This window comes from Thermobia domestica, chromosome 11 (genome assembly GCF_964235325.1).
Source record: "Thermobia domestica chromosome 11, izTheDome1.hap1.1, whole genome shotgun sequence".
NCBI lineage: Eukaryota > Metazoa > Arthropoda > Insecta > Zygentoma > Lepismatidae > Thermobia > Thermobia domestica.
The window spans coordinates 114368340-114656697 of record NC_137464.1 but is presented as its reverse complement, the minus strand read 5'-3'; the positions used below and the strand labels follow the sequence as shown (position 1 = coordinate 114656697).

At 36.0% G+C, this 288358-nt stretch overlaps 2 protein-coding genes across 4 annotated transcripts; one reads left to right on the top strand and one right to left on the bottom strand.

Moving 5' to 3' along the window:
• Nucleotides 1-59620: 59620 nt before the first annotated feature.
• On the bottom strand, nucleotides 59621-60193 carry LOC145665238 (uncharacterized). Its single transcript, XM_081732529.1, has one exon. The coding sequence runs from the start codon at nucleotides 60191-60193 to the stop codon at nucleotides 59621-59623; it is 573 nt and encodes a 190-aa protein (XP_081588655.1).
• A 46340-nt stretch (nucleotides 60194-106533) lies between these two features.
• Gnpat (dihydroxyacetone phosphate acyltransferase) lies at nucleotides 106534-254209 on the top strand. Of its 3 annotated transcripts, none has more exons than XM_081731001.1 (14): nucleotides 106534-106694; nucleotides 127124-127342; nucleotides 131585-131761; nucleotides 138339-138468; nucleotides 140785-140988; nucleotides 150409-150560; nucleotides 153929-154292; nucleotides 176694-176831; nucleotides 181796-181945; nucleotides 195619-195698; nucleotides 199699-199863; nucleotides 207852-208021; nucleotides 222996-223057; nucleotides 253837-254209. In XM_081731001.1, exons 2-14 carry the CDS (start codon nucleotides 127148-127150, stop codon nucleotides 253857-253859), a joined length of 2010 nt encoding a protein of 669 aa, XP_081587127.1. In that variant the 5' UTR covers nucleotides 106534-106694; nucleotides 127124-127147; the 3' UTR covers nucleotides 253860-254209. The 3 variants fall into 3 exon arrangements, with proteins under 3 accessions (XP_081587127.1, XP_081587125.1, XP_081587126.1); XM_081730999.1 differs by lacking the exon at nucleotides 253837-254209 and adding an exon at nucleotides 236287-244936 and having other exon boundaries at nucleotides 106535-106694; XM_081731000.1 differs by lacking the exon at nucleotides 253837-254209 and adding an exon at nucleotides 236287-244936 and having other exon boundaries at nucleotides 106544-106623.
• Nucleotides 254210-288358: the final 34149 nt, after the last annotated feature.

Below are 288358 nucleotides of genomic sequence, written 5' to 3'. Positions count from 1 at the left end.
ATATCACATAATTACTGTAAAATTAGCGGTATTTTAATTTTGCCGGGATGAAGACTCTTAAGCTTTGCTTATAAATAACTCTTTTATTTTAAAAATAAAATTAAGATTTCTTGTGTATAGAAAGCTTGGAGTTTTTTCTGTTTACTAAAGTGCACAAGAAGGTCAAAAGTAGCATTTTTTAACAAATCAGTGAGATGTTTTAAAAATTTACCTATGTTCGGGATTGCCCCGGTGGTCGAGGTAATCCCGAACACACTGTTTACTTTAGACTTTTCTTTATGAAGGAAGCGAACTGCATTAAAATACATTAAAATTATACCGTAATTTAGTATTTAAATATTTAATAAGAATTATAATTACAAACATAATTCAAGTTAATTAGAAACACGACCAGACCTCATCATCTTTGAAACTATTACAAATGAAAGCTAGGTAATTTGTTAAACAAAATGTGCTTTTATGAAATAAATTCAAAAATAACGGTGTAATGAGCAAAATATTCCTTAAAATAAAAACATTATTTGGAATTGTAGAAATCACAAACATACATATTAATGTTTTGCTCCCAAAGACAGTATTCTTTATTAGTCCAATGTTTAAATGCGGTTAATAGGCTGAACAAAATTAACTAACTGTTAATGGACGCTACTAGACTAAATAAATTTGTAAAACACTCTGTGAATCACACACAGAAAAAGTGCAGCTTATGATAAAGGATCAGATATCTCAAATAGGGTTACTGATTACAGAATAATGAAATATACTACTAATGGCCTAGAATAATAAATATAGCAATCCATTCTAATTAATAAAGCTAATAACGCTTATTACCAAGACATGATCTATTTTCCAAACCAATTTCATTAACTTATTACTTACTTTTCAACGAAAAAAAAACTAAAAAATTTTGATAATTTTCTTCATACCATGGGGCAATCCCGAACACTCCGTTGTAATGGCAAACATTCTGTTTGGCATTTCCCCATGAGACACCATTTTATTGTTAAAGTCTTAACTAATTGGTGACTGCATATAGGCTAGTAAGATTACAAAGAACTAATGCTCAAATATAGGGGAATATATGGCTTTATTTGTAACAATATAAATAAGATCCAACTCACCTTGCCCAGATTATTGGATCAACGTTATAAGTGAATCGTCAAAACAACAAAACGTCTTCTTCCTGGCAATCCACTCAACTGACTGCCACCAAATTTATGCTACATTTTTCCAGGTCTCTCTGCTAGCATGCAGCAAAATTATATGTTTTCTAACAAGCTTCCTTGGGTGTAAACTTGGGTGTTCGGCATTGCTCCAGTGTTCGCGAATATCCCGGTTTCCTCTCTCTCTCTTTATATATATATATATATATATATATATATATATATATATATATATATATATATATATATATATATATATATATATATATATATATATTTGGTCTAGGAATTAATTCGTGCGGTTGGTACGCACACATTGAAGCTGTAGTACAAACACAAAATACATAAATACCTTAAGAAAAATATTGTCCATCGCTAGCCACCACTTTCGCCCATCTGTCAGGCAATGTACGGATTCCGTGGCGAAAGAAGTCCTCATCCTTGGAAGCGATCCAGTCAGAGACCCATGTTTCGATATCTTCTGAAGAAGTAAACCGCTGTCCAATCAAATCGTTGTTCATGCAATCGAACAAGTAGTAGTCCGAAGGAGCAACGTCTGGTGAATACGGCGGGTGGAGTAAAACTTCCCATCCGACATTTTCTAAATAGGTTTTGACCGGTTTTGCGACATGTGGGCGAGCGTTATCATGTTGAACAATAAGTTTATCATGTCTGTTCTCCCATTCTGGTCGTGTTCTGGCCAGAGCTTGCTTCAAACGCATTAATTGTCGTCGATAACGTTCTTCATTCATAGTTTCACCCGGTTGCAGCAGCTCATAGTACACCACACCTTTCATATCCCACCGTATGCACAGCATAACCTTTGCACAGTGAATATCTCGTTTTGGTTGTGATGGACCTGGTTCACCTGGTTTACCCAGGCCTGTTTTCGTTTAGGGTTCTCGTAATGGATCCACTTCTCATCACCCGTAATAATTCGATGCAGGAACCCCTTTCTGCTCTGTCGTTGAAGCAGCAATTCGCAAATGGTTTTTCGTCTTTCAACGTCTCTGTCTTTCAATTCATGTGGAACCCAATGTGACATATTTTGAATCATTCCCATGGCTTTCAAGCGTTTGGAGACTGTTGTTTGATCAACGCCTAATGCTGCTGCAAGTTGTTCCTGCGTTTGACACGAATCCTGCTCGAGCAATGCTGTCAATTCTTCGTCTTGAAATTTTTTTGGCTGTCCAGCTCGCTCTTGATCTGCCAAGCCGAAATCACCACTTCTAAACCGTGCAAACCACTTCTGACACGTTCGCTCAGCTAGAGCATGGTCACCATACACTTCCACCAAAATACGATGACTTTCAGTCGCACTTTTCTGCATGTTAAAGTAATGCAGCAGGACACCCCGCAAAAACACTTTATCAGGCACAAATTGCGCCATGTTCACTTAACTACAAACTGGTGTTGTTGACGCTTTAATCCACTGCCCTATACTACGAACGATACGCGATGACAGGGGTTTGCAACACATGTGTGGATACACGGAACTGTGGGACGCTCCGTTCGTTGCGCCATCTCTTGTCCACCCGCACGAATTAATTCCTAGACCAAATATTAGATTTGTATTACGTTGATTCGCTAGACATTATAGTGAGTGTGTGTGTTGTGTGTAAGATAACGTTAAGCATTACATAAATAGTAGCAGAAATTAAAAAATCACTATTCTAAACAAATATGCTACATATTACTGTAAATAATATAAGAACATACCATATATTTGATCTTGTTCAATAATAAAGGTCTCGTGTTACTACATACAGGTAATCAAAAGGCTTCACAAGTACATATTAGAGATGGCCAAAATTTTCCGGAATCAGAAATTTCACTATCCGGATTTCGGAAAAATTCTGGAACCGGAAAATGTTTGGAATTCAGAAAAATTCAGAGTTTTTCTGAATTCCGAATTTTTTCCGAAATCTGGAATTTTTCAGAATTCCGGAAATTTTCGATTGTACTTTTCGGATTCTGGAAAGTAAATTTTCCGGAATTGGCCATCCCTAGTACATATGTAGAGAAAAATACATACAATTAACTTACCAAAATTTACCTAACGACTTCAAACGCATGTATCAGTAAATTTCAAAATTTCTCAGTACACGGTTGCACTGTTATGGCTAGACGCTCTTGACTTAATCATATATCGTAAGACAAACAGGTTGTCATTTAGTTCTTTTCAAATACTGTATGTATCTATGCACAAGGTAACGAAAAGATTTCTTTGTCGTTCTAAAGTAGTCATAAACAAAGAACAATACAGTGGATAGTACACACTTTTAGGTTTCTAAGTAACCTCCGTCAGCATCCAACGCCTTTTACCTTAGTCCTGCAACTGCATAATACCCTGGTGATAAAACTCGATGGTCGTGGAAGCAAAGAAGTTCCTGAGTGCGTTCCGCAGATCTCCCTCATTGGCGAAGTATCAGCCAAGTTGCTGAAAGATTTCCCATATGTGGCTTGACATTGCCTTAAAATAAATAAATAAATTAAAAGCCCATCCTCGCGATGCCATCTTCTCTTGCCAATGCCATCTTCTACTGCCACAATGCACGTTTCCCTAGATTTGAAATATGTAACAACTTGAAGTAGTACAATTAAAAAAAATGTAACTTTATGTGGGATTTTCAACCAGAATTGTTTTGTTTAAAAGAAATGATTAAAACTTGTTTTAAACAATTGACTTTGTTTAAAACAAACTTTGTATACGTTTCAAACATTTTGTTTTAAACACATGCATTTTTTAAAACGTGTTTTAAACATGTTTATTTTTATTTCATTTTATTTTTGTAAAAAGAAAAAATCTGCCAGAGAAAGTAAATTGTCCGAAAGTGTTCCCCACTCAGAAGACTATTTTCTTCCCATGTGAATGTTTTGATTTCTCGTGGCTACAGCAGGTCAATGTGGTGATCTATAATTTATTTTGTCTCTTTTCTTCCCTTTATTTTTAACGTAGGTCAATACTGTATTATTTAAATGCAGTGGCTCAGTGGTAGAGCGTTCACCTCCGGTGCTTGGGGTCCCTGGTTCGATCCCAGCTCGCGCCGTGTGGGCTTTGTGGTGGACAAACATCGTGCTCGTGGGTTTTCTCGGGGTTCTCCCGTTTCCTCCCACTTTCTTCATTCCACCATTTCACTCATCTCTCACCATCACCGTCTCCTTTAGCCTAACCGGCATAGTCCACGATTAAACGCTGTACCCATTTTTCGTGGTAGATCTTCGATAGAGGTTCGTCACTTTCTCTGGCTCTCTTTTTTGTTGCCATCCATTGAACTCGAACTTCTGCTTTAGCGACGTCTGGTTGACATTTGTGTTCCGTTGACTTTTTACTTTTCCCTTTGTAACTAACTGTTTCCTTCACTTATCTTTCTTCTCTCTCACACGGCCAAGTTGTCTCAGTAATCTGCTTCTTCACATGATACTTGAATCTTTAATACGTAGGGCTTGACTTTCGTCGTCCCACAAGTTGTCACTTCATCCATTATAAAATCCCGAACTAAAGGATAATAATAATAATAATAATAATAATAATAATAATAATAATAATAATAATAATAATAATAATAATAATAATAATAATAATAATAAATTTTAGTTCACTAAAGGGCAATCCATATGAATATAGTTTTTCATTATACTACAATATATACAATAAAAGTGTACTTAATGATATATATAAATTAATATATACGTATATTAATATAATTAACTAAATTAACCATGCGAGTGTAATTTAATCTACACATGGCTGTTTGGCACTTCCCAGATATCTGTCCACAATCCTTGCGAGTTGTTTGGCCTTTTAGGATACAAAATATAGAAAAGTAAATGTAAAGTGAATATAAAATTATTTTACTATTATTATCAAGAAAATCGACCTATATACAGGGTTTTCATAAAGTCTGGACGGATTTAATTTGCTTATAATTTTCATAATGAAATCAAATAAAGTGCAAACGGTAGCGGAAGGATTAAATTTTTAGTTGGCAACACTGTTAGATAAGCGGCAACTCTGAACACGTTGAGAGAGGGAGAGGGAGGGCAAGGGTCAGTTCCTTACCAAATTCCATCCATTGTTGTTTTCGTTGTTGTTTCAATGTTGACTGTTAAAAGTAAGTTGTAAGCTGTATTGGTGTGTGTGTCTTTTAAAGAAACAAATAAATGAAAAACTCCTCTGAGAAGACTATTTTTTTTACCGTATCAAAGATGGCGTCGGTGAAAGAGAAAGCGCAATGTGTTCTGTGGTACGCAGAGCTAAAATCACCAATTCTGGTGTGTCGAAAGTTCAGCAAAGAGTTCAAAAAGCCGGCACCGACTGAGAGTGCAATCCGAAAGTGGCATGCTAAGTTCTTGGAGACAGGAAGCGTCCTGGACCGTCCTCAAAGTGGGAGGGCGCCAACATCGCCTGCAACAGTGAGCAGGGTAAGGGAAAGCATCATCAACAGCCCAAGAAGTCGATTCCTAGACGGTCCATGGAACTCGGAATTCCACAGACAACCGTGTTTAAGATAGCCAAGAAGACGATCAATGCCAAAGGTTACAAAATCAAGATAGTCCAGGATCTGCATGATGAAGATTTGGACATCCGGTTCAACTTCTGTGACGCCATGCTCAAGCAGTTGGAACATGGCGACGTTCTCCTTTCAGCCATCATGTTCTCAGATGAGGCAACCTTCCATGTCTCCGGGAAGGTTAACCGACACATCTGTCGCGTTTGGGGCACGGAAAACCCAAAGGAATTTGAGACACATGAGAGAGATAGCCCTAAAGTGAACGTTTGGTGCTCTGTGTCCTATGATCATCTGATTGGACCATTCTTTTTTGAAGAGGAGACCGTGAATGGAGATTCGTACCTGGATATGTTGCAGAAATACCTCATTCCGGAACTGGAGGCACGTGGAATCCAGAACGACATCGTGTTTCAACAGGACGGGGCACCCCCTCACTATGCAATCAAGGTGAGACAGTTCCTTGACGAGAAATTCCCTAACCGATGGATTGGCCGCGGTGGCCTGACCGCTTGGCCGCCAAGATCACCCGACCTTACCCCCTGCGACTTCTGGCTTTGGGGTCATGTGAAAACGGAAGTTTATGCAAAGAAGCCAAGTGGTTTGGAGAACTTAAAGGACAAAATCAGGGCGTCTGTGGCTGGTATTTCGGATCAAACACGGCGGAACGCTGTGAGTGGATTCCAGCGCCGCCTACGCGAATGTGTGGACGTAAATGGCGCCCAGTTGGAGGTGTGGCGGTGAATGAACTGAGCTGGTGCAGAGTACAGGTAAAAATTTAATCCTTCCGCTACCGTTTGCACTTTATTTGATTTCAATATGAGCATTTTTATGTAAATTATAAGCGAATTAAATCCGTCCATACTTTATGAAAACCCTGTACAATATGTTTACTTGCTGGAGTTATTCACTTCAAACACACCGTTGCATTAATCCGTTGTGTTATTGGGCTTATAATTGAGGTTTATTCTCCTCTTATATAATCCCAAACTATCACAATCAGCCATTGAAAATAAATCAAAGGTTGCACGGCTGTGGGGGAGGATTCTTTACTCTGTAATGTCCGCCCCTCCGAGCAGTGCGTGAGCTCGAACAGGTTCTTTCATCTCGCGGTGCGCAAACTTCCCGGTTCAGGTACATCGCGGGCGCATTTTCCCCTCTTTTTAGGGTAGGGCGCAAATTTCCCGGGCGCAAAATTCTCGACACCGTTATACAGTCCATGTTGGTTCTCAGCCTCCGTATAACTTGGAATCGTTATTAAAAAAAAAAAAAAAAAAAAAAAAAAAGAGAGAGAGAGTTTTACGGGAAGGAAAAAGGACATCATTTGGATCAAATTTATTAAACTAACTTCCATCAAATAAGAAAACGACCATACGAGCTTGTTGCAAAACGTATAAGAAAGAAATAGTTGCTTTAGTTCAAAGAATGAAGAATCATTATGAAAAATGCAACGCTCTGAAAATATTGGAAACCCAAACAGATGAGGAAGTGTCGATCCGAAAATTGCTTCTGGTGATTCTAATGTCAGTGATGTGGTTGAGATGTAACCGGAAACTTCAGGCAAGAATTAATTTTGTATCAACAACTAGCAGCGTTCACCCCGCTTCGCTGGGGTCACCCCGGAACGCAATAAACTTTGTTACTTAGATAATTTTTACTTTTTCGCTTTCAAGTGATATGATAAAAACCATAGAAGAATGGAGTAAATGTTAACATTATATCGCCTGTCATTTATGTTAACCCGCCGAGTGACACGGTCATGTGGGTTGCATATAAATACGGTTAGATTTAGCTATGATGAGCTAACAAAGGATTTGTACGTTATGGACACTTGAATGGTCAATTATCTCAAGACACTGGTAATTGAAAATTAAAGTGATATGATAAAAACCATCTAGGGTTCAAATATTAATAACCCCCCAAAAATGAAAGAAATTGGTTCAGCCGTATTAGCGTGATGAGCTAACAAAGGATTTGTACGTTCTCTTTTATATATATAGATATATGTTTCATTACATTATGAAAATTTTATTTCGTCCCTCTTCCCCATCTCAGTTATAAATTTTCTTTAAAACTTTACACCCTGACATAGCTTGTACGAAGGGACCAGGCGAGAAAGCGCAAGGTATGGCAGTCGCCCGCGTAATTAACAATAGAGCGTGATCTTATTGTAACATCAGTGTCTGGGACACTTTGATCTCAATTTGTTCGTCTGTCTGTATGCAAGCCCCACGCTACAGGGCTCAATTTTCGGTCTTTTAAAATTAAATTTTGAGGATAGAAACACGAGACGTCGGAATTTGCTGTATAGATTTTGATTGCGATCCGATGTAAAATTTCAAAATTAGTGGTTCGGATCCCACTTTAAAAGAAAAGCTCTAACTCATATAGCCTTGCTACTGATACAAGACTGTAATCAATCAAACTAAACAAACTAATTTTATGCGTTTCGATCAAACTTGGGTTGCAGGTTAAATTTGGCTCTAACTCAGTTTTATAAAATATTTTTAGGTATGGGACGTTCAGAGAGCAAGGGATCCAAGTCCATTTTCAGAAAGGTTCACTTTTGCTCAGCAAACTAGTATCTTCGTAGCCAAGGGTACAAAATAAATGAAACAAAAACCACGTGAAAGGGTGTGAACTAGAGATTCATAGGACAACCGGTAGAGAAGGGCGTTGATGGAATGGGGGAAGAGGGTTAATTTCTCCCTCCTTGCTCATAAATTTAAGATATTAACATTATATTCTGTACATTGCAGCGTGGAAATGATTAACAAGTCAAGCTCCGAATGCCATGGTCAATGATATATAATTAGGTTAAATAAATGCAGGTTGTCAAAAAAAAAAAAAACAGACAGAAAACATCGTATTTTCACAACTACGAATCCAAGATGAAAGAAAGAAAAACTACATGACAAGATACAATCTAGAATTTTATATGATTACCTCTAGAGAGGGGTGTTCGTTTAGAGGTCATCCGCTCCCTACCCTGAATATCAGATTTTGGTTGTAGTAATGCAGATTTAGAAACCTTTTGCTGAGCAAAGTCGAACATAAAAAATTTTGAAGTACTTACATAATATAAATACGGACTTTTATAAGTTATAATCAATTTCTATTGGCCGTAAGGAGCTATAGGCCTATATTGCTCTCCTGTATATTTTTGGCCCAAGGATTCCAAAGGTGGCTCTACTTTCGAATTCCAGGCCTGCTTAAAATTCTAGAAATTGGGCCTAAGCAGCTTTCCAATATCAATCTTCTGTATGTTCTCCGTATTTATACGGTGTAAGTACTTCAAGCTTGTTTTGTTGGACTTTGCTTATCAAAATATTTCTAAAACTGCGTTAGTGCTCCCAAAATCTGAAAGCCAGAGTGGAAATGGGCTGTTGCCCTCCTGTCACCCCTGATAGCCCTTGTCTAGCGGGTGTCATATCAAACTATCCCACGCACTTTCGCATGGTTTTAGTTACATTTGTTTTGGACTCTTGACTGCAAAGATATTACGTTTTCAAATAGAATTCATTTGCTGAGCAAAACCGGACTTTATTGAAAATGGATTTGAATCCATTGTGCTCCGAACGCCCCAAATATTATCTTTCTACAATAAATTATTGACTTAAAAAAACAACCAATTATATAGGCTTCCAGAAAATATTCTAAAGTTAGCACAACATGAAGTGTGCTTCAAACATTACTTCTCGAAAATGTATTATTTTGAAATAATTTTATTAGCATCAGTGTTCTTAAATAGTAATCAAATTTTGCAACAAAAATCTCACCCGCCTCCACGAAACACGAGTTTATCCCTTAAAGCAGGCACATAGCCAAGGGGGGTCCGGATCCCCCACTTCGAAACCAGAAATGAAAAAAATAAGGAAGGATGAAACAAAAAGAAACGAGAAAAAGAAGAAACAGCGTTAAAAATATAAAGCAACAGCAAACGTTCTGTAATAGTGTGGACATTTTTTTAATCATAATTTTTCGTCATCGCTTCTCTGTAGTATCAAACATGTTATTTCAGAAGCGGTTTTCTACTGCTCCTTTAACTTGTCATTTGGAACAAACAGTAGGTGATGGAATAATAAAAGCAAAAAGATATATGGAAAGAAAGTTCTGTTAACATTTAATTCAACAGAGAAGGGAACGCAGATATTGTAAAATATTTTACAAGACATTATTGGATATCTACTTTTTATAACAGTTGAGGTCATAATGAAAGGAAAATTGTTATATTTGAATGACTAGAGGAAGGAACGGAGATATTGTAAAATCTTTTTCAATAATTTCTTAATATTCTTTTACTCGAGATTTCTTCATAGTTTGTTATTAAAATACTTACTAACATATCCTCATTTTATTGTCCTAATAAATCAATATATGTTCCCAGTAAAATAGTTTAGATTGATCCAGCCTCTGATGTGATAACCACATTATTTCATGTCACCGCCCTCTAATTACGAAATCCTGGCTAAACGAACCAATATATATTGCCAGTAAATCATGTCACGGACCAAGAGCGCCCATGTTATGGTTTTCAAGGGGGAGCAAATATAAGCGACGTTTCAAAAATAGTTTCAAATTTTGCTGCAACTAATGTAAAAATTGTATTGGATTTTCGATATTCTGAAGTACAATTTCCTCTAGGGAAGGGGGCGAGCGCCCCACCTTGCCCCCCCTGATGGGCGCTCTTGTCACGGTCCCTTCCATTACGAAATCCTGGCTACGTGCCTGCCTAAAGGCGTAGAAAGCTTTCAGAAGCGTTAACTCCGAAATGACTTACTTTAGGGCTAAAATAACTGCACAACCGTATTTCTGATAAAATTATAGCATTAAAACATGTAACATGACTCCTTTTGCATTTGAAATTTCGAATAAAAAGCAAAGATATCCGCCATGATGCTTCATAGCACCATCTGATGTGTCAGTCCACTGCCAGGTTTCATCATTCTCCCCCATTCTATTCTCAACACACAATAGTGGTTAGGATTTCTGTTTTGCCATGTATATTGATAGATAGTGTGAAACCTATATAGTAGGTAGATTTTAAAATTACCTAAAAAGCTTATTACAACCAAGAAAATGCTTACGAGAATCACTGGCAAGAGGGTGCAATAAAAAGGGGTCGTGCTATGAAATAAGTTGAGAGTTACTAATTTATACTGAAGTATTCTGTACCCAACACAGTGTAGTCTTAACGAGAATAAAATAAATCAAAGGATCAGTTGCAAGACTAAAAAAGTCTTAATAAATACGTTATCACACAGTTTTGAAATATGTTTAAAATCATGTCTTAAATTGTTCAAAATGTTTAAAACATGTTTTTCTTTTGTGTGTGTTTTAAAACGTTTAAAACGTTTTGAACACATTTTTCATGTTTTAAACACATGTTTTGTTCTCTTTTATTTTATTTTTTATTTTATCCAACCCTGTTTTCAATCTTGAGGTATCACTGAGTATACCAACCAATGACCTCCTGCCGATATTTGCATTGTATAATATTTCAGCGTTTTTTTTCTTTTTTTTGTCTATTTTAAAATTGGATGGTTACAAGGGCGTATCAACATAAGTGATAAGCCCTATATATATTGGGAGATTATTCCTGACACCAAGATAAGACATAAGGGAGATGCCAACCACATTTCTTTTATTTATGTGCTCTTTGCTTCTATTTTTTACTTTTTCCATAACTTTTTTTCTATAAAAAGTAATACGCACAAATACACCCAGCCAAAATGAATGCAAATTAGAGTGCTTTGAACACACACACACACAATAAGCATTGCTATTGTACTGGTTTATTTCTGAAGAACAAAGAAAAATTTAGGCAATTATATAGGTGAATGGTATTCTGTAAAATTTAGGCAAGAATTTTCCTGGATTTTCACGTTTCGTCGAAAAATTCCCTTTTTCCCTTTCTGCTAAATTTAGCTACGAAATTTTCCTAGATTAGGGAAATTTTCCTCAAAGTACAAACACTTGCTTTTAGTCGCTGCGTTAATCGCATTTAAACTATTTTGTCCTGTCTGCCATCTTCTTAGGCAAAATTTCTTTTGAGAACTGAGTTGTCTTTAATATATTTTCTTATTTCTAAAGATGTGCGCGCATTCAATAATTTTTGGATTTATATTTTTTCTTTATCTGATAAAATTTTCAGTAATTTTCAGGTCAAAGTTCCGTAACAACTTATTCTAGCACAAGAAGTGGCAGTTAAACACACAAAGGTATGTGTATTGTTTAATTTTGAATTTGGATTTTGATTTCTGTCAAACTCTTGGAAAGTCTGCGTAAGTTTTTCAAAAGATTTAGTTTTTGTTTAACATTCTAAATTTAACTTAAATGTATTTTTACTTTTTAAATGCTAAATTTGTATTTCTTTTAGGGTAGTGTTTCTGACAGGTGATGACGAAACAACAACAAAAAAGTATCTCTTCAATCATAAATGGGAGGGTGTGTCGTAATTGGAGCAATATTTGGGACCTGTTAAACATAACAAATCGGAATTCGGTATAAAAGATACCTGGCAGCTCTTCTTACATTACCTTTTCACATTCTTTATACATCCTTTGTAGGCACCGGGGGATAAGGGGGACATGTCACCTCCAATCTCGGAACATAGGGGACCGTCCCCCCCAATAATCCGATTTGAAATGTGTGTTTTGAGGAGAAATGTCCGACAGCCACAAAGGAAAGGGAGATGCAATTGATGTCACTTGGCTTGTTTCATTTTTAAAAACGAAAATCGTATTCTTTAATATTTCAAACGGAATTTCGTGTCCTGGCGCATTTAGGTCACATCAATCTATATTAACTCGCTCCCGCTACTTAGACATGAATTTCAATAAGTGGCAGGGGAGCTTCTCATGCTGGAAAATTGTCTCACTGTTGATACGGGCACAAATCCTGAGGAAATGAAGGGATATGTCCTCCAATATTAGAACTGTTCCCCCAAGTTCATTACATTAAACTCGTCATTAATTATTGATAGTCTATTTTCAGCTATTTGTTTAATTTCTGTAACGATTTCTATAATTCTATTGAGATCATCATTATTTTGCTCGAATAAGAGTATTGTTGCATCATATATAATTGATATTATTTCTTCATAGTTTTGGGAAAGTTATTATTTATATTATTATAAAAAAATGTTCTAAAATTTTAATGTGAATCATTGTGGATGCCTAAGTAGAAACAAATCAACAATAAATATGCATGTATTCAGATTTCAGAATGTGTTCACGACACTGATTTGTAATACTGATACGTACCAATATCGCCTGATATATAACAGGTTCACCTCAGAAATCAGATTCATATACCGTAATATGAGGCTCATACGCGATGTTAAACTCAAAATCAACTCAACTCCCCTCCCCCCCCCCCAAAAAAAAAATAAGTCTCAATGTTGAAGACAACTCTGCTCCCTTGATCCTACACAACATTGTTTTTCAACTTCACAAATATTTTGAACATCACTTTTTTAAAAATATATGGAAATGATCTTACCCGTCCCCCTCAATGTTCAGGACAAATTTACGCCGATGCCTAGGGCTTCGTTTATATTAATTGTGTATAGAATGAACTGGAAAATTGTGAGTAGTATCCGGGAAGAGACAGGTAATTAATTGACTCTGATCAAATGAATAGGAAACCTGACCTTATATATAGTCTGATATTGGTGTCCCTGTTTTTCGTTTATAAAATCTGGCAACCCTATTCATAGCTCCAAAACAATGGGACCTACCATAGTCGGGTCAAGACTTCACTTAGGAACTAATATGTGCGCTACCCAAAAATTCATGTTACAGAATCGTAAGGTACTTATGCAACAATTTTTATAGAGGCAGTTTGGCTACCGATATATAATTTAAAGTACTCACCAAGTACCTCTATAAAAATGGTCACGGAAGTACCGCAGGAATCTGAAACATGGATATTTGGATAGGGCACACACTAGTTCCTAAGTGAAGTCTTGACCCGATTACGGAAGGTCCCATAGTTTTGAAGCTAAGGACTTTTAAATTTCATTTTTTCATGTTTTCGGCAGTCTATAACTCCAAAAGGAAGCATTTATGCACCCAGGTTGGTCTATACTTTTTGTCTTATCTTGGTGTCAGGAATCACCTCCCAAACGTTGTCGGTGTTGTTTTGAAACACCCTGTATATATTTTCTTAAATCGATTTAAAATTATAGAGAAGTCTATGCACATGAGTTTACCAGTAGAGATTATTTCTAATTCGATTACGTCAGTCTATCTCTGAAGTATTCATATCGTTTCCAGTGTTGTGTACAGTAGAATGGTTTGATACCTGAATCTAAAAACACTGTTACTTAAATTGGCATTTTCTGTTCAAGCAAGTATATGGTTGATATTGGGTATAATGAAGTGAAAGAGATGAAAATCAGCTCAGCTAAATGACTGAAAATGTTTAGATACGTAGTTACGACAATCTCTTAAATGTTAAGCAAGCTAAATAAACCAAAAATGTTTTTAGCTCAAGAACGCCGTCAAACCAACCATTCTGCAATTACTTCAGAAAATGTTATTATTACAAACTTCTTCTAACTACAAAACTGTAGTATGTTAAAAGCCAATGTACTTGTATTCGCAAACTGCCTATGTGTATAGTGTTTAGGACAGTATACTAATCTTAGATGTTATTAAATGTCATATGTACTTGTATACGGTAATATTCGGTTATTAAATAGCAATATAAGAAACTTAACGTTTAGGCAATTAAGTACACGCAATAGATGTAATCAGCATTTGTTATGTAACAGCATTAAAATCGTCTGCTTTGTCTTCCGTTCATTGTTCGCTCTGCGAAGAGATTATAAAACGTCCTTAAGTTACGATTATCACAAGATTACAATACCTATAGATAAAATATTTTCCCCCCCTTCGATTTCTTATTTTTAAAGCGTGGGGCCACGGTCGCTCAGTGGTACAGCGATGTGTGGGGTCACTGGTACAGTCTCCATCCAAGTAAGTTTGTGGTGAACAACATCGTGTCCTTAGATTTTCTCAGCTTACTCCCGTTTCCTCCCACATTCTCATTCTACTAATTTTTCATCATCGTTTACTTGCCTTAGTAATCCTTCTCCCTTAGTCTAAGGGGCATAATCGTAGAATTAAAGTGAAAGATTTCTTTTTCTAAAACGGAAAACTTCTACACCAAAGTGAAAAGAAATGAAATCTTTAAGTTTTACACCCCACGTTATGCAGGCTAGGCTAAAGGAGATGATGAGAAATGAATGAAGTGAAGAAAATGGGAGGAAACAGGAGAACCCCGAGAAAACCCATGCACACGGTGTTTGTCCAGGACAAAGCTCATTTGGCGCGAGCTGGAATCGAACCAAGAACCCCACGTACCAGATGTGAACGCTCTACCATTCAGCCACCGAAGCCCCTTACACCAAGGTGAAGAGGTCAGCTCTGGACTATAACATACGGAAGTTTCTCAATTTTTGCTAGTGAACACCAATATTTCTTCCAAGTGTACTTTCAGGGAGAGCCTTTCCCTAGCCAGAGAAAGCCAATTGCTTCACACACCCTCCCGCCGCAGCTAAGAAAAATTTAAATTGCTATTGTTTGTCATGCTTTAGCTAAGCAATGCTTTAGCACACAGTGTCCCAGTGTAGCCCACTCACATTTTGATTTTGCCTCTGCCCCGGACAAAATTTTATTGAAGAAAGTCTGATTGGTCGAAACCAAATAGAAACTCATAACATTTTGCAGAGAACTCATTCGTAATCGAGGACACTAGGTTAAATAAGCACAAGATGAAAAATATACACCGAAATCTCCAATAGATATCAAATAGATTATGTTGTGTTCAAGAAATATTTCTAAACAGTTTATAAGGCTCGAAGACTCGCTCGCAAGGACTCCACATAACTAATCGTAGCCTCGTACTGAACAAAATATATACAACTGAGGGATAAAAATCAGAAGAAAATCAGAATGCAAGATGCTAGATAACGAACAGATAATAATAATAATAATAATAATAATAATAATAATAATAATAATAATAATAATAATAATAATAATAATAATAATAATAATAATAATAATAATAATAATATAATAATAATAATAATAATAATTATTATTATTATTATTATTATTATTATTATTATTATTATTATTATTATTATTGTTATTATTATTATTATTATTATTATTATTATTATTATTATTATTATTAGAGGAATCTATTCATGTAGGTCTAAAGTGAGTAATTCATGGAAATATGTTTAAGCTGTTAGAATAACTTTGAATAATGCTGCATTAGTTAGTACCTCAAACAGAAAATACACTGAGCAGCCAGGACATTTTTAACACCTACCTAATCTTTGGCTCACAGGACAGCAGCAATGCGGCTTGGCTTGAAAGCAATGAACCTTGGAAGATGGTTGCAGACATGGCATACCACATATACATACATTTAATTCCTGAAAATTCTCCAGGTATTACCATGAGCTCGAATCTGATATTCTATTACATTCCCAAAGTGAGCAATTGGGTGAGGTTGAAGGTCATTGCAACAATTGAAATTAAGCACTGAGTTTCTCGAGTTTCTGCAGCGCAACGATGCTTTGTGACAAGGGGCATTGTCATGCTGAAAGATGCCATTCCCAGCTGGAATTAAGATCGGCATTAATTGGTGTATGTGATCATCAATGACTTGCCAATAGCTAAATGTCGCCTGGTGTTCTCCACCCGCACTACCGGGCCCATGGATGACCATGTGAAGGTTCTTCAAATCATAATAAAGCCACCAGTAGCATGTCGTCATCCTATTGTACACATCACAAGCAACTGTTCGCATGGAAAACAACGGATTCTGACCGGGTCATTGATGTAATGAAGGCAATCACAGCAATCACGTGATAAAGATGTATCCTGATTCATCGGACTATACAACATCGTGCCGTTGTTCGGTGGTCCAATGAGGTAGCCATGTGCCCATTCCAGGCATTAACACGATGATGCCGTGAGTTTAACATTAATATCCCCATGCCGTAAACGTCGCCAACACCTAGTGGCCCACTTGCCGGTAAATGTCGATCGTCGTTATAGCTACGCGTCGAAGGATTGCCGCTAGTGTGCCACTGGCGGTAGGGTTTCGACGAGTCGAAACAGATATCTAGAGTCAGGGTGTTGAAGTTACCACCGCGTAGCAGGGAGGATTTCATTTTGGTCCACGCTCCTTCGATTCGTCTCTCACAATCGCGAAGGGACCAACACGAACTATCCCTGTGCATGTGGTTATTATATATTATTTTTTCCTGACGAATTGTTCCTGAAGTGAGCTCTGGAGATCAAAAGTAACTCCTGTCCCTGCATCATGAAGTGAAAACTCTTTACATAAGTGCGTATAATTGTATGAATTTAGATGGAAACTGTCGCCGATCATTATAAAGTGAATATGAAATAACTATGAAATAAAGTAAATGGACGCGCGTCATTTTAATATAAAATTACATGGTGAACGCATTTTATTTGATTCCAGACGGTTACATTGTTAGAGGCCCACTCTGATTAGCCAAATTAAACATACTTCAACGATTTATCCCTCTACAAGCGATGTTCTCTTTAATGTCTCCGTGACGAAGTCGGAAGAACAAGCATCTAGTAAACTATAACGTTGGTTGTTCGCGCCCACTCGTACATTTTTATTTTTTTTTCTAGTGTTTCTTTAGACACACCTTAATGTAACCAATCACGCAAATAGGCGATTTAAGAAATTTTGGGGAAGTAAGTTTATGGTTCATTGATGTTTCGTCGCGTCTCCTCTGATGGTATAATTTTCAAGATGGAAGAGTGTCACCGCGAATCGTCGCTGTGGGGCCGCGCCAATTTTTGACGAGATATCGCTAGTTGCTCATCGGTGGTCCACTGACGCTTATGGCATGGGGATATTTGTGGGACATTTGCTGCGGAGGCTCATGTCTAACAGTGTACGGTGAACCGTGTGCTCAGATACACTCATACGTTGTCCGTTGTTAAAGTCTGCTTCTAATTTTGCCAGAACTTGCGCACTAGCCTGATGTAAAAACTTCAACAAACTACGAAGTTCAACATCTTTAATTAGGTATAGCCGCCACATGTTTTATAATTGTGGGTAACAGTCCTTTTCCCAACTATCGAAAATACTAATTATGGTAGCTCGCGAACATCCGACAAGTCGCGTTGTTTCTAAGGTCCTCGTTTGCAGCCCTCTGGCCATTACAACCAGGTCCCTATGAAACTTCGATATATCTCCTAGTTTTCCCATTCTATGGATCACACTGGCTGATCAAGTGAGATCACTGTCAATATCTGACAAGCAATTCTGCTGTGTCACGTGCGTTTTACGTCAGCCCAACAACTTCGTTACAAGAGTAATAGGTGGTTATAATGTTTTGGGTAGTTTGTATAGCCTAGAAACTCACTGACAAAAGAAAAGCGAAGAACTGAAAAGGAATGGAGAAAATGAACTGAAACTTCACGGATTACAAGGTCATACAACTTTATTGTAATTATTATAATATCCGACAACGGGTTTGTTTTCATGAATGTAATACATATTGCATATCAGTACGTTCACTCACACCCTATGATGCTTATACATGGGATCCATCAGCTTGAAAATGAGTAAGAGTGTTGTTGTATCGTTGTGTGAAGCAAGCCAATCCATTTCTATTGTAACTGCACCTCGAGATTTTGCAAATCGGCAGTGGCGGAAAGTTGCTTTCGTGCTGGTCCCAAACGTGTTCAATTCGTTGGAGATCAGGTGACCTTGCTGGCCAGGGAACAATCTCAACATGGCGTAAACAGTTCATAGACACACGTGACGTGTGTGGCTGGGAGTTGTCTTGTTGAAAGAATCTACCAACATGTTCTCGCAGGAGTGATAAGATCTACGGAATCAGAATCTCACTCACATATTGCTATGCCGTCAAGGTTCCTCGAAACACATGGCAGCCATATCATCTGGAAAGTAAATATGCTTGTACTTTTAGTTCCTATCAAATTAACATGTTTCTTAATCAAACTCTACTTCACTATTCTTCTATATACGAGATAATGTAAATAAATGTCACTGAAAGACAAACTTATTGACGAACACTTCTTTCAACTTCAGTATCCTATATCAAGTAGTCTTGTATTCCAACTTTCAATGGTTGGTTCATATGTAAGGTTCTAGTCTTTCATTTTGTCCCAAGAATCTTTCAGTTTACCTAGCTCAAGAAGTTAGAAGCTTTTCCTCAATCAACGAGTACTACATACTCTTCCTTCTCTTTGTCTAAAAACCTTTCATCTATTTTATCCAATCTTTATACTGTCTCCTTCAAACTCAAAACTGTTCAACTTTCTTCAAATAATCTATTATATTCGAAGCTGAATTTTTGCTGTGTGTGATGTGAACTAAGGCTCTGGTGGAAAACCACTATAGATTAATTTGCATACATCACGCCATTCGAACGAAATTTGCACCATAAAATATGTGTCTGGAGACGATGCTGATCTTATTTTAAAGGTCCCAGCACAAGCACAGTGACCGCCGTACATAATAGACAGATGGCATGCTGCTAGTAGTGTGAAAGTTCCGTTTCAGACTCCTAAGGTATTCACGCAACAATTTTTATAGAACCAGTTTGGCTACCAGCATATAATTTGAAGCATTCACCTCTATAAAAATTGTTGCGGAAGTATCGCAAGATTCTGAAACATGGATATTTGGATAGGGCACATACTAAAGCGTTTTTCACAGTCGTTTGCACCTTTCAAAAACAAACCGCGTAACTTGATGTTGTATCACTGCGCGCACGACAATTTGCTGATTGGTGAAGAGGAAATTGTTTCGTCTGTTTCCCGCAATATTTCTGCTGCAGCACGTACGTGTATTTCTGCTACTGCAATGTGCATTACTCGTCTCACTCTCACACTATTTCCGTGATATAGGGCAAAATACCCAGTACTATATAACCCCCCTCCTTTAAGAGCAACTGAACGTTGTTATTTTTCCCCAAACTGTAATTATAGATGAGATTACAATGAGTTATGTCAAATTATCAATTGAACGATAAAGAGATCGCGCTGGTATGTAACAGCAAGCATATTTATCATTATGAGATATTATTTCTTTTTCATCTATTACCTAAATCATTATGTATATCCATGAAAAATAGATGGTACTTTTCCCCCTTTAGTTCAATTTATTGATGTGCTTTCTTACATTGTATAGCATGCGAATGTACAAATACTAACTTCAGTACTACAAAGTAAGTAAATAAATATTCTATGAGAACATGAAAATTAGCTATTATAAGTCTTAATTTTTTTCTTCAAGTGAATTGAACAACGTTGATATCGTTTGATAAAGTATTTGCTTTTCTTCTGCACTTACGGGTTTGCCTTGTTTATGTTTAACAGAATAACTCGGAGCAGCAGGTAACCTGCTGGTTTCCTTAGGCGACATCTTTAAATTGTGGCGCGCACTTCGTGTGTTTTGTCATCTGTTGTAACAGTTTTCTCTTACAAATTCGATTTTGGTTCAAGATTTTGATCCCATATAGATACATACTTTGAGTCAAAACCTAAATGTTCTTACTGTGCCTTAACAATACACTAATTACCATAATACATTGCATTTGTTGTGCACTATTTGCTCATGGAAGAATAAACTGTGATTAGTCTCATTTTCAATGTTGCTAACTCATAGTTATTTTTCAGTTTTTCACAAAGAGTAGTTGTCAAACAGTTGTGCCATTTCATGAAAATGGGCTAAGAAAATGAACAAGAGAAATCAAGTGAACTCGCTGTTCTTATTGAAGATAAGTTCCTTATAGTATTTCAGATCTTTGTTTGACCTTTCATTAAAATGAGGAAATAGTCAATTAAAGAGAAGGGGGGGGATAGAGAGAAGTTAAAGAGGATAAAACCTGTTTTAGTGATTCATTACGAAGTAATATGAGGCTAATTTTTTCAGTTATAATTTGTATATCGACTTTTTAAAATGCGATCAGAATAAATGACCATTTAAAAAATGCAAAAATCGAATATTCGGTGCCAGAAATGAAATAATGTACAAAGGAATCTTCAACATTTAAGAATTTTTATAATATTGGATAGGAATGTTCATAACTTTTGAGTCTTATTTTTTTCTGGCTGCAGTGAAATTAAGAGGAGGTACTATATGCATGTTAAATAATGTGTCTTTATTCATATATAGAATCTAAAAAGATTCTTGGAATTTGTTGAATAAGATGTCGATAGAGTCTTCATACTCTCATGACTGATATTAGTTTATGACGTAACTTTTCTGTTAGATATCAAATGAAAGGATAAGTCACGAAGATTCAAAATATATTTTATAGGTATTCTATTATATATAACAAAGGAAATAAAAAATAAATTCTCTATTCAATAAATAAGTAAACTCAGTAATTTTCAAGTTCTTGAAAAATTAACAATTGCTTGTTCCAAACACTTGCTCGCCTATAATGAAAACGTACAAGCTCAATTTTGAAATGAAATGAAGTGAAATTTTTCGAGTTTTACGTCCCACGATTATGCAGGCTAGGCTAAAGGAGACGGTGATGATGAAAACATGAATGAAATGTTGGAATGAAGAAAGTGGGAGGAAACTGAAGTACCCAGAGGAAACCCACGCACACGGTGTTTGTCTACCACAAGGTTTACTTGGCGTGAATTGGAATCGAACCTGGAACCCCATGTGCCAGAGGTGAACGCTCTACCACTGAGCCACTGCGGCCCCCCAAGAGCTCAATTTTGAATAGAAGTCGTGAGTACAACTGCACATGTTTCTAGATCTGATAATTAACTCCTGTGTGTCTATATGATCCGCGTACCCGTCGTCGGGCGGGAGACCCGCGTTCGATTTCCGGAGGAAATTCATGTAGTTCGGATCACTAGTTCGGCTGTAGCTCCAAATCTTATAGAACCTTGTTGTTGAAGGGGACGATAAACATTAATCCATCCATCCAACCATAGATCTGCTAGTAGGAACACTAAGTCATCATGTAATAGTGGCTCTGAATCCTAACATTTTAGGTAGATTCTCAGCTAGAGGAAACGTTAGGAGTGGGGATAGTAAGTTTTAGTTGTAATTTATACTGGTAGAAGAAATTCAACGTTCTGCCCTTCTTCCTCCTGATGCGTGTCTGCGTTTACATAGTAGTTCAAAGATTCAGGAGAGCAGTGCGTACGCCACTGCAAACGGGAGAAAATGGTTCCTGATTCTCTTATCACAAGCCCATGTAATTTTATTTTTAATCTCATTGTTTTTCCCCCTTCAGTTTGTTTATTCACTTCTTAGCATAAAATTGGATATAACATTTTTTGTTTAATTAGTTGGCAACATTTCTGCACTGCAGTCTGCATTGTTTACAAGGAGTGCAAAGCTTCGTGAAAATCAGATTAGTTCCTAAGTTAAGTCTTGACTCGATTACGGTAGGTGCCATAGTTTTGGAGCTATGGACCTTTAAAGTTAATTATTTCGTGTTTTTGACAGCCAGGTTGGTCTATACTTTTTGTCTTATCTTGGTGTCAGGAATCACCTCCCAAAGGTTGTTGGTGTTGTTTTGAAACACCCTGTATATTGGCTTAGTGTTTTTCTCTTGCTATTTTTCTATTTCCTTTGCATTTACTTTCATATAGAGTATCCAAATTTCTCTATCTTCTAAAATTTCTGCTGCAATCTTTACCTTTATTGTATATATATTGTCTTCTTCGACTTCCATTCAAAATTCGCAGTTCAACTTTCTATACATAATCATATATTTTTTCATTGTAATCTTGTTCCTGTATTTTTCTTTCCCTACTTCCAAAGATTCTTCTACAACCTATGCTTCTAAGTTGTGTTACCTTCATGATGCTATATCTTTAGTTACAAAGTTCGAATTGTTTAGCTACTAGTTAGTTCCTATATCTAGTTCCTCTCAGCTCATTTATTTTTCTTCGAAATTTCAGGCAAATCTGCTTTTACTATCCTATCTCTAAACTTTCCAGCACCTACCTTGTTATCTTCTATTTCCTTCCTATAGTTACAGTTATATTTTTTCAGTGAGATTTAACTTAAGTCATCGCAAGTCAAGTTGTTATCTTTTGTTCCCATTTCTTTACTTCTTCCATATAAGTACTTTCAGCCTTCATTCCTTTGCTGGCCTAAAAAAATATTAGGGGGGAGAATGCGTATCTCTATCCCACTTCTTAGAGAAGCCCATAGACTAACAGGTCACCGGTAATTAACGTCATAAAGAAGAATTACAGTTGGAGTAAGTTATCTATTTGCTAGAAGATTCCAAAACTCCTAGACCCTTCTCCTGGTCTAATGGCAAGCGAGCTCTCCTTTGGTTCAGAGGTTTTGAACGCATTAGGGTGGTTCGGAATCCGCCTTAAACTAATTTATAAGTACACATCTGATATAGCCTCGGTACTAAAAAAGATGATAAATTCCAGCCAACAACAAAACATTCAAAGGTTCTATTCTCGTTGTGTCAAAAAGGAGGTGGGCTGATAAGGGCCATTTTTCGCCCATCAGGCCCGAGATGTGAAATGCATGGTTTTCAATAGTATACCTCATAAAAATAAGAAAACAAATATATTTTAACGGAAAGCGCTATAAGTGAGAGGTAAAAAAAATAAATAAAGAGGTAAGTCGTGTGTTAATGAAGGAACGTAAACACTAATGTCATAAGTTGTAATCCGAGAAAGCAATAGTAAATAGAACACTAACGGCAAGAATAAGAAGAATGAAGTCTACTACGACTATGAGATCAATATATTACATCGGAAATAATCAAGCATAGATAATAATCAGACAGCTGAAGACACTTGTAGCTAGTTTGCAGATTAGGCATCGTGCTTGCTGTCGTCATCCGAATCGCCACTGGACCATCCTGCAGGCGCCATCTTGTAGTGTATGAGTATATTCTAGACTTGGTTTCTTAACTGCGGTGGTATTGTGGCGCCAGTAAGCCAGAAACCATAGTACGGAAGCAACATGCGCACAACATCTGACGAGCCGTGCGCCTACTTTACATTGACAGTACCACTGTATGTGTACGATGTTGTTTTGCTCTGTTTTGATCCAAATATTATAGGTTTTAAATCTTATGTGTCGTGATCGTAACTGAACTCGGAGAACAGAAGCATCGTCATGATGTACCTCGTATGTACAGAGAGTACATTCCTTCGTCACTTAAGTGCTCGTGAGTGTAAGATTGGCTATATATATATATATATGGGGATGGGGGTGTTTGTGGGTATGGGTATGTATTAACTTGGATCGGACACATGAGGTAGTTATTGTTGGTCGTTGTTTTGTTGTTTTTCATCTTTCCCTTAGTATTGCAATATAGCGTATCAATGAATTCCCATAGGTACTTCATTGACGCGTGGTATGTATGATTCCTCGATATATATATATATATATATATATATATATATATATATATATATATATATATATATATATATATATATATATCGCAGAAATTCATGCCATTCTGCGACTGGTTTTCCTGCTCGCACTTTTACTCATACCACTTTCAGAAATGACACGCTTTCTCAATACTCCATAACATGCTGTCTCTAGTTTTGCTGCCCTACACACACATCCGCGCAAACAATACATTTTCTTCATATATTTTATTGACATGCTGAGCATGTATTTTCAGTCACAATCGGTAAATAACATCAGAGCTGAAGTCTCCAGTTGAACTCGTACATTACAGCGTATAAACGGTAGTCATCGCTCTATACTCTCGCGCAATACATTTTGTTCTCTAATAGGTAGAAGGACACACTGAACCAAAATCAATTAGTACTCATATCAAAGGTTACACAGCGTTATATTATGACGAGTCAGATTTATTTTGGTTCATCGACTCCTTCTTCCTAAAAGCCTCCATCAAAGACAGCAAACATTACCAAAATGTCGCAAAACGCTGAAACGAACTCTTTTTGGGCACTCATTTCTATGACTTACTATTTTCTTTATCACGTATCTATTATGTTTACATATGCAACATATCTTCTAGTATACAAATACATTGCAAACTTGTCGGAATCGGACACTTCATTTTTCAGTTGTCTGATGGGCGAAAAATGGCCCTTATCCGCCCACCTCCTTTAACAAGTTGGCTACAGAAAACCGAACTGTATTGCATGCCTAGGCGTTTACTGTTGGTTATAATATAACAAAGCTCATGAGAATATAAATTGATTTCGATTGTAATGTAGATCATTGTACTGTGCTGTGCACAGGGATGCCTGTAGATTTTTTTCCAAGGGTGCTGGCAAAAGGTAAATTCCAAGATAAGGAAGGGGCAAAAGACCAATATAAAAGCACGGTCGCAAATAGGATCTACACACATAGTTTGATGTAGGCTAATTACGTGTGCACGTAATAGCTACATAATATAAAACAACAATTATCCATTATATATCCTTATTAACTGCAGTAAATAAACTATAGTACTAGAGTAATTAAGATAAATATACTAAGTACTATAGTATGTGAGAGAAAATTAGCATATTTCGACATGTATTTCCAAGAACTGAACATCGTTCGAAAATCCAGAAAGGTGAACCGCCCCACTTTGTCCCCCGCTGCGGGCGGCTATGGTTATGCATATTTTACTCAAGGATATAGTTACGTACATTATGATCTTGATATGATAATCTCAAGCATATAGTGTCATCAATTACTAAGATTCTCAACTTAATCATTAATCATTTTCCTGTACTTCTGTAATATATATTTAATGATATTAACTTAGAGTTCAATGTCATTAACTGAGGTTTTTTTTTTAATCATTTGGTAATTGCTATGAAGTCTATGATGGTGTTGAAGCAATTTAACCTTGAGTTTCTTTGGTTTATCATTTATAATGTCTTCCTTTCTTTGTTTTACGGAAATTCATTTCGCAAGTAAGCTGTTGTAAGTGTGAGGACACACGCAATTCAAGGAACAATCTTTATTTACAAGATACGAACAGGGAGAGTAATGTTTACTTTCGCTGGAGGTTTTCCTTTGATGACTGGTAAGTCAGACAATTTTCTGTACTTCGGAGAGTTAACACTATGATGGTGTTCAAGTGAGTAATACCTACCTCAGGACGGTCTTAATGATGAGCTTAATACTTACTTGCCCGAGGGCCCCACCAGCAGAATTATATGTAGTACGTGTAAAATTTAGGTCTAGGGCCGCCGGTTTGCCCAAAGACTCACAATGCTATTAAAATGTCACGGGGCTAAGTAATTCAAGTAGTATATTTATATGTGACAGTTTTCGATGGTTGATGACTGTGAGTTGAAATATCAAAAATCGAATTTTAGTTTTAGTTTTCAAAATCGATTTTCAGTTCTTGGTTTTTTCGGTTTCGAATTGAAATTTAGTTTCGAAATCAATTTTCGGTTTTAAAACCGATTTTCGGTTTCAGTTTTCAAAATGGACTTATGGTTTCGGTGTTCAAAACCAATATTCCATTTTTGTTGTTCTTTCTTCACTGTGCAAACGCTATTTTAAGGTGAATATGATCGGAAACAATGAGACCAGTAGAAATCATGTGCAGAATGTGAACATGTTGAACTTGTGCTGCGAGGTAGATATACGGAAGTAATATTTTAGAACACACAAACAAGTTACATATATAGAGTATTTCATAACAATACCGACAACGTTTGGGAGGTGATTCCTGACACCAAGATAAGACAAAAAAAAGTATAGACCAACCTGGGTGCACAAATGCTTCCTTTCGTAGTTATAGGCTGCCGAAAACATGAAAAAAATGAACTTTAAAGGTCCATAGCTCCAAAACTATGGGACCTACCGTAGTCGGGTCAAGACTTTACTTAGGAACTAGTATGTGATCTATCCAAATATCCAAGTTTCAGAATCGTGTGGTACTTCCGCAACAACTTTTATAGAGGTAGGTAGTGAGTACTTTAAATCATATGCACGTTGCCAAACTCCCTCTATAAAAATTGTTGCGTGAGTATCCTAGGATTCCGAAACATGTATTTTTGGATAGCGTACATATTAGTTCCTAAGTGAAGTCTTGACCCGACTACGATAGGTCCCATAGTTTTGGAGCTATAGACCTTTAAAGTTCATTTTTTCATGTTTTCGGTATCCTATAACTCCGAAAGGAAGCGTTTGTGCACCCAGGTTGGTCTATACTTTTTGTCTTATCTTGGTGTCAGGAATCACCTCCCAAACGTTATCGTTGTTGTTTCGAAACACCCTGTATATGCATGGTATACGCGATCCTTGTGTGAAAGCCGGCTAAGAGGTTCACTTCCAGAGTCCCGAGGTTGGTACATTAGAACATAGTGACTGTAGATGCCAAACAGTACCTACACACGAGATGTGAGATTGTACCTGTATGAAATGAAACTGTCAGTACACGAAAAAAACAACAACAACAACAACAACAACAACAACAACAGAAATCTGGTTTGAATTCGGATCGCCTGGTTGATAACCACATAAGTATTCCTAGTCCGCACCGAATAATAGTCATATATTTACTGGGAAACAAGGCCCCTGAGGGTAAATGTCATATGCCATTTTTAACGTAAATGTCTTCTTCTTAACTCTAAAATATTGTAAAATTAATTTTATAAAATGCCAGCTATAATTTAACGGTTCGATTATCCCGTTTCATCTGTTGTCACGTGAAGTAGCTTACACGGAAATAGAAGGAATCTGTTAGAAACAAGATTCTAGAAAATATCTATGTAGTTATCGTACACTCACGGATATACTGATATTTTGACAGAAAATTACAATTCGACAAATTCGGTTTGCCCAAACAGAATTGGACAGTTCTTGCACGTGTTATGCAAAAATGTATTTGCATTATCTAAAACATGCACCAAAATAGTACTCCCCACTGGTCACATGGGTAGCACGAGCAGTTTTGTGTACACGCTCCTGCGTTCGATTCCCGGTGGCGATAAGGTAATGCAAGAAGAAATTTACCTATATTGTGTTTTCTTCTGTTCTTTCTACCGTTCATTCTGAATGTTCGGAAGTTGGTAGTAAAAGTATATTCAGAGCCGTAGCAATCGGCGACCCAAGTAGTGCAACGTGAAGAGGTGCCGTCCGCCCTGCAACCACAGTTTGAAGCTTAAATTACGTATTACTGAATATCGAAATTATTCTGCTATTAATTTTGTGTAATATGAGATGTATACACTGAAAAGTTTCATATTAGTAGCAAACTTGGTTTGATTACCTTTCCCATTGTTAAAATGTAAGTAATGTTTAAACACTAAAAATAATTTAAAATCACTAATACATGTTGCATTATACGACATACAATACCTTGAAGGTAGCCAGCTTAAGTTCGACCCTTGAATCCGGAATAGCAAAAAAGTCACTGAAACGACGTCGAAGCCAAATATCAACGTATCATAATTAATTCTTATCAGTACACATATGACACTTTGTGTGTAATATGGCTTTGCTGAAATCGAAATAATCTGCTATAGTAGGCTGGCTTTTTTTTTTTTTTTTTTTTTGTTAATGGTGTAATCCATTTGTGGCTCTCAGGCTGCAGCAAAGGGACCCGAGGAAAGAAGGCCTGCCCGGGGAACCACATATATAAATCAATTCAAAGGGGGTCTGTTGTTATGACTTTTGACAAGGAGAGCAAATTTCAACAATTATTCTTTAAAATAATTATCTGATGAGGGAGAGTACAAATACCCTCCACCACTGTGGGTAATTCACTGATTGGAGGCACCCAAAAATACCCTTATGCGTGAGGCCTCGAAGGGATTTGTTATGACATTGATTATGTTATATGGAATGCTAGAAGTGGGTCGTTGCTCTTGTATAATTATCTCTGACTCATCTTCTTTTCCTTAACTTCCATATCGGCACCTTTGATTGTGAGATTGTAAATGTAAAGTTTTTAATTGGCCGGTTCACTTCCAAATTCATATGCAACACCGGCGCTGGCATTTGCCATTTCTCGTTTCGAGAACTTGTTATATAGGGAATGTTTCGAAAACTAGGCGAATAGTAATCTTAAAGAAATAATAAAAACAAAGGATTAGCCTTCCTCCTAATTCGACCACACTTATATGCATGGAGGTATTTTTGTAGTGAAGATATGACCAAAATCGCCAGTGGTTGTTGGATTTTGAAACCACATTATTATTTCAAAACAGACATTCGACTTCGATTTTTTCAGCAGATTTTGATTTAAAAAACGGAAATTGGTTTCGGTTTTTGAAGTTATTAAACTGGTTTGTTTCAGAACTGTAAACCTTTCTTCGGTTTTAAAAACAAAAATCGGTTTCGGTTTTCGAAACCGGAACCGAAAATCGATTTTCAGACATTCGATTTTTTTTTTTCTAAAAAATTATAATGTCATGAAATGTGAACGGCACTGATTAATATCTACCTTAAACTGGGTTTTTATTATGCCACTTTCATTAAAATTTGTATGCTAAGGACGGAAAAAAGATTCAAATTTATACCAAAAATAGAGCATTTCTATTTCGATCTCGAATTCGTTATATCGTATTAACTCCTCATTAAAAGTAAACGGATACGTGCCTCATCGTTTTCGAAAATTCCACTTGCAAGGAGGAAGGGAGTAATTTCTTCTTTTTTTTCTTACTTTCTTTTTTTCAATAACTATACGCAAATGACTTTGACCTTGTCTCGTTATCACGGGAAAATGTCTGAACCAGGTGAAATGAGTTTTAAAACATAATTAACACTTGACTCGGATCGGCTTTTTATCATGTTACTTTAATTAAAATGCGTATCCTAAATGGGAAGTAGTAGTTTATCACAGAGATAACGCCTGCATTATCTAAAATGCATTTTTGAACATAACACTTCGGTCGAGCTGAGTTTTTATTATCAGGTTGTGTAAAACGTACGGTATTGAATCTTTGAAGGTCAAGATTGAAAATACATTTATTGTCATTTAAAAGTAACATTATCAAACAACATATGATAACCTGCCATTTTTCCGGCAACACTGTAATCTCATCGCTATAGAACTTCTTCTATATATATATATATATATATATATATATATATATATATATATATATATATAAGTGACACGTGGTTTTCACAGGTCTATTTTGAAACTAAGTATGCCTTCACAGTTGATCCTGTGAGCCGCTCACGTGAGCTGCAGCTGCTAGCTTTACATTGTCTTAAATGTACGCCTTCACACATGCGTTTCGGTGTAAGTGAGCCTCGGCTCTGAGCTGCCATAATCACCTCGTCAGTAGCAGACTCGAGCGGGCTGCGAAGGAAATAACACGTAGTATTATAAGAGCCCTTCACACTAGGGATGGCCAGATCCGGATATTTTTGGATCCGGATATCCGGATCCACTTGGGTCCGGATATCCGGATATCCGGACATTTGATCCGGATCCGAATTTCGGATCTTGGATCCGGATCCGAAATTTCGGATCTTGGATCCGGATCCGAAAAAACGGATCTTGGATCCGGATCCGAAAAAACGGATCTTGGATCCGGATCCGAAAAAACGGATCTTGGATCCGGATCCGAAATTTCGGATCTTGGATCCGGATCCGAAAATCCGGATCTTGGATCCGGATCCGAATTTCGAATCTTGGATCCGGATCCGAAAATCCGGATCTTGGATCCGGATCCGAAATTTCGGATCTTGGATCCCGATCCGAAAAAAAACAAATCTTGGATCTGGATCCCAAATTTCGGATCTTGGATCCGGATCTCAAATTTCGGATCTTGGATCCGGACCCGAAAAACCGGATCTTGGATCCGGATCCGAAACTCTGTGTCAGAAAATTAGGGTGTTCCGAATAAGCAAAATTTTCGAAATTATTGACAAAGTGATTTTCATTCCTATGCTTAAAATAAGATTTTAAGACACTTTTGGTATGTTATCGTGTGACAGCCTTGAGTTCTCTTCATTCTGTTGATATTTGGTTTTCGTGCCTTAATATGTCACAATTACTCCAAATTTGATTGGGTAAAACTGTCGACTTTGGTGAGAGCAATTTCATTGTCAGATTCGATTCTAGTGGAAAAATTTGTCCTTTGTTTTCTGTAACACTAGTCAAATGCTGGGATGAAACAGTCTCAAGCACAAGCTTCTTCATTAGGCTCAGGCTGCTTAGTTTCCTAATTCTTTCTGAGTTATTGTGGTCAATGAATGAGGCTATTTCCTAGTCGTGATGGGCTAGGCCATTGCTAATAGAACAGCCCATAAAATATAGATCAAATCAAATTAAGGAGCAACTTCTTTTTCTTGCTCTTGATAAACTTTTTTTCTTTCTTTAAAAATACGTTTCTCTGTGACCGTACCACTCCAGATAGAATTAAGAATTATAGTAGAAATAAAGTTCTAAATGGCAATTAAGGTATCAAAATCAATGTATTAATGTATACAAAATACCATATGGAGCCTCGAGCAGTAACACGTATCTTTGTAATTAGTAATCCACTACTATTAACTCTGCATAGGTTGTATAAGGAGCTATATCATTCATGTAAACACATAGGCGGATCCAGGGGGAGGGCGAAAAGTCGTCACCCCTACCCAGCGCCACCATTAACAGTGTACTTTAGTAGTAATTTGTGGCAATTTCAGATCATCTAAGTAATTTTTCACTACTAGCATCCCCAACCGACCCCTAAGAATCCATCCGGCCCCTCCAAGAGTCCGTTCTGGATTCGCCCCTGCGTAAACATAATATACAACTCATTCAAGAGTACATTTTGGTGGCTTTTTTAAAATTTTCATTTTAAAGGATTGTCATTTCTCGTGGCTACTTATGCAATTTTGTCCACAGGCATACATGCAATTTCCAGTCATTACGCAAATACATTTATATACTTAATAGACCTCGGCTAGTTGGGGGCTTCGCCACTAGACCCCCGTTACTAGGGCCTCGCACCACAAAAGCCTCTAATCATAATCAATTTAAAAAGAAATGTCTGGGGATTTGCCCTTAGACCCTCTGATATCTCATTTGATCGGCCTATGACCTCGTATCTCGTAAACCTACAACCATACCGAATTTCAGTTCAAATATCAAGTTGTATGTAATATCCGGTATCCCGAGATATACCGAATTTCAGTGCGAGTACATGGGGGCTTTCCCCCCAGCCCACACATTTGCTCGGTCTACGGCCTCGCACATCATATGCCTGCAAACATAACGAATTTTTAAGGGGGCGTGGTGGCTCAGTGGTAGAGCGTTCACCTCCGGTGCTTGGGGTCCCTGGTTCGATCCCAGCTCGCGCCGTCTGGACTTTGTTTTGGACAAACACCGTGCTCGTGGGTTTTCTCGAGGTTTTCCCGTTTCCTCCCACTTTCTTCATTCCACCATTTCATTTATTTCTTATAATCACCGTCTCCTTTAGCCTAACCGGGATAAGCGTGGGACTTAAAACTCAAGGATTTCATTTCATAACGAATTTTTGTTCAAATAACAAGTTTCATTTCTCTAACATTCCAGGATTCCGAGATATAAAAGTCTTTTCTCCCCGCCAATTTTCTTCCCTTCTAAGACATACATAAAAAAAAAACGCTGAAGTACATACCTAATTATTTCAAATGAAAAGTTCAAATACCAAATTATGTGCTCCTAACCTTCAGAGGTTCCCAGATATCGACATGTTATTATAATAATTACAATCCCCACCCTCTTTCTTTTCCATCTCTTTTCTTTTCCTTTTTACTATAACGTCAAAAAACACTGAAACACATGTCAAATTATTTTCAATGAGAAATATAAATACCAAATTTCTAGTCTCTAACCTCAAAGGATTGAACATATTAATAAAATAATTGTAATCCCCACTTAATTTTCTTCTCGCCCTTTTTCTTCCCTTCTGGGCCACATATAAAAAACGTTGAAATACGTATCTATTTATTTTAAGTGAAAAGTCCAAATATCAAATTCCATGTTTCTAAACCTTTAAGTTTCCGAGATATAGGCATATTATTATACTAATTGCAATAATTGCAATTACCACCCCTTCTTTTACTTTCTACATCTTCTCTGCCCCTTCTTTTACTTTCTACATCTTCTCTGCCCCTTCTAATTTAAATATCAAAAAACACTTAAACAAGTATCAAATTATTTTCAATGAGAAACCCAAATACCAAATTTGAAGTATCTAACGTCAAGAATCATCAATATTTTCCACCACATTTTCCTCCTTCCTCGTCGAATTTCCCAAAGTCCTTCCTTAGTGGTATCCTACGTCACAAAGCCTATAAACTGTCCAAATTTCAAATTTGTAGCTTAAACGATTTGGCCTGTACGATGATCTGTCACTCACTCACTCAGGACTTTGCCCTTTTTATATAGAGAGATTTAAGATTTTATAGGAAAGCCATGGATTTTGTTCTAAGGCCGCCAGTGTCTTAGAAATGTAATAGCTTTGCTATAAACATTAAGCAATCAACTGACTGATCTGCGTCTATATGTATTATGTAAAATACCGCTTATGATATTTATTTTGCTCGTAATAAAAAAAAAATAGAAATGATGAAAATTCAAAGACATCCATGATTTTAGCGTAATAATGCAGGAGTTCAGATCATTGGATTAATCATAAAAGCCGACTGTATCAGATAGACTACATTAATTTCCAATGTGGCACAAAGAAAATATGCAGCATTACTATGCAGTTTTTCAACGTTTTAACTCATTCTGAAAATATTATCATAGGTCTCACAAACAATCGAATTTTAATCCTAACTTGATTAATATAGTATAACAAAAGGCAGATCTATACAACTACTGACTTGAGATGAAAGTGGCATACTTGTAGTACGTTTAAAGATATACTAAAGACTAAATGATGGATGGGGTGTGCGCAACAATGGTCTAACCCCGAAAAATGTGAAAATGAGATTTTGATGTAATCTTTTGTCATTTGAATTGAATTGTCTTCCCACTGAGTTAGATAAAATTCACCTAGTAAATTTTATACATATGGATATTTTAGTTCTGGGTCTCAATCTAAGGCCTAAAATATTCAAAACAGGAGTCCGAATCTCAACTTCGAAATTTCGGATGTGGATCCAAGATCCGAAATTCCGGATCCGGATCCAAGATCCGAAACTTCGGATCCGGATCCAAGATCCGAAACTTCGGATCCGGATCCAAGATCCGAAATTCCGGATCCGGATCCAAGATCCGAAATTCCGGATTCGGATCCAAGATCCGAAACTTCGGATCCGGATCCAAGATCCGAAATTCCGGATCCGGATCCAAGATCCGAAACTTCGGATCCGGATCCAAGATCCGAAATTCCGGATCCAAGATCCGGATATCCGGATCCAGGAACCGGATATCCGGATCCAGGAACCGGATATCCGGATCCGGATCCAAGATCCGAAATTTCGGATCCGGATCCGAGATCCGGATCTTATAGGATCCGGATCCGGATCTTATAGGATCCGGATATCCGAGATCCGGATCCGTCTGGCCATCCCTACTTCACACATGAGCTTGAACTCAGTTGCAATGAAAACAGTGTACATAGTGATAATGAAAATTATCTTATTTTGGTGTTAATCTGATGAAATGCACATTTTATACTATTATACAGTTCGTTAAACGAAGATATAGTGATCCTGAAGTGACTGAAAAATGTTATTTCATCTTTTCTCAGTTTAGGAGACAGACTGTTACAACGATAACCAATTTAAGTTGTTTATTTTATTTAATATGTAGGGCAAAAGTGCTTTAACGTATGCACTTGCTATACAATAGGAAAGGAAAGAAATGATATAATGTCATTAATCCTTGTGAATAATCTTATTTCTTGTTCTTGTTCCTCTCATAAAGTAAGAGGATAAAAGGTGTGGGAATGACCCATTTCACCTGCTTAAATAAATATTTCTTCTTCACTTGTCTTTTTTCACTAAATTTTAGATTTTCACTTCCTTGCGAAGGGATTATGAGAGGACCCCCGTTTATTTATTTATTTATTTATTTTTATAGAAATAGGGTAATCTTATTTTGTAGGTGTTATATTTTCAGTCGATAGATATCAATGTTTGTTGATTCGTTGTTTCGCTTCCTTCTCTCTTTGATATGATTAAGGGGAGAGAAAACTAGTTATTTTCAATACCAATAAAAGTGAGTGATTTACACTCACACTCTATAGCTACAGTTGTTAAGAACGATAGTGCGGTTACTATTACTGTTCCGTTGCCAGACTTGTTTACCTATGCTTCTTACAAATATAATGCAAGAGAACACTGCAAGAAGACGCCTTGTTATTATGCAGAAGTGTATTGAATCACTGTGGAACAAATAATAAGTATTCTGAAATAAAGTGAATTTAAATGATTGCAAATCGTGTGTAATCAACAGGGCCCGGATTTTGTTGATCTAAAATTTTCTAAAAAGTGACCTATAAAATGACACTAAAATTCCTGAAAAATGACCCTAAAATTCACAAAAATTTACCTTAAAACTTGCGTTTCTTAAAACGTTTATTTCGTTAAACATTGTCATTTTTTGAATAACTATTATATTTTAATTACCATTTCTCATTCTCAAACGTTTTGTTTCAGTTAGTTGCAGTCTATTGATCAGTCCATTGTACGGCATTGTACGTACTGAAAGCGTCAATTCACTCCCGAGTTGAAACTAGAAAGCACACTTAAACAATAGATGTTCGCAAGTGTAGACTGTATACATGAGAATAATAGATAAAAAAAAACCGTTTAAAATCTTTGTACGTCTTCTAATCCATTTTTAGTTACTCACGTGATCACATCCTTTGTGGTCAATAATCCAAAACTATCTGTTTGGCCACCTACGAACTCCTACCCCTACTCAACCAGCTAAAGCTTAGTGTTCATTAACTTTTTAGGAATGCTGTTTTTCCACTCCAATAGTCAGGAAGCAGGAAAAGCGGTAACTTCGTATTTTTCAAATCCGTAAACAGTGTTCATTTTAAGATTTCCTTATGTAGAAGGAAAAGACTAAAATGACCATAAGTGACCTGAAAGTTACCTTAAAATATTAAAAAATGACCTGTAAACTTCAAAACGGCAAAAAGTGACCAAAAGTTGACCCTAAAACAATATACTTTTAGAACCTTGAGTTGACAGATAAAGTTTCTATTTGAACTTGCCTTGTTCTATGCGTAACAGAAAAAAGCCGGGCCCTGTCAACAAGACTTGTCAATAAGATCAGGGCCCTGGTAATCAATATACATATACTTATTGTAGTAGGTAGCAGTCACATATTTTTATATGAGTTATACTACAAAATAAAACCGAACTGAGGCAAAATATAACATTTGTTATGCTGTAAAATGAACATTCTTCTAGTCTTGATGAATCCACATTGTTCTATATCTTCTTTTCTCTTTTTCTTGCAGTTCATCGCTATAATTAAGCTGCAGCTTTTTCTGACTCTAGCATGGCTGCCATTTTGGTATCACAATCTTTTGAGCGGCTCAGAAGTATTCAATACCTTCACATTACAAGTTTACATAAGCGGCTCACAAGATCTAGTGTGAAGACGACCTAACTTAGCACTATTCAGGGAGTTCATAAGAGAACGAAAAAAATGATAATCTGACGGTGATAGTTTCGGTATTGGCGAATGCATTAAAACCACACAACCAAGTTCTTCCAACTTCTGACAGGATGTTAAAGAAACATACGATCTGGCGTTATTAGCATAGTAGACAACACTCTGTTGACCAGTTCCCACCATTTCTTTTGAATTGCTAGGTGCACTTGCGCTAATTGTAGACAATATACGTCTGAGTCTATAGTTCTGCCAGCGGCAGCAGCTCCTGATTACTATGCCTTCCCGATTTCCTCAAACGTGTCACAAATTGTGGAGCTTCTCTGCGCTTCCAGAGGCGGATCCAGGACCGACTTCTGGGGGAGGCGGTGGGTTGTAATAATGCTACTTTTAAGGGCTCCAAACTCTGGGGTGGATATTATTTATATATATAAAACAAGAAAGTTTCCCTTCTGGGGGGGGACGATCTCCCCGATCGCCCCGTCTTGGATCCGCCCCTGTGCGCTTCAACCATGATTTTTTTTCGCAAATTGTTACCGTGGGTTATCCATTTTTCACAATTCGTGATCAACCACTTCACCTGGCTCGAGATTGTTAAGTTTCAGTAGAGGTTTGCATATGTAAATTTGATTGAGTAAATGTTTTTGAGTCAGGTCATGTGACATCCGAACACTGCGATTCTTTTTGTAGCCAGCTTTCTCCAAATGGTTTATCACTATTTGGTGAATGTTGAGGTAATTGGCGAAGTCTGACTGCCTACATATCAGTTTTTCTCGACTTTTGCCAGAATATTATATAGCCAGAATACCTTACTTTTTTCTGTGGTTGGTCTCCGACTGCGAGAAGCATCTTGGTTATCGAAATTTCCATAACGAAAGCGACTGAACTATCTTTTGTCTGGGCAGAACAGATTTCTCCACATGCCTGCGCAGTTTTTATGCAGTTTTGCGGAAAATTCTCTCGTCTTTACAGCAGAAGATCTTACATCTTATTACAAGAATTCAAACATTTTTGCACATCTAGTAATTTTAATTATCATGTGTCAAATGACGTTTGTTCTGATCCTCTGAGATTTGAGACACTGACGCTACCTCATGCAGAAAAGACTTATTACTTTTTAAACTATCTTATATTATTATTTCACTTTGACTCAAATACTCATCGTTAAAGGGATAGGAGGATAAAATAAACCTTCAAATATTTTCTATAAACTTATTCTTACCGTGTGAAGACTGAGTATTTCAGCTATTCTACTTACTACATATGTAATTCAACTTTCAATTCAGTGCAACATTCGATAATCTAGGTACGCATAGCAATACTATTAAAATTATTCAAAAAAATAATTGAATATTTTCCTTTTTATTATCCGAATTGGAATTATCTTTTACTGAAGTGATTGTACGAATAGTTATTTATTAAGTGATAAACTATTCGCTTACTCGAAGATATTTGAACATTCGAACATTAAATTAGCTGGATTTTATGAGCACTAGTATATGCACAGCACATCATTAATAAGAGATAGTTTACAGTATATTGGTCTCTATGCAAAATTATGTGAATTTCTCGTTTTCTTTTGGAGAGAGAGGTGAAATATATAAGATTAAATCAGATTATCACATATATGTCTGAATGAAATAATATCACCAATCAGTCTGGAACGAAAATTTTAAGTATCTTGACTGAAGATTTGTGATTTCTTCTTCATTACCCGTTTGGTAAGCAAATCTTATTTATCCTTCTTCAAACCGTTGTCTTTCCGCAGTTACAATTTATTCCTTGTGAAATCACATATGAGCCTTCGATTATGACTAGTTCATCATATGATACAAACGCCTCATCACACTTAGTGATTATGACAATGATGATAACGGTGATATCTCAGGTTATGAATAGCATTGTTTTATTTCTTTTGCGTCTTATTCCTTGATGAGAGAATGAAAAGGAACAGGTTTTGTAGCGCCGATGGTTTCTCGAATTGAGAAATGTGAATCCGAGAGTTCAGAACAATAAAATCAGATCTAGTTTGGAAGTGGAAAAGCTAGAACGTCGCGTAAACAAATGTGAACAGATAGATGACAATCTGAAAAGTCAAAATCTTTCGCCAAAAGGTAGAGAAACGTTTCATAAAACGTATCATCTCATTGATTCTTTGCAGAACAAGATCTTACCTTTCATGATTGCAAAGAGTCTCTCACTAAAATCCCAAATCTAGGAAACTTTTCAGTTCTAATGAAGTTTCTGTTGAAATTTAATTTAATCATGAAAATACGTGCATATCGATTCAATAACCACGAATAAGGAAGGTCATGCAATAATTGTGCTTGACTCATGACTTACTTGTGCGCTTGGCTGTACTTGTTGAAAGGAAAACTTTCCATAATTTAAACAACCATGGTCATGCATAGACCACAACGAAACTGTGTGTTGTTCGTTTTACATAACGAATTACCTATGGCGGCCCGAACCATTCCCATTTTCTGTCCCATCACCAGATCCACGCGTGTGTGTAGATTTGCTGATTGAATTTTTGGTCAGTCTCGCTTGTGTTGTTCTGTTACACTATGTACTGTTTCTGTCAATATTTAATCAAGATCTTGGAAACACATATCGACTCAGTGACTACGAGGAAAACAGAACAAAGTGCAATGTCTTATTTTTATAACCACATTCAAAATGATACTTAAACTGTGAAAAGTGCGAAATATTTCAGTATTATATTTGATTCAACTCCTAATTGCTCTCATATGGAGTAATTGTCGCAAATTATCCATTTGTGGAGATACAGCGAAACTCAGTTGAAGGCTACATGGAAAAAAGGGGCTCATTGCAATTTTTGAGAAAAAGCCGATATGGACACTACCTGATGTACTGCTGCTGGTTTGTACTTCTAAATGCACTACGAATACTGTGAAAAATGTGACTGCTTGCAATAAACTTACACAAGAACAACAGCCATATAGGGACAAAAGGCGCCCATCAACATTTTAAATTGCTTCTTCTGAAAAAAAAAAAAAAATGTCGATTAGTCCCTTCTTCCCGTGGACCCTTCAGTTCAGATTCAGGAAGTATTTATTGATTTCATTGCCATTGAGAGGAAGACTGCTGATAACATTTCTGCTGGCATATTGAACAAACTTTAGTGTGAGGACTCGATAGGGTCCTATACACGTTTACAGAGATCAAGCGTATGACAACTAGGCTACAATATTCAGTCAATATTCTAGAGTTCAAACTCTAATATGGAATGCAAATTTTCTTTTATTCGTTCCCTGCAACAATCACACCTTGAATCTAGTTGTCATACATGCTGCGCATGTTAATATTCTAGCAGTCACTTCTTTGGGATAGTGGAACGTTTGTATTCTTCTCTAGATCTACCCATGGTAGTGTTCTTCAAAGTATATCAGGATTGATCTGAAACCCGAAAGTGATACTCGATTAAGTTCGAAAGCAGAAATTGCGAAGGTACCTTCAGCTAGTTGGATCAGGTTATTATGTACTGGAAGAACTGCGTAATACCTTGACTCAAACACTTAATAAGATGCAAATGTTCTTTCATATATCCATTTATTTAATTTTATTGTCTTGCTTTATTACTGGTCTGAAGTTCTCCAACATACTGATATGATCCAAAAATGTCTACAATCTAAGGATATGTCTTTTCATCACGATCTTATTCAATTAAAGAGTGCAGTGAATACAATTTTGATACCTGGAGACTCAACTTGGAGTACGTCTTACATGCAGCAGATGAATAATTCAAGGAATGGAACATAACATTGGGAGCTCGCTAGGAAAAGAAGCAACTCGAAACGACACTGCACAAGTTGAAACGACGCACTCTGTGATTTATCAATAAAATTATAGATAAAATGAAACAACAAATGTGTAATCATTTCCCCGTGTACGGGACTTAAATGATAGGTTTGCATTCGACTTCGACCAACAACAATCAAATGAAAATGAAAACAGGTTGAAGGCATCTTGTTCTGATTCGGGCATCATTGTATCCCAATGGATCTCAACGATATGGAATTACACCGGGAAGCTAAATAATAGATGCAATTTAATCCATAGGCATCCTGAAATACGTATCTTCCATGAGACTTGAACCCTATGACAGCTTCAAATTTTGAATACACTGTCTAGATCTGTATCATCATATAAACGGTCCTTTAGTAAAATGAAGCTGATAAAATCATATACTTGCTTTCCACTATGAGCCAATTAAGACTTACAAATCTGGCTGTTGTTTCCGTCGAGCATGAACAGTATCAACCTTGGATTGTTAGAATGGAGAATTAATTTACATATTATTTTTTACATAAATGAATGCACACCTTAAACATTTATTACTATTGCATTGAGAGATTTTTGATAAGGCGGTTCGAATACTATTTTAAATCTTACTATAGCTTAGGTATAAATGTTACCTATAGATTAATAAATGCTCGTACATATGTTTGGAAGAAAGAAATTCAAATAGACTTACTATGGATGTTTAAAATACTTTATTGTCTAGGAAACTGTAACAAACACTTGCTTATTCTAATTATTTTATTAGTGGATCTTAAATAAATTTATAGATACAGAGTTTTCAGTAGGAAGACTTCGTGACGTATCACTGAAATCCGTGGGAGAAGTTTTGGGAGAAACATACTTATGGTTAAATAATTTAAACTAAGAAGCGACAAAAAATGTTCAAAATTTATACAACGACAACGCGCTTTAATGAAGGATGTTCCCACGAAAGAGGAGATTGCAGAGGTCAAAGCTATTATGTAATATTACGTATTGTATTACGAAAACATTAAATTTAAGGAAATTCGTAACTGACCACGATTGTATTGTTTTTTTATTTTTTATTTTAACCGATTTTTTTAAAAAAGATTCTCAATTCGATTCGGTGATATATATAATACCGTATATACAGTACGTTTCACGAATAACACTAAGGCACGTCTCCTGAAGAAACCAAGGCAGATAGAAACATGAAACCTGTTGTAACCTTGAAGGGACACAAAAGACAACATCATACGGATAAGGAAAATCCCCCACGAGGGGAGCCTAAGGGGGTTACAAGGGGTAACTACGAGTACTTCGACCGTACTTACGGATGGCCGCCATGATGGATAGAGACACGATAACGACAAGCAGTTTCCAGAACTGGCCCATACACGTCATTAGCTTTCAAACGAGGTACTACACGATGGGGGTTGCTATTTAAAATTTTATACTTACCCCCGGTAACTCCATTAAATCCCCTCTTGGGGAAATCTCCTTATCATCATAATGTTGTCTTTAATGTCCCTTGAAGGTTGCAAAAGGTTTCATGTTTCTATCTGTCTTGATTTCTTCAGGAGACGGTCCTTAGTGCTATGCGTGGAACATACTTCGACCCTACTTTACGGATGGTCGCCATGTTGGATAGGAACACGCTAGCGACATGTAGTTTCCAAAATTGGTCTCTACACGTGATTACCTTTCAAACGAGATACACGGTAAGGGTTGCTATTTAAAATTTTATAGTTACCCCCCGTAACCTCCTTGAGCGCAGCTCTTGGGGGTTCTCCATATCAGCATAATGTGTTTTGTCTCTTGAAGAATACAAAAGGTTTCATGTTTCTATCAGTTGGTTTCTTCAGGAGACAGGCCTTAGCATGTTTGCACCCGATACCGACAAAATCGGAGGAAGCCCCGATAATATCGGTGTCGGTGTCGGCGTACTTTGCACACGTCGGCGACAATATCGGTGGAAGCCCCGACAATATCGTTGCCGGTGATGAGCGAAGTAAGCGACGCACACAAAAAAAAGCTTCTCCATATATGAAAACAAATAAAAAATAATAATTGGGAAAATTATTTTTTAAAACAAGGACTACAAAAACTGTTCTGAAGATGTGTGGAGGACGGTACAAAACTTAGAAAAAATAGTCCTATGCCTAAACATGTTTAGATTTAAACAGTGCCGTTTTAAATAGATGCTGTAAACATTAATTTCGTTTCGATGAGAATTGATGCTGTAGTACATTGCAAACTATATTAGTTTTAATTTTTGTTGAAACACTGTTACATATTGTATGTATATTATTTTGTTTTCCATACAATTAACACTAATGTCATAGTAGATTAAATGATAAGATTCGAATTAGTAATTCTGTTTTACATTGCTCCATACATTCACTGGCGCAAATCCCTGGGGTATGGAGTGGACATGTCCCCTCCAATCTTGGAACTGGGGAGATTGTCCCCCCCCTAATAATCATATTTGAAATATGTTTCTCGACCACAGAAATAGTTTGAATATCGCTATATATATAATATGGGAACGATCTTACCCCCCCCCCTTGTTGAAGACAGATTTGCGCTGTTGCGTACATACCTGTTGTTTCTCTCTCTCTCTTTTTTTTTTTTTTTTTTTTTTTTTTGTCCATGAACTTAAAATCCTGGGCAAGGCTTGCATAAACTTTTCGCCATGGTTTTTGCTTTTCAATTCTGTCCTTCAAAGAGTCTGTTATTTTGTCCCATATGCAAGGTCTATATTCCACAAGTTCAATAAGGGTTAAAATATCGAATGGAAAAATTCCTGCATCTCTAAAAATCTAAGCAAAACTAGAAAGATACGAATGCAATAATACACAACCTTTTCATCCAGTCACTGTAGCTAAACTGCAGAACTCTATGAGGGGTTCAATCCCGGTACAAAGGGGAGAGGGAAAACTTGGATACATAACTTTGGTCTTTGTTTTCAATTGCCATTCCACAAATTATTTTTTAAAAAAGAGGGATTTGGGATAGTTTTGGAAGTGAGAAAAAAACTGGAACAAGTGAAGCATGAAGTCACATCCCTATTGTTGAGATCACAATCAAGAAAATGCTAAATGAGTAACTTGTCCTTGGAGCTTTGGAAAGAGTGTTTGATTGTGCTGGTTTCGTTTCAAAATAATAATAATTCTACTTTGACTTGTCAACAAATATTCTATTCAATCATAGCTTATTGAGTGGAACCGGAAAAAGTGATCTGCACACAATTCTGATGAAAATAAAAGGAAGTAATGATAATCAGGATTTTTCCATATGCTTATGTTCACAGTGTATCAAACTTTGAAAATTACGCTTAAATTAATTTCCAGAATGTATTAAAATTTAAAAGCATTAATAGATTAAAAATATATACCATCAAAGAGTGTGTGTGTGTGTGTGTGAGAGAGAGAGAGGGGGGAGGGGGAGAGAGAGAAAGAACAAAAAAATGGAAAATAATCAAGAAATTGGTTATCTAAATTTCCTATATTCTATTTGGTAATAGCTATTTATAGGGAAACCAGTACTCGTCAGACTTTCCTCATTTTATACTTATTTAATAAAGGGAATTAGCTACTCCAAAACAGAGAATGTAAAAAAATAATAAACTGTTCCGAAGTTGTTTATAGGACAAGATAATAATAGTAATATTATACAATTGTAATAGAAAAAATGGAAACAAGAAAATTCCAGACAAGAAACGAAACAAAAATAAACAGCACCTTGTTACTCATTCTCTTCATCTAACCCACTGGCCGGCCGACATTATCGGCCGCGTGTGCATCCAATCATAAGAAAACATTGCCCCTGACAAAATCGGTGTCGGCGATACCGCCGACAATATCGGGGACTTGGCCGACAACATCTGCGTACCGGAGGATCGGCCGATAATATCGGTGGCGTGTGCAAGCTACGATTTGAGTACATTGAATTCGATTTCACCGCCGACATTATCGGTAATTCCACCGATATTATCGTTGCCGTGTGCAAACGCACTTAGTGTTATTCGTGGAATGCACTGTATATATACTGTTCAGTAATTATTTCACTCATAACAGATTTAAGTTAGGAAATTTTATTACCAATTTTGACCAATTTTGTGTAATGACCTCATGTGTTAGAACACAGAAATACACTTTACCGAACAGAAAGTATTTACATTTCAGCGTCACTAACTTTTTTCGGGTTTACTCTTGTTTTGATTCTTTTGATGAAGGATAATTTAAAATCCTTTTCTTTTTTTTACTCATATTTCTTTTGTTCAGGTAGTATTGCTTCATTGATTCCCCCACCTCACCCACTTGAAATGTCGCTGATCTTAAGTTATTTGTGACGTAATGTAGTCTTATTAACCAGGGGTAAAAGTAAGGAGGAGCGCAGGGAGACCCTGTTACCTCACTTCCAAAAAATATCTATGTCGTCCCCCTACTTCCTAAAAACAATTGCAATGGACAAAGATAGGCACGGGAGACGGCGTGACGTCATGCGTCCCCCTGCCTTTCAGAGCGACTTTTACCTCTGTTATTAAGAATGTACATTGCTAAAGTCAAATAGTACGGCACTATTAAATGTAACACTTTGATCTCAGTGGTATACAAAGTGTTTGTTTTCTGCCTTAAAGAGCTATACACACACATAAATCAATTTTATCTTGGAATTACAATGATCATTACCAGACTTTGATCATAAGTAGCTCAATGATGAACGATACATTTTTAATTACCTTTTCGTCACAAAACACTTCAAAGAAATGCCTTTTTCGTTTACAAGTCTGAAAAATAACAATCCTAACAATGTAGTGCTCGTGGAAAATATGTGATTGGATGAGTGTTAGTGCGGCATATCGAACTATCTTTGGTTATTCTTTACCTATTATTGTAATGAAGAATGTATGCAACTTATGATATCTTTACAAGGCATAATTCTGTATGTATGATTTAACAGTAAATATTGGTGATTACAGGTTTAAGATAAATATTAGTAGGGTACAGTAAGTGATAATTTCAATCTTAGAGTAACTCGAACATTAGGTTTTACGTGGACATGCTGTCTTTTTTGGGCCCCAAAAATGGCTCAAACTATACACACAAGAGCTTCAGCTACAAGATTAAGATATACGATTATCTTAAATGAGCCATCGGGTTTGCATTTATATTGCTTTGAAACCCGATGAATTATTTAAGCTGTACATTGTTACAATGTTTAACTTCGAAACCTGCTAGTTATTTTATTACAGACTAGTCAATCATATCATTCCACCAGCCAATTTTCCTGTGAATTGTTATTTCGTTGTTTTCCTCTAAATATATCCAATAAATTGTATTAAAATTGTTATAGAAAGAAAGTCATTCAAGTTTCAAGATGCTATTACTGCGAATAGTCTGTTTAAACAGCACAAACAAAGATGAAATGAATGTGAAATCTTTTAGTTTAACGACCAACGATTATGCACCTTAGGCTATAGGAGATGATGATTAAAGCAAGTGAACGATGATGGAAAAATTGGTGGAATGAAAGTGTGGGAGAAAACGGGAATACTCCGGAGAAACCCACTGACACGATGTTGTCTACCACAAACTTGCTTGCCCGGGGATCGAATTAGGGATCCCACATGAGGTAAGCGCTCTATCACTGAGCCATCGTGCCCCTCTTCGCATAAACGAAGATACTCGACTCTAAAATAAGATTGTAATAATTGACAATCGGTATTTCAGAGTTATAGAGCTACATAACGTTACATTCAAACCTCTTCTTTTATGATCTTATTCGTTGATCCCTGGACTTGTATTTAAATTCCTGCCTCTTTGCTTTTCTTCCAACTACCAACATTGCCATCTCTATATTATTTTCCTTTTGTTCCTACCTGAGAAGTTCCAAAGAGGTTTAGGGTGCTTTATCGTCAATTTTCTATTAAATTTCGAATGGCAATGCTCAATGGTATTAGTAGTATTTTCACCAGTGGTGTTATATTAAGGTGGCCATGTGTCCCACTTTAGGACAGTCCCGCATTTCAGAATGGTGTCCCACTATTGAAGAAATGATTGACGTGATGCACTAATACACCGCTTTGAGTCAGTCAGTAGATCTTTTACACGTTCCAAACACTGTGCACGGTTATTCCAGTGAAAAGATATGATTGCCATTTGCATTACATATAATCAGCTATAAACCTAAAGTCGAGTTGATTTTGAGTTTAACGTCCCTTTCAGCAGCGAGGCTATATGAGACGGGACCTACTGATTAACGTGGAATCCGAACCACATGAGCTCCCGCCAGGAATCATTATAAACCTAAAGTGAGCGATTTGTAACTGATCTCCTAATTTACAATGTCACGCTGATGTTCTGTGGCGTTCAGGGGCGAATTCAGAAAGTTCTTGAACGGGGTACGCAAATCTGAGAAATCACACATACATAACCCTATACATATATATTCTATTTGCTTGGTTTCTTCTTCTCTTTTAACAAACATGTCTAGTTTGGTTATGTTAGGGCCTGGTACCAAATTTCACATAAGTAAATCCCCACGCTAAGCGGGTTTGCATATCCAGGCTCCTAACTATGAAAATATTTACGATCACTCCAACCCCAATCATTTCACAGATTCAACCTGTTGTATATAAGTTATTAGGACGTACAATTGAATGTAATTTATACGAAAAACCCTTTTATGCATTGCAAGACCTGTAACGTCCAAATATTCACCACAAACTTATAGTTGTATCGACATAAACAAACAAAAAAAAAAGTGTGAAGCAGGAAACCACTTTACACAAAAGTCAAAAGAGGTCACTGAAGACATACGAACTGGTCGAGCGGTTTGGGTGACTAGTCTGTCAATCAGAAGTTTATGTGTTCAAACCCTGTAGAAAATATTCGTTTTGTTTTTTTTTTTTTTTTTTTCTTAAAAGTGTGTTCCTATTTTTATCAGAGGACTGAGAACATTTCTTTGAATAAATCTTTGGAAACTACTTTTCTCTCAAATTCGATTAGAAGCGAACATTATATGAATTGCAAATCTAACATCCACAGCTGAGAACAAAATATTAAGTATGTTCAATATGTCATTATTATCCTTTGATTTGTAGTGAAAAACTAATTATAAGCATTGACAATTTCAGAAGATTCTCCCCGGTAATGGTCAAGATATGAATGAGAAAAAACTGATAAAACATTATTAGTCCATTTGAGCATGATCGAAGATAACTTATGGCCACGAAGGGGAAATTTATGTCGACAGGATCTCAAATTCTCCGACAGGTCATGCCCTGAAATCTTCACTGTTTGAAAGGTATCCTTAACAAATAGAATATTATATTTATTTCTCCTTCTACGTTTTGAAATGGAAAAATCATAATTTTAAATAGAATTATAATACGATAAGCATAAAGATTTATACAACTAATGAAGTAAATATCCTTGTGTAAGTTATCGATTTCTATTCGGATTAAAACTCGAATATTCGTTTGCATCACATTTTGAAGAAAATCCTCTCTATATATAGTTCCTACTGGAAAGCATGTTTAACTCCAATTACTTAATCAATATTTTTAATAATATATTTTTATTGTAATACTCTTACTATTCAATGTTGTATGCACTTAATTTCCCAAAGCAAAACCTCACAAATGTATAATTGACTAGTAAATATTATCAAATAAATTATCATTTAGTTTACGTAAACATTGCATCGCCTGATTTGAAACTTCGTATTTTAAATAATAATAATAATAATAATAATAATAATAATAATAATAATAATAATAATAATAATAATAATAATAGTAGTAGTAGTAGTAGTAGTAAAATCATAGCCATATCTTTATCAGAATTTCAGGCTTAGTCAATAAATGAATTCAACATAGTCTCTATTCGAAGCTCTATTTAATCGAATCAGATAGAAATACGAAGAGGAACTTCGAGAACAGGTAAAAGAAAAATGTTACTTTGGTGGGTTTGAAAGTAACTTTTAAGATTTTTTTTTTTTTTTTTTTTTTTTTTTTTTTTTTTTTTTACAATTACAGACAAATGCCTTGGACACTATTTTCTTTTCTTTAAGTTAACTGATTCACCGAACGTATCTGACATATGAGTAACTTGTCTCTATTTTCTACTCGGTTATACACGTTTTACAATCTTTTCCATTAACCTTGAACGACAAGAACACGAACACAAAAACATCCACGTAGGTATGACAGTTAAAATTCCTAACTTCCCCCACGGGGAATCGAACCCGGAACCACATACACCTAAGGCACACGTGCTAGCCATTAGACCAGCGGGAAGAACAAATAAAATGTATTTTGTAGTGTCTGAAGTTTATAGCTATTTCACCCTGTTGTAGTATGTCTATTGATTTTTTAATGTTTACCGTATTCGTTACTTTGAGGAATGATATATATTATTGATATAGGTTTTATTACATATTCGGCCATAAATATTATATAAATTATCAGAATTATTCATGATCTTCCATGGAAATTCACTGGTGCATGCGCAGTAGAAACAGAAGAACACAATTTTCTGATGTTGGTCAGAACGCAAATTTCTAACAGGCTGTCTGAATTCCTTGGTGGAAAGCAGTAGTTCCCAACCTAGGGACCTGCAGCTTCCTCCTGAGTAAGCATGAAGAGCGAGTAAGGTGGCGAAAGCTACTGGCATAAAAGAATTGTGCAATAAGTAAATAAAGCACTACTTATTATGACTTTCAAATTCAGCTTGACAATTTTATAATTGCCGTTTTACAAAAACATCATATTGCACTAGGAGGGTATGCAAAAGTTTTGCTGGAAATAAATATAAATTCCTGGGATGATGATGATGATGATGATGATGATTATTATTATTATTATTATTATTATTATTATTATTATTATTATTATTATTATTATTATTATTATTATTATTATTATTATTATTATTATTATTATTATTATTATTGGTCTCCTACTTCTTGGCCAAGATGTGAAATATTCACTACCTTCTTCATACCGCTAAATCAATTTCTTCACTGTTTTCTCGTCACAGCTCATACCCCTAGCTATCTGAATGGCAATTTGTCTAATTGTTGCTCGACCTATGATTTTCCCTCGCATAGTAACAGATAGTTTTCTACAGCTTTTAGAGCGAGGTATTTTGACAACCTGTAGAAATTTGCATTGTGATTCGTATTAGCAATGACAGTAAAGTGGATATTTCTGTTCCTACTGTGCATCATCAGTATCATTATATCAGAAGTATTCCGCCATTACCAGCGGGTCACTTACCACAGCTGAGAAGCTGCCATGCTCCACGATCTTCTGTTAACCTCTCCATCTTCACATACGATTTTTCTGTTTTGATATCGCCAATAGCCTAATTCTGTTTCTATATAGTCTAATTCGTCCTCTCCCTCTCTTCCCTGCCACCATACCCCTCAAAATACTATTTCCTCCATCCTAAAGGCTCTTTTCGCCATTTCTATCCTTGCTTTTATTTCACCTTCGCATGTCAAATCATCACTAGTAATAGTACTCAGATATCGAAAACTAATCACTTGTTGTTTTTTCCCGCTCCTACTTCTATATTTCACACCGATCGCTTCGTTTCAATCACCATGGATTTTGTCTTTCTAACATTTATTTTCATCCCATATTCTTCACAAGCCTTTCTCAAGTTTTCTACATCTTATTAATTTTCTTTTTAGATTCTACAACAACAACCATATCAACCCCAAACCGTATACACCTCACCATTCTATCTTCTACGGAAATTCCATCTTCATTATGTAGACTCGTTTTCGTTATCTCTTCTAAATAGTTATTAAATAAAATATAATCGGCGGAATATAGCCCTATAATCTCTGTTGAACTCATCTTCCAATTACACTGTCTGTCTACTGCGCATGCACCAGTGAATTTCCATGGAAGATCATGAATAATTCTGATAATTTATATAATATTTATGGCCGAATATGTAATAAAACCTATATCAATAATATATATCATTCCTCAAAGTAACGAATACGGTAAACATTAAAAAATCAATAGACATACTACAACAGGGTGAAATAGCTATAAACTTCAGACACTACAAAATACCTTTTATTTGCTCTTCCCGCTGGTCTAGTGGCTAGCACGTGTGCCTCAGGTGTATGTGGTCCCGGGTTCGATTCCCCGTGGGGGAGGTTAGGAATTTTAACTGTCATACCTATGTGGATGTTTTTGTGTTCGTGTTCTTGTCGTTCAAGGTTAATGGAAAAGATTGTAAAACGTGTATAACCGAGTAGAAAATAGAGACAAGTTACTCATATGTCAGATACGTTCGGTGAATCAGTTAACTTAAAGAAAAGAAAAAAGTGTCCAAGGCATTTGTCTGTAATTTGCAAAAAAAAAAAAAAAAAAAAAAAACTAACTCTTAAAAGTTACATCCAAACCCACCAAAGTAACATTTTTCTTTTATCTGTTCTCGAAGTTCCTCTTCGTATTTCTATCTGATTCGATTAAATAGAGCTTCGAATAGAGACTATGTTGAATTCATTTATTGACTAAGCCTGAAATTCTGATAAAGATATGGCTATGATTTTATTACTACTACTACTACTACTACTACTACTACTATTATTATTATTATTATTATTACTACTACTATTATTATTATTATTATTATTATTATTATTATTATTATTATTATTATTATTATTTAAAATACGAAGTTTCAAATCAGGCGATGCAATGTTTACGTAAACTAAATGATAATTTATTTGATAATATTTACTAGTCAATTATACATTTGTGAGGTTTTGCTTTGGGAAATTAAGTGCATACAACATTGAATAGTAAGAGTATTACAATAAAAATATATTATTAACAATATTGATTAAGTAATTGGAGTTAAACATGCTTTCCAGTAGGAACTATATATAGAGAGGATTTACTTTAAAGTGTGATGCAAACGAATATTCGAGTTTTAATCCGAATAGAAATCGATAACTTACACAAGGATATTTACTTCATTAGTTGTATAAATCTTTATGCTTATCGTATTATAATTCTATTTAAAATTATGATTTTTCCATTTCAAAACGTAGAAGGAGAAATAAATATAATATTCTATTTGTTAAGGAAACCTTTCAAACAATGATAATTTCAGGTCATGACCCGTCGGAGAATTTGAGACCCTGTCGACATAAATTTCCCCTTCGTGGCCATAAGTTATTTTCGATCATGCTCAAAGTAGACTAATAATGTTTTATCAGTTTTTTCTCATTCATATCTTGACCATTACCGGGGAGAATCTTCTGAAATCGTCAATGCTTATAATTACTTTTTAATTACAAATCAAATGATAATAATGACATATTGAACATACTTAATATTTTGTTCTCAGCTGTGGATTTTAGATTAGCAATTCATATAATGTTCGCTTCTAATCGAATTTGAGAGAAAAGTAATTTCCAAAGATTTATTCAAAGAAATGTTCTCAGTCCTCTGATGAAAATAGGAACACACTTTTAAGAAAAAAACAAAACGAATATTTTCTACAGGGTTTGAACACATAAACTTCTGATTGACAGACTAGTCACCCAAACCGCTCGACCAGTTCGTATGCCTTCAATAACCTCTTTTGACTTTTGTGTAAAGTGGTTTCCTGCTCCACACTTTTTTGTTTTGTTTATGTCGATACAACTATAAGTTTGTGGTGAATATTTGGACGTTACAGATCTTGCAATGCATAAAAGGGTTTTTCGTATAAATTACATTCAATTTTATGTCCTAATAACTTTTATACAACAGGTTGAATCTGTGAAATGATTGGGGTTGGAGTGATCGTAAATATTTTCATAGTTAGGAGCCTGGATATGCAAACCCGCTCAGCGTGGGGATTTACTTCTGTGAAATTTGGTACCTCAGTGGTACGGAACTTACCTCTGGTGCGTGAAGTCCCTGATTCGGTCCCAAGCCATACTTGAATTTCAAATGCGTCATGAAAATATTATCGTGTCTCTATTTTATAAGTTAATAAATATTATAGACATACGAGAAATGAAGTAAGAGTGATTCCATTTCAAATCGTCCAGGGTGGTCCACACGACTGTCTCAGATTTAGCTTATTTTTTAAAATAAGAAACTACATACAAAATTATTAGACCCATATTTTTTCTTTTTGCTGAAAAAAATTTTTTCTTCGATATACAGCCTTCTAAAATGGCCGCCCTCATCTCGGATTGCTCGAAAAACTGAAAAACATGTCAAATTAAAACTTCTGTTGTAGAGAAACGAATGTACTTAGTAACATAATCGCAATAGCAGGAAGAGTATAAAGTTGTATGTTTCATTGGAGAGCCAAAATACGTCTATTGGTCCAATAGGAATCGCGCAATTCACTCGCAATGTTGCCAACTTTGGTGAAATTTTTGCTAACTTCAAACATTTTTTTTTCTGTCCTCACGAGCAATATCAACCATCTGATTCTAGCATCGAAATCTACTCCATAAGTTCTCTTGACGATGTAAAGGACTTACGTTTCTGATTATTACATCCCACGATATAGCATGATGAAAAGCTGAAAATTTCATTAAGACGCCATGTTTGGACGCCATTTTCTCAAAAACCCCACCTTTTAAAAATCTGAATTTTTTTCATATATTGGAGAAGTACCTAAGGATTTAATATCCATTAACCGTTCATGCGGCTGCAGCCCCTAACATTCGCAATTAATTATTGAAATTTCGATTTTTGTACTTGAAATGTAAATATTTCCTATGGGCATTTAGGTCCTATACACAAAGCGATTTGAAAGGGAGAATGAAAATTTTGAGAGATGAATCCTGACATAAAATCCAGTAGAAAAGTTCCTATAAACATGAGTCGAATTCCGCTTCGTTTTCGAGTTACAGAGTTTCCAACTCGGGTGCCAAAATCGGTTCGGGACAATAGAAAATAAAATATATATTTCGCGTTAAATCAGAAACTGTGTGTTAAAGCTTTGATAAAGTTCAGAAAGTTGATTTGTATCAACATGATGATTTTTACGTGCGTTTCAATTCGGTTGGCAGTGTTGCCAACTTGGTAGAACTTTTATTTGTTTCCAAATGACACTACGTGGATTTTATGTGATATTTGGTATTCATTAATGATTGCAAACATCACATGAAGCACAATTTTCCCTAGATCACTGCAGTTTTCGAAAACTTACATGTATTTATCTCGTGTATTTATCTCATTAAAAGGTTTTATCTCGTGCGTTATTGATTGTGTGATTCGGTGTCGTGAACATCGTCCTAGTGTTCTCTGGAACCATGAAAATTGTTTACACTGGTAGCATGACATTGTAGTGCACTAGTTAAGTGTTTGTGTGAATAACAATGGGGAAGTCCTATTACAGTAAAGACCGTATTAAATGTGTTGATGATTCTAAAAGGCATAAGATAATGTGTTGATTATGTTAAAAGCCGTAAGAGGATTGTGCACAGAAAGAATTCTAGCCAAAAAATTTATCTCGCGGTAAAATATATAGATTGCGTACAGCGTGTCAGCCCAAAGGTACTATTAGGGGAGGATGATTATTTGTGTCCTGTACACAAGGCGATCTGAAATGCAGTATGAAAAATTTTGAGAGGTGAATCCATCACCGTAGTCTAGGTTTCACCGATAACGGCCGTTTTCATGAGGACACATTCATGTTTAGCATGTTAACTGTCTGGTTAATGGTTTCCAAATCTACATTCAGAGGAACAAATTCTTTATCTTGCTGGTGCATAATTTCATATTTACACCTTCCGTGGTCACCAATATCTCACATACATTCACGTTGTTCACGGTAAATATTCAAAGTACCCTTTACACAAATAATCATCTTCTCCTAATACTACGTTTTGGCAGACGCGCTGTACGCAATACATATATTTTACCGCAAGATAAAATATTTGTCAAGAATTCTTTCTGTACACAGTTATCTTATGCCTTTTAGAATCATCAACACATTTAATACGATCCTTACTATTATAGGACTTCTCCATTGTTACTCACACAAACACTGTAACTAGTGCACTACAATATTATGTTACCAGTGAAAACAATTTTCATGGTTCTAGAGAACACTAGGACGATGTTCACGACACCGAATCTCGTAAGAAACTGTTTCGTGGTTGCAGCAAAACTTCTTGAACAAGTTCGAACTTGATGCGTGGAGTTATGAGGTGTTTTGCAATAATAAAAAATATTATTATTATTATTATTATTATTATTATTATTATTATTATTATTATTATTATTATTATTATTATTATTATTATTATTATTATTATATTATTATTATTATTATTATTATTATTATTATTATTATTATTATTATTATTATTATTATTATTATAACTTACACAGACGTAGTTTTTATTCGACATTTTGGTTTTACTAATGATGGCAAACATCATGTGAAATTCACACTTAATGTTGCAAACTATCAATAACGCACGAGATAAAGCCTTTTAATTAAATACATGTGTTTTCGAAAAGTGCAGTGATCTAGGGAAAATTGTGCTCCATATGATGTTTGCAATCATTAATGAATACCAAATATCATATAAAATCCACGTAGTGTCATTTGGAAACAAATAAAAGTTGTACCAAGTTGGCAACCCTGCCAACCGAATTGAAACGCACGTAAAAATCATCATGTTGATACAAATCAACTTTCTGAACTTCATCATAACTTTAGCACATAGTTCTGATTTAACACGAAATTTATATTTTATTTTCCATTGTCGCGAGCCGATTTTGGGTCCCGAGTTGGAAACCCTGTAATTCGAAAACGAAGCGGAATTCGACTCATGTTTATAGGAACTTTTCTACTGGATTTTATGTCAGGATTCATCTCTCAAAATTTTCATACTTCCTTTCAAATCGCCTTGTGTATAGGACCTAAATGCCCATAGGAAATATTTACATTTCAAGTACAAAAATCGAAATTTCAATAATTAATTGCGAATGTTAGGGGCTGCAGCCGCATGGACGGTTGACGGATATTAAATCCTTAGGTACTTCTCCAATATATGAAAAAAATTCAGATTTTTAAAAAGTGGGGTTTTTGAGAAAATGGCGTCCAAACATGGCGTCTTAATGAAATTTTCAGCTTTTCATCATGCTATATCGTGGGATGTAATAATCAGAAACGTAAGTCCTTTACATCGTCAAGAGACCTTATGGAGTAGATTTCGATGCTAGAATCAGATGGTTGATATTGCTCGTGAGGACAGAGAAAAAAGTGTTTGAAGTTAGCAAAAATTTCACCAAAGTTGGCAACATTGCGAGTGAATTGCGCGATTCCTATTAGACCAATAGACGAATTTTGTCCCTCCAACGAAACATACAACTTTATACTCTTCCTGCTATTGCGATCATGTTACTAAGTACATTCGTTTCTCTACAACAGAAGTTTTAATTTGACATGTTTTTCAGTTTTTCGAGCAATCCGAGATGAGGTCGGCCATTTTGGAAGGCTGTATATCGAAGAAAAAATTTTTTTCAGCAAAAAGAAAAAATATGGGTCTAATAATATTGTATGTAGATCCCATATTAAAAAAATAAATGAAATCTGAGACTATGATGGGGACCAATTATGGCTTGCCTGGACGATTTGAAATGGAATCGGTCGTAAGTTAATTCTTCACCATAGTTTCTGTATCTGTTTCAAATTACAATCTTAATATTTACGTATGTTAATGGGTTTTAACAGAATTGATCGAAAAATTTCAGTTGAGGATTTAGTAGGTTGAGCAATGTTGCCAGTGTCAATTTTTTCCACTTCTTGAGTTTCTTGCACAGAGTGGAGCATTTAAAATTAAGTTCAATAATTCTGTATGTAAGAAATACAGTGAAACCTCTCAGTAATGGACACCGATGGAGCATGGCTGTTTGTCCGCAGAAGAGAGGTATCCATTACAGAGAAGGTCTACCAATTTAGACTACTCACACCTAATATGTTAATTACATGCAACATATAGTAAATAGATTAGTTATATGTGTAAATATAAGCTACTATCCACATATGTCTTCAGTGTTCGAATTACTCGGGTAACGGTGGAGAAATTCTCCTCTGTAAAGAATCAAAAATATCGGTGGGAGGGGGCTTGTACTACAAAATATAATTCTTGTGTGATAATTTTCTTCACAAATACAAATCAAATCTCTACTAAAGCTACTTAATTCGCTTACTGACTGTACTAGAAGTAGAAGTGACCCAAGAAGAACGAACGAGAGAGTGAACGAGTGAGGTCGATTTTTATTTCTCTTAGGGGAAAAGCTGGACTTTGAAGACAATTGTCGTGATTGGGAAGATGTGGAGTCGATTATTTTTTACTGAAATTCTGTAATTATGATAATTTAGCCAAATATGAAATGAAAAAAAAAAACTAAATGAATTTTGGAATTCTTGCTTCATATGTATGCTTTAGGATTAACTAATCGGACTTTCGAAGAGAAACATCAAAATATTTAATGACCGTGTCTATAGCGACAACTGTCAGTCACGACCCCTCTTCAGTTTTATTAGGAAAAGGAAAGAAAGAAGAGAAGAAGGTAGAAGAAAGGAGGAAAAGAGGAAGGGGAAAAGAAGAAAGGAAGAAGAAACTAGAGATAAAGGATTACTGGATAATTATGGAAATATGGTAAAGGGAATTTGAATAGTTATTAAAAGGTCATTCATATTCGAATGTTATTACTTGAAGATCTTTTCTGAAATGATCCTGAAGAGACACATGTTCCCTCATACTATCCAGACCTGGATCCAGACAACTGCACAAGTGGGAGTTGCTCTAACCCAGCCCAGGTGACGAGAAGTTTTAATTTAATCGTTTCCTTGTTATTTCCAAACGTTAAATAATCTGTATCCAATATTTGAATATTCATAATGGAGATCGAACACACATTGGAATCAGCCAAGAAAAAAAAATGTCAAAAGTAATGTACATATTTTACACAAATAGAAATTTTCGAGATTTACGGAAAGACTGTCGTTATTCAGGCTCATCCTGTTATTTTGGCTTTTCTCCAGAGCCGATTTAGACTACTTTAGAATTAGTTATCTTTCATGACCTCCGTCATACACTAATACATATAACATGCTATTACACACTTATTATGAAACTATCATAGTAAATCAATATTAAATGCTACCACTTAAAATTAAATGTATCAATCATTCACACACACTCACATACATACAGGACAGCGTATCGACATGGGTGAAAATAGCTTAAAGAAACCATCTAACTACAATTGGCGAACATATATTACATCTATTAGGAAATTAGACACATAATTGTATAAACATGCAACAAACATACATATTAATATATCAGTCCACATAGGAATTAAACAATGACAATGTAATGATATATATATATATATATATATATATATATATATATATATATATATATATATATATATATATATATATATATATATATATATATATATATATATATATGTATATATTAGGGTGGTACATAAATATCGATTTTCAGATCGGGCTGGTCTCACCCCCTAAAATGGTTCCATATGGGACTAAATTAAGCCAGGAGAAAAATTAGCTTCATTGAATAATATTAAATGGTGCCCCAAGCGACCTAAAATTTTGAATCCGATTACAGTACATAGTATATGGGAAAAATTTGGAATAAATTCATGTAATTTAGAAACGGCTAAAGGTCATGCAAAGATACCCTGGATAATAGAAATAGAGGAAGAAACATATTTAATTTTGTATAGTACTGCCATTGCGGCCATCTTGAAATCCGCCACCTTGAATTCAGATAAAAAATTTTAAATAGAAAGAGGTTTATGTGACATATCGTTTTGAGGTATCGTTTTACCAGAAGCACAAATCTGGCACAATTTTAAAGATAGCTTTAGTCATGTAAGAGTTGAAAGATGTCTTCTGTGAAAAGATGTCTCCTTTTCAGATTAATAATTCTTACACGACTGAAAGTAAAGACATGAGTTTGGCGTGAAAAGAACGAAAAGGATATGCACGGTTTCAAACGAAAGAGGAACGCGAAAGAAAGTGCACTTCTGAAAATGATTTGTTTGAACTTAATACGCCAAAAACATGGAGTAGTTCAAGTAATGAAGAGGAAAACCCAGTTAAGAATGTTAGAGAAAATGTAAATACGAATGCGTGGGTGCCCGGACCGTCCAAGAGATGTAAAAGGGGGAAAACTAATTTTATTACTCAAAGACTGGTGTTGTTCTTAATCGATAAAAGATCACTCATAGAGCAGTAATACATATTCTAACAGTGACGGCAGAGGCATTAGGCCATAATGTAGATGAAGTAGCAATAAATGGGTCTTCCATTCACCGATGCTGAGAGAAAACCTGTAGTGAAGTTGCACAGAACTACAAGTAACAATTTCAGAGTGCATCAAGTGCGTTAGTTGTGCATTGGAACGGAAAACTACTGCTGAATTTGACTGGCAGAGAGACTGCCGGCAGGTTATCAATAATTATTACAGAAGATGGTCATGAGAGGCTAATTGGTGTTCCCATTTTGTCGTCATCAAGAGAAGAACATATTGATTCTACTATAGTACATTCGCTTGAAGAATGGAACTTGGTAAAGTTCGTGCAGGCAGTTTATTGTAACATTACTCCTTGCAATGTGGATCTTGTCAACGGTGCTTCCATTCTGCCAGAGCAGCAGCTCCAAAATAACCTTCTATACCTTCCTTGTAGACACCACATTTATGAATTAGTTTTAAAATGTGTATTTGATAACTGTTGTGTTTCGTCTGCATCTGGACCGGACGTTCTCCTATTGAATTGTTTCCAGAACAAGGGGTCTAGAATAGATTGCACTAATTTTATTCCAGGAATTGATGATGATGATGTAACAAACAATATTTCCGATGTAAGAAATGGAGTGTTGAATTTTGCTATCAAACTTGTAGAAGCAGGACAGTACAGAGAAGATTACAGGAAATTTTTAGAACTGACCATCATATTCTTGGGTGGCATGTTTGCGTGTTATTTGCCACGGTGTTACTTGCCACTATTGGAATTTCGTGTTACTTGCCACGGTTACCTTATCGCATATTTATCTGTCTATGAAAACGTGTCCGTTGCCACGCACCTGCATCTAGATTTGACCTTGAGGGGGTGGGAGTAATTTCCCAAGCAATTTTCAAAGCAAGGCAATCACCTGAAACACAAGAAACAAACCAAATTTCTGATGAAAGGATTATTCTTGCAAATCTACACAAACAAATGAAGTTCTTCAGTAATTCGAGCGCTGATTTTGCCGCCTGAAAGCATGGAAGAAACGCAATGATTTTTATATTACACCACATTCGATCCATACTGCTAGGTAGTTCCAATAGGAACCTTGTCACTTGCGCGTCGCACGCCACAATGATTATGATTATAAACATTAATTATTTACAAAATCCAACAGCATGTCCCTTTTCTTCTTTATCAACTATTCCAACTTTTGTACATAACTCAAACTTCTGATACATTTTTTTAAATCACAGCCTCTTCTCAGATTCTCGAGAATTCGTTGTATTCTCTCGTCAAACTTTATGGAAGATACTTTCCTTCTCTTTTACGGTATACCGTGCACTTGGTGTCTCGTAAAGGCATGGAAACTAAATTTAGCGTCTTCCTTCAGCACCTTTACCAAAGAAAGTATGTGCGGCGAACGTTTAGATATTGTAGTGTTCAATTTGTGGTTCCATCCTTCCACTACGTTGTTGGTTCTGTGTCTCTCAGCACTGCAGTTCCAAGTACTTCTTTTAATGGCAGGATTTTCTAGCCACTGTCCGAGAAAATAATCATTAAACGCTTCAACCTTGGTCCCAGGTGGGCACTCCTCCATAATAAGTAGCCAGCTATCATCAATATACTCTAGTGGTATTAGGGCCAATGCAGCACACATCCGGATATGTCGACGCACCTCCTCGTTGTTAGTGTAGTCTTCTACAAGGCCAAGACTTTGCACTTTTCTCCATATGCTATGGGCGAAGTGGAAGTTACAACCTGATATTTCATCGTGTGGGAATGGAGCGTGAAGTGCATTCATTGCTGCAGTTTCAAAATCTAATTTGCACACTTTTGGGTACTTCTCTCCAACCCAAACTTTAAGAAAAGAGAACAGTTGATTGTAGGTGACCTCCATTTTATCTGGCAGCAAAGAATACAGAACAGGTACAACTGACGTAGTCTCATGTACGCTCCAGATGTCTGCATGTACCGTATACAGCTGTGCAGTGTTTTTGGCAACTCTTAAAAGTTCCATCGAAAAAACACTGTTCACTGTTCCCCAGTGCTTCCCGGAGACCCTCATGTGCAAAACAAAGAATTCGTTGCCCGTCTCCCAACTTGTCATACTGCAAAACCGAAGTGCCATCTTCAAACAGGAGAAAATCATCTGGAAAACATATATTGCTTGATGTAGGTGTGCCCTGATTGATACCCAAAGATTCCCTTCTCGTTTTGTTCAGATTATCTTCTCTATTGCTGTACAAAGGAATTGCAGTGACCAGATCCAATCCCTGATTTATCGGTACAGCCATTTCCTCTTGGAAGATCATACACACAGGCGTTAGGATTTCTTCCCGTGCCCTCTTGCTAGGCGCTTTCGTATCTTGCAAGCCGCTACATCCGGAATGCATGTGTAGTCATGCTGCACTGTATAACAATTTCACCTACTGTCCTAACTGAACCCGGACACGTAGATTCCTTTCTGTTCACACACAGCTGAAAAATGAGACCACAATAAGAAGCACGAAAATACTGACCTTTAAAAACATTTAAATTTACATGTAAACATAACATTTAAAAGCAATAGTAGTAGAAAGAATCTACGGAGGTTGGATACCAATAATAAAGGCACGAAAAAAAAAAAAAAAACTCGCAACTGGAGTTACATTGTCCATTTGCAGATTTTTGTGTGCGTTGTGTACTAATTTTTATTTAATAATATATTTCACTTCTGATTACAGTGGTGTAGCGAGCCCCCCTCCGCCCCCCGCAAAGTAAAGAGAAGGGACCCTGGTTGTAAAGTCTATGGTTATGACGACAATGATAAAAATACCTTTCGGCCAAGCCTACAGGCGGATTTAATCAAGTGTATCAAAGTATCAAATACCTTTAGTAACCATCAATAAGAAGTTCAAACGATCAAAAAGCAACTCAATAAACACTGCCATAATTTTAAAAAGCGAACAATTAATATCAAGTTCTTCTGCTACTAAATTTGAACTTGTTTATAATAGCCGAGAAAATGCGAACAATACTAAAACAGCCAATTTAATTATCTAAAATAATCGAAGTATTCGGCAACTATAAGTGCAATTCGCAGAGCATGTATATAAAATACAACCTGACAAACTGACGTCCAGGAGTTGAAAAAGGCCGGCATGCAAGAAGTGAAAGACGGTGAACTGTACAAAGAGAAAACATACTAAAATAGTATTATATATGCATACCCACGTTGTCTATTCAATGTTCTTTCTCTGCAAGTCGTACTGAAATCCTTCGTGCAGTAAAAGGGGTTTGCCCTTTGACGTAGTTGAAAACTCCATTATGCTCACAAGAAATTAATTCACACTAGGTAATCATAAAACTAACGTTACATTTCAGCACAAGCCTTAGCTTTTAGGCCTACCGCTCACTGGCGACGGCAATACAAAAGTTGCTGGGCATTTTATATCACAATTTGGCGGGATTGGGCACAGTACGATGGACTTCGAAGAATGTGCTATTGTTTGTGCGCTAATGTTGAATTTAGGAAAGAAGAAAAGAAGAAAAAAAGAAATACTGGGTACATCCTATATATACAGTGAGAGATTGCTGAAGGAAAACGTTTACACGCTATATTGTGATTTACACAATTATCCCTCGAAGTTATTTAGCTACTGTAGAATGAATGTGATTACCTTTGATGAACTGTTGTCTCTAGTAGCACCAGCAATAACAAAGATAAACTTCAGACTAGCTGTACCATCTGAAGAAAGGCTAATAGTGACATTAAGGTAAGCATGTACTATAGGTGTATTAGAATGATTTACCTGTAATACAGTATAATCGTTAATAATAATTAGACCGCCTAATAACATTGGTCCATTTAGTTGTACTGTGATATCAGATTCAAAATCTAATAGGTTTCGGTGGTAAAGCGTTCACTTCTGGTGCATAGGATCCCTGGTTCAATCACAACTCGCTCAATGGACAAACACCGTGTGGATGGGTTTTCCCATTTCCTCCCACTTTCTTCATCTTGCCATTTCATTCATTCTCATCATCGCCGTCTCCTTTAGCCTACCCGGCATGACCGTGGAACAAAACTCCAAGGTTTCATTTCATTTTCATTTCAAAATGTAATAGACTCCTGTGTGAATACCTGTGTTATTTTTTCTTGGCTGGGAAGCTCATTCCAGTTTCTTACAACAGCGAAACACACTTTCTCCCACAATTTCTTCGTTCAATTTATATCTGAATATTCTTGCAAACTTATATATATATATATATATATATATATATATATATATATATATATATATATATATATAACGCTGGGTGTTTCTCTATTTCCTCAATTTTTCATTGTCTTTACCACTAATTAAAGACATGCATGTATTAGCTTCCATTGCGAACACTTCTTTTCATACTCTACACACGGAGCGAACTGTTATGTGAAAAAACTTGTAGAAAACATCTATTTTTTTATCTCTCTGTTTCAGCGGCGTAGCGTAAGGGAACGCCGGTATGCCCGGCATCCCCTGTTAATAAGAAAATGTACGTATTTAATTGTATATAAATTTTTTGCTTGTAATTATCACAATTATTTCCACTGCAATCTTCTGGATGTGCTCTCTCGCCTTACTTTGATAAGCGGAAACTACGCATGCGCGTCACTCAGATGCACATTTTCTATCTTTCCTCTTGTCGTATGCTATGTTCCTTGGGCATCCAGGCCGCATATTTTCGAAATACACTCAGCCCTAGCCAGAAGGCATTAGGTTTGGCAACATCGCACGGAAACGAATGCTCAATTGCATTCTAACCAGTTCCTACTACTACTACTACTACTACTACTATTATTATTATTATTATTATTATTATTATTATTATTATTATTATTACTACTACTTTTACTATGGATCTGTATAAGTACAAGGGCAAACTTATTTTAAGGAAAGAAGTTTAATGAAAATTTTAAAAAATAATCGTTAAATCACTTTTTCAATATTATTTTAATCTTATTTTAACGAAAGAAGTATTATAAAAAATTTTTTAAAGTAGTAAAAAAAACTTTCCTAAAGCAGGACTTGAACCCACGCCAACAACGATTTTCCTTACTAGTATGTTGCGCTAACCCACTCGGCTACCAGGACCGACACCAGCAGGCGTTTACTTTGTGGTATATGTAGGACATGACTCGTGATCGCGATATAAACGTCATTCATTTTTCCTACATTGTTGCCAAGCGTAACCCCGGTCACAATGCCTTCTGGCTAGAGTTCAGTGTATTTCGAAAATATGCATCCAGGCCTACTGCAAGAAATGGGGTTTTCGTCTGCTTTCTATCGAGTGCGCATGCGTAACTACTTGCTTTGTTAACTCTCTTCACCCCTTGCAACTCTACATTTTGCTTTAGATATACGCTGGCATATCTTCAAGTATTTCCAACTCTATCTATTTTGAACTAAGCTATAGTTTCTGTACAGAACGTACGAGCGCTACCGCTAACGTCAAAAAAATAGAACAAAACAGATATGGTTAGTTCAATGCCTTTTTGAAGCATGTCGGTTATGTAAATAATAGTATAAAAAGAGTTATGATTTAATCGTAATTAAATGCATCGTAATTGTAATCGTAATTAAAGGCAAACTATTAATCTTCATCATAAATACATATGTCCAGTGGCGTGGCCAGAAACTCTTTGAGGGAGCTCACACACACAAGCATAAAAAGGCATTCTGTAGAATCACGGTCACCGATCTGGTAGACCAACAGACCAGCATTCCCGCCCCTCGCAAAGATTGCTTGGGCCCTTCAGTCATTGGCACATATCCCGAGGAGATGAGGGGGACATGTCCCCTCATCCGATTTGAAATTGTGATGATTTGTATCCGAATGCCACAAAGGAAAGTGGGATGAAATTGAGGTCCCTTGACTTATCTCATTTTTTAAAAACTCGTGTTTTTTAATATTTTATTGTCATTAATTATTGTTAGTCTATTTTCAACTATTTGTTTAATTCCTGTAACGATTCCTATAATGCTATTGTGATCATCATAATTTTGCTCAAATAAAAGTATTGTTGCGCCATACATAGTTGATTTGGGAAGTCATTATTTATATTATATATTACAAAACAAGTGTCCTAAAATTTTAATTTGGATCATTGTGGATGCGTAAATAGAAACATATCAATTATAAATATGCATGTATTCAGATTTCAGAATGTGTTCACGGCACTTGATACGTATCACAATTTCATCTACATCGCCTAGTATATAATATACAACAGGTTCACCTCAGAAATCAGATTCATCTACCGTAATATAAGTTTCATCACCCCTTTCCCCAGAGTAAGCCTCAAATATGCCCTGCTCCCTCAAATCTGCCCTCCTCCAAATGTTGAAGACAACTCTGATCCTCCACAGCATTGTTTTTCAATTTCATAAATATTTTGAACATCCCTTAAAAAAATGGGAACGGTCTTACCCGTTCCCCGAATGTTGAAGACAGATTTGCGCCCCTGCCTTCAGTATCTGGATATCTCACAACGAAATATATACACAGAAACAGGCCCCCAGAGTTGGCTTAAGTGTTTTCTATTTGCATCTTCAAATGATATATGTATACACTTAAGCCCATATTCACGAATGGGCGTCTGAGTTCCGGACTCAAGATGACAAATTTCTAGAGGTGACATTTTAAAGAACGAGATTGAAGTATGGTATGCGGAGAAAGAAGCTGCCCACGAGAAAGAAATGAAGGGAACTATACTGGAAACAATGTTCATACAACAGCGAGGCCGAGTTTTCTTATCACACGGTAGTAGTAAGAAGAAGCTAAGACAATTGCTTATTGGCTTCTGACGTAATCCACGCATTTGCTTCTGTATGCCCCACTAGGCCACCAATTAGGGCGCCTCCACCCTAACTTTTTTACAACCCTATATTTCCCATCGGTATAGCTATGTATTGCTGATTTTAGTAGTATTGTATCGCACAAGTGAATAACTTTGGCATCCCCATTTCGGAATACCACGCTACGCTACTGCTCTGTTTGGATATACGTCGGCAACTTTTCTGTCGCCGTCGCCGCAATGAGCGGACTCCCATAAGACTCAATGCATTTTTAGATGTTGCCCAACTGTTTCGTCACCAAGCTGTTGCCTTAGGCCTAACGCTCACTGGCAACATTTTGTCGGGCAACTATCTTGTTGCTCAGGCTAAATGCATTGAGTCTTATGGGAGTCCGCTCACTGAGACGACGGCGACAGAAAAGTTGCCGAGGTGTTGCTAAGCAGGGTGACAGCAGGGCAACAGCTCGGCGACGTAGCAGTTGTGCAACATCTAAAAATGCATTGAATTTTATGGGAGTCTGCTCACTGAGGCGACGGCAACAGAAAAGTTGCAGAGATATCTCCAATTAGAAAGGTAAAAAATAAATGTTTTCTACAAGTTTTTTCACGTAACAGTTCGTTCCGTGTGTAGCGCGTGAAAAGAAGTGTTCGCAATGGAAACTAATACATTCTTTGATTAGTGACTAGCATGTCTTTAATTAGCGATAAAGACTATGAAAAATTAATTGAGGAAATAGAGAAACGCCCAGCATTAAAGAAGAAATATATATAAAGAAGAAATTGTGGAAGGAAGTATGTTTCGCTGTTATAAGAAACTAGAATGAGCTTTCCAGCCAAGATAAAACAACACAGGGAAATTACTCCCACCCCCTAAAGGTCAAATCTATATGCAGGTGCGTGGCAACGGACACGCTGTCATAGATAGATAAATATGCGATAAGGTAACCGTGGCAAGTAACACGAAATTCCAATAGTGGCAAGTAACACCGTGGCAAGTAACACGCAACGGGTGGCATATCTCCTTGAGGAGCTTTTCTTTCGTTTGCCTGGAGCAATTCACCATGTAAGGTGGATGGGAAAAGAAAGCTACTATTTAAAAATATTTCTCTTTCGCCAACAATTTCGTTTAACGAAGCAAATAGAAACGGGTCTTCGGAGAGTATGCACTTTCTGATCCGACTATATGTTTACAGTTGGCTAAAATGTGATCAAACATCCCATTCACCATTACAAGATCTACAATTTTTGAAAGATTTGTACAATTAAAGACAAATAGATGCTGAATCATCTGAAGTGGCTCTTTCTAAATTTTCAGGCCGACTCTGGTTCTTGACGGAGGAACACGTAGCATTGGGGTTTTTTGATGATGGAGTTACCATAATGGAAAAGCAAAAAATGGTTGAAAGAATTAAGGGGAAACTGTGAAGCAGCAAAGAGTATTGACGCAAAAGATGATACCATAAAAATTCTTGTGAAAAGAGAAATCAGTGATTTTGTTACAACAAACAAATTTTCCTCGAGAGATTTAAAATATCCAAAGGGTTTCTTGAGTGTGATCCGACTTCATGGCCAAATAACAGGACTATCTTCAAGGAAAGACAATAGTTTAATTCATCCACGTAACAAATGGTGTGTAGAAAGGGGAGTGTAACTAATAGAAGATTACAACAACGTTCTTACGAAAAATGAGGAGCACAAACAGTTTCTTTTGCAGATAATAAAGGCCTACAGACAATCTTTTCCTATATGCGACAAAGTGAACTATGTAGCAAATTAGATTCATAACTTACCAAAAAGATACTACATAAATAAGGGATATTTCAACTTCTTCCAAGTTATAATTTTTCTTTTTCCTCATAATGGTCTATGAATCATCTTGATGGAAAAAAACTTATTTGTAGTTCAAAGTGAAACAAGCAGTTTGTTTCAGTTTATGTAAAAGACTTCCAAAATTCTTACATATCTGTGTTCCACAACTGCAATAAAATAACATTACATGAAGCATTTTGTTTTTCACACGTAATAACTCTTACATGAATATAGGTAACTTGAAAATAATACCAGATTTGTGCATCTCGTGAAATGCTACCTCAAAAAGATATGTCACATGACCCTCTTCCTATTTGAAAATTTTGACCTGAATTCAAGATGGCGGACTTCAAGACGGCCGCCAAGATAACGTAACAAGATTAGGTTGGCCTCTTCCTCTAGTTCCATTATCCAAGATATCTTTTCATCCCCTTGAGCCGTTTCTACATTACGAGAGTTTATTCCAGCTTTTCCCCATACACTATGTATTGTAAACGCATTCAAAATTTTAGGTCGTTTGGGGCACCATTTAAAATTATTCAATGGATCTAATTTTTCTCCTGGCTTAATTTGGTTCCATATGGAACCATTTTAGGGGGTGAGTCCGAAGAAATTCCTAAATTTATTTTTTACCATATAAATTTGGACCACCCTAATATATATATATATATTAACAGTCAGATGAAAAGAAAGACAAAAGAATTATATGTTTATTTAACTTTCGGTAAATATGATATATGTAAATATGTAAATATATGTAAATATGATAAGTCCGTGAATAATTACAATCTACAATATGATGAGTGAATATAGAAAAAATCTGAGTTGAGGGTTAAAATGAGTCTATCTCATATATGAAATTTTTTTAGCAATTACACGAGTCCTCTCTCGTACCTTTAAATGAGCTATAATATCACACATATTCTTAAAGCACCTTTTCTGGTGTCCATGCATTTAACTTCATTTCATTTTAAGATTCACACATAAGATTATGTTTACTCTTGTAACTGACAGATATTCTGTTTGTCGAAGTATCTATCGAATACGTTTCTCCCATTTCTGGAGTTAAGAAATCAAAGTTTTGTCACTGATATCACGGTGACTAATGTTACTTATTCTGTCATTCACTTACTATCCCATTCATTGACGATCTTTCAGTTAATATCACCTTATACATACTACCAGGTGCACATATTTAACGTTAGATTCACACAATGTATATGTAGGAACGAGAAGTTTTCAAGTTCAGAAGGACTTTCATTTGTATTGAGAACACGACTACTGAGGTGGAAACACTGGTCAAGTTTGGGGATTCGTTTGAGAGGGATTGAATCGAAATGTAGTTTTACGGAAGGATTTTAGTTTACTAACTTGAAGGTAGGTTTAAGGATGCAATAGGGTTACGATGACCAGCCTAAATCCCATGCTACATACAGTTAGTTTAATACAGATGATGTTAGTCATTATACATATTATTTAATAATATTACAAAGTTTGAAGAGAGTATCTATAACATGCGGCGGTAACATCTACTAACATTCACATTTTACATTTATCGGATATAACGACCAAGGACCGTTCAGGGTAGGTATCAAGACCCTTTACACATATTTATTCAATTCTCCATTATACATTTTATTACAATATCATACTTATATTCCACACATATTTATATCTTAATGTACATATATTCAATAATCATTTAAACTTTCGAATCATTAACCCCGACAAATTAAATTTTCTAGGTTGCAACACTTCACCTAAGAGAGAATCCGAATATATCGCACGTTTACAAATAACTAACTGACCGCACATAATAATAAGATTAATATTCCCAAGCATTTTATTAAGACTGGTAGACATTTAATCGCATGGCAGGCACGCAAACACAGAAATATGCATAACTATATGGTTCTAAAAGGTTAACATTACTTTTGGACCCAGAACAACTACAACATTCACATTTATGGTAATCAATGGAGACAAAAGTAGAAATGACTTGGTCCAACGGAGAATTTTGAACGGATAATGATAAAGAAACGAAAGTAAAATTTAATCGTGTACTGAACCGTCGCTCGCTATTGCAGTGGGTCGAAATATGATAGAGAAACGTTCCCTTAACCTTCCACATCAACGAATACCTCTACAAATCGTGTCTCGCGACATCTCAGTTAGTAAATCAAGTTCTAATGATATATGTTGAATGGTAGATATACGTCAAGTTCAAAACTTTAGGGGGAGAAGGTTGAAAATAAAAAAATTTTGAAGAAAAGAATAGAGAAATAGATAGAAAGCAAAAGTGGTGCCAAAGGAATAAGCTAGGTCACTAAAACTACAAAAACAAGTGGTCGAATTTAGACATATGACAATCCACAGCCAAATATACTTTCATATGCCGAAGAAGAGGGCCTGCTAAAATGCGTGGCCTCCCACAAGCTAGTCCATGTCCTGAGCGAGATTTCCAGAGACAGTGGCTTTATGGAAATCTCACTTCACGCTGTGTCCGGCTGAGATCTTGGAGACTCCGGCACTACCGGGAAGTCAGTGTGGTTTCTTAACTTAGTATTTCTAAATAAAAAATATCCGACCACTCAGAAGCTGAGAAGAGTTACAAGTATAGAAACTAGAATAAAGTCGATAAAATAGAGAAAATTTTAACTAGGATTTACCAAAATTAAAAAAAAATCAAATAAAATAAAGTTTGTACTAGTAAGTTATCTGCCAAATCTTACTAGTAGCTCCCACATCCGCAAGGGCGCCAACCTTGAGGTGTCATTTAATTTCAATCGCTACCTAGTTTAAAACTAAGGAAAATGAAAATATTTGGAGAGAGAGGGTCCACACCTTGGTATGGAATAAGGAAATTCCACTGTCATAAATTTTCTATATTAATCGATCCTATCCACCTCGTCACCTCTGCAAATAGTAGTGAACTTAGTTTAATCAGGTGACGTAGAGAAAAATTCAGAGTTGCAGAATAGTGTCGCAAATATAAACTGAACGCATATATTTGTTAAATGGTGTCTATTCTGCAAACGGTTATTCTGTTCTGTGACTAACTGGAAAATATCCGGAATCATGTGCTATATGACCATTATTCGTATCGCCAGACCGGATGATCAGTTAGTATGTATGTTTACTATTAAATGTCTAGCCACAAAGTGAAAATACAATCCATCATTTTTACACGACACACTCTCCTCGCACAAATATTCTGACGTAATGATCAATGTACTAATGTTTATTATTATTATACATACATATAATGAATACCTTGTGGCAAAATTCTCAACTGGGCACATATATGCACGGGTGTCCTATTGTTTACTCACATTTATTATCACATATATATATATCATTACTATTATTATTACTCCTTTATATATTTATTTCTTTCTTAATAACTTAGATTTTTTTCATACACCCTATACTCTACAATTACGCCCAAGACTATTCAAAGCAGTCTTACATATATAATCACCAAGCCACAGCATAAACGTTTGTACACTGATCAACACACGAGAATATGTATGAATTGATACTAGATTCTTTCAAAACAAATCATAGAATATTTCACTTTACGGCTTCGAATTATTTTATACGCGATGAAAACTCAATATTCTTAACTACATGCAATTATATGTCACCAAATGTCAACAATGAGGTCGTTCACAGAAAACAACAGGAAGAAAGAATTTACAACTGTAGCTTGACAACAAAGACAATGCCATATAGACAACTTCAAGTTGAGGGGGAAAGCAAAATTGACTATTATTAATAATTTGATTGCTGGACTAAATAAATGACTGTGCTTTTCAGGAAAGTTAATTTACAATGTAAATTATCTAAATACCTATTCATAGGGGCCAGGAATAGTATTTACTCATCATTATTCGCAAAAGAAGGGTCATTTTCGTGTTGACCAGTTTACTAAGTATGAGAGTAACAAAAACCTAGCGGCGAATAATTCACAGTTCGGCACGAGATGGCATTAATAGTACGCAAACTAACTTTACACTAGTAAATAAAAGTACTCTGTTATCGATAACTATAAGTAATCTAATAAGTAATTACCATACAGTGTTACTATGAATTTGAGATGCGAATTGGTTTATCCGTTTAGATTGACTACGAGAGATGACTAATTAAGCAATACACTGTCCATAAAGAAATAAATCACATTTTCACTCACACATCACTACGGTCAAAATACTAAAATTTACACATACATACATGCTACATCCCACATAAACCAAGAATACAAATATTAATACATATCACTACACATATTAAATCATCTTATCACCTAATTCAACTGCACATAAATCAAACAAATTACTGAAAGCACCATCCTAAACCGGCTCTATGCACTATGAAAAATAAATGAATAATCAGAGCCCAACGGCCCTTCTACCAATTAAATCATGGTTTCCCAATTTCTTTCAATGTCTCAGAAAGGACATGTAACTACTAATAGTAAGGGTCCCTTTCCTGAAGGGAAAAGGACCCTTTATTCATCCTTTATTTAGCCCATAATGTGTTGGGAACCGTGATCAACTCAGGAATAAGTGAGAGTCCCTGTGCTAAATTACACTGACATTGTGAAAAGTAACCTAACTATACAAAAACCTAAATATACCGCCATGTACAAAAAAAATCACATATGCTACGTGCAAACACAAAGCTATATAAGGACAGACTACCACAACCCAATTTTGAATTTTGGGGGAAGGAAGATTTTCAGATGAAAGGCACTAATTTGACACGTACTTTGATAAGATCACCAGATCAGAAACTAACGCACTTCACTTTGAAGGAACCTGTCCACAGCTACTTATTAATGTAAAATATGGCGTCTGTCCAGCTAACTTCTATATATCACTGATTTTCTGACTGTTTTGAAATGAGATTTAAATACTTTGACTCTCAACTGCTTCCTGGCCATTTAGTCATTATTTGAAACTAATTTTACCTAGATAACACTGCTTTTTCCATCCCAAAGTCCTAAGTATTTACGGAGCGAAACCGAAGTGTGTTTCTTGATGCTTTTCAGGTAGCAAAATGACAAGAAGCGCGCCTTAATATTCGAGCGTTGGAAAATAGTTCCAATCAGAACAAAGAGTTTTGGCGGCGGATAATATAAAGCGAATAGCAAATAGTATAAACTGGATGAAACCGGATTTTGGGAGGATATGGACATCTCAAAGGGAAGAAGGGAGTCTAAATTATTCTGCCAAATATCAGATTGGTGGATAATTTCAAGAATTTCAATCCAATTGCGGTCCTATGTTTTCGTATAGCATTAAAGTGTATAATTTCAATACTCATCCACTTGAAATGTCCATATGCAGGGTTTACATTAAAATAATGTATAAATAAAGATATTATTCCCCAAAATATAATTCCTACTGGGTTATTCAAAGCTTCCACATTAATTTTGGTTTGAATAAGGAACAAATGAATATACTACATGGACCGAAGAATATATATTAAAAAATCTACAGTATACAGTACGTCCAAAAAATATTGGGCCCCTTCAAACAAAAATGTCATTACCCCGACTGTAATGGTACATTACAACTTCCATCCTTACGCTGCTGTGTACTGTGCTGATTTTATATTTGTTTTATGCTTGTCTGTTATTATTATTATTATTATTATTATTATTATTATTATTATTATTATTATTATTATTATTATTATTATTATTATTATTATTATTATTATTATTATTAATGTATCTGGTGTATCTAGTGTATCTAGTAATGTATCTAGTGTATCTGGTGGAAGAGTACATCCCATCCGCATCTTGGGCAAAGGAGACAATAAATGAAATCTTCGAGTTTTACGTCCATGGTTATGCTCGCTATTCTAAAGGAGGCGGTGATGATGAGAAATGAATGAAATGATGGCATGAAGAAAGTGGGAGGAAACAGGAGGACCCCGAGAAAACCCATGCACACGGTGTTTGTCCACCACAAGACTCACTTGGCGAGAGCTGGGATCGAACCAGAAACCCCATGCACCAGACGTGAATGACTCGGAACAGAAGGCAAGTTTCGACGGCGAGAGGTAGCGTTTGTGCCTTGTGTATTTGGCTCGGTCGAGATGTGTGATTCAAAAATTATTGAACGTTAAAAGTTAGATCAATTCACTTTTCGGACACCGTGTATGTCTGATGATTATTGTAATAACTTGTTCTGACGTGAATGAGTTCAACCCCTATAAGGGTGAAACTACAAGATTACAATAGAAGCTTATATTGTTATATATGATGTACCAATACTCTAATGTAGTAATGACCAATTCAGGAATTTTTACTTTCCGGAATCCGAAAAGTAAAATTGGAAAAATTCTTGAATTCGGTCAAAATCCTGAAAGTAAAATTTCCGATTCCGGAATCCGGAAAATTTTGACCATCCTTAGTCTAATGATCACATACCTCACTATATCCAGTACCACTGAGTCATGCAAGAATTTTTGGTAGGTATATGTTTAACCGTTTTCAACAATATAGCTCATACCCAGAGGTGTAGCCAAGGGGGGGGGGCATCGGGGCCAGCCGCCCCCAAATGACCAACTTTTAAAACATCATCGTAAGATTACCTCGTTTCAGTCACTTAAAAATAACAAAGTTTACATATAATTAATAATTTACTGTAAAATAGTATGAAAAAATACTATTTTACCATACCAATCGAAAAATAGTATGGTATCTCTTCCTTACACCGATCGGAAAATAGTATGGTATACTTTTTTCTTTTCACAGCAGATTACACAATTTACTGCGATTTATATTTGACAGTTTGAAATCAAATGTTTTAACAAGGTACTATAAATACTACCATACAACAATGGTACTAAACTGATTTGTAAGTAGGCCTGCATTACCTTTTTTGTATGCTGCAACTAATGTTTTTTTTTTTAAATATTTATATCAGATGGAAAATTTGGTGAAAACAACGTTATTCGGTTTTTCAGTTTGGATTCTAATTAATCGGTAATTTTCAATTATTTTTACGTCACCATCCCGCTTAGGAGTACTAATGGGGACTAAAATTTGGATCTAAATGACATCGGAAGTGTCATTGTTCATATCAGCCACCCCGAAAACTATGGATTCGACATTAATATTGGTCATTTTCGATCATTTTTACATATCTTCCCCCTTCTCTTCAAAGTGCACCTTCAAAGTGAAGCGATAAAATCCATCCCAGACCCGAAACTCAACTATGTTGAAAGTGTGATCCTGATCAGTCGGGTAGTTCAAGAGTTAACTTACAAATGTAGTCACTTTCATTATATATATATATATATGTGTGTGTGTGTGTGTGTGTGTGTGTGTAGATAGATTGATAGATAGATAGATTTTTCCATTATTTTAGAAAGTTGTGAACAGTAGGGATTCCAAGATGCACTAGACACCAGCATGACTGATGAGGAACTCTGCGTGTATTGCAATACAATAAAACTCCGTTTTGTGGCTATCGCAGCATTGCATTTACGACACACACTTTTCTGGAATTAGTTGTTAGTGATAGTAACCACCGCTTTAAAATTCCTTCGCGTTCCCACTCGTATTGCTATTTTTGAGAATATTATTTAAATTTTTTAATTCGAATCGTTACCCACTTTCCTTCTCAGAGGTTTCGCATGTGAAACAGAAGAAACTCTTTTTCGTGAAATAATATTTGCCGCGACGAAACGATCCACGATTTGCAGACCAAAAGATATTAAAAACCGAAAGATATTATAATTCGTTAGTTATTAATATCGTACTAATTTTTTTTTTCAATTTTTGGATTTGAATATTTCTGAAGAAATCCAATTTATTCGCATTCTCGCACTGTTTTAGGACAAGAAGAATTTGTAAAGTGGTAAACTGAAGTCCAAAGTCCAAAGAAGATGCTCGAAAAATTGTTCAGAAACGTGATGTCCCTGCTCCTTCACGTGTGCAGCCACTTCTAATCTGTGGTCGACGAGGAACAGAACTTTGCGTCGTTGACACTGGCGAACTTCAAATGCACGAAGCATCCTGGATCTCGGAAAAAGAGATCGATGTTATTTCTTTAGATCCTGTTTTAACTGCATCTTCCGCAGTACTTTCTCCTTGCCAATCAAAAGTGACCTAAAATGATGGGTGCGATTCCCTTAGGGAAATTACAGTAGTTTTGAAGAATTAGGATTGGTTAATTAAACAACCTTATGGGGTTAAAATATAATTACGGGTCTACCATTTTTAATACTTTGATTTGTTGGCGAAAAACGCTACAAATATATTTACAATAATATAAGCATTTTGTACTAAAAAGTTCTACCATTAAAAATAGTTTTTTTTATTGTAATAACCCCCAAAATAATCAAAATGGTGAAAAAACAAAAATCGAAAAGTGTTATGTAACAAAGCTGAAGAGGTTCGGCCTTGCGTTACGAAGTGTGACAAGGAGAAGAAGGGAGTAAAAATTGGTCAAAAATAGCGTTACGAAATATGTGGAGTGCCCCTAAAACAGTAAATGAGATATAGCTTTTAATAAAATTATGTTTTTTTTTAGTGGCGAATAATAAATAAATATTTTTGTCAGGAAATTTTAAAGAAATTAAGTGAAATTTCAAAGAAAATCAGTCTTATGAAGATACAGGGGCTTAAACTAAGATAGCTATGCAGAAAGGTATAACGTTTGGCGGTGACAGTAGTTATTGGTTAAACATAATAAAAACTACCTGGAATATAAGTTATGGAGAAAAAACGAATAATGATTAATAATAATAATAATAATAATAATAATAATAATAATAATAATAATAATAATAATAATAATAATAATAAGAAGAAGAAGAAGAAGAAGAAGAAGAAGAAGTTAAAAACTAGCTTTTTTAGTTTTCCGGAAGGAAACTAAAATTTTCCGTTTTTTCCAGGCCTCAAGAGCACTAACTGCAACACAATTTCTTTGGCTTTGTATATACATTGTAGCTGCCCCCCCCCCTAAAAAACGACGGGCCCCTCCTACATAAAACTGCTGGCTACACCCCTGCTCATACCCATTCTCGTATAAACTTATTCTTTCATAAATTTAAGAAAAGTATACGCTAGACGAGCTAGACTGTATTCTGTATACGTCCCGTTACATCTCTGACTACATATCTTTGCTTGTCCTTTCTGTTTCATAATTATTTTTAGAAGAAATCTAAGTAAAACCTAGTGAAATTTTCAACTCCAAATAACAATTGGATTTGTGTCTTTTTAAAAAAATATATTTATTTCTTTTAGTGATTTAAAAACATTGTATTTCAAATTTAAAACTATTTGTTATCCGTTTAAAATACAATTAAATGTATCTTGATAATCAAGCATGAACTGTAATCTTAATGTCTGATTCATTTTGTGGTAATAAGAAAGTATGCAACATCGAAGATATGTTATGCTATTGCATTGAACTACAATGACATTTTAATCATTTTCATGGGATGTAGCGTATAAATGTGAATGTCTAAGACTCTTTTTTTTTCTTTATATGTTTGTTTACCATGTTCGATTCCAGATCCATTCAGATTTTCTTTTTTTTCTGGTAAGTAACTGACTTTTACGACTTAACCGTAAAAAAAAAAAAAAAAAAAAAAAAAAAAAAGATATTGCTAGTTCACTCTTCCGTGACTAGTACGTACCATGTAGTTGCAGCTTGCAATTGCACTTGCATAAACTGAAACGCGTGTTCATGATAATTGCATATCACACTCAAGGTGAGGCAGCAATACCGTTGTGAGTTCCAGTTTTGATGTGAGATCTTCGATGTGTCTTCTGTTCCAGTAAGTACAATTTGAATGATGATAGTGGAGATATATTTGCTTTAGGTGATATCTAACAATTATGTTTCAAAACGACTCCAAAAATATTTTTGTTCACATCATTGTTTGCAGTACTCACAACTAGTATTGAGAGATAGTTTACACTTTATATGTCTTCACTATTCTCTCCACCAACCGAACTCATCCGATCGGAATCAAACTTGGCATTGATAATAGACCTTGACCTGCTATCTAATCGTATGAAATGTGATTTTGTGGAAATTTTCGATTCGAGAATTATGAATGATCAAAATTTAAGTAATGTTCGGAAACAGAAAAAACATCAACGAAACCCCACCCTGCCCTCCACTTTGGGCGCCCATGTTTTTATGCGTTCAAGAAATCCTTGCAGGATATGTCGAAATTCTAAAATACTAAAAAAGAAGACAAAGAAAAAGAAATATTAATTAGAGTGTAATAAAGAAAGTGTATTAGTGCAACGCAACAAAGGATCGGTTAGTCGGTATATAGTGGGATTATAATGCATTGCATGTCACATGGAGACCAATACCCAAATGATCCATGACATTTCATTCAGATGTAACAGATGGTAGAATAAAAGAAACTGAATAAAAGTAAGAATAAGAATGCATAATGAAATTTATTAATATTCTGAATTAAAGAAACAATTACATATAAGTCAATATTCAAATAAAATTCGGAAAGAAAGAAACATACAAATGCTACAAGAGTATGTAAATTCCAATAAATATTTGAGTCGTCATGCTATGCTTTGATACTTAGATATATTTTTGCTGATTTTATAACTAATGTCCTGGAGACTTCTTCTTTATCATGTCGAAGCCTTGGTTGAATGATCGAATGAGTCCGAATGATAGACAGAATTGAAATGATGCTTTGGTTGAAAACTTTGGACCTTTTATATGCGTAAATGTGCTTATTTTGTTCAACTGTTTGCTTTTTTGGAAAGATTTTGTTTTGACACTGTACATTTTGAGTTTGGATAGTCCAAATAATAGTTCTTAATAAATATTGTTGTTGCACTGAATAATATGAAATATTGATTATTTCTGTTTTGCCGTCCAGTTCTGGAAAATCCATGTTTTATTTTTCTACAACAGAACGTCACCAAATATTTTCATGTTTTGCTGAAAGCAATGGGTAACGGAAGCATATATAGAGGTCAATTGGATTAATGTTTGAGATTCATTATTAAGGGGAAGTTTCTTTTCTAGTTCTCATAAGTTGTCACTTTTGGTTGTTTTTGTTATATTTCTCACCTTCCGCGTACGCAAATACTTGCACTGAAAAATATGATTTTAATGTCCATTCTGTTCCATTTTAATTATATAGAAAAAACCTTATGCATTGGCATGACAAATCATTTATTATATGACAATCCCCCTCTGGGAATTATTGTGTGGCTACGGATAACGTCCGTATTATTATTATTATTATTATTATTAATAACTAGCAGCGTTCACCCCGCTTCGCTGGGGTCACCCTGGAACGCAATAAACTTTGTTACTTAGATAATTTTTACTTTTTCGCTTTCAAATTGCAGTAAATGTTAACATTATAGCGCCTGTCATTTATGTTAACCCGCCGAGTGACACGGTCATGCGGGTTGCATATAAATACGTTTATTTTTATACCTATGATGAACTAACAAAGGATTTGTACGTTATGGACACTTGAATGGTCAATTATCTCAAGACACTGGTAATTAAAAATTAAAGTGATATGATAAAAACCATCTAGGGTCCAAATCCTAATAACCCCCCAAAAATGAAAGAAATTGGTTCAGCCGTATTAGCGTGATGAGCTAACAAAGGATTTGTGCGTTCTCTTTTATATAATAGATAATAATAAAAATAATAATAATAATAATAATAATAATAATAATAATAATAATAATAATAATAATAATAATAATAATAATAATAATGAACTTTATGCACGGATAACTACCGCACTGGAAGCACTGCACTGGCAAAGAGCAATGGAAGTAGAAAGTCATTGCTTCGAATCTTGGCGAAGCAGTGACCGGAAGAAGTGATTCGTTCACAATATCTGACTAAGACTCACTAGGAAAGTACATGAAGTGGTACGCGGGGATCTGCATGTGTTATATATCGTTGGAAAGGCGACACCGAGTATACTTCACTTGTGAAATATCTCGCTTGAATGAGACTTGTAGGGGGCGTGGCAGCCATTTAAAGATCAGAACAAGGCTCGCTCCGAAACACCAAAAAACGTGGATAAAATAAACTATGACGTAATTCTTTTGAGACGTGGTATATATAGGTTTGAAAGGCAGCTGAATACGAATCTGACACCAAACGTTTACAAATCAAAATGGCGGATCCAACATGGCGGACACAAATTATAAAGAAACATGCTATGAATCTGAAATCAGGTATATGGAGATATTCGACGTCGCTGTGTATGAATCAGATGCTAAAAGTGTAAAATTCAAAATGGCGGATCCAAGATGGCGGAAAAATGTAAAATACTGCTATGGAACTGAAAACAAGTATATAGAGGTTTTCTTGGTCGCTGAATATGAATTCAATGTTAAATGTACAAAATGTAATATGACGGATCGAATGTGGCGAACGCAAAATGCAAAAAAAGATATGCACAGAACGGGCATATGTTATTCTTACACATGTAGTAGAAAAATACCTATAGTGCATAAGGGGACAAGTAGATGATATTTTACAATAAACAGGTTACGTATTTTGCTATACAATCATGCCAACATTGAGGCACAGAACACAGGGCAGGTTCTGTAGTGCACATGAAAGCAGGGTGCGAATTACCGGGGGGGATGAGGGGGATTTCCCCCTCAATCACATTTTGTTCCCCCCCAAAGAAGTCAGCTGAAGTATCCCCACCGGGGATGCTCGCTTTCCCCCTCAAACTATGCTTAGTATAACTCCAAATTTCACTGATTTTTTTTATTTCTTGTAAATTTAATCTAGCTGTATTTCGAAATGATCGATGTAAACTGTTCAGTTTTGGTCATTTCTACTTACCACCTAATTACCCACTATTTTCAACGTTGTTTAGTAGAACTATATTATTATGACTACGGTTGTTACTTGCAACTGTACCTTCGTACCCTTCAGTTCGTCATCGTTTGTGAATTTGAATGTACTAATTGCGTATAACAAAGCCACATATAGATTTATAAATGTTCTTAGCGGTTGGCCAAGAAGAAGTAAACAAATAGCTTCTTCTACCATACTTGGCGAAGTTCGGATATGTCATATTCATTCTCTATATTTGTATCGATTATCATCTTATTTTAATTTTTGTTATAACATGTTATTTCATTTTCCAGTGTACTCTTTGTTAGCACATGGTCTTCATTCCCTAGTGGGTTGTGTGTATGCAACTCAAAAGTGCGCATTTAATTTGTGATAATTAGCATAGTAATCACTGCTTTTACAGTTTACGGAAATGAACTTTTGAAACTGTACTCAAAATCTGAGATATAGGTATTCTCTCGTAAGTATATGTTTACATACACGCTGGGGGATACGCTCCTAGTGAGCAGACATGCTAATGAAGATGATTTTTAGGTGAATAAGCGAATAATTCAAGATTTGTTTCAGCATTTGTTAATACGACTGGTTCTCCGTGTCATTGTCCGTGTCTGTATAATGATTTCAACTGGAGCGGGTTTGTTTAAAGTTAACCCTTCATTTTTCCATCTTTTCGCTGTACAGTTTGCTGTCCACGCAATTAACGTTGTCTGAAAAACTTCAGTGTAATAACTAACTAACTAACTAACTCTATGGCCTATGGAACCCGGAGGTTCAGTGCCGCGTTCACAAAAGCTCTCCACTGACTTCTATCCTTAGCTAATTGGATCCAGTTTCTACTTTGTATTCCTATCTCTGCGAGATCCATCTTAATATTATCATCCCATCTGCGCCTAGGTCTTCCTAATGGTCGTTTTCCTATGGGTCTACCAGTCAAGACTTTGAAAGCGTTTCTACTTTCTTCCATTCTAGCTACATGACCTGCCCCCCTAAGCCTCCTAGACTTGACGACCCTAACAATGTTGGGTAAACCGTATAATGTAATGTTTTACTTTATTTGAATAACGTAGCACATAGTGAATCAACTCATCTTCAACCTAACAGTAAAGTAATTTTTAAGTGTTGACTTTCTGTGCCCATCACGGAATCGATATTTGGAGAAAAAAAGTCGTGATGAGCTCAGCTTTAGCGGGAAGTAGAAGCACAAGCTCGAAATTTGAATTGAGAGATTTTAAATATTTTGCCTTCGATTTGACCTTGATGTGAGAAATCGGGACCAGCAACAATCCATTTCTTATTTGATAGGCTAATATCTAGATTTTCTTTTTTTTTAAAAAAAAAAAAAATATATGTCCGGTTTAACTGATAATTTTAGTGGTTTTCACAAGACTGAAGTAGGTTTCTTTTCGCAACCTGTATGTGTTAATGCAAAGTGGAAGCTTTCAATATGAGTGGAAAAATTAACATATGTTTGTGATCATGGCTATCGCTCGAGCCGAATTATTAACTAAATAAACCTTAGACAGCTACGGGGACAAGGGTGAGTACAACATTAAAACACGTTCAGAAAGGTTTAGTGGGGTGTGTGTATGTCAGACAATGCATAGTTATTGTCGGTAGATTTATTAAATTAATAAATTTCTTATTTATTACAGATGTCACATACACACACACCCTCACACACACACATACACACACACACACACACACACACATATATATATATATATATATATATATATATATATATATATATATATATATATATATATATATATATGGGGGGTAAGGCATTTATTGTCTCATTTTGAAATTTGAACCTTCAGACTATGTCCTTTGGCCTAATTTTATCCCCCCCAATATAGATTATCTAATTCGCACACTGCATGAAAGTATTATGATATGAACAGATTGCAATCATAGGATTGAGATCATAGGAGATGGCAATGCGCCGCCGGAGATATACGCAGGGATCGACATGTGTTATATATCGTTGGAAAGCTGCATCGACTACTCTTCACATCTTAATATCTAGCTTTAATGTCCTCTGTAGGGTATGTTGCAATTATTTTCATATACCATCTGAAGATTCGAACAATGACAGTGAAAAGTAAGCGTTTAAAATATAGTTATGCTTCCATAACTGTCTTTCCGGTTTCACATTATGTGGTGTACACTTGTGAGCAATATGTATGATAATTGTCCACTCTCCGTAGTAGGGATGGTACTGATACCGAGAGTAATTTCGATCTTGTGTGCTTTTCCAAATCGAGAGGAGATCGAGACGGAGCCCAGGCTTGTCTCGATACTCATACGTCCACTCTGTACTTTTGCACCTTTTGTCCACCATATTAGATGCGTTATATTGCATTTTGCACTTTTAACATTGAATCCGTATACCGCGACCACGAAAACCTCTACCTACCTGCTTTCAGTCCCAGCAGTATTTTACATTTGGTCCACCATATTGAATTTTATTCTTTAGCATCTGATTCATACACAGCGACGTCGAATATCTCCATATACCTGATTTCAGATTCATAGCAGGTTTCTTTGTAATTTGTGTCCGCCATGTTGGATCCGCCATTTTGATTTGTAAACATTTGGTATCAGATTCGTATTCAGCTACCTTTCAAACCTATATATACCACGTCTCAAAAGAATTACGTCATAGCTTATTTTATCCACGTTTTCTGGTGTTTCGGAACGAGCCTTGTTCTGATCTTTCAATGGCCGCCACGCCCTCTACAGGTCCCATTCAAGCGAGATATTTCACAAGTGAAGTATACTCGGTGTGACCTTTCCAACGATATATAACACATGCAGATCCCCGCGTACCACTTCATGTACTTCCCTAGTCAGAGAAAGTGCAATAGGTTGCATTTTTACCTTTAATCTAATCTGTACTCCAACTTTATGGTTAAGAATATTTTGGTTTTAGCATCTTGACTTTTGTCTGTCAACTCCGTCTCGATCATAGCGCAGTTTCGATTCGGAATACTAAATTAATTGCGTTGCTATCAGTATATAAGAAATCAGTTCCTCTAATTAATCAATAATTTTTCTTCACTCTAACATAAAAAACAAAGAGCGTCCAGGACTACCATATATATCATTTATTAGAAAATCAAAAGATCTTCTTACTGGGAAAAGAGAAACAAAATATAACACGTGACAGAAAAATGTACAATTTAAGTGGAAAACATAAGATCTGGCAACCCTACTCCAAACTCACGCACGAAGTTATTGACGTTTTCACTTACAATAAACAACTACATTTTTCAACTTCTTGTGATTTTCTCTCGCCTAGCACAGTTTTGTACACCAGATACGTTCTTTCATATCAAAAGTTGTTACATGCAATATGTTAATGACGAAATGTCAGTTACTAAAAAATCGGAAATTCTTGATTCGTTGTTCCTTTGTGAACAGAATTATCCTTCATTAGACAATTTAGTATTACCTTTCTGCACGCAAAAGAAGAAGAAAAAGAGCGGTTACTAGTAAACAAGAAAAAGTTGGACAATAATCAAGTTAGTTTGTCAATATACGGACAACAAAGTCGTGTGTCCCAGCAGCCAAGCCAAAAAGGTTAATGAGAGAAGGTTATCGCAACCTTGCGTTACAGGTTAATATTGCTGGGTTACAGTGTAATAACTCACAGGGGTACGCTAACCGATCACGTAGTTACTACTACCGATCATACCCTGTAACCGGTAACTAGTTGCCATGTTAGAACAATCCACTACTTGGTCAACGAAACAGGGTACGTCAACTTTCTAACCGCGTATTTTGATTAGTATAACACATTAACTTGATCAGGATAATTGGTATTATTCCTTCAATCACACCTTCGACGGTGTGAAAACACCCAAAAGTTCAATATAAAAATAAGTAACAACTACCTACATTTATTGTTCATTTGCACTTACAGATTTTTTTGTAAAGCCGGTGAAAGGCTTACACCCTTTCTTCGGAACGAGGATTATAGGTATGGGACATTTTATTTGTAGGGGGCATTGGGGGGTTGGAACATTATTTTATTTTATTTCATTCTTAGTTGTGGGCATCATTTTTTAAAAAAATATATCCTTGGAGACATCAATTTGCAGTAGGTAGGTGGCATTTATTATTCACTATTGCTGTAATTCGAGCCCAGTCTATTGGCACGTTATGAGAATGAGGTGAAGTGCAGGTGGACGTCACAAACACAAGGGTAATGTTAGTGTGGACATGTGAATGGTTATCTTCTGCGCTGGGGCGTCACAGGGCTGATGAAGACAGATTGAGGTCGCAGCTAGCAACATTGATGCAATACTAGTGCAGAGATGGATAAATGCAACGACTAAGATGAGGTGGATGGTAAATGGCAAAGTCGTCCTTTTGAGGGTCATTGTCGTCTAAAGTGTTATGGCATAGAATGAGAAGATGTTGAAGAGGAGTGGCTTGGTGATGTGAGGGCGTATCATGTATTATGTCCTGTTGAAAGGTGTCTAGGAATATCGGATTTCCTTCTGCAATGACTTTTGTAGTATATTTAATGCGAAGTGTTTCTAAGTGTGGTAATATTATTGGGAAGTTGACTCGGCGATAGAGGTCGGCAGTCGGTGCTGGTAGTTTGATACGATAAGCAAGTCGGAGAGCATGCCTTTCGGAGATGGCGAGTCTATTATACAGTTCATCAGGGGCATAGATCCAGCAGATATGGCCATGTGTGAGAGCAGGTCGGAGGAATACTTTATAGGTCGTAATGATAATGTCGGTATATAAACCCCAGGTTGTGCCCACTAGCCGTCGGAGGAGGTTTAAGCGGTTCGTTGCCTGTGATCGAATCTTCTGGAGGCGGGGTTTCCAACTGAGTTTAGAATCAAAGATGATACCAAGGTAGGTAACTTGTGATGATGGGCGGATGAAAGTACCATTTACATGAATGCGAAGAAGTGAAGGCTTACGATAGATTCATGAGCGGCAACGAGGTGGGAGAAAAATAAGAGCTTCTGTTTTGGGGGAATTGATTATGAGGCGCCACTTTGAACTCCAGGAGGTAAAGGCGTCTATTGCCTACTGGAGTATTCTATTTTTGTTTTGAATAGTATTGAAGGTGGCAAGAAAAGCATCATCATCTGCATATTGATATACTGAGACATTTGGTGGGAGAGGAGGCATGTCTGCGACGTATAAAATATATAGAAGAGGTGAAAGTACAGATCCCTGAGGGACGCCACAGTGAAGAAAGATCGGATAGGAAAGGTTAATATTAATATAAGCCATGCGATTGGAAAGGAAATAACATATATATCAGATGGATATGAGATAGGAAGATGGAAAGAGTCAAGTTTTGCTATGAGACTACCGTGCCAAACTTTGTCAAAACCCTTCTCCAGATCGAATAGTAACCAGACAAGATGGTTTTGAGGTATTATAGTGATTTGTTATAGCGGTGGTGAGGCGCAGAAGAGGAAATACTAATATGTGGGCGAAAGCTGGCTTGATGTAGAGGGATGAGATTATGGTCGGAAAAATGGTTATGCAGACGGCTGACTAGAATGCGTTCAAAGATTTTGCTAAGGACTGATGTTAGTTGGATGGGTCGATAAGATGAGATTGCAGTAGGAGGATTGTTTGGTTTGATGAAAAGGGGAGTTTTTGAGATTTTCCTTTGAGGAGGATAAAATCCGGTGCGGAGAATAAAGTTGTAGATGGTTGCGAGAAGTGAAAAGAGGATGGGAGGAGATGATTTGATGAGTTTATAAGTAATGTGATCAAAGGTGAGGGCCGTGTTTCGTTTTGATCGGATGGCGGAAGCGATATCTTCATTAGTTATGAGAAAGTTAAGAGGGGAAGCGATAAGTTGATGGTGAAGATTGGGTTGGAGTTCGGGAGCGTGCGGGTTTGCAAGATGTTCCACACGGCGGGTGAGAGTTGGATGAAGTGGTTGTATAGTTAGGGTAAATATGTCTTGAAAGAAAGAGGCGAGAGCATTTGCTTTGTCAATATCGGTTTGAAGAGGGTTGTTATGTGTGATGATAGGGTAGGAAGTATGCCGTTTTTTTTCAGTTAACTGATGGAATTTTTGCTAGGGTGCGAGGTAGTTGATTGGTGTTGCCGTAATGATTAGGATTAGGTGTATATTTGAAGTCACGGAAAGAGCGTCTAGAAGCAGCAATGATAGGCTGATACTGCGGAGATATTGGAGGTTTGTGCGGATGACGTGTACGAAGAGGGATGTTGTTTTGGGTGGCTGTGTTGAGAGATGTGATTTGGCCCACAAGGTTATAGAGTTCTCCTTTACTAGTGGGCTTTTGTAGATTTTGTAATGAAGTGGTGAGGTCGGTTTGAAAAATAGCCCAGTTTGCATGAGTGTAATCAAAGAAATGAATTGCGGGGGTTGTGTTTTTGGGTGTGTGGTGATAATAAGATCAAGGAGTATCTAAGCATGATCGCTGCCAAAAGGTGGAAGAACTCGGAGATTGTGAATAGTCCGAGAAGGAGTACTGATAACTATGCAGGGCGAAGTATTGCTTATGGGGCTTGATAGCGATGGTAGATGATGATAGTCGACGGCTAGAATATTAGAAATATAGTTCTGAAAATGTTGTTTGTCTGCCTGTGGGCAGACACTATGAATATTTATATCTGCCATGATTATATAATGTCTGAACGTATTGTTGATGTATTGCTAAAATTCGTAGGGAAGAGCGTGGCCTGGTCTGACATATATGGTACAGAGAGTACTGATTTTTGTGTGAAGATACAGTGTGACTATAAATATTCTGGTAGACCATGTGGCTTTTGGAAAGTATGAGGGCGAATACGAATAGTGTGATATGTTCCAATTGCTGTGCCACCATTTGCTCGTTGATAAGGTCTAGGACAGTCATGACGTTATATTTGAAACTGAGGAAGGAGGATATGATTGGTAGGGTGAGGTAAGTTTCATTTAGGGCAAATGATTGTACATTTTCCTCTCGGAGAAGTTGTTCAAAAACTACTTTGTGAGTGACAAGAGATCAAATGTTAAGAAAGAGGAAGTTGACTGCCGTGGTGATTGATATCATGAGATAAGTTGTTTGGATAGGTTGTGTGTTTACAGAAATGGCCATTCTGGATCTGTTTTGGTAGATGTTATGGAGAAGTGAGCATGTGGACTTTTATAAGTGAAAAAGTTGGAGGCCAAATAATTGTTGAGCGATTTGATGTGTGGGCGTCGGAAGGGGTGGATATTTTGTAGAATGAGCGTCGTGAAGCGAAGCAAGTCTTCTACTGTTACGGGTTCTCCTAAGGAGTTTACAGGAGTTGTAGCGGAACCGTAGTGCGGATTGGAACTGGGAGTTCAGGTTTGTCGGGTGGTGGAGCAGGTTTTTGGTGGCATTTGTAGCTGTAGGTTGGATGTTTTTGATGGCAGGTATTACATAGAGGTGTTTTTTTAAAGGTTGAGGCAGATTTTGGTTGTATGGTCTTCATTGCAATGAATACAGCGTGCTGAGTTAGGAAAGATTTTTGTTAAGTGTAAGGAATATGTTTGACAGCGTTCTCAGCGTATAGGAAGTGGGGGCGATGTGCGGGATGGTTCTACCCTGTGGCGTCTGAGATAAATATAGGCATCGTTTTGAAACAGATCGTCTACTGTTTCCTTGGATGCTGTAAGAACTCGTAGAAGATAGATGGCTTGGTTGACACTTGATGCGAATGCATTTATGAACTTCATAACATTCGAGTCGTAATTCGTCAAGCATTTCTTCGTCTGAATAGGCTGGTGGAATGCCTTTTATCACTACTGAGTACATGGGCTGACGTCTAATTGGTGGTGGTTTCTTTTTTCCGGATTGTGAGAGCTTCAATGTTGGCTTTATCGCCAAAAATATGAAAGCCTGCTTTGTTCCGGACTGTAGTGGCGAAGTTTTGGTCTTGAGATTTGATGATGATTTCGTTTCTAGTGGAGACTATTTCTAATACATTGGCTCTTGGATAGTACTTCATGAGTTGGATTAGGATATGTTTAGGATTAGAGTCTTTGGTGTCAGCATTGGTGAGAAGATAACTGAAGGTTGGCGGAGGTTGGTTTGAAGCAATGTCCATAGTTTGATCGTCTATGTCACTATCGGATACTTGACTAAAAGGAGATCGTGATCTAGTTTCTTTCTTCTTACTTTGTGATTGTAATGCTTCACCTCATCGTTTTTCAGGATTTGGACCCGTTTTGGGTTTGGCCCCATTGGACTCTATCGAGTTCAGAGAGGACACACCCACGGATCTTGAAGACTGCGATATGGCCGAAGCTAGTACAATGTGTTAGATGTAAGCAGGATGAAAAGAGTATAAGAACAATCAAACTGACAGATGTCCTAGTGAGGTGAGATGATCAGATAGAGTGCAATGATGATGATAAGTTTCACCCTCCAGCACTGAAAAGTACTGTCAATCCCAGTGAGAGCGTATGCGTGCTGGTCTGCGATTGTGCGTATACTACACAATGTCTTCGAAGGCACGTTAACACTTCTCAGCTAGGCTAGCCTTGGTCAAAACATAGCTTGTGTCGTATGGTACGTCGAGCTGATGAGAGAGTATGACTGGGGCGGGCCGTAGAAGGCAACACCTTCTCTGTACCCGGAGATGTTTGGTACTTTCATGCAGTATTTAATTTGTTAGTATGGCTTTGTAACACTATGTACTAGATGGCGGTTGCACGGAAGCATTCAGGTTATGTACAATGAATATGCGAATGGTGGTAGATTTGGCGGTCTGGATTATAATGATCGTTGTCTGTAGTGCGTTCGTTGATAGCGAGAAGATGGATAGGCATAGCGTGGTCCAATGGTGGATAGGCATAGCGTGGTAATACAGGAACTTAATTTAGGAGCTTATGGATAATTGGATGCGCCAAATCGATGCGTGTCCGGATATAGCGTTGACGCAGCTGGTAAAGATGTGCCAATATGGTTGGAAAGTGCACATGACGATATATTGCAGCAGTTGGTGTATCGAGAGCAAGAGAGTAGGCTAGACGGAAGGCGTGTCTTTAAAGAAATTTAAGGCGTTCATAGAAGGTCGGGGATGCTGACAACCAGGCGAGATGTCCGTATGTGATTGCTGGGTGTACAAAAACGTTAGACTTTGTAAGAGAAGTTTCGGATTAAGACCCCATGTGGTGTATTTTAGGCTGCATAATAAGTTAAAGCGCCGCGGATATTTGTTTACAGTTGTTTAAGATGGGGCTTCCAGGTGAGATGTTAATCAAAGGTTACACCCAGATATTTTAAGCTGTTCTGAATTGGAATTGGAGAGTCCAAGAGAGTTAAACGTGAACGTTCTGGATTTCGACTGTTACAGTATTTATGACGCTTGAACTCAAGAGAGTCATTTGAGTCTTGGTTGGATTTAGTTTGAGCTTCCATTTCAGACACCATGTAATAAGTTTGTCCAATGCAGGTTGTAGGAGTAGATTAATGCGGTCAACAGATCCCAATGTTAAGAAAGCAGTATCGCCAGCAAATTGTAGTGCGTACAGTGGAGGCTGTGGTACAGGCATGTCAGCCACATATAGAATATATAGTAGAGGTGAAAGAACTGATCCTTGTGCCACACTAGCGTTGAGCTGAAACGTGCGAGACTTGGCCATGTTGATTTGAACGAAAGCCTGGCGCTGATTGAGAAAGTTAGCTGTTAATCGTACATAGCGGTGAGGATGCAGAGGTTTTAGTTTATAGACTATTCCCTCATGCTAGACAGTATCGAGTGCTCGTTCAATATCAAAGGAAATCAGAACGGAAGGTAAACACTTATTGAAATGATTGACCAAAAGTATAGTAAGTTTGAGTAACTGATCAGCAGTGCTATAGGATGGGCGGAATCCAGCTTGAATAGTTGGCAGTGTGTTCATCACTTGGAGGTAGGGATGAAGCCGTTTTACTAAAAGGCGTTCTAGGGTCTTGCTAAACACGTTAGTTAGGCTAGTTGGTCGATAAGATGTCACATCGTTTGGATCTTATGAGGTTTTAGAGAAACCACACTTTTAGCAAGCTTCCATTCAGTTGGAAAATAGCCTGTAGATAAAATTATAGTGTACAAGGAAGCAAGTAACACAAGAAATGCCTCAGGAGTCTTGAGAAGTTGACGATATGTAATAGAGTCTACTGCGACGGCGTTGAAGAACAGCTGTAATATCGTCTGATGTTATCGGAGCGGTAAGTGGATTGTTGGGATCAAGCTGGTGGGTAAAATTAGGTTTAAATGATAGCTGTATAAAAGAACCAATGTTTAAGATACGGTTGTCTGTGGGGCAAGTAAACAACGGTGTAGTGTGTGGAGTTAAGACTCCTTCAAGATATTTAGCGAAAACAGTTGCCTTTTCTGCATCTGAAGTTGGTACTTGGCCAGCACATACGATGGGATAGTGCGGGCTCTGTTTCTGAAAAGTGAGTCGTTTAAAGACATTCCAGAATTTAGTTGAACTTGTTTCTTGGCGCAAAGCATTATAAGAAATAGCCGTTTGCGGGCTACTATCTAGTTCTGAACCATATGCTGAAATTGGCAATGTAAAAGAACAAATCAGTGATCATTTGTGTTACGAATTTCGGTTAAGTACTCGTGTGAGCATCGGAGAAGAGTGAGATCGTGTGCCGGTAAACGAGTTGGTTGGACAGTTAGTTGACACATTTGATAACTGCGCAGTCGGTAGCTTGAGATCCTATGTCAGTCAGAGTATGTGAGAGGTTTTCAATAGATACAACTGTTGTAAGAATAGGAGGAGTAGCCGGCAGATGTTCGGTAATTTATGTGCTTTACTAAAGTTATATTGTGTTGTGATTGGTGATAAGGATAGGTTGGATTTCCGATGTGGAGTGATATACAGTACTATCGGAAGATGGTCACTACCTATGGAGCCAAGGATATCTAGAGTAGTAATTGGTAACAAATTGTTGGAGACAATTGCTACGTCAGGGCTAGTGCCGCTTTCAGGACGAGTAGGACGTGGTAACTGCAGTAAGGGACTATGAGTAGTTTGAAGAAAGTCTTGAAAGCGTTGTTTCTGAGCTGCTGTACGAGAATGGTAGTTGATGTCTGCTAAGATGATGTATGTTCTAAATTTGAGATCTAGATACGTCAGAAAGCGATACGGAAGCGGTTGGATAGATCGAACATAGACGGTGGCAATGGTAATAGTATTTCCTGGAAAGCAGAGCGTCAATATGACGTGTTCGGGAGAAGGTGGTATGATATGGCGCCGTGGAAGAGAGTGCTTAATGGCTATTGCTGCACCACCACGTGCGATGTTTTGTGGCAGATCAGAGCGTATGAGATGATAACGTGGAAGATAGAAGCGGTCAGATAGATTTAGAAATGTTTCATTAATAAGGATGCTATCTGCATTGTACTGAGTTGTCAAAGTTTCTTAGAGAACTCGGTTGGTAGGTAGCGAACGAATATTGCAGAATAGCAATGAAATAGTCTTTGTTCTCTGATCTATATTATTCATGATGGGTGTCAGTATGGAAATGGAAGTAGACAGACAGACCAGAATATGTAGCTACCATGTGAAGCTGCAAGATATCGAAGGCGGCTTTCGTTGCATAGAATAGCCTCACACTGGAAAGGAAAGGCTCTTTGAAGAACTATAGTGATGAACTTCAAAATATTTTCCACAGTATGTGGTGGTAAGAAGGATGTTTGCGTGGTCGCTGAGATGCCGGTTGGACGTGATAAGACATGGACACGTAGAGGTACAACAGTCTTTGGTTTATCTGGAAGTGGTTTAAGTTTGCCCTTACATTTGTAGGAATAAGTTGGATGTTCCCCGTCACAAGTGTTGCATCTGGAAGATTCGTTGAGCTTAGGCCACTCTTTTACTTGGGAGCAGACGGATGGATTTGTGCATTTGTTCGTTGGATGCGTATTATAAGTTAGGCAATTTTCACACCGTAGTGAGAGAGGCTGGGGTATGCGCGAAGGCTCCACCCGATGGTGGTAACGTTAGAAGATCGTCTACCTGATCATCTGTTAGAATTCTGACCATGTATGTAGGGCCATTAGCATTCCTAATACGGAGAGCTCTAGTAGGTTGAATCCCATCCTGCTTTAGTTCCTCTAGTATGTCTTGTTCAGTATAGGTAGGGTCAACTCCACGGATAACTACAGAGAGTAATGGAGTACGCCGAGGCGGAGGCGGTGTTTTGATATAAAGAGTTTTAAGGAGTTGAATTTTCGTGTTAACGCCAAACATTGCTGATCCCACTTTATAGATGAGATGTTTATAAAGATCGGGATTCTTTGTTTTTAGGATGATTCCATTAGAAGTCTTGTTTAATTGATGGAGATCGATTCTAGAACAGTATCGTATTAGTTTTTGGTAAAACTTTTTAATGTCCATGAGCTCAGCTGGAAGATTGGTAAATAAAATCGCAAAAACCTAAGTAGGAACAACGTCCATAGCATCTCCAGAAGTGGATGGCGCAGATTGAAGTTGGATGCTTGATTTACTAGTTCTCTAGTGTGATTTATTTGTACTAGAAAAATGTCATAAATTTAAATTCATTTAAATGTCAGAAAATGCATAAAACTCCGTAATTAAACTTTTCTTTACATTTCTCTATTAATTCATGTAGAAGCCATATATTAATAACTGTTTTCCTATTCCTTCGGCTGTATTCACAATTGTTAAAACTTTTCGTTGTTAAAATTACAAATGGCGACGTTGCTGTTTGTGCTTCTATTCTCTTTCCAGCCTTCGAAAAAAGTAGATTTAAACAAACCGACCTGACTACCAGTTTGTCGATGACCAGTGATTGGTTGTTGGTCTCAGTGCACTAGTATCCTACCGCAATATTATCCCTACTAAAATAATAATTTCAAATAAAAATATATGAATTTATCCTACATTTTGTGATAATAAGCGGAACATATATAATATTTAACAAAATATATAATATATATTTCAATCTCACCCTATCTGGACATATAGTATTTACTGCGCATGCGTATGCGTTCACGCGCCTTCCCCACTCATTTAAAATTATTGTAGAATGCAGAGTTTCATGGTGACGATGTGTGGCAATAACCCATTTTCGTCTCGTATTATAAAACACAAAAGAAGACGACAGGAATAAGAGACAATCTCGTTTATATAAGGATTTAAGAAAATATATATCTCTAACATAGCAGTAGTCAGTGTCAGTCCGTTGATTATTTACCAACAAACTGTAGCCTTATAGTCTGGAAATTATGATGGTAAGTAAGCAGACGATCTTGCTGTTTAGGTATCTCGCTGCAGAAGCACGTGTCAGCCGCGGAGTAATTCATTTTGCTTTGTTTACGTCTACTTTGTTCTAAGGCTGGAAAGACTTTAGGTTAATAACAACCAAACACTGGATCGTTTCTACGTATTTTTCAGTAACCTTTTTCGATTGATTACCGCTGATTACGCAAAATTAACTTTTTTGACTCAGAAGGGTTGTTGCAAATTATTAACTGGTTTTAGCAGCTAAATTATCCATTAACCTCCACTAGGTTACCGCTTATTTTTCTCAGTGTATACTAACCAGGCCCGTATTTATATATTGTGCGCCCCTATGCTGTAAATAATTTGCCGCCCCCTCCCAGCACAAACTTATGGCTCAAACAAGGAAATAAATCGTGATTTTAAAAACATACTAACTCTTGTTGAGTAACAGTTTAGGTATTAGAATTTACAAAATTTACTCTCTCAATGATGGCTTATTCTCTCAATGATGATGGCTTATCCTCTCTGCCTGAAGGTAGGTGTTTGACCCGACGGACCCTGGGCAAGGTTAACCATGGTAGTTTGCCATTACCTTCCATGGGATGATGATGACGTATTAAGGACGGAACCTACAGTTTAACTTGGGATCCGAACCACTTGTGTCACCACCGGGAATCGAACACGAGACCTCTCTTGCTTACAAGGCAACGATCTTAACCACTCGTCCATTGGGGACACATTCTCTCAATACTGGCATGTAATTTATTCATGTAGGTTATAATTTACTGTCCGGAGAAAATGCATTCTATTAATTCTTAATCAACCACTGTGTCGTTTTTATATTTCATAATTTTACTTAAATTGTGATTGAATTTCTTAAATATTTACTCCAATCATTGTAATTAGTAAAATATGGATTTATATATATATATATATATATATATATATATATATATATATATATATATATATATATATATATATATATAAAACTAGGCAGTATTTTTGACATTGTTTATTTTGCACTTATCACATAATTAAAGACTATAGTGAATTTAGTAAAAAGCATTTTATCGACTTTATATGTAAAAAATTATATTAGTTTACACAATGATTGTGGATTCTTTCATATGTGTTTAAGCTACTCAAATGAATAAGAGAAACTCTTTCCAAAGTATTTGAAAAGAAACTGTTTTTCTCCTGCCTGCCTTATTTCATCGGGTATTAGGTTACTTGCACGCGCAGAAGAGAAAAGCATTTATCAGCTTACATGACAAGCGGTTTTTGTCTAGTTTAGTAGTTTTAATCCAATTCAACTTCAAGGTCATACTCCACTCCCCAGGGAGGGGGCGAGATTTTAAAAGTAATCGAGAACGACAGATATTAGTGTTGAATTCATAGTTCTCGAGGTCTCTGACAAGTAAAGGTCACGTTTGGCTGCATCGAATTGCTGCTGAAGATATATGTGATAGAATAGTACTAAGTGTTCTCAATATGTCAGTTAAGTTTTAGAAGCAAAGCTCAAAGGGTTTAGGAGATACGCCCACTAGAACATCACGTGGAAGTACATGTTATAGTGTATTTCTGTACATGATCTTATGATCACTGATGACATTCCAGCTGCCAAGGTCCTCAAAGTCGCTTCGAGAAGGAATTGCACTTGAAAGATCAAACAACAGTGGGATATGTGAGTGCAACATCTCATTCCTATATGATAATACCGGTTATGCCCATGGGCGGAGAAATTCTGCGTCCCATGTATGTTCTGGTGGTTGAACCAAACGGTAGGTTCCCTGCAGTAAAACTAGCCAATTCGGTTTATATTATCTTAATCTCATTTGCTGGTAAAACAGCGAACATGAACAAGCAGGATCTTAAGACTTTCTATTCGGACGTCATGTGGAAAAGCATTCCAGGTAATAGGAAGAAAGTTCTCCTGTTACTTGATTCATGGCCTGCAAACAAAGACAACAGTCTTTCGTCACATTGTGTGCCAGAAGGCTTTGCATTGATCAAACGGCTGATACCTGGTGGGTGTGGTGGCATACTTCTTCCGTCCATCCAAAACCTTTGCTCGTTTCATCACTGATACAGAAATAACAGAAAGTGATGTGAATATTTAGCATCATGACAGGTTCATACAACTTCAGTTTACCAGTTTAGTGCTCCTTACTTTCGCAACATAGTTCGATTTGCTTTCTATAAGGCTGGATATTTGAATGAAGAGCCTGAAAGTTGGATCGTTCCTTACGATTACTGTTTTGACGGATTTTTGAACGGCAAATGTTTCAAGTACGACTTAACTGCGTTTGTCACGTGTGCTCACTGTGAGCAGAATATTTTTGCGATGCATGCACTCTTTTCTGAACTGCATATTGATTGTACAGTAAACCCTCGTTAACACGAATTCCAAGGGACTGAAAAATCAGGAGTTCGTGTTAAAAGAATTCGTGTTAACCGGGGACTCAAATTTTATTATTCAAATACATTTTCTCCATACATACGCACTACAGTATACAGACTATACATACCACTACAGTATAATATGTATGTCATAGAAAACACTAGAAATGGTATCGAGACGAGACTGAGTAGTCTCGTCTCGGTTCCAAATTCGAGACGAGACCAAGACTATTCTGTCTCGATACCATCCACAGAATTGTATCGAGACGAGACTGAGAGTTTCAGTCTCGTCTCGATTTCGAAAAGCACTCCTTGGTCTCAAATTTGAGTTAAGATCGAGATCGAGACTAGTTTCGGTCTCGGTACCATCCTCTGAAAAGTGAAAACACTACAGTAAGTTTATTATCCTATCTTCCAAGATTAAAAAAAAAAAGTTTCCACGCAGAAAATCCAGGTCAAGTTATAAAATTGAAAACTCCGCTAGCAGGGTGAGTACCGCTAGTAACGAAAAGGTATTTATGATTGCTGTCACCAGTTTGGAGTTACAGAGGAGAGAAAATGTTTTGTCTCGAGCTGTCGCCAGCTCGTCTGCCAAGCACCTGCATGTTCAGCGCTTCACGGAGGACAGAATCAACACCTCATAAGAGATGAAAGATACCTGTTTCTGTTTTTTCTCTTATTTACAAAGCAATTTTCGTCTGTATAAATACTGTATGACAAAAACTGATCTGGAGTGAAATCTGAAATAAGAAAAATGTTCTTAAAAAAACAAAAGATTGAAAGTTCGTGTTAAATCAAAACCTTTACTGACTCAAGGGACTAAAAATTAGTTCGTAATTCGTGCTAACCGAAATTCGTGTTAACCGATAAAACTTCCTATAAGATAACGTACAGCGATGCCGGGACCGAAATTTTGTTCGTCCTAACCGAGTGTTCGGCTTAAGCGAGTTCGTGTTAACGAGGTTATACTGTAGTAATTGGTAACTTTTCTATGCAATAACAAAACCACTTCGGATTTGCAAAACAAACAACTTTCTCCTGTCTTTCATCACTTGAATATGCTGGAAACACGAATATAATCTTGTTTAGAGAGGAAATTATAGATATAAGACTTCTCTCTTATGTTTTGAACTTTGTATAACGACCATAACATGTATCTCCATGTGACGTTCTAGTGACTGTATCTCCTAAACCCTTTGAGCGTTGCACCTAAAACTTCCGATATATTGGGCATACTTAGTACTACTCTATCACACATGTCTCGGGCAGCAACTCAATTCACGCAAACGTGACCTTTACTTGTGAGTTTAACGTTATCAGTTTTCATGATGTTCAAGTTTATCCTCACCCTGTGGGACGGGGGTGGGAGAGGATGACTTTTTAAAAATAATCAAATAAGCTAGCTAATTTGTAACTACTGTAATTTGAACGAATTTAACACAATAACATATTTTCTCGCGCTTGCGCGGGACTCTGCAGGTTGCTAGTTTTAAATATTACTTTATTGTGAAGCTTTAAAAAATCCAAAATTTGGCTCCCCTAAATTGTGCCGCCCTGTGCTCGGGCACAGAATAGCACTTACCTAAATATGGGCCTTATACTAACAAAAGTCCCCATTAGCAAATGACGCCACGCACTTTCAGTCCTTCATCAAGAACGACGAGAATCAGAAACAGAAAGACGGTTTGGATACTGGACTGCCCTGCAAATCTCGAAGTACCCGGTCCTAGGTACAGACCTCTATCTACACCAGGTCCCGTATTAACTAAGCTTAATACGAATATGCAGGGATCAGTTATGTTAGTTTCTCGCTCATAGCATTCGCGAGAGGCTATCTACCAGGGTTCTCGAAACAAAATATGATGGAACGGTGACTAATAACATTAGCAACTTTGGAAGGGTGAAAGTGGATAACACAGCAAGGTGAAAAAACATCCCATGTGTAGATCCTAACATTAGGAAAAACTGCAATGGTCAGCTGAAGGCCGTATAACGAAGAGCAGAAAACTACATGCCCTACTGTTAGTATTTCGGGTTGGTTGAATTGGATCCACTACAGGACAGGATAAGAATTGTTTTCCCAAACACTGGAGCGGGTTTGAGCCAGTGTTAGTAGTCGGAATTGTTTCTCTAATTGAGAGATCATGCTTAGCATGTAAGTTCTTGTTAGTTGGAGTACGACATGTACATGCAAGTTTGTTAATTATTCATGTAAATCTTGTCATTTAAGCAGTAAACTATATACATTCACGTTCTTCTGTCCCTTAACAGGACCACCCTTTCCTCGAGCTAGAGAGGAAGCATGGCGCACACCATGTTTGTGCAACGGTTGTGGGCTATGAAAACTCACCGTTATCACCTTATATACACTTGTCACACTCGAAAAATAAACAATTGAGGTAAAGTTGACAATAGTACGTCATCTGAACATTCCGCTAGGGACATCTTTTTCTCTTTCATTCTCTTTTTCTTCCTTTTTTTCTAATATACAGTGTGGCGAACACAGTCTCTGAGAATTCTGAGAACAGAAATTCTGAGAATTACTAACCATAACCACTTATATAGCTTGCCTGGAACTCTGTGGCACCCTTCCCTTGGCTGACTGGGGCTTGGAACACCTGTTTACCCAGTGAAACTACATAGAGAACTTTGTATTGGTCCTTTGACCACAACTAGACTGATTTTATATGTTATACTTGTGTGAAATAAAATTTTTATAATAAAAGGTTGAAAAAAAACGAATTTCGTGTGGTAAATTGCTCTACCTATACTACCTTATCAAAGTAATTTTACATGGTAAAAACGTCGGAATCAATCCGCATTGATTGAATTGGACACTCCCTAACGAACACACTTTTTATTAACTCGAAAAGTGGGCTTTGGAATATTAAGTACATGTTATAGACCATGTTTTTATTTCTTTTCTCTTAAACATGTGAATTAAATTAAGTGGTAGAAATTTATGCCACGAAATAGATCCTGCAGTAATATTTACACAGACAATAGAGTAAACATAGCCGAACAAAGTTCTAGACCATCATTTGACATCCCGCATTTAACGAAATATTTCGGACACATTGCTGAAAATCCTGCTCTTTTCTTTATGTTATTTGATCATTGATTCAGTTGTGGACTATGGAGAAGAAGAAAGTTACTTCCCATGTATTTACAGGATGTTGCTTTAAATTTAGTTCTTCCAGTGTGCGAATTAGATAATCTATATTGGGGGGGGGGGATAAAATTAGGACATAAAGTCTGAAGGTTCAAATTTCAAAATGAAACAATAAATGCCTTACCCCCAAATATATATATATATATATATATATATATATATATATATATATATATATATATATATATATGTGTGTGTGTGTGTGAAATGAAATGAAATCTTTAAGTTTTACGTCCCACGGTCAGGCTAAAGGAGACGGTGAATATGAGAGATGAGTGAAATGGTGGAATGAAGATAGTGGGGGGAAACGGGAGAACCCCGAGAAAACCCACGAGCACGGTGTTTGTCCACCTCAAAGTCCACACGGCGCGAGCTGGAATCGAACCAGGGACCACAAGCACCGGAGGTGAACGCTCTACCACTGAGCCACCGCGCCCCCCGTGTGTGTGTGTGTGAGTGTGACATCTGTAATAAATAAGATATTTATTAATTTAATAAATCTACCGACAATAACTATGCACATATATATTGTATTACATACACACACCCCACTAAACCTTTCAGAACGTGTTTAAATGTTGTACTCACTCTTGTCCCCGTAGCTCTCTAAGGTTTATTTAGTTAATAATTCGGCCCGAGCGATAGCCATGATCACAAGCATATGTTAATTTTTCCACTCATATTGAGAGCTTCCACTTTGCGTTATTACATATAGGTTATGAAAAAAAAAAAAACTTACTTCAGTCTTGTGAAAACCACTAAAATTATCAGTTAAACCGGATATACTTTTTTTTTTAAAAAAAATCTAGATATTAGTCTACCAAATAAGCACTGGCGCAAATCCCGGGGGGACGAGGGGGACATGTCCCCCCAATGTTGGACCTGGGGGGACAGTCCCCCCCAATAATCTGACTTAAAAAGTGCTTTTTGGGATAAGCTTGATAATTTGTGTCCGACTGCCACAAAGGAATGTAAGATGAAATTGATTCCTTTTCGCTTTTCCATTTTTAAAAACGAGTCGTAATCTGTAGTATTTCAAACTGAACTTCGTGCTGCAGTGCGGTTACTAGTCTCATCAATATGTATTAATTCCACTTCCACTACTTGGGCACAAATTGCAATAAATGCCTGAGGAGCAACCCCTCTCCTCATGCTGAAAAGTTGTCTCACTGTAGGTACGGGCACAAATTCCGGGGAAATGAGGATAGATGTCCCCCTCCCCCCAGCATTGGAACTGGAGGCTCTCTCAATAATCCGATTTGAAAATGCTTTTTGCGGAAAAGTGTGATGATTTGTGTCCGACTGACACAAAGGAAAGTGAGATGAAATTTGTTTCTCTTGGCTTTTACATTTTTAATGAAAAACATGAAGGCGTGGGACTGCGTGACGTAACCTGATATGAAATCTTATCTCCTTTTCTCCCCTAGGTCCTAGCACACGAAGAATATACAGACTATCCAATGTCAGTAGAACCCATCTTTTCAGTAAATGGGAATTTAATCTATTTGTAGTATCAGCCTAGGCATCTACTCATGCTTCGTAAGCTAACTAACTCTATAGCATATGGAACCCGAAGGTTCAATGCTGCGTTCACAAAAGCTCTCCACTGACTTCTATCCTTAGCCAACTGGATCCAGTTTCTACTTTGTATTCCTATTTTTGCGAGATCCATCTTAATATTGTCTTCCCATCTGTGCCTAGGTCTTCCTAATTGTCGTTTTACCGTTACCACTTGGTCTTACCGCTACCGCTACCGATTGGTCTTGCCGCTAACACTTTGAAAGCGTTCCTACTTTCTTCCATTCTGGCTATATGTCCTGCCCACCTAAGCCTCCCAGACTTCAAGACTGTAACAATGTTTGGTAAACCGTATAAATTATGTAGTTTCTCATTATGAAGTTCCGCCATTCTCCATTTCCGTTCCTCTTGGGTCCGAATACTCGTCTCAGGATCTTGTTCTCAAATACTTTCAGTCTATGTTCTTCCTTTAGAGTAAGCGATCATGTTTCGTAACCATATAGAACAACAGGTTGATTATCGTTTTATATATTTTAGGCTTCAAATTCCTCGACAGAATTTGCGACGACATGAGATATGAACCGAATAGTAACACGAATTCCCTATTTTTAGTCGACATTTAATTTCTTCGTGAATATGATTTTCGTCTGTTAATATTGATCCTAGATATTTTAAAGTATCCACTTTATCAAAAGAATTAATTAATATTTTAACGAATCCATAATTTACCGTATTAGGTCCCGGCTAATACTTCCATGTATTTAGTTTTCTCTGCTTTTGCTTCTAAACCCATGCCACTGCAAGCGTTTAATAAAATCTGTGCATTTCTTTCTATTGTTCTCTTTCATCCCCTATTAAATTTACATCATCAGCATATACCATAACATGGTGAATACCGTTCAATTCTAGGCCCTGGTTGCTATCTTTGATTTTCCTTATAGCGTATTCCAGCACAAAATTAAATAATAATGGCAACAACGCATCTCCTTGTTTCAGGCCATTTTTGACGTGAAAGCTCGTGGACAAAAATTTTCCTACCCGGACTTTACTTTGGGATTCATTTAAACATATCTTAATCTGATTAGCTTTCTCCGTATTCCAAGTTCTGTAAGAACGTTGTATAGTGTTTCTCTCCTAACCGAGTCGTACGCCTTTCTAAAATCAATAAATAGTTGATGTACCCGACTACTGTATTCCCACTTCTTTTCGAGTATTTGGCGAATGGTAAATATTTGGTCCATAGTTGATCGATTTCGTCTAAATCCACACTGATAATCTCAAATCATTTCATCTGCGTATGGGGTCAATCTTGCTAATAGAATGTTTGAAAGGATTTTATAAAATGTTGACAGAAGAGAGATGTCTCGATAATTGTTCCATCGGCTTTCCTTAATATAACTATAAGCGCGAGGTTGATGACCTTTCTTATGTTCGTTGATGCCCTTATAAATGTCTGGAATATATATATATATATATATATATATATATATATATATATATATATATATATATATATATATATATATATATATATAATCTTCAATTTCATTAATTTTAGCTTTCAAAAAAATTGCGTTTCTTTATTCTAAACATTTTGGAAGCTTCCCGTTTGATGTCAACGGATTTTTGTGTAGTTATATCGTTCGGATTTTGTAGCCAACGCAGTTTTGGCGTTTTCCCTTTTCCACTAGTTTAGTCCATTCCTGGTCGAACCAAAATTTGTTCCTACGCATTTCCGCGTGCCCCAATTTTTCTCTTGCTGAAATTTTAATGCTATCCCTAGTTGAACTCAAGATCCTGAACACTGGTCCACTCCGAACCTTCTAAAACTGAGACTCTATTCGACACTGTAATCTGGTATTCCCCCTCACCTGGCTCTTCTCTATTTTTTAAAAAAAAATAAACTTTACCATTTTCAGATGTTGGATATTTCCTTTATTCAAGATAATATATCTCTTACTATCGTTGCTACCAGACAGTAATCAATGGCACAGTCAGCTCCTCTGAATGATCGAACATCAATTATGCTAAATGATCTTCTCCCTACTAAAACTTGATCAATTTGATTGTATTTTTCTATCTGGTGAAGTCCAAGTATATTTATGAATGTCACGATGTGGGAATTTTGTACGCTTCACGGTAAGGTCTTTGGTTACTGCAACATTCACAAGTATAACGCCGTTGTTATTGTTTTCCTTACCCAGACTCATTCTCTACAATCGGTTTGAAAATATCCTCTGGTCCTATCCTCGCATAGAAATCTCATAATAAAATTTTCATATGGTATTGCGCTAGTTAGTCAAGTAGGCGCTTTACTTCTTCGTAAAAACTGTCTTTTATATCATCGTCCTTATCTTTTGTTGAAGCATGTACATTTAGAACAATAATATCTCACCATCGGCCCTTAACCCTTTTATATTCTTTGGCCTGTATACAGGCCATGGCGTCGACCTTCGGAATTTGCTTTATAAATCTAGTAAAGCTTTTCACACCGGGTTTTTTGCATTTATTCAAGTATGGAAGCATCAAAGAACATGTCTTATGGGCATTTTGCAATCACGTGTGCGATGCCTGGGGGCAGTGACGTCACAAACAACGAAGTCGGCTTTTAAAAAAGAGTAAATCTTAGAGCATTTTTAAAAAATTCGTGACGCATCCCTATTAATCTTAGAAACGTAGTTTGTATCTCGTTGGTTTCGTTATAAAGTAGAGTTTTCAAATGTAGCACTCAAATTTCCCTATTATGTACCAGAAGCGGGAAAATCCCGCCCAAATCGAAAAAAGGAATTTTTAAGGAGAAAGTTTCCCTTTCTTACTAAATTTTTCCCCTCAGGGAGAAATAGACATATTAGAAGTGGTACCGTTGGAAACCCACTCTTATTTGGAACAAAGCGAGATAAAAATCATGGTCCTAGAGTAGATAGAAATGTGCCAGGAAATTTTCCAATGTTTGAATTCTTGCTTTATTTACACATTTTTAGTCAATTAGTTTAGTAGAGTATCTACAATATTATCACCCTTTATCCTAAAATCATGAATCGGGCCTCGTTCTCTTCGGCATGAATTGGCCTTTCGAATGGTATAACTTGCATATCCGTATCGTGCACACGAGGGGAGAAAATTCCCCCAAAAGGAAATTTTTGTAAATTTACAAAAATTTCCTTTTGGGGGAATTTTCTCCCCTCGTGTGCACGATACGGATATGCAAGTTATACCGTTCGAAAGGCCGATTCATGCCCAAGAAAACAAGGCATGATTCGTGTTCCTACGACAATTAGGAATGTGTCAGAAAATTTTTATCTAGAATTCGGCGTTTTTAACATGCTATAGGGGAACATGCGTATTGTTAAGACATGGATCAATATTTTTTCTCGCCCTTAGTTTTCAAGATATGAGATTGGTATTTCGTACAGTTATTACATACACTATGTAGTATATTTCGAAATATTTTGGGCGCTTTGCGTTACCACCCGGGACGCACAGAAGGGCCTGAAATAGGAAAATATGGATTTCTTTCAAACATTTCCCTTTTGGGGGAATTTTCTCCCCTCAAGTGCACGATAGGGATATGCAAGTTATACCGTTCGAAAAGCCGATTCATGCCGAACAAGACGAGGTACGATTCATGTTCCTACAACGACTGGTCTTTATGCTGAAGCGGATTGGATAGAAATTGACTGAAAATGTATTATTGAGGGAAAATTGGTAAATCGGCTATAGCGTCAAGACTATTTTCCCCGTACATTCTTCGTTCTTCATTATTTTCACAATGAAGCAAAGTTATTTCTGGTACCATTCGCATGTGCGTGTGATATACCTGAGCGAAGAAATTCGCGATAAAAGAGTTTAAAAAAATCCCTTTTCTCCACTTTGAGCGGGACTTTCTCGCATTTGGTACGTAATAGGGAAATTTGTCTGAGGCAGTTGGAAACTCTGCTTCATTACAAAAAAAAAAAAAGTACGAACCATGATCCTAGCGTCAATAGCAGTGAAGCCATATCTAGCATCTTGGTGCTAGATCTAGCATAATTCACATGCATTTAGCATCTAGCATCTTGACTTTAGCATCTTGACCAAATCTAGCATAATTTCATTCTTAACCTCTGATGACCAGAAAAAGTACGAAAATTTAGATGGTTCAATGACCGTCGGGAATTATTCTTCTTAGTTGAAGCGATGGTTGGAACAATGAGACCAGTCAGTATTTCCGCGGTTGTAATTTATTGTTGAATTCAGAGAAATGTTCAAAAACAGCAAAACGTGACTACAAAACATATTTACTTACCCATAGCTTTATTACTGTCAACTGAAACCTGAATGTTTGGTTATCTGGAATGTTTCTGTCCCTTTCAATTTACAACTTGAGAGGGGAGGGATATGAACATCGGGGAATAGCTAGTAATACACTAAAAGAAATGCTTCAGGCCTGTGTCGGAAGCGGTATGTTGTGTATATATTTCTTAAAATGTTATCAATTCATAAAAAATAAATTCGACCTTCCTCTCCTATAATGTGCCGTTTACCAATTTATTTCATTATCATTCCTGACAGCGTCATATTAGCTTTGTACATGAATACGATTGAAAGACTTCATTGAAATAATGAAGATAAGTACGGGCGGGTCTTTAAAATTAGTTAGGAAAGATAATTTGAAAATCTGGCATAATTTACAAAAATCTAGCATAATTCAGACCCGCGTTTGGCATTATCGCGAGTCTCGAGTATGGCAACCCTGGTCAATAGTGTTTGTACTGTAGCTGCTTGACTGAAAGCCTAAAAATTACCTTTAAAAAATTAAAAGGGTTAACAGTAATAAAAGAAAATCTATCATAAAAAATTCAACACGTTTAATTATTGATATTATTCAATTATGAGTGAAAAACCCTGTTCCAAATTAGTGATTTTTATTTCTTTTCCATAAAAGAATATAAAATTTTCGTATTTCACTGCTTCATTTCTTTTCCTTCTAAAGTTCTGAACTCCTACTAAGGTCCATCCTATATTTCTCTAACTCGCTCGTTACGGATTTTAGCGCGCGTACCCTATAAAGATTTCTCATATTCCATGTTCCAAATCTCAACCATTTTACTTTGCTGAGGTTGTGCTAAGTTATCAGTCCTTGTCAAAGGCTTCTGTGAATACTGCTGAATAAGTGCCCTTTTCTCATTTTACTGGATGAGGTTGTTAGCCTCTATTTCACACACACATACACACATTATATATATATATATATATATATATATATATATATATATATATATATATATATATATATATATATATATATATATAGAGAGAGAGAGAGAGAGAGAGAGAGAGAGACTATATATATATATATATATATATATATATATATATATATATATATATATATATATATATATATATATATATATATATATATATCAGTGGTGCCCCCCCCCCTTATGTCTATGACGCAACCCCCCAATTGTCTATCCGTAAGTGTTCTTCCATGAAAAAATCTTCTTTTCGATTAATTTTACCCCCCTCATCAAACATATTTATATAGATTTTAACCCCCCCAAATATTTCAATGACGCAGTTTGCGTCATAGCCCCCCCTTGTGGGCACCCCTGCATATATATATATATATATATATATATATATATATATATATATATATATATATATATATATATACGTATATAAGAAGTTTAAAAGTTATTATATTCTTTATATTTTCTATGTCAATAGCAACTGTATGAATTTATAATACAAAACTCGTATACAGAAGAATAAAAGAGAAATATCTATAAGTAAGGCGCCGTTGTTTACATAGGTTCTTTACTAACAGCCACTTTATGTATTTATTATACAAAACTAGTGTACAGAAGAACAAAATGGAATCTTTCAATTTTACATCTCATGTATATACCGGCTAGGCTAAAGGAGACGGTGATGATGAGAAATGAAGGCAATGGAGGAATGAATAAAGTGGAAGGGAACGGAAGAACCCCGAGAAAACCCATGGACACGATGTTTGTCCACTACAGAAGAGCAACTAAAACCACTTACCTATAATGTAATATTTCGCAGTTTGCTTTCTGTAAAGGGCTCACTGTACTTTTCATGGGTTCTTTACCAACAGTAACTGTAGCTATATATTGTACAGAAGAATAAATAAAATCTATCTTTGATGTGGTTTTGTAAGAGTGCCTTATATAAAGAGCGCACTATACCTTTCACGGATTCTTTAGAAATAACAATTGTATGAATTTATTATTTTAATAATGTGGTGTTCTGTAGAGCACACCGGGACATTTCCTGGTGGGCCAGCCCATGCCTGGTGAGATGTCCATTTAAATCTCAATTTTACTATGAACAAAATTCTATGGATACAGTAAGCGTTAAGACAAAGCGATATTTTATCATTAATTTAGTGAAATTGCTTGCTGGTCTGGCAATATTGTACAAGTACATTTTCTGGCTGCAGACGCCAGGAGCCGGTTGCCTGAACAAGAGTTGGTTTACGGTCGTGTTCATATGTTGTAGGTGGGAGTGTCTGATCTGGGCAAGTACCTGTTATCATATGAAGATTTTTCTGTTTTTAGTAGATATTGACAGAAAACTATGACCAGTGAGGTAAGCAAATGGAAATAATTGGCTTATTTTTCTTTTCTTACAGAAAATCTTTGATCGTACTGTAATGAGAGTTTGGTGATAACCTTATACTTTTGTACTGTAGAGGTAATTTTGAATGTGATATATCGTAAAGTTGTGAAATTACATAAATGTTCAAAGACGTTTATTTGAGAACATAGAGCGTCTATGATTGTTCTATGCTTGCGGAGAAGCAAATAACATAAATATAGTCTTAAGATATTTGATAGAAATGAAATTGTACCGTAAATAAAAGTTAATTGAATTTGTAGTAATCCAAATTACGCAAACGGAAAGCCCGTAAGAATGATAAGAAAATGTGTTGAAATCGCGTTTTCTGTAAATTCTAAATGCGTGTTTTGTGGTGAAGCCAGAAGTTCAATGAATCACGTAAAGAAAGAAAAAACAAGTTTTAAGAACAGCTTTTAAAGTAGTTATCAAAAGATTTAAATGTCTTTCAGAGATTATGTTCGTTTTCTTTTGGAATAGAGCTGCACTGTGCGACGTAACGTTACACCAATTACTAAAATAGTATTTGATTGATTTAGCTCACAGAGACCTTAAGAAATGTCTGTATCTCTTAATACATTTTTCATGGTGTAGATTTACTTTAAGCCTACCAGAATAATAAATTTATGACCAAGTTAGTACTGGAATGACCGAGTAATAAATTAGAAGCAAAATTCCTTTCTCGATTTTTTGTTATATATTCGTGCAGGTTTATGTTGCACATACACGATGACGGTGTTTCTAAAAAAAAAAAAAAAAAAAAAAAAAAAAAAAAAAAAAAAAAAAAAAATTAAATTGACGGAGTCCGGAGAGCGACGTAACTTAAGTTCAAGCGTTATTAAACAATGTAGTGAAAATTTAGGATCTGGGGAGCCAGAATAAGGTGAAATCGCCATGTTTTCAGGAGAAATGATTTGATGTTAAGTAAGTGTAATTACCAAGTTCTAACATAACCTAAACTAAACTAAACTAACGTAATATAACTTAACCCAAATCATCAAAACACACAAAATATAGGAAGAAAGTACGAATTTTAAGCAAAGAATTCTGCCCCCCCCCCAAATCTAAAAATCCTAATCTAACCTAAATCAAACTAACCTAACCAAAACCAAAACATACAGAAAATATAGCAAGCAAACAAGAAGTTTAAGCAAAATACTCTAGCCCCCCAGTTTCATAAATATGCCACGACGTATTTTACATGCGTTATACTTATCAAGAGAAGAAAAATTATGAGTTGGGATAATCCAAAGTAAACTAACCTAAGGTACACTCACTGAAGTTTGCCTAGTTTGAATTGAAGTAACCGAGACTGATATAACGTTGTTGAAGCATAAGGTCGGATTAATTTGTCTGCTCAGATACGTAGCATACTAGACAAAACATTATAGACTCCAATCGAGCAACAAACTGTTTCGCATCGTGCTGGACTCGCTGTGTGTCTGAAGGAATTTAGGATAATGGCAGGAAGTAAAGGCAGAAGGACGAAATGGCAGGAAGTTAATTTGGCAAAAAATATAACTCCTAGGGCAAGTATTTTTAGGTTTCACATATTGTGTTTGTTAGTAGGTAACGGTGTTTGATTTAGTCATTTCTGCCTCGAATATCCAAAGCGTGTAAATACGGCTAAATTAAACCAAGAGCGTAAAAGAGGGTAAATATCAGTTATTCAAATCTTAACTTTTTTCTTAAATTTATTTCTTTGTAACCATCTTCCAATTGGTATCTTGGTGTTATAACAATTCTAACTACAAGAAAATATAGATTGAAAGCAAACAAGGTAAGTACAAAACTGAAAGAATGGTTACTATTTATTCTTCAATACTAATACATATCATAGTATAGATCCATAAAATTCCTTTGCAGCAGGGTTGGGAAAACCAGGTTTTTATTTTTTAAAAAACCGGATTTTGGTTTAAACCAGTTTTTTTTTGGTTTAAACCAGGTTTTTATGGTTTAAATGATTTGCTCTATATATTCATATCATATATGAACAGAAATAAGTTTGTTTCACCTTGATGTTATTATGCAACAACTGGGATATGCTGGAAGGGGTCACATAAGTTTAAAGCGGAATAAAAACCGCTTCTCGAGTTACATCCGAAAGAAATTGTCCTAAATTTGAACTCGGAATCAGGACTAATTGGCTACAAATGCGATACGTCTGCCGACTCACTCACGAAGGAATCCTGATAAAAAAAAATACGTTGTACTGATCTTTACATGCTTCTTAATATAACTGTCAAGAGTCATTTCAGAAGGACAAAAAGATAAACAGTTGCACAAGTGAAACCATTACACAGAATTACATATGAACAATTTCAAAGTATGACGGAGTACAGAAGAACTAATTTAGTTCAAGTTAGTTAACAGCGACTTTTATAGGTCCAAATTAAATACACCGACTTAATCTGCATATCAATAAGAAAAGTGAATAAAGATACGAATTGTTTGAGTCCACCTTGGCTCAGACTCATTTATACATAAATAGATACCAAAGATACTTATTTCACTAAATGCCTCTCATGGGGTCTGTATGACCGCCCCCCCCCCCCCCCACACACACAAAGTACGGCATTTTCGATGTATTTTATCAATAGTAAACATTGAAACGAAACAATATTTAGAATTTTTCTTCGATTGCAATTACATAACAATAATAACAACTACAAAAAAATCACAAAATAAACATTTATAAACTTGTAAAAAAAGTTGCTTTTCTAGTATAATCTTTTTGAGTAATGAATGGAGAATTTAGGTCTGAATATAATACGAATAATATACGGGAGTGAAACGTGATAACCCACAAATGTGTGTTCATCAAGATTTTACAAACATTTACACTTATACGAACATTTTTTTTTTTGTTTTTTGGTTTAAACCAGTTGGTTTTTTTGAAAAAACCAGCTGGTTTAAACCACCTTGGTTTAAACCAGCCAACCCTGCTTTGCAGTTACAGGAATGACAATTTTTTTTCTAATTTCCTATTACATATCCTTTAAATTATAAAAACGGTATATATTGGGAAGAATGACTTACTACGTACATCTTTCTTAATTCTCTAATAACATGGGAATCTGTTCATCCCCCTTTAGACCCCTAAAAAAATAAAAATATTCACTTTTGGCAATTTTTCTGTCTGTTAGTCCTGGAAGGCTACAATTATGCAAAATTTCATCATTCTAAACCTGACGGAAGTGCCTAAACATTTTGGAGTGTAGAAGATGTTCCATATAAATAACATGGGAAAGATTTCAGTTCCCCATAAAACCACTCAATGTTGGAATTGTTTTACTGATTTACTTAGTGCTAACGAAAACGTACAAGCATACCGTATTTCAAGTTTCTGTTCAAAGTCTAAGTACCTAAAACGAGATTATATGTAATATATATATATATATATATATATATATATATATATATATAACATGGGGAAATTTTTCATCACCTCTTTAGACCCCCTAAAAATTAAAAATGTTCACTTTTGGCAATTTTCCTGTGGGTTAGTTCCGGAAACCTACAATCATGCCAAATTTGATCATTGTAGCCCTACAGGAAGTGCTCAATAATTTATGTCAGCTCATGTAGTTTTATTAGGATAGGATTAGGATATATCGTAATATAGACTATAAACACACTTTGCAGTCGTAAGAATGACTAGTTACTTACAGTGTTGTGAACATCCTATAACACATATCCTAGAATACACTGTAAAAACTAGTGCTGTCGAATTTTTGTGACATTTGAGGTTTTCGGTTTTTTCAAAAACCGATTTCGACAGCACTAGTAAAAACCTTTTGCGCTCGTAAGAATGACTAAACCATAGTCCTTAATTTTATATAACAAAATATATAATATAGACTATAAACACACTTTGCAGTCGTAAGAATGACTAATTACATACCAGGGAGGTCTAGGAAGGCCGTTCTCCCCTACATTTTGCTTCCCCCCTAAAATTTTCACGGTAGGCTTGCAAATGAACTATAATATGGTTGAATCGGGCACCCCGTAACTTCAGTCCCCCCCCCCCCCCTACATTTTTGGGCTGGCTACCGGCCTGATACTAGGTCGTTAACATCTTATAGCACATATTTCTAGAACACAATATGAAAACATTCTGCAGTTCTACGAATGACTAATAATTATCTGCGTTAATTGTATATAACAAAATATATCTTAATATAAACTATAAACACACTTTGCAGTCGCAAGAATGACTAGTTACTTACAGTGTCGTACGAACATCCTGTAACACATCCTAGAATATGCTATAAAAACATTCTGTAGTCTTAAGAAAAAATGGCTAATTATTTACATCGTCGTTAACTTTATATAATAAAATATACCGTAAAATAGACTCCCAAAACAATTTGCAGTCATAAGAATGACTAGCTACTTACATTGTTGTTAATTTCAAGTTGTGAGCAATTACCCGCAAGGATTAGTCAAGAGATCTTTTGTTTGTGTAATAATCCACACATAGATTCCTAAATCTATGCTGCCGATCAACATAAACCTTTTTAGTTTTCTTGACGAGGTATTGTCCTCTTTCGCACTAGGAAATGGTAGAATGAATGGTGGAATTCCCTTTTTGTAGGTTTTGTATGAGTTTCCATACCGTTGGGTGAGTGTCTCCAACCAGATGGAAAACTTATAATTCAACCTCTCACATAAGTTATGTGTGCGAGGATTGTTAGACAGAGTTGCCTCATGAGCATTCCATACTTCCGGCGGAAATCTTGGCACTCTTAATTCTCACGACATCAGAATTCTCAGAATTGAAATATTATTAGCAGTTCGAATTTTGGAACATAATGAATAAATCGAAAATTTGTGTTGAAATCCTCATTTACCAAGGAAGAAACAAAATAGTTTAAAACACGAGAATTCAAATTATACAGGGTGCGGCACGTAAAACCGGCCCGTCGTAATATTCTGGTATATTGTGTTTTTGGCAACACTTAAATAATCTAACTTCCTACCAAGAGATGGCGTGTCGAGGTCGGGTCGACTTACGTGACCTGCAGCAGTCACGTGCAGCCGCAGCCAGTGAAACTTGTCGAAACCAGTTGAGAAAAAGGCCTCGTTGTGTTAAGCCGGGTGAGTGTCCGTGTGTGATAATGCCGTATTCGATCCCGTTACCATTGTTGAAGGGTTCATTCTCACTGGATCTTTTGTGAAAACAAAGAATTTGTTTCGGGAGAAATTTCCAGGACGTTCTGTGCCAGCAAAAAGCACTATTCAGGAATTGATTGAAAAATGGCGGCGTACAGGATCGGTTCAAAATGCTCCCAGAAACAGACGACCATCTTTCTGCACACCTGAATTAAAGAACTGAACTTGGAGAACCTGAAAGACCTGAAAAATGTCAGGGAAGTTTGTATACTGATGATACTATTATTCAGTGGCGGCTAATGTTAGTGTTACAGCGTTGCGCAACGACCGAAGTATTTAAAAAAATATATATATTATTATCAATAGAAGTAAAGAACAGAAAAAAATTACTTTTTAATACTCGCATATATACACTTTAAATAACTTTTTTTTTTTTTTTTTTTTTTTTTTTTTTTACTTTTGTAACTGTCCGTTCCGTTAATCCGTTTTAAAAAGCGAAAAATAATCCGTCACAGAATCTCTCATTTATATTGTGTTGCAGCGAGCATACAACGACCAGATTCCTTCAGCGCGGCAATTGGAGCAAATGTTAAGTCTCCTTTCCCTTATCTCAGAAGTTAAAGGGGCTGGTCGTTGCAGTGCTTTAGCAACACAGCACAGTTTCCAGTGAACGAGAAGGTTTTTCGCGCTAAATAAGATTTCTGAATTTTATTTCACTAGCAATTAAATGAAATTTGTTTTTATGCATTCATATTTTTAAATTACGGGACCATACTGAAGAAAATCAATGACAATTTAAAAAAAATGATTGCAGAATTACAAAATAAGAAAGAAAACGTGGGATGGGGAACATCATATTGAATTTGGGACTAGTTAGCAGTGCTCAGGTGCGTAGCCACTAGGGGGGTCCACCGGGTCCGGACCTCCCAAAAATTTCGAAACTTGACTAACATTTGTAGACTTTCCTAACGAACTATACTTGTTTAACAGAGAAACGATTGATGTAGGCTAAATATTTTATTTTACGCCTCATCATATACTCTTTCTTTTCTTCTAAAAATAATCGTTCTATCATTTTTTCTAAAAATATAGGTGACAGTAAGTAAGAATTACTTATCGTCTTTTCGGGTGCGGTATAAGACAGGTTCCATATTATGTAGACGTATTGGACCTCCGTCAAATACTTTGGACCCCTCCCAGTTAACATTTCTGGGTGTAGAACTGGCAGTGCGGTTTGTTTTGATGTTATTTGAATTTTGGCTTCTGTTACATGCTGATCCTTCATCTGGCGGGTTTTGAGGTTTCCTTTCCATTGGTAAGCATTGTTTCGCCTCATGTGGAAGTATATTGTGTTCATCGTGCATTGCGTAACAACCAAGACGGATGATTTGGAATGTAGTTTTTTCTTTTACGCACATGTGTGTGTGTGTTGATGTATGAATATGTGACATTCGGAATTCAAATGCCAGTACCTCTTTTGTATCGGCTGTTTTGGTTTTTAATTAATAGGTTTAATTTTATTGTGTTTGCTTTAATTCTGTAAATAACCTACAAATTCTGAATGAATTGTATACCATGACTTCTGTAAATAATTTACAAAAAACATTGACCAGCTTTCAACTGAGAAAAAATTTGCAATTAAGGCTTAGAAAAACAAGCAAAGGGCAATTCAGGAGAGTGTTCGAAAAAAAAAATCCAGTTTAAATTTACAGGATATCTTATTGCAGTAGTGTTGTTTGCACCAGATACATTTCATCAATGTATTTTAAATTTTCCTGGGTAAACCGTGAATAAAGTTTGTTCAATGTACATTTTTTATAACACTAATCTCTGCTGCGAATTCTCTTCAGTCAACGCTGAAGAGGAACTCGGATCATTGTCAGGGACTGAGTTTGCTAGAATGAATCGTTCGCAATAATCTAGAAAAAATATTTAGTGAATCTACAAAGCTTCTGAAATTAATATTAACTGTACCTATGGCGTCAGCAAAAGACGAAAAGTTTTTTTCCACATGAGAAAGAATTGACACTTTCAAGGAATTGAATGTCCCAAGAAAGGTTATAATCATTGGTTATGAAAAGACCTGACAATAAGAATACCAGAGTTCAACCAGCATGTATTAGACAGATTTGCTCCAATCAAAGAGAGGAGAATGATCTTTCTAATTAATTAAGGTGATTAATCGGATAAAATGTTCTGCATTTTTTATTTTTTAAAACCAGAATTTTATTTAATTTAACATGTCACATAGCATTTGAATCTAAAGTTATGCTGATGAGTCAACTTTATATCTTCTGTCTCTTATCGTTCGTACTGCAACACCCGAAACCACAATCCACCGGCCGCCGCTGCTATTATTATTATTTTAAGAGGATTACTTACTTCGTTTTGAATGGATGTATGTTATCTGTTTTATATTGGATTAAAAGCAGTTTCTAGTGATGATTTTTGTGGATACCTGATCTCTAGGTGCCATGCATAAGCTGAGGAAATTTGCTTATAATGAAGGCGAAATTGATGGACATGCTAAAGACAGTACCATATTTTGTTGTCTATTTTGATGAATTTTGAAATAACATATTATGCACACAAAGGAGATGAATTTAATAGTCAGGTTTTGGGATGAAAACTTGAAACAAGTATCAATCAGATACATTAATTCATTGTTTCTTGTACACTCAACGCAAGAGATTTACTAACGAAATTTAAGGAGAATTTATGTGAGTTGCTATGATCGAAAATCATTCAAATATCAATGGTCGGTCCCAATGTAAATTGGAAATTTTTAGTAGATCTGATTTGTGAGCTGAAAGAAGAGTGCCCTCAAACATTGAACTTAAGATCTTGTGGACTTTATGTCCTTCATGGAGCATTTCAACAGACTAAGTGGAATTTAAATGGGCTTCTGAAAGATTTGTAAAACTCTTCAAAGATAGTGTTGCACATGGAGCAAATTTTCCGTTATGTGCTAGAAAACAAATTTTTCCTAAGAAGATCTGTTAGATTAGGTGGTCTGAAAATGACATTGTTGCAAAGTGTGCAGTAGATTTGTTTCCTGATATTAAGAAATACATGCAACAGTACCAAAAATGATCTTTCTAAACACTTTGAGATTGGTTCTGTCCAAAAGGCAATCGATGATCCCTTAACGCTAGCTAAGTTAGCATTTTTTGTTCTCCTTGCAGCTGATCTAGAACCTTTTTTGAGATGATTCCAATCAGATCAACCTCTAGCACCATTTTTAGAATCCGAGTGTGAAAAATTAATCCGAAAAATCATGAACAGATTTGTACGTCGTCGTTTCCGTAGAGATTTTTATCTTGTCAACAATATTGATGATCAATGGGAATGTGATTTAAATGATTTACAATCCCTTCAAAACTATAATGACAATTACCGCTATATTCTTACAGTGATTGATGTGTTTAGTCGGTACGGGTGGGCTGTACCACTAAAATCAAAAAGTGCCGAGGATATAGTGAATGCATTTGAAATGATTTTCCAGGAGAGGAAACCAATTGTGCTACGTAGTGATCAAGGAACTGAATTTACCAACAAGACAGTACAAAAGTTTTTCAGGAAACACAACGTGCAACATGTTACAACAAAGGATCCATATATTAAAGCCAGCATCGCAGAAAGATTTAATCAGACATTGAAACATCGTATGTGGAAATACTTTACCAAATATCAAACATACAATTACATCAAAGTATTGCCTTTACTTGTAAAAGCATACAATGAAAGTCGGCATTCCAGTATTAAAATGGCACCTGCAAACGTTTCTCAGGACAATTTACTGGAGGTGTGGCATAACTTATACGACAAAAAGCTACAACGTTCAAAACAAGATACGGATTTATCTGTTGGTGATACTGTTCGTATAAGTAAAACAAAACGTATCTTTGACAAGGGTTACCTCGAGAACTGGACTTGGGAAATATTCAGAGTAAAAGCCATTGTACCAAGAAATCCACCAGTGTATCGACTAGAGGATTTAAATCATCAACTCATCGATGGTGTTTTCTACAGAGAAGAATTACAACCAGTGCCGCTCCCTTCGACGTTCCTCATCGATAAAATATTACGTACAAGAACAAAAGGTCGCAGAAAGGAGTATCTCGTCCAGTGGAAAGGATATCTTCCTCATTCAATTCGTGGATCCCTGCAACTTCATTGAAGAAGAAGAAGAAGAATGGAACCTGATCAAGATTTTTACGTTACACTTCCCAGTAATAGTTCCATGGATTATTTTCCAGAAAATACATTGACTTCATATATTACGAAATTACAACGACGTGTAGAGTTTCGCCAGAAATGGGATGTGGCAATTGTAGAGATTCATTATCCACATTCTTTGCTGAACATTAACAGTGAAAACAATAAAATATATTACAAATCATCAAGTAGTAATGATCAAGAACCGTGGAAGGTTGTAACGATCCCTGTACGCTATTATAACAATATACGGGATCTTATTCATGCAATTAATATACATCATAAAGAAACCAATTTATTTATATCCCATGATGCAACTAATAATATATGCCTCATAAGACATCCCAATAAGGAAATCCATACTTCTGTACAAATCTCACCAAGTGTTAGTTTAATGCTTGGATTTGAACCAAAAAGTGATTTAAAAGATATGCAAAAGGGACAATATACACCGGATGTACGATTAGGTTTACCATCACAAATGTACGTCTACTGTGACATTATTGAATCTGTCATTGTTGGAGATACAGTGGTACCCTTGCTACGAATTGTCAACATGGATCCTGTGAATCATACTTTTGGAAGTCATGCAGTACAAATCTTTAATCCTGCACATTATGTTCCGGTGGAAAAAATGAATTTTGAGCAAATACAAATCGATATAAGGGATAGCACAGGTCATCGGATGCCATTCACCTTTGGAACGGTGTCTACAAAACTACATTTCCGTCGTCGTCGTCATGACTGATCCGTATTTGCAATACTACCAAAAACAAGCGTTATCCGGTATCGGCAACGTCTATGTGGGAAGTCCCTATCAAGCAGGACATGGCATTGGAAGTTTCCTTGGTGGCTTATTTCGTTCAGTGTTACCACTTGTGAAGCAAGGAGCTAAAACTGTGGGAAAAGAATTATTAAAATCAGGTGCCAATATGATTAATGACGTTGTGATCTCGAATCAACCGCTGGAAGAATCGTTTCATCAACGGATGCAAGAGGCAAAATCAAATTTACAAGAAAAAGCTAAAAATAAGTTGAAAACTATGCTGGGAAGTGGATATCATAAACGAAAATGGGATGACTGCTCTCAGTTTGAGGTTGACCTTCCAACGATCAACAACACCATCAATCCTACAAAGAGACGTAAATTATCACATAAGAAGAAGAAGAAATCATTGGCATCGTCACCAGATATTTTTGATTAATTCAACGATGGCTTTCTTACATCATCAATCCTGTGAATGTGTAAAAAGTGAATTGGACATTTTTTCAACATTACCCACGCAAACCAATGTTCTGGACAATCGTATTATTGGCTACAAACCAATTAGTTCAATAGCTGAAAATTCACCAATAGAATTTGTAGTGAGTGGTAGCAGTGATGAATACATTGATTTGCCACAAACCTTATTGTACATCCAAGCACAAATTGTGAAACCAGATGGTTCCCCCTTCATCAATACGGATAAAGCAATTGCACGTGTCAATGATTTTCTAAATGCTATGTTTAGTGAAGTACAAATCTACTTGAACAATAAACTGATTTCATTTCCGTCACATAATCATCCATATCGTTCGTACATGGAAAAACTGCTCAATTATAGTGATGGAGCTAAAAATACACATTTACAAACAGCAATGTGGTTTCAAGATACGGCTGGTCATATGAACGCAACCACAAGTGAGAACAAAGGATTTCAACAACGCTATGAACTGACAAAACAAAGTATGAAATTCGATATGATTGGACATCTTCATTGTGACATTTTTAATCAAGATAAATTTTTAATTCATGGAGTGGAATTACGTGTGAAACTTATTCCTGCAAAACCAAACTTTTGTCTCATGGCCGGTGAAAGTGGTGTCAATGCAAAAATCAATATTCTAGATGCATCGTTGCAGGTGAAAAAAGTCAGCATCAGCCCTAGTGTTAAATTGGCACACAATAAAATTTTACAATCTACACCGGCAAAGTATCCTCTGACAAGGGTTCAAATGAAATCATTTACCATCCCGAAGGATATACAATCCAAAACTATTGATAACCTGTTTATGGGAACATTGCCAAATCGTATTATTGTAGGATTTACATCGAATGAAGCATCCAGTGGAACTATTACCACCAATCCATTTGAATTTCAACATCTAAACATTAATTTCTTTACATTGTACGTGGATGGAAAAGCTGTACCTTCAAAACCATTGCAACCCAACTTTGAAGAAAATCTCTACATTTCATCGTACCACACATTGTTCTCAGGCTCTGGCATACATTTTACCAATACTGGAAATACAATTTCAAGAGCCGACTACAAGAATGGATATACACTGTTTGTATTTGACCTAACTCCCGATTCTTCTGCTGGAGATTGTCACTATTGGAATTTACAACGACATGGCGCCATCCGATTGGAAGTTCATTTCCAAGAGAAATTAGCAGCACCTGCAAACTGTATTGTATATGGGGAGTTTTCCTCACTCCTAGAGATCGACCACCAGCGCAACATTATCCTGGACTTTTAAATTACAAGGTACGTATACGTTATGTATCATTTCCATTCACGATGTTGAATACACTACAATTAGCTAGTGCTTTAAACGGTAGTCCATTGTTCAGAAATCATTTTACCGGGGTATTTGCAAGCGATGAGTTGCCCTCACGGATTTCTCTTCCTCTGGCAATGATTGTAAATACAGATCCATCCACAAAACTAGGAAGTCATTGGATTGCAATTTATATTGATCATCGCGGTGTTGGAGAATATTTTGACAGCTATGGCCTTCCTCCTTATGTACCACAACATGTTGCATTCTTAAAACTTCATTGTATGTACTATAAATATAATAATAGCCAAATGCAAAGTCTTGGTTCATCCGTATGTGGCTATTATGCTTATTTTTATTTGTGCTGTAAAGCCCAAGGAAAATCTCTGCGTGAAATTCAATACTTGTTCACAACAGTACCCACGGTTAATGATCGTAGACTGCTGCAATATACCTTCCAGGTAATTTTATCATATTTATCATTGCAAATGTATTGTTTAATCATCATCTATTTCTATACTAATCATCTTTTTCCTCGTTCTTTTTTACAGAATTCACAATACGAAGCTTTGCAAACGGGTGCTATGCTGCAAAACATGGAAACAAATCATTACAATCAAGAAGAGGAGGCGGTCTAATGGAGAAACCCAGCTCAATATACAAACATTGTCAATAAGAAAGAAAAAGAAGAAACCAGAAAAATGAATAAAATACAATTTATACTTATTTATGTGTTTTTATTGTCCATTCCATATACAACGTTATCAGATTCTCCTAAAGAACTGTGCGATATAAGACGAAAACCCTGGACAAAGTTTCCACCTAATTCCTAGAGAACATTGACCAGGGACCTCGTCGCGCATCAAAACCAAATCATTGATCACGTGACCGTACTACACCCGAAGGGTACTACCAAATTGAAAGGAGATACCCGTCCATACCTTATCAAAGAGGATACATTGAGTCAGTAACCGAACACGTGGTTGTACTTAAAAATTTGAAAATAGGACCACCGAAACATATTGAGGTCCTGTACTATGCTTAAATTGTACAATTTCAGTGGACCCCCATTGCCAAAATTTAAGAAGGGTGCAACAATATACCCATGTCTTATGATAGGATATGGACCCCTTGTAATCATAGGATCTCATCAAAGGGGATAAAATGGACCAAAAAAACAAACACGTGGTACAACGTTTATATTTTGGCAATTTTTGTACCCCTAAAAGGGAACGATGTAGACCATCCAAATTTATCATGATACATATTGAGGACCTGTACTCTAATACCAAATGTTTAAATTGGGCAATTTCCAAAATTTAAGGGGTGGGCCAAGATACCCCTCCCGGGGTGCACCAATGTACCTATGTCTTATGATAGATAATGAACCCCTATACATGACCATATAACCATATAAGGTAATAGAACCTCATCAAAGGGGGATAAAATGTACCAAATACCAAACACGTGGTTGTACTAAAATTTTGGCAATTTTGTACCCCTAAAAGGGAATGAGGTGGACCACCCAAATTTATAGTGATCTATATTAGTGTCCTATACTATAATACCAAATGTTTAAATTGGGCAATTTCCAAAATTAAAGGGGTGGGCCAAGGTACCCCTCCCAAAAATTTAAAGGGGTGCACAAATGTACCTATGTCTTATGATAGGTAATGGACCCCTATACATGACCATATAATCATATAAGGTAATAGGACTTCATCTAAGGAGATAAATTAGGTCGAAAACCAAACACGTGGTACAACGTATTGCTTACGTTTATAGTTTTGGCAATTTTGTACCCCTAGAAGGGAATGAGGTAGACCACCCAAATTTATCATAATACATATTAGGGTCCTATACTATTATACCCAATGTTTAAATTGGTCAATTTCCAAAATTTAAGGGGTGGGCCATGGTACCCTCCCAAATTTTTCAAGGGGTGCATTAATATACCCATGTCTTATGAAAGGGAATGGACCCCTGTATACGCCCATATAACTATATAGGGTAATAATACCTCATCAAAGGGGATAAATTAGGTCAAAAACCCCCGAAAATTGACTTTTTGGCAATTTTTTACCCATGAAAGGGAACGACATAGACACACAATACTGATAGAGGTACATACTATGGTCCTAGGCTACCATACCAAATTTTTAGATTTGGCAATTTCCAAAATTTAAGGGGGCTGGTCCTATGTACCCCTAACAAAATTTAGGGGGTGGGCCAAGGTACCCCTGCCAAAATTTAGAGGGGGTGGTCCTATGTACCCTTAGGTCATTGACCCCGGGCCAAGGTCATTGACCTTTGACCTATGACGTCACAAAGGTCGGGGTCAAAGTCCAAAGTGTCCTATAGTGGGGCCAATACTACTGTCATAACAAAATGACGAAATTATCAAATCATAGCCTACATCTCCAATAGGCCTACACAAAATTAGCCAATTGCATTTAAGTTGTTTCTGATTGTAGTTTATGAATTGCAAAGAATTCCTCTGATAGGACTACTGTATAGCTATAAGAGGAGTAAATATTATTACGAAGTTTAGTTGCGTTTTATTAGTACGCACCGCAAACTAGTTTGAAAATGTTTATCCTTTAGCTTCGACAAAATACCATACCTGGAGATCATTGTCAGAGTCACAGTTAATACACACGTAAAACAAATTCTGCTTCCCTCACTTTTCATAGGCTGATTCCGTACATCGAATGCACTGAATCCACTTCTCGCTACATGTACTCACACTGTATGGATCGCCATAAACTAAACACAATGTATCGTCGTCCTCTGAGGAAGAATCGTAATCTTCTTTGGACCTTAGTTGACATTGTTTATAGGTGCAAAACTATTTGCTTGGGGAGTTCTTATAGCAAGATCACCATGTCTTTTCAGAAATACCGGATACCAGTCTGGGCCAGCAATGGTCTTTTCATTCCACGACTCTAGGCATTTCAATCCTAGTGCTTTTGCATAGTTGTAAGCCAAATCGCGAACCTCTTTTGTAGTGAGTCCAAATTATATGTGCGAAGCTTGTTTTGGTATGATACTAGTAATTCTTCCTAGTATTAGTATTACGAAGAGTAACCTAATGTAAATAAGCATTGGCCGAACTGTAGTTCGCCATCTGTAACACGTGCACAAAATCTTGCCAATGTTCTGTTGTGGACAAGAAATTCTTTAGCAGCTTTATGCCTACGTATTGATATGGGGTTATTTCTTTTCATAGCTCTTGCTACAACCAGTAGATCTTCCACTGGTGGTGCTTTCCTCTCTGTCTTTCTTTTGTATATTCTCACTGTCTGCGAAACCGAGATAATCCTATCGTTTGTATTATACATAACACACAGTGGGGCACATTGTCACAGTGACAACATGCCCCGTCTTATTTGTGACAACTTGCCCCACGCGTCGCCATTACTCTTTTTACAAAATATCTATACCAAACGACAAGATTAGGCGCATTCAAAGTAGCACATTATGAAGCTCTATTTGTAGCCTACATAACACACACAAAAATATTTGCTTCTACCGCTTTCACGAACACACAAAACAGCAATTTCAGGACTCGGAAAATTTACATTCCGGCACTGAAAATAGACAAAGTTCAACTGACTCAGCACCGTTGTTCCCGCGCATCTCCAAACGAGTACAGTTAGTAGTGACATATAGTAAGTAAACAAGAAAACAGCACCGGCGCGTTAATGTTTTCGCTTTTTTCAGAATTGCTACTGTGAGAACGTGCCCCGGTCTCCCCTACGTTTGACGTTTTTAAAGCCATATGTGCCGGTACTACAAGTAAATATGTAGTGCATTAGTAAAACTATTAGTATTGTTTCTTACCTTTGATGGTAGCACAAGTATTCTTCAAAAAAATTTAGTTTTCCAACAATAACAGTTTAGTTCAGTTATTTGTTGGTACTCTTCAAATAAGCATTCTTTAGAATCAACAACAACAACAGCGTAAAAATTCTTAACAAATTTAAGAAGCTTATTGCTCAGAGTTCCGAAAAATACGTAACACTTACTACTTCAAGTGCTGAATTCAAACTTCCGTACTAGTGGAAGTTTCGATGTACAGTAAAGAAACCTGCATTTTCGAGGGGGGAAAAAAATCGCGAAAGAAATGCTCGGGAAATTCCCGCAATTGAACGCACAAAGCATCAGAACTGAATACTCCAACAATAAAACTATTTATTTTACGCTGGAAGATATTTAATTTCATTTAAGACATTTTGAAACATTCACTTTATAAAATATGAATTATATCTTTGTTAATTGTTTTAAATTAATTTTCTGGAAAGAAACGTCTTGCAACAAATGCTCGGGAATTTCACCTAATTGAACGCACAACATATCGAAAGTGACCTTCAAATAAAACCATTTATTTTACGCTGTTAAATTAATATATTTGGTGTTCATATTTGGCAAACGTCACTGAGGCTTCTGGGATGATTCGATCTACATTTGTTCGTTCGTCTGCCTGTACCACACATACTACAGGACATACCACCTTCGATGTTTTAAGTTTAAATTTTCAGGACACAAGCACGAGACACATTAAATTTCCAGTATAGATTTTGGCGGCATACCAACGTTCAATTTCAAAATGGTTGCTTTTTTTAAAAAAAAAATAGCGGGTATCCACGCTACAAAGTGCAATTTTCGGTCTGTTAAGTTAAAATTTTTAGAATATAAGCACGAGTTACACTAAATTAGCTGTATATATTTTGGCGGCGATCTAACGTAAAATTTCAAAATGGCGACCATTTTTTAAAACAGCAGTGAATAGAAAGTTGTTGCAAGTTGTGACAATGATAATCTTGAAATATAAATCACATTTTAACACTTTTACCCCAAAGACATTGAAATATTTCGAAAAAACCCAATTAAACCCGAAAAAACCCGATTAAACCCGAAAATACCCTAAAAAACCCACATGGGCCCAGGTGGGTTGGGCTTTTTCAAAAAAACCCGGGTTTTTCAAACCCTGATCTTTGGTGAGTTTACGAGTTGTTCATGATAATATGAAATGTATTGGAGGACTACTTGGTATTGGTATAGACCTAAAAGTACTTCAGTACGTACGTGGATCATATGCACATTATGAAGCCATGCAAAGAAAAAGAACGGAAGCCACTGCAAACGAATTAAAGGAAAGGAAAATAAGCGCATAGCTGATCAGATTACCATTTTAGAAAAAAAAGAAGCAAAACTTTCATTACAGACTTTCACTGAATGCAAAAATTTGGAATATACAGTAGTAATTTTAGTTTGAAGTTCCATAACAGAAATTATTTATGTACATAGTAATCATAAGTATGGTACTGTAATTTTATTGAAATGAAAGAGATATACCAAAGATTTAAATGTTATTACAGATGGTGATCAGAAAAATGGAAACACCTGAACGAAATTGCAACTTACCAGATTAATATGGCGTCTTGCCACCTTTCGCCTTCAGAACAGCTTACTTTGTGGTGGACAAACACCGTGTGCGTGGGTTTTCTCGGGGTTCTCCCGTTTCCTCCCACTTTCTTCATTCCACCATTTCATTCATTACTCATCATCACCGTCTCCTTTAGCCTAACCGGCATAACCGTGGGACGTAAAACTCAAAGATTTCATTTCATTTTTCAGAACAGCTTTGATGCGACGTGGGATGGAGGCATAGAGGTCGTGAATGGTAACAAGTGGAATTTTACACCATTCCTCGTGCAGGGCATCGGCCAGTTCTGTGAGATAGGATGGAGGTGGAAATCGTCGCCGGAGTCGTGTTTCCAAGACGGACCACAGATGTTCAATTATGTTGAGATCTGGGGATTGGGCGGGCCAGGGGAGGTGTTGAACTTCATCCCGATGTTCCTCAAACCACGCTGCAACAACGCCAGCTGTGTGAATGGGTGCATTGTTATCCTGGAAGATGGCGTCTTTGTCCGGGAACAACATCCGGACCATAGGATGCAAGTGTACTCCTAAAATTGCGACATAATCGTTGGCAGTGATTCGTCCGCTAAGTGTGACCACAGGACCCAATGAAAACCATGATATGGCGGCCCACAGCATCACCGAGCCGCCGCCATGTTTCACAGTTGGGCGGAGACATTGCAGATCATAAGCTTCTTTGGGCGTTCTCCACACATAAACACGGCCCGTGGTTGGGAATAGGGTGAAGGATAACTCATCCGACCATATCACACGTTTCCAGTCCTCAGCGGTCCAAGTTGCATGGTTGCGGCACAATTTGCGGCGTGCAAAAGCGTTATGGTCCCTGATGAGCGGTTTGGCCTGTGCAACACGACCCCGTAAGTTCATGTCATGTAATTCGCGGCGGACTGTGATTGTCGAAACAGGGTGGGGGAGGTGCTGATTGAGTTCCTCCGTCACTTGCTCCGCAGTGGCACGACGGTTCTGCGTGACAATGCGCTTTAATACCCGGCGTGACCTGTCACTCATGATTTTCTTCCGCCCACTGTTCCGCTTCCCCGATGTGGTTTTTCCGTGTGTTGTGTAGGCCGTCATCACCTTCGACACTGTCCCACGCGACACACCTAACACAGTAGCCACTGCCGTCACACTCACTCCACATAACCGCGCACCAACAATTTGCCCTCTTTGAAAATCTGAGGTCTCCCATTGTACACTACCTCCGTCTGCTGCAGCCACTGGACACTGCTGTTCCACTGCGCCTGACGTAGTATGGAGACCGACCTAACACACCACCACCAGCGGTCCGGCGCTGCGGGCGCCACGACACCACTGCCGATCCATACATCTGACGTGTTGCCAACTACAGATGTTTCCATTTTTCTGATCACCATCTGTAGGTCTAATTGTGTATTTAGAAAAAGAAAAATATAGAATGAAAGGAAGGCAGTGAGTGGATGTTGTGGAGTACTTTACATTCATTCTTCTTTGGAGGAAGGAATTACGTCTGGAAAATAATAGATCTTACCTGGAAAACCTGGAATTGTCAGGGAATATCGATTTGAAAGATCCCTGTTACTGCCACTTCAGGGACGTTTTGTGCTTGCTTTCAAAACTAAAAAGGATATCTTACGTCTCAAGTATTTCAGGGTCTCTCCTATATTTTACGTACCAATTTAACCAAATAACTTTTCGAGAACTTTTTTTCTTACAAGATGAATTCGAGAAAGAAGAACAGAGGTTACGTCAACTTATGGATGACATTTTGACAGACGAGGAACAATTTAGCGGATGGTGATGGTGGTAAAATTGAAAGAGTAATTATGAATGTGATATAAAATAAGACTGAGGAAGAACCAGCAGAAGGAGTCATTTACTTGTGGAAAGATAAACAAAAAAGATGGTGTAAAATCAAGTTAGGATCTCGAATAAGAACTCTACTAGATAATATAATTGGCCAAGTTATTTTGCACAATGCATAGAATGCAAAATTAGTTTAATTTTTAGTTTGTTTAAAATCAGTTTTACTGATTACTGGGATATATTTTTTTTCTAATATGTTTTAATTTTGAGGAACACAAAAGGTGGAACAGGAAGAAAACAAGGAAATCACGTCAAAAGTAATGGTGTTAAAAAAGTGAAATAAAATATTCAAAACCTGTGTTTTGATTACCACTGGCGTTTCTGGCATGTAAAATTGGGGGGGGGGGGGATCAAAGAAAGTGATTTAAATGGTACTACCTAGCCCAACTTGTTTATTAACTTCGATTCCATTTGTTACCTTTCTGCTCACCTTCACGGACCCCATAAGGTATATCAAGAACTCGATTACAATCGTTTCACAGCCTGAATATTATATTCCAAATAAATATTATTATTATTATTATTTATATGATATTCTGTCGTTAGTAAATAAATTAAATTAGAATAAAACATTGAATATTTTGTACTTCAAAATATTGGGGGGACGCGTCCCCTGCCAGAGACGCCCGTGTTGATTACATAATTCCAGAATACCTGGCTCACAAGTATTTTCATTAGTAATATTATTGGAATCTAGAGGCTAAATGTTTATTATTGTATTAGTTTCGTATAATGTAAATGTTACTTTTCGAGATCAATACCAAAGTAAATAAGTAAGAACTGATTTATCTACTTCAGTCATTGTATCTTTATTGGAAAATAAAGATGTGTCATTAATTATTTTGGAGTGAAAGAAAAATAATTTTGTAGATCTGCGTTCTTATTCTGTAAAACTGCAGGTCATTTAAACACTTGTAACATATGCGAAAAAATATGATTATTATTATTGTTGTTAATAATAGTAATAATAATAATAAAGCACCTATTTTTCACTGATATACTTCTGCTTCAAGGAGTAAATTTCTTCAGAATCATATTTTCCACATAGATCCAATTATATTCTGTATTATAAAGAGTATATATACTAATTATTCCGTTAATAACTTACTTAATACTGAGCTTCATTGGGATTATAGTTACGTTGAAGTTGAATGTCTAGTCTCTTTAAGCATATACATCAGTTACAGGTCGTTCATTTACTCTCGAATCTCACGTATGTATTTTTTTTTTTTCAGGTTTGTTAGGATATTAAAGATACCATGAATCTGGAACACAATAGATCCTTTGACGAATTTGAGGATATTATAGGGGAGAGACGTCGAACAAGCGACTTTATATACATATCTCAGGAATGGGCAGCTGATCCTTTGTATAAACATCCCAAATGTAGAACTCCTAACAGAGTTAAAAAGGATGTTCTTCATAGTCCTCGAGTGCAAAATGTTATTAGAGAGGTATGTTACATTACTTATATTACTTGAAAATAATCATAAGAGACCATTATCGTACTATTTAATATAGCTGGTTGGTACACTTATGAACTGTATTTCATATAATGTCACTCTACTAATAAAAACGGCTACGTTGTAATAGAAATATATGGTGTTTCGTGACTGTAATAGTAAATCGAAGGGGTGATAATTCTCGTCAAAACTAGCCAAAAAATCTTAGTAAACAGAACAAATATAATTTTATTGAAAATTAGAAGCTCTCAAAAAGGTGAGACTGAAACTGCTGTTTAAATATTCTTTGATTTGATATGACTTGGTGTTTAACATCTCTTTTGAACATCTAGGTTATATGAGACGTAGACTTACAGCTTACAGCTGAACGTGGAATTCGAACCACACGAGCTTCTGAGAATCGAACTCGAAGATACGTCTGCTAACCATATATTCACGAGGAATCTCATGAAATTTACGGAGGCTTTAGATTTGTCCAGAACGTTGGTTGATCCAATAAAATGTGGTCTGAAAACGTGTGTGAAGATTTTTTGGGATATCATTCCCTATATCTAAGTTTTATGTTGCACTTTGTCATGTTTACATTTTTTTCGTTGCACTCAAATATAACTTTATAGAACCCCGTTAGTATGAAGTGAACTGTATAGTTTTTCATTGTAATAACTATTTTAAGATCAGATTCTATTTATGGAGTCTTCAAACCTTGCCAGAGCGTAATAACTTATTTTGTAGTTAAGAGAGGAATTTGTATAAAATGTTAGAGTTAAGATCTTTCCGAAATTTATTTCCCATGGAATTGCTGAAAGACTTAGTTATTTAATATAGTTTTTATTAGTGTGTAATGTCCTCGTTTTTGTTAAAAGTAAACCTTATTTTAATTAAATTTCTTTCCCGTAAAAATTGACAGTTGCGTATGTTTTTGTACCTACGTCTATTTGCTACTCTGAAGACTGAAAATTTATTATTTTTTAGTGGTAGTGAGTCGAAGAAAATGAAAGAAAATGTTATTTCCTTCCTAGTCCGAAATATATATCTTGTTATAAAACGAAATTGACAAAAGAATCTTTTTAATATTAAGCACTGTTTGTAGCCTGTGAAATCATGTATATGAACTGAATCACAAAATTTCCAACATCATATATCTGCAAAAAGGGAATATTTTTAAATGACAGAAATTGTTCTGTCATAAAGTAAAGGAAACATAGAATTTAATATGAAATTATTGGAAGTTTACGAACAAATATTAAGCACTATATACAATAATATTCTATTAAAACATTTATATTTGTTTAATGTAATGCATCTTCATTTCTCAAAATTAACAATCATGTATTATCCAATTATTACGTCCATTTTATTCATCTATTTATTTTTGTTAAATTTCGGTTATGTAAAGGACCTGGCAACAGTGATTACTTGTCTGTATTTTATACTAAGACACATTTTCACTACGAAGAAGTGGCTACTACATATTTCTGCAATCGAATTTTCAGATTAACAGGTAAATAAGTGAAGCCTTATAAAGGGTGCGGCAGAAATAGTTAGACGATGTAAAATGAACATAGAAAAGGTAACCCGATAGATAACGTGCTCATTGTTGTTTTGTTTTGTAAAGTGGTTCAAAGCATTGTGTATGCATGTAGGTTTGTTAGACTGTTCGGTGCGCATGCGCAGTATTGGAAAAATTACGTAAGCCTTCCGTCAGTAGCCATGGAGCGTTGGTTGGACGAACATCGCGCTTTCTCAGTGGAGTGTTTCTTCAAGAACAAAGACTCTGCAACAATTACGCGGCATAAGTTTCGGAGTCATTTTAACATTGGCAGAAATGGACAAGTACCGACACGACAAACTATTCTTAATTGGGTGAAAAAGTTCCGAGCTTCGGCTTCTGCAAGATCAAAGAAATCCCCAGGTCGTCGACGTTCAGTAAGATCACTGGGCAACATAGAGAGGGTTCGAGAAGCATTAATTAGAAGTCCAAGGCGTTTAGCTCGTCGGCATGCTGTGTCACTTGGCATGTCAGATAGGAGTGTGCGGCGAATATTACACCAGGACCTAGACTTCCACCCATTCAAAATTCAGATGAATTACAAGTTGCTCCCTGAGGATTTTAATGCTCGCGTACAATTCTGCAATACGCTGTTGCAAATGATTAATGAGAACCCAAACTTTCTACAGAGGTTAATCACGTCCGACGAGGCTCATTTTCACATTGATGGGAGTGTAAATAAGCAGAATTTCCGTTACTGGGCACCCAGAAATCCAAGGTTGTTGCATGAAGTGCCCCTTCATAGCCCTAAAGTAACAGTATTGTGTAGTGTTTATTTTGATGGGATTATTGGACCATACTTTTTTAACGACGAGATGGTAACACTGTAACTGTCACGTGTGCTCGATATGTGGACATGCTCGAAAACTTTTTACTCCCAGAACTGCGACGGCGTCGCCCTAGACAGATGTGGTTCCAACAAGACAAGGCCACGTCGCACACAGCAATTGCATCGATCAACATTCTTGGGAGGATGTTTCCAGGACGGATTCTCTCTCGTCGCGGCAATGTTCCTTGGCCTGCACGCTCACCCGACCTATCGACATGTGACTTCTTCCTATGGGATTACTTGAAGCAACAAGTGTATGCAACAAAACCTGCAACATTACAGGATTTGCGTGAATCCATTCAACATGCAATCCACCAAATCCTGCTGGACATGGTTCAACGAGCTGTGAGTGCTGTGAGGCGACGTGCAGAGATCTGTTTGAATAACCATGGTGCACACCTCACTGGCATAATTTTCAAGACGTAGTTACCATATGTAATGCTTTTGTATGTACATTCTGGACATGTAAAACTTTTGTTCATAAAAGGTCATTAAAATATTTAATTTGCAAAAAAAAAAAAAAAAAAAAAAGTCTATTTCTGCCGCACCCTATATGTTGAACTAATCTCTAAATATTTCTTCCTTCCTACCTTTTGCTCTGATGATTGCAACATTTTAGCAGTCGAACTATCTGTAAGGACGTTGAAATTTAAATCAGGTTTTGGTAAGTAACATCAATTTAAAAATCTTTTTGATTAAAATTTGTACAGACTGAAGGACCAAATGGTACAGAATTCTAACAACATTGGCATAACAACGAAAATAATAACACGGGCTGGCAATCTTTCACTAAAAAACAAAAGAGCGCACAAATCGACTCGGTTATATTGGAGCTTACATCACCACAATTTGATGTTCAATCATTGTACTTGACAGTGTTTTCCAGCACCGTTCTTTCCTTGGTAAATCCGTTCCATTGTATTCCTTGACGTTTATTATTATTATTTTTCTTCCTCAGGGTGTATAACGGTCACGAAAGTCATGAAAAAGTCGCGAAATCAGAAAATCGTCATGAAAAAGTCAAGAAATTTAGCTTTTGGGTCATGATTTTTTTTTTATCTGTACAAAAATCAATGTAAACTGGAAAATTTTGTTCTATAAAACGTCAAAATTCACCACCAAAATATATACGGCTTTAGACGCTACCAAATCGCAAGCAAAGCACGCTTCCATCGCATGCATGAAAATTCGGCCCAATTCGCAACAAATTAACTTGAGAATGTTACTAAATTTTATGATTTGGGAGAGAAAAGTCACGAAATTTCATTTTCGAATTTTAGTAGACACCCTGTTACTCCTGTTGGCGAACAGGACTCCAGGAGAGAATCGAAAGCTTAGAGATACACATAAAAATTTTCTTAATTACAGACATCTGTAAGTAGAATGATAGAATTACTGAGCATGGTTTTACATTGTCTTAAGTTGTAAACGGTTTATTGAGTGATTTGAACACAGTTTGAAAAATGTTAGGGGAAAGAAACACCAATATTTATTAACGCTGTGGTGAGTAGTTGACGTGTTTTTGAAAAACGTTAGAAGGTGGAAAACTGATTTTCGACAAGATTTTTTTTTTCCATAGCGGAGATTCAGGGAATTTTAAAATTATCTGTACAGTGGAGGAAACCCTATCAGAATAGGCGACTCTACAAGAGAGTATTCAAAAGTATATGTATGAAGTTAATGACAAAGGATCATATCGTCAATTTGGCGTTACATGCATTGTATTACGTCATTAAATAATATCTATAATTAATTTATTGTTACAAGCTAATGATGATTTAAGTTATAAGGACTGAAATGAATAACACCCTTTTGTTACTCCATAATTCATTTCTCCATTAATTTTCACGTTTAGCTCAGTGAAGAGCTCAATGAAAAGAGAGAGAGCTTGGAACGAAAGGCTCAGGACATTCTGGATGAAATGGCCCATACAATGCAGCTTCCTGTTGTTAGATGGTTTGGCTATTTCCTGATAAAAGTGATGAAGAAGCTCTATACAGAACTAAAAATTAATGAGAGAAATCTTCAAAAGGTAAGATGTGCTTTTAAGATAAAGATGTTCTGCTTCAATTCTTGCACTGTTCATTTTAAAGGTATTTGAGGAAAGAAGAAAATTGCAGTGTTCATTACACAGTTTTTTTTTTTTTTTTAATTGAGACAACCATGTAACTTTGAAACTAATAGATAAAAACTGAAATTTTATAGAAAGTAAACGTCAGTAAGGGAAAACCAAACTTAAGTAAGGGGAAATCGTTTGAGGCTGTCCGCAACACGAACAGGTGAACAATGCTGACAACCCGAAATATATGTATTTTTCTTTTTTTCAAATGGGACTAAATCAGATAAATGGTAGAATCATAAATTTTTTGTAGCATGTAGATTTAAAATAAAATCTACATGCTAAACAAAAATTTATGATACTATCATTTATTATTCAATGTTACAAACTAAGGACACCACAAAATTATAAATATCCAAATTTTGTAAGCCTCTACCACATTCACAACAGAACTGAGACGGCCGGGGCAGTACACATCCAGTGTACCTTAGCGTTGAATACCATGATCATAATATGATGAACATTGGTAAATTTTACAACACTGCTTAAAATTATGTAGTTGTAAGAACTTCTAATTACAACTAACAAAAGCTGTTGCTGTAAGGAAAACAATCATTTAAACATTTTCTACAAATACGTCATTGGAAGCAGTATTGCTAACTTTAACAATGTTTATGTCTTCGGAACGGTTTGAGATATCTAATTGTTGTAAACGACAAAATTCGTCAATTGGAAACCATATAAGTATTTAGATATAATACTTAACCCTTAACATCCTTTGGAAATAAAGCCTTTCGAAAAAAGTTAAATTTTCAACTCCTTGTAACTTCATTCATATTTATTCGATATATGTCATATCATGATCATGATAGATACTTTGGATATGCATTATCTTGGCCATCTCAGTTGTACTAGAAGCTTCCAAAATTTGTATGTTTGTAATATTGTAGCATCCTTATTTTGGAACACTGAAAATAAATGTGGTACCATAAAGTGGGTATACATTGCATCGAACATTAAATACGTGACTATGTCGACAACATTGTTGTGTTTTGTGGCGTACTAATAACGCGATATCACAGACGATAACATAGAGCAGCGTTTCCCAACCGGTGTGCCGCGAATGAGCCGCTGGTGTGCTGCAAGGAAATCGAAACAAAATTATTAATTCTATAGCAACCAAATTGCAAGTCATAGGAAAAAAGTGTATATTTCACTTTGCTATTAACTTCCACAACGTAAAAAATTACTGTAACTGTAACACATTATTGTACATACATTACTGTGTAGCAGATAGTATTTCGGACACAGAATTTTAATTGTCGGAGCCTCATGCACACTAATGTTGATGCTTCAGTTGACTTCATTTGACTGGGTGAGGGACCCTTTTGCACCTTCTGTCCTACAGTCAACAAAATTAAATGTCCAGGAAGAAAGTGAATTGGTCGATGTGAGGAATGACCGAGGTTTCAAGCTCAAGTACTCACAGCAAGACATGGCATTATTCTGTATTTCTCTCCGGAGAGAATATCCAGCTATTTCTACAAAGGCTGTGAAAGTTCTAATTCTCTTTTCTACATCCTACTTAGGTAAAGCAAGATTTTCTGCAACGAACACAATTAAGTGTAAGAACATATATTAACCGTGTTAATACATTTAAGTTTCATACTGTGTTACTTTTCTGTATATTTTTAATGTTGAAAAAAGTATTTGTTATTGTTATGACCATTATTGCCTCTTTATTGTTGCAGACTATATCGAAACTTGAAATTTTAAAATTTCATTCAATCCTTTCGACGAAGCAAACATGCATACAAATTACCTACATTTGCGTTAAAAGTATGAGAGATTTGTTTGTTTGTTCATTATTTAATGATCTCCCTTCTTAGTGAAAGGTTGGTAACAGTTTTCGAAAATGAAAGTTTATTTTTAAAAGCTAAGTCCTATAATTCATTGCAATTGTTTTCTATTTTTAGATTAGAACGAAAAACAAGTATAATGATCTACCACGGGGAAAAACAGTGATCAGCTTTCTTCTCTGTGAGGAGATGATCAGTAATCACACACACACAAAATATATCACGGTTTTTTATATTTACAAATATTATTATTATGATTAATAATAATAATAATAATAATAATAATAATAATAATAATAATAATAATAATATTTATATTTATGAGTGTGTCGCGAAAATTCAAGTTACACTAGTAGTGTGCCGCAAGTTGAAAAAGAGGATACCTGGAATAAGTGTGGCCATAATTGAGCTGTTACTTGCTCTATGAGAAGACAGTCAAGTTTACTCGGCATATTAATGCGAAATATAAGTCAAAATAAATGTGTATCCATCTTACGTCTCTATGTACTGTGAAGAAGTAAACGATATTAAGTTTGATTTTGACATCTGTGGAAAAATTATTAAAGTGAATAGTTCAATTAGAGTCTATAATTGGGTTACTTTGCACCATGTGGAGATGTAGAAAATTGATTACAGACTACCGCTATTAGCTGCTGAAAGATCAGTAACAATGGAACTAGAGCAGGAAGCGAAAGAAATTAAAAGCTACATGTTTCATCTCGCTACCGGTGGCTCGTTTACCTCTGATGCGTGGGATACCTGGTTTGACCCTTGACCAAGTAAATTTGTAGTGGACAACATCGTGTTCGTGGGTTTTTTCAGGTTACTCCCATTTCCTTCATTCTACCTATTCTTCCATCATCATTCACTTGCCTTAATCATCGTCTTCCTTAGTCCAAAAGGCATAATCGTAGGACGTAAAAATTGGAATATTTCATTTTACCATCTTTTTCGTTCCACTGCTTTGCTGGCGGCAATCAAACGATTTCAATTCGCAGCCCGAGCGTGGGCGCACGATGGCTCAGTGGTAGAGCGTTCCCTTCTGGTGCGTAGGGTCCCTGGTTCGGTCACAGCTCGCGACAAGTAGGCTTTGTGGTGAACAAACACCGTGTTTGTGAGTTTTCTCGGAGTTATTCTGTTTCCTCCCACTTTATTCATTCCACCATTGCATTCATTTTTCATCACCGTCTCCTTTAGACTATCCGGCATAAACTGAAAGATTTTTGCAACCCGAGCTCGTATGTTGAGGTGATACAGCGTCAATTACGTCAGTTTCTAGCATATAAAACAAATTCAAAACGTTTTCATTGTTGCAAAGTAATGACGTTACAGTATCACAAATATCCAAATTTTGGTGGCCTCTATAGCAGTTATAACACAAGCGAGACAAACGGGCCAACACACATCCTAAGTACTTCAGTACCTAATACTATGATCATGGTATGACGGATTTCGAGTGAACTTAAAGTATTAGTTTAATTGGTTGATTATCTTAAAGTGGACCGCATCTCCATAGTTAGATTTTCGAGTGAACAAAGTTAGGCATTGAAAATTCGATTTTTTCAAAAGCCTTTATTTGAAAAAAAAAAAAATGCTTAGATAAGTACTTCATCCAGTTGGACAGATGATCTAAATGTGAAGATCACAATGCCGATTACAACAATTTGATATCTTAACCGCTCTTGAGATATGGCAAAATTGTTAGTTATAGAAGCAAAGTATATCAAAAATTGTTTTAAAAAAGTTCCCATAAATAAGCCATTTTAAGCAATATATCAAATTTTATCATTTTTTCCATATCATCCGAATGGAATAGAATCGTGTAATGTCATATTATGACCTTTGTCTGTTGGAAACCGTGTACATAATTGGATGTGATGCTTATCGTAACACATGGTCGAAATCAAATCCTTTGAAAAAAGGAAAATTTTCAGTCTGTTATATATATGCAGGATGTTCCGAGAATAAACAGATAAACTTCGCATATATATTCATGATCTCAATAAGCCTACCCCCCCCCCCCAAAAAAAAAAAAAATTCGAGGCTTGGGCGGAAACACCTAATCATGGAGATGGGACTAACTTAAAGTATTAGTTTAATTGCGGTTGATTATCTTAAAGTGGACCGCATCTCCGTAGTTAGGTTTTCGATCAAAGTCGCAGATAAACTTTTTTCTTGTATTGAGATCCTGAACACATATGTGAAGTTTGTCTATTTATTACCGGAACATCCTGTACAATGAATTACTTACCAGAAATGTGTAATATTCATATTAATCTAACGTTGCACTCAATTGGATGCTGCACAGCCTTTTCTTTGTTCTTTAATTTCTTCTATTTGTGCCTTCTTCCTCATCCTAACTGAGGAAACGTTTTAATGAAAAAACTTATAATGTGCTTATTTTTTCCTTTTTTCGCTTTGCATCGGGATTTCTTTGTTCCAACCACACATATGCACAAACTTTGGAAGATAGATATAGATAGGTATATAGAATGCTTTCATTCCAATTTATTGGATACAACTGTTCTCAATTCAAATGATAGTGTGTGTACTACTGACTATCGGTAATCCTTTTAGTTTTCAAACGTGATGTTCATCTATCAAATGTAGTTCTATACATAAGTTAATACACCTACTTTACTATATTCGGAAGAGTAATTTAGTGTGTGCTGTAAAGTGAGAGTTGATTTGATATTAAGTCATTAATTACATTTGCTGATCTCTGTTGTAAATTCGTGAAAAGGGACCATAATAACAAGACATCGAACTCAGGACAACAGAACGGCTTTAAATAAATTTCCAGATTTCGATCTTCTAATTCAGCTTTTGTTGGTGTTCGAATTTGAGTTTGGAATAAATCTATCATAACTTTCTCGTATGAATAGAAAATTGACCTATAATTATGGAATACGGTAACAAAGGCACTCTTTTTCCCGCAGACTCTTCCAAAAACTTGTCTCTCTAAGGTTTCCAGGTGTTTTATATTTTGTATTTTTGAAGATAGGTTGTAATCCTGGGTTACTGAACATATGTTAATCTGCTGAGACATGTGTTTATTTAAAAAATGGATCAACAGATAATGCATACAATTCAGCTTAGTGGCGTTATTTCCATTTCGAAACTAGGAAGTGCGAATTAATTACATTATATAAACCAATAAATATACTCCATAGTTCTGGATAATCACAATAACATTTTAAAACACATTTTTCTGACCAGAACAAAATGAATTATTTAATAACTATACGATTTTTGTTACAGTTTCAAGGACCTAACGTCCTCTTCATCAGACGTCTTTTCATCTGTCTTTTCAATGTCTGATGAAGAGGACGTTAGGTCCATGAAACTGTAACAAAAATCGTATAGTTATTAAATAATTCATTTTGTTCTGGTCAGAAAAATGTGTTTTAAAATGTTATATAAACCAAGTGTGATGAAAACAACAATTACTAAGATAGTTAAATAATTACGTAACATCTGTATCTAGTTCCTTCATTTTGTAGACATACAAGTATTTATCCGTCTAATTTTATGAAAATCTATTGTAAATAAAATAAAGAGTTTGTTAGTGTGCGGCCTGAGGACCAGACGAGTGGACCGAGAGTTACCAAATTTTGGTCACGGGTACCTTGGTCCAGGCTCCAGACCAAGACGAAGCTTCCCCCCCCCCCAAAATTCGAATATGAGGATCTCGGGGGGGGGGGGCGTTTACCTGAACATGTAGAAGTAGTAGAAAATGACCGATGTTAATGTCAAATTCATAGTTTCGCGGTCGCTGAGATCAATGATGAAACTCTGATCTCATTAATTTCCAATTCATCCCATTCGGCTGCGTACCGGGAATCACGGGGGGGGGGGGGGGAGGGGAGACATGTAAAAATAATCCAAAATGACCGATATTAATGTCAAATCCATAGTTTTTGCGATCACTGAGATCAATAGTGATACTTCCAGTAGCGATGACTTTCATCTTCAGCCACCATGCATGCGGGCCGGGAGTCATCGGGGCTTGGTTACCTAGACATGTAAAATTAATTCAAAATGACCGATATTAATGTCAAATCCATTAGTAAAATAAGTGTTTTAGTTTCGTTGTTCAGTTTATTTACATATACATTTTACCTGACCCTTGTGCAGTACGGGTCTAACAGCTAGTTAGTAAATAAAATTATTAAATCATAAATGAACGTTCATCTCGTATAGTTATACATTGAAAGTACTTAGTTTCAAATTTTTAATATACTTTTATAAAAATAACGGTAACTGTTATGTACTGTGATTATATCTTATTGAAAAATACGTATAGTTCATAACTTGTGGTGTGGTAATGAGATATTTTTGTTTTTATTATAGTGTACTTAATTAGTTTTATCTTGACGCAATCTTTTTCTTTTGTCCGAATGTGTATAGAGACGACTTAACGAATGATGCACTATTTTGGAAAGTGGGTGTTTACAAGTGGTATGAAATGAATTTAAAATTAACGATTCAATTTATTTGTGTATTTTAATTAGTTGCAGACATTTATTCGCTTCTCAGTTACCAGTTCTCAGGCTTCTCGTATAAGTAAAATTTTTCCAACATGATATTACGATATTTTAATAAATGAAGCGCTAATGATACCAGAGAGAACACCGAACGACATGAAGAATAATAAAGTTAATAGTTCATATACAATAATTTATTTGCAGGTTCGTGAGGTCATGAAGCATTATCCTGTAGTATTTGTTCCTAGTCATCGCAGTTATGCAGATTTTCTTCTGTTTTCATTACTGTGTTTTCACTACAAGATTGAGTTACCAATAATTGCTGCAGGAATGGGTAAGTATTAGATTTTTCCCTTTGTGGGCGTATTATTTAATTCTTGGCAAATTAGTGTGTTCAAAATTATTAAGAGTATTCTTGAGCTAATTGATTACTGATTCGATAAGATGCATATTGCAGACTAACTAAAGCTGTACTTCCTAGAGACCCCAGATTTTCAATTTTACAATAAACGTTTCAGCAAAAGGTTACTACCTTCCTCACCCTATTGTCTATATCCTACCGCCAGCTTTACAGAATATAAGTTTGTTTACAGGATATAGAAACTATAAAAGTGCAAGCAGAATTCGTAAAAATATTATTACTGGAACTACATAAGTTATTGTGTATAGTAGAGGTAAGCAATAGCGATGTAGTTTGTCTAGCAACGTTAATTTTCTGGAAGAATCCGTAATGAGGAAGGTTATAACACTTTTCCGAAACGTCAACGGCGAGATTAATAATCTGGATATTTTTGAGGAGTGAATTTTGGTTAGTATTCGTGGGGTAGTTGAAATTGAACAGAAACTATGTGACTCGTGAACTCTTGCCTTTTAAACTTCTCACTATGTTTAAATATATCTACTAAACTATAACCTGCGTAAGCCAAAATAGTGGATGGCGTCAACCAATGAGTCTCCAGCGCGCTGCTGCCAAACCTCCTGTGAGAAAGCCAGCTTTTAACGAGCTAATGTTGCATGTAGCAGAGGTACTTCTTTCACTATCAACACGCAGCAAGTTATAATAACACAAAAACATGACACTAATAAGATTATCGTCGTATGTGTCTATTATTATTATTATTTTCTGTTACAAATGTGATATGAGTAATATATTTCGTTCGATTCTGAAGTTTACAAGACAAGCAAGCAAATAAACATAAATATGATTTAGATTAGTTGGCGTAGATATGTAGCTTATAATCACATAAAGATCTATACGAGGGTCTAACTTAAGACCCTCAAACCGAAGATCAACGTCCTATATATATATATATCCGAGACAAAGAAGATCCCGTACAAGGAAACAAGTACATGCTGTGCACCAATTCATGAAATATAAATAAATACGGAGAGAGCACTCGAGCACTGACCTCTAATGCTAAATGTCGATTCAAACTATCATAAGCGTATTGTAGAAACAAGTTCGTGAGTTTTCCCATCCTCTTTTATCTGAATTACACTAATTCTTCCATTATTTAATTTATTACCTATCTGAATATTATTGTCTAGAAAAAAAGAAACACATAAGTAATCCTGTACTTACCTATTTTTAATTTACTTTTGACCAAATCATTCCCTCAATCTACCCTTCCCTAAAGTGGGACATGTTGTATAACTTAGCACCTTGTGTATTATTATCCTTTGTGTGATGAATATCAATTACTGCAGCGCTGCAGACATTGAAGTTTCGAAGTCGACTTTGGAGGGACTTTATTTTAAAATGTATCCGGTCCCCTAGTTGCATTATTTCCTTTATGTGGTTGGTTACATTCTGCCGTTGTAGTTCCAATAATATAATTAGGCAATGAATAGGGTAGACCTTTCTATTTTCCCCTTCCAGTTGTTACGATTGGATTTTAATGTCACTCAGTTCTGATGTATGTTTTACTTTAATTTCTAAAGTAATACAAGGCGAACGGAAGAACTTTGTTTCGTAAATCTTATCCGATGTTTTATTTTCTTCCCCCATAGCAGAACATGCCGCGATCTGCGATGTGATCGCAGAAAATTGGCCGCGCTTGTGCAGAAAAATTGCCAGAGAAAAAAAAAAAAAAATATATATATATATATATATATATATATATATAGCCAACAGAAAAGTGTAAAAACATGCCTGCTATGTGTAGATGTCTTAAATGCACGGACAATTCTCATAAATGTAGCTTGAACTGGTTTTTACATCGCGTAAAGCGTATTTTTAACAATCACAAGTATTTCTTTTGCAGAATTCCTGCAGAAAACTTTTAAAGAATTCCTGCAGAAAATTTTTGACTTACAAAAGCTAATCGCAGAAAGACAAAGAAAGTTCTGCCATCGGGTTTTCTTCTTTCCCGTTTTCATGGATAAATTATAATATAAGGGTAGTAACAATTAAGGTTTTACACTTACTATATGTTATTAATCCTAATTTTAAAGTAGTAACAGCTACGAATTTGAAAAGAAATCTTTCACGTTTATAATGGTTTCTTTATGGTATATATGTAAGCTTTAATAGGTAAGTTAATAGTCATTATTATTAGAGAGAATGAAGACATTTTAGAACATATATAATATTTGTGTATTTCAATGTACTCTAATCTTAATTCTTACTTTGTTTTAACTTTTAATTCAGATTTCGTTCATATGCGAGGTATTGGACGAGTTCTCAGAAACTGTGGTGCCTTTTTCATACGTCGTTCTTTTGGCCATGATAAATTATACTGGTCAGTGTTCACAGAATATATTCAGACGCATATTGCTAACAAAGAGTCTCCGTTGGAATTTTACATTGAGGGAACAAGAAGTCGATCTGCAAAGTCGTTGATTCCGAAACTTGGTAAGTATATCGTATATGTTAGTTGGAATTTTTGAACAGTTACGCAAAGCAAAACATTAACATGATCGTTTAATAATTTTCTTGTCTTATTTTCATTCAGTCTTTTATAGTGTCTCTCAAACTATGGTCCCCAAACTACAAGTGAGCATCGGGATCTGCCCCTGTGGTCCTCTTAGATTGAATATTAGTCAAAATAAAATTCGAGAGAATTGTGTATCACACACTATAGTTGACGATCTCAAACAGGTATAAATTATACAATTTAGTAAGGTAAAAGATTATATGCAAAGTCTGCGCAGTGGGAAAGCTGACTAATGAGAAATGCAAGTCAAGACGTTGTGGACTGCTGGGTCACAATACAGTTTACTTAAAATATGTACTTCCTGAATCAATACATAAAATGAAGTGGTTGTTGAACTAAGAGAAGCAGTCTTAATATTACACGAATTGGTTTCAAAATCGCGGTCAAAGCCTTTTAGATATCTGGAATGGTGCTCACTTTCCTTTTAACACCAATTTCAGTTTTGCAAAATAGCCAAAAGTCGAATGGGGCCAAATCTGGAAGGTATGGGAGGTGTTCGAGCTCCACGATCCCTCTTTTGGTCGAAAACTGGCCTTTCATCCTGTTTTCGTGCATGGATGTCTTGTCGTGCAACATAGACATTGAACGTTGTTGCCGATATTCAGGTCGAACTCGATGAATTCTGACCAATAGACGTTGCAAAACACACCGTTCACAATGTGATCCTCTGGTGTAAATTCCGTGTTAATGATGCTTTTGGAATTGAAGAAACAGTTAGCAGAGTTTTGATCCGGCTCTTCTGCATGTACACTTTCTTCAGCTTTAAGAGACCCTTAATCCTTCCATTCCGACCTCTGACGCTTTAAGTGATTCATACTGAAAGCACCGTGTATCATCACCTGTTATAATACTTGACATAAATCTTGAATCCACATTCAACTGCTTGTTTCATGTCTCTGCAGTGTTCCACTCTAATGTTTTTATTTGTCACTGAATGTGTGACAAACTGTGATCATTTGCCCAAATTTTCGGCTAGAATGAGATGGATAGTGAACTTCGGAATTCAGTGAGATCCTTGGTGAGTCTTGCAAATGCACGGTCCTTGCCTACGATCTCCGGTACTGTTTGGACGTTTTCGTCAGTTCACAGTCACTGCTGGTCCTGATCGTAGATCACCTTTAGTGTTCTACCAACCATCATGAAATTTTGCATAACACTTAAACACATTCTTACCGCTCAGTGCTTCAGTTTGAATTATTTGAAACGTCTCTGTTGCACTTTTACCCAATTTGAAGCATAGTTTAATGTTGGCTCGTTGCTTCATTACTTCCTTTCCGTCCGACGTTCAGTCAGTGTTGTTAGCCACAATCAATCGTCCCTGCCAACGCTTTATAACGTTGGTGGAGGATAGTCGAAATGTGTCGCTATGTAGTACATATACTTCTCTGACGCTGGGGTACTATAACAAAAATAAATAAATAAATAAAATAAATAAGTAAATAAATAAATAAATAAATAAAAAGTTAATTTCTCAGGATAGACTGTGTAAATCCTAATAGCTTATATATGTATTACTAGCTGAAATGTCCGTTCTTCGCACTGGGAGAATAGGCTTATGGGAAATTTTTAATCTCCCTTAGGGCACACTTTCATTGAAAGTGTAATTAAAAACCTAAGATACTATACTTTTGACATGAACTTGAACGATTAGTATCCAGGTTAATTGATGTGACATGATAAAAACTGCTCCATACTTCATTTCAAATGGGAAACAAATTTCCGCAGACAACCTTTATTTCAATGTGGCAAAAAATATCTAGAAATTCCCGCTTCCCGTCCTTAAAACCGGAATCTTGAAAAAGGCTGGATCCCATGTCCACTTATTTGTAATGAGGAGTTTATATACGGAGTTTCATCTCCCTAATATGAGAAGCTTGTAAAATACTCTGTTTCTCGCATTAATTTCAAACCTCGTGTCCCTCTTAGGATACATCCTTGTCTCAAAGTGATTATTTAAACCGTGTTCGAGATAGACACTAAGTATGTTCCAAAATTCATTTAAAGTTTTCAGCCATTTTACCATGATGTAATCACAAACAAGAGCTGATATCGCTTTCAGTGTGTGGGAAAGAAAAATGTTCCTCTGCCCTTGAAACAGCTATTATCATAAACGCTGGATACGAATCCGCTTAGTTTTAATGAGGAATTTATAAGCCGAGTTCCATTTGTCTAACCTCGAGTTCCAGGGATACGTGTGGTACTTTATTCTGGGTAAATCATTTGAATCCCCTGTAACTCCCTTAGTATATGTGTTTTTAAAAAGTGTTCTATTCATTGCTTTAGTAAATAATAATAATAATGAATTATTATATAAAAATAATCAAATAATAGTTTTCTGCTCAAATCTCATTTTTTTAGACATATTTAGGATGACTCTGGAGTCTGAGAGTGTCACTTTCACTCTTTCATATAATAATATAGATTGTCCTCTTCCTCTTCCAGGAGCAGAATTTTCTAAAACGCTGAAATAGTGTTCCCTTACTTTTATTCACAACTCCTAACTTAAGTGAATCTTTACATTAAGCTTTTTTTGGAATCAATAGTGGGAAATCTTAAGATTATAGAAACGTTTATCCCCTTAGCAATAGAATTTTCGTAGGTGTTGAAATACTTATTGTTTTGATTTTATTTAAGAGCTAATATGCCGATTTTCATATCTCCAACGTACCGAATCCTCGCCTTGCCACATTGTCAGTAAGGAGAGAGAAATTTGGGTTTTACAGAAATGGCTTCCCTTTTATCCTTAGAAGCGAAATTTCCTGAAACGACGAACGAAATTTCCTAACTTTCCAAGTGTTTCATTATTTGTATTTAAGGGTGTATATACCGAATTTCAGTCTTCAACTTTAACACTAAATCTCGTTGGGAGATCACAAAAAATTTAATTTCACAAGCATTCAGTAATCACCTACCCCCTCTAGCCTAGAGGGCATAAACGTTGGACGTTAAACTAGAAAATTTCATTTCAACTTAAGCGAACCCCACTTTCGTCACTTTGTGGATAAATAAGGGAAATGTAAATATCATTGAAGTTCTCTCTTTTATTCCCTTAGGAGCTAAATTTCCGAAAGCGCTTAAACACATAGGTATTCTCTTATTTTTATTTAAGAGTTTACATATCGAATTTCACACGTTCAACTTATTTGAATCCTTATATTGGGTACTTCCTAAATAAAGTAAATTTGGATATTATAAAAATGACTCTCTTTTATCTTTAGAAGCTAAATTCGCGAAACACGGCCTTAATATGTTAAACGAGAAGTCCAAATACGAAATTTCATGTCTGTAACCTTCAAAGTTTCCCTGGACTCTTAATATAATAATCGTAATCTCCATCCCATTTTCTTCCCATCTTCATTTCTTCCCTTCTAGATCAAATATAAAAAAAGAAAGCTGAAACATATCTGATTATTTTAATGAGAAGTCGAAATACCGAATTTCATGTGTGTGTAACCGTAAGAGATTCCTAGATATGGACATTTTTAATGTAAAATTTCCACCTCCCCTTTTCGTGTCGAATTTCCGAAAGCCCTTTCTTAGTCTTATCTTATGTCACAAATCCTACGTACTGTCCAAACTTGAAGTTTCTAGTGTAGTAGGTTTGGCCTGGTCGTTGATCAGTCATTCACTTTGTTTATGTATATGGAGAATATAAAGACTCTTGATAGTTCTAAAATAAATAATGCGTATTCCTTTCTATTAATACCAATATAAAATAAAAGGAAATTTTATTAGTACTATTTTAATCATATTTAAGTATACAGGTATTAATAAAAGAAGTCTCGACTTAGAAAAAAGTTTCACTAAAATACAAATGCTGAGGAAGCAATGTTTTACTATAAAATAATAAAATAATAATTGTGACAGTTTCGAATATCTAACATATCGTTCTTCAGACACTATCGAAAATAAAATATTGAACATAGCAAAGCTAGTATGAATCAGTTAGTTAATAGAAAAAAAAGCTTTGGGAAACTGTTTTATACTCTCATAATATTTTTGTGTTTTATTTAAAAATAAGAACTCTTCATAACAATCGATTAATTTTCTCATGCCTTTAATTTTATGTATTAAACCTTACATCAGCTTTCAGAAGTCAAGACAGTTTTTTGTGTTTTTTATCTGTAATTTACAGGTGTGTTGTGTGTGGATTTTTAAAGAGAAATATTAAATATTCTTTCAAAATGCATTTTACGATTGTCCATATAGTAAACACAAGTCGTTGAAAACGGACACAAAAGTTCATTGTTCAACCGTTTTTACGCAAAGTGGTTATGTTAAAAAAAAAAAAAAAAAAAAAAAAAAGATCAATTTTGGAACTTGGGCTACAATATGTTGTTCTAGAAACAAATCATTGAGCTACTGAAGAACTTGATAGATTTTTTCGACAGAAGTTATTTAATAAATACAGTAGTAGTATCTCGGTAATTCGAGTTTGGTGGAACTGAGGCTACCTTAGATAAGCAAAATTTCTGGTTGTGCATTCAAGAAAACAAAATGTTTAATTTTACATATTTTGTAAAAGAACGATATAATAAGAATAAACGGTGCTGCTTTTTTTTTTTTTTTTTTTTTTTTTTAATAATGTTTGAGCTCCTCCGCGGCTAAGCGGTTAGCGTACGCGCCTTTGGCGTGGGAGGCCCGGGTTCGATTCCCGGCGGGAGCTCATGTGGTTCGGATTCCACGTTAATCATTAGGTCCACGTCTCATATAGCCTCGCTGCTGAAAGGGACGTTAAACTGAAAATCAATTCAACTCATTTTTTGTAATGTATACTACTTGAGCAACATTATTATCCACACTTGCGCTCCTGGAGCATGACAATATAATTATTATCATGATCATTATAAATAGATATACTGCCATTTGCCGCAACTGAGAAGCTTGCATGCTTCACGGTCTTCAGCCAACCTCTTCGTCTTCACGTACGATTTTCCTATTTAGATATCGTCAATTAAATGTAGTCTCGTTCGCCCTTTCTCTCTTTCCTGCCACCATACCTTTTAGCATGTCCTTCGTGATACAGTTTCTTCTTAGAGTACGTTTGTTTTATCTTGACACGGTTCCCGCCAGTGCACTTGGTTGGCTTTTAAAGTACTTTCTGCTAGTACTCACATGAATGTTTTAATCCAATAGACGCCTTATTGGCTTTGTCGTGTAGGTGACGTTAGTTGTCAGCCAGCCCATCAAATGAGGTCATGTTATTTGACGTGCATAGTTGCCACACGCGAACAATTGTGTTACAGTGACTTGTGAGTGGTGTGGCGTTTTGCTGTGTGTCCTAGCGTATTGTAACTCGCACTTAAGTGCGGTGTGGCAAGAACGCGTTGCAGACAGATCCATCCTTTAGGCGGGAAGCGCTCCAAGGTAAAACAAACGTACTCTAATAATATTTAAAATTGTTATTTTCTTCACACCATTTCTAACACCTTCTCGTTCGTTCTCCGCTCGACCCAGCTAATTCTCTCCATTCTTTTTCTTCACACATACATTTCGAAAGCTTTCAGTCTTCCATCATTTTTGCATAATGTCAATGTTTCTGCTGCATACTGTACAATACTTTACACGAAGCATTTTATGAGTCTTCTTCTCAACTCTTTATTCAAGGTCCCATAGTATAATATTTTCTTCTTCTTGATCGCCATTTCTGTTCTTACGTTTATTTCACGTTCACACTGGATATCATCACTAATAATATTACCAAGGTACAGAAAACTAAACACTTGTTGTATTTTCTTCCTACTTCTATATTTGATACCGATCGCTTCGTTCCAATCGCCATGACTTTTGTATTAACATTTATTTTCATCTCATATTCTTCACAGGCCGCCTTCAACTTTTCTAACATCTTACGGGTTTTCTTTTCAGATTCCGCAACTAGCACGATATCATATGCAAACTATATACACGTAATCATTCTACCTCCTACCGAAATACCATCCTCATTATTATTATAAATTACTTTAAAAATTATATTTGACGTCGAATTTCACTGACAGATGTTAGTTGCCAAGACTAAAGAAAGGAAGGATATTTAGGAAGAATAAGCTGTATGGAAATTCTCAATTCAATTTCCTTAACTCAGTATCTTTCTCCTTCTCAATTTCGTCATAATACAGGAAGAGCTGTATCATGAGGGACGTGCTAGAATATATTGTGGAAGGAAAAAGAGGAAGGGATGAAAGGCTGCAGTTGATGGATGGTATTAAAACAAAAAATTCCAGCATCAATATTAAGTAGTTAACTGACACGGTGAAGCGTGGACGCTTTTCAGTTGTGACAAGCAACGAGCCAATATTGGCCGAATATCTATGATAATGATGATGATTATCCCTCCTAAATACCTTTCCTTACCTTAATCTAGAAAATTCAATTTCCACGCCTAATTCCTCTTAAATACCTTTCCTTACCTTAATCTTGACAGTGGTGACAGCTGAGGCGTTCAGTTCTAGTATAATAACTTTTGAGTTGATGTACTATGTTTAGTTTTAAACCAACGTATTATTTCGATTAATTCATAACGTATTATTATTAGTATTTCCAACAATGGTTCTGCATATACCATATTCTAGTGAAGGATTATATTTTACGGGCTGTGTTCTTAATAGAAGCACGGTTGTTGCTGAACAGTTAATTTAATGTTATGTGTGTACGCATAATTCCTTTAGCGCATCTCCGTTACAATATTCGTAATATTTGTTACTGCGAATGCAATTTTTTCTGTTAGTAGCTTGCGCTCCCTTTGCTCGCTCTTTACGCCTCCCCTGGTTGGAAACCACTGATGCAAGTAAATGAGTAATTTCTCTATTTCTCTCTACGCTAAAAAGTTAGCAGGCAATGTCATTCTAATATGTGTAATAGCAATTTTTTGTGATATAATGTTTAGTCTCAGTAAGTCGTCTTTATGTATATACACGAACGAGTCGAGTCGAGTCGATGTTCGTAAAAGTCGAACAAAGCAAGAAATTCTGAAATATGCAAATGGAAGATTAGTACATATGTAAACGTGACATGTAGTAGTTTTATGAACTTAAATTTCCTCATCAGAAAATAGCATGAGAAGAATGAATACTACAGATTATTCGTTTCATAGTGTTTTAACTCGAATTACAGTACAAATAATTACAAGTAGAATTACAATTTTGCGTAAAGCCCAGAAACACATACTAGTGGCATCTAGAGTCTTTCAAAGTAATTTCTCAAAAGATTCACTGAATGACATGATCATGACGCCACGGTAACGCTACAGGACCAGGACCTATAAGCCACAACTGAAACGCCAGTCATGCGAATGGCGTCATCCAGGCTCGCCACACAGACAAAAGTTTCGTCACAATCTCTCCCCTGTTAAGTTAATGATCATACTAGCATCCTAGTTAAGGTGATATTTTGTGCTATTTTGTCCCACATTGCCAAACTGTAAATAGATTAGCCCTGCAGTTTTTGCAACGAGCTTAACATGGGCTATTTGGGAGAAGTGCTTGAAGGTCTACACGATGTACTCATCCTTCATCATAACGTGACAGCCTATAAAGCAGCGTGTATGCAGAATCTTCTCGTGCGCTAGGAATGGGAAGTAACCCACCACCGTGTGATTTCGACTTCATACCAAAACTGAAGGTACCATTGCTTGAAACATGCTTTTGAACATGTGAAGACATTATCACAGCAGTGAGCCGTAAAATCAGATTTGCTCACAATGTGGCCACGGGTATTCGGTGCTTCCCACGTCGTTGACAATATGTGATGTATTCTTTGGAAGACGATTTTGGAGATGTCACCAGTATGTGTTCATGGTCTTTACCCATAATTGTAACTGTGCGGGGCGCATAAAAAAATGCGGGATTGGCAACACTAGTGAAGATGAGCATGAACACATGTGCTTTAACAAAGATAGAATCGTCCGAGTGGAGTTTCGCACATGCAAGTAGCAGTAAGGTGAAATGACTGTCGTAATACAAAATCCCGCCAAATGTAAAGTGAGATCTGTCAATGCGATTTCTGAACGACAAAGAACAGAACGCAGCTGACATCCATCGGAAATTGTGTGCAATTTACTGATCGGCAGTAATGAGTGAAGGGAAGAGCAGGCAGTGGTGCAGGGAGTTTCGAAAAGGGTGTTCAAATTTTCATGGCGATGAGCGTAGCGGAAGGCCTAGTATTCAGACGAACGATCTAGTGAAACACGTTAACGAGAAAGTGCGAACCAATCGTCCATTCACAATAATAGAATTCGCAAAAAACTTTCCAGCAATGCCTAAGCTGGGTTATCACAAACTGTTGCGAGGTTGGTGCCAAAAATGGTAACAGATGCTTACAATGAGCAAAGAATGGCAGCTGCATGTGATTTTTTGGCCGGCTGGAGGAAGGATGGGGATGACCTGTTTTCTCGATGATGAAATGTGGATATCGTACGCTACTGGGAAGTCGAAGCAACAGTCAATGTAATGGCGGTACTCTGGTTCTTCTAGAGAGAAGAAATTCAAGCAAACATCATCAGCTTACAGAATCATGGCAACTGTGTTTTGGGACCAACTGAATGGGATTCTTGGAACCAGGAAGAATTGCAGCAGATATACATTGCCAAATACTAAATAATTTGCGACATGTCATCCAGTATTGGAGGAGAGGAATGTTACACTATGGAATTCTTCTGATCATGACAACGGCCGCCCGCAAACATCTACTCGTACTATTGAGACAATTCAAAAATTTCGATGAGAGCTATTCAGTCATCCCCCTTACAACCCCGACCTTGCTTCACCTGAAAAAGTGGCTTCCATCGAAGCATTTCAACAACAGTGAAGTGCTCTAGACATAAGTTCTAAACTGAGTACACTTTCAGGCTGCAGATTTTTGCACAGAAGATGTATAGAAACATGTGCCACCCTTCCACAAGTGTCTGAAGATTCATGGTGGCTACATAAAAAAATAGCCTAGGTACTTGTATATCAATAGCCAATGTACTTGTATATCAGTCACAATAAATCTCGTCTTCTATCATTTTCGTGTTTCTAAGATAGTTAAAAAAAAAAAAAAAAGAAAAGAAAAAAGCACGCGCCCGTACGTATAATGGTTTGTAATGTTGTAATTCAAAATAAAACTCTATGAAACGAACTATTCGTTGTACTCATCTTCTCGTGTCTACGTTTACATATGTATTAACTCTCCATTTGCATATTTCAGAATTTCTTGCTTCGTTCCCATTTTCATTTACGAAAAATGACTTTTGCGGTCGTCCTCGTATATATATATATAATAATAATTTTAAAATATTCTGTTTTCACGCTGATTATTAGAGCAGTCTTTCTGTATACTTTACTTTGTTTTCCCAACAGGGTTTTTGACAGCTATTGCAGAACTTTATTTTAGTGCAAAAGTACCAGATGTAATGATGATTCCTGTGAATATTAGTTATGACAGAACACTTGAAGAAACACTATATGCTTACGAGCTGCTGGGAGTTCCCAAACCTAAGGAATCTACTTCTGTAAGTTAATACTTATATAGTCAATAGCAATACGAAATTAGTTCTTCAATATCAAGTATTAACACAAGTTGATAGTCGGTTCAGAAGTTATATATCCCTTTCTCTAAAGTGAATTGGAATTGAATCGGCATTTCTTGGCTGTATTAGTAACTACAACCTAAATACGCTACAAGTCTGAGGGATGACATCCCTTAGAAACATGGCGGTGTAAGTTCTATACTTACAATTACAATCCACTTAAAATGTTAAATTTCGAACTTTCCGTTTTGTAGAAGCCACTATCACAACTTTTCTAAACATTTGGACATCAATACAATTATATAATTTTCTTCTTGTGGCATTTATCCAACGCATCACCAAAAACCGAAATAATAACTTAAGGTACACTTCCCACAATTACACTTTGTAAAAGTTTGGGCTACCGCACTAAACTTCCTCGTTCCATTTCTAAAGCTAAATCATATTATGTTGTAGTTACTAATAAACATTTATCAAGTACGAGCAAAATTATGTTTTCGAAAAACATAGTTTAAAGAAAACTCAGAACTAAAGCTAAACTACCGTTTGTAGACTTTTCCATGAGAAATGACTTATTACATGTATTAGGTCATAAGTCATTGATGATCTGTTTATTTATGAGATATCAAGAAGGTCGCGTGAGTAGTATTTGAGGAAATAGTTAAGAAAAAGTAAACTACCCTTATGGATATTTTCGAGACAAAGTGATTTGTGCAACATTATAAAGTTATTAATGAAATATGAACATAATCTCCTGAGTCGTTTCTGAGAAAGATATCCAAATATAAACTCCAACAATAAACTACTCCTTGTGGATTTATTAATGAAAAATAATTCAACCTCTATCGTAGGGTTATTAGTGAAATAGGAAGAAAATATCCAGAGTCATTTTTTGAGATAGTCATCCTGAAAAACTCACCCACATGAATAAACTATCCCTTGTGGATCTTTAAAGGACAAATGTGTTATGTCATATTATCAAATTATTAATGAATCATTTATTTATAAAATATGAAAAAAATCGCCTGACTTGTTTTTGAGAAAATGGTCCGAAAAAAACTCACCCCAAGAGTAAACTCGCCTTGAGTTTATTTTTTTTAAGGCCAAGTGCGTTTCCCATATTATCGGGTTATTAATGAAACATTTTATTTATGAACTATGCACAAAGTCAAATGAGTTATTAAAAAAAATCCGAAAAAAACTTAAGGGGAATTTTTAAGGACAATTGTGTTGTCATATTGTCATATTATTAATAGAATATCTGTTTATGAAATATAAACAAAATTGTCTCAGTCCTTTCGAAAAAATAAATATAGTATTCATTTATTATCTGTATCTATCTAAGCCTAAATTTACAGAACTCTGGATTTCTTTAAGGTCTGGACCCTCAGGACATATCTCCTGTGTATGTCCCTGCAACTTGTGTATATTTATCGTACGTGCGTATAGTCTTTTATATTATTACGTTCTAAAGTGAAAGAATAATATTCTTTTAAATTAATCAGTTACGAAGCATTCTTCCTTCTAGTCTGGGCATTAGACAAACATACCAATTGCGTGCTGTTCTAAGAGAGAACTGCAAGTGAAAGCTTTAAAGAGTTAACATGAAGTCAATAATAACCTCACGGGCAAAAGTCAAGATACACTGCCTTATTTTTTTTCATGTCTTTTATCAGATAGACTACTAGCATTCGAACAAAATCGTTTTTAGCCCAAAGGTTCAACAACTAACAACTAAAAAAACACTCTCTCTTGTCTCTTCACATAAGAGGTTACTATCATTGTACTATCGTGCAGTCCAAAAATGATGAATCAAAATCGTTTATATGCATATGCGCATACATGGAAGAGAGGTCGTCATACTAGTGAATCGATGTCTCGTAAATTCTGTTATGAATACAAATTTAAGGATTATCACTATAAGTGCTATTCACATTTCATATTTATGTATGTATTTATTTATTTATTTATTTATTCATTTATTCATTTATTTATATATACATATTTCTGGGCATACCAGCATCTACAGCCTTAAAGCTGTGACATATGAGGGATGATATCCATCGATGAGCACATTATCCGGGTTAAGGGAGAAGAGAAAAGGAAGCGGTGTGGGACCTGTATGTTAAGTACCATCCCAGTATTTGCCTGCTTTGCATGATGAAAACCCAGGAAAACATCATTCAATAGGCTGGGCTCAAAAGACTTTTACACCTTTTCTATCGAGTGTTCGGTTTTCTTGAAAATCGAGTATGACACAATTGATTTTCGGTTTCTGTTGTGAAGATCGAAATGGTTCTCCTGTTTCAAAAATAGAAATCTATTTTTCAGCCTTGGAAACCGAAACTGATTTCGCTGTAAAAACAGAAACTAATTTTGGGTTTTTGTAATCGAACTTAGTTTTAAAAAGAGAATTTCTGTTTTGAAATACTAAAATGTTTTCAGAACCCAAAGCAATAGGCGAATTTGATTGCCTTTGCTTTACGAAAATATTTTCACGCAAGTAAGAGTGCCGATTTAGGAAAAATGGTATTACCTTTCTTTTCAATCATTAAGATTACGATTCCTGTTGCGTTCAAAGCATCTGGTAAATAATAATGAATGTAACGATATTGGCTTGCCAACTCCGTCTAGAACATTGGACCAATATTGACGATTTTTGGTACCCATGAGTCTAACTTTTTCACCTTACTGATTGCACGGAGCCGCCGAATAAGTGTGTTATTGTGTATGCCTAACTCGTCTGCAATGGCATAAACACTTCTTGAGGATCTGCTTTCACGGTGTTCCTGAGAACATAATGTTGGTGTTTACGGGTCTCGTTTTGTAGTGCTATGTCACCCGAACGAAATGTAACAAATCAAGGACAAATTGTGCATTCATTCACTATTCTGGCACAAATGCATTGCTATTTTTCGGCCTGTGGTGTAAAATGTATGAAGTTATAAGTAAAATCACTCGAAGTTATTTGTTATGTGTGGTGCACTTTCGTACGAATCTGTTGAACAACGCACTATGTTCGTACTATCAGCGTAGTCCAACCCGTTTGTTGTACGAGTACAGAGTTTGACAGTTGATACGTAACCTTAGTCCAGTGACGAGAACTTGATGACAAAATATTGTCTAAACTTGTTTATACAAATAAGAAAACCAGTACTTTATTTAAACAAAATACGTTTAATGTTTTTGTATATTATCATATTTTTATATTTTAAGGCATTAGAAAAATCTCCGCCGTAATATTTATTTTCAAATGAAACTAATGTACAACAGTGATGTCACCCAGTTCTTTAAGACTTAGACGTGTGTTAATGTTTTGTTTGTTAGTTTAACTTTTTCTTATATTACAGGGTCTTTTCAAGGCTCTTCAGGTGTTGGATGAGAAATATGGAACGATTTATGTCGACTTCGCAGATCCAATCTCAATTAGACAGTTTATGGGAGAACACATTGACCGGACAGTTCATGCATTAAGTCCCTTGTATCATGTAGTTTTTTCACCAAGTGAAACAGCATTGTGTGAAGACCTGGCCTATTATATTGTTCAACAGCAGCAAAAATATGCTGTTATATCTACTTTTACGCTCATCTCAGTTATCTTGACACATAATTTAGTATCTGGAGATTCACCTTTGTGTCTTAATGAACTAGTGAGAGAAATCTCGTGGTTTAGGTCTGTTCTTGAAACGTTAGGAGCGTTGGTAGATTTGAAAGGTATGTAAAGATTGTTCAATATGTTTTATTTGTAAAATTGAAATATTAGTTTCGTAATGTTTTATTGCTCTAAAATACGAATTAGTAACGCCTTTCATGCTTTAGGGCAACGAAAAGTAGCCAAGCTAGTGCTAAACAGAACTCTTATAGAACACAAACTGGTAATATAAAATCTTTTTTTTTCTCACTAAAAGTATGCAAACCCTTCTTTGCTTTACGAATAAAGAAGTGTTATTCTTTCCCTTTTATTAGAGGCGTAAGCTGGTAAAAATATAGGAAACAACAATTAAAAGGTTTTCTATATTTAGAAAAGCTATTTTCTTAAAGCACATTCTTTAGCAACACATTCAAGTTTCGCCACATCAAAAATGGCACGTTGTGTACTATTAGTTGGTTCACTCCTAATGTAAAGTTTTAACGAGTGACACAATAAATGTACCTTATTAATTGTAAGAAACGTTACTACATTAATATATATATATATATATGTGTGTGTGTGTGTGTGTCATTCCATATGAAATCAACAAATTTCAAACTAAAATGTGGCCCATATGTTTTAAATTTTATTCAAATTTTGTACATGTGTTGTGGTACTCAAACATAATACACCTGTACATTGTTGCGACTCTACCTCAAAGGAGCCATTCGAAATTTGAGAGTTTTCAGCAAAAAAACACCTAAGTCCGTCTTTGACAAAATACTGAAACCGCTAGATCTTTGGAGATATTGAAGCTATTTGAAAGTGGGTTTCACTAAAACAACTTTATAATTTGTAGCAATTAAAACATTGTAGTAATGAACTTCACAAGTGGGGTTAACATATGATTTTCAGCATCAAAGAGAAAAAAAGAAGAAAAAATAATGTCAAAATTTGGCAAGTATTTCTGAAAAAGGCCCACCTAACAGCAACCTCAAATTTTCAAAATAAGTAGCTCTGGTGTTCCTCTTTAACATATAAAAAAATTAGGAGGGTGTTTTTTGGTATGTTTAAGAAAAACAAATTACGACACGATGTAAGTTGAGGGCGGATTTAGGCACTTTTTGCACAAAACCCCCAAATTTCCTATACTGTTTCCAATTTTCCGGGTTGAAAATGTTTATAATTGTCAAGACTGAGGTGATTGAGTAAATGAATTGTGCGAGAAATCTGAAACTTCAAGTACCATTCTGAAAGGACTCAGATTCTGTCATTAGTTCCAAAATCATGGACGACTATGAAAACTGTTGAAACATTTCAAACAACCGATTATCTCGTTCTTAAAGCCCAGAAGATCAGAAAGGAGCATTGTATTTTAGCCAAACCGTGTTCTAAAAAAGGATATAGTATTCCTGCAAACACCTTTAATTTAGACACAGAATTTTACAGCAGCAATGAAATGCCCTGAAATGCTGGATTGAGTGTCAGTGTCGGTAAGCATATGAATTTTACCGTCAAAGAGAAAAAAGAAGAAAAAAATGTCAAAATTTTTCAATTGTTTCTGAAAAAGGCCTTAGCTCTGGTATTCCTGTTTATCATATAAAAGAATTAGGAGGGTATTTTTTGATATGTTGAAGGAAAATAAAAAGTAATTCAAGTTTCATATTTTTTAATTTTCTAATAATACGACTTGCATTGCTAAGTCTGTTCCTCTACAATGGTTGAGGATTCTTCTGAAAAAAAAAAAAAAAAAAAGTAAAAACTCTTTCTTAAATGCAATTTATAAAGTTATTTTAAAACAGTATGTGCCCATTACGCAGCCTGTACAGTGCTGTTTGATTTAATAAAAGAAACACTGAACAATAGTGAACTATCATTGTATAATACACAAATAACATTTACATGTTTGGTTGATTGTAAGCAATTTGAAATATTTCTTATCACCAACTTTGGAGGTGGTCTTCTCAGTGGCTTGAATTTCTTCTTCAGAAATGCTGTAATTTCTGCCAGTACCAGTTGAAATACTGGGTACTCCAATATTAATGATGCAGTTTTCGTATGGAATCCAGCATATGTCAGGTGTTTTTGTCCAGAAAAACATTTTCGTTGGCCCATGGGGATGAAGGAAATTCACATTAGTCACGATGTTCCTGTGAATTCTCAACTATTTCTCCAATCCACCATTTCTCTTCAGAAACGCACGCAATAAATTGCTCGCATGAGAGATTGTCTTTCGATTTTGCTCAAGTATTTAGAGTGAATGTTATCTTTGAAGAAGGTACATGACTGACTGCGTTTCAACAGACTGATGTGTTCATAGTGTTAAATTTCACGCGTCCCTTGCAACGTTATGGCTTTTCCAGTCTCTTTTGAAGCATTGGACAAATGTTTCCAACATATTCCAGCATAAAAGAAAAGCGTTTGGTTATAGTTGGTTATAGTTTGAAATTGGTTGTAGTTTGTGAAAATTCGAAAAAATCGGCAACAGTAACAATGCAGTCATCCAGTGGCTTCTGTAAACTAGTATGTCTCACTAGACATTTCAGCGTCTCAACTATGTCATCGCAAATACTTTCGCCGTGATTAGTGGCAAAATAGTTCCACTCACAAGTGAGTCCAAAATCACTCATACGGACGTAAGTTGACAAAGTTTTTTTTAATAGTCTTTATATCGGGCTGTTGACCCATCTCCAAAGTAGATAACGTGTTTAATTTGAGGAAAAACGTCGTTAACATACTTCAAAAGAATAACTTGAAAAACATAAAATATAACTGTATCGTGCTTTAACATATCACCGACAACATAATGAAACATTTGATAACAGAAGTTACAGGATCTCTTAGGATGTTGCATTTAAAAAGATTAGAATGTTGCACAGTTGAATAGAATGTTGGTCCAGTGCTACTCTTAAACATCTTGAATAATACAGGAGTAGTTTTCGGCAAAATCAACTATAATTAAGCATGATTTGTCATCCAGAGTCTCTATTGTGTGTATTTGAAGTAGTTCCTCTGGGATTTGGCTATGAAGAGATGCTGCGCTAATTTGTCATTTTATTCCTACCAAAATCTCAATGAAGTCTTTTGTATCTTTAATCACTGTCTCCATTTGGTTCTGTCAGTTTGAATCCATTGTTTGTGCTTATATCTTAGGAGTGAGCCAGTTCTTTTAATGCACAAACTAGATACTTGGTTGTTTGAAATGTTGCAACAGTTTTCATAGTCGTCCATGATTTTGGAACTAATGACAATCTGAGTCTCTTCAGCAATGGTACTTGAAATTTCAAATTTCTGGCACAATTCAATTATTCAATCATCTCAATCTTCACAATTATAAACATTTTCAACCCGGAAAATTGGAAACAGTCATTGGAAATTTGGGGGTTTTGTGCAAAAAGTGCCTAAATCCGCCCTCAACTTACATCGTGTCATAATTTGTTTTTCTTGAACATAGCAAAGAACACCCTCCTATTATTATTATTTTTTTTTAATATGTTAGAGAGGAACACCAGAGCTACTTATTTGAAAATTTGAGGTTGGTGTTAGGTAGGCCTTTTTCAGAAATACTTGCCAAATATTGACATTATTTTTTCTTCTTTTTTCTCTTTGATGATGAAATTCATATGCTTAACCCTATTTGTGAAGTTCATTACTACAGTGTTTTAATTGCTGCAAATTCTAAGATTGTTTTAGTGAAAACCATTTTCAAATAGCTTCAATATCTCCAGAAATCTAGCGGTTTCAGTACTTTAAGTCGAAGGCGGACTTAGGTGCTTTTTGCACAAAACACCCAAACTTCGAATGGCTCCTACTGCAATCCCCTTTGAGGTAGAGCTGTAAAATTTGACAGATGTGCTATGTTTGAATACCACACATTTGTACAAAATTTGAAGAAAATCTAAAACACATGAGCCACCTTGATTTGTTGACTTCATATGTAATGGCCCATATATATATATATATATATATATATATATATATATATATATATATATATATAGATATATAGATAGATAGATAGATAGATATCGGGTGTTGCAAAATAAGTGTTACAACTCTTGGGATATGACTCCTGCCACAGACAAGAAGAAAAAGTTCTCTTGAACTTTCGGCTATCGGACATAGTTTGGGATCTACAAGGTGCCGAAAGCGTGGGAAAATGACTTTCGGACGCCAATAGTTCAGAAACTATCCAACGTAAAAATTCACTAAAGAAGTCATACCTGCTGTATTGAATTTTGCATGTTTCACAATCCTGTCATGCATGCGCAAGGGGTTCCCCAAAGGAACGTAGGGAGTCCTGGATAATCTGTCAAATGAAAATTGGTCTCAATGGATATGAATTGACAGGGTTTCCACCAGTTAACAATAATTGGTTTGTATTAAGTCGATATCTGGAACAAATACAAAATGGCGGACACCTTCATTCCCGTTGTGTGTGGTTGCATAATCGCCAGGTACGGATGCTGGTCAACAGTGACGTTCTGAGTATTAAGTGTAGCGAATTTGTACTCAAATGCTCTAGAAAAACATCTGAAGTGTTGATAGAGCACAACATATGAAGCAGGGTGATTCACATGTGTGGAAACACTTAACGCAAAATGCTCAGAAATGCACTCGTACTCAGTAAACGTGAGTTCAAAGCATCGGAAATGTAAAGATTAGCGTCAAGAACATGAAAGCCATTGCCAATTTACCAATAATATTCCCCCAAACCGATGCAATATGATGTGCACGGTTGCATACCAATAAGGATGCAACAACTGAGGCTAAGTTGAAATTGTGCAAGGTGACTCACAAAGAAATTGGGTAAACTAATTAAATGTCACTAATGGAATCGCATGATCGATATTGAAATGTGGCCAATGTGTGTGTTGATATCAGCATGTAGCTAATTAACTAATGTAAACATGTCCCACTACTGCTGGGACACCGTCCCACGTGCGATAGGAAAATAACTCCTCGGGTCTTGAATCTGAGGCCGTGGGCTCACAGTAGGATTGGAAACTGTGACCACGCGAGCGAAAGCGAGGGACCCTCACTTTCTCTGTACCTCTCTTTGAGGAGTACCCACTTTGTTTGGCAAGCGCTCTTGTACAGCCTCCCGACATGCTTGTGTGTTTCATTTTGTTACTCCTACTGCACAGTTGTAAACAATCAGAGCTTTAAGACGTTTCTTCCTTTTTCTCATGTTGTTTTATTTTCAATATGTGTGGTGTTCCAGCTGTAGAGTTACATGTGCCAAATGGACTCATTTTCGTCTTTGTCTTGGCATGTGTACTGTATGTAAGATACGAATTTCTAGAGGTATTTTCCTATATTTCGAGTACGTAATATGTCCCAGAAGACGTGGGACATGATATAAGTGTGTTATTTTCACGCTGTATCAGAACTTGCACCCTGGATTAAGAGATTTCTTTTCATATGTGTCGACTGTGTGACAATGTTCCAAACAAAGAGGGACATTGATACAATCGTGTTCTAGTTACGTTCTACCAAAAAGTGCACCAGATATAATAGCATAATGTACAACGTTATTTTCCTATCTTTCGCACGTGAGACGGTGTCCCAGCAGTTGTGGGACATGTTGAAATTTGTCCATTAGCTACATGTTGATATCAACACACACATTGGCCACATTTCAATATCGATCATGCGATCCCACTTGTGAAATTCATTTAGTTTACCAGTTTCGTAGTGAGTCACCTTGCACAATTTCAACTTAGCCTCAGTTGTTGCATCCTTATTGGTATACAACCGTGCACATCATATTGCATCGGATTGATGGAATATTATTGGTAAATTGGCAATGGCTTTCATGTTCTTGATGCTATTCCTTACATTTCCGATGCTTTGAACTCACGTTTACTCAGTACGAGTGCATTTCTGGGCATTTTTCGGTAAGTATTTCCACACATGTGAATCACCCTGCTTCATCTGTTGTGCTCTATCGACACTCCAGATGACTTTCTAGAGCATTTGAGTACAAATTCGCTACACTTAATACTCAGAACGTCACTGTTGACCAGCATCCGTACCTGGCGATTATGCAACCACACACAACGGGAATGAAGGTGTCCGCCATTTTGTATTTGTTCCAGATATCGACTTAATACAAACCAATTATTGTTAACTGGTAGAAACTCTGTCAATTCATATCCATTTAGATCAATTTTCATTTGACAGATTATCCGGGACTCCCAACTTTCCTTTGGGGAATCCCTTGCGCGTGCATGGTAGGATTGTGAAACATGCAAAATTCAATACAGCAGATATGACTTCTTCAGTGAATTTTTTACCCGCTCTGTTTACGTCGGATAGTTTCTGAACTATTGGCGTCCGAAAGTAATTTTCCCACGCTTTCGGCACCTTGTAGATCCGAAACTATGTCCGATACCCGAAAGTTCAAGAGAACTTTTTTTCTTGTCTCAGTGGCAGGAGTCACCTCACAAGAGTTGTAACACTTATTTTGCAACACCCGATATATATATATATATATAGATATATATATATATAGATAGATAGATAGATAGATAGATAGATATAGATATAGATATATAGATATAGATAGATAGATAGCAATAAATGCAGATCATTTGCTAACAAGGGATAAAACGAACACATTTACACAAAATCCTAAAAATGTTAAAGCATGATATAACTTGTACTGATGTTAATAAATGGGATAAGTACCAACGTCTGAGTATATGGATACTTTATGAATAATGACATAGTATTTATTTTGTGAGTAGAAATCTTTATATGCATATGTGTGAGGTGTAGAAATCTTCCTTTCATATTTCTTAAAATCTTGCTGCTTGTTACCTGTATCAATTCATAGAGAAGTGGAGAAAAAGTGGTTAAAATCATAATCATGTCAGAATACGGTGATATTTCTGTATGGATTTATATCCGCGACTTTACATAACATTTTCACAGAAGTTATATTTTTTCTGCGTTGTCATATTGATTCATCCGTGCAGATTGACTATAACCCACCACACACATATATTTAAAGAATTCGTTCCGTGCAAAATCTTTTACGCTATTAATGACGTTCTAATTTTATTAAGTAGTAGTAGAAACAATTTTATTGTTTCTTAACTCATTGTGTTAGAACCTGAGCGGGACAAGGAAGGCGGATAGTAGTCAATGTGCCGTGTACCTTTTGCAGAAATGCACATGTGTTCAGTTAGTAATATCGCAGCAGTGCTTCTCTTATGGAAGATTACGTAGTAATCTCCGTGCAGGTTTACCATAGGCTCGTGAAATTCGAAAAGTATTTTCAATTTCTTTGCTTTACGCTTTTCCCTAAAACATACAGAACTCTTACTTTTCTGGCACATGCCCGAATAGCTATGTACAGATTGACAACTTGTGTACAAGCTGATGGTCCATAAATGCGATTATTCATGCAAAAAACGTGCACAAACTTGTATTAGGTATCTACTACAAGCAAGGATTATATCTATTTCGTGTCAGAGCAGGGCGAAGCCATAGGAGGCGTGGAGGTGTATACTTAGAGAGCAGGCCCTTAGCGACAATAGGTGTGCACAAAACGAATATTCTTGCCAAAAACATACACCAACCTGTGCTAGGTAACCACTACAAGCAAAGATTATGGATGTTGCACCCCAGGTTAGGGTGGAACTATCGCATTGCGCGTAGAAGCAGGCACGAAGCGATGGTGAACATGCGCATAAGCTGTCATTTCTTTACCAAATTCCGTCACTACAATAAAGGTCTTACTCTTCCGTTACAAATTTCAGGTTGCTCTAACTTCCACTTCACTTTTATTTCGGTATGCGTAGATGTTTATTAGTTCACCCATTATTCACAATTACCCATATTATAGTATTCAAGCACTCTACGCATGCTTTCCTCTCAGACGCTGTTATGGTTGCGAATCACGAATTAACACACTGCCTTTACGTACTGTTGTAATGGTTTCCTAATAGAGGTTTGTTGGTTAACACATCTCATTTTCTCCGTTATTACCAACTTTCAGGCAAGATTCCCACATACAGGATGTCCAAAAGTTTCTCAGACATAGGGTAACTCTGTTATTATCAGAACTACATCAAAATGTAAGAGGGGAAAACAGTCTTCAAATATGACATTTTCAATCTAAAGTGAAGGAATTTTTAAAACGGACAAGCCATTTGGGCTGTATACTCTTTATGCGCTCAATGTGAAATGAAAATGAAACGTTGCCATTTACATGGGTACATAACATGCAGTAAGCGAATGAAGTTATTGTCTATTATGCTAAGTGTTGATAACCAGCCCCCATTTCAAACATGCCCCCATTCTCCATACTCTTACAAAATTTGTCCACCTCCTGTCCCGTCTTTCCCTCCCCCAGTCCCAGGTAAATGGCAACGTTGTATTTTCATTTAACATTGGGCGCATAAAGAGTGTACAGTCCAAACGGCTCGTCCGACTTTAAAAATTCCTTCACTTTAGATTGAAAACATTATATTTGGAGACGGTTTCCCCTATTACACTTTATTGTAACTCTGATAATAACAGTTACCCTATGTTAGGGGACTTTTGAGACACCGTGTATTTATATTACTATACACGGTGCTATCTACAACCAGTGCTGTATCGAACTGGTTGTAGATAGTAATATTGTGAATAATGGGTAAACTAGTAGACATTATACAAATAACAAAATAAGCTGAAGTAAAAGTTAAAAGCTACCTGAAATTTGTTACGAAAGGGAATGACGTTTATTGCAGTAACTGTAGTTTGTAACGAAATTTTGGTTTATGCGTATACCCACCGTTGCTTCGTGTCTTCTGCCTACGGGCAAACTTCCCAACTTTGCTCTGCCATGAACCCGAATAAATAGAAATCTTGCTTGTAGTGATTTACTTAGACAGGTGAGACGTGTTTACGTACTTAGTTTTTATAAAATATGTAAGCACGCATATTATAAACTTGCGCAGTATACGAGTAGCATATTAGTAAAGAAATGAAAAAGTAATCGTTTTTAGTGTAACGTTTTATGGTTATGCCCGATATGCTAAAAAGACGAATGATTAATGAAAGTGAATTAATGTGAAATAAAATTGTATGTACTCTCCCATTAAGAATCGAACCTGGAACCACATGCACCAAAGGCACTCGTGCTAGCCATTAGACAAGCTAGGACTAGCATATACGAGTTAAAGTGCATAACAGTCTTATTAGGGTGCTTGTCAAATTTTACCGAAAATATTATAGCCAAAATCGTTAGGCCGTCCTAAAGTTAATCAGAACCGTATGCAGCGCCACGCATAAGAAGCGATTGTCAAATGTAAAAGCAGTAAAAATGAAATGAATTTATAGATAGGCCTCTATTTTAAATTTGCATTTTTATTTTTCAAGAATATACTGTTTGTTAATTTGATGTACAAGATAGTCTACATACTTTAAGACAGTCGCATACGCGATACACTAATTACAGGACGCCGAATGAATCTGAATCTCATTTTGAACATCCAAGAAGTTTACATAACCATTATTAACACCTAGAATTGTTTCAAAATTGACCTATATAAAACTTTTATCATTCAGAGTTATCCTACATATAAAAGTCTACATCTATTAAGGTTAAAGAAAATATTTGCTGCGTTTGGCCTGCCTATTATTTCTTTATTTCAGGTATTTCCATTTGCTTGAGTAACAAAGACACACTGAAAAAAATAGTAACATAATAACCATAATTCTAAACATGTTTCGTAACAGAAACTAGCAAATATTGAATAAAATAATATTCTTAATATTCATCTATTATTTAGGTGTGGTGTGTAGTAGATATTTCAGAAATTTGCTCTAGTCTGTGACAGAAGCCATTTTGAGGCTACGGGAAATATGTTTCAGATGCCTGGATTGGTAGATGGTTTGTGTTAGGAATTTTTATTGGTCAGTTCTGTTGTTCATAAGCGGAAATGGAGTGTCATTACTCATGTGTAATGTTTATTTACTGTGCTTTAACTCCCATCTAGCGAGAATGATGTAACTGATCTATAGATGCGTAAGACAATCCTAATGGTTCAATATTTATCTTTGACGTTGCCATATCATGAAGGATGTTTCAGATGGCAGTGCGGTTTCGGAAGGATGGCGCTGCTGCTGTGTTTACATCAGTTCCTGGGCAAGCACTGTGGGACAGGGGAGCGAAAAGTTTCACCCTGCAGTGTTTCGAACGGTTTTAGATGTTATACATAGCCTAATCTGTTTACGCTTAATTAAGAAAGCCATACGTTATATAGTTGTAGTGAACCATTCCTGCAGTAATGCAGATGTATTGTGAATAGTGATACATGAATGGAAATTACCAATATAAGAACAACACAGCACAATTGACAATTCAGTGAGCTTCTACCGTGTATTAAACAGATTGTATAAAAGTTGATTACGTTTTATTCTATTTCATTATAAAACTGGAACAACTGTAAAACGCAGGAACTATAATGTTAATTACTAAAAGGTTAATTTAGGGTTAATAGCTTGGAGATTTGCAAAATACCTTGTAACTGTAAGTTTAAATCAAGCTAGGATTAAGGCTCACGATGCTTGTGTTTGTTTTAAGTTATGTTTATCGGTTGTCAAATAAATTATTTTCTCGAGTTTTGGCCAGGGAAGAATTCCGATATGTTTCTACTCAAGAACTGTGAAATTCCTCTCCGTTGGTCTATTGGCTAGTGCATGTGCTTTTTCTGTGCGTGATTCTGGGTTTGATTGCCAGTGAGAGACCAAAATTTAATTTTACAATCCTTCACTTTCATTAATCACCTGTGTCCTCTAGCATAAATAACATGATCATGGGACGTTAAAATAAAGAAATTTCATTTTAGAGAAGTGAATCCTTTGGGGAAAAAAAGAGGTGAAGAATTTTTACCTTCATTTTTTAACGATTTATGGGATTGGATAGCTTGCCTTTCGGGATTGATTTGTAAAATTTGATTGAGTACATCCTTCTTTTAGGATCATTATAGAAATCCAGCCCTTTGGTAGAGTTCGAATAAAAGTATTGATAAAATATCAGCGTATGGGTAGTGTAAGCGTAAGTATCATTGCTTCAGTACATAATAAATTCACAACTTTTATTTACAAGGAAAGAAATTTCCCCTGAACTCCCTCTGAATTTCTCTCAGGTTCTAGCTATCATGTGACAAAGAATTAAATCTAGTAACTGCTTTCACACAGAATATAATTTTCAAACTTGGGAGCCTAGTGGTGTCTTTGTGTCTGTAGTATATAATAATGCTGATACACCATTTTCTTGAACATCTTAATGGCATTTGTCGATTGACTTCGGAGGACTGAGTTTAGCCTGTAAGTACAAGTTCCTATAGTTAAAACATCAGATGTACGATCTTGTTAATAAAACCTGCCCCTCCCCCTCCTCTATCTGAAATGCCCTATATTGTTATTCACATGTGAAATTCAAATACAAAGGCAATCGTTTTTGCTCAGTTGTATTTTTATTTCAAGTGTAAGTATTAAAATGTGCTACGCATGGTTGCAAGAGGTTGGGTGGCCTTTTGTTAATACTGAACTTAGGAACCTAATATTGGGACTCATCTTCTTCATGAATTGATGTAATGAGCGGCCGCGTGATTTCCGGCCAATTATTTCATCACTGGTATCTATGAACGATGAGATAACAACAGTGGAAGACAAACTTCGTTCTTCTCAAACATGATACTTTGAAAAACTTATGAAAGTGGTTTCGTTATTCAAATACATATTCACTCTAATCAGTTTCAGAAGTAGCATTAATCTTATAATAACGTAATGGCTGTAAGAGTTACTCTGAAAATGTATTTTTTATGTTTTCTATTTGTTTCGTAATTCAGAGATTTTTTCTCAATTTCACTGAGTTATGAGGAACCTTCAATTATCAGACACTCCACTTGAATCGCTTCCCCTTCACCCCAATGCAACATTGGATATATTTGCAGATTAGTGCAGCTTAAAGGAACCATGATCGGGTATGTTTGATTTTTAATTCGCTTGCTCATAGCGTTGCCCTCGAGACGAGATGAAAATTCAGGTGTTCTCGTTTCGTGTCGTAGATGTTTGTAAAAGTCCCGTCTAGAATCAAAACTTTCTCGTCTCGTTTTGTACATTTATGTACAAAATGTGTCCTGATTTCCGCCTTATTTTCATGTAGAATTTATCAGAATCCTTCCAGGTTACGACGAGTCCACGTAAGATTAATATAACAACATTTAAGTCATATTTATTATTGAAGTAAATTGTGTAATGATTTGTGTATCTTTAAACATTACTAAATGCTTTTTCTGCTCTGATAAATGGTTTGAAATTAAGATGTAACATTTAGGTGAACTCGTCATGCCTACAAGACTCGACAATTTTCTCGCCTCTTCTCGATTTACGAAAAAAGGAGCGTATGCATGGATAAGCATACCCTATATTTTTGAAAACGGGAGATCGTATGTCTACCGTTAAGCTCTAGCGTTTCTTGTGAGTACTCTACAATTTGTTTCCTCCGATGATTTTTTGCCCCGAGTTTCCCTTGAATTTGTCCATATGCATATTTTATAAACTTAAAAATACTAGAGACAGTCACCAGAAAATAATGAGTACACATCCTACATATTCTCTCGTCAAAAACTTCGGAACGAGTCGAATCGATCAATTTTAATTCGTTTCCTTTGCCACAGAGAGCATCTGATCCTTTGTACAATACCGAGATTAGTTAATTCGCAAGTTAATATGGAGGATGTATGTTTTTTGTTTGTTACTTAAAATGTTCTGCAAATAACTTCAATAACTTTTGAAACTGTTTGTCTTCACTTGATCATATGCTTGAAGTGGTTTATTACGAATAGGACAAAAAGAACGGTGATAGATTAATTACAAGTAATCCGGTTAGAAACACTGCTGCTTGCATTTTAGTTTCAAAACCGGCCGCCCGCACTCGTTCGCTGGTCAGGTAACACCATTGTATAGCACTTTCGTTTTGTTTTGATCTAAGAATAATATTTCGTGATCTCTCTCTCTCTCTGTATATATATATATCGTGTGTCAAACGTTCCTTAACATAAAGTAACTCTGTTATTATCAGAGTTACAACAAAATGTAAGAGGGGAAACCTCCAAATATGATGTTTTCAATCTAAAATGAAGGATATTTTTTTTTAACTCGGATGAGCCGTTTGGGCTGTACAGTCTTTATGCGCCCAATGTTAAATGAAATTGCAACATTGTCATTAATAGAGGGTCTGGGAGAGGGGAGGGCGGGGCTGGAGGTGATAAATTTTGTAAAAGTATGATGAATTGGGGTATGTTTGAAATGGGAGCTGGCCATTGACACGTTAGTGTAAAAGACAATAACTTCACTCATGTTGTGGGTCCAGGTAAATGTCAACGTTGCATTATATATCAATTTAGCACCAGCACAGGTAAACCAGGGACCCAAATTGAACCCTTGGTCGTGCCATCCGTTTGCATTCTATAAAAAATAATTTTTGGCTGTAGTATTTTAAAAAAAAAAAAAAAAAAAAAAAAAAAAAAAAAAAAAAAAAAAACCTGCTCGATCGTGTTGTTGCCTTCATCTTTCTATATTATATAATTCAACCGTTGAAGTGTTCATTCAAGAATAGTCGCTTTATTTGCCTAAATATATGGTACAGCTTAAGTGATTTAAGATATACATGCACCGCCCTCATGATTGAAAATATATTGCTTGTCTATGGGATGACTGTGTATAATAGTGGTTAACGTATTACATTGTGATTATAAAATTAAACTCAACTCCCTGGGGTTAACAGTCCATTAAGGGCTATATGCAAAGAGATGGCTTGAAGCTTGTTGAAGTGTAGTTAGCGTATCGGCTCCCATCTATATATCAATAGCGGTGTCTGTGAACAAAAACTTCAGATCCAAATTGAAAGTGACTATGTTTGTGACTCTTAAGCTCTTGAACCACTCGACCGATCTCGATCAAATTTTTGACGTAAAAATGCAATTCTGGCCTGGGAGTGTTATTAACTATTCACTTCGACGGTAGAACTTAAGGGAGGGGAAGGAGTAGGAATTATAAATAAATAAATAGAACTTAATAACTCTTGAACCAAACGATCAATCTCGATCCAATTTTCAACATAGATGATGTTCGTGCCTGAGATGGATTTTACCATTTCATTTTGATGGAACAACTTAGGTTGGGGAGGGAGGGGGAGATTTATAAAAATCAATAAATATAAAAATAAAAGTGACCATGTTCGTGAGTTAATAACTCTTAAACCACCCGATCGATCTCAATCAAATTTTCAACATAAATAAAGTTTGAACCTGAGAATTTTTTTATTATTTCAGTTTGATGTTAGAACTTAGGGGAGGAGAGTAAATATATGAAAATGAATAAAACTTAATAACCCTTGAACCACACGACTGATCTCATCAAACTTTCAACATAGATAAGGTTCGGATCTGGGATGGTTTTATCATTTTACTTTGGCAGCACAATGTAAGGAAGGGAAAGGGGCAACATATATGTGAAAAAATAAAAATAAAAGTGACTGTTTTTGTGACTTCATCACGCTTAATGGTCAATCCACCTGAAGTGGTCCAGAGGTGGTTGCTCGACTATCTACGAAAATTATAAAAATTTGAGTGTGATGAACCTTGTGTATGAGAAGGTCAATAACATCATTTACGTTTTCGTATGTAGAAGTGTTCCTGAATGGCGGCTATCTTTGTTGTCGGTGGAGTGCCAATTTTTGCATTTGCAAGCGTTTAGGAAAATTACAGTTGCTCAGGACGTACGAATCAGATGAACACCAGACAAAAAAAAGGAATGTTTACAGGAGAGACTGAGGTGCACGGAAAATATAAACTTTTGCATCTAAATAAATGTGCAGGGTTGCAAACCAATACATGAAATCACCAGAAAACTACAGAAAATTATACTTTTAAAGGGGCTGCATTTTGGAATGGCATAAAGTAGGGGGTTCATAAGTTTCGTGCTGAATACTATTGCATATAAAGAGTCTGCAGAAATATCCACAACTATGATACTACTGACACCGTAGATTTATGGGGGGTGCGAAAGTTGAAGTTTGTGATTTTGATGCCATTTTTGAGGCTTAATATCTCAGGACGGTAAAGTGCTAAATATTGTTGCTTATGCCACAAAGATTCTGTATGTAAATAAACTACTGCAAAAAAAATCATGACTGATATTACACGGAGAAAAAGTGAAGACATGGTAAAAATGTTAAGAAAGCACCTGCGTGACGATGTTCGTAGGCCGGAAAATTTAAATGTTTGGATAATGTTTCATGCTAGATCTCAGAAACTATACATGGTGCAGCAATTAGGCCCGCTTTTGTTTATGTTTTGTTGTGTAAAAGCTTGCTAATGGTGTTTTTCATCTTTCTAGCTCCATTATCATTGCCACGTCTATATGCTAAGGAGGTTAGCTCCCCCTTGCACCCACGACACACATCGTCGAACTGGACCGCAGTGTTAAAGCATTTAATGTATTAACAAAGTATCATTGAAATCCAATCACAGTTACGGAAGTTAATATGTTCACAAAGTTGCGTTATATAGGATAGACTAGTCTTTGGCTAGCTGGGGACTCAGCTCCCAGTCCCCCGCGTTTGCTCGGCCTACGGCGTTGAATCTCTAAACCCTACAATTCTACCAAATTTCAAGTTTCTTTTCATATTTCAACTATCTAAAAGATGAGATGTTGTATCACAAGGAAACACCCATTTAAATAACATTGGAATTACTTCATCCCCCCAATATATACCTTACAAACTAAAAATATTCACTTTTGGCAATTTTCCTGTCGGTTAGTCTCGGAAATCTACTCATCATCATTCCAAATTTCATCATTCTAATCCTGCCGGGAGTGCCTAAACATTTTCGGGTGTAGAAGATGTCCCAAATAAATAACATTGGGAAGACTTTTCAGTTCCCCATAAAACCTCTCTACGGTTGAACTTTTTTATTTTTGGTGATTTACTTAGGGAGGCTAACGGAAACGTACAAGTATATCGAATTTCAAGTTTTTATTCCAATACCAAGTACCTAAAATATGAGTTACAAGTCCAAAAAAGGGCTCTTTAAATAACATAGAGAATTTCTTCATCGCCCCCTTAGACCCGCTATTAATTTTTGGCACTTTTCCTGTGGTTAATACTTGAAAGCTACAATCATGCTAAATTTTAACTTTCCACGTCAACCGGAACTACCTTTTATTCTATGTCAGTTCATGTAGTTTTATATATAGTTAGGATAGATATATAATGCAACCTGTTGAACATATTAACTTCCGTAACTAGGATTAGATTTTAATGTCACTTTGCTGATATATTAAGTGTCTTAATACCGCCGTCCAGTTCGACGATGAATGTTGTGGGTCCTAATCGCTGCACCATGCATAGTTTTTGAGATCTAGCATGAAACATTATCCAAACATTTAAATTTTCCGGCCCACAACCATCGTCACACAAGTGCTTTCATAACATTTTTACTATGTCCTCACTTTTTTTTTTTTTCGTATAATATCAGTCATGATTTTTTTGCAGTAGTTTATTCACATACAGAATTACTTTGTGGCATAAGCAGCAATTTTTAGCACTTTACCCTCCTGAGATATTACCCCCCAAAAATGGCATCAAAATCACAAACTTCAACTTTCGGACCCCCCCATAAATCTACAGTGTCAGTAGTATCATAGCTGTGGATATTTCTGCAGACTCTTTACATGCAATAGTATTCAGCACGAAACTTACGAACCCCCCTACTTTATGCCATTCCAAAATGCAGCCCCTTTAAAAGTATAATTTTCTGTAGTTTTCTGGTGATTTCATGTATTGGTTTGCAACCCTGCACATTTATTTAGATGCAAAAGTTTATATCCTCCGTGCATCTCAGTCTCTCCCGTAAACATTCGTTTTTCTTTGGTGTTCGTCTGATTCGTACGTCCTGAGCAACTGTAATTTTCCTAAACGCTTGCAAATGCAAAAATTGGCACTCCACCGACAACAAAGATGGCCGCCATTTAGGAACACTTCTACATACGAAAACGTAAATGATGTTATTGACTTTTTCATACACACGGTTCATCATACTCAAATTTTTATAATTTTCGGAGGTGGTCGAGCAACCATTTTCACCATTTTTGGACCACTTCAGATGGATTGACCCTTAAACCACCGAACCGATCTTAATCAAATTATCAACATAGATGAGGTGCGGACCTGGAGTGTTTTTTTATCATATTCCTTTGACGGTAAAACTTAGGATAAGAGGAGGGGAGGGGAGATATATAAAAATAAATAAAACTTAACACTTGAACCACCTGACCGATCTCGATAAAAGTTTCAACTTACATGACATTCAGACCTGGAATAATTTTTATCATGCCCTGCTCGCAACGTGGGAGGGGAGAGGGATATATAAAAATCACGGAAAATAACCAATATCAAAGAGCGTTTTAGTAATAGTAAAAACGAAACATATTACTATTTTTCCTTAATTTAACCCAGCGAAATCAGGATGCGTCTTAGATTCAAGGACGTCGTAAATTCGAGCAATTATCGAGAAATTCTTAAAGATATTATTAACGTGTTATTAAAACTACTTTGCTAGCCATAAATATCTGTAATTTTGTATCATATTCAATAATTCAGACAAAATAGTGTCCTGCGCTTGCGCATTACGTGCGGGTTTGCTAGTTGCTATTATTTCTAGCTTTATAGTTCAGACTTCATTACATCTTAACTCACGATACTAAGTACACTGAAAATTAAATGCATGACCGGAAATCTAACTTAGAACCTTGCGCTCTAAAATATAATTATGCGGGAGCATAATAATAATAATTAGGGACGTGAGATTTCGTTTTATTTTATCCCTGAAATCGATGTTATTTTCCCCCCAAAATCGATGTTAATTTTCGCGATTTAATAAAAGCAAATAGGAGTTATTTGCGTTATTCTGTAATGGTTTTGAAAAGCAAGTATTGTAGACATAGAGAAAGTGGTATGTGAAAGCTAATTAAAATAAAATATAATTTTAAAATTAAACGAATAGTTTTAAATTTTGACATCTTAAATTTAAAAGAATAAATTATATTTTTGGATTTACCATCTGACACAATACTCCTCTGGATTTATTTAATGTATAATTTGAATACATATATCGACTAAAAACTACACTGGAGTATTTCTTAAAATTTTCTTCACTTCAAAAAAATCAGTCACTTCACAATATATTTAGCTAAAGCGCAATTCATAACATAGTGTTTCTTAACATTTCCTTCACTTTTAAAAAATCAATTCACAATATACTTATTTAAAACGCAATTCATATCATTATCAACACACGGTTTCACTTAATGGCTAATTTATAGTTTCTTCAATGTTTCTTACTTGTCAAAGGACAAAATTGTCAATATTTCCACATTTTCTTCTTTAAGGTTTTGTCTCCTTACCGTAACTACGGAGTTGTATTCTGAAAAGTATCTTGCTGGAAGCTGGCAAAGATGTTGCTTCAAGAGCACAGGCAGCAAAATCTCAGGGGCAAACTTCCACTAACCAACTGGTCTAAAAATAACAGGACTGAGGTCTTCTGTAAATGACAATTTGTTGCAAAGGAAACTTGTGTCATTTTATTAGTATTACCGACCAACATGGCGATTTCGCAAATCTATTGCTTTATGCAGTGCCTTCGGTGTTAGTTTGAAAAAAGTACCAAGTTCGCGTTGTTTCGCGATTTAAAAACACTAAAACGGTATTCTTGCATATATTTAGGTATATCTATATACTTACCTTTGCCTTTTTCAATTTTTCGATGTTATCGTTAAAACGAAAATTTCACGTCCCTAATAATAATAATGTAGTAATTACAAGTGAATCTCGTTTCAAATTGTGAAATGGTGGTTTATTTCCGAACTATGCAAAAAGTAATACTGAAACTGAAAGTGGTAAGTAGTTCTATAACTTCTGTTTGAAATAGAAGAATAAGAGCGAAGGTGTAACGTGTTCTTCAGGCTTTTGAATCCTTATCTAAAACGATCTCTCGGCATTCTTTACATTTATGACTTTATAAGAATTAATACTGAAGTCCAATGCGCACTAGTTTTTACCACTTCTGGTCTCAGTAGAAAAATAATTTAGGCGAATTCATATAAAAAAAAAACGTTTGTCGCTCCTTGATACTGATTTCGCTCAATGGTCAGGCCGCGGTGGCTGAGTGGTAGAGCGTTCACCTCTAGTGCATGGGGTCCTTGGTTCGATCCCAGTTCTCGCCAAGTGATTATTGTGGTGGACAAACACCGTATGCGTGGGTTTTCTCAGGGTTCGCCCGTTTCTCCCACTTTCTTCATTCCACCATTTCATTCATTTTTCACTCACCGGACTTTAGCCTAGCCGGCATAACCCTGGGACGTAAAATTGAAAGATTTCATTTCATTTCATCTCACTTAATGAAAATTAATATTGAAACCGGATATATATATTGAATATATATATATCGGGTGATGCAAAATAAGTGTTAGAACTTTTGGGAGGTGACTCCTGCCACTGAGACAAGAAAAAAAGTTCTCTTGAACTTTCGGCTATCGGACATAGTTTCGGATCTACAAAGTGCCGAAAGTGTGTGAAAATTACTTTCGGATACCAGTAGTTCGGAAACTATCCGACGTAAACAGGGCGGGTAAAAAATTCACCGAAGAAGTCATACCTGCTATATTGAATTTTGTATGTTTCGCAGTCCTATCATGCACGCGCAAGGGGTTCCCTAAAGGAAAGTAGGGAGTCCTGGATAATCTGCCAAATGAAAATTGGTCTAAATGGATATGAATTGATAGGGTTTCTACCAGGTAACAATAATTCGTTTGTTTTAAGTCGATATCTGGAACAAATACAAAATGGCGGACACCTTCATGCCTGTTGTTTGTGGTTGCATAATCACCAGGTACGGATGCTGGCCAACAGTGGCGTTCTGAGTATTAAGTGTAGCAAATTTGTACTCAAATGCTCTAGAAAGACATCTGGAGTCGATAGAGCACAACAGATGAAGCAGAGTGATTCACATATGTGGAAACACTTAACGAGAAATGCTTAGAAATGCACTCATACTCAGTAAACGTGAGTTCAAAGCGTCGGAAATGTAAGGATTAGCGTCAAGAACACGAAAGCCATTGCCAGTTCACCAATAATATTCCCTCAAACCGATGTCGTATGTTGTGCACGGTTGCATGCCAATAAGGATGCAACAACTGAGGCCAAGTTGAAATTGTGCAAGAGGACTCACAAAGAAACTGGATAAACTAAAGGAATGTCACTAGTGGGATAGCATGGTCGATATTGAAATGTGGCCAATGTGTGTGTTGATATCGACATGTAGCTAATGGACAAATGTCAACATGTCCCACTACTGCTGGGACACCGTCCCACGTGCGAAAAAACAGGAAAATAACTACTCGGGTGTTGAATCTGAGGCCGTGGGCTCCCAGTAGGATTGGAAACTGCGACCACGCGAGCAAAAGCGAGCGCTCTAGCCCTGAGGCTTCGAAGGAGCTTCACTTTGTCTGTATTCATTTCTTTGAGGAGTACCCACTTTGTTTGGCAAGCGCTCTTGTACAGCCACCCGACATGCTTGCGTGTTTCCTTTTGTTACTCCTACTGCACAGTTGTAAACAATAAGACGTTTCTTCCTACTTCTCATGTCGTATTATTTTCCATATGTATGGTGTTCCAGCAGTAGTGTTACTTGTGCCAAATTGGTTCATTTTCGTCTTAGTCTTGGCATGTGTACTGTGTGTAAGATACGAATTTCTGAAGGTATTTTCCTATATTTTAAGTACGTCCTATGTCCCAGTAGATGTGGGACATGATACAAGTTTATTTTCACGCTCTATCGGGGAATTTGAACCATGGATTAAGAGATTTCGTTTCATAGGTGTCGACTATGGGACAATTTCCCAAACAAAGAGGGACATTGATACAATCGTGTTCTAGTTACGTTCTACCAAAAAGTGCACCGGATGTAATAGCAGAATGTACAACGTTATTTTCCTAGTTTTCGCACGTGGGACGGTGACCCAGCAGTAGTGGGACATATTGACATTTGTCCATTAGCTACATGTTGATATCAACACACACACTGGCCACATTTCAATATCGATCATGCAATCTAACTAGTGACATTTCTTTAGTTTATCCAGTTTCTTTGTGAGTCCTCTTGCACAATTTCAACTTGGCCTCAGTTGTTGCATCCTTATTGGCATGCAACCGTGCACACCATATGCATCGGTTTGAGGGAATATTATTGGTGAACTGGAAATGGCTTTCATGTTCTTGACGCTAATCCTTACATTTCCGACGTTTTGAAGTCACGTTTACTTAGTATGAGTGCATTTCTGGGGTATTTTTCGTTAAGTGTTTCCACACATGTGAATCACTCTGCTTCACCTGTTGTGCTCTACCGACTCCAGATGTCTTTCTAGAGCATTTGAGTACAAATTCGCTACACTTAATACTCAGAACGTCACTGTTGGCCAGCATCCGTACCTGGCGATTATGCAACCACACACAACGGGAATGAAGGTGTCCGCCATTTTGTATTTGTTCCAGATATTGACTTAATACAAATGAATTATTGTTACCTGGTAGAAACCCTATCAATTCATATCCATTTAGACCAATTTTCATTTGGCAGATTATCCGGGACTTCCTACTTTCCTTTGTGGAATTCCTTGCGCGTGCATAGTATGATTGTGGAACATACAAAATTCAATACAGCAGGTATGACTTCTTCAGTGAATTTTTTACCCGCCCTGTTTACGTGGGATAGTTTCCGAACTATTGGAGTCGGAAAGTCATTTTCCCACACTTTCGGCACCTTGTAGATCCGAAACTATGTCCGATAGTCGAAAGTTCAAGATAACTTTTTTTTTCTTGTCTCAGTAACAGGAGTCACCTCGCAAGAGTTGTAACATTTATTTTGCAACACCCGATATATATATATATATATATATATATATATATATAATATACTTCTTGCTATCTGTTACCGTTTTCTACTACGGCGATCAGTATTGGAAACCGAAAATCATATAATTCCACCACTTCCAGTTTGAATACGGAAATAATGATTAAGATAAAAGTTATTCTTGGGACACTGAATTCATACCAGAAAGCCATTTTTCGTTGTTTTTTTTGTTTGCTCTGATACGTGTAGACAAATATATATAGCCGTTCTATAAGACTGCCAATACTTGTGCATAGTGTAATTTAGAAGTCTAATAAAGTGAAAGTAAATTCACTAAAGGTAATTTAAAAGTGGGTTAACTTCAATTCTCCCAGATGTTAAAGATTTTCAAGTTGCAGTTCACGCCCTGCAGTAGTTGCAGTTGATATTCGATTGTTCTACGATTCTGTAAATATATTTTACGTGAATTGTTTTGTATTTCACTGTTAAATTTCTTTTCAAAAACAGAGGGAAAAGAAGAGTTTGCTGCTCGGGAATCTTTGTCTGTGCACAAAAATCTAGTCCGATTGACCCCTTCCAATGAAATCATTCTGATGCGAGTACATTCGCCTACTACTAGTTTAGTAGATCCTAAGAAATTCAAAGGTAAGTTTTCTTAACAGTTCTCTTATGTTGTCTCAGAAGCTCAAATAAATTTAAACTTTATTAAATATATACTGATGTAAAGGAATTTTTCTCATTGATGATAATTTAAATGACATAGACACATTTCTAATGTCTATATGTGTAAAAATAAATTAGATAAGATCAGTAATATGGCTTGTGAGCTTATATCTTTACCTTAATAAGGATTAGTTATAATCCTTTGAAAATGATTGGAAGTAAAAGAGTGTGTTCTTTGTTTGCTTCGTTTCAAAATAGTTTTAAAATAAAAGACAGTTAAGATTTGAGAACATCATTTTAGAATTTAAAAAATATTATGAAATAGAATGTTAAAGTTTTGGAGTATTATTTTCAGTGGAGAAAACGACAATAGCTGTGTGATGGTAGAATGATAACATTTCTCAGTATAAAATAACGTGTCCGAAATTTTTACTGTTATATTTCATAATTTTTATACTATTTTGAAAATAGAAAGAAGAAAGAATGGCGCGAATTTTACGTTGGGTTTTCAACCATACATGATATAAAAATTAACGAATTTGATACACGAGGTTTGGAACTTCAATATTAGTAACATTCCTGTATATACGCCATGATATGGAACCAATGCTTCTCGCTTATAATCATACGTTAATCCGGTACTTAACCTATCCTCATTGTAAACACTCACTTCTAACGCTATGAGTAGGCACCGTGAAGAGAAGAATAGTCTTGCGTGAGTAGCAGCCTGAAGTTGTCTTTAGCACGATCTTCTCAAAACAGGAATAGTGGAGTCGGGTAAAGATTTAATGTGCCCATGGTCGTACAGCAGGATAGTCACTAAGTTCTTTGTGAGGCGTACGGGGAGTTGTGGCGCCTTACAGAACATACATGGTGAAGTAGAAACCTTCAATGAGGGACTGCAGAATGAGGCAGACATGCCTCGACCGGTCGCAGTGGTTATTGAAGAGAAAGTGCAACCTGTTGATGGAGGCATGAGAAAAATGGATTTCACACTCTTTCAACAGAATGCCGAAATGCGTACCTATGATACGTCCCTCCTTAAACCCAGTTGGAGCGCTGTGAATGCGAAGAAGAGGCTTTCTTAGTCCGAAGTATTATGCGGGATGGAACATGAGTCGGATCATACGAGCTAAAACTGTATCTCATCGTAAAGTCATCAGAACGTGCAACGACGAACGTTGCGATAGAAATATGACATTTGCTAGAAAAGTAAACTCTTCTCATCATTTTGGAGAACAATGATCGGGTGAATGGAGTGCAACCTGGTTGATTTTGCTCGTTCGATGAAGCTGGAAAGTACTTTACTATTCACTATACTCCCCGAAGCAGTTCGTGGTATTTGTTCCCGAACTGTTTCGGAGATTCAGATAATATACTGCTCGAATCGAATCATGAACAGAGCAGGCGCTGCTGCAGGCATACTGCGACTCCCACATCGCTCACAACGAGTTGTATATAACGCTGGTTACTGTATCAAAGCACAATAAAAATTTCGAATGTGTATCTCGTTTGTATCAGTATTAAATAAATAGTTCCTATTACTGAAGTTCTCACCCTCATATTATGATTTTGATGTATTAAATTACAGTTGCAATTAAATATCAGGTTGTCTAAAATGTATTGAGCTTTAGGAAATAAAAATGGAGAACACATTTCTTGTGATTTAAAAATAACATTATGAAACCAGATGTACGCCATTTTGTTCTATGACTTGTCATATTTCCGACAACGCCGTGATCTCTACGCTACAGAACTTCCGTTGTTTTTGGTTAAAAAAAAAAAACTGTGACACGTGTTTTTTACAGGTTTCGTTTGAAACTAACTTAACACCGTTCAAGGAGTTCTGCAGAGACCAAAACAAATAATAGTCTGATAGTGCTAGGTCCTGGCTGTACGATGAATACATTAAAACCTACCAGACAATTGTCTCAATTTCTAATGGGTCTTAAGATTTATGCGGTCTGGCGGCATCGCATGGTGTACAACACCCTTTCCCCAATTCCGGCCGTCTCTGTTAGTAGCTAGGTGCACTCGTGTAAGTAGTCGATAGTATAGGTCCGAGTCTATCAGTCTACCCGGCGGCAGCAGCTCATAATGCACGATGTCCTAGTCCAACCAAACGCAGAGCATAACCCTCCTAAGCATCCGTGTGGACTTTGGTACAGATTGTGAAACTTCTCATTTCAACCATGATCTGTTTCGCAGATTGTTATCACTTTACACCACTTGTGATCAATCGTTTCAGAAATGGCTCGAGTTCGTTACGTTTCAGTAGATTCCTGAAAAAATAGATAAAATTCCGATCGAGTAAATGTTTCTAAGACAGATCATGTGGCATCCAAACGTCGAGCTTATTTCGTAGCCAGTCTTCTCGAACTGGTATAACAATGTTTGGTGATAGATATTTAGGTCATTGACGATATCATGATTGCTTACATGCCAGTCTTGCTTGATTTTTGCTAGGATATCATCTACTTCTGTTGTGGTTGGTTGCGAGGAGCATCTTGGATGTCGAAATTCCCAGAATGAAAGCAACTGCACTTTTTTCACTGTTGCTTTTGACAACATAACTTGTCCATAAACAGTACACAAATTTCTTCACGATCTTCCGCAGCATTTGCTTTTTATCAAAATAAAATTGTGAAATGTAGCGCAGTTTTCCGGAAAGTTTACTCATCTTCTCGGCGCAATGTCTTACGTTTGATTGTAAGAATTCCTACACTTTAGCACATCTACTTAGCTTCAACTGTTAGCTGTCAAATTACATTAGGCCTGACCCGCTGCGACTCATATACCCTGAGATTTGGGACACTAACGCCTTTTCGTGCGCAATAAGGATCAATCTTTTCTAGGTTACCTGATATTTTTATACATCTCATAGTGAGATGAGTGGACGAAATATTTGTATAGGGGAAGTAATGTATGTAATAGTTGAGTTTGTCCGTGATGATTTATGAAGATGGTACTTGAACTTACATAAAGATTCAATGTTGTACAGTTTTCGATTTAGTAAACAAAATAAAATTCTCGATGTAACGTTCCGCAATTACACTCTGTAGAATGATGAAAATTGATCGTAAACAGGAATAAATTATGATGAAATTATAAGGTGGGGCAAACATGAGAATATCTCGAGAAAACTTACAGCACTGGTTGTGTATATCAGAAAGCCGATTTTATAGTTTCAGTATAAGGCGAAACACCATGAACTAAATATTTTCACGCATGTCATAACTTCATTCTTTAAGATACATTTCTACAAAACAAAATACAATGTCTATTTTGTATATCGTATATAATCTAGAGATATACGTTATTTCTTTATCATGTTTTTTTTTCTTTCTTGTGAAAGTCACAAGTAGGCAAATTATTGTATCTAGTATAACTTTCATTTGTTATAATAATAATAAAAAAAAAAAACATATAGCCGGACTAGAATTAGGAATTAAGAAAATAATATGATGGCATATTTTGCGTTTCATAATGTCATCTAAATGTAAGCTTGCATTTTATCTTTCTTCTTTCTTTTGTATCCTCCTTTTATTTTTTTTCTTTCGTTATTTATGTATTTATTTATTGCTGTAGTGATTGATTAATTGATGTAAAACCTTACACAGACCTGAAAAGTTAGAGAAAATACCTTTCATCAAGTAAAGTCGTTAAAACTGTAAGTAGTAAGGGAAGGTCAGGGAAATTTACCAAATATATATCTTACAAATAAAGAAACTGATAAAAGACTACAGCAGGCTGCTAATAGGTAGAAAATGTATATTTAAAAATTTAAGAAAAAAAAAAAACTATTATTTTTAAATTACCAGATAAAGTGAGGTACGCTGGGGTATAGCTCAGTCAGCAGTGTCCCCGAATGCTAATTCAGCGCTTCATGTTCAGTACTCGGTAGGCGTAGAAGGAGTTTTTCACCTAGGCTATAATTCTCGAAGGTTGACTCAACGTCGGTAAACTAGTATTTGGGACAATCTTGTGGCCAAATGGGTGGGAAATAAATGTCCTTAGGGAGGAGAACAGTGAAGATACCAAGAACACTTAGAGGTTACTCATAAATTACAACAGGAAGTAGAAACTAAAGATATGGAAAAGAGAAAATGAGGTAAGGTGGCTTGAAAAAATAAAGAAACGAGTAAGACAAGCAGTCTCCGTGCATGAGACATTGAAACAAAGTGCAAGAACTACAAAAGAAAATCAAACGAGTAATTTTTTTTTTTTTTTTTTATGTGTGCATCAGTTTCATAAACAAATGAGCACATTCTGTGAAATTAGACATTTACAATAAAATTGCATTAGTCCAGTTGTTAATATGTAACTGAACATTCAGCTGTAATTCTGTGTAATCAATATATGTGGACTACGTACACTGCTATATATAGTCCAGGATGGTTTATATATTTCTTACATCGTAATTAAACATTAAATTGCAATATTAAAAATAATATGAAAAGATAGAACATAAAGGCGAGGTACGGTCGGGTATAAGGGGAAGAGGAAACGGACTAAAACAGTCACGGAAAATTTGTATTGAAGTCAGGAAAATAAAATTGATACCCGTAGAGAAATTGTATTTATTTATTTAAATCAACCAATTTCGAAGTTATATTGCTGAACATGAAAGAGAAATATATATATGTTCTGCAATATTTCTTTAGTTCTAAAAAAAAAGTAATCAGTTTCCGTGACACGTCTTTCATAACTTTCGGTACTTAAGTAAGAATGTCATAAAATTCAGAATTCAGTTCTGTATATAATATATTTGAAATAATGGGTATATTTAGAATGGTTATCGTAAGTTTAGTTTAAATTAGCAAGTTGAAGACTCGTCTTTTATTTGAATGCAATTCTTTTTTTATTTTCACAACTTTGAAAGATTAAAATAATTCCTTATGACTCAGTTATCTCCATTTGTTGAAATATTTTTTTTTTCTTTATAGCTCACAGTTTATCCCACCAGATTATGGAAATTGCTGTCCCGTTAATAATGATGCAACACTATGTCAACCAATGTTTACATTATCTTATTAGACCTGCCATTGTAACAATTGCTATGCAACATTTAGCAGAGTATGGTGAAGTGGATAAAGGTAAAGTTCTCTTTGTTATTTCTGAGTAAGAAAAAACTGAAATAAGTAAATTTGAGATTTCTGCTGTAATTTTCTTGAGCCTTTCAGTTGTAAGAAATTTCAAATGTTTTACGTATATTTATCCATTACAGTTTGCCTGTGAAAGTTAGGTGAATTCATAGAGAAACAGCCAGAGGGTTCGTAAATAAAATGTTGAATCAAGTATATGCAATAATTGTTGTTATAAATTGGAATTATTCGCATAATACTTAATATGCTTCTCCATGTTCGAGTTAGTATTAGCATCTCTAATCAAAACAGAGGGGCCGCGGTGGCACAGTGGTAAAGCGTTCACCTCTAGTGCATTGGGTCCCTGGTTTTATCCCAGCTCACGCCAAGTGAACTTTGTGGTGGACAGACACCGTGCGCGTGGGTTTCCTCAGGGTTCTCCCGTTTCCTCCCACTGTCTTCATTCCACCATTTCATTCATTTTTCATCATCACTGTCTTCTTTAGCCTAACCTGCATAACCGTGGGATGTAAAACTCAAAGATTTCATTTCATTTCTAATCAATACAGTTCCTTAGGTAAACAGCTAACAACATTTTAATATCAGAAATTACCATTTATTTCGGACAGTATTATATAGCCTTGAAGTAGACTAAAGCCCTCTTCATATGATACAACTCTTATTTTCTTACAAAAACAGATATTTCCCGATCAGTTCTTCAACCGTAAAGACAGTTCAGGATAATTCTCACAAATGCTTCACAGGATGGGAAATATTCCTCTTAACTGGTCAGTTTTTGACTAAAGTAGTTTTCGACCTTATCCAAGAAAATGGAATTCCGTCTTGGCTATATAATTAGCACACGCGCCTTCGGGCGAAAATTTTGGGTTCTATTCCCGTGGAAGCTCACGTGATTTGGATCGTATGATAACGTGTGTGTCAAAAGTGCTCATATAATCTCGGTGTTGAACGGGATGTTAAACTCCAAATCAATCAACAAACCAACAGTAAAATGAACAAACAAGTGGGTTAACTTTTGTGTTTTTTTAACAATGTTATTAAAGCCACAGACTTAGTTGTTGCTGTTGTTGATTGGGTTTTAGCATCTCTTTTCAGTATTGATGCTATATGAGACATGGACCTTCAGTTTACAATAGAATCGAACCCGTGTACTAAAGGAACCCACATGCGCAAGAAAAAATTGCGCGTATACTGTTACTTACGATTTTTCGCATTTATTCTATTTTCCTTAAGTTATTAGTATGTGGAGATAATAAAAAGCTATCCATCTAAGGAGATATTTCCAAAAAATGTAATAAAATAATAAAAATATAAGCAAAAAACACAATTATGCTCGGTTTTGTGTATACTGGCAATCATGATTTCTAGGGATTTTTCAGAAGCAGAGCACGATTGCGAAGGTAAATTGACAATAGGCAGTGAACGAGCTGGCGAAAGGAACTGGAAAGTGGAGTAAAATATTGAATTTATTGGTTTAAACCTAGTGTCTAGATGGTTTGTCAAATATAAATTAGCTTCTGTAACTAAGATGTCGTGCGAAAATGTAGAATTAAACAGAAAAACTCTTATCTTAAGCTTCGAAGCGATACGCACCATGGTTATGAGCACTATTTGTTAAGAATAAGAGAGCGAAAAGAACGTAGTCTCCGTGGTTAGGTGGATAGAGTGGCGGACTAACAGTTATTTTATTATTGTGGCACGAGATCGAATCCCATCCCATATATATATATATATATATATATATATATATATATATATATATATATTAGAAAGCATTATAGGAAGTGTATAATTTTGATGTTAATAAGAACCAAAACAATATAATAAGAAAATAACTTATTAAAATTATCCTGTAATCGACGTATTTATTCAGTATTGGAATACATGTACTATTGGAAACCGATTGTTTTCAGTTTATAGTCTTGTATGTTACACCTCCCCTGCCCGTTTTTGAACAGCAGACAACTCACTTCGGATTTGTGTGTCAGGAACAGGAAAAAGAACATACGCTACCTTGACAGTCTTTCCAGCATCGACATGGCGTTACATCGAATGTTAGAATAGCTTGTTGTTATGAAAAAAGGAAGAAAGAAAAAAGCTGATGTCAAATTATCGTTTGTGTGTGTGTATATCCTTTTTTTTTTTTTTTTTTGTTTTAGAATATTGACTTTCTCCCTCTCTCTCTTTTGTTTTCATATCTACAAGTGCAAGAAATGCAATCATAAGTCTATGTAAGGAATAAAGAATGCTTTCGTTGAACGAATCTAAATTATACAGATCTATGTATGCGGAAGACGAATATTTCCAAAAGATAGCATGAATATGAACGATAATCATACTATATTTCTACATTATATACTAGCGTGAAAAACTGGTATTAAAATGATATAACAAACAGGCATAAGCTTTTTTTTCTGGCATGGCAACACGTTAAACGTAACTCATTAAATTTTGGGGATTACAAATTATCACCTTACGTATCGTTGTATTCCTATTCGTTTTCACGTTCGAGCGACGAAAGAAGAAATTGTAGTGATAGTGATAAAAATCGAATTTGAGATTTCAATTAATTCAAGTTTCACGCCCCCACATATCGAAAAAGTGATTTTAATGTCTGTCCATCTGTTCGTCTGTCGGTGTCTCAAAAACAGCTGTAACGATTTTGCTTATTTTTTACAAATATATATTTTAATAACCCTTCACCATAGTATGAATCATTGCTCTGAAAAAATATATAAGGTGTAATTTACTGAATGGGATACGTTTTTTCGAACAATTTTCTCAACCACATTTCATAAATAAATGTATCATTAATAACCTAACAATATGACACAACTCGTTCGTCCTGTAAACATTCACAAGGGGTAGTTTACTCTTAGTTTACTCTTCTCCGACGATTTTCCCATTAACACTGACGCAATTTTGTTCATATTTCACAAATAAATGTTAATACACAATACCACAAGGCTCTGTGATAATATGTAAAAAAGAACACTATCACGTAACAGTTTCAACACAATAACTGTGTCTTCATCAGACTTCCACTCCTTCTGGCTGCTTGGGAGTTGGTCATCACTTATATACTCTCCGGAGATCAACTTGAACTAGTCAGAAGAACCAAGAGAAAAGCAATAGCGGACAAAGATTAAAGGGGAGTAATATATAGAGTAGGATACTCGGAGTGTAACAAAATTTACGTAGGAGAAACAAAAAAGAAAATGCAAGAAAGTATTAAACATCACCAGGATGATTTAAGATTGAAAAGGGACAACAATGCGATATACAAGCATCAGAAAGAGACAAACCACAGGATAGGGTGGGAAGGAGCAGAGGTCATAGAAGTAGAGAAGAGAACTCTGGTGAGAAAATGGAAGGAAGCCAGGGAGATTATGAAGGCAGGAGACAAGGTGATGAATTTGAATGCAGGATTCTCGATAAATAAAAAGTGGAAGAAAATTCTGCTTAAAGAAGAAGAAATGAAAAGGAAGAAGAAAGAAAAAGAAAAAAATAATAAGAAAAATAAGGATAGAGGACAGAAGGTATCCAGCGAAAAAAGTAAACTTTTAGTTGGACACGTGTGCAGCTAAAAAGTGAAAGTGAAGGCCACACAGGTGTTATTTTTTAATGAAGGATCGGAGCCTAATTAAAAGTTGATCTCCGGAGAGTATATAAGTGAAGACCAACTCCCAAGCAGCCAGAAGTAGTGGAAGTGTGATGAAGACACAGTTATTGTGTTGAAACTGTTACTGATAGTGTTTTTTTTTACATAATATCACATAGCCTTGCTCAGTGTGTTATTGCGTATTAATACAAAATGGAAACAAGGCCTGATAGAATAGAAATAAATGTTACATAAATAACCTAACGATATGGTATAATTCCATCATCCTAAAAAGCTAGAAGTGGTATATTACTTTTCGAGGCAAGTTTTACCCAACGATTTTGCCGAGAACGACTCAGGCAATTTTGTTCGTATTTCACAAATAGCATAACTCGTTTGTCCTGAAAAGATATACAAGGGACATTTTATTCTTGGGGATGACTTTTTTGACGATTTTCTCAAAAAGTACTCAGACGCTTTTGCTCATAGTTCACATACAATTATTTATTTAATAATTCCAATATATGGCATAAGTTATTTCTAACAGAAATATGACCAATGGGTACTTTACTTTTGAACGTAAGTTGCTTCAAACAGTTTTCCAAAACACATTATTTTATTCGCATTTCCCAAATAAATGTTTCAGTAATAGCTGCAGCCTAACACGAGATTAAGAAATTCGAGCGAGAAAATTCAGTGCGTTTCATCCGTACCCATTCTTAAATATATTTTTAAATATTTCACTTAATCACAATTTTCCTAACAAAATCGAAACTTCTTTTTAAATGTGCCTTGTTGTGGCCAAATGGTTTAAGTGCATTGGTTCTGGATTTGATTCCCGGTGAGAGCTAGTGTATTTTTATCCAACGTTAAGGTATAGGTAATAAGTAGGTGCAAAGAGAAAAGTGTTTAGACAAGCCTAACCAAGCTAATCAATAATACAAAGAAATAATACAATATTACGAAATTATAGAAGAAACGTTGTTAATATTAGATATTTGCGTGTGAAATGCCCAACCGATGTCTGTTAACTCCAAAGGTAAGAAAGTGAAACATCCAATACCAGGTTAATCAGTGGTCTCTATGTAAAGCTATCCTACTAGGAAGTGATTGAGATACCAAAAAATGTAATCGCTGGGAGACATTTTAGGAGAATACAGTGGGTGAGAGAGTTTAATACTGCAACTCATGAATAGTCTGCACCTTTGTTGAGTATTGAAGTGCGTAGCCCCATATAGGTTTGCATTGAAATGAGCATTAATACACAATATCTGTTGAACAATACGGGGTGCTTACGGACAGGTTTGCAGTGCACTTTACGGAGTTCGAAATTGTAACGATTCTAGCGAACTCCTGAGCCTTCCCCACTGTACGCTATAAGTTAAATTCGTGCTTAATTAAAACTCTATTTGTTTAAATTTAACACTGTTAACCGTTACTACCTGTACACTATGAGCAACAATCCGCCAGCAATTCTTAATTTATGCCCTCTGTTTTAGTGCCATAAATGTCTTTGTTCTTAAATTTCTTTGTCTATGGTTTTGCATATACGTAGCGTGGACATTAAATTTTGACTTCTACGCCATATGCATCTAATTACAAATACACCTATAGAACAAACACAACAAACTTGGAATATATAGTTTGTGTAAGGAAAATCATACACGAGGCGCTGCACGGGAGAGCCGTGTGCATACATATGGCAGTCAACTTCCTAACAAATTTATAATAATAATAATAATAATAATAATAAAAACAGAAAACGAAACAGTTATTTACATTATTTATTTAAGCATGTAAGTGCAATTGACTTAAGTTATTTCTCTCTCTCTCTCTCTTTGAAGGCAACAACCCTTAGGGTGCCAAGACGTAGAAAAGAACTTGTGGCACTCACGACTATAGGGTGGTGCGTGGTTGGTACATCGGGTTCCTTTGTTGTTAGTCTCAGCTTTCTAGACCGGATGCAGTTATTCCCGGTAGAAAATACAAGAAAATACACCTTTCTAATACTATTACAGTAAATAATTACACTCATTCCCTCAATGTGACACTTGTTTATTTAACTGTATACAGACAGCTGATCCGTGGAAGAATCGTTGATAATAATAAATAAAATAAACTCGACAAATATTCTTGTAAATAATAGGTAAAGTCTGCGTCATACTATTCATTTTGCTGGGCACGCCAGTGTGCCGTGTTATCCGGTTGTGGCACACTGGAATATAGGGTATGGCTTTCTAATTTTTCCCAACTATTTTAACTGCTTCAATTGAAATGAATCTATAATAATAAGAGAGTGAATTTATTCTTCTTACCCTTCGATTTAGAAATAAAGTCCGCTAGAATTGTATGTATAAAAAATAATAATACCCAGAATTTTATAGAGTAGTTTGTTTTATTCGAAATAACTTACTTCCTGCAACTGTTTGGGTTGGAATTATTTGAAATCAAATCTTTAAGTTTTACACCCACCGTTATACCGGCTAGGTTTAAAGAGACAATGATGATGAGAAATGAATGAAATGGTAGAATGAAGAAAGTGGGAGAAAACGGGAGAACCCCGAGAAAACCCATGCACATGGTGTTTGTCCACCACAAAATTCAATTGGTGCGAGCTGGGGTCGAACCAAGGATCCCATGCACCAAAGGCGAACGCTTTATCACTGAGCCACCGCGGCCCCTCTGAAATTATTTATAGGAGAGAGTGATTACTTTATGAAAACTTGATACCGAACACATTTGTTTAAAAATACCAGCTTTTTGTGAAATATTGCTTAAGATTCAAGAAAACCTAAGTCAATAATAAAATAATAATAATCTTAAATTAAAAACTCTCTGGATTTAGTGCATTGGAACAATTTCACGAATTAAAAAGAATTTGTTTACTTCTCATGTAAGTGTAGAAGGACTTAATCCCTGTTGCTTTCAATATACAAGAAAGTGTCCAACTGTCAAATGATATGCTACATAAAATGCCCTATGCAACATAATGTAGTATAGAGTCATCATTTCTAGGTTGTCTAAAGAACACTTTTGTTTTAGCAAGAAAGGAAGAAAATAGAAAATGCTCAGTTTTAACCTAGTAGAAATTTTTTAGTTTTAAGGGAAAATGCACAGAGTTGTAATTCGGATTAATGGAATAAGACACCGTAAATAGTTTATTGTTTGAAATATACCAACCCATTACCTATGGAAATATCGAAAGAGGTACGTTAATGGTGTTAGTTGCAAACTGTTGTAGAAATGAAAAATTTAAGGAAATCTCTAAACTCTGAAATCTCAGATCCAAATTGACTGACTGTTAAGTAAAACTGCTAAATCTGGCTAAAGCAATAAAAAAAAAAAAAGAAAAAAAAGTATTAATGACCTGTGTTGCAGTTTCAGACATATCATTCTCATATCAAAACTACGATAGAAGTAAATTATGAGTAAAGGTAAATTTACAGTTCTGGAACACCAACAAATGATTTTGCTAGATGTAAATTTTGGGAAAACTTTTTTTATAAGGCTTTAGATTTATTTATTGGTTTGTTTATTAGCTTCCCCATATCGTAAACGTCGCCAACACCTAGTGATCTACTTGCCGGTAAATGGCGATCGTCGATATAGCGACGTTTCGAAGGATTACCGCTTGTGTGCCACTTGTGGCAGGGATTCGTCCAGTCGAAGCAGATATCTAGAATCGGTGGTATTGAAGTTACCACCGCGTAACAGCGAGGACTTCATTTTGATCCGCGCTCCTTTGATTTGTCACGGAGAATCGCAAAGGGGCCAACACGAACTATCGCCAGTCATGTGCATGCGGTTATTATTTTATATTATTTTTCCCTGACGAATTGTTATTATAAGGACAATACTTGAGCTCCGGGGGTCAAGAGTAACTCCTGCCTTTACATCATGAAGTAAAAAATCTTGAGATGGGTGCGTATAATTGTATGAATTTAGATGGCAACTGTCGCCGATCACTAGCAAATGAATATGGGAGAACTATGAAAAAAGTAAATAGACGCTTGTCATTTTGTTATAAAATTACATGGCGAGTGCATTTGATCTGATTCCAAACAGTTATCGTCAAATATACACGGTTAAAGGAGCACTCTGATTAGACATATTAAAAAGACTTCAACGATTTATCACTCTACAAGCTGTGTCTTAATAATCGCCTCCGTGGCGGATTCGGAAGAACACACAACTAGTAACCCTAAGGTTGGTGGTTCGCGCCCAGCTCAGGGACTTTTTATTTACTTTTTTAAAAATGTTTTTAGACTCACCTTAATGCAAATAAATTACGCATATAGGCGATTTAACGTATTTTAGGGGAATAATTTTGTGGTTCGTTGGTGTTCCGTCGCTTCTAGGCCGCTGGTGGTATAATTTTCAAAACGGAAGTGGGACCACCGCCGATCGTCGCTGCGGGGCCGCCAATTTTTGGGGTCATGTTGCTAGTTGCCTATCGGTGGTCCACCGACGCTCACGGCATGGGGTTGTCCCCTCACAAGTGAGGCAGATTGCAATCGACCAAGAGTGTTTTGGAACAATGGGGAACATCTTCCGACTTCGACTTCTGAATAATCATTTTAAGATCAAGTCGAATCAAGGCTGCCCCACGGGAAGGTAGAATAAGTGAGGCAATCGTTCCAAACACTACGCTCAAGAGCTTCCGTCTCATTCAAGACTTAGACTCTTCAGGAAAAGTAACAAGTTTATTACTTGTAATTTATTCTGAGAGTCAAAGTATTTTGCTATGAACCTAAAACAACATATTTTTTATGATTGTATACTATTAATTTCGAAAATTGTACTCATAACATAATTTCCCATCATGGATTTGAAAAAATCAAAGTTCGAACAAAGAAAGATCCACACCACATCCACATGTTTCTTTATGTTTAATATGGAAGTCTTATCTTCATTATTAACCCTTAAGTTATTTTAGTCCTAGGCAATGGGGAATCGACGGGATGGCTCTAAGTGAATGAAATGAAATGAAATTTTTGAGTTTTACGTCCCACGGTTATGCCGGTTAGGCTAAAGAAGACGGTGATGAGGAATGAATGAAATGGGGGAATGAAGAAAGTGGGAGGGGCTCTAAGTGAAAACATTTCTTTAGATGGTTAAGTAATCAGGAAATTCCTGCTGTTATTTCACGAAACACAACAGATCTTGAGGGGAAAAAAAACAATTTTGCTTACCAGGGGGAGGAAATAAAACATCTGCTTACGTTTGCTTAACTAGGATGAAGGCAAGGGCGCCGATCCTGCCCCCCCTAATACTCATGTGGGCCCCCTTTGTATTTATGAATATACAATATTTGGCATAATTTGAGTGCAATTTGTCTTAAAATCCTCATATATATATTTTCTGCATTTTCCTCCCCCCTCAAATTTACAGAGAAATCGGCGCCCTTGAAAGAAGGTCTAGTGAAATTAATAAAAATGTGATAACGTAATACTTGAACAGCTCTATCTAGTGGAGGAAAGTAAATTAGTATTCAACACTTCTTTCATTTTTAAGCATTTCAAAGATTCTCGTAGTTTAGTAGCGTCCCGGATTTGCATTTTTGAAATGTGGGAACTCTATCTATACTTAACGTGGGAATCGGTTTCGGACCATGCACTCAAGCCGCTGTGCCACAAGAGGCACATAGGAGTTTTTCTTTCGATTTCCTTAGGAATATTGCGAATGGTATGACTTTTAAAACTATGTTTAAAAAAGAATACACATCGACACAATAAGATGATAATCTGATACCTAGGAAATATATTGAATTGTTTTTAATTTCTTCTCACGTTACGAAAACAGTACTTATGCTTTTTTTTTCAATTCCAGCCTTTTAAGCATTTCACACTATTGTCTATTCTACGACGATACAATTCTGGTTCATGTATATGCTAGCTTTGGAAATACAGTAGAGTTTCGCTTATCCGACATAAACAGGCAGGCAGAACGCCGAATAATATGGATATGTTAAGAAAAGACATATTACAAGTAAAACTTATGATATAATTTTACATATTACGCATCTAATAATCATGTTTTATAACAAATAAATGCATTGCACTGAATCAGGGACGTCTCCAGGGCTCTCCCCTTCCGAAATTCAAGCACTTTTTAATAAACTTGCTTTTACCCTTTTGGGGTTCTTTTATATCAGTTTACTTGGAGTCAGTGTCCAAACTTTGGGCAATGTGCTGTTGTCTTGTTATAATTCTAAGAACATACCATAATGCCATTATACCAGGTGGAATTAAAGAACAGTTTTAAATGGATTAACATTTTGTTTCTGTTCTGTTTTTAACTTTAATATATTGGAACGGTACACTCAATGTCTTCTTGCTATTTTTGTTATGTGATATACGTAGCAGACAGTTTTCTTTAGTTACATTTCTCTCAAAAATATGTTTCATTTTGTTTGTGCTATAATGCAGTTTCCAAAGTAAACCTGTTTATAAATGAAAAGTAGGAAAAAGTTTAAGAGAAATACAGAACTGTTGCATTATTATTATTATTATTATTATTATTATTATTATTATTAATATTATTATTATTATTATTATTATTATTATTATTGATATTTTTAAAACATTAGAATTACGTACTTACGAGGATTCGTGTTGGGCCCCCTCCGAATAGAAAACCTGGATACGTGTCTGTACTGAATGATAGACATATGAGTCAAGGTGTAGACGCGCGCGCTAGGCGATAGACTCCAGAGCATGAAAAATAGATTAAGACCACAACTTGCAGTTCTTCTTGCCGATTGGTGCTACCTGCAATGATATGTCGGATCATTCAGTATGTGGAACAAAGCAAGGTCGGATAAACGAGACCATGGTGTATTTGTGTTTCACGTACCTAAACCTGTAAAATGTTTGTATAAACAATTATCTGTCACTCCCTAGCTAAATTTGTGGGTATGATCACACACCCTGCCTTATAAAGTATAGTCTTGTAAAGAAAAAAATATTTTTTAGCTAAAAGCTAAAGAGAAGCCAACTTCAATAATTTTTTTTTAAATAATAGCAAACTAGTCCATTTCATCACGATAAATCACGTTTGGTACTAAGATGTCTTTTTCTGTCCGTATATATCCTTCACACTTTGTTGGAGAAAAAATTGTTTTTTTTTTCCCCAAGAAAACAGGATGAGAGAAGCTATACAATAGCATAAACTGAAAACAATAGCTATTACCAATAGTACTCTAATCCTGGATAAATACGTCATTACAGCAAAATATCAGTAAGTTATGTCCTTATTATATTGCTTCTGTTCTTATTAACATGCAAATTATAATATTTTGTTAAAAAAAAAGGATGGGATGGGATTCGATCTATTGTCAAAATAGTATAAGAACTACTGATCCACACGCTACCCACCTAACCACGGAAACTACTTTTTGATTGTTCTCTTTTTCTTAACAAATAAATGCTAATATCCATAGCGCATGTCACTTCCAACCTCAAGACAGGAGATTTCCTCTTTGTTTTTATATTTCCGTACATTTTGGTTACGAAAGCTAATTTATATTTGGCAAACCATCTAGACACTAGGTTTAAACCAATAAATTCAATATTTTACTCCACTTTCCAGTTCCTTCCGCCAGCTCGTTCACTGCCTATTGTCAATTTCCCTCCGCAATCGTGCTTTGCTACTGAAAAAATCCCTAGAAATCATGATTGTCAGTATACACAAAATCGAGCATAATTTTGTTTTTTTGCTTATATTTTTATTGTTTCTTTATATTTTTTGTACATATCTCCTTAGATGGATTGCTTTCTATTATCTCCACATACTAATAACTGAATTTTACCCATAAACGTAAGGAAAATGGAATAAATGCGAAAAATCGTGAGTTACAGTATACGCGCAATTTTTATTGCGCATGGGAATACCTGCGCTAGCCACAAGATCAGCGGAGAGGTTATCCATTGTACTGTGAAGAGAGCAATAACAATGTCTTGAGGAGGAACTACTTTTGTCAGTTCATTGCTTTCTTAAACATTTTGTTCTGTCAATAGGACTACCTTCCCCTCCCTTACTTTTTCTCCCCCCCCCTTTTTTTTTAAATCGCGATTCGAGTATGCTACTGATGTAGGCGGTATGAAATGATATAAAGTGAATGCAAGAAAATTCTGACATTTTTTGGAAGCCTGTAAGGAAACGTGTATGAAATACTGATTCCGATCTTTGAAAATACTCTTGAGAAATTATTTCGAATAAAAGTAATGGAACAAACAAATGAATAGAAAGAAATGAATGAATGAAATTAATTTTTAATTTTAACGTTCCACGGTTATGCCCTTTAGGCTAAAGAAGGATGATTAATGAAAGGAAATGATTGTGATATTAAATATTTTGTGTTCTCTCACGGGAATCAAACTCGGGACCACGTGTATCAACGGCGCACGCGCTAGCCACTAGACCAACGGGGCTACGAATGAATAGAGAAAGTTACAGAGTAGATGCTCATCACATTAAGAAGGATGTGACATGGAAATTAATACACGTGGAGTTTGAGTTGTGGTTGAAAAATCTTTGAAATACCTTTGGGTACACCAAGAAGATGGAAAGGTAATAGAAAACTGAATTATGGGGATTTCCGTATGACAAAAGTGATTTGATGCAAGATACTTTTTTTTTCCTACGTTTCGTCTGTGGTGAGTCAGTTGATGCAGTTTGTTAGTAGAAGATCATGATAGTGATCAGCAGTCATCGAAATTAGTCTGTTTTGATTATAACTTAGTTGCCAGTAAAAAATATTTTTAGGTAATCTATAGATACTTCGTTAGCTACGGATATTATTCGTCCATTATTTGCGTCCGCAAAAGATGTTCATAGGCATTTCTGTAACTATTACGAGCTTGGTCGAACCAACACTGTTTCTTTCTTTTTTTGTATATCTTGCAATAGCTGACCATAAGTTAGTGGTGCATAAGAATGGTCTGATATCGTCAACAGAGTAATCCGGTTGAAAACGTTTAGGTTGCGTGGAGTAATCTTACGCTAACCTACAGACTCCAATGAATTGCAAGAGTAGTAAATGTTAATATAGAACTATTCTGAAGGCGATGTGATCTTAGTAGATCTCCAGTAATGCACTAATAAAGAATAAGCAACTTTTGTTTGAATCAAGTAAAGTAGATATTCAATAGATTTCACAAGACATGCCATTTGATCGCATTTAATAGTGCTTTTTGTAATCTGAAAGCCAGAAAGTAAACAGCCTTCTATTGTAAAGCAGAAAGTAACAGACAGAAAATAGTAGTTTATCGTGTTAGAGTACTAGACAAAAATAATAATCTCTTTGGGTTAAACTTTGCATAAAATGCAAAACCTTATTTCAGTATATAGTTTAATATGCTCCTGGAAAAATAAAGTTAAAAATTAAGCTCCTAGCACAACAGACCTTACGACCCAAGGCCTACTACCTAGCTTATGGCACTCATGCCTTTGGGGTTATGTGTAGTCAGAGCATCGGCTTCTTTCGCCGTTCGTGCTGATTTTCTAGATCCGAGTTCGCCACTACTTTCAGGTAGCTTTCTGCTTACCCTCATGACGATGGGTAGACGCTGCAATGCCAAGACTATCTGGTGAGTACGAACGGTCATCCTTCTTTCCTTTGACCAAACCTGGCACTGCTTGACTTTGCTGATCCAACGAAAAACGGTGTTCCAGTGCAGGTTAGGTCGATGGCATAATACTCCCGGTATAACAATTGAAAATGACAACATTAAATGAAATTAAATCGTCAATTTATATTTCTCGAGTCTCTGCTTGAGTTGATGCTTATAATTTTTCCATCAGCAATTGAAATGGAGTCCATGCGCATTAAGGGCATCGCGTCTGGAAGAGAAAATATTAAATGTGTATAGTTGCCATACCATAAGTTGTTACAGTGAAGGTAATCTATGAATCATCTTAATTCAAAATAGAGAGCTTTTCAATTATATATATTTGTTGTATAGCAAATCATGTTAAGCAAGAACATATGCTGGTAGTTTTTACAAAAGTCACTCGAAATAAAATAAAAAATATAATTCTTACTAGTTTTCATATTTTACAGATGAGTTGTTTGAGAAGTACAATTTCCTGAGGTCTGTGTTGTCTCATGAATTCATCCTACCTAAGAAGGGTGCTGAATTGGTAAGTTCTGAGCTAAAGATACTCTGTGTGCATTGATGCGAAATAGTTTTCATTAAACATATTTTAATTTGGACACTCAGAGGGAGCACCCCATTACGTCCAAATTTTGATTTTGGAACGAATGAAATAATATATGCCAGAAACTAAGGCGACTACAATCAAGGTTAAGATACAAATAGTATATTTGATGCATTACTTGAGTTTTTTTTTTTCTGTTTGTCTTTCACATCTTTGTTAAACCTTAAGTACGGTCTGTATATTCTTTGCATATCGTTATTTACTCCGCGTAATTCAGAAGTAAAGCTACTTCTACTACGAGTATGAAGCTGCCACTAAGTTCTAAATTAACTTTACATTCACATGTAAACACATTTGTCAGATAAAAACAACGACAATACTAAGATTTTTTTTTTTAATTTAACGTAATACAGAGACTGTTTCGCTAGATGCAGCAGTGCTTGATGTCTTCCCTGGTTCCGAACGATGATTCGACTACTTCTCAAACAGATTCAGTTGAAATTGATACACCTTACTCCAGAAAGTCCTGTTTTATATTATCTTCGTATTGTTTCTTGGTCAACCCAGAGATGTCTGAAGGCTTTCCAACAATAACTTTATAAACTCCACGCAAGTTTACCATGTGAGCGACGTTTCCCACTTATCTTAGACATGCTAATAACTCATTAGCTGCTGATGGGATTCCACTATATGTAACTTTCTTCATTCATCCGTTTGTTCGTCCCTGTTGACTCCAAGAATTTTTCTTAAGGCAGGCTTTGCTTTCAAATTCCCTTACATTGTGTTCATTCTAGTGTGTTAAAGACCAACTTTCACATCCATAGATTACTACTGACAGTACTATGCTATGTTCTTACAGATTTAAAATTTTAAATTCTTCAGTATAATAGCCACGACAGGTATTTCTTACCGAGCATAACAGGCGTTTCCTGCCATCAAGTTACTTTTAATTTCTTCACTAACTTCATTCTAGCTTGTTACAACTGCGCATTAAGTATTTCAATCTATTCACTCCTTCTACTCCCATTGACTTTAAAACGTTCTTCACTTTGAGTAACGTGTTCCTACTTGCCACCATCGTAACAATAAAAAATGTATTTATACTTATTATTTTATATAATAACTAGCCTTCGAGGATCTGAGGAGCGAAAAGAATTTTTTCTCTACCATCAATAGTAAGAAAGTTCTGCATGTTTTAAATTTTAGAACGGCCACCATTTTGAAACAAGATGGCATATTGAAAAAATAATCGAAACAAAAATCCTTACAAGAATGTTTACAGAGATCCTTACAAGAATTAAGAAAATACTTATCATTGTTCTTCTAGAATCAATATTTAAAAAGTTATGGATCTTTTATATATTCAAATGAACGTTATTTGAGTAGAGATGGCAGATGTAGCTGACTAACAAATGAAACTAAGCACCCTATCAAGCAAATACTATGTATCAATCTTGGTAGATGAAAATTCCGAACACTATCGTGTCAACAGAATTTGTTATACAAATACAGTATATATATATATATATATATATATATATATATATATATATATATATATACTAGCTCCGCCCCCAGACTCCTGCGTTTCCTTAGCCTACGGCCTCGCATCTCTTATGTATCAGCCTTTGCAACAAGAGTGAATTTCATGCACTTGCTCTTTAATTACGTTTCCCGAATTTCCCCCTGATCCCCTTGTTTACTCGACCTACGGCCTCGCACCTCTTAAACCCACAATTCCATCAAATTTCAAGTTTCTTTTCGTATTTCAATTATCTCAAAGATAAGATTTTATATCCCGTGAAACGCCCATTTAAATAACATGGGAATTCCATTATCACCCCTTTAGACCCCCAAAAAACTAAAAAATATTCACTTTTGGCAATTTTCTGTGGGTCAGTCCCGGAAGGCTACAATCATGCCAAATTTCATCATTCTAATCCTGCCGGAAGTGCCTAAACATTTTTGGGTGTATAAGATGTCCTATATAAAGAATATGGGAAAGATTTTTCAGTTCTCCGTAAAACCACTCTATAGTCGGAAATTTTTATTTTTGGCGCTTTACTTAGTTAACGCTAGCGAAAACATATAAGCATACAGAATTTCAAGTTTTTATTCCAATTTCAAATACCTCAAATATGAGATTATATGTCCAAAAAAGACCCATTTAAATAACGTGGGGAATTTCTTCGTCGCCTATATCCCTAAAATAGGATTACTAATTCTTATTTTCTGGAAGTTTTAAGTTTTACTATATATTTTATGTTATATATTTTAATTTTTGTGAGAAATGGCTTTTCTGTTTTTTTAAAAAAAAATAATAAAACAAATGACATTCCTGAACATTTAAAAAATAATTTTTAAGTAAATGCCAGTTCATTATTCTTATTATTATTGGAGGAACTGATCTCTCACATACAATTAACGATGCAACTTAACGATATAACTTAGTATTCAGAGAGAATATGCAAGAGATTTCGTCATCTCCTATCTCATTTGTACCCAATTTAATATTTAAGAATAATTTGGTTCAGCATCTTTGCCTTCGTCTGTCAACACCGTCTCGATCATATCGCGGTTTCGATCTATCGTCTTATACCAATATCAGGAACAAAAGCTACTGTGAACTAATGAAAGCAGAGCTCCAAGTGACTGTAAATTTCAAGATACCGTGCAAGAGTTTCTTAAACATGTGCAAAAAGGATGTGAGACTTAGGAGATTCAAAGTTTTCATATAATACAATTAAACGGCAGCAAAAATCTGTGTAATGCTTGGTTGGACTTAGAGTCCCTTTCTACACCGAATCCATATGAGACGAGAATCTACAGCTTAACGTAGGTTTCGAATCACTTGAGCTCCGGCTGGGAATTGTAATATACTTTTTTGTGTTTTGTGTATCGCAGTTATTTTTAATGAAACTTACCCAGTTTCCATTTAAAATTATTTTTATCGTACTATGTGAAACCATATAATTATTTTATATGTAAATTCTGAGCATCACATATCTTCCTTTATTCACTCTAAAAATCGTAGCATCTACCCTTTTCTTCTCTCTGAAAAATGTGGCAGCCCTACCCCCTCTTATATATATCAAAAACCTAACATTTCGGACTTTTTCTGTTCGTTCACTGCAAAGCCTAAAACCTCACAAACTTTCAAGATCCTTCAGGTGCTGGAAGTACCTAAATATTTTCGGATATGGAAATAGTTCAATTTTAAAATATTGTCCAATTTTAAAAAAATGTTTTTTACTTTGAAAACCCTACGAGTGTGCCAAACTTTGAATTTCTTTTCTTTTTTCTTTTCTAAATAGGGAAATCTTTCTTTTCCCGTTAGACCCCTATAAATTAGTAATAACGCCCATTTAAATAACATGAAGAATTTTTTATCCCCCTTTTTATCTCCTAAAAATGAAAAAAACAAATATACTTTTGACAGTTTTTCTGTTAGTTTCTCTCGTAAGGCTATAAGCATGCCAAATTCAGATTTTCCGTGTCAGCTGGAAGCACTTGTGATTTCATGTCAATGAGGCAATCAGGTGTGTAGCTTTATACATTAATGAGTACTGTATGGATATAAGAATATAGTTATAATTACAATTTTACAGATAATTCTCGACTTATATAACTAGATCGTTCCAGGAATCTTTGTATAAGTCGAAGTTTTACCATAATCTAAGTTTTGACGCAAAAACACAAAAAATTACGAGAAATTCGAAAAGGTAATGTTGAATAATACTGCAATTCAAAATTCAATTACATAATATGTTTTATAAATGTAGTACAGAACCTTGTTTTCATTCAACGCCGATAGTAAAACTAATTAATAACAGTTTAATAATAGTTCTTATACCAGAAATTTCGTATATAATTATGAATTTATGTATACTGTCTGTATATGATGATCATAATTATGTTGTTGAAGGAAAAGGAGGAAATTTCAGTCGTATTCTAAGTTCCTGTTACGTATTTCTTTTTTCAGGAATTTGAAGAAACTTTGAAACAACTTGATCTGCTCAATATTTTAGAAGTAGTGAGTTCAAAGCGAATTGCTGTAGGAAATCACAAGAAATTACAAAATATGTTATATGAAATGATATACCCTTTCCTTGCTGGTTATATAGTAGTTTGTCGAGTTGTTCAAGAGGTAAGTCATGTCAGCAAAGTAATCCTTTCTCAAAGTGTAATACTGTGCATTACATCTCAACATTTGAACTCCTACATTCCTGAAATAATGTTGGAAGAAATTACATTCGAAAACTTAAAAATGAAATATAAGTAACTATAATTCAGAAAAATTGAACTTCATATCTGGAAGAATAAAGTTGAACAATCCAGTTATTAAAAAAGGTGTGTTCTCGAAATCAAATTGACAAGTCAGTACTGTAAGTAGAAAAAGTCACTGATAACTGTTGTGCATCTGTTGTGTAGTCAATAAATAAATAACCGAAAGAAATATTTAGAAACATCGAAGTAAAGCGCATTTTAAATTTTGCATCATGCATATTTTAATAGTTTCATATACGAAGATAATATGGATTGAAGTGGCAACATACCCTTTTATTTATTTATTTTATTTATTTATTATTATTATTATTTTTTTTAAAGGCTTCCCTCGATGTAGTTCCCTCCTGCCTGGTGAACACGTTTCCAGATATCTGGCAGACGTTGGATTGAGAGTTCCCGTTTGTCTGAGGGTTTCGAGAGAGTGTCCTAAGGCACAAACGACCTTGGAATTTTACGAAAACATTGTTCTTGAAGTAGTTCTTTCATTTTTGGGAACAAATCAAAATCGTAGGAACTTATAGCGGGGGAATATAGCAGATGCTTCAGTACATCCCAGCTCCATCATTCCATCCTTGTAAGAGTCTGTACCAGTGTGAATTTGCCAGTGTGAATTTGCGGCCAGAATTGTTCCACACTGCAGGAGATGTAATTTGCATCACAATGCCGCAAATGATGACTTAGGAACGAGGCTTAGACACAGCGTTTACGGTAACCACTGGTAGCACCTGATGTGAGAGGATAATGTGTTAGTGCCCACAGGACATTATCATCATGACCTTAATATTTGTTGGCTCTCATTAATTCTTTTTCGGTCGTGGGGACGCTGGATGGCGCCATTCACCGGACTGGCGTTTCAGTTCTGGTTCATAGAATCTTCTCTGTTTAGTTAATCACAATAATGCGGTGCCGAAAATCAGCACCTTCCTGCTCGTAACGTTCAAGGTATAATTGTTCACTTTTCCTATCGGTACCGCTTTTGTACCTCCGTCGCTACATGTGGTATCCTTCTGCCTGGAATCTTATGGATGCTGAGATAGTGTGTTAGCATGTGATACACTGAGACACAGATGAAATATTCAGTTCACTACACGTTCATCGCCGATCATTTTCGAGCAGTATTCGCATTCCTTCTACATGCTGTTGATCGTAGCCGTTCAAATACGACTCCCATTATGTTCTTTGTCTGCTGACTGGCGCACCGCCCTGAATACCGTAATCCATGACAGAACCGCCCGATAAGGCAGAGCAATGTCACACACGCCTCATGTACTCCTTTGTAGACGTGACGTGCATTTCGACTTCATGGTACCTGAAACTGGATGAAAACATTGTTTTGCACGGGTAAACATGTTTAGAACGGCATGTTACATGTACTTTACTCTAACAGCGTCCACTGATCACACACATCGTAATATGGGAACACGAACATATGGACACGATCGCTACACTGACCAGGAACAACAAATCTCTCTCGGACAAACGACAATCAAATCAGAGCAGTGTTATCACTTCAGTCTAAATGACATTCGTATTACTAATGCTATATAATTAAATAGTGATGTGGTTATTGAAATATACATAACGCATAATCTACAGCGTGTTTCTTTCAAATTCTACGATATTATTAGCGTTTATCGGGAAAAAATATCCAAAGATGATGCATATACCAATCGGCAGATCTTACTGCACTGAACAAAATAGTGTGTGCCTATGTAAAAGTAGTTTTCGAGAAAATTGAGAAAAACTAATTTTTGTGTAGATTATGAAATTGATGATGTGCAAGAACCATATCTCGTATTTCGATGAAACTAATAATGAAATATACCTTCATTTAGTTCTTCATTATTCCACTAGCAAAACGACAATGTATAACGAAGTTCATGAGATATAGTCTAAAATTATCATCTCTTAAATTTTAATTCCTGTTTAATTAAAGTAATATTATCCTATATCAGTCGGTAGATCACATCGAGCTGAACAAAATAATTTGCTTGTGGGTAAATTCTCCATAGGTAGTTCTCGAGAAAACAGTAAATAAATAAATAAATAAATAAAACTTTTGTGTGTGTCGTTCGTTGCTACTAATAATTGGCAGTTTTTACTTTGCTGAAAGAAATTCTTATTTATTTTTGTACTGTATATGTAGCACACTGTTAACCAGCAAATTGTATTTATTGTTTGTCTTTTACTGACGGTAACACACACACACACACACACTCCTTTACGCACATGCTTCTTATAGTATTCATCATGAAAGCTAATCTAAACGAATAGCTTTAAACATGAGATATAATAGATTACCGAAAGTGTAAAAGAGTAATAATCCTCATACAAAAGTATTCGTAAAAACTTAATACGTTGTAATTTTTTTCTTTTCTTCAAAAATCCTCGGTAGTTTGGGCTATGCAAGATAGGAAGGTAAATGAAGCTGTAATTGATGAATAAGCAAAAGAAAAGTAAAAGAATCAAATTTCAGTTTACACTATGTATTGATAATTTATTTCTTGTTTATTTATTCTCGCATTGTGATTTAACGAAACGAACATTGTATTCAGACGAGAAATTATGTCAGAACGAAGAGGTTTTAATTAAGGACCGTAATTCATTGAAATTTTTGAAATTTTTCATTTAGGTAAATGATGTGGCACTAATGGTAGAATATTTACGCCCATTAAAATATTGTCCATCTCTTCCGTTAACACTCTATTCAAACCGGAAGTAGTTCAAATTAACAGTGTCCAGTTACAATATTTATCGCCATACAACAAAAACGGTAACAGATAATGAGAATCGGATTTTTGCAAACGATTCAGTGTCTCAAGGTAATGTACTAAAACTATCTCGGAGAATACCGAAACCGGAAGTGGTTCAAATTTAGCTTTTTTGTTTCAATACTGATTTTCACAGAACAAAAATGCTAAAAGATACTGAGATGGTTTTTGCAAATGGTCTAGCGTCTCAAGACAACATACCGTTACTCAACAACACACTACCAAAACACAAAGTGGTTCAAATTACTATTACTGTTGGTTTCAATACTGATTTCTGTAAAGCAAAAACAGTAAATGCTATCAAAATCCGGTTTCTTGCAATCAATTCAACATTCCAAAAGTGGGTTCCATCTCCTCTGTTAATTCTCTATTCAAAGCCGAAGTAGTTCAAATTAACAATGTCCTGTTTCAATATTTATCGCCATACAACAAAAGCGGTAACAAATAGTGGGGATTTTTATTTATTTTATTTATTTATTTATTTTTTTTTTTGCAAACGATTCAGGCAACATACCATGACTATCCTAAGGAATACCAAAACCGGAAATAGTTCAATTTTACCATTACTTCCGGTTTCAATACTGATTTTCACAAAGCAAAATTGCTAAGAGATACCGAGATGCGAGTTTTTGGAAATAATTTAGCGTTTCAAAGATAAGCTCCTCCGTCAATCCTCTATTCACACCGGAAATGGTCAACTTTCGGCTGTGACATTTATTACCATAGGACAACAAATGGTAAAATGTAGCGACAAGCGGTTTTCTGCAGGGCTGTTTCATTTCAAATCATACAATGGGTGCCCATTGACCATTTTGAATATATACTAAAGATGGGCATGACCAGAATACAGAAACAAAATAGTTTCGTATCGGATGATTTGCAACAGTGTGCAACCTCTTAAAAAATCACTACAGATAGTTATTTTTGCAGCAAAGTGAGGAATTTGCGTTTTGAAGGTATTATTAAGAAAGAACAAAAGTGTTGTTATTTATTTCCTACTATGTTTTAAACTCTTCCAAACCATATTAAACAGAAACATTACGGGTGTAACATAAACTGTAAAAAAAAATGTTAAACTTGGAATAAACTTTGTTGTGCTTATATTTCGGATATTTCCTGTGCTTAAATGAAAACACACAAGATTTGTTTTATGCTAGAAATAAATACTATGGGAACATGACATTACAGTAAAGATATTATTTCGTACCTATCTGTACACCCCAAGTGAGAATTTAGCATGAAAAAAAGTGAAAATTTCAAAATTGGACTATTTTCAAAAATTAATATCTCAAAAAACCCATCTTGAATTTTCATAAAAGTTGCACAAAGTACACACATGACATTGTTCTGCAATCCTGTAAAGACAGACTTGATATTATTTTTCTGGGAAGAGAGAGAGAGGAATTTTTATATTGCACCTTACACAAGTTGTGAAATAATAGTAAAGTAGTGAACAACGTGTGGGATTGGCAACATTGCCTTTGATTTAAATTCTACTCCCAAGGTGGAATAACAATGTAAGTAGATGTATTGACCAAGAACAGGTTCAATAAAATCTAATGTCAAAAATACATAACTGGCAAACAGTTGGATTGTGAAAGGCATCTGTCATGGTCACATTCGCAGCATTCAGAGAGACCATTGCTGCTGAGAAAAGATCAAGTACATCAACAAGTGATACTTTGGTCTTGCACTTTGATTTTGCAGAGAACTGGATGGTTGTGTGGCAGGAAGAGATCCAAAGTTACCATTGGCTAACATCCCAAATCTCAATATTCACATGTGTTGGATACTTTCATGGTACCATACATAGCTTTGCAGTAGTCAGTGATGACTTGGCTCAGGATAGTGCACATGCACTATGTGCTCTTCAGCTAATCATTGGTGAAATACCTGCACTGTGTGATGAACAAGTTTTCTACCCAGGTATTTGTATCTCATAGTGCAGCCTCCCATTTTGCAAACAGATTTCAGTGATTTGAGCTGCAACGCATGAGTAACAACATTACAAGGAAATGGCTATGTTTAGCTACTGAGCATGATGAGGTAGGCGGTTTAGTAAAACACTATGCAACAAAATTTAATCTGCAACATCTGTCCGTTGATGCAATTAGAGATGCAAGACGATTCATTGAAAGTGCCTACAGTCATGAAGAATACATTACTGTTTTTAAACAAGTGTACCGTCGAAGAATATTGTTCAAGTTAAGGGAAAGAGTGGGTGAATGTTAAACCGGTGACTTGAATTCAGTCCAACCACTTTTGGATTGCATCACATGAAATTTCCATTGCCAGAACTGCTGCTCATACAAAGAAACCTGTTATTTTTAGTATCGTAACCAAACCTCGTTATACTGTGATGGATTTTGTATCGTGTGATTAGACAACGCCAATGGTGGGTGGGACAAATAACACACATATCACTCGAACTGGAAGATGTTACGATCTCTCTCATGACTCCATATGGTCCTGTAACTGGTTTCAAATGGCCCTCTGTGCAAAATGTCTGTACAATTCCCATAAGAAGTGTACTACTCAAGATGGATTCCCCTATTCTCAGTGAACGCTCTGCTCGTCTGTACAAATTTCCAGCAACCCAACTAAAGCTTACATAGCTGTGATACACTGGTAAGTGCTTACACAAAATAAATCTTTGTAATTACTGACCTGTGCTTGGTCAATATGTTTACTTACATTGTTATTATGGTGATATAACACCTTGGATGTGGAATTTAAATCAAAGGCAGTATTGCCAATCCCACACTTTGTTCACTACCTTCCTTTTATTTCACAACTTGTGTGAAGTGCAATATAAAAATTCATCTCTCTCTTCACAGAAAAATAATACCAAGTCTGTCTTTACAGGATTGAGGAACAAAGTTGTGTGCATGCTTTGTGCAACTTTTATGAAAATTTAAGATGGGGTTTTTGAGAGATTAATTTTTGAAAATAGTCCGATTGAAGAGTAAGGGGAAAAAACAAGGAATGTCCATGTATGTGCTTTTTCGGGTGCTTTGCCCTATCTGTCGGTGACTCTTGGTACTATTTGACTGTATATGCCATGCATGCGTAGATGTAGAAATGTCCATGTAAAATGGGCAAAAGATTTAACTAACCCTATTCTTGTTACGCGGTTTTCAATATTAAAACGGCATTTTCTCGAAAATGCAGTTTTGTGACATTCCTTCTTTTTTTTTTCCCCTTTACCCTTCAATTTTGAATTTTTTACTTTTTTCATGCTAAATTCTCACTTGTGGTGTACAGATAGGTACGAAATAATAATTTTACTGTAATGTCGTGTTCTCATAGTGTTTATTTCTAGCATAAAACAAATCTTGTGTGTTTTCATTTAGGCACGGGAAATATCCGAAATATATGCACAACAAAGTTTTTTCCAAGTTTAACAATTTTGTTACAGTTTGTCATACCTCTAATGTCTCTGTTTGGTATGGTATGGTTTGGAAGACTTGAAACCATAGTATGAAATAAACAACAAAAAAAGTTTCTAGCACTTTTTGTTCTTTCTTAATAATACCTTCAAAACGCAAATTCCTCACTTTGCTGCAAAAGCAACTATCTGTAGTGATTTTTAAGAGATTTCAACACTGTTGCAAATCACCCGAGAGCAAAAATATTCTGCTTTTCTATTCTGGTCATGTCTATCTTTAATATATATTTTTTTCATACAATTCCAAGATGGTCATGGTACACACTTTGCTATCGTGTGTACGATTTAAAATGAAATGGGCTTGCAATCGATTCAGGATGCCAAGATAACATACCATCACAACTCACAACACTACCAAAACCGGATATGGCTGTAATTTACTACTGCTACCGGTTTCAGTACTCATTTTCGTAGAGCAAAAACGTTAAGAAATAGAGATGCAGTTTTTTGTTATCAATTCAGCTCTTCCCTTAATCCTCTTTTCAATCCTAAAGTGGTTAAAATTAACAATTTTTGGTTTCAATATTTAACAATTTTTGGTTTCAATATTTATCGCTATAGAACAAAAATGGTAATAAATAGCGACAAGCTGTTTTTTGCGATCAATTCAGTGTCTCAAGACAGCATGTCGTCAAAACTGGAAGTGGTTCAAATTTCTTCTGGTACTTCATTACTGATGTTCATAGAGCAAAAACGGTAAGAGATTTATAGAGATGCAGGTTTTTTTTTTCCCTCCCCCGTCCCTCCAAACTGGAAGTTATTCAAATTCAAAATTCCTAGTTTCAACAAAAACAGTAAGGCAGCGCTGGTAATGGCTTTAATTCAGCGTCCTAGTAAAAAGTTCTATCTTTGATCTTATTAATTTATTGCAACGAGTAGTTATAAATGCACTACTTCAAGTGTGAGTATTGACTTCTCATAGTTTGGAAGTCTACCGTAGTTTCACACTGTGAAACGAAATTTACTTATGAATTATTTTATTAATTTGAAGTAACAGTAAACACAGGACGACAATGAAATAACAAAAAAGTAACGGGTTGTGTCGCTATTAGTTCAATTGGTAGTGCAACTGCACGACTAACAGGAGATCGGGATTTGAGTCGTTGTCAATTGTTTCAAGTTTTTTGTTACGCCATTTTTTGTTCTGTGTCTGCGTGTTCTGTGTTTTTGTTCTATTACTTGTAGAACGTAAGGAATACTTTATAACTAACCTTAGTATTCGTGTGAAGACAATGCCATTATAACATTGATATTTCGGTTACTTTAATCCAGTGACCATAGTCAGAATCAAACACCAGCTTAAATCATACTGTACATAGTTGTTCACATGTTTAGTTCCAACATTAAAGTAACTGAAATATTGATGGTGTAATGACATAGTCTTCGCAAGAAAACTATGAAGGTTAGTTATTTCCACTTTTAAAGTAATTTAAGTATTGAATTTATTCATAGTTGTTTATTTTTCTCATCAACGAAACATAATAGCACCGATGTCTATATAAATAGTCATTTACTATGTTTTATGTGCATATCTTACTTCGTTTTAGATAATTTTGACGAAGTTTGAGTTTGAACTCTGGATTCTATTTACTGAAAGCAATACTTGTCATGGGTTTCTTTCATTTCTAGGTGGCTTCATCTCCCTGCAAAGGTTCTGTTATTCTTCAGGCTTCACAAAGAGAAGTTGAAAGATTGTTGGCTTCAGGAGATTTGGTTCATCCCCATTCCTTAACATTAGAAGTTCTAACAGCTGGTTTGAATGCTCTTGTTTCATTACAAGCAGTTAATAAACTGAAGATGTAAGTGTTCAAACAATTGCTCTTAGTTCAGAACATCGTTTCATCTGTATTATTGACACGCAGCAAAAAAGATCAGTTAAGTTGTCGAACCAGAGCATTTCTGAGTCAGAAGATATAGTGATTCCCGAAATATAAAATTGTGGTGTGGCCTTTGTTTTGAAAAATACTTACATAATTCGGCTTAAAATAATATTAAAATTCCTCGTAATTTGAAAAAAAAAAAAAAAAAAAAACCTACTGAATTTAATAGTTATTGTAAACCAGTTATGACGTAGGAGACACGGGTTCGATTCCCGACAGGAGCTCATGTGGTTCGGATTCCACGTTAAGCTGTAGGTTTACGTTTCATATAGCTTCGCTGCTGTAAGGGACGCTAATCTAAAAGTCAAATCAAATCAAATCAAGTAAACCAAACGTCATATTAATGTCATATAATCTTCATTAGAATACAATAAACATATCTGGGTTGTCCAAACACTTAAGAGAAACAGAATGTAAAATTCAAGAGAATCTAGAGCAATCATTTCCAACTGGCCGATGTAGGAGCACGCTTTACAATGAGATAAATCGCAGTGAGAAGTGAATTTATTGGAGGAGGAAGGGCTGAGGTAGAAGAATAAAAAGATGTTGGCACTTACGAGTAGCCATGGCCATATACCATACTATCGATGTTCTTGTTCACCTGTCACTACTCTTTAATCAGCGTTCCTGCTTGTTCTTTCCCCCTCTCCTTGTGATTTACTGGTCACATAGCCAGGACCGGTCTTAGGTGGTGCGGGGCCTGATTGGTAACATTTTGCGGGGGCCGCAGGTTTACAATTAACTTGCACCAAGGTCTGTAGAATATATATATTAGGGTGGTTCAAAAATGAGGGGAAAATATTTTTTTCCGAATTTCATTTGCGGCACCCTAACATTTCTTACGCTTCTGAAAATAGATACATTGATAAAATTTTAAATTTTTACAACAGTTTTTAATGGTTGCGCAAGCCGATTGAAATTTTGAATGCTATTGGTATTTACACATTGTTATATATATATATATATATATATATATATATATATATATATATATATATATATGTATATATATATACATACGTATTGTTATACATTTTATATACAAATTGCACAATTACACATAAAAACACATTATTGTTTATTATGTATGCATTATGAAAATTTCGTAAAGTTTATTATTTCACTCTATTTTTACATTTCACTTTCACATATTGAGTTTACTTAGGTAGGGTATTCTTTGAACAGTCTGGATATTGCTCACTGTGTTCCGCAGCAATTTGAACTAGGTACTGTTTCTGTTCCTCGTCCTTTCAGATAATACCATTATACTATTGTATGAAGGCAACTCAGGGTTCTGCATGGTCATTAACTACTTGCAAGTATTTAACACCATAACCCGCTAAGTAATCGGTGTTGAATTTCCATGTCTGCGGATTTTGTTCAAGAAATGTTCAAATACGCAGATGGCATTGTGTTCTTCGTTACGAAATTTTCAATCTTGATATCCTGTAGTGAAACAAAACATCTCGAGGTATCTGCAGGCATTGTGGAGGCTTATCATTGCTGTTATCTGTGTTAAAGTTTTCCACCATTTCTTGCTCTGTTTCTGCGGACAGTTCATCGGTGAAGAAGCCAATGAGTTCTTCGCTCAAGTACCAGAGATAACCATGAATTTTATCCTAGACTTTGTAAACGGCTGGATTGTCTGTTTCATATTTAAGATTTTTCAGGAATTCGAAATAATTTCTTGGAGCAGATGCAGCAATTGGTGATAAGAACCAAGCTTTCACAAACTTTAACAAGAAACATATACAAAGTAATCAATCTTTTTTCTTCCTAATGAGTAAGGTTAAACTGGTCTCTAAGAAGCCATATTTTGAATGCCTACAGTGTCTTTGCCATTCACCTGGCGTGGTGAATAACTCCGGCTGCAGCAAATCGTACTCTATAAAACGGGATTCCTTCATAGCCAACCACTATTGCTGGCCGTTGTATCGAAACGTTTTGCATTTACCTCGTCATGAGACCTCAGTGTACCTAGAATGCCATCGGCTTGAGCTTGTCCCGTTCCAGATTTTAGTTTTGAGACTCCGAGCAATTGAGTTTTTCCCATGCCAGATACTATTACAGGTTAAGCGGTCGGTTACGTATGATAGAATTTTCTATCCAAATGGACAACGAGGGCGCTTGTTGCTTCGAATTTGCTCTTTATGATGGCAGCTAATTCAAGACTATTGAGTTCACGAGGTCGTTTGATGACTCGAACAACTGAGAGTAACTTCGTCCAGATTGTGGGCAAAACCTCTGGCTGTTGCTGCTATAACCAAAGTTGCTTCTCTGTCAGTTAATTTCGATCTATCTAACATAGAAGCGAGTTCGGGAGTAATGTGTCTGAGGACTTCCACAGGGCATGCAACTGCGTGGGTTTGTATTCATCATCTAGGCTTCACTTGATTCTAGATTACTGTCACTGTCACTGTCGTTCAAAACAAACAGCGTAACTGTTCATGGTTGAGTGCGGTGTTCGTGGATTGTAATCGTTCAACAAATGAAATGCAAGTTCCGTCACCGGAAGCCAAATGAAGTGCGACTGCAACTTATCAATTGAGACGAAACCAAGTTATTTCTTACTGAACTTGTAGATGTGAACAAATTCGTCATTGCAGTGAATATTGTTTAAAATTTTTAAAGTTTACGTTGTTCCTAATGGCATGATAAATACAAATTCCAATAGATGCATCAAAGGGAATGAAATGCCAATATAAGATGATAAGGCAGCCTTCCGTTAATCATTTTTGAAACATTTCCTGCAGAGGCATAGTTGATCTGTAATGAATAATGACATGATCTGGATATAGGAGAATAAATGCACAAAAGCAGAGTGTATCGCATTGTCAACGCAGCGACAATAAAGCACTAATTTTGTTAGTTTAAGTCAATTGCGCAACCTCTAAATATTGAGCTATTGATTTGAAATTTTGCATGAAATATTTATTTATAAAGGAGAACAAATTTCGGGGGTGCCACTTTTGAAATTTTGGACTACCGTAATATATATATAAAATATTGCACTCTCCCTGTTGGTCTAGTGGTTATACCCATTTCCCATTATAACGTTTTTCTATTTACAAAATGTTCTGGTGAAAACACTCACCCTGTTCATTGCTTATAACAGCTAATTTTTCATAATAGTTTTCTTCTCTTACAAGTAAACCTATCGATGTCAAAATCTAGTTCCTTGACCAAACTTGGCAGAGAAGTGTGAAATATCAAGAAACGAGCGTAAGCAAAATTTGAAGTGCTTCCATCCATAAAGACGGCCGCAGTAGCCAAAATCCTGATTGAACAGAATAAGCCATAACTATGTGTTTCAAATTTGAAAATTTAATTTTATTTGTAAAACGGATAAAGGAATGAAAGATAAAAACACATTAACCGACACTGAGAGGAAGTAGACATCTACTTGAGAGTATGCTTATCATGGCTGTCATCTTGAAGTCGGCCATCGTGTATCTCGCTCGCCTTTTTTTTAAAATAGGAAGGGGGTCACGTAATATATCAGATTGGGTTAGAATTTTACGAGAAATACAATGGTGAAGTCTGTTTCAATAAGTTTATATAGGTAAGAGACAATGAAATGCACATTAATATGAATTCATTGGTTCAAAGATTTCATAACAGCTGTATCTTTTTGAAAAGAATTCAAGTTAGGAAAACCTAATGCAGATCTACGCTAGTGAGAACATCGTAGGTAGCTACTTATGAAAGATATAATCAGCTTGAAATCGTTATCTGCTAAGACAAAATGAAATGGTGATGAGACGATCACAAACCTTAAAAAACTTATGGAAGATGGATGACATAATTTTCCATTGGGTTATTTACAGGGTTGGCTGGTTTAAACCAAAAACGAAAAATGTTCGTAAAAGTGTAAGTGTTCGTAAAATCTTGATGAGCACACATTTGTGGGTTATCACGTTTCACCCCGTATATTATTTGTATTATATTCAGACCTGAATTCCCCATTCATTACTCAAAGAGATATTACAAAAGCAACTTTTGTTTTTTTGTAAGTTTATAAACGTTTCTTTTGTGATTTTTTTATAGTTTGATATTATTATGCATTTTCAATCAAAGAATCTAAATATTATTTCGTTTTAATAATGTTTAATATTGATAAAATACCTTGAAATGCTGTACTTTTTGGGAGGGGGGTCGCACAAACCACACAAAAGGCATTTATTGAAATCAGAAGTATCTTTGGTATCTATTGATGTATAAATGGATCAGAGCCAAAGTGGACTGAAATAATTCGTATCTTTATTCACTTTTCTTACTGATATGCACATTAAGTCGTTGTTTTTTAACTTGAGCTAATCAGGGTGGATTTATTTAAATCAGTCTGATTTAAATCACGATTTTAATCAAGATTTAAATCACTTGATTTTTTAAATAAAAATCGTTGATTTAAATCAAATTTCGAAATAAATTAATTTAAAGTGAAAATAAGTAAAATCCCGTTTCTGTTCTGTTATTTCGATTATGGAAGATAATAATCATAATACAATGAGACTCAAATGTATGTACAACACAGCATGAAAACGAGTATCATGCAGAGGATGATTAGGAAAATTCCCGTTTTGAACGGGTAACGGGAGAATCCTGCTTTCTTGTCTTCGTAACATAGGGTTTTTAAATCGTTAACTATTCCAACGGAGAAATCACCGTCGACATTTAAGACAAAAATTCTTTTATGTCCACGTCTATTTGTTTGTTTCCAGATAATAGGGGCGTATTTAGAGGGGCCCGATCCCCTTTCCGAAACAAAAAATAAATAAATAAAACTTTAGGCGAAATTTATGTACTAAATACATAGAACGAAGTTCCTCGGGATCGTAATACGGCAAATTTTGGATGCGTTAAAATATCGAATAATACTTTTGATAAAGTGGGTTCTTTCAAATATCTAGGATCAATATTAACAGATGAAAACGATATCTACGAAGAAATTAAATGTCGACTAAAAGCAGGGAATTCGTGTTATTATTCAGTTCAAAATCTCTTGTCACGAATTCTGTCCAGGAATTTGAAGATTAAAATATATAGGCTTGTTGTTCTCAAGGTGCCTAGCAAGCAAGCATAATCAAATTCCCTGACTTTCCCTGACAAAATTATAATTTTCCCTGACTCTGTCATTCTTTTTTTCTTAGTAACTCATGAAAAGTAACTTATATTTAAATCATGAAAATGAAATCTTTCAGTTTTACGTCCCACGATTATGTCGGTTAGGCTAAAGGAGACGGTGATGATGAGTAATGAATGAAATGTAGAAAGTGGGAGGAAACGGGAGAACCCCGAGAAAACCCACGACCACGGTGTTTGTCCACCACAAAGTTCACACGGTGCAAGCTGGGATCGAACCAGGGAACTCAAGCACCGGAGGTGAACGCTCTACCAGTGAGCCACCGCGCCCCTAACTTATATTTAAAGTGAACTGTAAGTTTTCACCATTGTTTATATGCTTATACAATATTCTACAAACGTACAAACGAACCAATTCATTTACCTGTAATTTATGACTATTTTAGTGGCATTCCTTCACCCCTCACAGCCTGGGAAAGATTTTTCCCTGACACACAATGAAATTCCCTGACCCTGCAAATTCCCTGACTTTCCCTGACTGGTAGACACCCTGCTTCTGTATGGTTGCGAAACATGGTCGCTTACTATCAGGGAAGAACGTAGACAAAAAGTATTTGAGAACAAGATCCTGAGACGAATATTCAGACCCAAGAGGAGTGGAATGGGGGAAACTTCATAACGAGGAACTACTTAAATTTTACGGTTTACCAAACATTGCTAGGGTCATCAAGTCTAGGAGACTCAGGTGGGCAGGTCATGTAGCCAGGATGGAAGAAAATAGGAAGACTTTCAAATTCTTAACTGGAAGACCAATCGGAAAACGACCATTAGGAAGATTTAGGCGCAGATGGGATGACAATATTAAGATCAATCTCTCAAAAATAGGAATACAAAATAGAAACTGGATCCAGTTGGCTAAGGATAGAAGTCAGTGGAGAGTTTCCGTGAACGCGGCAATGAACCTCCGGGTTCCATAGGCCATAGAGTTAAACAGTTAATTTTGGGCGAAATATATGTACTTTAGATGTATTTCGTGCCGCTGGGTAGTTTCGATGTTTTAAAAAATATACTCCTGCCAAATATCAGGAACTTTCGTGAAAAGAAAAGTGTCATGTTGATAAACGTTGCTGTACGTTTTTTCCTTAATGCTTAAGAAATTTTGTTTCGGATTGAAATAGGTTAACGATTGAGGATTAATTCGAAATTAAACCAAAATACTTTCACTTAAATGGCATAATTGTCATTTAATATTAATTCCTAATGTTTTTTCTCCAGTTCGCGACTTGTATTATACGAGGAGAAAGATTTGATTTAAATCAAAAAAATCGATTTAAATCAAAAAAATCAACAAAAATGATTTTTATTAAAAAAATCATGATTTTTTTCCACCCTGGAGCTAATACAAGTCATAGTTAACTAACTTGGACTAAATTAGTTCTTCTGTACACGGTAAGAAATCGTTGTGTTATTTCAACGACATTCTTATGTGTTAATACGATTGTGTTAAAATATGGTTACAACAACTCACTCTCTTTGGAGTTGTGTGTCAAATGCCGGTAGTTGAAATGACACACAGCCTGTGTGTTAAATTAACACAAGTGTAGAATCTTCGGTGTTGTTTTCTGCGTGATTGCCAAATATGTTGGGTTTCTAATTATAAAGGCTAGTGAATTGAAGCTACAGACAAACACAGTAGAAAGAAATACTTAAACAAATCCAGGTATACGCAAAATTTCAACGTGCAAACCACGCGATGTGTTTTCAGTTGCTTTACATAATGTTTCTGAAGAAAGATGCCAACAGCGAGAAACAACATCTATTACTGTGTCACGTCTACACTGTACTACAGCTCACCAGTCAACACCGGGGACTTTGCTTTAAAAATGGCGGAAAACAAGTAGAATCACGATTAAGAGGCAAACCTATTAAAAGGATATAGGTAAAGAGTTTCCTATCATTTTTGAACAAGACGTTGGTGAAGGTGGTGTTTCGCACCATCAAGAAATATTTCATAATAAATGTTGGGGAGGACGACAAAAATTTTATGAAGATTTTCTATATGAAGTGTTTTATAGTTTACTATTCTTATTTTAAAATTAGAATCTTCGGTAAGCGTAAGCATGCACACCACATGGTTTCCTACATAGAAAAATGGTTACATCAACACCACACACGGAGTTATTTCAATACAGAAATAGGTGTCATAGTAACATAGAAGTGGAGTCGAACTAACACCAAAAGCGGTGTTAACCTGGGGGTCTGGCCTTGAATTTTAACACAGGGAGTGTTCAATTAACATTTAAAACGGTGTTACTTATACGGCTTTGACCTTGAATTATGACACAGATTGTGTGTTGAAATAATAAGAAAATGATGTTGAAGTAACACAGGGACTGTGTTATATTGATACTTGACATGGTGTAATATTAACACAAAATAATCAACACACTACACACTATGTTACTCTCTTCGTGTTGGTGCAGCACGCCACAAGTAACACTCAACACTTTTCTCCACACTGCCGACCCTGACATGGTGTCGAATCAACACCGAAAATACTAACATAGATCCGAATTTAACACCGCTCAACACCGGTTGTATGTTAAAGACGTAACACACCCTCTGTGTTAAACGCCAACACCGCAGAGTCTGTGTTGAACTAACACCGCATAGTGGTAGTCACACTGGAACCACTGCCCTGTGTTAAAATTGAGTTGAATAAACACAACCATTTTTTACTGTGTACTCTGTAAAAAAATTTAGAAATTGTTCATATGTAATTCTGTATAATGGTTTCACTTGTGCAACTGTTTATCTTTTTACCCTTCTGAAATGACTCTTGATAGTTATATTAACAAGTATGTAAAGATCAGTACAACGTATTTTTATCAGGAGTCCTTCGTGAGTGAGTTGGCAGACGTATCGCATTTGTGGCCAATTAATCCCGATTTCGAGTTCAAATGGAGGACAGTTTCTTTCGGATGTAAGCTGAAAAGCAGTTTGGATTCCGCTTGAAGCTTATGTGACTCCTTCCAACATAAGCCTGTTGTTGCATAATAACACCAAGGCAAAACAAATGTATTTCTGTCCATATGTGATATAAATACATAGAGCAAATTATTTAAACCAAAAACCCGGGTTTTTTGTTTTCTCAATAAAAGCCATGGTTTTTGCCATCCCTGGTTATTTAAGTTAGAAGCAAAAACCTTCATATGCAGTTACCTACTCAGTACGCACTAGTATACATTTCGTTTTCCTGACTACATTAAAAAAAATCCACGGAATTTTTCGCAGGAGAGGGCAAAGTTTGTCCTCTGGTTTTGTATTTTTAATATAGCTATAATAAGAGAAAGGATATGCAAAGAAGTCGCACTGAGGCTAATTTTTTGATATCATCTCGGTATTCACGGTAGTATCACATGACACAATCTGTAAGAACGCCAGGAACTTTTACTTAGTATGGTGTTCAAAATAAAAGAGGGTGTGCAACTAGAATAATGATATACCTAGGTACATTTTTACATAAACTCAAAGAAAATATTTTTACTTCCAGGGGTGTGTGTAAGGAAAGTTGGGAGAGTATTAGGGGTGTTGGAGGTATGCAGAATACTCCCTGAACATAATATCTATCTTTACAACAGAAGTTGTGATCGTAAAAAAATAAAGAAACTGCAGCAGCATTAAATTCAGAAAATATTTACTTATGCCTGGAAATTTAATACAAACTATTCATTTACTTGTTAGGGAAAGACCATATCCTTCCTTGTAGAGTCCATGGATGTACCTGTATTGCAATATGTTGTATGTACTAGACAACCGAGAGCAGTAGAGCCATCTTAACGGTAACATAGCCACTTGGTCGGGGGCTCCGGAAGCATTAGGGGCCCCGCGAGCAAAATGGCATGTGTTAATTACATGTATTAGGAGCAAAATTTAGTCATAGGGACCACAACATACTTGTTTGCTCTGGGGTCTAATATGCTGTTAAAACGGCACTGGAGAGTAGAGTAGATGGCACTCACGAACGAAGTTTACTTTATTGAAAGTAAAAGTACACAAGTTTGGATAATTTATTAAATGGAAAAGAGGAGAGTGTTCCCGATTAATGCATTAAATCATTTGCGAAAATGAAAAGATGAAATATTTTTCATGTAGGTGAGACTGCTTGGCAACACTGCTGGGCATGTAAGTTTGTTCCTGTTTTTTCCTTTTTCCGATATTAATTTAGACACAATTGTAAACTTTAATAATTTTAAACAATGACAATTCGTTTCTTTGTATCCGAGATAAAGATTTGTTAACTTAACATTTTTTCTTTCTTTTCTAATCAACAACAGATTTAGCAACTTTAAGGCTAAATATGGCTCATTATACAAACAGCACAATATATATAACAGAAACTGGTATAGAACATAGATAAATATTAAGGATTAGAAAATAACAAAATAAATAAGCCAGAAGTATGAACTTAAAGAGAATAAATACAGGTTGTTCACGATAAAAAAAAAAGTTGATTTTGAACACTTACCTGGCTAATAAATTCCCTTTCTCCGCCACTGATTGTGTTCGATGTGAAAGCCACGGGCTCGAGCAATTGCCCGGCAGCATAATTTCCACTGTAGCAGATACCTGCACAAAATGGGAAGGGATATGTCTCGCCATACCGCTTTGACAACTTTCTCAAGATCCCTGTAAGATTCGGGACGGCGTTGAGCAAGTACCTGTTTGGATAGTCCAACCCCACAGTAGTCTATTGGTGAGATGTCTGGGGATTTTACAGAGGTGAACGAAAATGGGATATCTCAAACTCGCATCTCTTCTGTCTTCCTTGCGTATAACGCATGGGATGATCGAGCAGTGTGACTGGAGACCTTGTCTATTTGGATCCATACATTTGTGAACTCGTCACCTTTCATATGGGGGATATATACCTCATATAGAGTCTTCATAACGTTATTCTAGATGTAAGCTGCGTTGACTTTGGTGTTGTTGGAAGGCACTTCAACGAGTGGTATCGTTCCCTGACTGCAATAGTTCGCTGTCACCAAAAATCCATTGGAAGACTTCTTGTATTGCAGTACAGTCAGAATTGCTGTTTGACGGTAAAAATTGTGTCCAATACTGTTGGTCTCATCTACCTTCCTCCCTCATCCAGAGTTCACATCCATTTCCACTTGTCTGCTGTGAGATCTGTTGCGTACGGTTTTGGTGTTTGTGGATCTCCTGATTGTGGTGCTGCATCACGCTTTGTGACGCTCTTCCAATACGAGGTACTTCTGGGTTGTGTCGGAAACTTTGCCTTTTGAGATACCGTGTCGTATCGCCAAACTTCTCTGCGATGAGGGATTGTCCTGTGCCACTACTTTCTTAATAGCTCGCACTGTATTGGGGGTTCAAATGGACTGAGGCTGTGTTCTTCTCACAATTTGCAGGCGTCTGCGTACTACAGGAACCTGTCGGGCACATCATGGCTAATGAGACTCATATCAGCTTGACCGACGATTAAAGTCACTTCCTTGCATCTTTCACTGTTACTGAGTGGATATATTGAATAACAGAAAGTTCAAAAATGAACCCTTCCCACAAAACTATCGTCTCACGGATCGTCCTCAACTAATACTTTTATTCAGCCCATGTCCAGTGTAGCCATCAATGTATCTGGACATAACAGCGGTTAAATGCGTCCTTCGGTAGGACCAGTAAAAGTCGACTATTTTTATCGTGGGCAACTTTCATTATTGTAATCAGTTCCATATACAAACACTAAACTCTCACAAGATAGCAAATTTATGAAACATAAATATACACAGAATGTTACGGAGGAACTTTGTCCATTACATACCTTATTAGTAGACTTCGGATCGATATGCACTAAAAAACGGCAAAATATGCATGCAAATATGCGCTAAAAATCACGAAAAGGTGCACTGAAAATACGCAAATATGCACTAAAAATTGTAAATATGCAGCAATCAAATGCTAAAGTTAAATGATGAATTTTATCTTTAGAGAAAAAGCTGTATTACTTGAACTGCATTTATATTTGTGTATAACTATGATTCATTCATGTTACAATATACAACTATGTAGTTTTCGGTGTTTTCTAGCGAAAACTTGCATTTATCAGTTAAAACATTACTGTACATCGAAAATGTTCCTTCCGTGTCACGGGTTGTTAAGAGACAGTATTTCAAAGAAGCAATGTTACTTGCTGTTAAATCTGAAATTCGTGCGTCACTTTATTCACATTAGACAAGAATTTTATGCCAGAATTTTTCGCGTTTATTGAATGTGTGTTTCGAAGAAATGCTTGACCGATTGGTCTTGGGGGCGTCTGCTTAGTTATTGAATCAAACAGCTCAAATGCACTGCAAAGTCCTAATCATCGCTCTTCTAATCTCGTTATGAACTGAATTCTACTTTATATATATACAGGCGGGCCCCCCTTGACTCTCAGGTATAAACTGGATAAAATGTATTTCAATCCTGCTTTACACTGGATAAAGCTGCAAGCTATGGTTTAGCCCCTCCCTTGATCATCCTGGATCCGTCATTGTTTTACAAATAATGCGCCAAGTATCTGTGAATAAAGAATAAATATGCTCAGAAAAGTGAATAAACATTTGTGGCATAAGCACATAATTAAACCTGCAGATTTAGTAAAACAACAGAAGATTTAGTAGAGAGAGGTGTGTATGAAGGCAACACAAGCTTACATTTAAATACCGGTACTCTCATATTTAGAGCTCATTTTTAAAAAGGTTGTTTATTTCTTCCCGAAATACATTTTTCTACGGATTCTTTGAGATAAACTCTGTCAAGCATGCAAAAAGAAAGCTACATCTAGGCTGTTTCTTAGTTGCATAAACTTCTTACCAGACTTGAAACTGAAAATATAAGAAGGCCGAAAAAAAAGCGTTGCTAAAGTTTGAGCTTTTGCTGTCGAACAAAATAGAAATGTCATTTTCTAAAAACAAACCTACTTTGAAAGTATTACTTGTGTAGCGTACACTGTGCAAAATATATTTTCATCTTGAATTGTTAACGTCTGTCAACTTCAATTCATTGCTTCAGAAGATAACTTCTAGAATATTTTTCGGGTCCATTTAGTTGTAGTACGACACCTTTGCCCATTTTTTGTCAATTTTTGTCCACCCAAGAAAAAAAAATATACTATTCAAATTATTAAAGGAGGGCCATTCACAAATTTTGACCACTTCGATCACTTGTAGTGCGACATCATCAAATTTGAATTTTTACTAGCTCAGGAATTTTGTCCACCCAAGAAAACAATTGAACCATTTAAATTAACAAAGGAAGGCCATTTAAAAGTTTCGACCACTTCGATCACCTGTAGTGAGACATCTTCAAAATTGAATTTTAACTAGCTAACAAGGAACGGAAATGAACGTGCCATCCGGACATCCGAATCAAACCTAGTCTATTCGATAAACATAAAGATATGTTCATGCACAAAAATTTAGGTGCCATGGACAACGGAGTAAGTCCCTGTGGCCCATTAACCCTGTTGGTATAAAGAAAATCGCAGTGAAATAGCTATTGCATTAACACTATTCATTGTAAAACAATGGTTTATAGTTAATTCTCTTCAGCATAAAACAAGCTTTCCAGAGGTGCTACATATTGGGGTCCATAATGCATTTGAACAGGTGAGAGAATGTTGGGAAAATTCCCTCCAGAAATCCCTCCCATCAACTTTGGACCCCTCTGAAGTGGCCCCGGGTAAAAGTAGACAATCTAAATGTATCTCGAAAAATAGTATAGGGGATAAAAATGTGTGTATCAAGTTTTGTATTGATAGACAGAGTAGGTATGAGGAAGAAGTGTGTATTGTTATACCTGTATACTTGTATACTTCGATCACCTATAGTGCGACATTTTCAAATTTGAATTTTAACTAGCTCAGAATTTTGTCCACCCAAGAAAAAATTGTACCATTCAAATAAATGAGAGAGGACCATTTAAATTCTCGGCCACTTCGATCACCTATAGTGCGACATCCTCAAATTTGAATTTTAACTAGCTCAGAATTTTTTCCATGTTTGTCCACCAAAGAACAAAAATTGTACCATTCAAATAAACGAGAAAGGTCCATTTCAAAATTTCAGCCACTTTGATCACCCGTAGTGCGACATTTTCAAATTTGAATTTTAATTAGCTCAGAATTTTGTCCAATTTCCTTACATTTTTGTACAGTAAAAAATTGTACCTTCAAATTAACAAAAGAGGGCAATTTCAAAACTTTGGCCACTTCAATCACCAGTAGTGTAACATCTTTAAATTCGAATTCTAACTAGTTTAGAATTTTCCCTATTTTTTGTAGATTTTTGTACCATCAAGATAGCCGAAATTCGAAAATGAAAAATGAAATCCTTGAGTTTTATGTCCCACGGTTATGCCGGTTAGGCTAAAGGAGACGGTGATGATGAGTAATGAATGAAATGGTGGAATGAAGAAAGTGGGAGGAAACGGGAGAACCCCTAGAAAACCCACGCACACGGTGTTTGTCCACCACAAAGTTCACTTGGCGGGGGCTGGGATCGAACCCAGGACCCCAAGCACCAGAGGTGAACGCTCTACCACTGAGCCACCGCGGCCCCATCGGCCGAAATTCGAATTTGAATATGTCTCACTACAGGTAATTTCAGTGGCCAAATTTTAAATGACCGTCCCTGGTTTATTTCAATGGTTCAGAATTTATTCTTGGTGATACAAAAATGTTTTAAAATTCGACACAATTCTGAGCTAATTAAAATTCCAATTTTAAGATGTCGCACTGCAGGTGATTGAAGTGGCCGAAATTATGAAATGGTCCTCCTTCGTTTATTCGAATGGTACAAATTTTTTTCTTGGGTGGAAAAAAAAGGACAAAATTCTGAACTAGTTAAAATTCGAACTTGAAAATGTCACAATACAACTAAATGGACCCAGATTTTTCTTTTGGCATTCTTATACTGCCACAAGACCACACAATTTCAATTATAAAATATATATATATATACACTCTCTCTCTCTCACTCACTCACTCACTCTCTAACAACAGTAGCAACTTTAACTTCTGAGATGTATGACGTGGAAATTTTGTTGTAGGTGATTTGACACCGTTATTTATATCTTCTTTCAAAAAGGTGACAGTCACGCATCATTGCCGGGAGAATGAATCACTCACCCTTTTGTTATTCTCCTTTCACATGACCTTGGAAGATATTCTAAACCGAGAACAATCAACCATTTTAAGATCTTGACTCTAATTTATATTAGAAACTTAAAATTCCGTTTATGAGGAAAGTTGTTGGACGTTAAAAACTATCAATTTGATCGTTCCTTTAGATATGCATTTATATGCAGTAACGACATAAACATGCACTAACCTTCGAAATATGCAAATATATGCACTATGAAACTCTGCTATTTTACCCCAAAACACCTGAAACGGATTTCTGTTTAAAGAGCATATCAATATCACATCAAGAAAAAAAACATGCAAATATGCAAAAATCCGAAGTCTACTTACTAGTAAGTGATCAAATTCTTCGATCTGCCGGATAGGAGGTATTCGGTGTCTTGTGTAGTGTAAAATTTTGTATAGGTGTGTGCCTCTTGAAGAAAGCAACTTCATATTCCTTGTATCTCGTGCGGATGTTGACGAGCCATGTAACTAAAAGGGATAAGCATGAACTAATCATATTTTGACTGATGAAGAAAATGCTTGTACTAAACTTCTTAGCAATATCAGTTTGTTTTTTGACATTTCGAGGGGATTCACAGTAGTACTTTCATTTTCTTTCAGTGATAATGAAGTAATGTTCAAAGTGAACCACCAACAAACTAAAGCCATAGCCCAGGAATTAGGTAAGATATTTATTGCAAGTCTCTTCTGCATGTACTGTAAAAGCTTTCATAAACTTAGTAGATATGTAAACTGCATTCTTGAGCATGCCTTTGGTTCTACCTCAAAAATAACTGCATGTTTATAAAAGGTTTAAAGGAAAATGTTAAAACTGTACTTTTAAATACATAGTTTAAAATTCAAAAGTTTACTTTATACCCCCAACTTCCATTCGTGTTTAGTCAGTATCCTCACAATGTTTTAGTGCTGTCTAGAATTTCAAGTGCAGGCGTGATGCTAGCCGGAATCTATTTTTTTATTACATTATTATCCGAGTTTTTGTGCAAACAAACCTGTTACCTAACTTTTGTAACTATTTCTTGTGTTTACCCCTGTTAGTTGCTTAAATCTGTTCTATCTGCTTGCAAAATTGTGGAATAAATTTCGCTTATCCTGTGTGCACTCAGAGTGTGATGAATGTCAATTGAGTCATTTTCAGGTTTGAAACTATCTTTGTGTAACATTTACATTTGAGCACTTCTTGTTTCTATAGTTAACCAGAATCCCTAGTCGATTTTAGGATTGACACTGTTGGTTTTTCGTGTTAATTATGTATTTTCATTTAATACTCTCACTAATTGTAATTCCTTAGCTTTTCTTACAGAAAAGATAATCTCAAACTATGGCTTTTGAACTGGTTATGAAGATCAATGTTAATACGAGGATCATTTCAAAAGTTCTGCACACTGAAAGATATTATGGAAATAAATAATTTATTGTACAAAATACCTTTACAGACCTTCAATATAATCTTCATTCTTGCTTATGACAGCTTCCCAAGGTTTTTGTAAATTCTGTATTCCGGATAGAGCACCTTCATTTTTGAGCTGTCTGATCACTCGGATCACCTCACTGGAAGCTTCGTCAATTGTATCAAAGCGTTTTCTTCGGGCGTGGAGTACTGGAACTTTTCCATTATGACGACTGAGACTTCAGTTCTGGTTCAAAATCTCGTATCCAGGTTTCATCAATTAACAGCCCTTCGTAGAAACTGATCTCCTGTTCGGTAACGTTGAAGCAATTCTTCTACGATTCTTTCGCGACATGCTTTCTGCTCTTCACTCACATCATGCGGAACCCATCTGGCAGCGATTTTTCTCATCTTTAACTTTTCAGTAGTGATTCTGTAAACTGAAGTGACAGACATTCTGGCCCAATATCCAATTTCCTCACATGTTTTTCGTCGATCCTCTATCAAAATGTCATTTACAATAATCTCAGAGATGTTGTAGTCTATTGCAGTTGATGGTCTTCCACTTCTTGAGTTGTCTGCAGTGCTTACACGACCTTCACGGGAACGAGCTAACCACCGTGATACAGTGCTACGATCCACTACACTATTTCCACAAACCTCTCACAAAGCATTATAAATTTCAGTTAGATTGTTTCCACGTAGAGTTCTGATTTTGATATAGGCACGCTGGTCACTATATGTAATCCGACCTGAGTCGGGTTCATCTTCCATTTTGTACTGAATTTCTCACAACAACATAGCCGTCAAGCTCAGACTCTGATTCACAACTGACGTAAAATTGAACTTTATCTCATCACTCAAACGGTCGCGCATGCTGTGTGCAAGACTTTTGAAATGACCCTTGCATTTGTTTCTTGTGTGGAAAAACAGTGTCCATTAACTGTTCAAAACTTCTATGTACATTATTTACACTTGAAAATATGATGATAATAATAATAAAATATAATGTACTTATATTTAACTAGCAGCGTTCACCCCGCTTCGCTGCGGTCACCCCGGAACGCAATAAACTTTGTTACTTAGATAATTTTTACTTTTTCGCTTTCAAGTGATATGATAAAAACCATAGAAGATTGCAGTAAATCTTAACATTATATCGCCTGTCATTTATGTTAACCCGCCCCGCTTCGCTGTGGTCACCCCGGAAGTTTTCGCTTTCAAGTGATATGATAAAAACCATAGTAGATTGCAGTAAATGTTAACATTATATCGCCTGTCATTTATGTTAACCCGCCGAGTGACACGGTCATGCGGGTTGCATATAAATACGTTTATTTTTACCTATGATGAACTAACAAAGGATTTGTACGTTATGGACACTTGAATGGTCAATTATCTCAAGACACTGGTAATTAAAAATTAAAGTGATATGATAAAAACCATCTAGGGTCCAAATCCTAATAACCCCCCAAAAATAAAAGAAATTGGTTCAGCCGTATTAGCGTGATGAGGGAACAAAGGATTTGTGCGTTCTCTTTTATATAATAGACTAGCAGCGTTCACCCCGCTTCGCTGCGGTCACCCCGGAACGCAATAAACTTTGTTACTTAGATAATTTTTACTTTTTCGCTTTCAAGTGATATGATAAAAACCATAGAAGATTGCAGTAAATGTTAACATTATATCGCCTGTCATTTATGTTAACCCGCCCCGCTTCGCTGCGGTCACCCCGGAACGCAATAAACTTTGTTACTTAGATAATTTTTACTTTTTCGCTTTCAAGTGATATGATAAAAACCATAGTAGATTGCAGTAAATGTTAACATTATATCGCCTGTCATTTATGTTAACCCGCCGAGTGACACGGTCATGCGGGTTGCATATAAATACGTTTATTTTTACCTATGATGAACTAACAAAGGATTTGTACGTTATGGACACTTGAATGGTCAATTATCTCAAGACACTGGTAATTAAAAATTAAAGTGATATGATAAAAACCATCTAGGGTCCAAATCCTAATAACCCCCCAAAAATGAAAGAAATTGGTTCAGCCGTATTAGCGTGATGAGGGAACAAAGGATTTGTGCGTTCTCTTTTATATATAAGATTATAGTTAACTATGTATCATATTAATCCACCGATGATCTACAGTAGGTTCCCGCTATCCAAGTTTAATACAGGTCTTCTTGTTCTAATGAAGGAAGATTCAAAAACATTCCTATCAATGTTGGTTGAGCGAAGGTATCAGATTTCGATCTGTTTTACATCATAGTCTGCTCTTTGAAAAGTAGTCATCTTTGGTGCGAGTGGTCCGGCGTTCGATTCCCGGTGAGGACACTCGGTCAAAAACTTGTTACATATTTTTCGGACAACCATCCTTAGTGAGATTTTACCTGAGTTTCATAATTCGCACTAGGCAAATGCCGGGATGGTACCTATCATACGGGTCCCAGGCCGCTACTTTCCTTCCCAATTATTTCCTTCTCCTCTTTAATGGATAATATGGTCGTGACGGTTGTCATCTCTCATACATGACGGTCTTAAGGCCGTAGATGCCAGTAACGCCAGAAATATGTATGTATAAGTAAATAAATAAATAAAATAAATGATGTTTGAAAATGTCTGGACAGTCTTGATGTGTGGGCTCTTCAATTTTTGCCTCCCTTATGTGTTCCCCTCGTCCTCATCGTGATACTCAGTTTTATTGTGTATGTAGTGTTTGTCGCTAGTTTAAAAGCTTAGTAGATCCCTGCGGAAGACAACTGATCTTCACCAATTTTAGAAAATCATTTACAGAAATTATTTCATCTGAGAAAGAAAAATGGATTCGATAATTACACTCTTAATAAATGGTAAAAAGCGGCTTTGGAACAACATATAAGATGGTCGTGAATTTCTGAAAGAATGAAGAAAATAGCCATTAATTTTGTATCAAATTTTCAGTCAAATTTGGAAGCAGTTTAGACAATCTATTTTCTACGTACAAAAATTATTACAAAGATCAAGTTGTCTTCCGTAGAGATTTACTCAGCCTTCTGCACTTGTGACAGACACTACATAGGCATGACCAAGAGGAATATCAAAACGAGGATTAGGGAACACATGAGGGATGCTAGAAGTGAAGAGCTCCCACATCAAATCAAGACTCCAGACATCTTCAAAAACAGACTATGAAGTAAACAGAGTCGATCTTACACTCTTGCACATAAAACACAGATAGGAATGATTTGAATCTTTCTTTATTACAACAGGAAGACTTGAACTGAACCTAGATCGTGTATGGAATAATGTAATAAATATTAACTACAACTAAATGTAAGTACTTATATTTTATTATCATTAATTTTTCAAATGTAAATAATGTACATAGAAGTTTTGAGTACTTAATTAACAGTGTTTATTTCATACAGGAAATAAATATCAAGATCAATCTTGATAAGCAATACAGAAGTCCTAATTTGGGAAAACGTTTTCTGAAAGAAAAACAAAGGAGTTACAATTAGTGCGATTATTGACTTAAAATACATAATTAATGCCAAAACCCAAATACATTTTTTTTTCTTTTTTTAATGTTTGTGATACTTTAGCGTCCATAGTTTGCATCACAAATTTGGTATTGTGTGTTTTCAGTTTACATGTAGATTTGAAATATGTAATAATCTGACGTAGTGCAGTATGAAAAAAAACAAGTTCGTTGGGTTGACAACATTAGTTAACCTTATGGTATTTAGAGTATGTCTCTTTACCGATATTTGCGTGGCGCAAAATTTTAGCATTTGGCATTTTAGCATAAGCATATTTAATTATTATCCAAAGTAACAATCTAAACAATGTATTTAAAAGAAATAGAATGCTAAAACATTTAATCAACTCAAAAGTTACTTCTTAAACTAATCAGAAAACAATAGGATTTACTAAATCTCATCTATTTGTGAAGAAATACATATTTGGATAGTGCCAAAGTCAAGCATACTAGGCAGAATCAATGAGCACACAAAATGATCATCCTACTTCATAATTATTGCAACATATAAAGCACAATATTATCATGACATTAATGATACAAATATGATATACAAGTCAAACAATAGTATAAAAAAGGAGGATGATTTCCTGTATTTTTTTTTTTTCGTTCCGTATAATACCTGAAGATGATACTTGATTTGAAATATGTGATATGTACCGAAACTGTAAATGACGAATGAACACTAATAGGGATCTAAGAGGATGAAGACCGTGAACTATTTGTCATACTTATCCAACTTCTTGCGAGCTTTTCATTTTTTCAACTTACTATGGTACCAATATATTTTTTTTAACAATTGGTAGATTCGGTGCGGATCAATCTCTACTAAAGTTGCACCTGTGACCGTTATCAATCTATGTTTATCGTATTATTTTCCTTTGTTTCGGATCATAGCAGGCCCGTGCTGGGTCACTAACGAGGACGGTGGACAAGTCTATCAAAAGGGCGCCCTTATAAACGTATATATATATATATATATATATATATATATATATATATATATACTGTCACTGAATTAATATACTAAACATCGGGAGGTGATTCCTGATACCGGAGATAAAACGAAAAGTATAGAAAGTATAGACCAACCTGAGTGTAGAAATGCCTCTGAGCTATGACCACCCGAAAATTTTCGAGAAATTGCAACAGCAGCCATAATCGAGAACAAAATGTCGGATCGAAATCGTGCAAAACGGAATGTCCGTTATTTTTAGTCGTAGATTTTATTAGTGTACAATCGAATGTAGTGCAGTGGCGGTGCAAGAGTGACTACCAAAAAAACTGGAGTATTCCTTCGACTATTTTATCAAACGTTGAATGAGGAAAACGAATAACAATCAAGTATACCTACAAGATTTCAACAATCAAAAGTAATAGTACATCGTTCAAATTAGAACACAGAATTCGAAAGAAAGAGAGATACACATGTGCGATTGATCTGTTTTGTCTCAGCACAGAATAAACTCGCGGAAAAAGAATTTAAATGAAAAGAAGACTTTAACGTACCACAATTATATCTTATGGACTAATGGTAACGGATGATAAATGAACGGCTTTCTGCTTAAGGTACGAGTGTGTGAAAATGGAAAAAACAACTTTGAACCAGATTAGGTTTATAACGACGGTCAAGAAGCAAAGATCATGTATGATGAACGAGAGTTCAAGTGATCCTTGACATGATAACAGTGATTTTCACAAATTGTGTGAATACAATTTGGGCAAAAGTAAGCTGCATTAAAAGGTTTCCTCCTCGTAATACGTAACCGTGGAAGATTATAATTCCGAGCACAGAAGTAATGAAACTCGACGAAACACAACCTGTTGTGCGTGTTGCACAATTATACAAAGAAATACAGAACTACCGATTTATTCTGTTTCGTACAAAGAAGGATAACTGTGAAACACTCAGAAGTACCTTGTACAGTATTTGTGCAATGCAGTATGTGTGCACGAAATAGCTGTGAAGAATAACAGTTCACAGTGTAATGTTGTCAACCGTTGATCGCATTGCAAAGATGACATTGGCGAAGCAAATTTTTCCGCGTGCGGTCAAACACACCTGAAATTTCGAAGGTGATTGCCGCAGCTATGTTAACTCGAGCAACAAATTCTTCGGCTGTCGTGGCTAGTGTTGCATAAAAAAAGGAGTTTCATAACGCCCCAATTAAGAAATAAAGGGGCGTGAGGTAGGGTGAAAGAGGTGGTCATAACACAGGTTAATCTCTCCCAATCCAAGTGTCTGAGAATGTTTCACTTAAGTAGGTCTGCATATACCTGTCAAAATATGCAGGTGCACTGTCATGCTGGAATCACATCTGCTGTCTTATGTTCAAGGGCACATGTTCTAACAATTTTGGGAGAACTTTACGTAAAAATAAATTACACGTACTCCCACACAGGCAGGCCAGTAATAAATAAGGTCTTACCACAAAATTATCCATCATACTGCACCGCGCGCTCACACTAAATCTCTCTGCTGATAGTTCACTAAAGTTGCATGTGGATTTTTACGCCCTACACATGACTACTGTTAGTTTTAGGACGGTCTCTGATCATTCCCAGTAGGCTGTCTTCAAATTCAACTGTCCACATGGTGCGATTTTCTCCGACTTCACGTATGGGAAATTGAAGAAACCCTATCTCCTGAAGGCGAATATGGAGGCGTGGAAAAAATACAGGGAAAGTTACTCTCCTATGAGAGCGATGGTTACGATATAAACGCCTTGCCTCTTTAATATTTCCCCTTGCCATTCCATAAATAAGGTGCATATCTGCCAGCTCGTGGACAGGGTGATCTGCCATTTGCAGGTAAATATAGATTAACAAAATTAATTTTACTTAAACACCAACGTCTACAGTTTTACACGACCTTGAATACCTGGACACAACACTCTACCATTGTACGCAACACTTCCTATCCTCTTACACAGCAATTCCACACATAACATCAGAACATCGGACTCTGTATATCACTCACAAGTTGCTCAGATGCCTATTATAACACAGCCACGCTAATTTATGCCATTTCACATCAAACCTGCAATACAGCCTTCCGCGAAACACTCGCAAGTGGCACAGAAGGGACGATAATTCTGTAAGTGCTGCTACGTCTAAGCAAAAGTGCCACATTCTCGTTCCTCCATGTAGGTATTTCATTCACTTCCAAAGTACATAGATTACGTTGAAAAAATATTTTTCACCATTTGTTTCATGTGTTTAGAAACAATTTTCTTCTAAAAAAAACTGTTCCGCCAGTGACAAAATCAAAATGTAAGTGGGCTACAGTACGACACTATTTTGGTATATTCACAATAAGAATGTAGTTTTTCGTAGCACAGGATTAAGGGGCGTTTTCCCAAATCCAAGAGAGAGGAAAAGCCCCTCGAAAGTATCCCTGGAAGAAGATTTACCTAACGGATAAATAAAGTATACTGTTCCAGCGCATTTCTTTGTATCATTATGCAACGTGTACAACATCTCATGTTTTGTCCATTTTTGTTGCTTCTGTGCACAGAAGTATCATATTCCACGGAATTACATATTACGAGGAGACAATCCTTTAATGCAGCTGACTTTCGCCCAATATGTATCTGGAGAATCCCTTGTACACTCGTTGATTACATATGATCTTTGCATGTTATGTTTCTTTATATGCCGCCTGACTGTCCTATGCACAGTCATTTTAAATCTAATCTGAGTCAAAGCTATTTTTTTTTCATTTTCACACACTCGTAACTTGGACAGAAAGCCGTTCATTTATCATCCGTTACCATTAGTCCGTAAGATATAATTGTGGTACGTTAAAGTCTTCTTTTTCGTTTATATTATTCTCCCGAGAGTTTATTCTGTGCTGAGACGAAATAGATCAATCACACATGCGCATCTCTCTTTCTTTCGAATTCTAAGTGTTCTCATTTGAACGATGTACTATTACTTTTTATTGCTGAAATCTTGTACTTGATTGTTGTTCATTGCCCTCATTCAACGTTTGATAAAATAGTCGAAAGAATACTTTAGTGTCTTTGGGAGGCACCCTTGCGTCGCCACTGCACTATATCCGAATGTACACTAATGGGATCTACGACTAAAAATAATGGACATTCTCTTTTAACCGACTTCGATCCGATGTTTTATTGTTGAGTTATGGCAGTTCTTATATTTTTCCGACAAATTTTCGTTTAATCAAGGCACCAAAAGGAGGCATTATTACACCCAGGTTGGTGTATACTTTTCGTTTTATATCCGTGTCAGGAGTCAACTCCTGAAATTTATGTTAATTAAGTTACACCCTGTATATTAGGGTGTATCGAAAAAAACTTTTTTTCGAAATCCGGTTACGGCTAGTGCGGATTTTTGGCCAAATGGCATCAATAAAACGTATAAAAAATCTCAACTCGATCAGACAACTCCTTCTGCTGCCGAGTAGAGCCCAAATATTAGAAAAATCAACAAAAGATTAACTTTTCAACTGATTTTCCAAAAAATATTTTTTAAATATTTCCTATATTTTTCGGTCTTTTAAATTATTGAAATAACATTGGAAAAGAGAAATAAATACATAAAACAAATTTATTACGTTTATTTCTGTACACCACAAGCATAAAATCCTAGTTAATTATTTGTAAAAATGCACTGATTTTCTGGCGTATCGTACAATTAAATTTTAATATAAAATTATTGAAGTCTCTTGAATAACGAAGAAAACACTTTAGTGTTAAATTCTAAGAGCAGTAATAGTATAAATGATTTGTTCCCAATGCCGTATGCATCTGCTTATCACACTAGATCGCCTGCCGCCCACTTCTCCCCGAACGCCTCTTCTCTTGTACTTGCCCAGCTGAAAGGATCGGTCTTATCAGTCGCCAGTAGTCAACCCGCTGTGTCGAACGTGATTGTCGCTGCTTGAGTTATTTATTAGTGCTGTAGGAAATGTTAACTAAATAATTTGTTTTCGTGTGAAGTGCAGTATGTAGAAGTGAGAACAGTGTTTCAGTTGTGTTAAGTACTTTTTATTAGGAAGAGAGTGACAGATACGCTGACGTTATGGCATCGACAAGTTTGTTACGGTCTGACGTTAGGAATAGCATTATTGAAACACCCAAGGAATTGGATAGAACACAGCTACCAACCGTTGAAATGTATTGAGACGATACCTATGGGAGCGAGAAGAAAAAATGAGAATTTCGGGATCCCGGAAAGAGCCTTCAACAAAGGATTTATCTTCTATCGTTGTCAGGAAGATTGTAGAAAATTGTGATTACGCCTCAATCTTGTGGTTCTTTGATCTAGAAGAAAAGGCACCTCTAGCACTGGCACTTTTCTTCGTTTTTCGCAGTTGCAGGCAAGAGGATCGGAACACTTACAAAAGGCTATATCAAATTAATTATTTTTGGCAGACTGTTGAAAATCAGCAATTCGTTTCGCACAAGTTTGTAAACCGGACTTTGCTGAGTTTCGCAAGTCACGGACAATATTATGGTACTTCAATATCATTGCAACAATCCTTCTGACACTGAAAATTGCTTCGCCGCTGATTGAGGCGTAATCTCAATTTTCTACAATCTTCCTGGCGACGATAGAAGATAAATCCTTTGTTGAGGCTCTTTCCGGGATTCCGAAATTATCATTTTTTCTTCGCGCTCCCATATTGTCTCAATACATTTCAACGGTTGGTAGCTGTGTTCTACCCAATTCCTTGGGTGTCCCAATAATGCTATTCCTAACGTCAGACCGTAACAAACTTGTCGATGCCATAACGTCAGCGTATCTGTCACTCTCTTCCTAATAAAAAGTACTTAACACAACTGAAACACTGTTCTCACTTCTACATACTGCACTTCACACGAAAACAAACTATTTAGTTTAAATTTCCTACAGCACTAATAAATAACTCAAGCAGTGACAATCACGTTCGACACAGCGGGTTGACTACTGGCGACTGATAAGACCGATCCTTTCAGCTGGGCAAGTACAAGAGAAGAGGCGTTCGGGGAGAGGTGGGCGGCAGGTGATCTAGTGTGATAAGCAGATGCATACGGCATTGGGAACAAATCATTTATACTATTACTGCTCTTAGAATTTAACACTAAAGTGTTTTCTTCGTTATTCAAGAGACTTCAATAATTTTATATTAAAATTTAATTGTACGATACGCCAGAAAATCAGTGCATTTTTACAAATAATTAACTAGGTTTTATGCTTGTGGTGTACAGAAATAACCTTAATAAATTTGTTTTATGTATTTATTTCTCCTTTCCAATGCTATTTCAATAATTTAAAAGACCGAAAAATATAGGAAATATTTAAAAAATATTTTTTGGAAAATCAGTTGAAAAGTAAATCTTTTGTTGATTTTTCTAATATTTGGGCTCTACTCGGCAGCAGAAGGAGTTGTCTGATCGAGTTGAGATTTTTTATACGTTTTATTGATGCCATTTGGCCAAAAATCCGCACTAGCCGTAACCGGATTTCGAAAAAAAGTTTTTTTCGATACACCCTACTGTATATATACGGGCACCATTTTATGTATTAAAACCCAAAGTTTATTTAATAACATACGAGGGCTGTCTAAAAAGTTTCCGACCTTTGGCCAGAAAAATAGTTACGAATACCTGACAGATTTGGGACCCTAATCCCCTTCAAAGTAGACCCCTTGTGCTTCCACACACTTAGCCCACCGATCCTTCCACTGCTGGAAACACCGCTGGAAGTCTTCTTTTGGAATGTTCAGCTCCGTCGTCGTGTTCCGCATTATGTCTTCTCTACTCTTAAAACGGGATCCCTTCAGAGGCGTCTTCAATTTTGGAAACAACCAGAAGTCACAAGGAGCCAGGTCTGGAGAGTAGGGAGGTTGACGAACGGTTGTAATTCCATGTTTGGCTAAGAACGTGTGGATCAATTGGGATGAATGTGCTGGGACATTGTCATGATGGACGTGCCAGTTCTTCGCTGTCCACATGTCTGGTCTTTTGCGCCGGACTGCGTCACGGAGTCGCCTGAGAACATCTTGATAGTACTCCTTTGTCACTGTTTGTCCTTCCGGTGCGTACTCGTGATGCACAATTCCACGGGCATCGAAGAAAACAGTCAGCAACACCTTGATTTTGCTTCGCACCTGCCGCGCTTTCTTCGGCCTTGAAGAATCGGGATGCTTCCATTGAGACGATTGTTGTTTTGTTTCTGGGTCGTACCCGTACACCCATGACTCATCTCCAGTTATCACGGAATTCAGATACCCAGGATCAGTGTTGGTGGTGTCCAGAAGGTCCTGTGCAACGTCAAAACGGGTGTCTTTTTGTTCCTGAGACAACAACTTGGGTACAAATTTAGCAGCCACTAGTTTCATGTTCAAATCGTCACGCAAAATTGCATGTGCAGAATCTTTACTCACTCCAACATCTTCTGCAATCTCCCGCACTGTCAAACGGCGATCTGCCATCACCAAATTTCGCACCCGCTCAACAACAGCTGCATTCCGAGCAGTTTGGGGCCTACCGCTACGCTACTCACTCTCGACTGATGTGCGGCCATCTTTGAATCGGTTGAACCATTGTTTAATTTGTGTTACACCCATCGCATCTTCTCCAAACATCTGCTGAATCTTACGAATTGTTTGGCTTTGAGAATCACCCAGCCTTTGACAGAATTTGATGCAGTATCTTTGCTCAATTCGTTCAGTCATCTTGCGAGAAACACTAAATCCGACGAACACTACCAACAGCACCTCACTTCGCGACCACCAGCTCACGACTGGCACACGCGAACGCGGTGAAAAAATTCAAGCATGCGCATTAAGGTTCCTCCTTCCACCGTGCACGGTGGCGCTACCTGAGAATCACTACTTTGCGTGAAAAAAATTAAGGTCGGATACTTTTTAGACAGGCCTCGTAAATAGCTAAACTGTGAAAACTTCTTCACTAGAGAAACGTTTTTTAGTTCTTGTAAGAGTTTTTGTCAAACAAAATGAAGCTAAATATACATACTAATAAACCAATATAACTATATTTTAGAAATACAATAGGCATTGATTATTCCAGTACTACTCTAAAACACATAGGAATAATCACATGACAAGGGCACCTTACGTAAAGGGCGCACTGTACCCTTCACGGGTTCTTTACCAACAGTATGTATTCATTGTACAGAACTGTGCCATACAGAAAAATAAGTGAAACCGTTTATCTTTGATGTGTTTTCGCAAAGACGTCTTATGTAAAGATCGCACTGTACTTATCATGATCAATAATAACAGATACTTAAAGGGCGCACAGGTTCTTTACCGATAATAACCAGTGGGCGAGCACGGGCCTGGATCATAGTGACTTGCTGAAAGAACATTCACAATTTATTTCGTATTTTCCCCCCAGTATTACTAAAATAGGAACATTTTGTGTGTTATTAAATTGTTATGCATAGTAAATATTTATAATAAATGCTTGACGTGTAAACCAATACATTTTGTTATAGTTGCAGAAACAATCCATAATAGTAGTGATGTTATTTGTAGTTCGGTCCAAAGCTTAAAAATTTGTCCGAGAATGTTGCTTTAAATTATGTAATAACTTGTAATTTTTGTTAGTATTATTGTTTTCACACTTACAGTTTTTATTCTTTTCGTTATATATTTAAGAATTTTATTTTTTTATTGTTTATTTATTTATTTATTTATTTTTGTCATAAGACAGTTGTAACTAATTCACAATGGATTTCATGTTTCACGTCTTTCATATTTTCACATTTTAATAATTATTCTATATTTAAGGAGCACATTGATGCAGTTGCTAATGTAAGGAGTCAGTGATGCTTGTAGTGGAAACTTGATTAGCAATATTGACTGAAATCACATTCACTTATTCACAATATAAATTTCATAGTGATAATGCACCATCATTGTAACATATTTTTCTTTTTCCAATAATTTCTTACTTCCTTTTCTGTAAATAGTAACCCCAATTTATTGTTTTATTCAGAAAAACTATTGTTGTGGAATGGAGAGAAACTTCATAAACACCAGATTACCTCTAAGCAACTATGGGTTCATGGTGGTAGAGCAAAGTTGTAAATAGGCATGTTCACTAGAAGGTGGAAGGTTACCAAAGTTCGTCAGATTCCTATAAAATGTGATGAATGTGTTCTTGGACGTTTCATATACCAAAGTTAAGTAGTCACAAAAAACAGCTATTTATAACTTAAAATGTTTAGCAACTATTTGCCGAATTTGCTTCATGTAAAAAAAGTTGTACAGTGTAAAAAATATCGTGTTTTATTTCATGTAGTAATAGCTACCATGAATATATGTTCCAGTTATTGTGGTAATAAATATGCCCCCTTCTTTTGCTGTCATATTAAAGTTATGTATTTACTATGTTCTTATGTTTTGCGTACATAGCAGTCTATATATTATTACGTGTTCAAGGAACGTAGTTTAAATTTTATAAAAAGTTATGCCTTCTTGTTTCAGCGAATAATAGGCATTTTGTATGGCAAATATTTGTATATGTAAACACAAGGGATGCGCTGTTCGTGAAAATAATTTTACAGATATCCAAACAGTAGGACTAGTAGTCATGATTTTTAAATTGTGGTTGTTATTGAAGAAAACGTGTATGAGTATTCTTGTATAAATAGTCTGTAACGTGTTAGAAGGAGGTAAAACACTTCCATAACAAACATTTCTTATAGTACTTCATGTCATAAGTAAATAATCCTATGTACTCATAGCGTAGTTTTAAATATGTCTTATATAAGCGTTAGTATCTATGTATGCCTTATCTCTAAGCATTTCAGACTTAATATACTTTAAATGACTGCAAACAAACATGTGATTCATGTGCAGACATCCTTCTGCAAGATTTTACTTCCACTTGGGTGTTGCTAATAATAATTTATGGAATCTGCAAGGAAATCCTAACGATTCGTGTTTATCAGAGGATCTGATATTCCAGCTAATTATATAAAGTTCATAAAATTCTAATGCAGATTCTTGATTTTTCAATTCAGTTCTCAATGTTCAAAGAGAAACATAATAAATATTAAAGATACGATCATTCTGTTATGATCTGAAACTATCAGCAGTAATCGTATTGCTGTCAATATTAATGCCCGACTGCATAATCGTGTCATTGAAATTTATGCGCTATATAAAAATATTTTTTTCGATGTATCTTTCGATTACCTAAATATTGAACGATTTTTTGCGTATCATAGAGATGAATGTATTGTATATGATAAATATTAAAGTCTGTTTAGGCACTCGAAGAAACGCCGAATAATATTTTCGGACACTTTAAATTACGTGACTGTACAACCTAATGTGATGAAATTACCAAATCAGTTTATATGAATGGAAACCTTCTAAGTCTGAGGCTTCGGATTGAATCTCGCGAACGACTATGTTTTGGTTTTGTTTTTTTCCATCAGACCAATGCTGGTATGAATGGAACAATGCGTTTAAATACCGATCCTGGCATTTTTTTTCTTTTTTTTTTTTCAAAATTTCCTTTCCACTTCCTCCTGTGAAACACCGTCGTGGTTTTATCTGGAAGTTCCTCACTTGAATAATATATATATATATATATATATATATATATATATATATATATATATAATTTTATTACCTTGATCCTCATTCAGAATTTACTGTAACAATGATTATTAATTTAATCCTTGTAACGAAGTGTCATGTTGAATTTTAATGTCACTTGCGAAAAATGCCTGTATTTACTGATTTTTTTTTTATGATCAGCAAATAATGACTTAACACAGGTAAAGTATACTTTACTTACGATATGTCAGGAAAGCAGATGGGGGACACGGTAGCTCAGTGGTAGAGCGCTTACCCTCTCTGGTGCGTGGGGTCCCTGGTTCGATCCCCGACCAAGTAAGTTTGTGGACAACATCGTGTCTGTCCCGTTTCCTCCCACTTTTTCTCATTCCACCAACTCTTCCATGATCATTCACTTGCTTTATCATCGTCTCTCTTAGCCAAATGGGAAAAATCGTGGGACGTTAAATTGAAAAATTTTCGGAAACCAAATAAACAGGAACCTCTTTTTATATTTGTGTATACCTATTTGGTTATTTGTTTCATCCATGACGTTAATATAAACATAGACCTGACAGCTTACGTATAAAACAAATAAATTTTCGCTTATATTTCATAACAGTGATTGTGGAATTTTGTCTGAGTTCCGCATTTTGTTTGTGCTTGTGATTCTGAATTAGTAGAGAGTCTTGTTCGGTTCCTTATTAAACTATAGATTCTATTGTAAATAAATTAATACAAAATCAAGTATAAAATTCGATATTCATATCGGAATGCATGTTTAGGCATTAGCAATTGTCCAGTTTGCATAATGGGTTTCGTGAGTGTGTTGTGGACTTTCGTTTTAAAGATACGTTTGTTCCAAGATAAGAAGGTATACTATTCCCTGTTACTGTACTTCCCAAACGAAACATTTCCAAGATCAGTGTTAATAGACTGCCGACGCGGGTGTGTGAGAATATTAACGAGTTGAATGTAGGTTTTTCAAAGTAATGTTGCAGTTTCTTTGAAATCACGTATCCTGCTGCACGAAACTTTCTCATTTTGTATTATGTAAATACCATAAATAATTTCAAAATAACTAATTACGTATAACTTCTACGGGCGCTGTAGGATACATAGCACTAAATTAAAAATAAATACTAATCTTGTATCCCAAAAGAATATTATATTGTTTAAATGATATCGACCCTCTCTGAATTCTTCATCAGTAACTCTTCTCCCGCTGCTATATTTATTCTTCATTATTAATCCACATGGGAGACGTTCTTAAACCACCAAAATTAAAGCTATGAAAAAAAAAAAAAGAAAAAACTCATAAATTTTTATATAGTTGTATAACGTACATTTTCATTTTTGGGGCTTCCATTCTTGAAAGGATTATAATCATTTAAATGGTATAATTATTATTTACAAAACATGCCACTGATTACAGTAAAGAACTTGCGCAGTACTGAGACGCACATGTTCTTCGAACAGTACTTTGGAAAAAAAATCTATTTACATTTAAAAATTTCCACTATCAACAGTCTTCTTGCTGAAATAATTAAAAAGAAATTCTTCTCTGTGAAAATAGTATATTTAAATAATATATACTCGTTTGGGATACAAGGTAAGTATTTAATATTGATTTAAATTCTACCATATTTTTTTAAAATCCTGGTCATATGTACATAGCATATATACATATAGTAAATTTCATACTGGATAAATTAAAATTTATTTTCTAAAAAAAGGGGTCAGCAATATAGAGTTGTGCTGAGTTCAAAGAAAATAACACAATGCATGTAAATTATTGCTTGATAGTAGTAACTAAAAGACAAAGTGAATAAAAAAAATAAATGTTCACTAGATAGTAAATTTACTCAATAAGAATAGAACTATGTAATTCTTGGTTACAAATTCTGTGAAAATTGGACAGTAATGAAACTTTTTGCAGTATATTTAATGAGTTGAATTTTAATAATATACTTATAAATTGAAGTAATATTAGCAACAGTAACGTGTTTCGTGTACAAGGCAGAAGTGTAAAGCTTGAATTCCAATAATCACAGGCTTAATATAGTTTCATATTTAATGGATTCTGGTAAAATATTCAGAAAACCGTTGTTTCACTCACTCATTGTGAATGTAATGGCTTCATAGACTCACTCTCATTCAGTGACTAGCACCCAAATGACTGGTGTGGTGGTTTTGTGACAATTCAGTCATGAACATAGATCCCTTCTCTTTGTTTTCAACACGGCTGTTCAAGCCATTCCTTTTGTATTAGCAATGACAATATTTGTAGACAGTACACGTATTTTAAATAATTGTCGTTGACAGTAGCTGTTTTAGATTACAAGTATGAACATGAATAACAAAATTGCGTGTTAAATTATTTCTGCCTATGTTAGAGAAAAAAAGAAAATAATGAATAAAAATTAAGATAAATGATAGTTACAGGCTAGAACAGCGGATTTCAATCTTTACATAATTGCGGACAGATCAGAGGTAAGCAAAATATTGCAAAAAAATTTCCAGAAAGATAGGGAGAAAACTAATTTCAAGTTTTCGAATTACTTACTTGTATTCAAGACTGTTACATTAGTTCTTTCTCCTTTCGAGTCTAAATTCTTAACTTTTTTTTCCTCAAGATAATTGTAAGAGAAAATGTTAATAAAATAAAGTTAAAATGGCGAAAGCAATAAATAATCATTTGTTCTTAAAGAAACTTACAGACTCGACGTTTTGTCTGAATTTAATAGAGTACGACTCCTAACTGTTTTTGGTAAGATGATAGATTTTCAGATTGTTATATAAATTTCAGAAAATTGTAAAGACCTTTTTCCGTATACTTTCCTTACCATTTTGTGTCAAGTATAGAGGTGGGAGAGGAGAAAGTAGAATAGGAAACTGTTTTTTGGTAGCGAGAATAGAAATGGTGAAAAACATTTAAAAAGAAAATAAAAGTATATTTTGTGGGTCCAAAGACAGAAGTTCCAAAAACAAATAAATATTTCGGTATTTGCAATACGTCTTATGAGTAGTACTTTCAAGATGGCGTTTAAAAATATAAATATTGAAAGCTTCTAGATGAAACGTATTATTGTACCCTCTCCTACCTTGTCTTTATGAATTTAAGAAACTTAGTGTCAAATGCAGGTTTAATGATCCAATAAGAAGTGTGTATTGCTTTCATTCGTGCGGCATTAATGTAGTCGACTACAAAGGTATAATGTTTGTAATGAACATAGTTTTTTTAAGAAGTGCAAAATGCCATTAGAATTTTAAGAAATCATGCTTAAATTTTTTTTCGTAATGCCTTAAATTAATACTTCGTAATTTCTAAGAAATGATATTATTTTTTCTTTAATGTAGTTGTCCAGTTTCTTTGAACTGTGTCATTAATATATGTAGTGTATTTTTACAGGCCCAGACTTGCAATTAGCTAAATGTGACTCTCTATTGATTATCTATAAGTCAATATAGAGTTGATAGATGTATGGATGAATTAAAATATGGCAATATAATAACAGTCATTAATTCTCAACTAATTGATAACGATTGTGTTTTTCATGTACATTGATAATGCGGTTTGTATTCAGAAATTGAAAAAAAAAATATAATCAAATTTAAATCGGTATGTACAACACTTCGAGATTACAGAAAAGAAAAGTATTTCGAGTAATTACGTATTGAAAGTAAAACTAATTAATTGTATGACAATATTGAAAAGTATCATAAGATTTAAGGTGAACTCCTTAGCAAGAGGCAAGTTTTTCTTTCTTTCATTCTTTCTTTATAGTTCTTTGTACCGTTGATGTCCATTACATATTATTCACAGATACCATATTATCACGAACATTCGTGCCAGATGCATTATATTTTATTTTGATTTGTTGTTGATGTTCACAGATACTATGAGAACATTCTATTTCAGTTTATTTGGTGTTTATAATGTTACTTTATGAGGTGTAGTACTGGTATTGTATTGTAATGATAGCAAATATGAACCCCAAAAGTGTTGTTCGGGTGATAATTGTGATTTAACATTAGTTAGGGCATTTTTCCTTGTTTTCTTTTTGTAGAGGCCAGTGGGCCTCTTGTAACAGTACATTCATGGTAAATGTTAACAACTGTAACATATGACTTATTATTCTTACACAGTGTGGATAGATATTTTTATTTATTTATTTATGTCGTAAGGTCTTTGTCAGTATATAAGTACCATGTAAGTTTCTGGCTAAGTTGGATACATCCACATTAATCAAAAATCATACTTCGTCTATCTTGTAAGCCTTCCTGTATATCAGTTTATTAGCTGTGATTGGTGATTAGAGTTTCTGATCTTTTAAAAAACTTGGTCGGTTTCTTGTGAATTAAGGGAAATTGGGTGTTCAGTTTAAGATTTCAGTTTTTTTTTAATTTTTTTATTTATTTATTTATTTTTATTTTTTTAATTTAATGGTAATGCAATTTCGCAGCCATAGTAGATTATTCATTTCGTATTGTTCACTGAACGGAAAAAGCTTACTTTTCTCTTAGTGTTTTGATTGCATCAGCAAAAGTTATGCTGGTTCTCTGTTCAAAATATATATAATACGCAAATAAGGTTAGACCATCATTGTGTAATTTGCTGTAACTACGGGAATCATAAAGGAGGATAAAGTGTTAGTTCGCAGTAAACACAGTTTTGCTTGTTTTGCAAATATAATTTCAATGGAAGCAAATATTGATACTTATTTTTATGACCTTTACAGTGGAGTTCTATAATTGCATTCAAAACTAACATATTTTAATATTTAGAAGCATATTCTTTAACATCTGGATTTGTTTAGGTATAGAATGTGGTAATCACTTAAAACACTCCGGTATGATTCAATGATCTACACTAGCTTAATTTTTGGAGATATTTCCGTTACTATCTTTATATATATATATATATATATATATATATATATATATATATATATATATATATATGATACTACAGATTCTCAATGATATTTAAGTCTGGACAATTATCTGGCCGTGAATTAAGCAATCGGCACCCATTTGATGGAAAGCACTCCTTTAGTGAAATGACACAGAGCTCCATCTTAGTGAATATATATATAATGATGATCATGAATTTTGGAAGCTTCTGTCCAAGAACCTTAAAATACACTGATCCATTAGTGGTTCCGTTCTTTTACATATACCAAACTGCAGCAACTTGTTGACAGAAATTGATCCCCCTACCATTACTTTTTCTGCTATTTTCAGAATTCAGATAACAAAACTAGAATCTTGTCTTTTGTTTTGCAGTCGCCTATAATGGAGAAATTGCGTGAATGTTCTCTTACCGGAAATCAATACGATTCTTATGTTTTACCTAAGGTAACTTAGATTTCTGAGCCGGGATGTATAATTGTAGGCTTCCATCAATCTATTTATTCTAGTTCTAGATTTTCTGATAATTCGTGAAGAGTTGCTTTTATTCTGGCTGAGGAACGATGTGGCGATTGATGACATAAACTAATAATGCTTTGGCGTTTCAGGTTTGGCTTTCCATCGTGTGTCTTGTATAGACCCCGTTTCCTAACGTTTTATGTCAGTACTCGCACTCGGTGCTGTCTTTAGGTTGGCTTAGATACGCTTTCCCGATGTAGTATGTTTACCTAGTTCCTAGTCTCAGTTCTCAATCCTTAATCCTTTGGTGATTTTAGTTCCCGATATTGTTGAAATAATTATCCTGAAGTAATTATATAGAATCACTAAAAATTACCAAGAACAATAGAAGTTTATTTACATAGTTTAAAATATTTTGTAACCAATCTTCAGGTAATACTTACGGTTTCACTAGAAAAAATATAATAAACTTCATTCTCTTTGCATTAAAAAAATGAGAATAGTTCGTACACTTAGTATCAATAGCAAATGTAGGGATTATTCAAAAATAGTATAGTAACTGCAAGTAAGAATTACAAACGATAACTGTTAATTTAAGAAAGAGTTCCCACAAGTTTCAATCACGTGAAATAATGTTCAAACATCAGTTTCTACATTAAGAAAGCAGTTTATATTCGTTACACCTATATGACTTCAACTGTGAAGGACATAAATCCCAATATTTGCTTCCGTGAAAGTTACTTCGACAAAATAGGTAAAAGTATACTTTATGCAAGGTAATTCCAAATTTTTGGCCAGGAATTCATTTCTGAATGCTTAACTCTCAGGGGAAAAGAAAGCTGTTAGTATTTCAACTAACTTTGCAATGTCTAAAACGCTATTGCTTTTTGGTCAAGGAATTATTGGAAAGCATTGAATTCTCTAAAGTTAGTATTTTGAAGGATTATTATTATTATTATTATTATTATTTTTTCTTTCTTGACCGTACCATAATGTTCGTCTTCAAATACATATAATTCGAAGATCGATTCGTAGTGACGATACAGTTTTCGTAATCTAAAGAACATACCAGTGGCATATAAAACTAATCAAAACCTGTTAGCGTAATTTTTGACGACAGTATTGAACGTTGTGTAAAATCGTGTAGAAGGCTGCAATTACATGCCTTATGTTTTACTATTACATAAACTACATTGTGATTGTCACCTTAAAGTAATCAGATAAGTGAACTAATATTTACTAATAATTTTTTTCTGTTAACGTACAGTAAAGCGTGTATATAGTCTAAGTATATATGCTGTTTTCCGCAGTTAATTTATGAACTCTCCAGTTTCTGAATTATTTGTAGTTGTAAGGAGTTTGTTTCTACATTTCTAGCTGTCACTTCTTTCCATCCACAGAGCGTGTTTGTTTGTTGTAATTTGTTTTGTATGCAGCTGGAGAGTTTAGATAAAAGTGAGACTGACATTTTACCAGTACACCAAATGCAGTTACCAGTATTAATTCTGTGATCGTTATACAAACCTTTGAGTTGTTTGCCTGATTTAGAAAGAAAGAAAATCCTAAATTGTTTTGCACATTATAAAACAATAGCTCAATATGCTGTCATAATAGTGTTTACTGTTTTCTGGTGTATAATTGAAAATAGTAATATGTAATAGTCATAATTATAAAACACCCTATAAAGCTGTGTATTTCTAGAATTGTGTGGTTATTTTTTAAAATGCAATAAAACTAGTCCATTTCTAAATCGTACAGTACAAAATATAATTTTGGTTATGCCGTAAAAAGTTGCCAATAGTAGCAGTTGTATCTACGTCGATATGGTACAATGAGAGATTGCCTTATTTATTTGTTACCTATAACAAGGTTTTCCCCCCAAGTACAATAGGTATACAAGACATATGTTTCCGAATATTATTACAAAAACAAAGAAAAAAAAAAGATCCTTATAAAACCGTTCTTATATTAAATTTTGGTATATAGTAACCATTTTTAATTTTACGTTTTTTTACTTTAATTAAATGTTTGGAACAAAAATACACAAACGAGGGAATGAAGAAAGTTATTCAACACAAAATTTTACAAGATATAAATATTAATGGAACATTGCACACGTACGGGTTGCGACAACTCTGATCAGAGGGACAATCAGTTATATAAAAATGTGAACAAGTGTAAAGAATTGTATTCAGGAAAACCGTGGGAAAGAGAACACTGCCTAGGCCAAAATGATATGTAATATCTATTCCATTGTGTATGAAATAAATAACACACACAACAGTTACTGATACATGGTTTACCTACGTTAGAATCAGAATATTCCAATCAATACATTATTGTTATTGTTGTTACTATTACAAGTAGTACGTGTGTCCTTGTTAATAGTACAAGTGTCACCGTTAGGAATAACAGACAGAAGATACAATCTGCTACTTAACAGTGTAATTTTACAATACGGTAATAACAAAGCAATTTCAGCAGAATTGAACTATCTATTATTATTGGCAACAAATGACTCTTTTTCGGTGTCATAAAAATTCTTTCTCCGTGATTTACTCGAAAACTACGATCAGAGCTTACCCTCAAACGTTTAATTTTATTTGACTCGAAACCATCCATTGATTGCTGTATGTCTTTTCTTTACGTATATTATAGGTAAACCAGGGGCGGCTTTGTAATGTAGTCACAAAGTCGCATACCTTCCCAACGAACAATAATAATAACAGTAAAAAATAATCATGGACATTCATTCTTGTATGGGAATGAGGAACGACTAAATAAAATTTTTAGTTTATTTTAATACAGAGTCTGCAACTCTGATGTATATAAGAGATTTTACTGCATAGCGTAAGTCACGATGCTTGATTTTACCCACTGTTCATATGTTCTGGCTTAACACTTTCTTGCATTAGTCTGCCCTTTAAACACCTGTCCTTACGTACAATGCAATCACATTTTTAACGTGATTGAAAAAAAAATTCTTTTCTGTTTACCTCCTTGCAACCGACGAGAAAGGGGAGGAGACGAGTTGGTAGGTAAAGCTGGAGCCTCTTAGTTTGTCGTGGTTTTGCGTGCTTTACACGATGAAAGGGAAGAAAGACGTGCCTGTCGCGAAAAAGACTGACACATATCGTTTCAAATTATATTTCACAGTACATTTTCGATAAATTATTTACGGCGCTCATATATAAATTATTATGGAAAAATAAATTAAACACACTAATTAATGCATTTTATAATTTCGAAATTTAATAACATCTGATGTATATGTGAGCATTACCTCTTTTGTAAGCATTTAGCAATAAATACCCTTGAACTACATTGTAAATTAATGTAGCTCTAAAATTTTACTGTGAAAGCAAGCATACAGTCACAGACAAATATCATATGTAAATGTTATAATTCAAATAAATAATTATAAAATAATACTAAGTAAAGAATAGTCAATTGCCAAGTTATACACGGTAGATTTAAGGCGGAAAGAGATCACGGCGGGTTCAGTAAATTCGGTCCCCTCTAGACTTGTAGAATTGCATGCACATCTTGGAACTTCCTCGTGAAACTAGGAAACAGGTATTCTAGGAGACTAGGAAACAAGTATTCCGCATGTAATAATGGGGTTCGATTCCCAATAGGAACACGCAAGACTCAAATTCTACATTAGATATTAGACAAATTCTACATTAGACATTAGACAAATTCTACATGTCTCGATGCTGAAAAGAATGGTTGAATGAAATCTCATTTGCTTTAGAAACTATAGAAATCAAGTTTATACTTGTCTTTTACGTTAACGTGTCGATAGCCAGCCTCCATTTCAAACAGTAACTTCATTCACTTATGTTTTGGGCCCAGGTAAGTGACAACATTGCATTTTCATTTAACATTGGACGCATAAAGTGTACACAGCTCAAACGGCTCGTCCAATTTAAAAAAAAAAAAAAAAAAAAAAAAAATCTTGCACTTTGTTGTAACTGATAATAACGGAGTTACCCTATTTGAGACACCCTGTATACTGGTTATATGATTATGCAGCGATAAATTTATAATTATTTTTCGTGTACTATTTGATCTCACATCCAGTGGCGTACGTAGAAAGGGGCTTGAAGCAATCAATCTAATATCTGTTACGACAGGTGTGATTTATGTATAATTAAGTTAATCTATTCATAATATGATGCTTAAGAGGGTGGGGGAACCTTGCGTACGCCAGTAGTTATACTAGAATTTAAAGAATGCCTTTGAAGTGAGAAATCACTGAAGACCCTAAAGCTGGTTTCGCGGGGAAGAGATAGAAAGCCGGTTTCACCACCATTGACTTCCCTGCCGATATGGCTTCCCTCTTGTAAAACTCTGGAGCCGTCAGAGTTAAACAAAATTAAAAGTTTAAGTATCATAATTTTGAGCTATAACTCATTAACTATATTGTATACTGTCATTTTGCTAGTTTCGTAATCATAAGCTTGAAGAGTGTATACTTTATTGTGAGTTTTATCTTAGTAGGTGGCGTAATTATCCCACAGCATAAATTTTTAGGTTTACAAAAGCAATCGATTTTCTCGAAAACTACACATGAGGATTTACACTCACCCATATTATTTTGTTCAGCTCAATGAGATTTTTCATTGGAACAATACACAGAAAACCTATGTTGTTATTTAACACAGCAATTTTCATTTAGTTGTCAATAGAATACTATAGCAGCAACATAAAGATGGATGATAATGGACAGTCATTTAACATATATCCGGTTCTAAATTTACATACTAGCTACAACATTGCAGCAGTCAGTCATTAATTATAAAATGATGATTAGCTTTAATTCATCCAGCTTAAAAAGTTAAGTAATTTCTACATAAATCTGTACCAAAAACTTGAGTGGAGTATATTTCCTGGTTGAAGCTATAGAGTACATTTTACATTTGAAATTTCTCGGTACTGGAACCAGGTACTCAATTCTAGATTTTGGACCCGGATACTCGATTCTAGGTTGTGGATTTGGGTAACCGTTTTCCAGATCCGAATACATACTGCATCGGAATATTATGTATGATTATTGTATGAAAACAGAAGTCTTAAAGTCTATAGTGAAAGGTCAAAGATCATACAAAATAACTTGATAATCGGTGACAAATAGCCAGTTAATAGTTAATTTGTAGTCCTAGGAGGAAAATGTGGCAATGTGCATTGGGTTGACATGAACGAGATAATAAATAAATAAATAACGCAGTTCGTATATTTGAAAATAAGGTCATTTGCCTTGAATTTGCTATTGGGAATATAGGAAAGCGGAGAATTCCCTACGGAAAGAACTGGAAGGTCACGAAATACACTTGTCTTTAAAAATGCCCTTATTGTTCCGACTTCTAAGTAAATACTTGGTTTGACGTCGGCTTTTTAGCCGACAAAAGTTTAATATGTAGGAAACAGTGAAATTCACTGTACTGCTGACAGTGACTTGAAAACTAGCGGAGCCACCGTAGACACTATATGTAGGCGTAATTCATATAGTGCGAATAAACATTTTCACATACCGTTTATTACAGTTAGTGAGTGCACAGTGCAGTTATATTTTGCTATGCGGAAAAGTGTAGTTTGGAAGATTTTTAGAAGAGATACGACTGATAAATTTGATTTTTTTTAAAATCGCAAATCAAACTTTAAATGGCCTGGAAGTACTAGTAGTCTATGGAAGACCTTTGAGTATTGCATCCACAATATTAGCTGAGCCGCAAGTTATTCTGCCGCAATTCTAAGAAAAAAATTTCTGCGTAGACTACCTATTGAAGAAACTAAAGGAATGTCATGGTAAGTCAGAATTGTATAATTAGTTATCCTGTCGTTAGTACTCGATAAAAATAATTAGGCACGACGGCTAAGGGATTGATTGATTGTGTTGAGTTTAACATCTCTTTCAGCAGCGAAGCTATACGATACGTGGACCTATAACTTAACGTGAGATCTGAAAAACATGATCTGCTGCCGTGAATCGAACTCAGGTCACTCGCGCCAAAGGCACATACGTTACCCACATAGCCACGATGGAGTTCACGAAAGGTAAAGGAAACTGTGGTGATGAAATGGTGATAATGGTGGAATGACGAAAGTAGGAGGACACATGAAAACTACACACACGGTATTTGTTCACCACAAGGCCCATTTGGGGAAGCTTAGAACCACGGACTCCATGCACCAGAGGTGAGCGCTGTACTACAGAGTTAAGTCGAATGATTTCTGGTATTGTTATTACCAGGGCCCGGATCTTGTTGACAAGTCAACTTTTTTCTGTTACGCATAGGACAAGGCAACTTCAAATAAAAACGTTATCCTTCAACTCAAGGTTCTAAAAGTATATTGTTTTAGGGTCAACTTTTGGTCACTTTTTGCCGTTTTGAAGTTTCAGGTCATTTTTTAATATTTTAAGGTAACTTTCAGGTCACTTATGGTCATTTTAGTCTTTTCCTTCTACATAAGGAGATCTTAAAATGAGCACTGTTTACGGATTTGAAAAGTATGAAATCTCTTTTCCTGTTTCCTGATTATTGGGGTGGAAAACTGCATTCCTAAGAAGCTAATGAACACTAAGCTGTAGCTGGTTGACTAGGGGTAGGGGTTGGTAGGTGGCCAAACAGATGGTTTTAGATCATTGACCACATAGGATGTGATTACGTGAATAACTAACAACGTATTAGAAGACGTTTGCGAACTTTTATTGTTTAAGTGTGTTTCCTAGTTACAAATCGGGAGTGAATTGACGCTTTCAGTACGTACAATGCCGTACAATGGACTGATCCATAGACTGCAACTAACTGAAACAAAACTTTTGAGAATGAGTCAGAAATGGTAATTAAAATCTAATAGATATTCAAAAATGACAACGTTTAACGAAATAAACGTTTTAAAAAAAACTAATTTTAGGGTCAATTTTTGTGAATTTTAGGGTAATTTTACTGGAATTTTATTGTCATTTTATAAGTCACTTTTTAGAAAAATTTAGGTCAACAAGATCCGGGCCCTGGTTATTACTTTCCAAAGCATTGAATTTTCGGTATTGTGTGCTTATATGTTTGTATCTCTTTTGGTTTCAAAGGTACAAGATGTTAAAAAATCGTGTAGGAAGCTTTTCAAAGGGCTATTACAAGCCTGTGGGAAGAAAATGTTGAAGAATGTTTTCATCTTACTTTTTACAAGTAGAATCGCCTGTCTAAGTTATATTCAGGAGTCACCTTGTATATTACTACTTTGTGTGTCATCCTGAAGCCAGTAACGTTAAATTAAGTTGATTCACATACAGTTTTCAATAATGGTGAAAGTCAGTCGACTTTAAAAAAAAATACCAAGTCTCATTTACAGTATAGACTATCGCATTAAATTTAAGATACAGAAAAATACTGCAGTTGAACAGCTGAGTTTCCTGTATTAACATTTCTGTGTTAACGGTATCAATTACATCTGAATTTTCAACTATATGCTTTCCATCTCTTTTTATATTACGATTGCAAAATGTTCCGATATATGGACAAGTTCTGACTTTTCGCTCCATTTCCTGTATTGTTGAATTCAGTTACATTCAACAGGGGATAATAGAAAAAGAAAGAAAAAAACTGTATGGCAGTTTCTGAGAGAAAGATGATAAAATATATATACCATAAACGACCTCATTGCTTATCCCTCTCCTTATAGGAATTATGGCAAAGCCCCCAATATTGTTTTGAACATCTGTATCCTATACTTTGCAATGTCAGTTTCAGCGAAAGAAAAGTATCAGTTAAACAGGTGCATTTTGATTTTTTGTCTTTGAAGTTCGTACATCTCTCGCGATATCCAGTCCTCGGTTTCAGGTACTGAATTCTCGGTTCCAAATCCGGGTACCTGACTGTAGGTTCTGGAACTGGATACCCGATTTTCGGCTCCGTATCCGATTCTCGGTTCTGGAACTGGGTATCCTCAGTACCCAGAAAGGAAGTACATTGTTGAACCGGGTCGTATGAAAGTGCACTATAGTGAACACATAACTGAAAGAGATTTTTCTTTACGAATTCAAACGAACATTCTGCACAGCAACCCGCAAAAGACACAAAGAATATGAATCACCAGGGCCGGTCATAGGCAATTTGCTGTCCCATTCAATGGCAGGGGCCGCGGTGGCTCAGTGGTACAACGTTCACCTCTGGTGCATGGGGTCCTTGGTTCGATCCCAGCTCGCGCCAAGTGAACTTTGTGGTGGACAAACCGTGTGCGTGGGTTTTCTCGGGGTTCTCCCGTTTCATCCCACTTTCTTCACCATTTTATTCATTTCTAATAATCACCGTCTCCTTTAGCTAGCCTAACCGGCATAACCGTGGGACGTAAAACTCAAAAGATTTCATTTTCCCTTTCAATGCATAATTTGTAGCTCTCCTCCTTTCTCCAGAAAGAACAAATCTTAAAAGCTATAATTTTAAGTATGTTACCCCATCATGAGGAACTAAGGGGAAGGAAAATGCACTCGTACTCAGAAAGGCCTAAACACTACAAACACAATCTCGTTGTCTCTCTCTCTCTCTCTCTCTCTTTTTTTTTAAAAAAAGATAATATTCTGTTATGTTTATGAAAGACAAAGCAAACACACCTGCAGAGAAAAGATGGTAATCCTTTTAATAGAATCCAATATCGAGTTTTCAATTTCAATATATCAGTTTGCAATTCCAAAGTAACTAACTCTTTTATCTTTATTTTCCTTCTACATTGTTAATAATTAAAACTTTTTTTCCATCTTCAATGATAAGGAACTTTCCCATGCCGTAAGCGTCAGTGGACTACCGATGGGCAACTCACGGCATCTCGCCAAAGATTGTCGGCCCGCAGCGACGATCCATGGTGGCCCCACTTCCGTTTTGAAAATTACACAGTATACCACCAGTGGCAGAGACGCGACAAAACGCCAATCAATCACAAAATTATTCCACCAAAATGTATTAAATCGCCTGTATGCGTGATTTGTTTACATTAAGGTGTCTAAAAAGCACTTTAAAAAATTAAGTACCCTGGGGTAGACGCGAACCACCAACATTATGATTAATATGCGCGTGTTCTTCTGACTTCACTCAGGCGATGCAGAAAACCTGGCTTGTAGAGGGATAAATTCTTGATGCCTTTTTAATTTAGCTCATAAGAGTGCTCCCTTAACCTTGTATATTCGACGATAACCGTTTGGGATCACATAAAATACGTTCACCATGTAATTTTATAACAAAATGACGTGTATCTATTTACTTTATTTCATAGTTCCCCCATATTCACTTTCCAATGATCGGCGACAGTTGACATCTAAATCCATACAATTATACACACTCATCTCAATATTTTTCACTTCATGATGTAGAGGCAAGGGTTACTCTTGATCCCCGGAGATCACTTTAGGAACAATTCGTCTGGAAAAAATAATATATAATAATAACAACCGGACGCATATACCTGTGGATAGTTTGTGTTGGTCCCTTCAAGTCAAGTTAAGTTCTATTGGCTGTTTATGTTCCGAAGGTCAGGGCTTGTGCCCTTGCCTTCCATTTGTTTTTGTTTTGTCTTGGATTTAATGCGAACGTATTTGATGTTTAGGGACCGGAGTATGTCTCTTGTTCTTTGTGTTGGTCCCTGCACGATTCTGTGCGACGAATCGAAGGAGCGCCTACCAAAATGAAGTCCTCGCTGTTACGCGGTGGTAACTTCAACACCTCGACTCTAGATATCTGTTTCGACTCGACGATACCCTGCCACCAGTTGCGCACTAGCGGCAAACCTTCGACGCGTCGCTATATCGACGATCGACATTTACCGCCAAGTGGGTCTCTAGGTGTTGGCGACGTTTACGGCATGGGGTTATTTGCGACAAAGACAAGACTGGTTTTCGAAACTGTGATAACTAACTAGATAGAACAGGTGTTTGCTACTGTTCGAAAATCGAGTTCCTGTATTTGACAATAAAGCAATGATTTTTGAATAGTATTCAAATAGGTCAGCGTAGTAATTTAACTGTTATTATGACGAAGTTTGTCTGCAACAAGAAATATTTATTTCAAATATAATTATGACAGACCATGCCGCCCCTTACTTAAAACTTGTCGTCCCGTGCAAATACACGTGTTGCATGTGGTAGAGCTGGTCTGTGAATCACTATGTACTACATATTTGGACCAGGGAAAGGGAATTAACACAATACTGCGAAAATATTTTCTTCGTTTTTCTTGGAATGAATGTGGTAGAGAAGTGTTGCCATTGAAATGAAGAAAGAGAAGAACTATATCGGATCAAAAGTCAAATGTGATAGATAACAGAATTTACATGCAAATTATTCACCCTTATTTTGGAAAGTACATCCTAGACTTCGTTTCTAGGGGATAATACCATTGTGAAAGGAACACTACTGTCATTCCTCATGTCTCTTAGTCATCTTAAAACTTGGTTTAAGAAGTAGTAAATGGTCATAATGTTTTGTCTGGTTAGTGTGTTTTCTTGGTTAGAAACATCAAGAGAGAGAAAATATTTGTAGGACGTGTATCCTCAACTCAGTGAATTCAGTATATGTCTTTTTTAATAGTTTTTGCTTTTTTCTCCTTTTTAGCGTTTTATCACCCAGTGATGTAACCAGAGGTTGCAAACTAACTTTTTCAAAGGGGCCAAATATCAAACAACCCCAAATATCAGTTACCACATTGCAACCGATGTGCAACACGAGAGTCTAATACGGAAGGAAATGAGTAATATAACCATCAAAAATATTTATTCTCGTCCCGAAGAGTCTGAGAGGGGACGTTGACCATGATTTCAAAAGAAGTTAAGGTCTCAGGTTTAGGAAAATGGTCTGCTCTTTACGGTAAATTACTGTTGTAAAACCACTATGAAGTTTTTGATATACGTAAGTCGCAAAGTAACTTACAAATATTCATTTAACATCATTTTCGTGAAAATATTAATGTTCATTTATTTATCTTTACCAATTTTTTCATGATTATCAATTAAAAATTAACGCCTGGAAAATTTAATTGAATAAAAACGTAACAAAGATTTTAACTGATTAATTTAATCGTTAATTTTTTTTTAACATATTAATTACAAGCTTGCACTCAGGGACGAGGACGATTAATTCAATAACGAATGTTTTGAGTTTTCTTGAACCTAGTTTGAGTTACACCTATTGATTGGAGATCAAAATGATCATGCTACGAATGTTTTTTAAGTTATTCCTACAGAACACGGTACCACTAGTGTGTTTTGTTGTTGGATTTGCTATCATGCAATCTCAAGTGGTTGTCAGAGGGGGATTTGCAATCCTTGTGGCTCCATTTTTCTAGTCTAACATCCCATGATTAAGCACCGAGGCTAATGGCCGTGTTCATAATGATATCCACTGAAGATCTTGTCTTGAGTAAAACTTAACCTTTGGTAAAATTTCCGTCTTGAAACAAGTCTTATTCATAAACGTATTTTGAGAATTTCTTAGCGAAAACTCATCTTTGTCAAGATTACTATTCATGTCTTGTAGAAAATATGGGACCATTCGTGCTGTGAACTTTCTTTAACTATGAATTAGCGGAATCAAAAACTTGTCTTGAGGAAGTTTATGAATAAGGTGAGAATGTCATTTTTATCAAGACCTTACTGAAAACATATCTCAAAATTTTGCCTGAGTGGAATTCTGAAACAGCAATTAACTTCTCAAGACAGATTTTGAGGAAAACAGAGACGGTGATGATGAGATCATGGTGGAATGACGGAAGTGGGAGGAAACGGGAGAACCTCAAGAAAAGCACGCACACCACGAAGCCCACCTGAAGGGAGCTGGGATCGAACCAGGAACCTACGCACTGGAGGTGAGAAGTCTGTCATAGACTGCGCCCCTGGCTTCAAATGTAGTAGAGTTTGGAGCCGTAAGAAATAACTCGACATTGGAGTTTTATAAAATATATATTTTATTTGCTTATGTGCATTTCTATTAAAAACTTGAGTCTAACAGCAGATACAAAAGCATATTTCAAAATGTGTATATACAGAAGAAGCGTTTCACAAGTCTGTTATTTGAAATGAAATTATTGTGTTTTGTACTGAAAATTAATTTATTTTTCTATAGAGTCTTAGCTCAACACACACTCTACCTTCTCTGAAAGAACGGTCCAATCAAAGAAGTGCTAAAAGGGTAATTGGTCCAATTAATATCCAGAACATTTCAAAACAATTAAATATCAGGATTGATGAAATTTTGCAGGACTTAAGATTTACTAAATCCAGAATATTTGCTCACTAGTAGCCCTCATCTCTCATTTTGAGCTCACGACACCATTATAACATAAATTATAGAATGTTGACAGATTCAGTGGCGCACAACCCGAAACAAACTCAAGAAAGAGAAAACCAATCGGTATGGGTGTCAAACGTAGCACGTTCTTTTCCTAAGCTCGTGCCGGGTAAAATAATTCAGTGCCTAGGTAACTGAATGTACAGCTACCAGCAAAAGTATGATAACTCCCTCCCTGATTGCTCTAATTCCATTACTTGGGTTCCAGATTATTTGCAATTGTGAGAACGCCTGGATAGATGCAACCCAACTTACACGAAACGTTTCTCGGCACTGACAGCAGTTGGTAGCCTTGAGCCAGGTGTTTATGCAGGTAAGATTGTAAAGTAGGTGATTAACGAAAGAATTCTTCATTCTAAGATTAATCTCTATGGTTCGGATCGTGTTGTCCAATGAACACCATATATTAATCTCAATATTGCTGTGCATGTAATGTATTATTTCTTTACATACTGTATGTTCAAAGAAATAAAAACACTAATAAGCATGAATCAAAAAAATGCTTGAAAGTAGACGAATATATCAAATCTAGAACAACTGCTGGAAATAAGTTTGCAAATCATTTCTCCATTAACAGACCTTCTCCAATTCTCCTCATTCCAACATCTTTTTCTTTCTGAAGAGATCTTGCTTGTCACACTGACGAGGGAAACTTAAAAGGGGGTTTTTTGCGATTTTTCACATCGTTCCTCAGATATCAGCCAATTTCCCGTTTGCAGCACACAGTTTTGTCACGAGACCAAATTTAACGTCTCGTTTTAACAGTATATCGTGCAATTTGTACCTCATCCCGAAAACTACACATGTTTGTATTCAAACATTTCTGTCTCGTCTTGAAGCTTCACGCTAACGTACTGCCTCGTCTAGAAATCATCTCAACAGGTGCCGTATAAAGATCACCCTTCCTCCTACGTATGTAATAACGAAAGTATTTGCTTCGCGCAATACAAACAAAAACTTCTTTCCTAATACAAAACAATCGTGATAAGAAAAAAAAAACAAGACAACCGACGTGTTACTTCACCCAAGCTACAACATTGAACAATGACCGTTCTATTACCCTCCAGATTAAGGTGGAGCGTTTTGCACTTTTGTTGGAAATTCGATGACGGCTGGTGCGCAAAAGGTGCCATTAGTGGCACCGACCTTACTGATTTTTAATTTTTTTTTGGACAACCCTTACCCTGCCCCAACGGACTTAGAGTTTTTTAAGTGTTTGGTTAAGCAACACGCACAACACCAATGGCAGAAAAGCTACTTGTGGTCGTTCTTAGAGTTACCTGATGGCTGTAGTACAATTATTTTATTAAAAGAAACTTGTAGCAATGCTAGTAAATAATTTTAAAGTGTTTATGAGTCAAAGTGTAGCCATATTAGCTCAGTTGTTGTAATTAATGTCCAGATTTTGTTTGGAATGCCACGTTAACGATGATTATAGGCATAGCTCTTGATATAACACGTTTTATTTTTAGAAACTTTTCGCTTCTTATGTACATCGACAGCAAATGCCATCTAGCGGCAGGCTACACACCTCATGGATGCTTACTTTGGCCACACTCTTCGAGCGTCGTCGCAACGTCCGGCTCCGTCCAGAAGATTCGCGCACCTCCCGTTCGCCTCGTTGGCTCCGGAACCTACGCCGACGTTTCTAGAATATTCTCGCTCGAAGTTCGGCGGTGGTATAAATATTGCGTACTTTGGACAAGCAATCCAACAGGACAGTTTATTGCAGCTTAAGCTTTAACAGTTTTAGTTCGCTACTGTTTCTGTTAAGTTAGAGAGTTTGTGCATTGTACTTAAAAAGTTACAGCCTTCTTAGTGCGATACGATTCAGAGACATTTTGTATACTTTGGTTTTCAAGTCGGGAAGCAATGGAAAACAAGATGAAGAAAAAGCCTCATAGCAGACCAACGCTGGAAAGTGTGAAACGAGGCTTATTTGGCACTCCAAGTGAAATGAGTGAAGTGCAGTTACCCACGTACGCTGACGTTATGCGACATTATCACTGGTTTCGAAGTGGTTTAAGTGGTGACGAAAGTACAACTAAATTACCAGTGACTGACATTTGTAAACCAGTTGCACAAAGAGTTGTATTATCTGTCAGAAAAGTAAATGTACACCTATTTTTCGAGTCTGGCATTCCTGCGCTCCATCCGTGGAGAGTATGAGAATTAAATCAATCAAATGTTTACTGAGGGGCAAAAAGAAAAGTTTAATCTGAATAAGACATTGCAGAGGGACACAAGCTGTGAATACGAATAGTGCATAGTGTAAATAAAGGACGACACCGAAAGAGAAAGCCAGAAACAGCTGTTAAACTTAGAAAAAGAGTAAAATTGTCGAAGTGGGAACATAAAACACAAATACATCAAATACGCCGACAACTAAACGTTCACCATGCCATGATCTTGGTGTAGTGGTTAAGTTGCTGGTTTACAAATGCTAGAGTCACCAGTTCGAATCCTCGGCAAGGACATTTTTTAAAAATTTTTGTTAATAATATATACAGCTTATGAGAGATGGTAAAAGAGGTCGTATTTAGTCTTTCGTAGCAATTATTATTGGTAATGTTTAGTACTGATATTACGTTTGTCTTTGGCTATTGCTTTTATTCTTGTTTTCATTTCAAAAGAGAAGAATATCCGAACAAATGCCACCAAAATTACTCATATTTTGAATATAAACGCCATTTGCAATTAGCGAAGAATAAAGAGTGAACGTTCCGATGTAGCTGCAAAAAGTAAAAAGAAAAACATGGAAGTGGACCATACTCATGGTTATTAAAAATACAATTTCTACATGCCTTACACCTCCCGACCACGTTTCTACGTTAGGAAGTAAGAGGCTTGTGTTTAGGTTAGGCTGGTCAATACGTTTTGCAAAGGGGCCCGGTTAACTCTGACGCACCACAGGTGCAAGAAGGGAGCAAAACACTTTTTCTCTCTCCCTCTGTGTGTCTATTTATCTATCTATCTGTGTATATATATAACGCTATTTCTGAATGCCATAACCACCCTAATTTTCAGCAGATTGAGACAAAACTTGGTACAAACATTAATTGTTGAAATATCTTGATTAGTTCGTTAACCAGAATAATCAGATGAAAATGTTCAAAATGGCGGCCCTTCAAACTCTTAAAAACTTCCAAGGGAACCAAATTTCGCCCATAAATAGGTATTCAAAAAGTTTGAATAACTTTTTCTATTTTACTGAAATATTTGTGTGCAGGGACTTGTTGAAATATTGGAACCGATTAATCGCCTAAAGAAGATTCACGCCCTTTCGCTATGGTCAGGCTTTTTTTTTTTTTTTTTTTTTGCAGGAGGGAGTTATTTTCGTATCGGAACAAGATGATTGTTAGTGATGATATGAAATTACACATTGAAAGTGAAGTAACTTGTGAAACGTGTTATTTAAAAGAATAATATAATAAATGTGCTTTCCCATAAAGCAGAGAACTGTAAATTATGAATTTCGAGTTCGGGAGCGTGAATGGCAAGGAGTGTTATTTGATTTGCTTTCTAGTAACACATTGCAATGCATATAAAGGAAGGCAACATTAGTGGTAAGTAAAATAACAATAATAATAATAATAATAATAATAATAATAATAATAATAATAATAATAATAATAATAATAATAATAGGTGTTGTATGTGGCAAGGCAATATCTTCCTCAATTCTTCTTCAAACGTAATGATTGTAACGCCATATCTCCCTTACAAACAAAATATTAGCAATTTATATCGAGAGAACGGGAAACTGTTGAGTGATGGGAGGAACGTTGGACAGTATGCACTCATAGTACTCAGAAAAATAAGCGATTGCAATGCAAAATAAACGAAGAGTCATTGTCATGGGTAGTCATGGGGCCACGGCAGAGCCCTCTTTAGGCAAAATGTCAATAACTTATATCCAGAGAACAGGAGGTGATAGTGAGATGGGACCAACGTTGGACACCGTGGACTCATAAGGCGCATCGAAAAAAATAGGGGGGGGGGCAGCAGCCAGCCTTACTTATTTCCATATAATAATATAAATTTATATTGTCGAAATACACACACGAGTTAGCTAGTAATATTTCATATTATTATTATTATTATCGACAGCGTCTTTTCATTGCGTGTGCATGTTTGACATGAAACCAAAGAGAAGATCCATTATTCGTAGAAAGAATAAGAGTAGTCAGTTACTTTAACTGTGAACGACAGCGAAAAATACGAAAAGGGTGACTACGTGTAGCGAAAAGAAACAATACTTTCTCTCAAATGGATAAAAAATCAAGCCGAGATATATTCGAACTCGCATGGACGGCGCGAAAAGCCAGTGCTTTGTCCACTTTTTTTAACTGACTCACCGAACGAGTTTCAGTAACTTGCTTATTGCTAATTTTACTTGCTTCACTCGTTTAACTTGCTTTTTCTAATAACTTATAACGACAGGGACACGAACACAGAAACATCGAGAACAGTTAAAAATCAAAGATGGTTTCCCGCCGGGAATCGAACCCGGGACACCATATACCAAAGGCGCACGTGCTAGCCACTAGACCAGCGGGGAGGGCACCGCTCACTCTCTGTGTCGTTAGGAATTACGACCACTGTATTGCCAGTTATCACTTTTGTGGGTTGTATACTATGATCACATGTTTCTTCTTTGCTGGAAGAGTTAAACCTACATTCTATGTAATACATGAGGTATTTAGACCTATATGCTCTTCATATAATGTAATAAAAGGGTCATGCTGGGAATAAAAAAAAGAACATTCCTTGGACAAAACGGAAACTATTGGCATCAGAAATATTTATCTACGAGGCATGCGCAGTAGTATATTTCAGAATCGTTACAGTTTAGTTCAGTAAACGAAGAAAGGGGTATCAAAAAGCAAATATGTCGCGTCAACGAGATCGACCAGAGTTGACAGAGGCGGAAGCAGATGTGTAGTAATACAACTTGGTTAAATTGATAGTTGGTTCTTTATTCTGGATTAGATCGTATCACAACTTTACGGGAGAGCAGAGAAAGACTTACTAACGCTATCATATAGTAAGCTTTAGTAACACGATCATATAGACACAAATGGATGTAGCTGTGAATACTACAATTTGGATTTAACGAAAGCCGTTTAGATATTCAGTGGTTTACAGGGTTGTATAAGACACAAAAAGATAAGACACAATACAATTCTTCATACTTTAGCTTCCAGTAGCTAGATACATGCAATTTCTGGTTAGAAACTGAAACTGCTCTCGGATTTTAATACATGACGTATTGCAGGATACAAAATGCTTTGCATTACTTGTTTGTTTGTAGACAGCTACTAATTTAGGTTCTGAAAGGTGTATAAACTTGGGATAGCCAATTCCGGAATTATTACTTTCCGGACTCCCGAAAATAAAACCGGACAAATTCCGAAAATTCGGAAATTTCCGATTTTGGAATAATTCCGGAATTCGGAAAAATCCGGAATTTAGAAATTCCTGATTTCGTTAACATTCCGGAATTTGGAACAATCCGAGTTTTTCTCAATTACGGAATTTTCTAATTCCGGATTCTTAACGAGTTCCGGAATTCTTCTGAATTCCGGAGTTTAATTCAATTCCATAATTTTCCGAAATCCGGAAAGTGAAAGTTCCGCTTCCGAAAAATGAATTTATTTTTGTTAATATGAATCGTGGCGGAAATAAGTCTTTGACCAGGTAATGGCGACTGCTTTGAAGGAAATAGAGAGTATGAGAATTTGAATCTGTCATATTTGTAGTTTCGTGTGGAGAAAAAACAAACTTGTGAACCAACGGCTTAAGAAAAACTCAAGTTATTAATGTAAACTTTGCCGACATCATAAAAGAAATACGAAAGACATTTTGAATCGAAGAAATATAACATACAAGTTTGCAAGCGGAGACAAAAAAACCTGACCTAACCAGACTAAAGACGAATCGTTTACCGCGTATCGATCGCATTTCAGTGGTCAAGGTGCTTGTGCGAATGCATGTTGCAATCATTTTTTATATTTATTTTTTTCTTTTACTTTAGGGTTTTTGATGGCGATTGATCAGCGATAACATACGTTTTATTATATTCAGATATTTGAATACTCGTATGTTTCAATACTTGAACTATCAAATCTTCAGGAATAACAATAAACTAATAATAATTATTATCTCGTAGAAGATTAAAAGCTAGAAGCTAATTATCGCTCAGGTCATACCATTACAAGCAGAAACGTGACATTTGGAAAGAATATTTCGGTTTGGTTTAATGTTGCTCACGAGAAGAGGAATTTCTCATCTTGTTTCCAAAACAAACAAAATAACATGAGAATTAACATTTTACATTCGAGACAGGTCAAGGCTAACTCAAAATTTTCGCCTCTCTCTGGAGACGAGAATCGAGACGAGACGAAAAGTATCGTAAACATTTCCCGTCTTGTCTCGATTCTCGAAATAGTGTATGTTCATTCCTTAAGTAACAATTGCTCTGTAGACTGAGTCTCATAGGCTATTTTGTTACATTGTATTTCAGAGCTCATTGAATTATGCTCTGTGTGGGTAGTTTTGTAGTAAAGCTTTTATATTTACCTCTGCATATCCTAAAAATTAGTTTATTATATGCCTTACTGTTGCGTGATATTCAGTTATATTTATTGCAGTTATTTTCCTTAAAACATACAGTAGAATACTTTCTACATGAAACTTCAATGGAACGCTCTAATTTGAAATGTTGGTAGTTGCAGAGGTGTGTCTTGAAGGTACGGAACCCTTTCCCCGAAATCTCTACTTTTAAGTAAGTTTTGCCAAATTTAAGGCAAGTTTAAAACTATTATTATTATTATTATTATTATTATATCAACACCGTGTATAATCTTTAAAAGATATGCGGTTTGTATCTGAATAGTAAAAGCTAATTGACTGTCGATCTCGGTCGTCGAGAAGTCTTCAGGATAGAAGGACATCGGTCACTTTCTGGGTTTGAGTTCCGAAGGGGCAAGTATTCGGGCTAGAGCCAAAAATTGTTAAAAGTTATAGGCTTAAGCCAAATATGTTCAAAACAGCTGGAATCGGGTTTAGATTCTCAACGGCTCGAGCGGCTCGGCTTACAGCTCATTCACCGTCGAACCGAACCCAGAAGTGAGCCGAGCCAACAGCTCACCCAACCGAGCCGATTTGAGACATCGGCTTTGTTGAGCTGAGTCGAAACGTGCCGATGGACTAGTTTCAACTTAGCTGGCTCGAACCGATTCACATGAGCCGAGTAGGTGACCCATCCCAACCGAGAAAGCTCGAGCCATCGGCTCAATTGAACTGAGACGATTGCTGTTCCAACTGAGCCGCCTCAGTTCATCGGCTCAATTGGGCCGAGCCGAGGGCTCAACCCAACCGATCTGACTCGAGCTGTTCGCTCAGTTGATACGAGCCGAGCCGGTTGATATCACTACCCGAGTTGGTCTGCTTGGGCTCAAGAATTCGACCGTGCAGGTCTCAGCCTTGATTTTAAGAACTACAGTATATACTTATGTTGGTGATTACGACATTTAAGGCTGTCTCGTAATAATAAAAAAAAAACTCTTGTCTTCTCGTTATTTAGACGAGACGAGATACACTAAAATTGCCCCACGAGATGCACTAAAATTACGAGACGAGACGCCCCCCGTCGTGAGCAACACTAATAGTATTCCACATTACTGCTTACATTTCTCATGGCTTTCGCTTTCCAGTCTAAACAGGTCATTATTTCAAAACGAGTTAAAACGAGCTGAACGAGCGAGCGAGCCATTATGAATCTCAACTCAACTCGAAACTCGACCTCGAAAACCTCGACTTGGCTCGGAACTCAACCTAAGAAAATTACCTTTGACTCGACTCGAATTGAACTCGAGTCGAGTCGAATTTTGGCTCGACTCGTGCTCATCCCTATTTGTATTTGTATTTTATGTTTCCTTTTCAACAATTTCTACTGTTTTTTTTCTCTGTTTACCTGCTGTTTCTGGTTTTCTCTTTCGGTGTCGTCCTTTATTTACACCATGCACTATTCTTATTCCCAGCTTGTGACCCGCTTCAATGTCTTATTCAGTTTAGGCTTTTCTCCTTACCTTGACTACACATATGATGATTTAATCTCACTTTCCGCGCAGGACCGATGAAAAATTATTATTATTATTATTATTATTATTATTATTATTATTATTATTATTATTATTATTATACTATTGAACTTGCACGGCGAAATTACTGTATAATACGACATCATTTCTGTAATTTTACTCCATTGTATGTTATTTAGTTTATTAATGGGTACTAAATTGTCTCCAGATTAACGAATAAATTAACTAAACATAAAATACAAATACCAATAGGGATGAGCACGAGTCGAGCCAAAATTCGACTCGACTCGAGTTCAATTCGAGTCGAGTCAAAGGTAATTTTCTTGAGTTGAGTTCTGAGCCAAGTCGCTGTTTTCGAGGTCGAGTTTCGAGTTGAGCTGAGTTTGATAATGGCTCGCTCGCTCGTTTAGCTCGTTTTAACTCGTTTTGAAAAAATGGCCTGATTAGACTGGAAAGCGAAAGCCATGAGAAATGTAAGCAGTAATGTGGAATACTTTTAGTGTTGCTCATGACAGGGGGCGTCTCGTCACGTAATTTTAGTGCATCTCGTGGGGCAATTTTAGTGTATCTCGTCTCGTCTAGATAACGAGAAGACAAGAGTTTTTATTATTATTATTACGAAACAGCCTTAAATGTCGTAATCACCAATATAAGTATATGCTGTAGTTCTTAAAATCAAGGCTGAGACCTGCACGGTCGAATTCTTAAGCCCAAGCACAAGACCAACTCGGATAGTGATATCAACCGGCTCGGCTCGTATCAACTGAGAGAACAGCTCGAGTCGGCTCGGTTGGGTTGAGCCGATGACCCGAGCCGGCTCAGTTGAAACGAGCCATCGACTCAGCTCAATTGAGCCGATGGCTCGAGCTTTCTCGGTTGGGATGGGTCACCTACTCGGCTCATGTGAATCGGTTCGAGCCAGCTAAGTTGAAACTAGTCCATCGGCACGTTTCGACTCAGCTCAACTAAGCCGATGGCTCAAATCGGCTCGGTTGGGTGAGCTGTTGGCTCGGCTCACTTCTGGGTTCGGTTCGATAGTGAATGAGTTATAAGCCGAGCCGCTCGAGCCGTTGAGAAGCCTAAACCCGGTCCCAGCTGTTTTGAACATATTTGGCTTAAGCCTATAACTTTTAACAATTTTTGGCTCTAGCCCGAATACTTGCCCCTTCGGAACTCAAACCCAGAACGTGACCGATGTCCTTCCCTCCTGAAGACGAAATAGCCTATGAGATTCAGTCTACAGAGCAATTGTTACTTAAAGAATGGACATACACTATTTCGAGAATCGAGACAAGACGGGAAATGTTTACGATACTTTTCGTCTCGTCTCGATTCTCATCTAAAAAGACAGACGAAAATTTTGAGTTAGCCTTGACCCGTCTCGAATGTAAAATGTTAATTCTCATGTTATTTTGTTTGTTTTAGAAACGAGATGAGAAACTTCTCTTCTCGTGAGCAACATTAAACCAAACCGAAATATTCTTTCCAAATGTCACGTTTCTGCTTGTAATGGTATGACCTGAGCGATAATTAGCTTCTAGTTTTTAATCTTCTACGAGACAATAATAATTATTATTAGTTTATTATTTTTACTATTATTATTCCCGAAGATTTGATAGTTCAAGTATTGAAACATACGAGTATTCAAATATCTGAATATAATAAAACATATGTTATCGCCGATTAATCGCCATCAAAAATCCTAAAGTAAAAAAAAAAATGATTGCAACCTGCATTCGTACAAGCACCTTGACCACTGAACCGCAATCGCTACGCGGCAAACGATTCGTTTTTAGACTGCTTACGTTAGGTTTCTTTGTCTCCGCTTGCAAACTTGTATGTTATATTTCTTCGTTTCAAAATGTCTCAAAATATTTCGAAAAAATCAGAATTTTTCCGAATTCCGGAATGTTAACGAAGTCAGAAATTTCTAAATTCCGGATTTTTCCGACTTCTCGAATTATTCCAAAATTGGAATTTTCCGAATTCCGGAATTTGTCCGGTTTTACTTTCGGGAGTCCGGAAAGTAATAATTCCGGAATTGGCTATCCCTAGTTTATACACCTTTCAGAACCTAAATTAGTAGCTGTCTACAAACAAACAAGTAATGCAAAGCATTTTGTATCCTGCAATACGTCATGTATTAAAATCCGAGAGCAGTTTCAGTTTCTAACCAGAAATTGCATGTATCTAGCTACTGGAAGCTAAAGTATGAAGAATTGTATTGTGTCTTATCTTTTTGTGTCTTATACAACCCTGCAAACCACTAAATATCTAAACGGCTTTCGTTAAATCCAAATTGTAGTATTCACAGTTACATCCATTTGTGTCTATATGATCGTGTTACTAAAGCTTACTATATGATAGCGTTAGTAAGTCTTTCTCTGCTCTCCCGTAAAGTTGTGATACGATCTACTACAGAATAAAGAACCAATTATCAATTTAACCAAGTTGTTGTATTACTACACATCTGCTTCCGCCTCTGTCAACTCTGGTCGATCTCGTTGACGCGACATATTTGCTTTTTGATACCCCTTTCTTCGTTTACTGAACTAAACTGTAACGATTCTGAAATATACTACTGCGCATGCCTCGTAGATAAATATTTCTGATGCCAATAGTTTCCGTTTTGTCCAAGGAATGTTCTTCTTTTTATTCCCAGCATGACCCTTTTATTACATTATATGAAGAGCATAAAGGTCTAAATACCTCATGTATTACATAGAATGTAGGTTTAACTCTTCCAGCAAAGAAGAAACATGTAATCATAGTATACAACCCACAAAAGTGATAACTGGCAATACAGTGGTCGTAATTCCTAACGACACAGAGAGTGAGCGGTGCCCTCCCCGCTGGTCTAGTGGCTAGCACGTGCGCCTTTGGTATATGGTGTCCCGGGTTCGATTCCCGGCGGGAAACCATCTATGATTTTTAACTGCTCTCGATGTTTCTGTGTTCGTGTCCCTGTCGTTATAAGTTATTAGCAAAAGCTAGATAAACGAGTGAAGCAAGTAAAATTAGCAATAAGTAAGTTACTGAAACTCGTTCGGTGAGTCAGTTAAAAAAGTGGACAAAGCACTGGCTTTTCGCGCCGTCCATGTGAGTTCGAATATATCTCGGCTTGATTTTTTATCCATTTGAGAGAAAGTATTGTTTCTTTTTGCTACAGGTAGTCACTCTTTTCGTATTTTTCGCTGTCGTTCACAGTTAAAGTAACTGACTACTCTTATTCTTTCTACGAATGATGGATCTTCTCTTTGGTTTCATGTCAAACATGCACACGCAATGAAAAGACGCTGTCGATAATAATAATAATAATATGAAATATTACTAGCTAACTCGTGTGTGTATTTCGACAATATAATTTTATATTATTATGTGGAAATAAGTAAGGCTGGCTGGTGCCCCCCCTATTTTTTTCGATGCGCGTTATGAGTCCACGGTGTCCAACGTTGGTCCCATCTCACTATCACCTCCTGTTCTCTGGATATAAGTTATTGACATTTTGCCTAAAGAGGGCTCTGCCGTGGCCCCATGACTACCCATGACAATGACTCTTCGTTCATTTTGCACTGAAATCGCTTATTTTTCTGAGTACTATGAGTGCGTACTGTCCAACGTTTCTCCCATCACTCAACAGTTTCCCGTTCTCTCGATATAAATTGCTAATATTTTGTTTGTAAGGGAGATATGGCGTTACAATCATTACGTTTGAAGAAGAATTGAGGAAGATATTGCCTTGCCACAAACAACACCTATTATTATTATTATTATTATTATTATTATTATTATTATTATTATTATTATTATTATTATTATTATATTGTTATATTATTATTATTTTATTTACCACTAATGTTGCCTACCTTTATTTGCATTGCAATGTGTTACTAAAAACCAAATCAAATAACACTCCTCGCCATTCACGCTCCGGAACTCGAAATACATGATTTACAGTTCTCTGTGTTAGGGGAAAGCACATTTATTATATTATTCTTTCAAATAACACGTTTCACAAGTTACTTCACTTTCAATGTGTAATTCTATATCATCACTAATAATCATCTTGTTCCGATAGAAAAATAACCCCCTTCTTCAAAAAAAAAAAAAGCCTGACCGTAGCGAAAGGGCGTGAACCTTCTTTAGGCGATTAATCGGGTCCAATATTTCAATAAGTCCCTGCACACAAATATTTCAGTAAAATAGAAAAAGTTATTCAAACTTTCTGAATACCTATTTATGGGCGAAATTTGGTTCCCTTGGAAGTTTTTAAGAGTTTGAAGGGCCGCCATTTTGAACATTTTCATCTGATTATTCTAGTTAACGAACTAATTAAGATATTTCAACAATTAATGTTTGTGTGAAGTTTTGTCTCAATCTGCTGAAAATTAGGGTGGTTATGGCATTCAGAAATAGCGTTATATATACACACAGTTAGATAGATAAATAGACACACAGAGGGAGAGAGAAAAAGTGTTTTGCTCCCTTCTTGCACCTGTGGTGCGTCAGAGCTAAACCGGGCCCCTTTGCAAAACGTATTGACCAGCCTAACCTAAACACAAGCCTCTTACTTCCTAACGTAGAAACGTGGTCGGGAGGTGTAAGGCATGTAGAAATTGTATTTTTAATAACCATGAGTATGGTCCACTTCCATGTTTTTCTTTTTACTTTTTGCAGCTACATCGGAACGTTCACTCCTTATTCTTCGCTAATTGCAAATGGCGTTTATATTCAAAATATGAGTAATTTTGGTGGCATTTGTTCGGATATTCTTCTCTTTTGAAATGAAGACAAGAACAAAAGCAATAGGCAAAGACAAACGTAATATCAGTACTAAACATTACCAATAATAATTGCTACGAAAGACTAAATAGACCTCTTTTACCATCTCTCATAAGCTGTATGTATTATTAACAAAATTTTTAAAAAACGTCCTTGACGGGGATTCGAACTGGTGACTCTAGCATTTGTAAGCCAGCACCTTAACCACTACACCAAGATCATGGCATGGTGAACGTTTAGTTGACGGCGTATTTGTTGTATTTCTGTTTTATGTTCCCACTTCGACAATTTTTACTCTTTTTTCTAAGTTTAACAGCTGTTTCTGGCTTTCTCTTTCGGTGTCGTCCTTTATTTACACTATGCACTATTCGTATTCACAGCTTGTGTCCCTCTGCAATGTCTTATTCAGATTAAACTTTTCTTTTTGTCCCTCAGTAAATATTTGATTGATTTAATTCTCATACTCTCCACGGATGGAGCGCATGAATGCCAGACTCGAAAAATAGGTGTACATTTACTTTTGTGAGAGATAATACATATTTGGCGTAAAGTAAGCATTCCTGTGATTTCAGAAAAGAGAGTTTTTGACATGCTGAAAACATTTTATAATAAGTGTCACATCAAGGAAAAACATTTCAGTCGCCAAAGACAAGATGCAACATTTAGTGCAGGTTTTGTTGCATACGCGGAAATCTCTTTTTGATATTGCGTCTTGCAACTGTGAGAGGAGACGCAAGATTCCAAACGAGAATTCAAGTTTCTTTTGGACCAGAGAACATTACGGAAAATGAGCATTGGTAACATTGACATCCGAACAAGCAAATCTCTGTCAAAGATGTTTTCCCGTAAAGTGAGCAGATTTAAGGGTCAGACAACCAAGAAAGACGCTGGAAGTGTTGAAGCAAGTCCATCAACTAGTGGGATTAGGCATAGGCACAGGTCAAAGATACTGGCGTCATCAGGGAAATCCAGCGAAGCTGTTAAATCGGGAAGCACGTCGGGATCTGACTTCTAGGCGCGACCAAGAAGGAAATATAGCCTAAAGCTCATCTGTTTTCAAAATACAGCGGAGGCACCGTTTAGAACTGGAGCTTCAGACAGAAAGGTTGCTTTTATCACTTCTGCCGTACTTCGAGTATTATCGAGTATTTCGAGTATTATCGAAGTTTCGGGTATTATCAAAATTTTGAGTATTATCGAAGGTTCGAGTATTATCGAAAGTGTCTTGCAGCCAAGGATTCCTTCTTGCAGCCAAACTAGTCAGACAACTTTTATCATTTGATTAGTTATTGCAAAGTTGTATTTGTGAAGAGAAAAGAAAGCATGCAGAAAGGGACTGCTTTTTCGACAGACACACACATACATACCCCCCCCCCACACACACACACACGCACACAGGAAGTTTAATTTCTTCTTGAATTCTAACTCTTGTTTGTTATTTGCTGACCACCTATCGTGTCAGTGTTGCCAGACATATGGTCTTAAACGTACAAATACGATAATTTGCTCTTCGTATGATATAGTACACGGTCCAACACCTCAACTATATTAATCATGTGCGGTGTTGCTAAAATTTTGTGGGAAAATTCTATTTTTAAGTCAAATATTTTATCTTCTGTCATGTTTTCTCTCTCACAATGGCCTCTAGTTCACACATTGCCGCAATCAGATATGATGATGCTTTGGGCGCAAACTCCCCATTTCGCCTTTCAGTAAAATAAATGTTAATCAAATCAGTGGCGATTTCAGAGGGTTGTTCAGGAGGGATATTCCCCCACAAACATATATCTGATCGTGTTCACCGTGGGTTACCAGTATTTTTGCTACTTTCACCCTCTGTGTATTCAAAATCTCCCGGGGTATGATTACCATAATTTCTGGACACCAATCCCAGACATTTTTTAAAAAAAAGAATGGCGTGTGTTTATTGAGAGGTTAAAAGAAAGTCTAACCCAGCGTTTCCCAACCTTTTTCAACTTGCGGCACACTATGGGTGTAACTTGAAATCTCGCGGCACACTCATAAATTTTATTATTTTTAAATATAAAATACCATGGTATCTTTTTCTGTGATTACTGATATCCTTACAGAGAAGAAAGCTCGATCACTGGTTTTCCACCATGGTAAATCATTATGCTTATTTTTCATTCTAATTTAAAAATAGAAAACAATTGCAGTGAAATATTGGACTTAAGTTTTTAAAAATACGCTTTCGTTTTGCATACAAACTTTCACTAACAAGGAAGATCACTAAATAACGAACGAACAAACAAATCTCTTTTACTTTTAGGACACAAATGTAGGTAACTCGTATCCATGTTTGTTTTGTCGAAAGGATTGAATATTTTAAAATTTGAAGTTACGAAATAGTCTGCAACAATAAAGAAGCAATAATGATCATAACAATGATAACAAATACCCTTTTCAATATTAAAAATGTACAGAAAAGTAACACGGTATGAAACTTAAAATTGTAGAGTCATATTAGGGGTTCATAGTAATGTGAAATACAAATATACATTTTTCCCTATGTCCTGCAATTTAATTGCTATAGAATTAATAATTTTGTTTCGATTTACTCGCGGCACATCAGTGTGCCGCGGCACACCGGTTGCAAAACGCTGGTCTAACCTTAAGTTCCAAAAATGCTTATGCTCGTTTTCTTTACTTAAAACATATTTATATATTATTGTCTTAATTATTTTTCTGAGTAAAGTATTCTTCCGAAGAACATCTTATCGCTATTGATTTTTCATAAATATCAACACAAGACAATTTGCAAGCCAACCACTTGACCAAACGTAGCGAAATTTCCCGGCCTTCCATTTTCCCTAAGATTTCAGACATTAGTAAATTCCAGACAATTTTCCGTACACAGGCTTGAATCCCGGACGGATGAAAATGAAAATCAAATGAAATCTTTGAGTTTTACGTCCCACGGTTATGCCGGTTCGGTGATAATGAGTAATGAATGATATGGTAGAATGAACAAAGTGGGAGGAAACGGGAGACCCCCGAGAAAACCCACGCACACGGTGTTTGTCCACCACAAAGTTCACTTGGCGGGGGCTGGGATCAAACCCGGGACCCCAAGCACCAGAGGTGAACGCTCTACCACTGAGCCACCGCGGCCCCCTCCCGGACGAATGGTAAGTCTACTCGGGGGAAGCTTTAAAATCATCACTGAGTTTAATGAAGATGAAAAACGGAAATAAATCTTACAATATTGCGAGCGGTGATTATATTCAATGAGAAAAAGCATAAAGGCTATTACTCACCGCAAAAAAATATATGTAGCCGAATTTTCTTTTACATGCAACAGGTAGTGCTTTCAGAAGATGCCACTTCCTTCTTCAGCCTGTGATAGACTCCAAAAAGGATTAAAAAAAAAAAAAAAAAAAAACATGAAGGAAGATTTTGTGTTGAACTGTAATATTAATACCCAATCAAAGAATCGATTGTGAATTTTACATTAGGATACATGACGATGCATCAATATAGATTACACACACACACAAAAAAAAAAAAACTCATTTTCTGAATTGCAATACAAAAAAATCAGTAGACCTGGTAATCCTGAACACCTGTGGAAGAGAAGAAAGTCAAGAAACATTCTGATAAGACTAGTTGCCACCCTCCCCACTGCCTTCATTGGTAGAGGAGTTTCGTTATCAGAATGTTCTTAGAAGGGACACAAAAATCACAAAGAAAGCTTGGTTTTTTGTAGGCATGAGCAGTAGGCCCTCTCTCTCTGTCATACATTGTCCATCTCTTCTGCAGTATTGCTTTTGTCTGATTCCATCAATCCATCAACTGGGTCTACTCTTGAACTTGTGTTGTTTGGTTCCGTCCTCTAGTTCCATTAACTGAATCCACTGTCTCAATTCGTCTCTTCTTTCCTCTGAGCGAATCCGTCTTTTGATTCCGCCAGTCAATCCGGTTCCTTTCAGAGATTCGATCCTTTCATTCCACTAAAGGATTCGTTGTTTTGGAACGAATCGTTCCGGAACTACCTATCGCTAATTGAAAGTACAAATATTATCGAAGTTTCGAGTATTGTCGAAAGTTTGAATATTATCAAAGTTTCGAGCCTTATCAAAAGTTCGAATATTATCGAAGTTTCGGATATTTGAAAGTTCTAGTGTTATCAAAATTTCAGGTAATTTTGAAAATTTGATTATTACAGAAATTTCAGGTATACTCGAAACTTCGAATATTAACAAAATTTCTGGTATTCTCGAAACTTTGGATATTATCGAAATTTCGAGCATTATCCAAACTTTCAATATTACTGACATTTCGGTTATTATCGAACCATTACGAAACTTCATTGGTCGAGTATTCAAAAGTTTTCGAATGTCGCTAAATTTTGTCAATCATGATTTCTTTTATTGATGTGGTTTTAGGCCCGTCTCTTATGCGCGAGGCTAATGGCACCAAAAGAAATATATATGCCTGACTAACATTCGAATCAAGAATCCCTAGCTTCGGAGTGCAGCAAACTAACCCTCTTTGCTAGCAAGGTTGGCATGAAATCTTAAGTGCCGATAACAATGCAGAAATTAATAATAATTATGTCAGATATTAAGGAAAAGTGCTTATTAATCATTGATATTTTACCTGTAATTTGAAAGGTTTAGAATTTACCAATGTCGCCCCATAGGAGAGGGGAATGGATACTACTAGATGTTAGCATGACTTTCCAAAAAAATTGGATTCAAACCTTATAGCTGTCGAGCAGTCCACTCTGACCCATTTTTTCTTTCCTTTTTAGCCCACCCTATAAGAAGGAACGGGCTAAAGTAACTGCTCGCGCCGTGTGTGTGTGTGTGTCTGTGCCATGCAAAGGGCACCAGATAGAGCGATGCGCTTTTGCAGGCACTAACATTGTAAGTTAGTGCGACAAACAGAACCGGCATGGTAAAAGTTTGTCAGTCGCACCATTTCAACATGGTGGCCAAAAGAAAATGGAAGCAATGGGAGAGTGACAAAGTATAATCATGCTAATATTCTAAGCTGATGAACCGAATCGCCTGATTCTTTGCACGATTACTGACTTTAGTCACCTACAAGTTACAGGCTTATAATTTCATGGGGGGCGGGCTCCGGAGGATGCCAAAAGGAATGTTCGAAAACGGCAAAAATGAGGGTTCTTCTGCGAACCTTCTTATCGGAGGGGGGGATGGGTCCGATTACTGCGGTACGTGGTCATAGGTATTTCAAGATGGCGGCAAAAGGGAAATTTTGGTCATAGAAAGGCGCGTTAAAAATATAAGGGAAGCCCCGATTTCTAATCGTTACATAGTACTGCAGTACGTGATCATAGGGACTTGAAAATGGTAACAAAGAAGAAAATGGAAGGAGAACACTGGCGTAAGGACGGGTCTAGCTCGTCTTTCATTCACATGCAGCAAGTATTTGATGGAAAGAGATCTTTAGCAATGTAATGAATTTATTTTTCTACTACCATTGCAGTATTCGCCTTTTTTGATTGTAGTTAAAATTTAACTGGGTTGTATAACTTTAAACTATTCTAAAACGTATCAATCATTTGGTGTGAAATCTACCTATTTCACATAACTTACATAATACCAAGAGTCTACTATGAAGAAAGGAAAAAGCCGAAAATATACTACTGAAACGTATTAAACGTCAGATCCAAAAAAGAGAGTAAAAGATTATAGTGGTAATAGTAATAGAAATAATAGTAATATTAATATTGAGAAAACCGTAATATTAATATTAGTCATAACATCACGAATACGCTCATAGTAAGAACAAATATTCGAATTCAAGCGAGTTCCTCTTGCCATAAGGCAACCAAAAACAACAGGCGTATGATGAAAGCAAAAAGGAACAACATCTTAAAGTAAGTTCTATCAAAATCGTGCAATCAGTTCGAAAGTTATCGTCGGACATCACATACAGACAGCGCGATCTATAGGGAGCTTCGCACCCAAAATTCCCAAAGTCTGTTTCAATGATACTCGAAGTTCAAATATTACACGAAATTTAGACAATCTCAAATACTCGAAGGGTTTCAAGTACTCGATAATAAATTCTCAAAACCGAAGTTCGATAAGTCTCCAGCTTTATCGAACTTCCTTACCTCTACCTTTATCAGAAGCTGTCTCCATCCAAAACTTTAATTAAATCCTCGAAACCAGAAACAAATTTTTCTTTTTTCTGCCTACCCTGTTGTTGACGCAATCGGTAAAGTGGAAGTTTGTAGACTAGTGGGGCCTTATGCAGAGTCGTTTTGACGTATGATTAGCGTCATACTAAATGTCTGACTATTGCAGGAAACATGTTAATCGAACTCTTTAGTATGGCACTAATCACGGGTTAGAACGACTCTGCATAAGGCCCATGGTGTCTTGGATTCCAATCTTGTTTGGGTGATGCATGTTTTACCTTCCTTTCTCTCTCTCTCTCCTTTCCCTGACAGATTACTTAATCCTTGTACATACATAAATATTGGTCTTATGTATGTACTGTACATGTGGGTAGAAACTCTTCTTTCACTTCATTTCAAGGGAGGCAACTTTTAAAATGAACACCCTGCGTATATGTAGTACACATGTAGGCTTACACGTATGATAACATCAATTGCATTGTTTCTTCCAGATCTTTTAGCATTTGCTGCTTGCAAACAATTCGAGTCTCTCAAACTCATTGAACGTTTCTAACACTTCGAGTGCCTCAAACGTTTCGAGAGTCTCAAATATTTCAAGAGTCTCAAACAATTCGAGAGTCTCAAAACAATTCGAGAGTCTCAAACATTTCGAGAGTCTCAAAACATTTCGAGAGTCTCAAAACAATTCGAGAGTCTCAAACATTTCGAGAGTCTCGAAAGTTCGATAATTAGATAAAATTAAAATTCTTTATCGACGAAACGGTTTTGAAATTTTATCGAATTGTTATCGATTACTCGATTATCGGAACAGCCCTACTTCAGGGTACATACGTATTCCTTATGGATGTGCTTGCACTTTGTCGTTAAAGAATATAACAGATTGTTTAGTATTACGACAATTTAAAAATTACATGCAAACTATGTAAAGTGGATTGCCCCCTTGTTCTGGCTAAAAAGGTGTCACATTCCAGCGACACTTGAAGTAAGATCTAGCGTCTGTCGCGTCGCAGGGGTGTGTCGAATATCAGCGACGCGACATCACAGCCTGTCGCGCGTCTTCGACACACGAAGTGTCGTAGTCTGCGAAGGGCCTTAAGGTCGATCACCACCCGGAAGTCAGTACATGTTTTAGCTCATTCCCTTAACTACTGTGTAATGAAATGTTACATATTATAAATATTGTGGTATAAGATAGAGTTATGCTCCAGCTACAACCCAAGACACTGATTCATTTGGTTATGTCTTCTGATATCGAGATAGGTAACAAATAAAAGAAAATATTTGATTCGTTTTACAATGAGCACACAATATGGCACTTACTGTTATATCTTAGTAGAAGTGCTCAGTTTTATGAAAAGTTAATTTGTATGAATAAAGTATTTTAAAGTAACGGTCTTATTACGAAATAGATATATTGTTTGACCTTTTTTCGTGTTATGTTTCACATTTTATTTAAATATTAATTTACATTTAAGGAAATAGATTTTGATAAGAAACTTGCGCAGAACGCCATAATGCGTTGTTGCCAAATTTGTACGTTTATTGTGATAGTCACAGTAAGAAAATTCCTGTATTCTAGCGTTGCAGTTCTAGAAGCGGAACTTAACTGTAAATTGAGATATGGTCGAAAACTAATTTCTCCAGTAAGTATCCAAGCAGAATTCCGTGATTACGTCCTATATTATCTGGCATCAGTAAACCTTGACACTATCTGGCAACCCCACACTATTCAAGCAACGTTTAGCATAACATCCAGAACACCTAGTGATCCACCTTATCCACGATTTAACAGCGTGTATCAGTGTTGCCACACTTGGTACAATTCTACCCAATTCAGCACAATTTAACAAATATTGTCACATTTTCAAAAGTTCACGTTACTTATACTGTGTTGGACTCTTAAGAAATGCTGGTGAACATTCATTCTGTGACGTTGCACCGCATAACGCTACAAACCTTGTGTAGAAAATTCGTAATTCGAACCATACCGGGAAACAAATGACACTATTATCTATTCCAGGCAACCTGATAGGAAACTCCCCTCCCTCCCACCAGAGATGGAGTGGGTCGGTGGGTCAAGTTTTTTGGGTGGGTCAGTGGGTCAACAGCATGTGACCCACCACCCACCGTGACCTACTGCGACCCACCACCCACCATGACCCACTGCGACCCACCACCCACCGTCACCCACTGCGACCCACCACCCACCATGATCCACTGCGACCCACCACCCACCGTGACCCACTGCGACCCACCGACTCAGTATGATCTACCGACCCTCTCTGCTCACTGCATTGTAGACAGTATCTTCTGAGGACTGGTAAATTTGTCTCTGTTTTACTTTCAAGACCTTCATTTCCCTTTCTTTTCCACTTGTTTCTGTCTACTTACCTGAGGTGAGTAAATTTAACCAAGTGAAAAAAGAACTTCAGGCACTTTTGGATATTGATATTTTTAATAGTAATAATAGCAATAGGACTTATACTACTACTTGGCTTTCGAGACCTGTAAGTTTTTAGAGCTAACTACTGGAAAAAATACATTTTTGAATCATTGTAATATATAAATTATTATATAAAAAAAATTGAATGTAACTATGTGTGCCTGACAATCACGGTCAAATTGAAAAGTGAAATTAAATTACTTTTGATATATAGTTAGGCCTTAATCCAAATTGGGATGTTATATTGCTTTTATTATAATGCATAATATTCTAAGGAGGTAGTGAGGATCCAAATTTTTGCGGAAAAAAAATTAGTATCTCGCAAACCGTTAAACTTACGCAGATGAAATTCAGTGTATTAACTCTTTATTGAAAATAAACAGTGTGTGTCCTAGCATTTTTAAAATTCTCCTTTATGGGGGGGGGACTTTCTATGGAAAATTGGTAGTGAGTTGGTTTGTAAAAATGATCGGAAACGATCGATGTTATTTAAGAAAAAAATTAGAAACAAAAAATACAGTGCTTGGCTTCATATATCCATTGCTTTCTGCTATAATAATTGCTCATGTTTATTATATGGAGCGCTTACAGCACAGGGCAATCAACCCATAAAGTTGTGAGAAAAATAGGCATAAAATTTGTACTGTAAGCTTAATTACACGGAAATTTGAAGTTTGGATTGTACGCATAATTGTATGGAAAATTTTACACTTTTCTCCCTTTACGTTGGTCTACTTACTTTGATTTGGAACTTTGAAATTTCATTCTTTTTTCCACTGAAAAGTATTGATAATTCAACAAGGAAATAATTATACTATGATAATTTAATTGAAATTCATCGTAACTTGTCACATGGCAAACAGCAGTGTGATAATTGAAGTTGAAGAAGGAGAGAAATTCCCATTCACCTCTAAACACTTTCCAGGAACCTCGTTTCCTTTCGCTTTCTAGACGGGGGAAGGAACTTGGTAATGGTATCAAACCTTCATGTGTAATTACAAAAATTAAATTTATGAACAAATAAGAAATCATCAGTTTATCAGGCTTTAATTGATAATTTATTCACAAGATTCCCTATCAAAGACGTGGTAGATGAAGTTTCTGTTCTACATGGGTCGACATTGCCAACTGACATGGTCGATATGGAAAAGATGTTGTATGGTGATAGATGATATTTCTTGCTGAGTATTTCAAACCTGACCGAGAAAAATCGTTACCAGACTTAAGTCTAACAAGCAGATTGTCGATGAGAAGTTGCAGAAATCGGGTAGAAATATTATCAATTTTCACGACAGAGTGCGAACGGGGATTTCCCCTTATGAATTTACAAATGACTGATATTAGAAATACACTAAGTGCTCAAACATTGTCTAACTTGTTGCTCATCAATGTTAATGGCCCACCGCTAGACAAGCTCAAAGTAGACGAGCTAGTTATTTCTTGGCTGAAGGATGGACATCATTCCACTGCGGATGATTTACCGCCAAAAAGTTACCAACAAAAAATAAATCCGATTTCAGATTTGTTTTAAGGTGGAAAATTACCAGTTACGGAAACTGTTTACTTTTATTACTAATGGCTTATTTGTGTTATTCAACTTTATACCTAATTTTTAGTAAGTCTCTTCTTTCCTTTAGGTAAACTACTTTGAATAAATATTCATAATAATTGCAATTTTGCATATTTGTAACTTGAATTTAACGTGGTGTTTTAGTGATTACACAAATTACAATTATGAGCATACTTTATGGAGACGCTCTCACAGAGGGTACCCGAGCACCTTTATACCCTATCAACAACTGATTTTTCGAGTATTTTGTGAGAAAAATACTGTGAACTGAGAAACCATAACCTTTTCCATATTGTACAGGGGCATTTTCCTGTTGTTAGAATACGTTCAGAAAGTAACACTTGAAAGAATACTCTCTTAGTACAAGTATATTTTAGGCACACACCAGGCCCGTAGCCAGTCCAAAAATTTAGGGGGGGCCCGGTCGAAGTTAGGGGGGGCCCGACCCAATCATATTATACTTCATCAGTATATTATAGTTCATTTGCAGGCCTACCGTGAAACTTTTATTGGGGCCAGCCAAAGTTTAGGGGGGGCCCTCCCCCCTAGCCCCCCGTGGATACGGGCCTGGCACACACTAATTTCCCGCCACCTCGAACTGATTCAATTTTATCACTGACAAACACTTTACCAGTTTATATCGTAAAGGTCAGATCCACTGTTATTGTAACAGAGTGGTGCTTGAGCGATTGACTAGAAATTTAAACTCCGATTAGTGACAATTTCACAGTCTTGTTTTATTACATCTGTAAACTCTTTAGTCAGTTCAGAAGAGGCCGTGGATCGTGTTCAGAGTTGATGAATTTTGATGAGTCAGAGTAGGTCAAAGTGGATGAGAGTGGTTCATGGTGGGTGGTGGGTCATGGTGTGTCACGGTGGGTGGTGGGTCGTGGGTCAGAGTGGGTCACGGTGGGTGGTGGGTCAGTGGGTCGTGGGTCAAGTTTTCATTGACCCACGCCAACTCTGCCTCCCACCACTCTCCAGTACAGAGGGGAAAAGCAAGCCGTTGACCTTCACAGGGAGGGAAGCTTTTCTACTAAACAGAATCGTGTACACTCGAAATTCGTACGTCAATACGCTCGCACCTGATGTTAAGAAAGTACTGCTGTTCCTTCTAGCCATCAACCCCGAGTAACAAACAATTACTGTTCTTAATTTTTGTTTTTAAGAAAAGTTTTCTTTCAATTTATGTATTAAAGTTTTGGCTTTAATCCTATTTATTAAATTGCATTTCTACAAATAAGAACTAATTCGTAATAAAGTTAATTTCCATCATTGTTTCACTTAAGAATCGGGAGAAAAAATGAAATGAAAACTTTGAGTTTTACGTCCCACGGTTATGCCGGTTAAGCTAAGGGAGACGGTGATTATGAGAAATGAATGAAATGGTGGAATGAAGAAAGTGGGAGGAAACGGGAGAACCCCGAGAAAACCCACGCACACGGTGTTTGTCTACCACAAAGTTCACTTGGCGGGAGCTGGGATCGAACCCGGGACCCCAAGCACCAGAGATGAACGCTCTACCACTGAGCCACCGCGTGAAAAATTCTGGTACTTTCCCCAGGGTGCGCCACTGTCAATTTTAATAGGCCACAGAGGCCTATATGCTGTACTAATATACATTTAATAAAGATTTGCGAAAGTCCTTCCCCATTCTGTTTAGCATTTTGCGGATAATATTCTTAGTATAGAAAATACTGGACTGCGGTGGCTCACTTCTGGTGGGTGTTGTCCCTGGTTCGATCCCAGTTCTCACCAAGTGAAATTTGTGGTTAACAAACACCGTGTACGTGGGTTTTCTCATTTTTCTCTCACTTTCTTCATTTCACCATCATCATCATTATCTATCTCATTATAACGTTCTCTCTGAGTCTCGATGCATAACGTTGGACGTTAATCTAGAAAAAAAGAGATAAAAGAAAATTTAAATAATTTGTACTGGTTGGTGTCAGAGTATTGTGTGAACAATAGAAAGCAAAATAGAAGTTCGTTTAATTTATAAAATTTTGAACTTATTTGTTGTAATAATTTAAAAATTGTTACCAAGCCTACACACATGATTACATTAATTATAGAATAAATAGAAGATGGACGTAAGGTGAGTTGATAATTTCTTATTTTAATGTTTTGGTTAATTCATTTGTAAAATTTACCATAGTGTTCAGATTCTTGTAGGAATATATATACTTTGGAATAAAATGTGCACATTGAATGTACTGATCGCTTTGTTTCAAAGTATTAATATGTAATGTCTTGTGCAATGTTGACCAATGATAAAGGGCGAATCCTGTCAATGTCATCTGTCATATATATTTCGGATTACGGTGTCATGATATGGAAAAAGTTTTTAGTTATTAAGAATATCACGAGGGCAGTACATTTGTTTGATACGATAACATGCTAGGCAGTAGCTACTTGTATTTAACATTGTTAACATACCTTCTTGCAGCGGCGTAGCGAGCATTACAAGATGTGGGTGGGTGGGTGAAACTTGAAACTGCCAAGTCTTGATAAAAAAAAAATATTGCCAAGTGTTTCGAAAATCTTAATCCCAGCTTTACTACCAACCCTGTGGAAAACTGATGAGGACAATAAAATGAGGATATGTTGGTAAGTATTTTAATAACAAACTATGAAGAAATCTCGAGTGAAAGAATAAAAAAAAAACGTACTGAAAAACATTTTACAATATTTAAGTTGTTCCTCTGTTCATTCAAATATAACAATTTTCCTTTCATTATGACCTCAATTATTATGAAAAGTACATACTCGACAATGTCTTGTATATACAATATCTGCGTTCCTTTCTGTGTTGAATCAAATGTTAACAGAACTTTCTTTCCACATATTATTTTAATTATTATTATTCCATCAACTACTGTCTGTTCCAAATGACAGGTTAATAAAGCAGCAGTACAAAATTGTTTTTGAAATAACATGTTTAATACTGCAAGGATGCGATGACGAAAAATTATGATTAGAAAATGTCCACGCTGTTACACAATGGCACTATGCTTTCGGACGCTTGAAATCTCCCTGACTAGCACCAAAAATTCTCAGAATTCCGTAATTTTTCAAGAAATTTCAAATTCCCTGACTCTTCCAGTATATCTCGCTCACCTCGCCACCATGTATTTCAAATAATACAAATCTCCTCATAAGAAAGAGTAACCAAAAGCTTCCTTATTTTTTTAAAATTTTTAACACTGATCTTCCTTTTTCTCATTTCATTTTGTTTCATCCTTCCTTATTTTTTTTCATTTCCGATCTCGAAGCGGAGGGAAGTCCGGACCCCCCCCCCCTTTGGTTACGTGCCTGACGATGCACAACTGATAATGTGACAACTTATGGCTGTGTTAGGTAGTCCCCGCCAGCCAATCCTCACGAGAACCTCTAAAGCTACAATCTGTTGTAGAAATGCATTAAAAAAACGTAGAATAAGATAGGCTGTATTTACTGCTTGTGATGTGGGGATCTAATTTACATAAACATTCAATTGAGGGGTTCAGTGAGAGATCAGGCTAACCTGCACACAAATACATCCTTAGCTCATCTACTTCATATTTTAAGGACGTTTGGTAAAACGCCGGAGCTTGTTGAATAGGGTGCGGAACAAGGCTCTGACAGAGAAGGGGGGAGAAACCTTGAGAGAATGTTTTTGTAAAAGATTTTCTACCAAAATTAATAATCTACGTGGTTAGAGAAGAGAAAAATGTACTATAATACATATTTTAATGTATGAGAGTTTATTCTACATTAAATTCATTATTTATTATCGAATTGAAATAATGAAATTTATGATGAAAAGCAGGGCGCGCGCGGAAAAAAATCAGTCTTACTACTTCTGGATACGACCCTGTGTGGCATTTTACGTTATTAACATATTATTAGAAGGTTTCCGGCTAACTGAATTATAAAATGTTGATAGATAATTATGTTTAAAAAGATCACAATATTTTCAAAATTTTAAATGCTGGTAATTCTTTCACGTCAGGAAAATAAAATTCCTCTTTCTCCGAAATCATTGCATTAAGTGAGAACGGGGGCGAAGTTAATCTGAAACAAACGACAAATGTGTTGATTAATTTTGTTTGAAATAGTTATTGTATAATAACCAATAATCTACAAATATCGTATCATTTCACATATACAACATGGCATTCAGAGTTCACGAACAAGTCTTTGTACGACTAATTGTTTTTGACTTCAAAGTTGTTGGAACATATTTGATGACAGAGAAATTCTGCGAGGGAGGAAAACAAATAAGGCATATTATTTCGAGACGTTTCCATCAGAGCAGTTGCTCGAGGGGCGGTTTGTCCCGGGTGCTGATAGCAAGAGGACGCCGAATAAGAAAGGAAATGTGTTGGTAATTAGTAAACGACGCATCGCTCAGAAAAGTATTGGCGCTCTATTGAATCAATAATATTTCGGTTTGCAAAGAAATGGTTTTGTTAAAAATTTTGTTCTCGTTTCGCTCGCAACCCAAACGTCTCAATAAGAGTCATAATAACTTTTTACTTATTATTTAAAGAAAGTTATTATATGTGATTTTTAATTACGATGTGGTATACAAGGCGCTAAGTGAAAATCACAAACGGTGAAAATCTGAAATACGTGTTCGGCGTTTTGATGGTGATGAGTTTGCTTAGTTGATCACGCTTTTCTTCGCAATCGGAGAAATCACAACGGCGAGAATGAAGAAAGTATAAAAATGAGAGGAGTGAAGAGACACATACAAGCTGCTGTTTGCGCGAGAATATTAAAAATGAAGGTAAACAAGAGGAATAATAACATTTTCAAACTTGAAGCAGTTGTAGAATATTGGCTCAAAGGGGTCACACTCAGACGTTAACATAACGAATTTTGTCATTTTCAAAGATTGATCACTACCAGGATATTTTAGAACAGGAGCGTCATTTCAGATTTTGCTTGGGGGGGGCAAGACCCCTTGATATAAGTAAAATTTCGCGTTTTTCACTGATTTACTATTATTATATCGATAAAATCTATATACATCTCAAACTCAGGGGGGGAATGCCCCTCCCTGCCCCCCCTAAATGACGCCCCTGTTTTAGAACTCCATTGACATAAGAATACTTCCCATTTGAAGGAATTTGTGGGATCATTTCTTCATCAGCTACTTGTATCGCCAGGATTTTTTTGGTGCACACGTATCGTTGTATGATATTTTTAGCTATCGACATACATACAAACAAATACACACATTATGTATATCCTAATACTTGTCCCAAAAGCATTTACCGCTATTCAAAAAGAAGCACTTGATCTATCATCCAGTTTCCCGAGCTCTATGAATTGTCAAGCGAGGGACAACTAACCACTGCCAGAATTCCTTCTCGTTGCAGTAGGCGACAGGACGGCAAGTATGTTCAACTTCTGCTCTTGTAAATAACACTATTAAAATAATAATAATTAAAAAAACAGACAGAAGAAAGTTATCAGGGCTGGTATTTAGTATCTCCCCCAATCTTGCACATAGATCTCCAGTGTTACTTAGTTCACAAAATATAGCTGAGCGAGTGACAGCGAGCGAACGGGGTTAGAAGCTCTGCAGGGCCCGTTTTTTTCTACCTTTATCACAATTTAGACTAAAATAAGGTACTCGGTTCTGTAGCCATGGAACTAGTTCGGGGAGATACTAGATGTCATCCGTTACAAGATATAAGTGAAATTTTCGTATACATTGCAAAATTTTCAAGATTTTTTTGTCTCCCAAATGTATTTATGAGAAAAGAAGAGGAGGCAAAAGTACTAGATTTGTTGGTTAATGTACTAGAACATTAAAATATCATAAAAGGTACTAGATCTAGTACGAAAGTACTAGCGGTGGTTACATTAGTCATATATATAAGGATACTGTGTTCTCTCTGTTAGAGGCGTCGGAACAGAAACAATAGCAACCAGCAAAAAGTGATTTTGATATGGATTTCACAAGAATAGGCTTCATCTCTTCCCTTATCCCCCCAGACAGCAATTTAAACTTGCTGCAAGTTGCCACAAACTTGCTGTCGCAAGGTGAATTAGCTTGCCGCAAGCTATACTATACAAGCCAATTAGCTTGCTGCAAGCTTGTGGCAAGCTAGTTAGTTACATCTGGGCAAGGCTTGGGGCAAGCTTGTTTTCACAAGTTAAACACAAGCCAAATTATCCCAAACGCAAGCCAATTATAAGCGTATTCTCATCAATGGCAAGCTTTAATAAGCTTATTGCAAGCAAAACACACGCCAAACAATTTATATGGAAGCTTGCAGTAAGCGAATTTAGATAAAACAGTATGAAATTAGCATAATTTAACCGAGTGACTAAATCTATGCTAGAATATATTGTTCCCTCAATTTCCCAATTATTGAAGCAAATGCACAACCGTGAAAACACCCAAGTTTCCGAGCCGCTTCTGCAAAACATAAAAATAAGCATTATTATTACGTTTTAGTTATGGCAATCAACGTTTTTTTTTTTTTTTTTTTTTTTTTTGTTAGGGAGAAAGAGACAATATGGGTTCAATAGCAGAACGGGCAATCAACGCGCCGTTGCTTGTTACAAATATCTAATATGTTGTTATATTAGCCGCGAGTACTTGAAATTTATACCTTTTTATATAAAAACGCAGAAAAATGTTTACACTTTAAACACAGCGTTCAGATAAAGTTTATACTGTAAGTTAAATTTGAAGTTTATATTAAAATATCTCCAACAGTTCTGTATTCTTTTGCGAAATAAGTAGGCTCAAACCTGCTGCCATCTATGTTCGCATTTATGCTTTATACATAATTACTACAATTCGTTATGCCTCATGGTTACTGAAATATGAGGAAATAAAGAGCAACATTATAGGTACGTGGGACTAGAGTACTAGAGTACTAGACGGCACAATTAAAAAAAATTAAGTTTGTCCTTTATTCAAGCTGAATGCTAATAAGACGCTAACAATGCGAACACTACCTTGTCGCCGAAAGTTAAGAGGTCAGCGTCACGTGGTTTTTGAGAACAACTGAAAATCGAACGCGCGCTGGCTTTTTACTTCAATCTAAAGAAAAGCGTCTCGCAAGTGAAGCGTGGGTTGCCCGCACTACAGCTTGCGCTAAGCAGAAATAAGCTTTTGTGTATAAGCCAAAGCGAAATAAAATGAACTAAAAGCGGCAGGCAAGCTTGCGGCAAGCAAACATGCTGTCTGGGCCTCTATTGATACAAACAACGCTCTTATCCTGTGCTGGAAGCAGAAATGGTAGTTCTTCCGATTTCAATATTGGATCCAGCATAGTTTGGAAGCTAATAATATATTACAGTTCCGTTGAAACGAATCTGTTAAGAAAAGACTTTATCTGTGCCCGACTTTTATCTAGAAACACCAACAATGAGTGCAGTATTTGTTTTGGTCCAACAGTTATTTACCAAAGACACCATCTATTCTTAGCACGTGCACTGTGCTGTGCTGTAAAAGAGAAGTTTCCTCTGTTGATTGAGATTTCTATAGCCTACAGTATAAAGTACTGTATATATATATATATATATATATATATATATATATATATATATATATATATATATATATATATATATATATATATATATATATATACAGTACTTTATACTGTAGGCTATAGAAATCTCAATCGACAGAGGAAACCCGGTTTAAGGGGGCAGACTACTAAATATTTTTCAAAAGCTAACAATTTTTCTTTTGTCCGTTTTAGGTAAGTGAAAAGAGATAATGAAATGTAAATCGCATTATCTATTATTGTGGTAAGCTACATTTCATTATATCTTTTCACTTACGAAAAAGGGGCAAAAGAAAAATTGTTAGCTTTTGAAAAATATTTAGTAGTCTGCACGTTAAGTAAATTCTCGTTCAACCGTAGCACCATCAACCCCATCAAATTCGGTTAAACGGGACTCTAGTGTAGTTTCAGAATGTAAAATGAAACTGAATTGTTTCATTAATATTAGGAATTTTCTCTTATAAAGTTCTAATGCAACAATTTGTATATTGAATTAAAATGTGTTACAATAGGCTTTTAAAATCTATTTTATATCACGATCCCATGGTCATAGGTGATTTTCGGGTTATAATAAACTTCTTGACGATGGTTATCTATCGCTTGCAGTTATATGTGTATGTAAGGTTTACATATTATCGAACTCCGTAAAGAATAACAAACGATCTAAAACGAAACCAATACCGTATCTTTCCAGTTGTCGGCGAAAGCATTTCTCCATTGTTGATAATATCAACAAATACAGCACAGCTAAGTACATTTATCTGTTTCACTTAATTCGTGACTTCCTAATAAGTACACGAGAGGGATGCAAGAGGACGGACACCCCCCGACACGTTCTATTGTAAGGTAGCTCAAGTGATATAAAGCTTACCGTATTTTCAGTACACAAAAAAATACCCTTTAGCAAGACACCGAGAAATAGTTGGCAGAGCTCAAGCGACGAAATCTGGCGGATATTTAACCAAATTACACTTATACTGCTAATGATACGAAGACGTATGTAAACACTTGACAAACACAAAGCGAACAGGCCGATTTAAATTTTCGGAAAAATTCGGCAAACTAGGTTGGGGTTCGCTGTCATAGTACTACTTTCTGGTCGAAAATGGCTAATCGCACAGTATCCGGTTTCGATTCGAATACGAAAGCGAGCCTTTGTCGTGTACAAACATCGTGTGCGTGGGTTTCCTCGGGTTTCTCCCGTTTCCTTCCACTTTCTTCACTCCACCATTTCATTCATTTCTCATCATCATCGTCTCCTTTAGCCTAGCCGGCAAAACCAATTTCATTTCATTTTTACGAAATCGAGCCACTCACAGCAGTCCAAGTACCAAAACTGATCCGAATGTTCTTACACATTCGACCGGTTCTGCAGTCATTGTAGATGGAGGACCGAAAGCACATGGCGGCATTTGCTAATGAGGTAGCTATCCTTCCGCAGAAAAAAGTCTGTCCGTGCACTTGCGCCTCTCAAGAAATTAAACCTGGCGTCGTCACTCTGAACTCCATGTATTTCTCTCGCGACCCTAGGATTCCGACCCCTAGGCTGAGAACCTCCGTGTTTGCCATTTTGGTAAGGAAGGATTCAGAGAAGTTTATGTTGCTCTTAAAACGTTTCTTTCAAAAAAGAAATGTCTGTTTCTTGCACTAAACTCTACGTATATTACAGAATCATGATAATATTTAACTTTTGTAGATATTAAAAAAGGGGACCTACCTGCCAGTGGACAATATACTGATTTTTTAATTTTTTTAAAAAATTCTTTGGCTGGTGAAGGGACATTAACTTGTTGCGGAAATACTGTTGCTAGCAAATTACCCTTAACTATTCTTTTGTTATCAACATCCGACAGAATGTAGTACAATTGTATTTACATATAGAAGTCATCATTCTAGCTATTTATCAGAAATTGTTTCAAATTGGTTCCCTTTCACCAGCGTGCGCATGAATTTGTGCCATATGTGCTAATCGGTAATTTAACGTTCAGTTAGAGCACCAAGACTATATAACTCGGAAATTTAGTTTAATCGGGATTCGAACTCCGAGAGCTTATACCTGAAAGCGAACCCGCGACTCCTGTACACAGTTTAAGATTGGAAACTTATTTTAATATAGTGAAAAGTAGCTAGAAAGAAAAACATTCATTTGTGATACAAAGTCGCTAAGTTCTATTGGAAGCAGTTATACTATAGCTCAGTATAGCTCCACTGAGCTCCCTGTGTTATATGGAG

Bases quoted from the DNA above. Each gene is read 5' to 3' on its own strand.
- Gnpat (XM_081730999.1), top strand. From the start codon at position 127,148: ATGAATCTGGAACACAATAGATCCTTTGACGAATTTGAGGATATTATA. The intron at 208,022-222,995 runs GTAAGTGTTCAA...ATTTTCTTTCAG, and splicing joins GCAGTTAATAAACTGAAGAT to TGATAATGAAGTAATGTTCA. The intron at 223,058-236,286 runs GTAAGATATTTA...TGTTTTATTCAG, and splicing joins AGCCATAGCCCAGGAATTAG to AAAAACTATTGTTGTGGAAT.
- LOC145665238 (XM_081732529.1), bottom strand. From the start codon at position 60,193: ATGGAGGTCACCTACAATCAACTGTTCTCTTTTCTTAAAGTTTGGGTT.